Source organism: Spea bombifrons, chromosome 7, assembly GCF_027358695.1.
Source record: "Spea bombifrons isolate aSpeBom1 chromosome 7, aSpeBom1.2.pri, whole genome shotgun sequence".
NCBI lineage: Eukaryota > Metazoa > Chordata > Amphibia > Anura > Pelobatidae > Spea > Spea bombifrons.
In genome coordinates, this window is record NC_071093.1 from 12,171,299 (window position 1) to 12,459,656 (window position 288,358).

The 288,358-nt window shown below is 38.9% G+C and overlaps 11 protein-coding genes across 18 annotated transcripts; 1 reads left to right on the plus strand and 10 right to left on the minus strand.

Moving 5' to 3' along the window:
• Positions 1–2,985: 2,985 nt before the first annotated feature.
• CIR1 (corepressor interacting with RBPJ, CIR1) lies at positions 2,986–19,524 on the minus strand. The gene is made up of 9 exons (XM_053471610.1): positions 19,307–19,524; positions 18,083–18,177; positions 17,467–17,566; positions 15,660–15,712; positions 14,958–15,006; positions 14,715–14,832; positions 7,240–7,346; positions 5,956–6,047; positions 2,986–3,730 (listed from the first exon to the last, which is right to left on the minus strand). The coding sequence occupies exons 1-9, from the start codon at positions 19,376–19,378 to the stop codon at positions 3,139–3,141; spliced, it is 1,278 nt and encodes a 425-aa protein (XP_053327585.1). The 5' UTR covers positions 19,379–19,524; the 3' UTR covers positions 2,986–3,138.
• A 703-nt stretch (positions 19,525–20,227) lies between these two features.
• Positions 20,228–24,397, plus strand: SCRN3 (secernin 3). 3 transcript variants are annotated; one of them, XM_053471505.1, is made up of 8 exons: positions 20,228–20,312; positions 21,043–21,212; positions 21,416–21,597; positions 21,685–21,884; positions 22,243–22,455; positions 22,536–22,698; positions 23,224–23,404; positions 24,097–24,397. In XM_053471505.1, the coding sequence occupies exons 2-8, from the start codon at positions 21,057–21,059 to the stop codon at positions 24,244–24,246; spliced, it is 1,245 nt and encodes a 414-aa protein (XP_053327480.1). In that variant the 5' UTR covers positions 20,228–20,312; positions 21,043–21,056; the 3' UTR covers positions 24,247–24,397. The 3 variants fall into 3 exon arrangements, with proteins under 3 accessions (XP_053327480.1, XP_053327481.1, XP_053327479.1); XM_053471506.1 differs by lacking the exon at positions 20,228–20,312 and adding an exon at positions 20,875–20,898 and having other exon boundaries at positions 22,246–22,455; XM_053471504.1 differs by lacking the exon at positions 20,228–20,312 and adding an exon at positions 20,876–20,898.
• A 3,812-nt stretch (positions 24,398–28,209) lies between these two features.
• GPR155 (G protein-coupled receptor 155) lies at positions 28,210–42,460 on the minus strand. Of its 2 annotated transcripts, none has more exons than XM_053471108.1 (16): positions 42,214–42,458; positions 38,828–39,341; positions 37,590–37,989; positions 36,866–37,031; positions 35,565–35,720; positions 35,075–35,158; positions 34,394–34,514; positions 33,971–34,055; positions 33,234–33,324; positions 32,551–32,755; positions 31,445–31,540; positions 31,042–31,178; positions 30,394–30,489; positions 30,078–30,142; positions 29,303–29,443; positions 28,210–28,574 (listed from the first exon to the last, which is right to left on the minus strand). In XM_053471108.1, the coding sequence occupies exons 2-16, from the start codon at positions 39,282–39,284 to the stop codon at positions 28,352–28,354; spliced, it is 2,523 nt and encodes an 840-aa protein (XP_053327083.1). In that variant the 5' UTR covers positions 39,285–39,341; positions 42,214–42,458; the 3' UTR covers positions 28,210–28,351. The 2 variants fall into 2 exon arrangements, with proteins under 2 accessions (XP_053327083.1, XP_053327084.1); XM_053471109.1 differs by having other exon boundaries at positions 28,433–28,627; positions 42,214–42,460.
• Positions 42,461–50,217: 7,757 nt separating this feature from the next.
• On the minus strand, positions 50,218–78,058 carry WIPF1 (WAS/WASL interacting protein family member 1). 2 transcript variants are annotated; one of them, XM_053471469.1, is made up of 8 exons: positions 77,790–78,058; positions 59,435–59,515; positions 56,867–56,996; positions 56,251–56,418; positions 54,783–55,562; positions 53,645–53,851; positions 52,309–52,422; positions 50,218–52,131 (listed from the first exon to the last, which is right to left on the minus strand). In XM_053471469.1, exons 2-8 carry the CDS (start codon positions 59,480–59,482, stop codon positions 52,076–52,078), a joined length of 1,503 nt encoding a protein of 500 aa, XP_053327444.1. In that variant the 5' UTR covers positions 59,483–59,515; positions 77,790–78,058; the 3' UTR covers positions 50,218–52,075. The 2 variants fall into 2 exon arrangements, with proteins under 2 accessions (XP_053327444.1, XP_053327445.1); XM_053471470.1 differs by lacking the exon at positions 77,790–78,058 and adding an exon at positions 73,156–73,265.
• Positions 78,059–84,125: 6,067 nt separating this feature from the next.
• On the minus strand, positions 84,126–91,670 carry LOC128502039 (acetylcholine receptor subunit alpha-1-B). Its single transcript, XM_053471735.1, has 9 exons — positions 91,341–91,670; positions 90,146–90,291; positions 90,002–90,046; positions 88,992–89,101; positions 88,051–88,246; positions 87,059–87,296; positions 85,913–86,136; positions 85,316–85,555; positions 84,126–84,807 (listed from the first exon to the last, which is right to left on the minus strand). Exons 1-9 carry the CDS (start codon positions 91,381–91,383, stop codon positions 84,682–84,684), a joined length of 1,368 nt encoding a protein of 455 aa, XP_053327710.1. The 5' UTR covers positions 91,384–91,670; the 3' UTR covers positions 84,126–84,681.
• A 1,866-nt stretch (positions 91,671–93,536) lies between these two features.
• On the minus strand, positions 93,537–101,224 carry LOC128501400 (acetylcholine receptor subunit alpha-1-A). Its single transcript, XM_053470850.1, has 9 exons — positions 101,037–101,224; positions 97,594–97,739; positions 97,468–97,512; positions 96,956–97,065; positions 96,491–96,686; positions 95,737–95,974; positions 95,298–95,521; positions 94,603–94,842; positions 93,537–94,016 (listed from the first exon to the last, which is right to left on the minus strand). The coding sequence occupies exons 1-9, from the start codon at positions 101,077–101,079 to the stop codon at positions 93,885–93,887; spliced, it is 1,374 nt and encodes a 457-aa protein (XP_053326825.1). The 5' UTR covers positions 101,080–101,224; the 3' UTR covers positions 93,537–93,884.
• A 414-nt stretch (positions 101,225–101,638) lies between these two features.
• Positions 101,639–107,173, minus strand: LOC128501559 (intelectin-1-like). Of its 2 annotated transcripts, XM_053471088.1 has the most exons (8): positions 107,156–107,166; positions 106,781–106,863; positions 105,650–105,814; positions 104,701–104,948; positions 104,254–104,412; positions 103,443–103,563; positions 103,040–103,143; positions 101,639–102,023 (listed from the first exon to the last, which is right to left on the minus strand). In XM_053471088.1, exons 2-8 carry the CDS (start codon positions 106,836–106,838, stop codon positions 101,871–101,873), a joined length of 1,008 nt encoding a protein of 335 aa, XP_053327063.1. In that variant the 5' UTR covers positions 106,839–106,863; positions 107,156–107,166; the 3' UTR covers positions 101,639–101,870. The 2 variants fall into 2 exon arrangements, with proteins under 2 accessions (XP_053327063.1, XP_053327064.1); XM_053471089.1 differs by lacking the exon at positions 105,650–105,814 and having other exon boundaries at positions 107,156–107,173.
• A 1,519-nt stretch (positions 107,174–108,692) lies between these two features.
• Positions 108,693–117,579, minus strand: LOC128501537 (intelectin-1-like). 2 transcript variants are annotated; one of them, XM_053471056.1, is made up of 9 exons: positions 117,535–117,579; positions 116,610–116,676; positions 116,031–116,195; positions 115,326–115,573; positions 114,827–114,985; positions 113,959–114,079; positions 110,049–110,152; positions 108,784–108,964; positions 108,693–108,751 (listed from the first exon to the last, which is right to left on the minus strand). In XM_053471056.1, the coding sequence occupies exons 2-8, from the start codon at positions 116,668–116,670 to the stop codon at positions 108,812–108,814; spliced, it is 1,011 nt and encodes a 336-aa protein (XP_053327031.1). In that variant the 5' UTR covers positions 116,671–116,676; positions 117,535–117,579; the 3' UTR covers positions 108,693–108,751; positions 108,784–108,811. The 2 variants fall into 2 exon arrangements, with proteins under 2 accessions (XP_053327031.1, XP_053327029.1); XM_053471054.1 differs by having other exon boundaries at positions 108,693–108,964.
• Positions 117,580–123,579: 6,000 nt separating this feature from the next.
• On the minus strand, positions 123,580–162,379 carry CHN1 (chimerin 1). The gene is made up of 14 exons (XM_053470923.1): positions 162,291–162,379; positions 161,994–162,072; positions 154,985–155,023; positions 154,580–154,635; positions 150,452–150,483; positions 149,522–149,635; positions 144,959–145,247; positions 131,629–131,706; positions 129,055–129,139; positions 126,611–126,784; positions 126,317–126,394; positions 125,766–125,903; positions 124,971–125,076; positions 123,580–124,413 (listed from the first exon to the last, which is right to left on the minus strand). Exons 2-14 carry the CDS (start codon positions 162,010–162,012, stop codon positions 124,242–124,244), a joined length of 1,380 nt encoding a protein of 459 aa, XP_053326898.1. The 5' UTR covers positions 162,013–162,072; positions 162,291–162,379; the 3' UTR covers positions 123,580–124,241.
• A 13,668-nt stretch (positions 162,380–176,047) lies between these two features.
• ATF2 (activating transcription factor 2) lies at positions 176,048–206,881 on the minus strand. Of its 2 annotated transcripts, none has more exons than XM_053471547.1 (13): positions 206,757–206,881; positions 203,653–203,838; positions 200,875–200,945; positions 200,296–200,392; positions 199,709–199,827; positions 198,514–198,642; positions 197,955–198,130; positions 195,692–195,806; positions 194,767–194,853; positions 190,523–190,675; positions 189,227–189,433; positions 181,670–181,775; positions 176,048–176,700 (listed from the first exon to the last, which is right to left on the minus strand). In XM_053471547.1, exons 2-13 carry the CDS (start codon positions 203,699–203,701, stop codon positions 176,483–176,485), a joined length of 1,527 nt encoding a protein of 508 aa, XP_053327522.1. In that variant the 5' UTR covers positions 203,702–203,838; positions 206,757–206,881; the 3' UTR covers positions 176,048–176,482. The 2 variants fall into 2 exon arrangements, with proteins under 2 accessions (XP_053327522.1, XP_053327521.1); XM_053471546.1 differs by lacking the exon at positions 206,757–206,881 and adding an exon at positions 206,500–206,703.
• Positions 206,882–216,245: 9,364 nt separating this feature from the next.
• On the minus strand, positions 216,246–218,452 carry ATP5MC3 (ATP synthase membrane subunit c locus 3). The gene is made up of 5 exons (XM_053471371.1): positions 218,403–218,452; positions 218,111–218,210; positions 217,468–217,545; positions 216,782–216,978; positions 216,246–216,494 (listed from the first exon to the last, which is right to left on the minus strand). Exons 2-5 carry the CDS (start codon positions 218,147–218,149, stop codon positions 216,380–216,382), a joined length of 429 nt encoding a protein of 142 aa, XP_053327346.1. The 5' UTR covers positions 218,150–218,210; positions 218,403–218,452; the 3' UTR covers positions 216,246–216,379.
• Positions 218,453–288,358: the final 69,906 nt, after the last annotated feature.

Below are 288,358 nucleotides of genomic sequence, written 5' to 3' on the forward strand. Positions count from 1 at the left end.
AAGAGAGCTGAGGCTGATGTTTAAGCAGGGCAAGGAAAGGATTCAAAAACAGGCCAACCATTGACTCTCATCCACAACACCAAAGAGCTTTTCAACATTTAAACATTTTGAGAAGAGGCCAAGCGTAATAGCTTGTCTTATGGTACTACTCCATTCAGAACCACGTTGGATGTTTTTACGTTTGCTTGCATCACTAGAAACAGAAACAAAACCTACATGAAATTTATACCAGACTAACCCTACTTACAAGGAAGATCCACATCCAAAAAACAATTGAACAAGCTGCCTCAAACGTACATTTCAGCCTCTCGTGGATGGGGTCAGGGAGAAGTCCTTGTCTGGATTATTATTTTATTTGAAGGGACATCTCTGAAGTTGTTTTTTTTTAATATATTTCAAATGTTCCCAAGCACCACTTCTCCACTCTCTTCCACCTGAGGCCCAGGGAAAGAAGCTTATGTTAGGAACCCTTAGGGGTTTTCAAACACCCAGACACAAGTGAAGAGTGACCTTCAATGTTTCTAAACTACATATTGTTATTATTAGTTGTTGAATTATATAGGATTTGAGAAAAGTGAAAGATCTGCTTTAAGGTATATTCTAGTGAGTTACAGATGAACCACTTCTGCAGAAGCTTAGATAGTTAAGTCAGATTTAGGTACCTTGTAGAACCAACCTAAGCAGTTTTGTGGCTATTACCAGACACGTGTGAAGGCTGGAGGCTTGGTACCGAAGGTCATGACAGAGGTAGATAAGCAAGGCAAAGGAGACAGACTACGTCCTGAGATCGGCACAGGTATAATTGCTAATATCAGGAAGAAAGCGTATCCATAACCTGTGAGCGTTCCATTCGGCACAGTGAAGAAGAAACATTTGTTGACTCTGTATAAGTCTAATGGAATAAGGAAATGCTATTAGCTCTGTTAATTCCTGACATGAACATAGGAGAGTTATAATATTTGGTCAAAAACCATGAATTGTTGCATTGGCCATTAGTTATAGCTCACCTTGGCTCACTGATGTTGACTTGCTGGCACATCCACTGTAAGCTTCCATCATCAAAATCCACCTTGAACGCACTAGTGTTATTTATGTAACTGAAACTATGGCTTGGCAAGTAGAACCTGGTGTCATCATTGAACACGGGATGCCTGCTTGGCCTCGGAGTGGTGAGAGTTCTTCCCGGAATTTCTCCTACTGTAGCAACGCCTTCCCAGGCCAACACAAGACAAACATTTTATGCCGTCTTGTTTCATGCCGTTTTCGGGTGCCGGGATCACATTATCACGTGTATAATCCAACAACATACAAAAATATTCTTCAACGGCTTTAAAGCCTCAGGGAAGTGAAGGATATCTCAGAAACCGAGGCTGGGTCCCATTGCTACGCAATCATTTAAGCTGTTACATGTTTGCTTACTGATACATATTGCGTGTAAGTTGGTTAATGCCAAATCAATGCATGCAACCCGGGAATCTGAATTTTTATGTCTTATGCTTTTTAGATTGTGTGCTCCCCTTTCTGTATATTTTCTGTGCGTATTTGCAGGGTTAAGCAGCCCCTCCTGCCACATAGATGCCTCAGTAATGGTGCCCAGAGAAGGCTTTAAATTGCTTGAGAGCCTTTTGGGGTTAAAATGGAAAAACAGTTCCACTGATTCAGCTCCTTGGTAAGCAATATAGCCATGAAAAATTAGATTGAGTCATCAAACTTGGGGCGGTTATATGCTGTGACCGAATCGCCAATATTTATCCCATGGACAGGTGTTCTCTGAATATTCGCTCGCTATGCGCTGAATTCTTGCTTTGTTTTTTAGTGTAAATGGCAAGACTTTCATTTTTTCCTGAAACTGAACATATAAAGTTGACATTCTTGTAAGAAAAGTCTAGGATGCTGTTAAACGTAAATTTTTTACATTAATACTGTATTTTTTTAAAGTGTAAAGGCATATATTTTTACACTAAGTTGTATTATAAAAAAAAAAAAAAAAAGAATTGCAATTTGTACTGGACAGCCACACTTTGGTATATTTTAAGACAATGAAGACTAACGACATATGACGTTCCCTATTAAGTGCAGTTATCACCGTATTGTTAACAATGTTTTAATGAATGGATCTCCAAGCATCACAAACCTTCTGCTACCTCTTTGTATTAAAGTTGGAAGCCAAATAGTTACATAGAGTTCTGAAAATATTTTATATATTTTTTCTGCCGAGAGAAGTGACATCCAGCGGCTTTGAACAAAGCGTGTGATCAGGATAAAAAGGCAATTTGTAAAATTATATATGTTTTCTACACCGAGAAAAAGAAGGTTGAGGCTTAAAACATGCAGCTATTTCTGCTTGGTGTTAATTGGCTCTATGACAACATAATGAACAGGTTTGCAGCGTTCCCAGATCTGCAAAGCCACCAGTGAATATTACAGGAACGCGCGTTTCAGCCGGCTACATTATCACGAAAAAAATAATCACTTTATTATGGGCAGCAATAATGCCAAAAAATCTTTGTCCATACAGTGGTAATGTGCATGTTGCATATCGGTAGCTTCTTAATACTCCATACGACACAACCTTAATGCATTGGGGGCTTTCTTTACACTTTTCTGGGGTGTATAGGGAATTTTAATAGATTTCCAATTACCTGACTTGTCGTTAAATATATAGATACAGAACCTAATGGGGGATTTCAAGAGCACTGCCAGCACACTGTTTTAGTAGCGATACGTGCCTGTTCTAAATGGTCATGCCTTTTATATTGGGGCCTGAAGTCAAATACATTACACTGAGTTTGTCCAAGTTCCATTAGCAGTGGTGGGAATGCCTAAATCAGGACTGTTGTTGCTTAAGAATCTAAGTAACTCAGATAAAGGTAACCAAAACTCAGTTCTGTTCTTGTAAGTAACAGTAAGTACAGTAAATATTGGAAATATATCCACACAATAAAGGTAATACACTGATCTCCAGCAATGTATTAACAAATGGAATGCGATTAAGTATTTACCCCATTTAATAATTTCCACAAAACATAAGGAATTTTATTATTTTTGGAAGCAAATAGTAAACGTTCCTCTATGATAATGGCAGAAATAAAATGTTTTAAGAACGAAGAAACAAGTTCTTTTGCCGTTTTACTGTTTTTATCTTCTCCTTTCACCCCTTTCTGGGCTTCTGCTTCTCCTTTCTTCTCTGTTGCTCCCCCTCTTCTCTCTGTAGTTATTTCTGCTTCTACTACTGCTTCTGTGCCGGTGATGACTTCTTCCTCCGTCACTTGGGCTTCTGCTGGATCTAGACCTTTTGTGGATTTTCCCTGATCCATCCTCTCTGTGATGAGTCTGGGTATGTTCATTGGTTCTGTTGTGTTCCTTCCTGTGTTGGTGGCTCACATGCGGCTTGGTAACACCTTTGCTGCTGCTACACCCAGAATTCTCTGGATTGGCATGCCTTTTTGATCTACTTGAATAGTTTTCTGACTTTTCCCTCTTTTTCGACTCCTTTCTCCTTTCTTCAGATCCACTATGGCCATCAGACTCCTTGCTATGCTTTTCCCTTTTAGTCTCCTTTCTGCGTTTTTCTGGTTCCTCACTTTCTGAGTCGCTGTCGCTACTACTGGACGAGTCGGAGGATGAGCTGCGGCTGCTCTTGTGCTTCTTGTTCTTGCTCTTGCTCTTCTTCCGGTGCTTCTTCTTTTTCTTATCTTTGTTCTTTTTCTTTTCCAGACGATCTAGTTTTCTGTTTAAAAAATAATAACAATTATACACTGATCTTTATTCAAGACCTTGGAAAAGAAAAAAAAAAAACACACTTAATTGGGATCTAATTGCACTTATATAACGTACTGCACACATTTTGGGTTGTATTTCAGACTGATAAAGGCATTGGGTTTTGTCATCAAAAAGGTCTGGGTTTAGGCCTGGATTCTCGGGGTGTCAAAACAGATGTATTACAACTCCTTTTAACCCTGTCTGTGCTATGTCCATTTCAAACATAGTACATTTTATTTAGGGGTGTTTAACAGTTGGATGTGGGGTTTCCAGTAGTCTTTGTGCCTAAAGGAAAGGTGGATTGGAAGTCTGGGCACCAGTGGATACTTAATAAAGCTTCTATGTACTTTTTATGAGATCCTTGGTGTTGCTCAACTCCCTTATTCCATTATGTAGCCCAATATGTAAACTAACGATCCTCTATCTAGCAATACATGAAACAGTATGATCAGGTCGCAAAAACGCTGAGCCAACATGTGCACATCTCTGGAAATTCAGCCAACTGTGTAGATTTGGTTTTAATACAATACGTTTTTTGGTTTTTTAATGCTCTACATACTCATTGTGAAACACTTTATGTAAAAGTATTTGTGATTTGTGGTGTAGCTTTTTTACTGCAACAAGGACCCTTTAAGATGAATAGCGATCTGCAATAGGCCTTCTAAAAGCAATGTAACGAGAAGATTGTTCATCTAACCTTCACAAACCAAAAATATATATATATATTGCATGGATGCCAATGCACTTTACTGCATATAAACCGGCGCATGTGTTATTCAGTTACCGGAGTTGAGTCTTCTATCTCGTTTTCCTCCTTCCCTGCTGCCTTTAATGAAAGCAGTTAGTGTACTTGGGTACACTTCATTGGGACAGCGGAGTAGTGGCCAATCTCATGTATGCTATCCGAACGTTCATGAGAAGTCTCATTCCCTCACTAAAATAAAACTATAGAAAGTGGATTTGCAGGCATAGAGGGGCTAGAGTCTCCCTTTAACAAAATGACAATAAGCTTAATGAAAACACTAATTCACACACATGAATTATTGCTACTGGGATAGTGATGGTATTCAATCATTTCTACGGGTATAACCTGCTAGGTTTGTGCCTTTAATATACAAAACAAGAAATCTGTAAATGTTTTTTAATGCCCAGCTGTTTTGTATAACATCAGCACGCCTGTGGTAGTTACAAAGATAACCAACGGGAAAGTATTCAAGAATCCACGTCGTAAATCCTATAATTCCCTTTATTCTAAGCATCGTGGAATATTTCTCTCGACGGACAAATCAATTATAGCATGCGTTACGACTCCACAAAACAGATATCACGCTGCTAAATCAGACTTTAGATTTGCCAGCCCTATTACTGTTTGGGAAAATTAAATAATTCAATAAGGACACCTGGGAGGAAAGGGTCACACATGAGAGCGTTCCTTTATATTTCTTAACCACAAAAAAACGGGTGCATTGTTATCACGGATACATAGTTAATGAAATAACAATAACTTCTTTCTTTTCGGATGTGATTGCTTCTCTGCAGGCATTTACTTTTCCTTAAAGGAAAGCGTAACGCGTTCCCTGAACTAGGAGAGCATGAAGTTACCCGTTGCAGCCGCAGATCACACAAAATGATTTGTATTGCAGAAGAAATGCTTTATATTTTGTTTTCTGTATGTTCTCTGCTACAGAAGCTCTTTATGAAAAGTGACAATTTTTCCAAGGAACTTCCGGGGTTATTTGTATGAAGTCCAGTTAATAAAGACTTGACTGCACCGATCCCACCTTTCGGGCCGCTATTCTACGACAATGGCTTCCATGCCGTGACAGCTGGCACAAAGGCCTATGGAAGCCCCAGGGGACTCTGCGTGGCTTCACTTTTCAAACAAATGGAAGTTTAAGACAAAATTACCAATAAGGAGGGCAAAATCATTTGCTCTCAGAGACCTGCAATCTATATCATTAATGAGCTGGATGGCCAACACACCATTGGTCATAGCCTCTCTAATGATGCCTCTCTACGAATACATCAGTAGAAAGGCAACCTGTTGGATCCAGCACCAAAACATCAAGATGTCCAAAAGTAAATTCTACTGATGGAGACACGTGGCACTGGGACACCCATTACTTAATAAATGTAAGCCTCCTTATTTATTCTATGTGATACATGAATGTCTTCAGTCATTTCAGTTCGTACCTTAGAAGCTTCTGTTTTTGCTTAGTAGTTAGCGATTTGAGAAATTCCACTTCTGGGTCATCTTCGTCTTCTGGTTCGCTAACAACATAGCCCTGGAAGAGTAAGATATGGCAAGAACTGTAGAACAAAGTATATTCTGCCAAGACATGGCAGACATCAAAACAGCAAATAGAATAACTAACCAGAATCAATATTTTAAAAAAGTAAAGCGAATATAAACACACAGCCTGTTTCGGATTGAGAGGATATGTTTCCTCCCCAGTGAGTTTGTAGTTGTGGTTTGTAGTTGGAATGGGGCCAACTTACATGAGGTCCCCGCCATTCTGGCAGATCACAAGGAGGATCACATGGTGCATGTTTCCCAGGACACATGTAGCTCACATATTCACATTTCAATGTGGGTTTTATATCTGAGCAACTGATTGAGTTTTTCCATCCCACCAAGTGCAGAATTACAGTTTACATGTACAGTTTTTGATGCAGTCACTATTTACCCCATTGTGCTGAACCTACAACAAAAAGTGCAGCTTAACTAAATTTTAAGTTTTAAACATCCTGGACGGAAGTAAATTTGGGAGCAAAAGAATGCGTCTTGTTGAAAATATAAAATGTACTTTCACATGGAAACTTAAGAAAAAAATCTTTAACGCTTAGTTGGTCCTTCATAATGCACCTTTAATGAGTCAATTAAACAGTTTCATTAAACATCAACCATTTACGAAATTACATTTTAATGAAAAAACTAAAGGGTTGTAACTAGTAGTATTGATCATCTACCCTGATTGGTCACTCGCGCTCCATACTGACAAAATGCCTCTATGGGGTGTCCACTAGGACTCTTAGGTGTGTTGTCACTGTGGAGACTATTATGAATATTTAATAGCAGTAATTTCCATGCACAGGGATGATAGAAGCTTAAAGCTTAAGGGTTTTATCCTGATCTACCGAGAGAATGTGCAGTACGGCCATCAGAGATTGGGTCTACAAATTTCTTTCAGTTCTTTCTTTACAAACGGCTCTCCATGATCAGCCAGCAGATGACCAAAGTGATAACGGCGATTACCCCAGGTTCTCAGCTCGTGGATGCTGCTTCATTATGCATGTGTGGTTAATCTCGAGGTGGGGGTAACGGGGAGGGGGCAAATTCAAAGCAATGTCTCCCTAAACTTATGGATCTGCATATTACTGAATGCTAAGTAGCAATTTCCAGCAACCACACGCAGATCTATAGATATTTTCAGCTTACAGATAAAGACGTAGATAAATAAAAAATGAAACCATTACCTGTGATGGATCGTTTACGGTCAGGTTTCTCCCAAGCACATTTTGTTTCAGTGCAAATCCACTGTTTCTCATCTCCGCCATTAACTCCGAGGGGTGCATCGAAGGCCCTGCGAACAGGAATCACAGACTGAACGTATCATTGAAATCTTCCTACCTTTATTCTGACGCCGCAGTTGGATTGTGTCTGCAGCTTTGTTAAGTAAAATCACAGCTAAATCAGCTCAATAATCTTCCGCTGAGAAAAGCACCAGATATGATTTTCTAACACAGCAGCCGGGAGATTCAGGATACAAAATAATTGCGTTTGTGTTTAAATACGAAGGGGATTCTCCTATTATATAACTTAGCAATGCTGAAAGCAAGCAGCACACAGCTCGCAGGCTAAATACTTTTCATTATAGAAAAATGGGAAAAATCACATATTATGAAAAGGGCAATAAACTTTTACCGATACTGTAAAATACAGCATCACATAATCCACCTATTTCTGATTATTACTTCTCATACCGAAAGTACCTAGGGCTCATGCTTTTGTTCCAAAGATGTATATTTCTGCACCAAACAAAAATTATCTTCAAATGCTTATTTGACACGTTATTTTCGCAGAGACATTATTTAGATACACATAATGGCTTGGGACCAGTATCAGAGACTGAAACTATTTGATTCATATATTGGCAAGATGCTGGTTTACAAGGCCCATTATAATTTTTCCATTATTCAAAAATATGATTTTTAATGAAAATGTGTGAGGGCCCCGCTTACATTTTTCTTTTCGGTGCAAAAGGAAAGAAGCTATTAAAATAGGCTTTACACTTGGTTGATGTGGATATGCATTACCCTTGAAACAGAAACATACAATTTGACAGAGGGTAAGAACCATTTGGTCCGTCTAGTCTGCCCAATGTTTACTGATGTAGAGACCTTGATCAGTTCGATTCGGGATAACCATATGCCTATACCTTCTTTGAGCTGTGTGGTTTTACATATAAGGGCATAATAATCATCTGTTTCTCAGCAGGTATAAAAGTAAATATAATCACAGATGAACAACACATGACACATTACATTGTGTCATGATTTATTCAACAAAAATAAAGCCAAAATGGAGAAGCCATGTGTGAAAGACTAAGTACACCTTAGGATTCAATAGATTGTAGAACCAGCTTTAACAGCAATAACTTGAAGTAATCATTTTCTGTATTATCATTGTGGAGGGATTTTGGCCCACTTTATTTTTCCAACACTGCTTCAGTTTATTGAGGTTTTTGGGCATTTGTTCATGCCACAGCATCTTAATCGGGTTGAAGTCTGGACTTTGATTGCAACAACTTGATTCTTTTCTTTTTAAGCCATTCTGTTGTCCAAATGCATTTAGCTGTTGGACAGATAGTCTCACATTTGACTCTAGAATACTTTCATATACAGAGATGTTCATGGCTCAATGACTCCAAGGTTCCCAGGTCCGGTGACTGCAAAACAAGCCCATATTATCACCCCTGCACCACCCTGCTTGACAGCTGGCATGAGGATTTTGTGCTGGTATGTTGTGTTTGTTTTTTTGACAAACGTGACGCTGTGCATTATGACCAAACATCTCCACTCTGGTCTCGTCTGTCCAAAGGACATTGTTCCATAAGCCTTGTGGTTTGTTCATATGCAACTTTGCAGACCTTAGGCCTTCTGCAAAGTTCTTTTTAGAGTGAAGAGGCTTTCTCCTGGCAATCCTTTCAAGCACAACATACTTGTTCAGTCTTTTTCCAATTGTACTATCATGAACTTTAACATTTAATGTGCTAACTGGGGCCACTAGAGTCTAAGATGTAACTCTTGGACTTTTTTTGCAATTTCTCTGAGCATTGCGCGGTCTAACCTTGGGGTGAATTTGCTGGAAGGTCCACTCCTGGGAAGATTGGCAACTGTCTTCAATGCTTTACACTTTTAAATAATATATCTCACTGTAGAGTGATGGACTTTAAATTGTTTGGAAATAGCCTTATGACCCTTTCCAGATTGATAGGAGCAACAATTGATTTTTTAAGATCATTGCTGATATCTTCCTACCTTGGCATTGGGTTAACACACACTGGAGGTTCCAGACCAGAAAACTGCTAAAACTTTGGCTTTTATAGAGGTGGTCACACTTGATGACGATCAATTAATCAAAGGCATTTGATTAGCAGCACCTTGCTATTTAGCAACTTAATTCATATGGAAGCAGTACGGGTGTACTGCTCACACATGGCTTCTCCATTTTGGCTTTACTCTTGTTGAATAAATCATGACAAGGTGTAATATGCATTGTATTCATCTGAGGCTGCATTTATCTAATTTTTAGACCTGCTGAGGAACAGATGATTATGATGTCCTGATATGTAAAACCATAGAATTCAAAGAGGGTGTACTTTTCACACAACTGTATAGTGCATACTGTACATGCATATCTCCTAATTTTATCCCTCCATCTAAACCTAGACAGCCAGAGTGTAATACTACTAAGGATAAGTAAGTTTACTTAACACGCATAATAGTTACACAGGAATCTGTCACAAACATGGAAAATAGGCAGTTTTGTTTGGCACCATGTTTACTGGATAGAATTCTCAGTATCATACAGTATTTTAGGATTTTCCATAACTAGAACACGCACAAAGGATCTGGAGAGGATTATGATAAAATAGAGAAGCAGTGTGAAAGGGTTTCCCATTGCCACTTTCAAGTGAATAACATAATAATCTATATATTTTCACTGAAAATACAGAGAGATTAATGGTAAAGGTTGCTTGGGAACCAAACATATGCAATTTTGGTGCAAATGCAAAATGTTGGTGTATATTTTTTTGTTTTAAAAATATCTAAAACAAAATCCCTGCATAATTGCTAGGAAAACCATGTCTTGCGCAATTGTTGCACTACATGGTAGGATGCTATCTTTTTACCCTGATAAAGAACTACTACTAATTATTGTTACACATACAAAAGCGGAAGACCTGGAAAAATTTCAGATATTTGTTTTCTTATTTGTAGTTTACAAGAACTATCTGCAATGGTACGCTGTTGAGAAAATCTCCTTGTGAGGTTAGCGGGTAGAGAACATTCTGTAAAGCACAACATACTGAACACATTAGGTATGGACACCCTGCACTGCTTTCTCAATTACCACAATGTCAACAGATGTACGGCAATGAGGAATTAAAATATGGCAGCTATATTTCTTTGCTTGGCAATGATTGCTAAGCTTTTTATATCAATCAACGAAATGGTTGTCCCTGCTGAATATTGCTGTTTGCTGCCATTCTTCCAAAATGCTAAGTACAGAAGTATACAGCTCACATTCCTTTGTATTCTGTAAAGAACATTTAGGGCCCATTTCAAAATCTCTAGGGAAGCCATTAGGAGTTTTTGCAGCGGGAACCTTGGGCTGACTTTGATTGGAGATTGGCAATATGGGAAGTGTTTGGATGCAATTAAGGACTCGTGGACTCTGATGCTTGTACAGCAAAAAAGTGTCTAACCTTTCAATTAACAGAACAAACACCAAACACATTTGCACTTGTACAGAAAAGTATTTCATGGGGGAAAAAATTACAACAATGAACAAAGAGTTGAGATTTTAAAATATATGTTCAGATCTACATATAGAGGTTTGATTTTATTTATAGAGAGCCGGCACATTCAGTAGCGCTACTACAATAAAATTGGCAATACATGAAATCAACAATAACAATACTGTAAATGCTGCGACAGGAGGGGATGAGGGTCGTGCTTTTGTTTAATTGTAGCGAGGGTCACATGGAGGAGTCAGCGGCGCGGGAATAACAGCTTTCTTTATGTTGCAGATAGGAGGAGGGTAGATTTTAAGCTTGTCTGAATACGTGGGGTTGTTAGTGAGCATTTAAAGTTAGGATACAAAAGGGACAGTCTAATAAACCTGTACAGAAAAATCATACAGAATGGGTACATTCATGGATATCCAAATGGTTAGAAGTGCTAACCGTTGAGGAAAACAGCCACAGGTAGAACAAAGAGGGTGGTTGCAAGAGCATTTGGAGATAAGAGCAGAGATTTATGGGGTGCGGGGGCTGGCGGGGTCAGAAGTTGGGTAAATTCTGAAAATGTTAACAGTGATGGAGATAAGAAATTAGAAATGGAGGCGATTGGAAGAAAAACAAAGAAAAAGGTTTTGGCGATAGAGGTTCAAGTTGTAGGAGCCAATTTGTGAGATAAGGTAGAAGAAATTATGTTCTCAGCATAGCGGTGGTACTGGAATCCAGAACAGAGATGCAACAAAGTGCCAGTGGAATATATTTATTACATGAGATATACATATATCCCCTTTTCTATCGTATGTTAAAACTTTAGCACCTATCACTTGAAGGATTTACTCCTAACTTCTCGCCCAAAGAAAGAAAATCTAATGAATTTATGGCTAGGAAAACAGCAGTGATATTGAAATACCACACAGCACCATCGGGATTTGAGTTTTCCCCAACTTTAAACAGAAGGTTGCGTTGGTCGGTACAAATTATTTTCTACAGAAACAAAGTTTGGTCGTTAGAAAGATCCTCCATAAACAGTGCAAATAAGCTGAAGGTTTAGAGGCCGTCTGAAAAGCGAATGTACTTTATCAGGCATGCATGTCGCAGTAAAGGTCTGGCGACTCATTCTGTATTGGCTTCTGCTCAGTACGTTCAGCCAACATCTATCACTCAGACAGGAACACAAGGCTTGTGTGACCTCACTCTTTAGGAAAGCTGGAAGCCGTCTTCCTCTTACGTTTCTGAACTTTTCTAGGACCAAACCGCCATGTGGTGCTTCGTATAAATCTTTTTCATCATTTTAAATTTCTGCTTTTCGCTTTTCAGAGGACCCAGGATGGTCTTCACCAAGAGGGGTCTGTTTTGACTTTTCATGCTGTTAGGTCATAGCATCATCTAATGATACATATTTTTAGATGTAACCTAGGGTTGGGTTTTCTTCTTGCAACAGGGCAGGTAATAGAAGACGGCAGATTTGCTAGGTATAAATTATAAAGAAATATTGTATTCCCACTAGGACAGTAAATGGCAAACCACCAAAAAAAATACAGAATTTTTTTGTTTTTTAAAAACAATGTTTAAAACAGGATTTTTTTTCAGTCACCTGAAGGTTATCCTAGAATGAATTTCTGGGTTCGTAAAATATTTAACTTATTTCTGTGTTTTGTTTATGACTTTTTAGCGGCCCAAAAAACACCTTATTTGATCTGAAATGAAATCTGATCCATCAATGTCACAGTGAATGACTGTACGCATAAGAATTAAACAACAATCGTAGGAATTGATGTTGGATAAACTTACAAGTACAGACATTAAAGAGAGAAAAACTATGAGCGTGGCTGCTATAAAGACTTTTCAAACAGCCGATTAATAAAATCCTATTTGGGAATTCACTAAGAACATCCAGACCATCTTTATCTGAAATGCATGTTGATTGCTGTATTTTAACTCAAGGTGCTGTTATGATTAACATTGGCCATAAGAAGTATTGATGCAAATGTCACACTGGGCATTCAAAAATAAATAATTTGAGTATCGATACTCGCTAGGCTTACAATAAATTAGCCATTCTGAATTTCAAACATTAAGATTTTCTATTTGCAGCCGCAGTGGAAGAGCCTCTCATTCTTTTTATGGCCATGATGAAACAAGCTCTAGAACCCAAGAACAAAGCAAAAAACAAAGCAAGGATCAAATTCACTCCGAGTCCTGATGCAAAAGTGCAATTCTCACAATTTTTCAAGCTTAGCAGAACCTCCAAATAAACAGATTGACAAATGTTTGCCAAGATTTGACTACTTCTGTTAAATGTACCAAAAACTACAATTGTAATGAGTCATTAATCATATCAAGATATCGTATGTAAATGAAAGACTTTTTTACATTCAGGAGCAGTAGGGCAGTAGACTATCCCTCTAAATCCGATCTCTCTATTGAAGGTGGTTAAATAACATTGTGCCTTCATTTATTCTCAAAAGTATATAAACATCTAAAGGATTTTTTTCCCAGGACAATTTAAACTAATCATAGATACCCAGTATAAAGAAAACCGTGTACATCACAAGATATAAAGATAAAAAAGGGGAAAAATGTATTCCTTTCCTATTATTTTTCAGAATATGCCGCAGGGTAGGAACACAAAACTGGATTCAATTACCGTATTTGCTCGATTATAAGACGAGGTTTTTTTCAGAGCAAATGCTCTGAAAAATAACCCTCGTCTTGTAATCGGGGTCGTCTTCTAATCAGACCTCAAATGAGGTCTGACTATTAGACTAAGATCCAGATCCCCCGCATCGCTGCAGGGGACCTGGATCCTCCTGTATGGTAACCTCAGCTGCTGCCGGCGTCTATCACCGAGCGCCGGCGAAAGTGCCGGCAGCAGCCGAGGTTGCATAAGCGCATACCTTCCCGGGATAGCCCGTCCACTGTGGGGAAGCAGAGCCGGTTGGGGAGATTCATCCAGAAGACCGGAACCCGGCGGTACTGCGCTGTCCCTGCACAGACCTCTTCAATTTTCTGGAGGAGGCGGGGCCTAGCGGGGTCACACAGCGTCATGCTGTAATCCCGCGGGAGCTGCAGCAAGCGCTGAGGCATCGCAGTGAGTGAAGTGCCTGAGTGAGTAGGTAAGTGTCTGGGTGGGTAGGTAAGTGTAAGTGTCTGGGTGGGTAGGTAAGTGTAAGTGTCTGGGTGGGTAGGTAAGTGTCTGGGTGGGTAGGTAAGTGTCTGGGTGGGTAGTGTCTGAGTATGTAAGTGTCCCCCTATATGCCACTCTGTCCCATGATATGCCTTTTAACCCCCTATATGCCAGAGTGGCATATAGGGGGTTAAAAGGCATATCATGGGACAGAGTGGCATATAGGAGGGTATAAGGCATGCCTGGGGGCAGATGTGCATAACTGGAGGGCAGGTTGGTAAATAAAAGGAAATGAAAAACAAACAAATAGTTTACATGAATTATTATTTATTTACTAGTAAAACTTTTTTTCCTATGGGGTCGTCTTATAATCAGGTTTTTTCTTTTTTTCCTAAATTAATATTCAGATTTTGGGGGGTCGTCTTATAATCGGGGTCGTCTTATAATCGAGCAAATACGGTATATAGTTTTCCTAAAGAAACACCCCTGATGCTTGTGTGTGCCGCAGATATATAAAGGAGCTGATGGGCTGTCTCACTACACTATAGAGTTCTGAAGAAAGGGAATGAAGGAAATAGATAAATGCCATGCTGCACCGGTGGCAAATACCCAACCAATACCAGATATGCCAAGAAACAAGGATAGACATTAGCAGCACAAGCTATATTGCGTTATAGGGAACCTTTGCAAGAATTAGAGTAAAGCAGAGCCACAGACTTGCCATTTTTCTTATAATATTTATGCTAAAACAATGGCTTTAAAGCACTCACAAAGGAGATCACACTTTTTTTTTTCTTTACCTGATCCATCTGTGGCCATTGAGCTTGCATTGATCCCGGATAGTCCAAACAATGGGCACTCTCTGTCAGTATTCACGTGACCCCACTTGTGACATTTGATACATCTCACATTGCGAACCTACGGAGACAAAGGGGCCATAACATTAGAACTATCCATCTATTAGATACCAAGCTGTATGATTAAATACTCATGGTTTCATTGCTTTAGTTGAGAAGAAAAGTGTTGCTTAAAATAACACTTACCTGTATACCAAAGGGCTGATCCCTGATGTTCATGTCATCCTTGGCATACCTGAAAAATGAACACACACATAATGAGTCAAAAATCATTCATTCTGATTTTGCCCAAAATATTTACTTTAGACTGATTTTATAATATACTCCTTAACCTAATGCTTGTCTTAGGCTGTCAGTTTTAGTTTTGTCATACACTATGAACATATGTATTGTAAGAAGTACAAATAAAATATAATAATTGGGGAATACACAAATCCATATTTTCTATATAACTACTTATTTTTCTCTTTAGCCTCCATGTCACATTAAACAATATGACTAAACGAGTGGAACACATATAGCAAAATATTTCAGCATCTGATAATTGCATCTCTGAAGCTTACTACCTGACCATTGATGAAACCATGAATATATTACAAGTGTAATTGTAATTTAAGAAAAATAAATTTTATTATATATCTGTCAAACCCATACTTAAAAAAGGCGTAACGTTTTCTGACAAATGAGTAAAATCAGGAACTATACCATTTACATGAATGGTAGCAAGGAAGAAAATGAGGGATGATGTTTACAGAGAAATTCTGGTGCAAAACAGAAACAATTAACTATATAGAATTACATTTTGTGCAAAAAAACTGCACAACCAGTCTTTTCAACCTTTAGAAGGCTTCATTTTTTTGGTAACAGGGGACAGCAGAAATAACTTACTTTTCTCTCGGGGCCAACTTTTGCCACTCAAATTTGTATTCGGTTGTCTCTCCCTCTTGCTAGAAGACAAAAAAAAACCCAAAAATAAAATTATCGTCAATCCGAATTTAGATAATCAAGAAAAGAGGAGGATATTCCTTAGTAAAATAATAAACATAAAACTGGTGGTAATCATTACATACAATAAATATATATATATATATATTATTTTATTATTATTATTATTTTTTTTTTACACACACACTTATTGATTTTAATAAAGGCTAAGTTTACTTTTTATTAAGGAATATCCTCATCCTTTCTTGATTATTATTGATAATCATTTTAAACTTGTACTTCTTCCTTTTTCAAAACAAGATATGCTCTAAATAATGATGTGCATTATATTTAGTAACCACTAGGCCACTACAGAACAAAACAAGTAAAGATACGCATATAAAATGCCTTAATATTCATAATCATTATTGATTCATCATTTCTGTGTTATCTCTTCTACAAAAAGACAACTCAAAAGAAAAGTAGGCAATCAATGTCGCATTTTTTATTGATAAACTAAAACTTAAATGGTATCCAACCACACAACGTGGTATAGGAGGAGATGCAGTTCTGGAGAAGCTATAGAACAATAAGCCAGAAGGGCAATATTTTATGCATGGTGGTTGTGACCATTGTCCAGAGAGATCTGCTACGCCATTCCTGATTAACACAACTGGACATATACATTACGCAAAAAAAAAAGTACTACTATATATTAATAAAAACAACAAAGGTTAAACCACAAAAAATGCAGACTGCATTTAACACATAATCTGATAGCAGGTAAGGGCCATAAAATCTAATCTGCAGAACAACATCAAGGATAATCTTGGTTTTTGTAAGCACACTTATTTCTTACTTACCTCTTTTAATTCTTGATTGATGATCAAGCGAGTGGGAGGAAAATAAAAATATACAATTAGTATACACTAAAAACAGCAAAATATTAGAAAACGGGTGCTGGCCAACTTAACTTTAATTAAAGAATAATAGCACTGCCTCACAGTACTAAATATTGCTCAGAAGAATTTATACACTTGTAAATATACCTTATCTAATCTAAGGCAGTCGTGAAAACATTAAATGTACTTTAGGGTAGGATTGGAAAATTTCTAAAAGAATAATTGGTATCAAGCAGTATTTTTATTTTTTTTTTAATTACTGAAGAACAAAAGAAAAAGCTTATTTGCTGTGAATAAGAAGTAGATACTTTTTGTATTATTGTTAATAAATGCCAACCCACCTGCCAAGGAATATATAACAGAAACTGAACATAAGGGGGCACATAACTATCCTTGACATTAAAATGTTTTAAACAATCATTGAAAATAATTATTATTGCAGAAAAATCATGGAAAGGTATATTTTAAAAAAAAGTATGTAAACAGGTTTCTATTTAAAGAAAATTTATTAAAATTGGATTTTAGTGATGTCATACATTAAGTGAAAAATAATAAAACACTATGCCAGAGGAAGTGGTAATGGTAAACTCAATAAAAGAGTTTAAAAGGAGCCTGGACGTGTTTCTTGAAAGCAATAATATTACAAGTTATGGATATTAGATTAATAGGGACAGAATGTTGATCCAGGGATTTATTCTGATTGCCATATTTGGAGTCGGGAAGGAATTTTCCCCCTGGTATGGGGCAATTGGCATCTGCTTCATAAGGGTTTTTTGCCTTCCTCTGGATCAACACAGTAGGGACACAATATGTATATAGGTTGAACTTGATGGACTTTGGTCTTTTTTCAACCTTATGAACTATGTTACTATGGTGGGAGTTTGCTTTTCAGTACCTTTCTCAGCTCCGGGTGGTGCTTCATACATGAAATTAAGTCCATTCTTTACACGCTCATCACCCAAAAGCACTCTGTAAAGAAAAAAAGACGACGATAGATTATCGGTATAAAGAGGGAAATATGTAGATCTGCAGAAGAGGAGCAGACCTCGCCCTGAAACCTTATGAGACTGAGTCTTTTCCTGTGCTGGCCCAATAGAAGGTATCAGCTTCAACTAAAGACTCCTTCTCTCACCCCAACACAGCTATATTCATAATGTTCTCCTCATTAAAGTGTTGGGACAAATGCTTTGCCTTTGTGTGCTATGACTTCCAGATGCACAGCAGAAAAGTCAGATAATGATTGACTTAAAACCATATCCATGGTCATCTCCTTCAGATAATGAATGAGTATATGGGATTTAATGTCCACAGGCTGTCGGTTCAAAGTGTGAAAGGACTTCGCGACATTAAGAGTATGCCAGCAACACAGTTGTGGAATCCCACGGCCATGTTCAGATCTGCAATTACCTTTAATATCACACCAAGCACTTAAGGTTACGCTGATATTATTGGCATGTGAAGCAAACGAATGCCTTACAACCTCACCTGTTGTTATAGGAGTCTTGCTCTTTCACATATTGTTGCATTAAATCTTCTTGTTTTTTTTTGTCATAGGATATTTTCTGTTCCGCCATCCATACCTACAAAACAGCAGATAGCTAGTGACATTTCTGGCTTGAGTTTTTTTTTTCATATGACACCTGAGCTCCACCAGAAAGATTTCAATAACATAAAAACCTTAAAAACAGAAGTGTAAAAATATGTATATACATAACAATAATCGTAGGGGTCCAACCCCATGCATATTGTGTTTAAGGAAATATGACAGCTTAATAGAACAGTTGGGTTATAATACAAAATGATACGTGGTGATTCAATCATTTTAATAACAAAAAATGAGTTAGGTTAAAAAAAAGGAGACATTTGAGGTCAAATATTAGTATTTTAAGTAAAATGCTGGAAAGATACAGATCCTTCCTAGAGTCTGTTCTACCCCTTTGACTCATACTCGGGAACTCATAAGGTTTTACCCAAAGTGTCAGGATTTTTGCTCCAATCTAAGGGCGAAGAGGCAAACCCTCAGGGTCACACATTCTGGGGCGGACTTATTCCTCCCCTGCACAGATCTAATGATATGGAAGACCCCTAACCGGTGATTTGGTTACCGGTATGTTACGGTTGATATCCCTGCTGGAATGCACATTACTGAAGCGTATGTGTAAATAAATCAAGGTTTAGATGAGGACAGGTAGCAAATCTGCTATGAAAGGACAGTGACAGGTAAAGTGACAGCTCATTCAGAAAGCTCTTGGTAGTGATCAGGATTTTTGTTCAGCACACATGCAATTAATTACACAATACAGCATATTTTACGTTACAGAGATCTCATACGCATGCCTGCGAATCTCAGAGCCAAGACCTCAGGGTCACACAGTCTGATGCGGACTCCTTCCTATCCTACATTGCTAGGATCATAGCCAAGACTCCCAGCTGGAGCTTTTGCCACCAGTATGTTATGGCTGATATCCCTGCTTAAATGCAGGTGGCTCAATTAAGTGCGCCTTTAAATAATCCAAGTCAAGGTTTCTGTGGCGACCGTTATTAAGAGCCATTTTTGTCACCACATTTGGCAAGTCGCTACACAGAATCTTCACAATGGGTTTGGCGAGTCACTACACAGAATCTTTATCAAAGGGTTAATATTTCAAGAGTCTCGGGTCAGCTGATTTAGAAAGCTCCCCGGTATGCGCCATTCAAACCCCGTCTTACCTTCTTGATATTGGATTTGGAGGCAGGATGGAAATCCTTTTTACACATGAAGTTTGCAAAGGACTTCCCCATTGTGGCAGCGCTGGGGTTAACAAACCAAGACAGACAGTAGCTGCCTCTGAGGGGCAGAAGCAGGGGTACTCCGCTCTTAATACACCGGCAACACTCCTCCTGAAAACACAAGTACCAGACTGGTGGCAACAAAACACTTCCGGGTGTAGGCCCCCGGATGTGCGTCACTGGCCCATGTAAACAACGCTAAAACTGTGTCGCTCTGTTTTCTCGAAAGGCGTAAAACCGTAGAGTCTCAAACAAAGGAGACAAAAAACAACGTACTCCTGTCTCCATTTTGAATGTCAATTTTGAAGAATAGAAATCATAAGCAGCCTTATACGTGGTAAAATGGCTACCGTACAGGATCGTCAAAACTAGTTTGATAACGGCAAAAAAATATATATATATTTATATATTTGAGTCCGAATTTAAATTTAGACATTGATTGTGAGATGTTTTTTATTATTAAAATTTATATTAATGCTTGTGAAAAAGGGGGTTGTTATTTCCCGGTAATCCAGCGCAGGGAGACTTTTCGGGAAAAAAGGGGGCTGTTATTTCCCGGTAATCCAGCGCAGGGAGACTTTTCGGGAGGAAATCTTACCCCCCCCCAACTGACATCTGTTCATTAAAAAGTGGCTTTACAGCTTCTCAGCATTTATTAACACGGGGATCAAGATTCTACAACAGTAATACATTTTTTTTAAAAAAAAACTGGCTTCACCAAAATGGCTAACTCTTACTGACTTCCACATTATTGCAGTCAGAATTTTCTCTGTAGATTAGAACTCTGCGGAGAGTTTATGAGAACGAGTCTTGGAACGCATGAAACGTCACTGCGCAGTGTTTACGCGTTTTCCAATCGCAGCGTGGTATGAATGACAGCTGGTGCGTGTGGCTGTCGGTCCGCTGGCATATGATGCTCCATCGCCCGTGAAAGCTCATGTGCCAGGTGAAGCAGGAAGGGGTTTTGTGCTCCGTAGGCCTCACAGGTTCCGTTTTGTAAATAATGAAACTGCCGTCAGAAAACAGGTTTAGAGGAACTCTTATCGTGGTTGGTTAGGGATTTATTTAACTTCCTTTAAAGTTGCGTTTGTAAGACACACTGGGACACATGAGCCTGCGGGTGGATTACGTGAAAATAAATTACACACCCACACACAATACAGAAGTCCTTACTTTCAGAGCATAGAATGGAATTTGCCACATTGTTTCACATCAAGGCTATAGACTGCTAGCAAATGGATAATATATATATACACATACATACATACATACATACAATCTAGGTCTGTACATACATAATAGTAATTTACTGTATAGGAGTAGGATGTGGTGAGCTAAGTATGTCTGCTGTCCAAAATGTGCTTCCTGATCTGGACAGCAGGTGGCGGTGTGGAGTAATGCTGAATTCTATTCTATTGCTGGGCAGCCATTCGCATCGATGACCAGATGGGGTTAGTGAATGATTACCCTGCATTAGCATTATATTTTAATCTACAGGACAAGGTTTTGCGAAATCACAACTGAGAGAACAAGTAAATCAACCATATGTACAACTTTTTTATACTGATGATATGGTTTGTGTCATTTCCAAATCTTAATATAATTGCACAAATAAAATGAATGTCATTATTCTGTAATAACGATTCATCCGGTCCCTAACCTAATTATATTTGCAGGCTCTTAAGTGAACATGGAACCCTGCTCTTGTGACACCTTTGTTGCTCTGCCGCCCTCAACGATTGATAACCGAATCATTTTTGGAAAGAATTCAGACAGGCCCAGTGATGAAGTGCAAGAGATTGTTTACTTTCCTGAGAAAACCTACAGAGCTGGAGAGACGCTGGAGGTAAGAATTCAAGTTAATCATTAGCACTTTATACCCGAGAAAAAGATTCAAATTAAATAATAAATGATTGGGTCAAAAGTATTATGTCTTGTAGATGATGGCCTCTATAGCAATTGAAGCATTCATGCAGCTTGCTTAATGTTGTCCTATTTCCTCACGCCATTGTTTATTTCAATCACTGACACCGCTTTGTGTCTCCCAAGTGCACCTATATTGAAATCGAACAAGTGGAGAAGACCAATGCTGTGATTTTAAGTCGGCCATCTTGGTTATGGGGAGCAGAAATGGGAGCCAATGAGGCCGGAGTTTGCATTGGAAATGAAGCTGTGTGGGGGAAAGAAGACATTGATGACAGTGAAGCGCTTTTGGGAATGGACCTTGTCAGGTTGTGAACAGGCGAACTCTCTTGACCGTTATAAATCCTGAAAGCACAATGTTGTTGATTTTCCAATCCATATTTGTCTTTTATTAGGCTCGGGCTGGAAAGAGCAGATACTGCAGAGGATGCTTTGGATGTCATTGTCAGCTTGTTGGCGAAATATGGTCAAGGTGGAAACTGCATGGAGGACGGAACGTCGTTTACCTACCACAACAGCTTCCTTATAGCTGATAGAAGGGAAGCTTGGATACTCGAGACCGCTGGCCGGTACTGGGCTGCACAAAAGATACAAGGTAACTCGATTAAAACTGGGCTCCTGATATTGGGTTCTACTATATAACTAAAATAGCAAACCCTGGACACTTTGAAGCCGGGGCATTACTATTTGTTTACTATTTTAGTTATATAGTAGACCAGGGGTGTCCAGCCTTCGGCCCTCCAGCTGCTGCAGGACTACATCTCCAATACTCCTCAGCCAGCCCCTTAGCTGAAAGAGCATTATGGGAGATGTAGTCCTGCAGCAGCTGGAGGGCCCCTGGTTGGACACCCCTCTAGTAGACTATTATCATTAGGGCTGTGTCTTGTGAAGCTGTCAGTATGCCCACAGTTGGAGTACAGCTGCTGAATACGGATCTGCAATGTTTTAAACAGAAGGAATAAAGAATATATCGAACAACTTGTCTATAACCACAAAGATTGATCGGGAACACCCAGGAATGAGAGAATACGCCAAAACAAAGGGCTGGTGGGATGGGGAAAAGGAGTTTAATTTTGCGGCTGTGTACTCCTACTTCAACCCTTCCAGATTGTCATCCGCTGGAGACCGATACTGCGAAGGATACAGATTACTCAGGAAACATGAAGGTGAGTTTCTTTACGTAAGAGCCAAATACAAAAGATCTGTTATTGCGTTTTAAATAAGTACATGCAATTCTACCTTTTAGGAAGTATGACGGCTGAAACTATGATGGAAATCCTTTCTGATAAGGAAAGCGGAATTAATATGGAAGGGGGGTTTATGACAACCGGGAGTATGGTTTCCATCCTGCCAAAGGATCCAACCCAACCATGTTGCCACTTCTTCACCGGAACACCTGATCCTTCTAGGTAATCTAACTACAGAACTGTATGTCTAATGGGGTCGTTGGCATAACAGAAACTGAAAATGATGGAACTGCTCAATTGTCTGCTTAAGGTATTTTAACGTTCTGGGTTGGCTAATTAAAGCAGGGGTCTGCAGGGGAGTTGCAGTTTCCAGTCATTGATATAATTATGTATTATTAGGGGTTAAGCCCAGCGAGCTTCTCTTGGAAAAAGGAAGAGTTGGCCATACATAATCCAAATGAATTGATCAAACTGTGCATTAAAGCCTTCTTTGCACGATCAACTTTCCCGAAGTGATCGTTTATTATGAATAATAAAGTTTATGAATTAAAATGACAAGTCTTTATAGCTTTATGAGGAATAGTAGGATAACACAAGGTATGGATAAACTTATAGGCGCATACGGATACCAAATCTGTTTACAATATCCCTAATATACAAATAATGTTAGAGACGGGCCTGCGTGTATTTCATGATACATTTTATCATCTTGTTTGCTTAGTAAGCTTTTTAAAATGTCCCCTTTAGATCTGTTTTCAAGCCATTCATCTTCGTGCCACAAATGAAACCTCTAATGCTGACAGCGTCTCCGTGCTTTGGAGCAGAGGACCCCGTGAAGCAGAAACCGCGGTTTCAAAGGAAGCCGGACAGAAGACACGATCTGTACAAGAAGCACGAAGCTGCTCTGAAAGCCATGGAGTCGTTACAAGTAAAACACAGCATTATATCTCTCATTATATCTCCGGTAGAATCGCTGTTTGATCCTTTACGAGAGTGAGCAAAAAACGAAAACACAATATATTAAACGCTCAGGAGCTAATGAAGTCCGGTGACCCCAACTCACATAGAGTGTCATTCACAAGAGACTTTTTATAGTAACCCAGGTTGTTAGCACTTCCACCTACAGGCTTCATCAGGTCGTATATGAAGTCCCCAAACGTTTGCCTCCATCTTGCATGGCCATCAATTGATTTTCACGCATGTGTGTTTAGTAGCAGTCCACAGCCAAATGCATGTATGTGAAAAGAATCATACGTGTTATTGGCTGATCCTACTCATTGATGTTTATGGGAGTTCTACTTTGCATGTGGAAGAAGCAAACTGCGGTACGCTCCCTGCTTTGAGTAGAGGCAGCGGAGAGAGTGGAATAAATGAGAATTGTAATTATTAAACGCCTGAACCAATTTGCATGCAGTAAAATGCACTGGAGTCCACGTAAAATAGACAGAAATCCCTCTTTAATGCCATTTCAAAATAAATAAGTCAAATGAACAAGGAAAAAAAATCCCATTTAAGTTTATGGTAATTATAGTAAGTTGTTGACTATGTTTGCATTACAAAAAGACTATCCCATTACTCATTCAGTAGACATTTATTAAGGTTTTTTTTTTTAATTTACAGGGAAATGAAACTTTGGAGAAAATTAAGAATCTGGAAAAACAGAAATTGAACGAGGTGGAGCGTCTCCTGAAGGCTGCGAGTTCTGACAGAACGCCGCTGGCTCTGCTGTTTTCTAGCTGCGTGGATGAAGAAATAAAGATTTACGGGTAAATGTTATATACGGCGCTATTAAAGCACACAGCACTTTGTAGTAGTCTGTGTATTTCCAGCAGTACCCCGCACGTTGTGGTTTTGTGAAATACTTATCTGTAGATTTTGAATTATGCTTTGTGGGGTATAAATAAACCCTTTTTTGTCCAAATTGTTAAATCTAGCCACTAGGCTAGAACAGTATGTTTTGTTTTAAAAACCGCGTGTCTTGTCAAGTGCAGGACGCCGAGGAACTCTGGTTTTCCCTTCCCACGATGGTATATCTTTTGTAAATGGATTACCGGGTAATTTGTGCCAAGTACATAGTTACAGCTTATAGGACATAAATGTCCCTCTTTCCAGCTTCTTCCCACGTGAATAACCTGCAGTATGTCCACTTATAGCTACAGTACAGCAACGCCTTTCCCAGCGGAACTTCTTACTTCACACGTCTGCAGACGCCACATATGTGAAGCTATGTATTCAACCTCTTGCTTATGGGGTTACAAGATTACATGACGCGCTATGATGTGTGACATTATCGGGGCAGTGTCCAGGGACGGGCTGGGCAAGTGGGCAATTGCCCCCCAGGCCGGCCGAGGAACATTAAAAGCTGCCGCATTCAAAGCTGAGGGGTGCCGCCACACTGGCACGCCTCCAGAGACGATGCACGTGGCAACTGTTGCTGTGCGTCGGGACTTGATGTCAAATCCCGGCGCACAACACTGAAGCCACTCCCACCGCCTTCACTGCACCGGAAGGACAGGACCCAGAAGAAGAAGAGGAAGAACGAAGAGGAGGACAAAAAGATGACAGAGGAAAGGTAGGAAAATATTCAGGGAGAGTGGATTAGTAAGTGTGTGAGAGTGATGGATGTTATGGAGTAGTTTATGCTGAATGTTTGTGAATAAGGGTTTGAGATAGCATGGAAGTGTGTGTGTGTGGGGGTAACATGGCATAGGGAGGCTGTAATCACATTCCTATGATGCCTGGGCATGATAGGAGTGTGATTGCTGTTATTTTTTGTCCAATTTTGGTGTATTACTTACTTTTAATAAAAGCGTTAACACACCAAAATTGGACAGAAAAATTCAATAACAGTATTAATATATACCGGTATATATGATTGCTAACAGCAATCACACTCCTATCGTGCCCAGGCAACCAGTACATGCTAGAACCTGGACGTGATAGGAGTGTGATTGCTGTTAATTATATATGTATATATATTATTGATTTTTTAAATCTAATTTTGGTGTGTTACTTTTAATAAAGTATTAGTTTTTTTTTTGTTTTTTTTTCCCCCAGTCAGTGAAGTGGTAGGCCTACACCACATCAATGTTTGGCTTATTTATAGTGATAGGGGATGTACTGCAGTATTGTCAGAGTCTGGCTCAATGTATAGTGATAGGCACATAGGTGGTACAGCGTAATCACAAAGTATATGGTTATGCTGTACCACCGTCAATGTGTGCCTCCGTATATAATGATAGGTATTATGCTGTACCACCATCAATGTTTGCCTAACCATAGAAACTATGCAGTTTTAAAGTGTGTGTGGGGGTGGGGGTGGGGGGTGCCACATACAGGATCCCCTTCAGGTGCCAAATACTCTAGGTACGTGCGTGCGTCGTGTGGCAGTCAGGCCCAATCGCCATGCCTCAGCTCTTCGTCCCACCCCTTTTAAGATTCAATGTAACCACTGCTTTCAATGTAACTCGCAGCCGCTTTGGTGGCGCAATGGGCCACTTGACTAGACTTGCCCCCCAGGCCTTAGGCTGCCAGCCCTCCCCTGGCAGTGTCCCAATCTCCAGTTTGTGGGGATTTGTTTAACAAACAGAGGGGATCGCGTGTGGACGAGTGATTGTGTGAAATAAAAGGTAAACTGAATACGAACAGGATTTCAGAGACAGCATTAAGGATTGATTGCTTTTTTTTTTTTTTTTTTTTTTTAAAAAAAAGCTTTGGATGTAAAGGGGGAACAGTATGTATATACACGCACACACACTACTTCACACTTGCATTTTTTAAATGATGTAGATCAAAGCTTGTGATGCCACAGCTGACATGTTCTACCGCGATATACTAAACCTCTTTATACTCCATAGTAACATTGATCAACGTTTTTATCCACCGCGTCTGGAGTTTGTTCCCTCAGATTCCTGAATCCTCTAGTCGCGGTACTGAATATTCAGAACAGTATCCTGTAAGCAATTCTATATCAGCCTTAAATAAACGACAGATCCGTAACATGAAATTAATTTTATTGTGCAAATGGCATAAAGAATGACGATATGGCGCATTCGATCAGACATTGAGCTACTTGCAGCCAAGTGCGCAGCGCTCTCCCGGGTCAGTTTCACATTTTGTAATAAGTCAGTTTGACGGTTCATGTTTTAAATTGATAATCCTGCTTAATGAAGCATTCTCCTTTAGTCTGCCGGTTTCAAGACAACAGCTCTTGTGGTGGCGCGGTCCTGTCAGCACAAGAGCCGATGCTTGATAAAGTGTTACAACTAACATTTTGAGGTAAAATGATAAAAAAAAAACAAAAAAAAAACAGTTCAGTTTTCCTTTCAGTGTTTAGCCATGTAAAGTACAATTCCACTTTTGAGAGCCACACACATTGCCATGTTTTCACATAAAATGTGTGTAACGATATAAAGTACAGCACAGGAAATATCAAACGTTAATATAACATTCCTTGGGCTGCATCTGTAAATAACGTAATTCATTCAAGTTAGTGCATGAGTACTTTTAGAAAGGCTTTAAAGGAAGAAAAAAAAATGGTTGCCGCATGACCGAAAGCATCAGCCATCTGAAAAAACGGCCATCAACCTTGAGCTTAAATATCTGAACGCAAAACAATTATAACCAACAGAAAGTAAGCAGCAGCGAGTATCCCTTCTCTTGGCTACACAGGCTTTACTCAGCCTGTTCTAACCGGCACTAAATCTCGCTCACTCACTGTGTAACCCAGCAGAACGGGTCTAAAGAGTCCCCAAACACTCGTACGCGCACACCTTGTGTGCTAGAACATTTTAAAGTTATGGATACAAGTCGGACGAGCCGGAGGTCAAACTACAAAGTAGCAACTCCTGCTCATACAATAATTATGTTTCAGGCCCATCATTCAAATACAAGGGCCACAGGATTAACAGAAGCAGGTAAACCATCGGGGTTACAGACATAGAAAGAAGAACACAGGAAAAAACACCAACAGCTAGACTGCCCTTATTGTGATATATCAAGGGCAGAATTATTTTTAGTGAGAGATTGGCAGGGGGGACAGATGTAGAACTGAATGGACTTGTTACTTAGAACGGTAGTACCCTGTAGTCAGAAGTAGGACAAGGTGGGGACAATGAAGGAACAGTTCCATAATCCAGTAAATTGGCCCCTTACAATATTCAGTTTCTTATATAGGAAGGGGGCAGGTATTAATGTAAAGTGTATATATATATTATATATAAGTTAATTAAAACAGTGGTAAACAACTCCAGGCCTCGAGGGATGAAAACAGGCCACAGTGATTGGATATCCCAGCTTGAGCACACATTTGTCAATTAATAATCCATTATTATGTCAAGGATGCACATACGCCCAGGCCTAGTTGCAGCCCTCAAGGACTACAGTTGACCCCCTGTGTTAAAGTGTCAGTAGTTAATAAAAATGCATAGGTAAAAGTCAGACTGGATGGTATATCTCAGAACAAAAAACCCAGCAGTCCTTTCTTGCATCGTTAGAATATACAGGTACATTTCCCAATGACACCAAAGAAAACCGGCAAAATAATATACTATATAAATAAGGAAACGTAGCTTATATGGCTTACGTTAACTGCCGGATCCCTGCCATTAACAAAGTTGTCTGCCCTTAAATAACAATGAACATGGACTTTCTTCGCTTTCCCCGACGCCCCCTGTCTTAGCGAAAGCTTGGTTACATGAGCTTCTTTTGTTTCAGATAAACGTATTTTTAGTGCCGAACACGAATGGCTTTGCATAGGCAGATAAACTTACAAGCGCCACGTACACTTCGGCTTGTTTAACATGCGCTTAGAACGACGTTGACAAAAATCCTTGGCTTGAAGACCACAGCAGCTGTTTTCAAACGCAGCCTCTTATCAGAGGCGCTGGGCCGCCGTCGATCTCTTCTTTAACATGCGGTAATAGAGGTTTTCATCCCGAAATTCATATTCGTTTGTAATATGCTCGATGACTCCTCCTTGCCGTAGCTTCTCGCCGTACTTTACTGCCTCTCCTCGATCAGGAGCGAGTCCCACCTCAACCAGCCAGGTCACCAGATCAGAGCCCCAGAAGGTCCCTGCGGATGTCCTCGCGCCACACCTGCGTGTCAAAGGAAGGATTCACCCATGTGTTCTGTAACACCCGTACCAGAGCTGTGCATTGGCCAGCAGGCAACGACAAATAGAGAGGAAAACAGGAAAGACAGGAAGATATGAGCTCGTTAGGAGGGAGCAGAACAGTTTTCCGACTAAGGTCTATGAATGGGAATGTAAGCCGTAGTATGTATATGAATAGTCTGCAAGGTGGATTAAAGTTGTAACTTCACCATCTCAATCGTATGTAGATTTAGCAGATTCCCTATCAGGACATATAGATTTCTCTACTTAGCATGATGGAAAGTTTAGAGCAGGTCAAGTTATGAAGAAAACAGGTTAGTGCAGGAAAGTATTAAGGAAAAAGGAAGTAAACATAACAAAAATGACTTTTTTGACCTGGTATGAATAGAAGGCAATTCAATCAATGGACAATAATTAAAGAATTCAAATTTACACTGAATGATTGTTCCTTAATTTGCATTATTTCTGCTTCTTAATAATCATTTATAAAAGAAAAAAAACCACTCCAAACATAAATAATAAAAACACTAATATAGTAAATGATTTCCTATCGTGGTGAAATGGAATGATTTTGTTTTAATTGCATTTTTTGTAAGAAAACTCCATTTATAAATCAGACTAGTAAATGTTACAGCTTATATATAAACGCATTTATAAATTGGAGGCCTTTCCCGGCAGTTCTTTTGGGGATCCTCAGTGTTTTTACATTACCTTCTCCCTTTAACAATTTTCTTGACGCACAGATCTTTGTGATAATGCACAAACTGATGGCACGCCATACGTATTTCTTCAGGCAAATTGTCCTCTCCAGTACCATCTTTGGATTCTCGACTGCTCCATAGGAACTCCAACCTAGAAAAAATCAGCCATTGAAAAAAAAAGATCATGCAAAAGTGCTTCCCCGACCAAATATATTGTCGATTATGTTTTATATAGTTCCGAGAATGTAAATACAATACATACATTTTGGAAACTCAGTCTAATAACTCAGTCGATACATTAGACTACATTTGACATTGTCATGACCTCTGGGGGAGTGGACAGACTGTTGGTTTTTGGAGGCAAAATAGAGAGGATCGGTGGAAGGAGGTTATTTGGATGCGGTTAGCATGAAGGTGGCACCAGAAGCCCAATGAATTACGATGTAAAGAAAGAGTGTCAGGGAATGAAAGGACTAGTGATCTGATGCTAGAATAGATAATAGAAAAAGGCTTGTTTATTTTTTACCTATGAAAGACCATTTTTAAATGCACCGTGAAGTCAGTAGATTTCGGGAGCACCACAATTTCAAACTCCCACTTTAGTGAATAAACCCCTTCTTGCTACCCTTTTGCTCATGCAAAAACAGGTATAGGTGAAGAAAATAACAGGTAATCCCCGGCTCCATATACTCCAGAACCACTGGAAACATACAGCCTTGGTGGTTACTCAGACATTCGCATAACCGATAAACCTGACAGAAATAAAAAAAAAAATAGATATATACCTTTTCTTGCACGGGAGAATGATCAAATGTTTATCCAGTCCAAAAATGCCAAATGAAATAAAACCCTGTAAAAAAAAAAATAATTCCCATTTGACATTTAAACATTATTCTTGATGAACATCAAACTCTCGTTTGTGACGATGAAATTATTCTGGATTATGTTAAATGGTTCAGATTGCTAGCAAAAGTATAGATCAAGTTTATTCTGTATTATGGTAATTAGATGATATATGCATAAAAGCATTCTCATTCACACTACTCCCTTCACAATAACCCGCACTAGGAGTATGAATGATAGTATGAATATGAAACATACCTGGCCAAAGTTAATCACAGCACAAAAGAACTGAAGTTCAACATAAAGTCTTCCTGGTTCCATGTTAAAAAGCCACCAGAAGCAGCTGGACACATTCTAATAAACAAAAAAAGTGAGCACAATGAGAACACAGGAGCAGACTGTACAGTAAATATACAGTAATGTCAACAGGTCCAAATCCGGTGTGCAGGGCTGGCCCACTCCGGGAGGCGAGCGGTCAGCAGGTTCTGTGGCATTAGGTTATGGGGCCCGCGGTGGCAAATCGCACCAGAAACAAGGCATGTGTGTATAACTGAGCGTACGGGTGTCAGCTAATAGGTTAGATGGGGTGTGACTTGAGTAAACTTGCTTCCCCTAAAGCCAAAAGAACCCAGCCCTCCCCTGATAACATCTCCTATTCATAGCCCTGTCACCCCCTGCTTATATCTATAGATAGAGATGAGACCCTCCTCACCTAATGCATCGTTTTTCCTTGGTCTGCCGGTTCTAGTCTCGTCATACCCCTTTGAATGTAAGTATGGTAAGAGGCACTGTGTAAATTGTTGGTGCTATATAAGATTATATAATTATATATATATATATATATATTCTGGATATCCGCTCTGAAACGAGTCCCCTACGAAGAGGTAGATAATAAAGTGCACTTACTGCAAAGAGGCCAACAATGAGAAGCAAGCAAAGCAAGACGTGTCTGGCCATCTGCGGGTCCGTGCTGTGCAGCTGCTGCTGCTCTTCTTGCGATAGGGCGCATCTTTGAGAATTGCAGCGGCTTAAACATTCATGTGCTTAAAATCAAAAGGGAAAAAGTTACCAAAAACAAAGACATCTACCCATTATAGTAAAATGGATAAAAAGGAATTAAAAATACTGGTTGCTATAGCAATAAGACCAGATTTAAAGCTGTGTTCCAAAAAAATAAATAAACAAATCCTCCACAAATAACGGTAAGCGGGTCATCCGGTCTAAAATGTGATTGTCACATAAGTACATTTATCCAAAACGTGTACGATATTAGCCAATTTCTTATGATCTGTCATATAATAAAGTGTACCTTCTTCAATGCTGGGGATCTCATTAATATTCAGCGCGGTTACGGTCTCTGTGGCGTGACACACGGCTCCATTTTCCTGACCACATGCGCAGGACCCTGTACAGAGGAAGCATTCAGCCCCGGTTACCGCGTAAAAAGACTCTCACCGGCTAATCGCTTTATACCATAATTCATCCTGGGGGCTATCCCCATATTACAAATAACGCCTTTGGTTAGGAACAGCGCCAGAAACTAATGCATATTAATGTACCTTGTAAGTCATATAATATGCATTTTTTTTCTTAACTGGCAAATAATAAATAAGCACAGGGCTCTGTCCGCTAAACTATCCATGTCTGCTTCCACTGAAATCAATGGGAAAGATCTTTGCATATGGGGTGGGGGGATGCCTCATTAGACCCCCTGGAAATATCACCGCAGGTACCCTATCCATAAGCACTGATAAGCCAAGGAGATGGAGCGGGGCACAAAAACGGCACTGAGGGGGATTCCGGCTAAGCATTTGCAAGGAAAAATGCAACAAGCATTCAGTGAAATGCATTAAAGTGCAGATTATTATTGATTGATTGATATGGTGCCATCATATTCCAAAGTGAGGTACAACGACACGATAGCTGAAGTGTCCTTTTAATCCTATAGCAAAATGAAATAAATCTAGATATATAAAGCAGGCATTAAATGAGAGCAAAAGATCTACATTTTGAGGCATCTACGCCAATAAAATGCAGCCCATATAATGACTGTACGGCATGGAGAGTATGGTTGGGATTTCTGGCACGATGAACGGGTGACATTTTGCTCCATATTCTGGGACGGTATTTTTGTAAAGATCGGCGCACTTGTTTTTATTAGTTAAGGCTTCTTTTCTTTCAACATGCTATACCATATGTCAAATGTTTTTAGGCGTCATGTTTTTCTGGTATTCCCCACCGTACCGTTCGACGTACCACGTTGGTGTCATTACTGCACACGTATAAAATTTATAAACCACGGAAGATAGAACGGACAGGAGACCTAACAGCCCCATTTTGTAGACCAAATTAGTCTCATAGAAGCCTGTAATATTTTTAGTACTTTATGTTACACATGTCCAGTGTCAGAATTACCTCTTTCTGCAGAAATTGACGTGGCGCCTGGTATTGGACTGTCTAGTTTGGCATCGCTCGTGGCGTCTGTTGATCTGTCGTCACTGCTCTGAGACGGCTGGCTAAGCACCTGGTAGTTGCTGTCCTGTCCGCTCCGACTCATACATAGAAGCGATATGCCAGAGAGCAGTATACTGCAACACAGGACCACTGCCGTGCTGATAACCTAGTCCAAAAACAGATTCTCTGGATTACAAAATGACTAAAGATACCAAACGCCACCCAAAACAGCAGTGTTAAAACCAGCGCTAACCCTGGATCAGTCGGTACACCTGGACAGAGACATCCATGGACACGATATATGCGATATACATGCTTATTCGATAAAACCCCAAAGAGATTTCCCTACTGTTGCGGAGTATCATACAACAAGGACAACTTGCCTGTTGTATTAATTAGGGATCCTGAATGCGGAACATCCTCTATGTCTTTTTTTTTTTTTTTCCTCCTTACCAGTGTATAAATGCCGTGGGGATACCCGGTTTAACCCCTTAAGGACAACGGGCGGTCCCTAAACCCATTGAAAACAATGCATATTGAGCCCGTACATGTACAGGCTTTGTCATTAATGGGTTAAATAAACTTTCACCGCAACTTATCAGTGCAGACATTAGACCTCTTCTCCCAGGGAATGGATTACTTACTTGAGATTTTCCATAAAAGAAAGCAGAGTCCACAGTGTCCGCATCTCGCTCTCCAACGCTTACAAGAATGCACATTATTAACACAGGAACACTGAGGGGGGAGAAGCGAGAATACGTAAATAATGACACCAGCGTCTTTTGGTTAAGATAATCAGATCATACAATTTTTAGAATGAAACAAGATTTAAGTGATCCTCCTATAAATATGCATACCTGAATATACTTTACAGGAACATAAGTGCTACATTCTTACAAAATACTTTGTGGGTGCAGGTAAATAAAATAAAAAAATATTCAAGGTATTAGTCAGTTTTATAAAGAAAAATATAAAAACCCACAGAAGGACCAGAACTATGGCTGCTGCTTAAAGTCTTTGTTACTCCAAACACTCTAAACGCTTTACTCTATGTGGTACTCCCCAGGGGCTTTAACATGTACGGGCTCACAATGCATTTTTTTTAATGGGTTTAAGGACAGCCCATTGGTTTTAAGGGGTTAATTATCATATTTCACCATAGGTAGATACTTTTGGTGAGTACACGAGCATGATCGTGGTGACGAATAACTAAATGATGCCACCATCTTTAGTTGTAGACAGTAGGTTAGCGCCGTTTATAAAACTGACCAGATATTAAAGATATGCTGAAGGAGGATTAGTTTTCTTTACAATATACTGGTCCATGTAGATGAAACAAAATATTCTGTGGTTATATGATAATTTGAGATAAAACGCCTACCCCCAGCCAGCCAGGACAATGAAAACTACTGGGATATTCCCGACTTCTCGCTTTTTCAGCAGCAGCAAAGAAAAGGAAATAAGACCTACGAAAAAATAAGAGAAGCAGCCATTTCTGGTGTTTGTCTATAAACGTGGCATTCTGCACTGTTATGAATAGCATTAAGCCTATAGTTTTTTATGCCATATTATATTAAGTGCTTTCTTTCTTACATAATATAATTCATGCAAAAAGGCATTCAACCATAATAGGTTAATAAATTGGCTTTTACATACAAATTATTTAGTGTAGATCAACAATAACGTCAATATTAAAAAAAAGAGCTATGTTAGTATAAGGATTGCTTAACTTTTCTATATGATAACAAATGTATTAAATATCCTTAGTAGTACGAGATCACAGTTATCCAAAAACTAGAAATACCTGTCCACATGTAGGTGCTGTAGAGGGCGCTATAGAGAATCACAAATACTAGGATTTGGCCAATCACATTTCTCTCCTTTATTATGAAGTTCCACATGATCATTCCAATGCAGACAATCAGCTGTAATGAATATAAAAATCAGAACAACATCTAAATGGTATGTTTTGGCACACGGTGCAACAAATCATACCTTCTCCCCAAAAAGCACCCAAAATCGTAACCTATTTGATCAGCAAGAACGCCCGGCTGAAGCCATTTATTGTTAAAAGGTGACAAGGTAATACTGAAGTTATTACTAGCGCAGCCAGGAAGTACCAACGGCTGTGATACGCTAAGCCAGGGGCGTCCAACCTCCCATAAAGGACTACATCTCCCAGCTCTTTCAGCTAAGGGGCTGGCTGAGGAGGATGGGAGATGTAGTCCTGCAGCAGCCGGAGGGCCGCAGGTTGGACGCCCCTGCACTAAGCCAATCAAAATGCAGTAAAAGTTGATATTCTGCCTAAACCTACCCAATATGTGCGATAATATTACATACAAAGTTGAGACTTACAAACAAGAAAAAAAGAAAAAAATAACTTCTGTATAATAAGGGTTGAATTTGCCTTCCAGCGCCATCGCCACGTCAGACTACAGAGTTACGGTTTCACATTAAAACTTGAGAAAATAAACCGGTTACAGACCTGGGCAAGTAGTAGGTTAGCGGTAAGTAAATGAGGGAGACGCTTGTATTTCTTACTCAGGAGTAAAACAGCAAGCGACCAGATCTACGAAAAGAGAAACAGAGACATTTCACCTGTACTTGTGTGAAGCAGAAACCCTGAAAGACTGGCGCAAGGACCCTAATACCTAGAGCTGCTTCCCAGAGTCTCCGGGTCACTTTCCCCCCCCCTTTCTCCAGTCCACTCCCCACCCACCTTCCCTCCTACTCAAGACTGTCTACAGCTAACCCCACCCCATACATGTATAGCTCCTCCCACACCATCAGCTAGCCCAACCTCCACCAAGAAGCCACTCCCCTAGAAGATGTAGCTTGCCACGAAAAGTGCCCAGGCATTGACATAGTTCCGGGATAACCATTCTCTTTCCTTTGTGAAGGTTGTCTGAATTCCAAACACCGGCTTCACATTCCCAGATAGCCGTCTGCACGTCACACTAGCAGAAAATGCTTACCAGAGATACCAGGCTCACAATGCTGATGTCAAAGCTGACGTTCTGCAGGGCAGATACCAGGGGTTTGGGGTCCATGGATGGAATGGTGAGTAGCCAGGCAGAGACATACATAATGGGAGCGGACACAAAAGTGCTTATCACCATACCCGAAGTGATCTGCCAATAAAAAGGTTACAACGTGTTCATCAAATCTTCGCTTGATCATTTAATATATATACAGATCTATCTAACCATGTGAATGGGAAACCAGAGCCAAGCATGAAGTGCCTCCTCAAACTAAGTTCACGGGCCCCGCCTAGACCGATCTACATTTGGGCATTATCTTCGGCTATTGAGTAATACATGCAAAAACACTTCATGTGAGTGGAACTAAAAACATTCTTACATTCTTAAGAATTCAGTGTATAAAACCTGTGGAATAGTCATCAGACCAGGTGTGGCAACGCTTTCAAGAGCTATTACCGAGCAGAGCTTAGAAAGCAAAAGGAAAATCTCCCTGCTAACAAAAAAGCAGCGTCTGAATAAATTAACAAACAAGGTACAAGACGCCTTGTTTACAGGAATACTGTAATTAGTGATAATTATATGTTCACACAGATATTACATATACGGCCGTCTTGTATCATAGATCATAGAGGTACGTGGCAAATGCTGGCATTCGGATAATCAGTTCTCTCTTGGAGACTTTAACAAGATTCTTTCTATAACACAACACATTTTGAGCAGGAGGGACAGCATTTTAAAACTCTTACCGTTTATGTATTTCATATTTACAGAATATATATATTTAGAAGTGCGTTTTGGAAGCACTGATACGGGTTATATGCACATATAGAAGATATAAACCTTCGGGCAGCATTTTATACTGTGTGAAAGGTGAGTATCTGATAAAACGCATGTGCTTGCAGTGTTTTCGTAAGTAATGTGTCGAGGAATGACAGAGTTCAAGGAAAGTAATTTATTGTATTTAAAAAGCACACATATAAAAGTCAATAAGCACGTCGTGGAAGCTGCCAAGTGAAATCCCTATTCGCTTTGACGAGGAACATGTCTATTCTATAACATCAGAATGTACCGGAGTCCCAGAGCCCAAGAACTATTCCTGCAATACCCAAAGGCAGATCATTTTAAGCCGTTTGCAGCAAGGTCATTGTGCATTATGGGTTTTTTCTGGAATTAATTTGTAGCCATTGGCCCTGAATACTGAGTAAACAAAAAAATCTGCATCCCAAAATCATAATAAATACCTGGTCCTCTAAACAGCCAATACGTTAGCATGAATAGTAACTATATTTTCTTACAATCTCTACTTCCATGTTGAACTGGTTTGCAAAGATAGCGACTCCAGGGGCCACTGGGAAGACTCCGTACAGAAATGCATAGTTAGATAAAGCGGTGTGGTTAACCAAGTTGTTGCCTTTGTCCAATAATTCCACCATTTCCCTGCAGATAAGTGGCAAGGCCAGCCTGAAACGGGGGGAGAAAAAAAACAAAAAAAGAATATTTGCGTCCCTTTCATTTTTTATTTAAACAGATATTCATGTAACTGTAGATAACAATAATAAAAAACAAAAAAAAAAGAGGCCCACTAGCATAAAAGTACCTGCTTAATATACTATACAAGGACATTAACATGTGAAATATGTTCCTTGCCTAAAAATAATAAAAAATTAAAAAAAGTTTCTTTTCCACTACTAATTTCCTGGTTAGGTGCCTTTTAATGTGCTTAGAAGGAGCCTACCTGTTAAAAGAATGCAGATAAATGTGTTGGTCAATGACAAGGGATAGGCCGTCAAACAATTACTCATTAATCACACAAGATGAGAAGGAGACAAGGAAAAGGTTGCTGCTTCAGGGATATTTCCCGAGATCACGCACCTCGGTCTCCTAATAACGTCAGCCGGAGGAAAGAGCAGAGCGTGCACTACTCCCGGAGAAAGTATGTTACACGTCTTATGTTATCACAGCAATAAAACACTTTACAGAACACTTCTCGTATCTCCAGGCTCATAAATTCATACTTACAGCTTTGCGGTGATCAGCAGCAGCAACGCTACAAATGAGGATTTCCCCAATTTGCCGGTCTGGCCGACCATAGTCAGCCCGAGATAAAAGAGAGCCGATCCAGAGAAAGAACCGGCCAACCCGTTCAGGAAATTCTCAAAATAAATGGGAATCTTCTGGCTGAGGGCAAAATTGAAGGCGATGCCTATAAACACCATGAAGATAATGGGGTTTTGGAAGACGCGGAGGAGGGCCAGTCCTAAAATCTTCATTTTGCTTTGGGATGTGGTAGGATTCTCTTTCCATTTTTGGATCTCGCAGAGAATAAAACCCAAAGGATTCAGCATCATTAGTGAGACCGGGGCCACCAAATATATGTACTGGCAATACTCCGGGAACGTGGTCTGGTACAAGGCATCCACTGGAAACACAAAATACAGATACTCACGTTAAGAGCATTAATGTGTACATATGCATTATATTATTTAACAGCTTCACAAATGTACTGTATTTTACTGACCCATTGTATCCAGAAAGCCCTAAAACTTCTCTGGCCACCCATCTAACCCTCTTTCTAGTTCCTGGACCAGTTATAAAGCACATTCTAAAAAAAGATACCGAATGAACAACCAGACAGGAAGAGGAACTCCTACGCTTTCCAATAACGTTCTAAGACGCAAGGAACGAATGTGAAAAATACATTAGCAAAAGCCTCCAGAAAGTCGGGACTTTTTCTATGGGATTCTTAGCATAGATGTGGAACAAAGGGCACACAACTTATAGAGTATATTCACACTGGGAATTGAACAAAATGTTTTTTAAGAGGATGCTGAGAAATGTCATTGGCATCATCTGAGAGCCGTTCCTGTAGCCGGCGTTAACTGATTTGCTTTAAACGGTTCACACCATGGGCTGTTGAGCCGTCCCTGTATTTTGGGTAGATTCTGAAGACAGACACCCTTATCGTGTGTGGGTGTGTGTGGGTGTGTGTGAATGAGCAGCAATGTTTATATTGCTTTATCTACAATGCCCCTTGGGCATAGTCACAGAATCCAGATGCAGGCAATGCAGATTTATCTTTGGACCACCTTCAGGCAGAAGACCAAATCTTCAACCACAGATAACATGCGGCAGAGAATTATGTCAGGTACTGTAACTTTCTGGGGCAAAACAGCACAACTGCAGGCGCAAGAAGAACCTGGATTACTTCTCTAGGTCTGGTGCTACTAACAATCTTCACATAGAAACACAGATCTTACCTATAGGGTATCCAAGTGCAAAATCATTGCTTTGAGTCGCAAATATAGGGAAGAGACCAGCCTTACTGAATCGACTCTGTGGATTTGCAACCAGCAAAGTGAGGGCACAGACTATAAAAAACACCAAAGCTTTGGCAATGAGGATACTGTACAGAAAGGACCATCTCACGTTGGAAAAATCCAGAACCACCATGTTTTTGAAGAGCAGGGCTGGAAGAGCAAAACGAGACACATAGTTGCCCAGTCCTTTTGCTTGAATTGGGGTAATTATATTTGCCCTCCCTGCAATGTAACCACACAAGATGATGCCAAAGCATTCTAATAGAGCAGGGAAGAGTCTGTTTATGGAAATAGAAGGGGCACCATCCGTGGTGTTAGCTTGATCTCCTCCCAGGTCCAGGCTCATGTTGTAGGCGGACGAGAGGTTCTTCAAGAGCAGCCCTGACATGACGTTCATCTTCTTCCTTCCTCTGGTCTCCGAGGTTCTTTATGAAGCATGAAACAGCTTGACCATCTAATAAAAAACACCAGAATAAAAATAGTTAAGAGTTAATAAAAACTGAATAGCGCTGGTGTTGTTGCAGGAGAAACCAATACTAAGCAAACTGCTCTGAATGGGCTATTTTGGCCCTTAATCCAAAAATGTATGGATAGTGCGGTCCACTACAGGTAGCTGAATTATACGGTCCTGAATTTTAGGACAGTTTGCTCTGGAACAACAGATATGGACAGAGGATTGTTAGCCCCTCCAGATGCCATTTGGTTAGCTCAGTAATTTTCTAGAGACAATAGCCGTTGTTCAAAAACACGATGAAGCTTTTATCTCATCACAACAATCACAGAGCTATAAAGCAATTAAAACTGCGATACCGCAGCAGGGTGGCATCTCTCACATACAGCGCAACGGAACCGACTTCATGCTTTTATTAATGCAGATCCTGGATGCGACTGTACCGCAATGTCAGAGGTATTGTTGTACATTCAGTTATTTGCTTGATACCTGTGAATTCCTGTCACTATTTTTTTTTTTTGGGGGGGGATTTTTTACCGATAACGGCATGTTTGGGGAGAATACATAGCGATATGCAATAAAATGTTATTTTCCTGCCTTGGCGAGATCTCTGCTTCTGCAAACTAATCCCGCACAAAGAAAAACGCGTGACAAGATAAACCATGAAAACTAGTCTGCGGCAATCTACGGCAGTTCCCTAATCCAAAAATATTCTGGAAACCCATTAGTAAGCATATTCAGTAAACCTGCACACATATACGTACAAGACACCGACACGAGGATTATAACGGCTAATTTATTTATTAATACTTCTTGGAAAACATTGGAAACAAATCATTCAGAATAATCTGTTCTATTCCAGTACAGAGGATATTCAGTAACTTATTAATAATAATATAATAATAAATGAAAAGGGACTGTGTATTTTGTTTATTATTTGCAATGTTTAAGCATATTCCTCCCAATCACATAGAAGTACGTTTATATCTTCATTGTGTACATAACGGTATTCTCTGATGCAACAAATCACAAACAATTTATCGCAAATTGTAACGCATCATCGGAGATGCGAATCATGCCTTTATTAGTGAATACATTGTGATGGGAATCAAGTGGCAAGTTTGGAAGGTATGGTTTATGTAAAAAAAAAAAAAAAAAATACAAAAAAGAAAAGTTACAAAACATGTCTGCTAAACCCTCTGTTGCGCAATAAACAAACCTTATATAATGCATCTTACACAACGCTTTTTTCTGCCTCCCCGCTCTGTGACGCCCTCCGCCGGCTCCCTATCACCCCGAGAATTACATTTAAGATCCTTTTACTAACATAGAAAACTCTCCATAATACCGCTTCCCTGCGCATGTCTGACATCATAACAAAACACTCCCCGACTCGATGTTTACGTCCTCGCCATGCGCTCAGACTCTCCTCCTCGCACTCACAAGGCGTCACTGGTGCTGCCCCCGTACCTCTGGAACTCGCACCACCGACACCCGTCTCTAGATTGTAAGCTCACGAGCAAAGCCCTCGTTACTAATCTTAGTCTGCCTAGTTTTGTCAGGCCCTTTGACTGTATGGACTGTAAGAAGCGCTGCTATAGAAATAAAAGATTATTATAATGTTTATAGACCCGACGAGCTTCCCAAGTAAACGCACAACCTGAAATTCTGCAGGGAAACAAAAACAACACAACGTCTATTTTTAACAAATGACCTCCTGCCGGGTTCTGTGTTTGTGCAACACAAGTTCTCATGTGACACCGCTATGCCTGCGTGCGACATCGTGCATGCCAAACCTGCGAGAACACACACTTTCATACAGATTCAGTACGCATAACATTTCATTATCATTAGAATAACCAAGAATAAAGTCAAGGTCATCCTGGTTAGGGAGCTGCAGCTTCTCTTAAAGTACTTTAATATGCATTTTCCCTTTGTGATGCTGGACGAGACATTAAACTGTCCCTTTATATTAATTGAAAGGTATCGCTCAGCGATCATACGCGTTATAATTCATTTAATGGCTGTCAGTCGTTACAGTGAGTGTCGCTGTCAGTCGTTACAGTGAGTGTCGCTGTCAGTCGTTACAGTGAGTGTCGCTGTCAGTCGTTACAGTGAGTGTCGCTGTCAGTCGTTACAGTGAGTGTCGCTGTCAGTCGTTACAGCAGTAGCAGGCAGACTGGATGAGCTAACAGATCTTATCTGCTATCAAATTCTATTTCATCAGAAGATTCACGTGCGCTTGGCTGAGTTCTTGGCTAAAGAACGTTACGATATTCTTTAGTAGACGATATCCCAGTGTTTACGCTATAAACAGGATTATACCCCGGCATTAAGAATATGACGCAGCCAATGTGTGATTCAGAACCAGGAGATCCCCTCGGGTAGCGTGAACAGTGTTCTCTATACATTACCCATATGGGGTATCCTAACCCACCATACTGCCAGATCTGACACAGAAAGGGGATACTGCATGGGAAATAACATCAAGGCAGGAGCTAAGCGCTGCTCACACTATATGGGATCACATATACATTTTACATGTTCCAGGTAAAGCACACCTTCTCTTTATTGCATTTCCTTCCAATGGATAAAGGAAGGGCTGAGATTCCGGTTCTGCATCACGGGCAGAGAGGGCTCCTTCCAGTGAAGGAAATGCAATGAGTTGGAGATACTATCGAGCGACCACCCCAATAAGGTGCAGGGAACGTAACCGCAGAGGTGCCTCCGGCTATCCGTTACACACACAGCGCAGCAGAGACGGACCGGCGCATAGTCAGGGTCAAATGCCCCAGCCAGGCATCACGTGACTCCCTTGTGTCATTCATGCGCCCGCTTCTTGTCACCGGCTTCATTTATACCGGGCTCTATATACCTCGTCCACAGGCTGCAGCCATCGCGTGGGTTGGCTTCCCTTCTGCATCTCTCCGCAGCAGCTCGGGGAGTCCGACACCCGCCCGCCAATCCTGTGACAGGTCTAAACAGACCTGCGAGTTACGTAACTTCGGCTGCACTAGAAAACGAGACGCACCGGCCGCCAGGACTGTACGCAGTCAGCGCAGCTCTGCAACCGGCACCCAATTGGGGGAAAAGAAAACAACGGCATCGACTGCGGCTAACTATCCAATCAGGAAGGTCTGCGGCAAGAGCTTAGGCACAGCCAACGAGAAATGCCAGAACAGTCACATGGAGCAGCGAATGTCCCATCAGGAGGCGGAGCTCTCATGATATTATAATGAAAGCCTCCATTGAGAAGCAAAAGGTTATGATTGATGTACGTACTAGCCAATGAGCAGGTGCAAGTACTGAGCTGTGTATTTCTCTGGTGATCATTTAGTTGCCTCTGGTAAATAGACGGAGGTTGGAATTCCATTGTAATTAACTGCTTGTTCAGACAAGATTGCAGTTTCATTCATCCACTCCTGTATATAGATAATATAACCAACGTAATATCTATCTATCTATCTATCTCAACATGTGGCTGCCGTCGATGGGCAGTCCCATTGATTTAAGGGAGCGCTCCTGCTGACAACACAGAAAACACCCCCCCATTTAAAGGTCACGACCCCACTCCCGCAAGTCGGAGGACTCAGGTGTTGACCCGGAGAACCGGGGCTTCTCGTAGAGTTCTCCAGGCAAATGTCCGCTGTACTGCACCATTTAAACAAAGCCCAGGAAAGAGGTCCAAAAGTCAGATTACCACTCATGGATGTCTATGAATCCCGGGGTCCGGCCCCATGCCTCAAAAAGCCAGAATCACAACCTCATGCTGATGGACGAAAGACATCATGACAAAGGTCCGGTGAGCGGACTGAAAGCATGGTTCTGTGAATAAACTACTTATTTGTTTTTTTGCAAAGTGCTGTCAGTGCAGACTATTTTTGACTGGTAGCCATACCTGGGAACGTCTGAGCTCCGGCTACCCGGAGCCTTCCCTTGCGGGACGCGGCCAGGACTGCACGCTGACATCAGCAGGCGGGAAACACTCCCATTGAAAGGAAAAATGGGCGGGGAGTGGGGCGTGTCAAGACTCCGCTCCTGCGACCTGGAGGATTCGGGTCTTGACCCGGAGAGTTTCCAGGTATCCTGATATTATTGACCTCAATGCACCCAGGCTGCTGAACAAATGCGGATTATACCTAAAGTCTGAGTGCAGAGCTTTTGGATGTTTATCTATATCTATATAGCACTGAGATATACAAACGGGTGATGATTTTTTAAAAAAGAAATTTTGAGGCAATCTGAAGGGACAGATTTCATATAATAGTAACGTGCTGTCATATCTTTTTCGTCATTTTGCTTTTTTTTTGTTGTAAAAACCCTACTTTTCAGGAGGATTTCTTCCTTATTTCTAAGAGTTGGAAAGTCATACATTGACCTCCTCCTGTCTGCCTTTGGCTGCTGTCGACATGAGGAACTCCAAGCTTCATGAGCCTGATCTCCCAGCCTCATTGTGACCACTTTTTAAAGACATAATAATACGTTCTAAGGCATGAAGCGATTGAAAATAAAATGATATCATTCATACTTAACTAGTGTCCTTCATAAGAAGGGACAGTCCCTCTTTAGAAGACAAATTCATTGATCTCCTTTTTCTCTGATGTCCCTGTGATATTTTCACATCACAGCGATCTTCAGCCCAGTTTTCTTCATGTGAACAAAATCAACAGAAGACATTTTCACGAATTTAATGGTGTATTCATTTAAAGGTGTGGTTCCACGTTGACAAAGGTTTATTTGGGGTCTATCATACATTAAACAAATAAACCATAGACTTGGACTGGCCACCTGCCACAGCGGGCAAATCCGTTGGCCATTGGCACCCCATACTCACCGCACCTATGTCATCAGACTGCCTCGTGATCTCTAGTCCAGCATTAATAAACCTAATCAGATCACAAATCCGATGGGTTAGCAACACCCCACATCCGCAATCACCCACTGAATTAACTCCAATGAGTGAATAAGCAAGAATAAGATTCTACTTGTGTGCGAAATGCGTGCCCAGTTTGTTGTCCTGCTGTTTATGAAAGTCTGAATAAAGAATATGGAGTTAATTTAGTGGATGGTTTGCGGATGTGCAGAGTTGCTGATCCATTAGATTTGTCTATTACTTCGGAGAGTCAGAATCCAACCCTGAGGGCATTTCCGTGCACCTGCTTTCCGTGCTTAAGTGGGAGTGAGCTGACGTACTTGGACTGGAGGAGTCTGGAGTTTGTCATCTCTATCCAGGCCAGAACTGGCCATCTGACACACCAGGAAGGGTTTGGCTATCCAGCACTAGGAATGATGTCTTAAATGCAGCACATTTACAGATGAAGACTGCCTTACACCCTTTCAGATCTATCAGTTCGTCTATCGTTAACCCCCCCTTCATTAATAGCCATACCTGGGAACATCCAGGCTCCAGGTACCCAGAGCCCTCCCTTTTCGGGATGTGGGTAGGTGGTCCGGGCGGTGGGCTAGCCCCACAGGAAAACTGTCTGTGGCTGGAGGGGCTGTGGGCAGGGAATGGGGTGTACGGTTTACACATTATAACTTCTACACAGCTAATAAATTAAAAAATCGGAATATATTTTAGGCAAATATATGCAGCTTACATTTTAGGAATGCTATTTTTTCATATTCAATATGCAAAGCCTTGCTGAACTCATGCCGGTTCGCCTCCTTGAACCTGTGCTAGAGAAGCCCCACCGCACCTACCACCATGGCTGCCATCCACTGGCTACTGGTGAGATGATTAACTGGCTCTTCGGTGAAATAAGACACAGAGCACTGCTGCGTTCTATGGTGGCCGTGCTCCATTCTAAATGAGCCGATTTGGAAATAACCCTTGTAACTAGTGACATATTTACCTTCCCCTCTTCCCTTGACCCGTCCTAGGGCAGAGCCCCCTGATGTCTTCTCCTTGTCGGCGTCTCAATGCTGACACAGCAGCGTCTTCTAACGCAGGAGGCTGTGCTGAGTGTAAATGGGCCGGTTGGACCCTGCTGAGCTGTAGCGGCCCATTGAGCAGCGGGATAACCAGGCATTCTCAGATCCCAAAACCAAGCGCATACAGTCTGGGCTATTTGTACCACTTTTTTCTAAAGTATGTGGCAAAAAACTAAGCTGAGTGTTTTTCTGCACATTTTTCTAATTTTGCTTAGGATTCCTCCACAGGATAGTTGCTTCTGCCTTTTAATTTTATATTTATTTTGGGAGAGGTGTGTGTTATTTGCAGACATTTTTACAGTTATGTTTTAATTATTAAATCATTATTCTATTTTCTATTTCTTTTATTATTAGGCAGACTTATCTCCTGTACATTGACAGTGAGATTCAGATAGACATTACCGGTGTCCAGAGCCAGTCTCAGTGCCAGGCGAGTCAGACAGCATGAGATTTGGTACTGCCAAAGTTTGAACATATTTCAAAAAGTCAATACCGGTAATACCCGAATAAATATTGGACCCAATTTCCTTTCTCGATGGTTTAAATTGTTGTATAAAAGCCTCCATTTATTGTTGTTAAAAGTGCCGTATTTTTGGGAGAGCAGACAAAAGTGTATGAGAAAAAAGAGCAGAGGAAAAGTGGATATTTGAGATAAAACATGGTTTATTTTTGGCCTTTATGTGCTTTCAGAGGAAAGGTACAATTCAGAAAATGGTCACTGACCAGAGAATGGACAGAAGGGTGTAATAAACTAAAGCTAAAAACATTAACTCATATTATTGAACATATCTATGTGTAAAATATGTATCTCTTGGAGGAAAGGAGCGAGAGGGAAGATGTGATAAACACTCTTAACGGGTTTTAACAAAGTACAGAAGTACAAGAAATGTCAGAGCAAGTCAACATAAACTAAAACTAGAGAGTCAGATGCTTAATGTAATATCATATAATAATAATATAGTTTTACTTTACTTTGAAGGTGGTAGTTGTTTAGAACAGCCGTCCAGCAGAAGTGCTAGAGGCTACTACAGTGAGGGAATATATGGCATAATGCTCTCCTGAATCTAAAACGAGACCAAGGACTGATTAAGGTTCGAGTCAGGAAAAACGGGCCGAATGGTTGTTATCTGGTGTCAAATTCTATATTTCTCTTTTCGTTGAAATGATTACTGCTGCTTTCAGATGCCTTCAGGAGCTACCAGGTTGTTTGTGTGGCCACCACAAGGTGGCGGAGTGCTCCAGTGTTCTCTTTTACTCATAGTACAGGGCGCTAGCATCGGAGAAGAGCAACTGTGGGATCAGAGTTCCATCCAGGTTTCCATTCAGTACTATAGAAGGATGTTTGTTAATATTGTATTGGCCTCTACATGTTTCATGATGATTATAATAAAGGCATTAGACACGCTATAGAGATATCCACTGTCTATGTAATATTCCGTTCACTATATAGTTATAATATATGGCGAAATATTAGTATTTGGATTCAAAATATTTTTAATTATTCTGCATTGTTAATCAACAGCACCTCTTGTATATGTTTTACTATTACAGTCTAATGATAACAAAACATAAAAACAAAAAAGCTAGTCAATTTTCTTTTTATTATGTTTATTCTCATAGTAGTAACGATGCAGTGCTTACTCGGGATGAAAATTGTTTGCGCTATATAAATAAAAGATAATAATAATAATAATAATAATTAAAAGAAAATTTTAATGTGTGCTCTTCTTTAGTGGGTTGTCACAAATATAATAGTAAAATGCAGTAGCGATGAATTTATTTACCAACTCATGCTCGGCTAGTTGCTAGAAAACACTGATTCTGGGGTCATATAAGAAAAGTTTAAGCTTCGTAGCATGTTAAGGAGATACACCTTAGCAGATCTGCTATTGTATGCTTTCAAATAAAGGTTTAGACACATATCTCTACGGCAATAACGGTCCTCTGTCTATAATGATTTCTTTTTCAATTTATAAAAACACAAAAATAATTCTTCAAAAAATATTGAATAATTATTTATTTTCTGTGTACACATTGAAAGAGAATTTATTGCATTTTCCACATTTTTGGTAACATTTTTAACAAGATTCTTGTACAAGAGAAAGAATACAGTTTTTTATTTACCTCCAGATGCCTCATGGAATAAACGGTAAACTATGGATTGGGATCCTTTTCGCTGATAAGAATGCTAGACAACAAATATTACATCCTTAAAACCAGTGTTAAGCTTTTTTACTGGAATATTGCAACCAAACAGATTTTTTTAAGGTACTGGCAACTCAAATTCAACATTGGCAGATTCAATGTAGAAATGTGCTCTATCCCAATATTAAAGAAGCAAAAAAAATAATAGATATGATACATCTGAAAATGTTGCATCTCCGTAGCAAATTGTTGCATTATATATTCCGCCTTTCCATCCAGCAACAATTATAGCACCAAAGGCCTTGGTCTACAGTTATATGCAATTACAAAAAAACTTCACAAACAGAAAAAATATTCACCTATCCCAAAAAACATGCATTTTTTTCAGCTGGATTAGAATTCTCAATACCAATTTGGGTCCCAAAGGCAAAAATGAAGCTATAAATCAGAAAAATCCCACAAACGTAAAAGTATGCTTCACTCTGAATATACAGTATATATAATGTGCATACACACAGACATATATACTCTACTGTTCGAAACTTTGGGGTCACTTAGAAATGTCCTTGTTTTTGAAACAAAAAGCAATTATTGTCCACTAAAATAACATGAACTGGATTAGAAATCCAGTGCAGACGGGGTTAATGCTGTAAAGGACTATTTTATTTTTAATGGAATATCTTCATAGGCGCACAGGGGCCCTTTATCACTCCCATCACTCCTGTGTTCCAACGGCATGTTGAGTTCGCTTATCCAGGTTTAAATTTAAAAATCTAATTGATCATTAGAAAAACTTTTTTTAATTATGTTAGCACAGCTAGAAAAGCAATTCCATGAAAACAAGGAATTGGACCCACATTTTTGATTGTAGTATATATATGTATATATATATGCTTCGGCATCCTCTCATTAACTGAAATAAAGTACCAAACTGCAAGGTACTGTGCAAAATGGAAGGTATTTTTACCCCGTTCATGTAAAGATTGATGAGCCATGCAATCCCATCAAACCGCAAGGTATCGGCTCCTTAAGCTTAGTCACTTCATTAATCCAAATACCTCTAATAAAAATACCCCAATCTAGTCTTTTCTCCATATGCACACAAGTAGTTTGTTGGTCCTTTTATTGTATGCATGTATTGTGTTGATCACAACAAAAAGAATGGGAAAAAACTGATGGGGAATGAAAATAAAGGACGACATTGGTAGCACTGGAACAGGTTTGAATGGAAATGCTCCCACTCAACTCCCTGGTTCCTGCTGTCATGCTTTGAAAGTATGGGAGATCTAAGAATATCAAAAATAATTTGAATAAGAAAGACAAATTCGATATTTGAGTAGAAGCTCCTGCACCACCCAGCTGTTCAAATAACATTGTACGGTGGAAGAGCAAACTTGCAACCATAGTCAATGAAACTGGTCGTAATTGGTGTATGTTGGTACATAATCTGGAAAATACAAAAAAAAAGAATTTGGAAAGACAAAAGATTCAAGTTCTGGATAAGATTTGCACCTGGGCCATCCTGTTATCCATGGCTTGAAGTCTTTATTTTAGATGATTTTAAGTTTTACAAAACTTTTGGTGTGAAGTTCGGAGAGATGCTGGAATTGGTGGCTTATAACTACAGTAACCAATGAAACATGAACCAGTGTACATACATTTACAATCCTGTCCCAAGCCTTCATAACAAATATATCACTGCGCTATGATTGTACATAACCTTTTCAAACACTAAGAGTCAACTCATAAGTAATGTTTTTTTTTATTTTTTTCTGGCACATTTAGCTGAAGAGACAAGTATATTTTTAAAAGTGCATTTGTAAAAAAACAACACTTTTTGAAGGCTCGTATTATTAAAACACAATGAATAAGCAAATGTGAATAGGAAATCCTGTCTTCCTGTTCCTTTGACCTATTTAATGACAGCTCTTTTTGTAGCATTTCACAGCAAAATGCATCTAAACAGCTCGCCCTGAGTGTTTGTAGAAAGCCTCTTTGAAAAGAACAAAAACAGACATAGTACTTAAGAGCCAGTGGGAGCGCTTGCTACATACAGACGTAGGGGGGCTAGAAGAGTGATTGATCAGGGCATTTCATATACTTTATAAAACACTAATCCACAATTCCAGCATTTTTTAATACATTTGAATGCGTATATTGGTTCTTTTGCGCATGCAGTGTGGATTACAAGAATGACATTTAGGGGCAACCTAGATACCCCAGCTAGCATTGTACATCAGTGAGCAAGTAGGGAAACATAATCCTTCCCTGCTTTAAGTGATGACCCCAGATCAGCAACACAGTACCTTTTGGTATTGAACATTTTAAAAGTTACTTGTTAAAACTATGTATATTTTGTAAACAAATGACATAGCGCTGATATCCGAAAAAGCTCCATGTCCCTGAGTGCATCTCAGACAGGGATGTAACATCCATGGGGCAACGGGGGCTTCTGCAAGCTAGTAAAGCTCCTGCCCCCTCCCAGATCCAGAAATGCATGTTACATCACCTCCGACCTGTGCCAAACACCGCAGATATTTTGGTCGCAGTACATTCTGTTGGTCCCACAACATCACTTGGCCAATCAAAAGTACCAAAGGCAATTAATATATATTGTCATACCAGCTTTGCATTAAAACCATGGATCCAGGGCTTGGATGACTTGAGCATGTTAACGGAGTTGGGTTTTGTTCAGAGTTAATTAGCTATTAAGCTAGGATCCCTTTTTAGGAATAATTCTAGGGGCTGCCACCTAGGTGTCTGGTAACCCCAGGCCCAGCTTTGTTAGTAATAATAAGGATTGTTTGAGTACATGTGTACATTTTAATATATAGTTCTCCAGAAAGTATACATAGAGCCCGGCTGAGCACAGCAGGAGTATATAGTTCAGTAGGTGATCAACAATACAACACACGGTATAAGCCGGATACAGAAACACGTGAGATTATTATTATACTTGTTCATAACACCTGTACGCTTTATTATAGTGCTATCAGTTATAGCACCACGTTAAAAACTACCTGAAACAATGGGAAAGCAACCGCAGCAGAAAATATTGTATTATTGTAGGTGCTCGTTATTAAGTGAGCCACACAACATTTAACAAATCATTTATGCTTAAAACATTGTGCTTCAAAATCACAAGATACAAAAACAATTAACACCCTTAAAAAATGCGTAAACATGTCGTCAACAAATAATGTAATTATATATTTGCTTTTTTTTCATTTTTTATAGAACAAAAACTCTTTGGTAGCAAAAACCTATGAAACAAAAATCAGCATCTGTATATACATTGAATGTAGAAGTCTTATTTACTAAAAGCCTGTTGCCAGTTGTCACATGAAGTCATAAAAATGATACACACGAGTACTAAAGTGAAGGTTGGTACAGAGTCCCTCCGCCTGGACCATAAACGTTTCTTTTTACACATATGCCCATGCGAATGGTTTTATCCTACTTGGTGTTCAGGTGACTTTGGTGGCAACGTGTAGCAACGTGAGGTCTTTATAGACACAGAGTGGTAGTTTTTGCTGAATTCTGTGTGATGCTAGTTGTGTTTCCTTGTATTTTAGCTAATAAGGTGACCCCACGGGATACACTCCATTGTTGTTTGAGTGCCAAGTGATTGTGCTTAGCATAACTTTTCTGTCCACAAAGGCTAAAAATGGGAATGGCTTGCACAAGGAGAAGACCTTAACAAAATAAACATGCCTAGCAGTGCAACAATTCATTTCCCGGAAACAACGTTTCTATTGCGTTCCTGCCACTGTAAATCTGGTTGTACGGCGTCACGCTAAATCCAGAATTATATGGATTACCAGTGAGAATCTACGATCTAAGAGAGCTATCGAAAGTGCATTGAACACCGTTACCAGTTACATGCATAAGTGATAATCTGGATTACTAAAATAGAGCATATAAATACCCTGGTCACAGAAAATACTTACAGATTTACCCGGTATGGAATGGTGATATTGAGCTCCATAGGAGGTTAAATTGTATTTTTTAAATCAATATTACTGTAAAGAATGAATGCTTGGCTACTTGATCACATACCGGTAATGGGTGCTTAAGGTGTCACATATTATGACCTGGTCTGTAGACAAAAGGGTGAGGCGGGAGCCATTGAACCCAAGGACTGCAATAAGGATCACTTAACTAAAATAACAATCGCTGTTTATTAGCTTTGCGGGCAGAAGGATCTCCACCAAAATGAATAGGTTCATTGAGTATTCCAGCCGCAGCTTCTAAATGTTGGCAATTACACAACTTTATATGAGATGTACTTTATAAAGAGAAAGGTTATCTTTTTTGTACAAAATACATAAACTGCATTTTTAACTGACTGGCTGCATATATGAAGATCTCTAATGACTTTAATCACCCCAGCACCTTCCAGGTGGTTTAAATAACTGCAGCACTTGTGTAATAAATGTTATTGACAACCAGAGGAACTAGCGGGCTGTGGGCTTTTTCTTGAAGGATCATATGTTCTCTCTTGATTTTTTACGTTAATGTGCAATGCCCTATTCATTTTACACCTTTGCATTCACAAAACCAATCCCAACTGGATGTTAACCCATTCAACACATAAGCAATATCAGATTATTCCTGGCCAATGAGCTTCAGGAATCCATAGGTGGGCAAAATCCCCTTCACCTCGGTATTGGTGGCAACGGAGGAGCACCTCTTTCTTTCCTGGTGGAACCACCTAAAACAGACCAGTAAAATATTTTGCTTTAGTTTATTTTTACGGGTTTCATGGGAATTAGCGTACATGGGAATGTTGCTTCCTTTGCTTATAACCCCTTCCCAAACCAACCATATATATGTACAGTTTAAATCAACCTGTGGACGCCAGGCTTTTGGTAAGGGCACCTATACTTACTTCGGCTGTCCCCTCGTACAAGTTTGCTGGGGTATGTTTTATTTACAGGAATAAATGGGTCTGGAGGTGGAAGATCTGACAGTGGGTGAAATGAAAACCGTCTTTCCCATTCATCTAGAAGGAGAAAAAAACAATATCACCGTTACTGTGCATAAAATGGTTGTTTTAGTATTGTTTACAGTGTTATATACATGAGTAGAATTCTAACTTGAATTAAATAGAGGGCAGTGTTGTTTAGTTCATGCTCATCCATTAAATGTCTATATCTCTCCTACAAAGCCGTATGTGAAAAAACACATGAACATTCAACCTCTAAAGCAGTGCAAAAAATATGGAGAATCTTTCTTTAAAAAAATGCACAAAGTTAAAGAAAATATTTAATACCAAGAAATTCAAAGCATTCAAAGCAGGGTTGCAAAGTTTTTTTTTTTTTTTTTTTGCGCTAACTTTGGGTGAAATTGGTGGTAAAGTGGATGTACAAAATAATGTCATGTAAAATGACATTATCCGTGTCAATGACCATAGTGAAATACCCTGTATTGTTTAATTTTCAGAAACATATTTTTTTTTAGCGGTTTTGAGATCTGTGAGTACTATTGCAGTTACGACACTAAAGAATATCAAATTTGAAAATTGTCCTATAACTAACCCAAAATCCTATGCATATGAGATGCATCAAAACTCAGGACGGGTATATGAATAAATGTGTGGTTATTAGTTAATATTTAAAAAGGTCCTACTTGTCCTGGAAAAACATATAATTTGTGTAGGTACACTAATGTAGAAGGAGGGAATTTACAGAAGGACAAGGATTTAGCAGAAATGCTGAAGATGCTATTATCCACAAATGTAAAAAAAATTAAAAAAGCCTTTGTCATGAAGGGGTTAAGGTATTTTAACAACACAGTGGACCGTCCTCAAAAATGTTTTGTTGTTGGGGTGTGATTTTTTTTTTAAACATACTTATACGGCCAGCAAAGATTCCACTAAAAGTTAAACGTAACTTTTTATGAATAGTACATTTTTTGTGGTGCTGCAACAATCAGATGTTTTCTATTTATGTTTTTTATTCACAAAGGAAATGCTGCATTACCAAAAAGGAAGAGGTTTATGGAATATTTCATCTATCACACAGCTTGATTTGTAAATGCATTGGAAATAAAAATCAAGCTAAAACAGGGCCTTTTGTACGATCATGGCTTCTCAACCAAGAATAACATTATGAGAATGCTTGCTTTGTTTGGGAATCCATTGCTTTGCACACCATCTGGCATGGAATGTGTTAATGTGGTTCTCCACTTGAAGCTAATTTAAATACTCCGGAACACTTTCTTACCTTCAAATGAGTCTTGAAAACCATTTCTTGCTAATGATGGAGGTGGAGGGGGCGGCAGGGGTCCAAGGCCTGGCCTTTCCGGAGGAGGAGGGGGGCGCGCTCCACTTCTTTGGCTATCTTGATTTCCCCTAGAAGGTGGCTGTGGCCCTGAAGGTCCCTTGGAACCGATACCATTTCTACTCACAGGAGGGGGTGGTAGAAGTTGTCCTAAAAAATAAGAAAATTAAGAACTTTACTATTTCCTCTAATCCGTGGTTTCCTAGTGAAAGGCGTCAGTAAGATGCATTCTGGGAAAGGCACACACTAGTGCCCACAGTGACTTAGTCCCTTAATGACAAAGGCCGTACATGTACGGGCTCAAAATGCATTGTTTTCAATGGGTTTAAGGAACCGCCCATTGTCCTTAAGGGGTTAAAGCATTTGGAGAGATATACATGCGCTCCTGAAGGCACATATCCCGCTGCATTCTTAAGTCTGACATATTTAATAATGTGGTGTGCAGAGCGGAAACTTTCTTGGGTGCCTGGCTGCATTACTTTTGTATTCACCGCAGCCACTAAATGTTATTCTATTAATTAAAACAATCTTATCTCTGATGGAAAGTCAGCTGTAAATTATTTTTTTCAGGGAATGTTCAGGTGTTTTATTGTTTAGGTCAAAACCAGTAAGATGACATGGTAATAGCTTTTCCAAACTTCTGCAAAGAATACTATTGTTCTTATTAACAACAAAAAACAACACAACAAAATAATAATAATAAAAAAGAAACAATTAATAACTCAGTTATATCTATTTAAAATTAGCCTTATAATAAACATATATCGCACCTGGTCTGCGGTACAAATAATTCATTTGAGTACAAATGATGACGGATTGAGACACTGTATCATGCCATTATTTCTGAGACACCTTCATGCAGACTATAGTGTTTATAAAATGTATCATTCTTCATACAACTAAGAGGAGAGTGTTTGTAACAGATTTTGAAAATATGGCTGCATTCCAGGCACAAACTGAAGACTTTTGATGAGGTTAGGCAGTGTAGTAACTATGATGGTTGCAAGAATATAACGACTTTGCACAGGATCCATTGGCATTAGATTGCTTTATGAGTTTAACATTAAAAAGTCATACGTACCAGATCGACCAGGGGGATCTCGAACAGGAGGAGGAGGCCTCTCATTAGGAGGTGGAGGAGGAGGAGGATGGCCAGACCTTGCAGGAGGTAAGGCAGGTGGAGGAGCTCCTGCTAAAGGTAAATTACGGTGTGGAAGTCTTGGCATATCTTCCATGGGACTTGGAGTAGGTGGAAGTGGAGGAGGTGGTCCTGGTCTACCCGGAGGAAGAGGTGGGGGCTGGGAAGATGACATTGGTCTTGGTGTGGAAGGAACAGGTGGCTTATTATTTTGAGGTGGTGGAGGTGGAGGCATATCCCTACCGAGAGATGGCCTGTTTCCTGCTGGAGGGGGTAAAGGTCTGTCTTCCATTCCTCGGCTATGGGTTTGAGGAGGTGGTGGCCTGTTCATGGAAGGAACAGATGGAGGGACTGATGGCGGCATCTGTCTGTTGGTTCCAGCAAATCCCTGAACCCTGTTTGAAGTAGACGGTGGGGGAATGGGTGGAGCTGACACTGGGCTCATTTGCCTGCTTCCTCCTGGCACTGGTGGTGGACCTCTGTTGTGTAGACTTGAAGGCATTGGTCGGGGAAAACTGTGAACTGAGGGAGGTGCATTCTCTGATCTAGGACTAATATCATTTCGTGGTGGGGGAGGCATACGGTTTCTCTGAGTTTCTGGAGTGGTCCTCAAACCCATTGGAGGGGCAGGTCCCCTTGATGGTCCACTCTGTGGAACAAAGGGTTTAGGCATTGATGTTCTTCCACCAGGTGGTAAGATCGGAGGTCTGCTTCCCACTGACTCTAAAACAACAGTTGTAATGAAGCATTAACTCAGCAGCTATACAAGAGGCTTACTCCAATATTCAACAAATATGGCTTCATGAAATTTTCAACCAAACTTTTCAAAACATTTTGTGCTGTTTTCTGATTTTTGCCTGATATGTTTTCTGGCTGCTGCATATTAGCTATTTGTATGTGGTTTTAGCTCTCTTGCCTCAGCCAAGTCAAACACCCAAGCTCCTTATTATACTGCATGTGCGAAACAAAACAATGGCTTATTGTTAATTTCCAAGCCAGATATTTTAACTAATGAAAGTCTATCCAGGAAGGGACTTCATTAGCATTACCATAAAGAATCAGCTCAGTGTGGTGATTGTGTAGCGAAAGTCACTCAAAATATCACGTGATATCACCAGGTTTTTGTCAATGCTAACCAACATTACTGTATATGGCATATGAGTTTGTGCTCAAGTTATCCTCTTTAAGAGATAATCAACAATTTTCCTCTACACCAGGACAGAGAGGTTGGTAAAATATTTGTAATACTTCAGACAGGCAAGATTTTAAAAAACTATCTTGGTATCATTTTAAATAATGGTAACAACATATAAAGAAATGTTATATTCTACTGATAAATATTTATTTTTACATGCCAGGTCCCATATATTTTTGAGGGGATTTGGTTAAATGTGTTTGTAAAGGTGGTTACCGTTTTCTCTGCTTCCTGTAGATCGAAGCTTTGGCATTCCTCCTTGGAACAAGCCCCCTAAACCAGGCGGTCCACCAAATCCTCCTCCTCCGCCACCCCCGCCGCCTCCACCCAGGCCCCCACTGCTGCCACCGACAACACCTCCTCCTCCCGACAACGTTTTAGGCTCTGTGGAAAGAAACAAGTGAGTTTTGTTGCTTTATGTTGACAATTCACTAAGATGATGCTCAAATAAATCACCGACTTATTAACAGGCAGAGTAGATGGGCCGAATGGTTCTTATCTGCCGTCAAATTCTATGTTTATGTTTCTATGTTTATTAAAGAAAAATACATGTCGTTTTTTAAGACAAGAACTATATAAGATCCCCCAGCTTCCCCAGGACCTATAGAGAACACTCCGAGGAGCTGCTCAGCACACCCATGTAGCTTGATGGCACAACTGCCTATTAAGTCAATTAAGGGTAAACAATATTTAAGCAAATTTAACTATTCTACTTTTTTTCCAACCATTATGGCTTCTGTTCAAAAGTTCCGTGAGTCCATCAGTAGGGGTTTGAAAATTGATGGGTGCCAAGCAAATGTCACTAGGATCAGCATCCACAAAACTGACTTACTATCAAGAATGGGTCCACTCCGGTCGTTGGTAACAGCCTTCTTGAGCTTTCTCCCTTTGGAGATATCGGACAGAAGTGCATTTCGACCTGACAGCTCTGATTTGGTCAATGCAGGTTTCTCTGTATTCGCCTACGGGAAACATGTTAGTCAACACATTGCTCCCTTCTATATCAATAACAAAATACTTATTATGTTAATACACACCACTAAATTATGATATATATGAAAGATAAATATAACATATATCACTACAAAAAGGAGTATGTTGTTTGGGTTTCTATAGCTGTATAGACTGGAGGTCACTTAGAAAGGGCAGTTCTGGCTCAATTCTTTCACTGGTTGCTATGGGGATAAGACCACTTTGAAAACTTTATACATTACAATGACAGGACAGAGGATTCTTTTCCCCAGATACCGATTTGACATTCTATCAGAATGGGGGATCTTATATTAATGAGATCACAACACAGTAAGTTTATGTGGAAAGTGTTATGTGTAACAAAACATTCCTCTGCTCAAATAATCCGACTGCCAATTGTGTCCTGGAAGGGCCGAATGTTTGCCAAACTAGGAGGAAAGTATTCACATTTAAACAACAGCCATGAAAACATAACTATTTTTGGAGAATACGTGTACAAGGAATTGCTGGAGTGACTTAAGAAGCTCAGTGCCATGGGACAGCTTCAAAGAAATATGCAGACAGAGATATACAAGAGCAACAGACATATACGTATACACTCCGTGCATCATTCTACTGCTGTTACAATGAACCTTGGAGTTGGAGTTGTTGATGTGGACTTCAACTAATGCCAACAATGGGCAGATCCAAAATGCCGCCATTTGAATGCGACATAAAGCATAAGTTACAACAGGCTTAAGGCAGCTAAAAATTAATCCCCCATTTCTTCTATTCTTGCATATCTTGTCACACTGAAATGCTTTAGATCTTTAAACCAATTTTAAGATTAGAGAAAGATGACCCAAGTAAACACAAAATGCAGTTTTAAATGATGATTTCATACACAGAAGGGAAAAGCGGTCTAACCCTACCTGGCCTTATGAGAAAAAGTAATTGCCCTCTTAGTTGCTAAATGAACCAATTAGCCAGATGTAATTGATAATTGGGTTTAATTTCACTAGACACACACACACACACACACACACACACACACAGGCATGATTACTGCCAGCCCTGTTGAATCTAAACATCATTAAATAGAACCTGTCATGCAAAGTCAAGCAGGGTAAAAGGTCTCAAAACAGGTGAGAAACAAAGTCATGACATCTAATGTCTAAGGCCTGGAGACTCCAGTGAACCACGGTGAGAGCCATTATCTTGGAACAGTGGTGAACCTTCCCAGGAGTGGCTGCCGACCAAAATTCCTCCAAGAGTGCATCGATGGCTCGTCCAAGAGGTCACAAAAGAACCCAGACTAACATATAAAGAACTGCAGGCTTTCACAATTCCACAATAAGAAAGAGATTGTGCACAAAAATGGCATCCATGGGAGAGATGTAATGTGAAAGCCACTGCTGACCACAGAAGAACACAAAGGCTCCTCTCACTTTTGGGACAATATTCTGCGTACCGATGAGTCAAAATTAGAACTTTTTTGGAAGACATGGGTCTCATGTCTAAAGATAGATACTCTATTGAGGATTTTTGTTTTGTTTTGTTATGTTTTTGTCCTGTGTCATGAAGAAATGTATCATTTTTTTATTTTTAACTTGAATTTAGAAATAAGGGTGAGGTTTCACTACGGACGGTCCCTCTCACTGACTTTATCTGTAGTAGGTAATACATTTATATGCCTGTTTTGGGATTCTGCTTGGTTTTTTTTCTTTAAAATAAATTGGATAATCTGAAACATTTGAATGTGACAAATAAGCAAATAAGCACTGTAAAGTGAAAATGTACCATTCTACGGTTAAAATCCTGGTCTCTTTTTGATGCCTCCCGCACCCCATTCCTTCTAGATTGTAATATTGCAAGAAGGGGCTGCTCTACCTTATCAACTAGCACACAAAGTTAAATAACACTGCATGGAAAATCAGATAAGGCGATATCATCAAACCTACATAGCCAAAAAAAAACTACCTGAAAGTTGATGTCCCTCAAAAAAAATATTTTGTAAGTTTTATCATTGCTTTCTTACAAAAAATAGTAGAGCAAGAAAAAACATAAAAACCCATGGATAAAAGGTGCTCAGTTTGGAATTACTGAAGTGTGACTCTATAAAAAGCTCTAATCCAAATTAAAAAGGCAGACTCGGACAGAGGAAAAAACATTATTCTAGTCATGTTTCCCACTTTTATATTCCCGTATTTTTTAACATATTGTGTAAATTGTTATAAAAACTAATGACAAATTCAGCACACTGAGAAGTACGCAGATGACATCACTGAGTGAAACGAGCTCAACTTTTATATAAACATGATGGTAATAATATATATATATATATATATATATATATATAAATGTACTTTCTTTTCACTTTTCTTTCACTTTATGTGTATTTTTTCTTACAATAATATAATATAATAAATATAATAATATAATAAAATACCTGTGATAATGTAGGTGGAGGAGGTGGGGGTGGAGGGGGGACAGGCATCTTTAAATAAGTTCTCTAAGTCTTCTCCAGTACCTGTTAACAACAAAAATAAGTTTATTAGCAACACCGCTGCCAATGCACAGCTATAGGTATCACAACAATTCCTAACATATGCTAAAGGTGCTATCCCACTTAAACAAAAATATTGAGCCTACATGCTAGGAATAGCAGATCTGCCATTTTATTCTTTCCTCGGGGGGTTAAAACACATGAAAATAATGGAAATGAAGCTTTTTTAAGCTTCTAATGCAGCCCATGCAGATAATCATTGCTCCCAAGAAAGTGGCGCCAGGAGGCAGCTGCTAGATGAGTAACAGAGCAGCGCTTCACAGTGAATGCTGGTCTAATTGCAAAGAGACAGGGATAGTGAAGCCAACAGCTGAACTGAAAAAATGGAGCCTTATTTACTCTTTAAAGAATTATTCAGACTGTACAAAAATGTATTTTGTAAAATGGCAGGAAGTTTTACTTTATTGAGGTGATGGTAGATAAGTAGAACCGCTTCCCAGCAGCAGTGGTAGAGGCTAATATAGTGACGTAATTTAAAAATTAATGAGATAGGCATATGGCTCCTACGATGAAACCATGGACAGATGGGCGAAACGGCTCTTATCTGCCATCAAATTCTCTGTTTCTGTGTGTCAAATTTTGTTGTAGATAATTGTTTTTGTTATTCAGTGTAGTCAATGTAAAAAGTTTCTAACGATAAGGAAAAACATGGCGGATACTGTTAAAAAAAAAAGTGTTTCTTTTCTTCATTACTAATACCCAAGCATTTCAATAGGTGCATAAAGTATATTGTTAGCATCCATCATGGCTGCTAACATTAAACAATGGACAATGGAGCAGTTTATTTTCTTTGTAACAATAGGTACAAGGCGACGCGTTATTAATTAGAAAGAACTTTCAAAAGCATAGCCAAGAACTTTGAGTAACATTCTGTTGTAAGCTCACAAGACCAGGGCCCTCTCCTCCTCCTCTACCAGTATGCTTTAACGTCCGTTAATGTTATTGTCATTTTACATTGTAACAGCGCCACAGCCTCTGCTGGTGCTATATAAATAAAAGCAATGTAATAATAGCTCGATTGACTTTTAAGGTTGTGCGGAGCGCTGCCATTTGCCCCGTGCTCTCATGAATATTATCTACGCTCTTGCGCTCGGAAGCTTCCTGCCAAGAAGCTGAAACAGGAAGGTTTGTGCTTACAGCAAACCCACAGCCATCCTGTCTTTCTGCTGCTTTCTGTTTCCAGCTGTTGAAACCCAGCGAGGCAAAATGCGGCAGGTCGGGTCTTACAAAGAAACGTTTATGGCCCTTAACAAACAGGGAATCCACCGCTCGGGGGAGACAGAGTCTCCATGCTCACGCAAGCCTTGGGACTGTATTGTGCCAAATGAATTGGCATGTATTATATTTTCCATTGCTTTTCTTACGCTAAATTGTGCCGGTGTAGCTAGGGATCGTCTTTGGCGTTCCTTTACTCCGCGGCAGCATAACTAATGCTTACTAAATAACAGATAAACGAGTCTGGACATCGGTAACGCTTCCAATTGAACCAGGCGTAAAAAATATATGATTTTAATATCACATTTTAATGTACGCTTGTGCTCGGACCATGTTATTCCAGCACTTATACACTCGCTGGCCACTTTATTAGGTACACCTTGCTAGTACCGGGTTGGACTCCCTTTTGCCTTCAGAGCTGCCTTCATTCTTCGTGACATACTTTCTACAAGGTGCTGGAAACATTCAATTGGTACTACGGGGCCCAAAGTGTGCCAAGAAAATGTCCCCCCACACTATTCCACCACCACCAGCCTGGTGATACAAGGCAGGATGGATCCATGATTTCATGTTGTTTACACCAAATTCTGGCCCTGCCATCTGAATGTCACAGCTGGAATAGAGACTCATCAGACCAGGCAACGTTCTTCCAGTCTTCCATTGTCCAATTTTGGTGACCCTGTGTGATTTGTAGCCTCAGTTTCCTGTTCTTAGCTGACAGGAGCGGCACCCGGTGTGGTCTTCTGCTGGAACCCGTCTGCTTCAAGGTTCGTGTTGTGCGTATTCTGCATACCTTGGTAGTAATGAGTGGTTATTTGAGTTACTGTTGCCTTTCTGTCATCTCAAACCAGTCTGTATCTATTAAAGTGGCCAGTGAGTGTATATTTACGTTTTATTTTATCAGTAATGCATCATTCTGAGAACAGTCCTAAATTCAACTGAATGGTCCCAAAGACTAGAGCCAGCTCTAGGCTACCATGGCAAATACCAAGTGTGTTGAGAGTACCCTTAAAATTATGTAGAAAAAAAGGTAGGTTTTCTTTAATAAAAATAAAAATCCTAATTCATTCAGTAAAAACACTATAAGCTATGTACTGTACGACACAGGTAATGAGAGGGCAAGCCAAGAAGAGCTGCTCCAGCTTCTGCGGGATATGACCACCCTGATGTCTTCTAGCAAAGTCTTAAATGCGGTGGCATAAAAGGCATCGGGTTCCCTACAATGAATGTACTGACTCAGAAAAACACATGTTAAGTTGCCAACCTGGCATCAATCTTAAACTAACCCCCACTAACCACGTATTTGCACTAAATAAATAATGGAAAAAATATACATGATTTTACATTTTCTTTTATAGTTATAGTTCTATTGCTGCAAAGTGATTCAAGATGCACTTCTGAGTAGATTTTTATGGACATCTTTCCAAAAAAAATACGTCATTCCATATAGTATCAAAAAAAAATCCAAGCCAAAAAATACATCTTTAGACAAATGGAAGAGAGACTCTCTTATAGAGCCCCTTTGTGTGTCGGACAGCCGTTCTGCCTATAGTCACAAAAAAGGAATGCACGGATTACCAGGCCTCTTAAAGTTCAGTGTTGCTCATTTAACAATCCCACTATTCAGCAGGACACCGCATAATCTGCAAAAATACAGCAAAATCTTTCTTTAACCAGTGTGTCTCATCCAGAGAGTAACCTTAAGTTACATGAAACTGCCATGAGCCAAATGCTGGTGGAACTTTGCCAATATTAAATTAGAAGACATTTGTATTTCCTGGCTACGACACATCAATTAACCATTTAGGTTACAGAACGGCCATATAAACACTGACCTGTGTCATCATGGACTTGGAAAGAAAAGTAGCATCTATAACCTGACGAATTAAATAATGTATTGCAGTACAATAACACAGAGTGACATTAGATTGATGTCTCTGTCTGTCAGAGAGCCTGTAATATTATCTGATCTGGAAAAACTCTTGAAATCACATAAATTTGTGATAGTTATCTAGTTTGCCTTTAAAGATCCAAACCCTATTTTTAATATGTCGTTTTATCTGCAATTTCCAATAGGATTGTTAAAGGATAACACAGATTATCCACAGTTTATTAATTATTAGTTCTACAACTAGCCTTCCTATTTAGTGCAAAGCAGAAGCACCCACTCCCTCGTACCTGAATGACTCGGAGATCTGATGTAGAGCCCTGTGCGGGACTGTTTTCTTAATCCCGCTCCTGCCGAATTTCTAACCATTACCGCCCGCTCCCGCAACGTGTGTTCCACTCCTGCCGCTCCCGCAATATATGTGTCCAATCCCGCCCGCTCCCACAAACATCATTCACAAACATTAATTCCCTCATTCACAGATACTCATTCATTCCCTCATTCACAGATACTCATTCATTCCCTCAATCATGGATACTCGTTCATACAAACTCCCCCACCCCCTTACCTGAACTGCAGATTTCCCGTGCACTATTGCAAGGCTGCCTTTGCGTTGCTCGCACACAGCGTCTCTTCTTTTGTCCCTCCCAGGGGAAGCAGGAACGGAGCAGAGTCATGTGATGTGATGTAAATTCACGTGACTCCGCTGGGCGGAACAAAAGAAGAGATGCTGTGCGCGAAGGCAGCCTTGCAGGAGTGCGCGGGATTACTGGGACCCACAGGTACATTGTCTGACCGCCCGCTCTCGCCCACAACACCTGAAAAACCGCCTGTATGTTCCCTTCAAAATCATATCGCAGAACCCACATTTTAATTAGTCCTTACTGTCGCTTTAAAGTCATTCTGCAAAGCTAAAAACAATTACTCTTACAAAACTATACCAAGTTATCTATTATTGGATAACCCATTTAGCTTTCAGTGTCCAAGCCCTGCCAAGGCTGGACAAAGAGCTGTTAGACTGCAAATCCCATGACCTTCAGCTGGCCCACAGTTCCAGGTCATCAACAGTTTGGTGAGAAGAGCAGGAGTGGTTGCCCACCCTGGGACAGCTGTGAACAGTGGGGATGGCCCCTGTTTTAGAGACGGGTGCACGTGAGCACAGCTGTAATACTGTAGTTCAGTTCAGGTTACTCAGCACATTCATCTTAAGGTCAAGTGAGGTCTATGCATGGAAAAACATATTTAAAGAATAAGACGTGTGTTTCGCAATCGCCATGGTTAGTGCAGCACTGCTAATAGAATCTAAAATACATGATTCTCACATAGTATATGAAGTAGAAGGTTATATAGAGAAAGCAAACTGACTTTTTATACATTAAAAAATATTAAAATATATACAGCTGCCTGAAAACGTTATATTATGCAAACAGTAAGACTGTTTAAAAAAAAACAGAACAATATTTTTGAAAACATTTTTAATCTGATACTACTAATAATAAAATAATAGAAGATACACTTGCCATTTTCTTCTATTCTTTGCTAACTGTAGCTTGCTGTCAACCTGCTTTGTCAAAGTCTTACTTTGTTTTTTAAGACTATTATAAGACTCAAATATTTTCTGGAAATTCTTCTTTTTTTCGACCAGCGTACCACTTCCTTTAGTTTATTTCTCTGAAAGTATGACGCGTGCAAATGTAAGTTCCTGTTGGACTTCAGCCTTGCAATAGGATGATCTTGTGTTAGTTTTTATCAGGGGAAATCTAGCTTCTGCTTTCATACATTTTTTAAAAAGCTTACACTAGAACATTAGACCTGCTAGAATGGGAGTTCCCGGGCAAAGAATACTAAAACAGTCCCTGCAAGTTAATTTTAGCGGTGATTTATACATCAAAAATTTCCATAAATACAATAATGTGTAGGGCTGCAACTAACGATTATTTTAATAATCGATTAATCGGCCGATTATTTTTTCGATTAATCGATTAATCGGATAAAAAAAAACAATATGCAAATTTTTCGTTTATTTAAAAGAATTTAATGAACTGGATGTTAAAAAACAACTTAAAATTTACATTAACATTCTTATTTTGTTATGATGTAATAAAAAACAATATTTTCAAAGTACAAGAACCCAAACACAATATTTATGAAACAAAATAACCCCAAACATTCTGAAAAGAGGTGGACTATTACTGTTCAAGAAACTTTGCCCCAGCACTTTGCACTTTGCACCCAGCACTTTGCACCCAGCACTTTGCACCCAGCACTTTGCACCCAGCACTTTGCACCCAGCCCTGGCACTTTGCACCCAGCACTTTGCACCCAGCACTTTGCCCCAGCCCTGGCACTTTGCATCCAGCACTTTGCACCCAGCATTCAGCACTTTGCACCAGCACTTTGCACTTTGCACCCAGCCCTGGCACTTTGCACCCAGCACTTTGCACCCAGCCCTGGCACTTTGCACCCAGCACTGGCACTTTGCACCCAGCACTTTGCACTGTGCCCCTGCACCCAGTCTCTAACTCTGCCCTGCACCCAGCCCTGCCCCCACATTCTGCCCTGCCCCCACACTCTGCCCTGCACCCACTCTGCCCTGCACCCACACTCACACCCTGCCCTGCATCCCCACCCCCACTCTGCCCTGCACCCAGTCTCCCACTCTGCTCTGCACCCACACTCACACCCTGCATCCCCACCCCCACTCTGCCCTGCACCCAGTCTCCTGCCCTGCACCCCCCACCCCCACTCTGCCCTGCACCCCCACCCCCACTCTGCCCTGCACCCCCACCCCCACTCTGCCCTGCACCCACACTCACGAACCGCTCTGTGCGAATGGAGCCACTCGCACAGAGCGAACCGCTCTGTGCGAATGGAGCCACTCGCACAGAGCGAACCGCTCTGTGCGAATGGAGCCACTCGCACAGAGCGAACCGCTCTGTGCGAATGGAGCCACTCGCACAGAGCGAACCGCTCTGTGCGAATGGAGCCACTCGCACAGAGCGAACCGCTCTGTGCGAATGGAGCCACTCGCACAGAGCGAACCGCTCTGTGCGAGTGGAGCCACTCGCACAGAGCGAACCGCTCTGTGCGAGTGGCTCTGTGCGATCCGTGCACATAGACATGAAGAATACTTACCTCCGGAACGCGTCACATCCGTCACGTAGCTAAAAGAAGGCGGAGACTGCAGAGCGTGTAGCAGAAGCGGGGAACGCTCGCGGAGGTAAGTAAAAGGAGCCGAGTGCTCCAACAACGAATTGATCACTCGATTAATCGATAACGGAAATCGTTATCGATGATTTCCGTTATCGATTATTATCGATTTTATCGATTCGTTGTTTCAGCTCTAATAATGTGTCTCTAAACACACGGTTTGTTGAAATAAATTCTATCAGGGTCAACTCTGTATATATATATCTATATATATATCTATATATATGTATATATATATATATACACATATATATATTTATACATATACCAAGATGTAGTTTAATGAAAAACTCTCATCCACAATCTTCTTGCCTGGGGGTTACCAAAGCTACATGGATATAGGGGCTTCTCTGTATGACAATGTTTCTTCAGAGTTTTCAGTGACAATGTAGAAAACACAGTAGACTACAGAATGATTTGTTTAGCTAAACGGTTGTCTAAATACCCTTCACTTGGAACTAGAGATAATACACAAAAACTGTATTGGCCACACACAGAGAAAGCATTATTGTTGCCCATCAGATGCCTATGTCTTGTATCACTTGCACTTATTATATTAGATTCTCTCATATGGGTATTTCCAGGGAAGGGAAGGGTATTTCCACTGATGGTCATGATTTCATCTTACATTTATTTGTGTCTATTCATTTTCAAATTTGGGGTACAGAACAGGACACGAACAGCTCTGCAGCTGTTTTGGAACTAAACATGATGTTCCTCCAGCATGCTAATGGGGAAGATCAATGGTTAAAAAAAAATGGTTAAATAGTTAAATTTTACAAATATATCCTCATCCACAAGCCACGTAGATTATCGAGAGAACTGAAGAAACAGGAAGCCATTCTCCACAGAATTGGATGATGCACATGGTCGTGGAGACTAAAACTCACTGTGCAAAACATCTAAGAATGAAACCACTGTGTCTCTCATTTTGATTACCCCAATCCTTCCTTTGGGTTACCTTGCCTTTCCTTGTGATTTTACAAAACTTGCCATTTTTGGACCTTTGGTGTGTCTTATCTTCACAAAATATGTTGCCACCTATACCTAGAATCTTAGGAACGTGGGAGATTATCAGCCCTCATGTTTTATTCACGGAAAGTGTACTGGAATACCTGGGAGACTCCGGGTGAAGCACCACTTTTTCGAGTCACTGAGGGGAAACTCCTGGTTGCGGCATTGCGGCTCGCCCTACTACCAGTCCCCTTCCCCTCCAATAAATGGCGTGTACCCGCGACGTCAGCGCGACTGCCCACAAACATCCAATCTTCACTGTGTACCACTCAGCGGCAGACACCATGCTCATGATGGACAGGGCTTTGTGGTGGACAATTTAATGATGTTCTATGGACCTTCACAAAGCTTGCCACAAACCTTTTGCCTATCCCTGGTACCACTGTACCCTAAATACTGTATATATACCATAATGCACTAGGGTACGCATGTAATCCAAACCAAATCAAAATCGTGGTACTAATAAGGCTAACATGATTCAGCCATACTTTTAAAAGTTACAAAGTAAAACATAGCTGTTATGTAAAAAATCATAGTACAGTTTATTATAGTTTTTGCAAGTGCCAGATTTGAGAGATGATAAAAAAAACACCTGAGGGGAAACCATTTCATGTTGTATTTTAATATCTAATAATACATATATAGTAAATAAACCATTGCATTTTATTACCTAACTGACCGCAATTCACAGTGCGAAGACACACTTCCTATTTTTACTTCTGCTATAGTGCTGTCCATTTAAGCGGAATATTATCAGACAAAGTATAGAAGTTCAATTCCTGTAACTAGTTGTATTATTAACACAGAGGGAGCCCACATCATGTTCCATATCACTAACGTTATGCAAGATTTTTTGACTAATTCCCCAGAAGACATACAGTTTTGTACAAAAGTTTTAGGCAGGCGTGAAAAAATGCTGTAAAGGAAGAATGCTTTTGAAAAATAGACATGTTAATAGTTTATTTTTATCATTTAACAAAATGCAAAGTGAGCGATCAGAAGAAAAATCTAAATCAAATCAATATTTGATGAGACCATCCTTGCCTTCGCGACCACATGAATTCTTCTAGGTAGACTTCTAGGCAGGGGTTTTGTAGGTGTATACTTAGAGGCATGGTTAAACCAAACAGGTGCTAATGATCATCAATGTAATATGCAGGTTGAAACACAATCATTAACTGAAACAGAAACTGCTGTATAGGAGGAATAAAACTGGGTGAGGAACAGCCACACTCACTAACAAGGTGAGGTTGCCGAAGACAGTTTAATGTCAAAAGTCATTCACCATGGCAAAGCTGAGCACAGCAACAAGACACAAGGTAGCTATACTGCATCAGCAAGGTCTCTCACAAGTAGAAATTGCAAGGCAGACAGGGGATGTTCAGGCAGATATTCTGTCCAAGCTCCTTTAAAGAAGCACAAATAAATGGGCAATTTTGAGGGCGCAGTAGTCAGCCAAAGAAACTTAGTGCAGCAGATAAAAGACACATAATTCTTGCATCCCTTTGCAATTGGAAGATGTCCAGCAGTGCTATCAGCTCAGCTTTGGCAGAAAACAGTGGGACCCTGGTGCACCCATCTACTGTCCAGAGACGTCTGGTCAGAAGTGGTCTTCATAGGAAAAAAAATTGAAATATTTGACTGTAGAAGAAGGTAGTTTGTTCGCCGAAGAGCTGGAGAACGATGCAACAATGAGTGTTTGCAGGCAACAGTGAAGCATGGTGGAGGCTGCATTTCTGAAGATGATCTGGTCAGAATTAATGGTCTCCTCAATGCTGAGAAGTAAAGGCAGATACGTATCCATCATGCAATACCATCAGGGAGACATCTGGCACCATAACAGCGAACCCAAACATACAGCCAAAGTCATTATCTTCAGCTCAAAGAAGAACACGAAGTCTTGGAAGTGATGGTATGACCCCACAGAGCCCTGATATCAACATCATAACGTCTGTCTGGGATGCAATGATGAGAGAGAAGCAACTGAGGCTGGCTTATTTCACAGAAGAACTGTAGTTAGTTCTCCACATTGTTTGGAACAACCTACCTGCCGAGTTCCTTAAACTGTGTTCAAGAAGAATTGATGCTGCTTTGAAGGCAGAGGGGGTGGTCACACCAAATATTGATTTGATTAAGATCTCTCTTCTGTTCACTCACTTTGCATTTTGTTAAATGATAAAAATAAGCTATTTTTGAAAGCGTTTTTACTTTACAGCACTTTTTCTAACCTTTTGCACAGTACTATACATATTGCATTCTATAGAAAGGGCAGCAATTCATACAGTAAGTGTCAGCGATGTCGGGATATGTACACGTTTTTTGTAAAATAGCACACTGAAAAAAGGTGATAGGTACGATTTACAAGATGGGACAGTTCTGCCTAAATTATTTTTTGAAAGAGATGAAAAACTATTGAGAATTATAGAGAAACAGAGCAGACAATCTTCTAATAACTGGGGGAAGAGGGTTAATGACAAAGTAACGTTGGCAACAGCAGATCAATCAGGCGACCTGAAGTACTAGACACATAACAAATATCATAATCGGGATATAAGCCAGTGTCAAGACACAAATAATTAAAGCCAATTTGCAGTACCAAACGAGATGACATGATCTGGGCAATTGACTCGGAAGTGACCACAAAAAACTAGAAGGATTCATGCGAGGATGTTATTGCTCAGAAGAAGAAGACCTGACCACCGTGGGGTGTGATGTAGGTCAAGCCAGAGTAGCTGTGCCACAACCCCTATAGGAGGTAAGTGTGACGACGAAATGCACGACTGATTAATAAAATGCAGTCTCCTTCTTAGAAACATTTTTTGGCAAATCATAACTCCATATAATTCTGGATTATTTCATTTAAGACACAAATTATGGGTCCTTACAGTGTCAGACCCTCTCATTTACCATGTGTTGTTGGCAGACCTGCAGATAATGCCACACAGCCCCTGAAAAACTATTATTTACACTACCTATTAGCCCTGTTTGAAACAAGCACGCCAATTTATGGGGCAAGAGTCTCAAAAGCAACAATAAATAGGGATAGATACAAAAAGTAAGACGCTCTACAAAAAAAAGAGGACAAGCAGGGAAATGGTTGCAGATGTCACGCTAAACCTTGCAACATACTTAAGAGATATACATTGTAGACAGGAGTCGCACAAAAAAAGCCACAAAGCTAACAAGTTCAGATACTGTTTCCAAAAATGTACAAAGATAGTACTAAAGTTATGTGTAAGAAGGTTTTGTGGTCAACAGTTGAGGACTTTTTTTTATTGTAAATTTGAAACTTTTACATATTCATAGTTCCTTGCAATTTTAGTAGGCCAGTATTCTGCTACATGACATCATGCTACATGACATCATGACAATGCTGCTACATGACAGAATAATTATACTTTCATTAACAATTTAAAACTTTTCACAATTACTGTTTATTTTAAAAAGAAGACTTTAACTTTGCAAAGATCTCAACACATTTTAGCTTCAAAAAGTCTAAATCGACAAAGAGCTGTGCAAATTTAAGGCTTATACTTTAACGTAATATGGCATTGGATGGGGTAAAATTGCCAGCATTTGCTGGATGTTTGGTTCATTTTTCTACAGCACATTCAAATTCTTTAGATATAGATAACCATTATAAGACTAAGCTGGTCGTTTTATGGTCTGATATGTTAATGTGAAAATGTATTGTTTTCACATTGGAATTCTTTTTCTTTATATTTCTGATTTTTATTGTGTTGGTTATATATGATATGTTATCTTGATCTGGTTTCTATTATCCAATAAGTTGGCAAGTCAGGGTACACTCTGGTTAGGTATATGGAAGGATGTGGAGTGAATATTACGCCATGTGGATCATGTCACTCTCTGAAACACCCCGCACCGCCGGTGTTTAATAATGCTGTAGTGGGGAAAATGTTAAGCATAGAAGAGCAGCGGGGTACACCTGTAAGTGGTTAACGGGATGGAATCATTTATTGGAGTAACCAAGATGCACACAGATTGTTTAGGAGTATACTGTACAATATACTTGGATACTTCCATGTGTAACAATCTGTAATCTCCTTTAAATCGCTGGCTAGATGGTTTCTATTGCATTCAGTGTGCCAATCGTGAAAGGGTAAAATCCACAAATTTAGGGTTTTATCAGTTGAATCATGAAGCATACATTTTCTACCAGTGTTACCGCCGCGGGCATGACTATTTATGTGCGATGTATAAGCAAATCAAGTACATGAAAATCATGGCTGGCCATTTGTAGGAATTAGCATTTGATTTTTTTATAGCTCTAGGCACTAAAAACAATTACTTTATTGTTATCCAAACCGCAAAAGCACGTTGATTGTTGTGCAGCTCCAACAAACATGCAGGGAATTCTTGTGCCAAGTTCACCTGACTCAAGCACATGGCGAGAGTCACTTAAACCACCTGATGAGTAGATTAAACTCGGAGGCACCACTCAGGATGATCTAAAGCTAGTTACTTTTTAACACTTTGGAATCTCATTGTTGGAAACGATATTTACAAGAATCACTAACCTGTGTTGCTTGAGTAAGCCTCTTCACACGCTTTAAGTTCCTCTCAAATGAAAAAAAAAGAGGCTCGTTTCCTGTAAAAGTTGCAAATTACAGCAAACTTCCTCTTCTTTGTGCATTTTTTTCTGCTGCTCTGATCATACTACAATATGGAGGGATGATTTAACCCTATTAATGACACCGACAGAGGACAACCCTATCACACTCGGGAAACCAAAACCAGCTAAAGAAATCCAATCGACAATGTTTTTTTAAAAGCAACATGGCACAACAATATTAAGTAAAGTACGACAAATCCAGAAAAGGAACAACAGGACGCACCAGCAAAATATATTTTGTTCATAACCATGCCTCCCAGTGTTGAGCCGGACTTCGAGAATGTAAATTTGCGAGCGGGCCCTCTTTACCTATTATATCAGTCTAAGGCTGTGTGTGGTGTTGAATGAATGTGGGCATGTTGATAATAATAACAATAATAATAATAATAATAATAATGATACACACACAAACACCATATTCACTCAGCTTTTGCAGCTAGGTGAATCATCAGATGTACCCTCAATAATAATAAGCACCCACTAACATTCTAGGTTAACAATCATCATTTAGCCCATTAATAAAATGATTATTGGCAACGGTGCCTTTTAAAATTGGGGTCATCCTTCCTGGACTGCCTCTCTCTCTTGTATTCCACTTACATGAGACAACTGTCTAAATTAAATCAAGATCTCCATGAGAATCTCCACCAAATGGATTGCTTGCCCAGGGGTCGGCAGGAAAAAAAATATGACCATAAAATACAGCCTTCTTTTGCTAACAAATTCAAAAAGAGTGATTAAAAATAACCATTGAATCTATAAAAGAAGCAAATGTTGTTATAAGAGATTTGCGGTTCGTTAATGAGACATACTGTAAGCTTATATGAGCATTTCCCTCGCTCCAGCAGCCGGCGAGGCTTCCCACAGCTGCAGGGTGGTGCTACACGGAGATTTATTTTAATCACATACTCCCCATTGACACTCTGTCCTCCAACAAGGCTGTGGCTTCTGAAAACAATATATAAACTTATGAACGACCCGAAAAAGCTTATTGGGGTACATAATGCTATAAGGTACAGAGTTATTGTTATTTAAAGCAAGACATCAACAAATTCTACAGCCTGTGCATTATAGAGATCACAAGATCATTTCAAGAGAGCCCTCCTCACCTGTTGTTTCTGTAAGTTAAATTGTTATGTTATATATGACTTGTTTTGTCCTGTCTACCCAATGTACCGCACTGCAGAATATGATAGCCCTATATAAAACAATAAATAATATTAATAATAATAATAATAATTAAACAGAAAAGCTCTTTAGGGAACCCGAGTATTATGCTTTCAACTTGATGAAAGTTTAGTCTTTGGAGATGCCTCTGTACCAATGTGCCAAACTGATGCCAGCAGGACACAATCATGAGCACTACAATGGATTGTAAGCTCTTGAACATGAACTTCCAATACCTTTGCATGTCTGTCCACCAGCAAATAAGCAGTAACCCCATGCGCTAAAAAAAAATAGGTGTTCAGCCAGTGGCGTGTATGCTCAAATGCACTCAAATGTACGGTTTTCGATGAAATAGATAAAGCGCATGGCCAAGCCATTAGCAGGATTAGACAGCCAGCTACCCAACATGAAAAGTAACAGCACCACTCAAAAATACTGTAAGAAAAAAGGTAATAAGTTATAGCTACCACGTACCTTTTCTAGCGTTCCACACACTATAAACCGATGCAGAAGGCTTTTCTCAGCTTTGGTACAGAGTTATCAACCCAATGCAAGTTTCTGGAAGGTCATCAAGCAACTACTGGTGGCTCTTTCACCAGAAAAGACTGGGAACATCTACATTGTGAAGAAACCCAGCAACAACTTCCTAAAAGCATTAACCGGAAATGTGTACCATACACTGAGCAAGCACATCATATTTCATACCTCATTAGCTGAAGGTACTGATGGTGTAACATATACCTTCCTGTTTCAGATTCAAATAACCACAATGCACCATTTAGCAGCACCACAAAACAATGACACCCATCTACATTTCAACAAATTTGTTTCTATAGTTAGAATTGATTATACAGTAGAAACAAAGGAAAAGCTGTTGAGAGATGATGTATTTTTTTAATTTTAGTTCTTCAAAGAAATACTTCACTTTTATGTGGGCACGTCTCTTAAAAATATCATCATATTCTAGTGTAACAAGAAAGTACACCCTCTTTGAAATCTATTTGAGGTCTGATTAGAAGACGACCCCGATTATAAGACGAGGGGTATTTTTCAGAGCATTTGCTCTGAAAAAAACCTCGTCTTATAATCGAGCAAATACGGTATTCTAGAGTCAAATGTGAGGCCATCTGTCCAACAGCTAAAGCTTGGCCGAAATTGGGTCATGCAACCGGACAATGATCCCAAGCAGATTGAAATGCTGTGGTGGGACCTTAAGAAAGCTGTCCATAAACAAATGCCTGCAAACCTAAATTAACTGCAGCAACGTTGTAAAGAAGAGTGGGCCAACATTCCTCCACAACAATGTGAGAGACTGACTTATAAAGTCATACAGAATACGATTACGTCAAGTTATTGCTGCTAAAGGTGGTTCTACAAGCTATTGAATCATAAGGTGTATTTAGTCTTTCACACATGGCTTCTCCGTTTTGGCTTTGTTTTTGTTGAATAAATCATGACACCTGCTAAGAGATTATTGATATTATGTCCTGATATGTAAAACCATAGAATTTAAGAGGATGTGCTTTATTTTACACACAACTGTATATATATATATATATATATATATATATATATATATATATATATATATATGTAATGGAAAAACACATCATGCACCAGGCAGTAATGCACCATGCCAACATTTTTCAAAATCTTATCTATATATGCTTGCAAATCTGTATCAAATTTCTCTCTCTTTCACACAGTAAACATTGCTTTTCGAGAGCACAGTGGGCAATAATTAAAAAATAAATAAAAAGGGCAACGGACAATGCTTATCTTGCCACTGGTTGTCTAAGCATAATGAGAGTCATCTGTAGTTGGGCTTTTTTTCTGTAGACTTAATGCTTGCTACATTTTTTCCCCTGACATTTTAAAAATAGTAAATTACACGATAATCCAGACACCTCTGGCCTATTTTTCCTTTCGTATGGCAATATGCAGGCAGTAATTTGAAAATAATCTTGCACGCCAATATTTGGACTTCATTTCACTTTGCACGGAACAATTTCTGTCTGGGGACAGGATAGTTGAAAAGAAGAGAAGAAACAGGAACAAAAAAGGACAATAGGTCAATCATTTATATTTTAAAGCAAACTACAAGGTTCAGTTCTATTGCTTCTTTGTTTTTCAGCTCAGTCATTTGTTCCAGAGATGACTCGCTACCAGAAAACTGGTTTTTTTATAATATGTGGTCATAAATACCAAACTGCATATCTAACAGATGTTTGGGACGTTAACATCTTAGCTTCCAATCGTCTGGCCGTTTCGATGAAAGTCTAATGCAATGGTCTTATTAACTTATAGAACTTTAGAAAAAGCGTAGAATGCCCAGGGGATATTACTAATTTACTCCTAAATTCATAACAAGAGCAAGAGGTCATTTTCTGAAACTAGAGGGTCAGAGACTCCTGCAGCATATTAATACTGTAAGGGAATGTAACTGTCCTGAATCTAAGATCAGACCAAGGACTGATGAAGACAAGATGGGCCAGATGGATCTTATTTGCAGTCAGATTATGAAATATTTAAGAGAGGGGTTAAAATGGCACTTAAGAAAAGAGGAGGGAGATGCCACATACGAAGGTGAGGATCTGTGGTTAAAGATGTTTGAGGAAGATTGATGGTTAACCAGTTTGTGTAACAAAGAAAAATAAAGGGGTTAAATAGTTAGATTAGAAAGCTGTAGAAGGAAGGAAGAAAGAAATAACGAAATAAATGGTGGAAAAAATTAAATAAAAAAAAAAATGAGAATATGGTTTTTCTAACCATGACCACCACAAAAAGACAGGGCTGCCCAACCCAAGAGCACTCCCCATCTCTCCTGTGTTGTTGAGTTACCAGTTGCCGGATCAGACAGCTTTTCTTAGGATGGGCTAGAAGAAGGGAGAAAGCTTCCGGACAGGTAATGAATCAGATAACACAGACCCTGTCACAGACTGCCACCGATCACAGCTTTCATGAGGATATTTTCTTATCTACAGATAATTACGGTGATAAACACGCACAGTACTTTTTCATTGTCACGGTATCCAGCCGGCGGTCACACGCTGCAGCACCTGATCTGCCACTGGAGCGGCAGGTCGGGGGTTAATGGAGCCATGGCGGCCAGCAGCATGTGCCAGATGGCCAGTCCGGACCTGATATGCGATCTATGCTTATGTGCTCTGAACTCGTTCCAAACACGTTTTATGCAACAGACCACCTGCAAAGGTGCATCCTATTCTACTCACTGACCCCATGTGATCAAATATCGATACACAGACACAACTGTGACACCGACACAACTATGACACTGACACAACTGTGACACTGACACAACTATGTTCAATGATTTTACGCATAGCTTTGAATGTCACCTATGGGTCCCATACTGTATTTTCACATCGCTGACCTGTTGTCAGAGGGCACTGATTATGCATGCGGCCCGTTAACCGCAGTAATTGGCCACTGGCTATAAAACAGAGTTCCCGGCTGTGACTTTATAAAACTCTTTGTCATTTGGAATTTAACAAAACAAGTCCTAAGTTAGAAGACTGTTTTCTCCTCAACGAGAAACTTCAATCCAACAAGGAGTTAATATGAAAACAGCAGACCGGGCCTTATAATTACTGCAGAATTTATCTAAAAGAGACCTTTCGGTACACGGGCATTTTATTGCTCTATAAAAGCCGTCTAGCATCATCTTTAATGTACCCGCAAAGCTTTTTCCACATTCTGCTTTTTCCTGTTCTAATGATACTGAAAATAGAATAAAAAACCTCTTCGACATGCTCCTGACGTTTTATGATATGAGACCGCACATTTCACCTGTTCTCATGCAGAGATATAAAGTATGGCAAGTTAAAGGGAACCTGTCGCCTACAGAGGCTTTGCATATGAATGATAACGGTGCGTTGTGATGCCCTATTGTATATATTAAAATATACTTTGGTTATACGCATGGAACACCTAATGCCAAAAGAGGAACCCTTTGGTTTTAAGAGGTGTTTTATGTGACTTTGTGATTTGCTCAGAAATAAGGGGCTTAGAGGCGATATGTTACATTGTAATGGATATGAGTATTTATTTACTGCTTTACCAAGATGATGCTATCACCAAAACAAAGCATGGCTAATCCTACGCCTAGGACCGTGCCTTTACCTAAAATACCATCATTCAGGAGAGGCACTATCCTTCATAAACTGTTCCCTCTAGATTGTCAGCTTTTTGCCCTAGTCTAGTTTCGGCAGATGCTTTGAATGTATGGACTGTAACAATCTCTGTATACATTGTTGCCACTATATAAATAATAATAATAATAATAACCGGCCTTATGCTGTAAGACCGGTGCCTGTGGGTTCTTACTGATGCCGCTCTTGACGGTTATACAGAGGCCTTAGAGGGTCAAAAGACACTCCGAACAAGAACAAACAGAATGAAATCATGTTGCGCAACCGCAGGGTACTCTAAGGGTTAACATGGAATTAGTGCAGACCCTCTATAATTTACTAACATGATACATCAGCGCACCTAAACATCGGTAACGCACTGTGACCTGTATTATATATTATATACATTTATATACGGAATGGGTCTGTCGCCGCATTGACACAGCTGGACCCAATATAGACATCCGAAGTGGCCCGGTCTCGGAGCGCTGTGGAAGAATGTTACTTACTTCCTACTAAAATGCTGATGGCTACACTTCAGGATAACAAATACCAATTTATGCTGACACGTCACTTATTCCTACACTCACACAGGCAATAAATACACAGCCAGCTATACAGAAAAAAAAAGTTATTCCTCCCCAATCAGTAACTGCTGCAGAACATCTTTACATGCAGATCTGGCATGCAGTGTATGGCATCACAGAAGAAAGAGTGAAAGCTCTTCTGCCAAAGAATGCCCCCTTCTACAGCATGCCTTTTACACTTCTAAGAACTTCTAAGGAGCCTCCAAGACTTTCCCGGCAGATCAGCCAAGGGCTTCCAGCAAAGCGGCAGAACTTCTAAAAGTACAGAGAGCCGTCACCAGCCTAACCGGATGAACAGTCAGAGTAAGTACTACAGCCATAAAGTTAGACGGATTAACCCATGCCATTCTGCTTATTAGCCACTAGATACCTGTACGGATTAAGCGGTCCTTCCCGGTCCGTGTGCTTGATATGCACCGACTGCTGCTTTGCTTTAGATGACACGGCAGAGACATTCAACAGCGGGGATAACGCCGAGGAGATGACAACCTCTCCTGTCTATCATCAGCCCGGCCCCACCCATCCAGCGGTGCCGTCCCGGGAGCCGCAGCGAGTCCCTGCCCTGCCTGCTGTCACTTACTGGCCGCTCGCCGGCGGTGCTTTGTGCCCCTCGCTGTCCCGCCACCCGGCGGCTTTGCCTTGTTTTTCAGACTCTCCCAGAGAGTTGTGCAAAAAAATTCAGACTTCCCCTCAGCCCGGAAATCAGTGATGTAACAGTCCCCACATGCGGCCTTCCAGCTCCGGGAGAGCCCGCCGACCGCTACATAACGGCACTATATACATATATATATACATACAAACATATATACATACATATATATATAAATATATATATATATATATACACACATAGTTTACACAGCGCGGTACATGAATAAATACCCGCGTCACAAAACGTGTCACATGCGCCGAGTTCTCTCATCATCGTAAGCTTCACTTCACTTTCTTTCCGTTCGTTACCCTTTTGAGGACAATCTGGACCTTAGAAATCCCACGTCAATCACATGTCAGTCACATGTCAATCAAATGTCTATCCCCATTTTTGATATGCAGGAGTCTGAGCACACATTAGTTTAACATTTAGGGCTGCAGAATACACGATGGGATCCTAGAAAAGAGGGATTTTGATGGAGGAAAGAGGGATTTTGATGGAGGAAAGAGGGACTTTGGGGGAGGAAAGAGGGGCAGCAGTATCCGGGTCCTGAGCGGGGCTGGACTGGTGCGGCTGACGTTGGGATATATGTGGCCCACGTCTTTGTAACTGTGTGCGCAGGACTCTCAGTTCCGCAGCAACGTATCACAGTACAGCTTATCGTCTGATTTTATGAGTTTTTGTATGGAAAATTATCATGTTTTTGTATTAATAAAACTAATTTAAATGCAGACTCGCAGGCCTCACATTATGTTTTTATGCTCAGGTAGCGTGCGGCCGCTGGCCGGGCACCCCGTAGTACCTGAGTATCAGGTGAGTGTGTGACGCTGTCGGCTGGTTCCTACCTGTGTGCCAGGTGGCCTGTCTGAACCCGGTTCTGAATATATAATGTCCTTCCTAAACAAGTCCAAAACTATGCATAGCACCCAATTCCATGACAGGCCTAGCTTTTCATTTCCTGAAGAGAATAATTATTAAAACAAGCCGCATGTTTAATTATCCAGAGAAAACCAAAAGCAATACGCATCACGATGATTTGCGTTAGAAGCCACGCTTGGCCCGTAAATTTGCCCTCGCTATATTTTCTACCTCATCAACATATCTCCTTGTGATAATCCTATTTTCATTCTTTTACTTTATATTTCTCTTCTGGTTTTGTTTTCTGTGAATAATTTGCTGCGAATAATCTCGCCCGATCTAAATTTTCTAAAGGGGGTTTATGTCTAGGTACAGACGAGAAGAACTGTTCTATTTAATTATTAAAATGCTACTCGCACCTTCCCTACAACAATAATGAAGACATGTGGCGTAGAGGTAAATAATAAAGTGAAAAGAAATCTCGCCTTAATATTTTATGATGTGTTTCAGTTACTTTTGAGGCTTCGTAGGGCAGATGCTCCTGGGTATGGACTAGCCCACTATGAAATTGGAGTTTGTTTGTACATTGCTGAAGAAGCAGTCCCAGAAAGACAATGATTTGCTTGTAATTTGGTGTCATTTTCTGCAGGCTACGTCAGCTGTAGTATGGTGCAATTACGTGTACGAGTGGTAAGCTTGGATCCCCATGCCCAGCCTTTCTGGACCTTCTGTGTCACAAGAGGTCCACCATGGTATTATGGGAATCTATACTTACATTGGCATATAGATTTGTCTTCTCAAATCATAGCAAGTGTGTACCAGCGGGAAGTAGAAGACACATCTGTGCCAAATACCCAAAGAAGTGCAAAGACCCCCTATTTTCTTGTGTTCATATATTTAGCATATGGGGTTCCTCACCATACCATTAATCAGGAACTGGTTAAGTGCATCCAGGGCCACAGTGTTTTAATGCAGGTGCACAATATCTATTTTTCCACAAATGATTTTTTTTTACTGTATCACATAGTTATAGCCCTGTTTGTTATCGTTAGTTTGTTATCGTGTATGACTTTAACTCATCTCACTGATTGTAAAAATGCAATGGAATCTGCTGATTATATAAATAAATGTAATGGAAATCTTAGATTTCAAATATATCTATAGAACTTCATCAATGAAAAATGACTCACCGGTACCAGGATACAATACATACTTTGGAGCATAATACCATTTAATATGTTGTAGGGAGCTCTGCACAGTGGAGATTATTCAGATGTTTTGTTGTATCATTTAATCTCACTTTTTTTTTCTTTGCACTACGAATGGCCAACACTGGTAAGTATCTCCTAATGAGACGGTGAGAGGAAATAAGCCATTTGGTTTCTATTCACATCTTCATTTAAATTAGTAGATTTAATAGTTTGTTGTAGACTCTTCCACATTTAACCCTATTATGATGATCTGAGACTCCAAATTGGTGCAATTCATATTATGTCATAAGTGAGATCTATACTTGACCCCACTGCAGGAGAGGTAAGTGGATACAGGCATTAGTGGGAGGAGGTGTGTATGTTTGTGAGCATGGATGTCTATGTAAAAGTGTATGTGAGCATGGATGTAAATGTGTTTGTGAGCATGAATGAGTAAATACACACAGACACACACACAGTATGGAAAATATGCCCGTGAACTAAACGGTAAATATGCATCTAAAAGATTTCCCTGATTTAATCTAAACGTTGTTGCTCGGCTTTTGTAATACAGAAATAAAGGAAGAAGCTGGGCCCAGACTCTGTTAAATATTCAATTATAAAAAATAATTTATCTGTGGGGTTGTGTAGGGAGTCCTAGAGCTTTACAGAGCTATAGGGAGCTGAATCCACCATAGCAGTCTTTAACTGGGCAACAATGGGTTAAAACAACAGCACATGCATATTATTTCTTTTGTTGAAGCCACGCCCACTTTAACTCATAAAGCTCAGTGTATCATAATAGGCTGGAGTTATATAAGCAAGTTTTCCATATAAGGCTTGTTAGAGCCACACCCACTTTACATCATAAAGCTTGGCCGTGTCATAATAGGCTGGAGCTGTAAAAGCAGGAGCCGGCAGTGTGTGAGCTCAGGGCAAAAATAATCTTGAGTTATTTAGCCAACCGACGACTCCAGTTAGGGTTTGGGGGATCCGTCCTTCTCGCTCTCGGGCAGCACAGCTCATTATCAGCTCTTGATGAATGTTTGTGAGGATCTGCGTTCCCTCTTCAATCCGGGGACATTTACTTTTTTGGTTAGCGGTTTTATTCTGTTCTTTAGTGTGAAACGTGCTGATCGCCTATTCAAGGGGTCAGGAAGGAATTTTTTACTTGGAACAGAGACAACAAGTTTTTTCGCCTTCCTCTGGATCACTAGTCTCTTTAGGACTGTTTGCCCTAAAGTTTTCTTTTTCCCTTCATTGTCAATATGCTGTCTTCTGTTAACTTAAATAAAACATTTTTTTTTTACAAAATGTAAACTCTTGTGCATTTTTATTTGAATCTGTTGTTAACACAATAAAAAATGAGTGTAAATGGAACACAGGTCTAGCCCTCTTATGATGTCATAGTACTTCAGCATCAAAAAAAGAGATTGTCCATATATTTTCACAGCTATGGGAAGGTAATACAAAAAAAGTGTGAAGAACCATTAAACTTGTTGGATTTAAACAGCTCAGAAGAAAGAAGAAAAACAAAAATGCCAAGGAAGCTGGATGCGGGGGTTAATGGGGAAGGTACTCCTGGCAGATACTGAACCAGCAAAGTGAGATAACTGCTGTGATGCAATCGGTACTCTCATCAACTGAAGGGGTAAAGTCAACCCAGCTAAAATCTGATAACTATCTATAGTATTTTGTGTAGATTATAAACTCGTTTGAGCAGGGCTCTCCTCACCTGCGGTTTCTTTAAGTCTCTTAAATTTGTTATGTTACATTCTCTTAAATTTGTTATGTTACATTCTACTTGTTATGTCCTGACTACCCATTGCACAGCACTACGGAATTTGAAGGCACTATATAAAACATTAAATAATAATAATCAAAAATGATGTTCATTTAATCCATTTAACCAAATGGCATTACATGTAAATTCTTAAATGTATTTAAATTACCCAAAACCAAGAAAAAGTGTTGTAGGCGGGGCCTAAGCCATCATCCAATGAGATCAAAGCTGACACCTTTTATCAATATCCTTAAACTAATGGCTGGGCTTGAACCAGGAATGCAACATAGTGTCCCAGGTAAATCGTATGTTTATTTCCAGTCATCCAAATGGACGATGTGGCCTAAAATAAAAGGTAGCATGTTCAGTAAAGCAAAAAAGGGATAACATACCCCCCACGTGTCCCAGTTTCAACAGGACAGTCCTGGTTTTCAAGCACTGTCCTCTTGTACAGTGTAGGACAAACGTCAGAACAAGAGATCATAATCTAACATTAGGGGGTCAGAGGCTGACGTAATGATATGAAGGTTTCATTTACTAAGAGGGTGATAGAGATGTGGAACAGCCTCCCTGCAGAAGTGGTAGATGTTAATACAGTAAATTAATCTCAACATGCATTGGATAGGCATGTGGCTCCTGAATCTATCATAGTATACTCTTCATTATTAATGTTCAACGTGTAACATCTGATTGCTGATTTCTTTTTATAAACGTCTGCATGCTGTTTTTGGAATTATTATTTTAAAAGTATTTCACACTCCACAGCATCCGAGCAACACGAAGATAACAGGAAACCAAACAGCAAACAAGGAAGTGGTTTTTACAAATTCTGTAAGTATCAAAATTAGAAAATCGCAGCTCGTAGGTCAATCCATTTAAAAAAAAACAAAAAAACACACATCTCGTAAATGACTACTGTTGATTGTATGTTGCCAACAATAATTAATCGGTATCATCTCCTGTTAATCTAGCTGGTATGTATTATATTATCATGTGGCCGTGGGATAAAGAAAAAACATTTTGCTCATTCAGCTTCTGATTGTAATTAATGTTGAGTACACACCATACACACATTAATACATCATGTATTGTTATATACACTCGCTTATGCTCTATACTCCAAAATCACCATCATCACCAGTTACCTCTGTATTAATCTTAAAAGCACTATGGTATCTATGGTCACAGTGATCATGTGTCACCCTCTCCTCATTGCATACCCCTAAGGCAGATACATTTTGGATAATGATGTAGTGGGGGAGGGTTTGAACTTATTACATCACTAACCAGAACCAAGTAAAAGGTCAAAAGCACATCTCCGGAACCCACAGCTACCTTAAAAATACTTATAGCCCAAATGCCTATAAAACTGATCCATCAAGCCATTATGTTTTGAGCCAGTAGAGGGAGCTCTAATACAGGACTTTTTTCATGGGTTGCTGCTGTTAGATGACCCGGCTCCTCCATATGAAGTTTCTTGTAGGAAGGAAGAGATCAGCTCTCCGGTGTCTCCATGTAGCACCCCATCTCCCTACTGAATGAAAGGAGAAAAAGCCAAGCCATAATAAAAGTAAATATTAACCCACAAGCGCATGAATTGTGCTTTGTGACTGCTTCCATGTTCAGGTCTATTACTTCTCATGTAGAATATAATTGATGTGAAGATAAATGGGAACAATCTACCTAAACATTTTTATCAAAAACATACAAAACAAAAAAAAATCCTACCTTGGAAATATCTGAATTTCTGGTCAATATATTTGACCCCGCATATTTGATAATTTGGGTCATTTCTCTTAAAATATACTTTTTTGTGTCAATTTGTAAAAGGCTTTTATGTGTGGTGGAATGCTTGTGTATGTAAGAAATGTAAAATAAAAGTGTTCAATTATTTGATATAGCAACATTACTTAGCATTTTCTTTTTAAGTAATACAGACCTTGAAAAATAAATAAATATATACCGTATATTTGATCTGATCTCAGTGACATAACAAAGAATGTCCCCCCCCTTCAAGCCCCCAAGCTCCTCCAGTACACACGCATTAACAAACTAACATACCTATACACACGGATACCAACACACAGTAACACACACATTCTAGCTCACACACACTTACACACTCACATACGTATGCACATTCACTAACATACTTACACATGCACTAACTCAAGCTAGGACTAAATAGTAAGTAGATGTGGCAACTCCAAAGAAGAAACAATATAATGGTATTATCAAATAAAGTTTAATACAATCCAAGCATACAATCATTGATCACATTAACCCCTTCGTACCCTAATGAACATATGTTTTGTACTTTTTCCTGTCCATTTGTTCATTAAACCATTTTTCCTTTTTTCATGTTTGTTGTAATTCATATTTTGTACAATATGCAATATTGATTCCATTAGGGTCTCAAAAACTACAGATTGTAAAAGCAAATTAAGCAAACAAATGAATAATCTTAACTTTTTGATAACAAAAAATTAAAATCTGGAATATTTTTAAACATGTATGTGGCATTATAGATGGATGGTTTCCTGGCTAAGAATAGTTATGAGCTGGATCTGATTACAACGTTGAGTATAGGTACAGGGGAGGGCTGACACCTTCTGGCCTAGGGGCCGGATAATGCCAAGTGGTCCCATTGGACCCTACAATATTCTTTTTGGAGCACACCCTTCATAAGTTATAACATAAAAAATTGGAGCAAATACACCATTAATGATCATTAAATGGCACAGTCTGGAATTATTCACATGTTCTATCCTTGTATACTTCAGCCCTCCATGTTAAGTAGATGGCCACCAAACACGGCAATTGTTCCAATGACGCAGACGGTCATGAAGACTGCAAGGAGGATGTGATCCAACACCATTGCCACAAACTTCCATTCTTCTGATGCCTACAAAATCAGACATAGGGAAAATTAGCCTAATGCACAAGGTTAACAGCCTGCAGATGAAAGAAAATTATGTGGCATCTGGTCTTTTATATTCAACAAAAACAAAAAAAGATACAAATCCAGTAAAAAAGAAATATTGTAGGAAGTCAGAGTGAAAGCACCACATATTACTTACATATTGGGGCATATAACACAAGGAATAAACTTCTTACAGAAACTTAAACTATTCATTCAAAGAATTCAAAAAAGTACTATACTACAAAAATCTATAATAGGTCATCAAGGCCATAAAGTTGGATCAAGTCTTCACAACTTAACTCTTATTATTCCACACCACACATGGTTCGATGCATAGAACAAATGAACAAATTATTAACTGTGCATTTTGGGAAAAAGATGTTCTAACCACAAGAAACTGGTAACAACTCTGCTTTGCCCCTTATAGTCCTTTCTCAAACCGCTATAATCAAAATTGTTTGAAAAGAAGTTGATGTTGCTTTGGACGTACCTTATTGGATTCTTGGTCTGACTTCATGGTCTCTGCAATGTACTTGACTCCTTCTATAGCACTCTTCACATCCGGGTTCTTTAATATCGGAGACTGATAAATCACTGCCGCTGGTCCAAGTTTTCCCGAAATTTCCGATATGTCAATATCCTCGGAAAAAAGATGCTTGCCAGCCTTTTCTTGTGAAGGACGTTTCATTGTAGAGAAGAACATGATATTTGGGATGGTTTCTATAAAAACCTAAGGCAACAGAGGATTAGCAGCTGTTATATTAGTAATGAATTGTTTTTATTGACTGTAGATAACAAAGAGAGAAAAAAATGTGGTTTTCTTAATACTGTTTTGCAATAAGTTGGTTTATAACTGGTGGATAAATAAGGAGAGGTAATTTTGTAATAAATCTGTGAATATTAATTGAATTTTCTAAGCATTATTATAAGCAGTGCATGCAATCTTATATTAAATACTTACATTTTGCATGCAATTAGAACTGAAAATATGATTTATGGTTAATTCTCAATAGGTATTGCACATTATATTTATTGCTTTATAATGAATTCATATTGGTTGGAAAAGACGTTAGTATTCGTAACTCACCTTCCTCACCCACTGGGGCATTGTGTGAGTACTTGGAGATCTATGATGAGTATTTATGACTATTACGGTGATGATGATCGAAGCAATGACAAACACCATAGTAAATAACATGTATTTGCCAATTAAAGGCACTGCGCTTGAGGTTGAAGGGATCAGCTCAACGATGACCAGAAGAAACACCGTCAGTGACAGCAATACAGAGATACTTAGTGTCATCTTCTCGCCTGTAAAAAGGAGAGGAAATTATTACAAGGTGAAATACACGTTTTCCTACATCACATCAAGTTATCCTACATGTTTGTGTGTGACGAAGCAGATCTAACATCTCCCATTATCCTGCAGGGTGTTACTTTTTTCAAACAATCTGCTGAGCCTGATGACATATTAGAAAGTTTTGGTTTAATTCTGAACCCAGTTTTCTGGAGCATCTGAAACATCGAGGCACTGTGCCGTGGCTTATCCTTCTACGAGAGAGAGAGAGTCTGAAATGGTGGCAGCCCTTGAACAGATTCACTAGCACATGGATGCCCTATTAGGAACAAAATCCCTCTGCCCCTCTTTCTGTTGTCCCTCTGTTCTCAGGGATCAGAATGTTTTGTGCAAGCAAAAAAAAAAAAATAACAAAAAAATGATGTGTGATTTTGTCTTGGATTGTAGGGGAGAACACCAGTAGTACTCTTATAAGACAACCCCCTCCAAACATGGGATCTTAATGAAAGAAGAAAAGAAAAGGCCTGATTATAAGATGACCCTATTGAAAAAAATCAAAAACATTTGTAACTCAATTCTATGACACGGTCGTTGTCTCAGATGATTTTTTAAAAAATAATCCTTTTCTTGTAATCGAGCAAATACGCTATTTCTGGAAAGGTTTTGGGCATTCATTGGTACTAAGAATGACATCTCTAATGCTGAATTTGGTTATAACAGATACATTTAGATTATTATGTGGAATAGAACCTTAAATGTACAGCTCCAGAATTAGAAAATGTACCATAATGTCCCGGGTATAATACATTATATTATATGGAGGCTTAATTTAGAACACGATGCATTCAGAATCATGGTAGTTTGTACTTGTGTATAATGCACACCATCTAAGTGCTCCAAATCAGGAGATATTTTACAGCATTTTGTTATATTTACCTGAATCCGTTGGCAGATAAAACACTAATCCAGTAAGGAAAGAAAAAAGAACACAGGGAATGATAACGTTGACAATGAAATAAAGAGGCAGGCGCTGCAGCACAAAGTGGTAGGTGATGTCCAGGTATGGCTTATCGGGGCAGCAGGTGTAATAAACCCAATGCTTCCAGCATCGATAATCCTTCATTGCCCATTCCCCGCTCTCCATGAAGTTGCTCAAGTCTGGACGGTCACTTTCCTAAAAAAGTAGTTTAATAATATTCATATATTCATTTCATCCTTCTTATCTCTGAAATATGTTTTTAATGAATTGTAATGGTAATCATAATTGTTTTTTAATGAATTCAATGACGTTTATATGATAAATGTGGGGATTATGAATAATTGGCATACCCTTGTGTGTACCCCCTCTCATGGATACTGCTCACTGGGTTGGGGAGAAGGGAGGTCTTGCCCACCCCTTTGGTTAATAGACGTTCCAGGAGATGGTCATTTTTAAATGTATTTTACTTTTTTATTGAACATGGTGGGCATTTGTGAGCTGGAGTCAAGGTATGTGAGCTGGAACAAATATTCAAATCGCTTATAAGGTTATAGCAGTTGTGTGCGTATGTGCTTTGTTGTGTTATTTCTTTAACCTGACTGACAACACAACGTTGTGAGTCCAAATGGTAGCCCTATATTTTGTCTGTTATAAAAAAAGATCAGATGTCTCATAATATTCTACTAGTTGGTAAATTAACTCCAATTTTGAGATATTAATATGACAATTAAACAACATACATGTAATTAACCTGTCCCGTGATCATATTATTTTGTAAGAAGTTGCCTGAAAATGTGAATTAAATGTGGAATGGCGGGTATGAGCATGAAATGGAAAGGGAGAAAATAGGAAAATCGGTTAGTGGGCTATGAAGTGGTGTTTTTTTTTTATTTGGAAATAAGGTTATATCCGAGGCACTGTACCTGACAAATGTTTGCAAATTGCTTACCGGATTTATAACTACTAAAGTGCCATCATAGGTCCAGGTGCCAAGTTTCATGCTGCAGTTCTGCTGGTCGAATGGGAAATAGGTGACTATAATCTCACAGTAGCTTTTGAAAATCGCTGGAGGGGTCCATACAATTTTTCCTGTGTAATCCAGAAGAATCTTAGTCTCCTTTGTAATGGCAAATTCCCCATTTCCACTATAATGAAAGAATAAAAATGCTACAAACATAGAAATAAAATAACATTACGCAATAACATTTCAACCCAAGCCCCGGGTTTGCTCTGTTCCCAGCACCACATTCTTTTTGTCTACAATGACATACCCCAACTCAACAATGAAAGTATTTATATACTAACACAAGTACTATGCAGTTTTAACCTCTTAAGCGCCCCAACGCACCCCATCAGGTTCTCAGTACCTCCTCATGTCAGGGCAAGTTCTTGGTCTTTCTGACCTGCACCAGACCATGGCGTCATAGTATTACAGTTATAACAACAGAAAACTAGTTTAGCTTCCAGAATTGGTAGATAAATCTCCACATTTTTTCCCCAAATTCTGATGTTCAGTGATCAGTAGACTTTCAGCACTTCTATACTGTTTTAAGAACCTGAGGTCAAGGACACAGACTTTGATATATTTTTAGGAATGCATCATTATGATTCAGGCATACCAAGTTGTTTCTTTCCTTAGTGGATACATCTAGTAGTTACTAGTTAACTTCTTAGTGGGGATGGAAAGTTGGTCATGGTGGACTTCCATAACTCTCACTCAATACATACAGGAATATGTCTGATGTTATGAAATCACTCACAAAAGAGCATTTTGAAATTGCTCTTTGCAACTTTTGATGATTTCAAGTTTACTCTTTTTTAATAGTGTTTTGAAATTGCTTTCACGTATTAATAATTACACACTTGAAAAAAACAAAAGAAAATCCTTACTTGTTGTAAAGAACGAAATCTGGTTGCCAAATATACCCAGATGGAACACGGATTTTTTCTACCCCTCCATAATCTGCTGGGTTCCATTTCAGGTTAACATCCACCCATTGCTACAGGGTAAAATAATAGCAAATTAGCCATGAAAGAACTTGATGTTTCATTCTACGTGTTATTAGCATGCTTAGTGTCCATAGGTGATTAGATTAAGGGGCTGAGATATTCCTCTAATTAGCATAACACATTCTGGAGCAAATCTTCTGTTTCTATATTAGTCCAATAAACGGTATCTTTTTTGGCTGAAGGCTCCATCTTCTTTTTACTTTACTGAGAAGGTAGATAAGTGGAACAGCCCTCAATGGCTTAGGCAGACCAAGGATCAATTAAAGTTGAAGTTTTTAGATCAGGACAAATGGGCAGACTACCTGGAAAAATGTTTCTTATCTGCTAATATTTTCTATGTTTCTATTTTCTCTTGGTCCAGTATGACCATATCCCTTTTCCTTCATGCCAGCTAACCGGTCCCATGACAGGAATTTGATTTATTTTCGCTACGACTGTGCATGGTCTGATTTGATGACTTTGCTTCTGAATAGATTTTGTTCTGTTGAATGACAGGGGACCTTGCGAAATTCTAACAGTGCCAGTGATGTATTTAATTTTGGTGCTGACCCGAGGTAGCACCCTAAGCCACTGCCTCCAAAGACACCATCCTAGCTGATGAATGCCAGGATATGACCTCATATTTCAGTGCTCCTTGTCTCAAAGGTGCGTAGCATGCTTATGGATGCTCTGCCCTGCTTAGCGCATAGAGTAATTGTGCGGGTTGTAACCAGCCCCTTGTGCAGTGGTACGCCAAGGAATCAGATCTACCAAGGAGGCAATCTGCCCAACGGTCTTGTGACAGAGGGACTGACGCCCCCTGGACCTGTACCTTAGGCATAGATCTAGTTGGCTTAGAATGAATTGTTTTGAGTAAAATGTACAATATACCAAAGAAAAGAAACACATACCTGTTTCAGCCGGACATTGGTTGACACAATCTGATTTACTTCATCCTTAAAACAGCCATCAAAACAAAGTTAGTATTATATGATGCACAGCACCAACGCAAAACTATTAAAATCGAGCACTACATGATATTTTATTGCTCGTACCACATTAATCAGTTGTATCAGCTGAAGTCCAACCGTTACCACGACTTTATCACTAAATGTCTCAACTGGACGAACAACTTTGTTGTAATTTCTGAAGAGGTCTGCAATGAGCCGCGTTTCATCTTCGGAAGCGAGGACGGTTCCGGCTGCGGAGAGGGAGAGGTAATATCACAAAGTAACTTATGGTTCGGTTTATCTACTGTTTGGCAGTAAGCGTATAGAACTAACGATACAATGAAGTAGCGACAAGCATGAAATGAAAACACGAATTCACAGAAATACATTTTTAACCCCTTAAGTACAATGGGCGGTCCCTAAATCCATTGAAAACAATGCATTTTAAGCCCATACATGTAAGGCTTTGTCATTAAGGGGTTAATATTTCAAAATCCATGTTTCCAATATTTTTACTCTCCTTCATTAAATTAAAAGTGATATATGCGCAGCCAATTTTTGACATGTACACTGCCTACAAACCCACTTAAAATAATTGTGTTTTTCCTCATGTGTAACCATTGTGAATTAGCTTGTGTCGGGTGAGAACGATGTAGTACACATTGCGATACAATACACTGTTCACTTCTTCAGAGCGCCAAGACTCAAAGTGCATACATAACAAAGTCCATTCGAGGTTCTCTAAACACACTCTCTCGCTATACTGTAGCTGTCAATCAAACATCAATTTCTTCCTTTTAAGGCATAGAAATAACATTTTCAAGTACAGGAGTTGGTTAGATTAGATGGGAATCCGACTGTTAAGACAAAAATCTGGAAAGCATTGCTTTTTGGGTATAACATAAATATGGGTTATCTTTAAATTAATAAAATGTTTTATATAGACTATTTTTATATAAACATTACCAACTTACACCAGGTTCTGTAAAATGCAATTTTATTCCACGCAAAATTGCTTACAGTAATGACAGGAGATAATGTAATTATGGCTAATCAGGATCATATGTGATATTTTAATATTTTTTTTAACCCTTTGGATACTAGGTGCTCATGCAAAATGATTTTATTTTATATAATTATAAACACAATTGACATACATATATGCTATACATTTAACTAGTTGTCTAATTTGCATTGTAAAGACACTGAAAGAAAGTATGGTAGGTACATTTGGAAGAATTACAAAGTCGCTAGTGATAATTGTAAAGGACAACTATAGAAGAATAAGGTCAATTATTACCTGATATTAAGAGGAGAATAAGATGTTTAATCGTAAAATCCATTTCCTTTCGCCCCTCTCAGTTCTCTTCTTCTTTAGTTTCTTGTTTGGAATGATGACATTTCAGGCTGTTGAAGATCTTGCGGTTGAAGACTTTGCAGCTTCCGATTCCCCTTGGTGGAATGAAACTAGTGGGCTATTATTGTCCTCCACCTGTTCTGTATGACAGCTGAGGTTCTATGAGCTATGGCTAGAAATGTGACTGGGATTTGTGGGATAGCTTTCACATCTGAGTTTGTAAAGTTTTAGCCAGTCTCAAACTAATAGTTTTAGTCATTGAAAGACATTGATGCCTCAAAATGTCTACTTGCCTGTGTTCAGGGCTGAGCAGCCACTTTATCATATGCACATAACTCGGAACTTCCCAGGTCATGCCACCTGGAGCGCTCCCTCTTTTGACGGAGTGGCTAAACGAGGGGGCAGAGCTAACTGCACACATGGACAGGTTTAGTCATGAGAGAGCAGGGCCAGATGCCAATAGATAGCATAGAATTTTATGGGAGCGTGAGGGGAATTGGATGGGAAGTGGACATGGCTAAATGCAGCTTTCGCTCCCCAAAGAGCAGAATGACCCGGAGAGGGAGTGATGTATGCCGGCCTAGGCCAACTAGACCTAGGCCTAAGGCGGCAGGTCCAGGGGGTGCCACACAACAGGCCAGTTACAAGGGAGATCAGCGATCTACTGAACTGGCCTATTTACGCTGTGGGCGCTGCGCTGGCTCCATAGACTTCATTAAAAGGCCATGTGCACCTTCAACATACAGCGTGCCAGCATATGCACCATATCCTAGCGCTCTGTTTCTTTATTGTACCAAAGAAGCCAGCCATGGAGCTGGAGGGTACCGGGGCACTTCCACAGGCTCGACCTAGAGAGACCCCAACAGTAAGTCCAGGTATGCTGGTCTAAATAAAATCAATATACTGCTCTTGCACAGTTCGAGACAATTTATAAATGAATATAAAAATGAATGATCTAAAATACCAGATCACTTAATCAACAGAGAATTTTTGCATTCTTGGCATCCCGGTGACGTTGTGCAGGACATAAATCCTATGATTTTAAAAACATTGTTTAGGGCCAAGGTTACAAACTGTAGGTGATGAAATATAACATTATATCCCTGAGCTCATTATAAATATTAACCAATTAAGGACCAGGGCTATTTTACACTAGAGGACCAGAGCAATTTTTGTGTTATTTTTTGTGTTATCACCAGGTCAGAATCGCAGTGAGAAGGAGAGAGGCATAGAACGGAGCCAAAGGCAGCGCTTAACAGGCATTGGATATGTCACCTGACTATATCCGTGGATGTAATTGGCTGCATGGAAGTGCATGGGATCTGCTGTAGATCATGGAGTAGTCAGCAACAGCGGTACCCCATAACTGGAGCAAGGTGGGAGTGTTAATAACCAGTGACTTACCAGGTACATGATTGGTCCTGTAGGGATATCTTTTCAGTACGTACCTGGTACTTCATTGGACTCGAAGGGTAACATTGGGGAAATGAGACATGGGGGGATTTGTTGCAGCAGAGGCCAGTTTCTCAACTTTTTGTCCGACTAAACCACCGGGGAGAGTCTCTTTAATCTGCCATCCCAGGCATGTAATGGGTAAGTAGGAGAGCAATCAAGTGGTAGTAGGATCCTAAAAAATTTCAAGGAAGGTATCATCCTAATGCCAGTACTGGGTTTATCTTGTTTTTCTCTTGTTTATCTCTACAAAAAGTTTATTAAGATTTTATTCCCATTTTTTTTATTTATTCAAATTTTAAACACTAAATCGATTTATTTTACCCTTTTGTATAAATGATGTCCTGCTTCTTTAAAATCACAACAGCCTATTCTTGAGAATGGTTGTGAGAGGATCCAAACATCAAACCTTAAAAAAGTAGATTTTACCTACACAAACTATTTGCCTAGAAAAATAATTGATCAGGGGCTTCATAGAAGGCTGTAGCCCATTCTCACCTACCAATGTATAGCTTTGCCCTGTTCGTTTAATAACTATGTCTCTATAACTGTCCTTATGTCATTTATTACATCAGCAACAAAGGACGTCTTCTTGGGATTCTAAAGGAAACTGACCAAGCAAGACACTTCTTTGCTTAACTTCTAGGGACGATATATTCTATTAGTACGTGAATAAAGAATACACCATTGAAAACATTCTTTTTTTATTAAAAGTTACAACTAGAACATGTATTATAAACTGTACACCAAACAGTGAAAATCATAATCAGCATAGATTGAAGTAGATGCCCATCCATCATGCGTGAGAGTCTTTACATGATACGAGTCTCTGCCACCACGCTATTCTAGGTTTTGACATTCTCAGCATTTTCTTATTGAAACAGTCTCCAGTCATTGATTTGACTCATTTTTCCCCATCCACACACTTTTTTTTCAATTTAGATCAGATGGTATTGATTATTGGGGCTGATGTAGAAGCCTAATCGTTGTTTTCATGTAAAAACAATGCTTCTCAGAGAAAAGAGACGTTGCGCTTTAGCCTTGCATGTGTAACTCAATGAGTCGGCCAGCAAACACAGCCACCGTTCCAATTATACAGACGAGCATGAAGACGGCGAGGAGAATGTGGTCTAACACCATTGCTGCAAACTTCCATTCTTCAGCACCCTGTAGAACAATCAAACATAAGATACAATGTGAAATCTGGTATATTTTAACATCAGAACTTGGAAAAATATCTTGTAGGTCGTTGTTGCCGCTGTCTTTCTGTTTAACTAAACACGTCACAGCCATAAATACACAACTTATTTTTGGTTCAATCCAGTTTCTGTTTTATGAAAGTTTCCTTCCAGGATTCAGACCAGTCATAACAAACTGGATGAAGATCATTAACTTAATACATTTATACCTTGAATGATTCTAAAACATCTTAAGCTGTACATGTTTTGCGTCAGGTTTAAGTAAGCTGCCCTTTAAACATGGGATAGGCGTTAAATTATCCCAAATGTTAAATGAGACAAAGGACGGAATAAGGTCTGAGTCTTGACATAAGGAACAATGGGCAGACTAGCTGGTCATCATCATCAATATCATCAATTACCTGTATTAATACTAATTCTATAAACAGAATACATTAAACGGCTACGAGACTCTACTTTCAGAAAAACCAAAAAAAATATTTTGTATACAGGATAGGGAGTTCCAGAATTTACTATTCTAACTAGCTAATGGACATTTTTCATTAATGTTGTACCTTATTTGATTCCTGGTCTGAATTCATAGTCTCCGCAATATATTTGACTCCATCTATTGCACTCTTCACATCTGGGCTCTTTAATATTGGAGACTGATAAGTCACTGCCGCCGGCCCTAGCTTTCCGGAAATATCAGATATATCAATATCTTCTCTGAAAATCTTCTTGCCTTGTTTTTGTTGCGAAGGACGTTTCATTGTAGAGAAGAACATCATATTTGGGATGGTGTCTATGAAAACCTAAACAAAAAGTGATTCAGATTTAAAATGATATATATGTCTGCCTATAAAGTTTTGAGATAAACAAAGACGATTCAAACATTTCCAAAAAACCTCATGTACATAATACTGCACTATCCAGAGGAGTGCCACAAAGTTACAGTTCTGATTATTGGAAATATTATTGGAAATGTTTGCCTTGAAAAGGCAAGTCTTATGTTACAGAAAATATTTGTGACCCTTGCTTGGTATACATTGTCTATTTCCTAACCTGACCACATAGGATTGGTCGGAAGAGGGTGAGCGTTATCCTCATGTTGACTTGGCAAGTCCTTCAACCACTACCGTGTACCATAAACTTAAAAGAATCTATTCGGCATTTACATAAGAACTTAATATCAATGACTAAACGATCGTTTACACAGCCAGAGACATGAGACATGAGACTTTTCAAGCATCTCCTTGTTGAAACTTACTTTTCTCACCCACTGAGGCATGATATGAGTGCTTGGAGAGCGATGATGAGTATTGATAACAATTACTGTAATCACAATTGATGCAATAACAAACATCATGGTAAATAACATGTATTTTCCAATTAAAGGAACAGCACTTGAGGTTGAAGGGATCAGCTCAACGATGACCAGAAGAAACACAGTCAGTGACAGCAATACAGAAACACTCAGAGTCATTTTCTCTCCTACAAATTAGAAGAAACAAAATAGGGGATAATAAAAAGAAATGCAAGATCGGGGAGTTAAATGAATCTCTGTGTATATTATAGGCTAAGGATGTTGCGCACATTCAACGTTGGGTGGTAGAGTTGCAAACAGATAATTATGCCAGTGTTAACTACAATGTCAAGTATGATCAGCTACAACTAACCACACTTACACACACAAATATATTTCATACCTGAATCTGTGGGCAGATAAAACACTAATCCAGTTAGAAACGAGAAGAGAAGACAGGGAATGATAACGTTAACTATGAAGTAAAGTGGAAGACGTTGCATGAGGAAGTGGTAGGTGATGTCCAGGTACGGTTTGGTTGGACAGCAGTCATAATAAACCCAATGCTTCCAGCACCGATAGTCCTTCATTAACCATTCCCCACTCTCCATAAAGCTGTTCAGGTCCGGACGGTCACTTTCCTGTGAAGAAAAGAAAGAGTTATTTAGTTGTAGTGAGGCCCGGACTGGCCATCTGGCAAATGCCCAGTAGGTCACTGCCCAACGGTGCCCCATATTCCAGTGGCAGATTGGGTGCAGCAGCACATGGCTAGGTAAGCGCTGGTAATGCCTGGTGACATGCTACATGAGCATAAAAATTGATCGTGCAGCCAACATATCAATCCATATCCTTATTAATAGGAAGGAGTCCGAATTTTTTAGAGGGAACACACCAGACTGATATATCCAGGGACAGTGTTTCAATGTAAGAGTATTGGTGTCTTCTAGTGGGCTCTGTGTCCAATCTCTGTGGGATTTGGACATCATTAACATCACATAAGATTTGTCAAGAAACACAGAAATTATTATTAATTATTGTGGATCTCTATAATGCAGTATAAGCAAACCCGTAATGTTTCTTAACGCCGAGGACCTGGAGTCCACATATATTTTTCTAATTCTGCACCACTGCCATATAGTACTTAAATCCATTCTTACTGGGTTTATAACTACTAAAGTGCCATCATAGCTCCAGGTGCCAAGTTTCATGCTGCAGTTCTGTTGATCGAACGGGAAATGGGTGACTATCATTTCACAGTAGCTTTTGAAAATGGCGGGAGGGGTCCATACAATTTTTCCTGTGTAATCCAAGAGGGCCTTTGTTTCTGGAGCGATCGCAAAATCACCATCCCCACTATAATAAAACAAAAGCGAGGTTACAGAAAGGTAATGTTCAGAAAGACTTCAGTAAGGAAATGGGGCAAAGCTTCTCAGAACAACTGGAGCTCTTTAGATGGATATTCATACATGGATCCTCAAAAACAGGGATGGGTTCAGCTCACAAATTTCCCACCGCAACCCGAACATTATCTATTGAGTTAAGACATTTATTTTTTCCTCTGCATAAATTAAAAAGGTGCGGGCAATATGATTTCCCTCACTAATAAAATGAATACATCGTACTTGTTGTAAAGAACTATATCTGGGCGCCAAATATCGCTAGAAGGTATACGAATCTTCTTTATTCCTCCATAATCTTCTGGGTCCCATTTTAAATTAACATCCACCCATTGCTAGAAAAATAATATAAAATTAATGAAAAAACAAGAAAGATGTAAAAATATAAACAATATCAGATAAAACTTTTTTTTAAAGCTAGACATATGCTAGATAGTTATGCATATAAAAAAATGTATCAGAAACCCTTGAAATGTTCAATGGCTTCCATTAATTAGAGAAACAAGTAAAAAAAAATATAATGTAATATAAGGTATATAATACCCATCTTTTTAACAAATTTATGGGAATACACATTAGTTACAGAATAACTTTCCTGAAGGTTTCCCGGCTTAAGGCTGGTCAGTGATGGTTACATTTGTTATAATACCTGCTATGGGCATCAAATAATATGTTGACAATATTTGATTAAACTATTGTTTTATCAGAAGTTGGTTTAATACTCCAGAGCCACAAACCTGTTTCAGACGAACATTTGTGGTCATGATTTGCCTCACTTCATCCTAAAAGTATAATAAATACAAGTTAGTGCCATATAGTGTATGATACATGTAAGATGATGAGTTGGCCTTTATGGATCATACCACATTAATGAGCTGGATAAGCTGGAGTCCAACAGTCACCACCACTGGTTCTTTAAACTTCTGGACCGGACGAACCACTTTGTTGTACTTTTTGAATAAGTCTTTGATCAACTTGGATTCATCTTCAGAAGGCAAAACCATACCAGCTAGAAATAAAACCCAGAGGCAAAAATAGGAATGAGTACGTTTTAGTGTGTATGGGTAAGTGTGTGTGAATGTGTTATAGTGGCTGTATGTGTGTACGTGTGTGTGCTAAGTGCTAGTGTGTATGTTTGTTACTGTGGTTAAACAAGGGGCCTCAGCTGTAGGCCAGAAGGTGCTAGGCTTCCCCTGGAGGCATAAAAGGAAGATTATCTCCAGGGCCACATTCCCCAAACAGAAGGATATACACTCGAGAAAGCGCCACATTCATACTTTGAAATGCTTAGGGTTAGAGCCTCATTCTTAGGGTTTTATTATCAGTCTCAGGGTCTCGGGGGAAATTAGGAAATTTCCAGGGTCACCAAGTGTTTTAATGAAACATGGTCATCCCCACTGATAATTTCCTCATTAGAATACCAACCGATGTGTTATAATAAAAAATATCGCTACCTCCTGGCAGGTAATGGTTAGTGATGGCTGTAATTAGAACCATTTAGCCAATGTGATATTATATGTAAGGATTAATATTTGAAGAGTCTCAGGGTCATCTCACTTAGTAAGTTTTGACTTTTTTAGATAAATATTGGCTGTATAACTGTAGTTCAGCCCTCTATTCCTCGTATTCTGTCCACTTTGCCCATACTTCTTCCAGGACATGCGCAACATTTAAAATGTATGTTTTTTGAGGGGTGGAGAGGCACTCATAGTTGTTAATCACATTTTTGGCTTCCTGGGGTGTTAACCCTCATCTAATACTCTACAGACACCACTAGGTTACCTTAAATAATTTCACTACATGTTATGATTATTGTTATTAGCTTTTATTTATTATGTGCCAACAAATTACATTCCTATCTATCTTTTATTTATTTTGCTCTTTACAGTTTACAGTATAATAAAAGAAATCATACAATAAGTGCACTCATATAATAAACACAACCTATATCAGACCTATATCAAAGGTGATATAGGTGTGTGAATACATTACAAAAGGAGCTGGCTGTTCCAATGAGCTTACAGTCTAAGAAGTAGTAGGGCATTTCACTAGGACCTGATAAATGAAAGCTCTAGAACCTTTTCTCAGCGCTGCCTTGCAAAGTTGAGGGGCCTGGTGGCAACTACAGTTTGTGTGACCCCTTTTGTTGGAAAGGACAAGCAAGGCTCCTGCTCTCCCCCATGCTTGTGGTCTCTGTATTGCTGAGACTGAATAGGCTCGTCCTGGCTTCCCTACAGAGCCTGATACAATGTCATGCTGGTGTTGAGAGGGTATAAGGTAACAACAAAAAAGGTGTAAAAGAAAAAAATGGTTCATATAAATATGTTAAATGGGATGATATAAAAGCAACTTCAAAATTCAAGGTTCATGATGAATATCCTTATTTTTTGCAGTTGCAGAGTTGTTTGTGTCATATATAGATAACCACAATTGAATTATTAATTATTATGGAAGTCATAGTTCCTGTAGCTGTTGTATCAGACAAGCTTCCAGTCTATGCCCTATAAATATATATACTAAATGATTTCCCATGAAGTTATGTGCACTTTCGCTGAAGCTTTACCAACAGGATGTATCAGCTTCTCTAATTTCAAATGCCTTCCTTATGACAGCACTTGTACTGATCCTCGGGGTAATTAATAGGGGTCAGCGTGACACTTGGTTCTAACCAGTGAAATGTGCCTGTAAACAATAACCGTATATACAGGTAATGCTGCAAGCCGGGGCGGGAAGGGTGTTACATACATTCAATGCAGAATTAAATGATCTGTTTGGGGTGTCAAACATTACATCACAGTTTATTTATAAAGCATCAGAATATCCGCAGCACTAATACTATGGGGAGAGTAAAAATTAAGATCAAACAGGAATATTGATAATATACAAAATTGACAATCACATAAACACATGTTAAGACAGACTGGTGCAGACTGAAAAGGGGACCTTCTTAAGATCTTATAATCTGTTGGGACAGATACTGATAAAAAAACCTGATTGTGAACAAAGCAGGATGACGCAAGGATTTAGCTAACTTTTATCCATGTTCATGGGGGTGTCCTTAGAAAAGTGATCCTGCGCTAACCCTGCTCAATAGAGAATTAACCTCAATGTCTGCAAGAAATAAGCAGATATGGGAAAGGCTGAACTTGATGGACACATGTCTTTTTTCAGCCTATCTAACTATGTAAAGAAACGTGAATAAACCTCAAATCACGTGCTGTGTAATACAGTGAAAAGTAAATACAAATAATACTTCCCAGAATGGACCGCAGCAACCCAAAAACAAACACTCTTCCTCAGGGTGTAGAAATTCAGACAAACCAAAAAATTATGGGGCGCAGATACATTAAAGATATTATTAAATTCAACTTAGATGGGTCCGAATCATCTATTTCACTTGTGAGTGCAACACTTTATCCACACATTAATTGGTTTTACATTCTACACTATATTGGTTTTGTTTTTTCCCTTATATATATCTGCACCCCATAATTTTTTGGTTTATCTAACTATGTAACCCAGTGGTGGCATGCCTTTAGTTGTATGACCTACAATATAATTTTAGAAAAGAAAGAAATTTATTTGCTTTTCCTATATAAATAGCTCTTTAAAGTACCATATATACACAAAATATTCAGATTTGGACCAAATGTTTCTCAAGCGTAGCTTTGGACAACAGCTAAAATTATTCACTAAACGTATGTCACCTGCCAACGTCAATCAAACATTTCACCCTCATCAAGAAATATAGAGTACATTCCATACACAACAAACAAGCTAAAATTAAGCTACAACATTCTTTTTTGTGTCTGGGAACAGCATTCTATCCATTCTCAATTACAGTACTAAAAATGCACTAAAAATGTACTTTAATGTGATTTGACTCTTGGGGATATTTAATGGTAATTTGGTATTTTAATCTAACAGCATAGTACTATATAATATTATTCCATGTATGTACCACCTATTTTCTGCATTACATATAATATATTTTAATAATAATAATAATAATAATATTAATATATTAATTTCTAGAATAAAAATGCATAAACTACTGTGAAACAAATTGAAAATATGAACACCATTACATTTATTGCAGATATTGACTTTATTGTCAGAATAATTTTGTTATTTTTGAGGAATTTCAAATAAGGTCCAACTATAACTTGTTAGTGATTTTGTTTGATAATGTTTTTAAAAGTACAATAAGATCAATAGTTTTTAATTAAATAAAAATTAATCATCTTGATGATAATGCTTAGAGGTTTAATATATAGATATTAAGCAATAAAATATATGAACCTACCTGAAATTAAGAGGAAAATGAGGCGCAGGATAGTAAAATCCATTTTCTTGTGGCTCTCTCAGCTCTCTCCCTGTTTGGCTTTCCTTTTTGGAATGATGACATTGCATACAGATGAAGATCCCTCTGCAGTCTCCGATTCCACTCGTAGGAATGATGTTAGCGGCTATTGTTACTGTCCACCTGTTCACTATGACAGCTGAGCTTTTGCCAAATGACAGAGAATTCTTATAGATTTTTTTTTTAGATTATTTTGTTTACCTCTGACACTTTCTCAAATACCTTTTTTTACACATATTCTACCAACTACTATGCCCCTATTTACAATTTTAACCCTATATTTTTACATATGAAAATGCAGGGCTTTTTATTTATATCACTTTTGTATGTTTAGTTAAAGTTTGAATGGTATACATTCATATTAAATTAAATATTTTTGTTTTGTTTGTAATTATACTGATTAGACGGCACTGCTAAAAAAAACCCCTGAATATATAGCTTTATATTTCTAATAGGAGGGTTATAGGATGTAAATTGTATGTTTTCTCTTCTTCGTACTCACATATGTGATCATTTATTGTTCAAATGTAATATGGTAACATATATTATCGTTTGCATGCAGATTTTATTCATATATCATCAATAGAAGGGGCATGTCAATTTGAATTAACACAAAAAGTACAATGAATTAATGTGCACAAATATTATTACATTTGGTCCCAGCTGCAATCCATATTTTTTTCTAATTAGCATGTAATTAATTTTTTTCCCACCAATTACATACTGTTATGTATCCCGGGTAAAGTATAGATCTTATATATAAAGCCTTTAGGGATATCAGCGATAAAAGAGCAACACAGCAGCCTCTATAAATTGTTTGTCAGCACTCCATCCGGTGTGTGTCCCATAACCCGACCAGTCGAGGGCTGTAAAGTCTCCACACTGCCTGGGACTAGCTTCAGGGAAAAAGCCCCCTCCTCCTATGCAGTGCTGCAAAATGAATGGGAATCCTATGTTTACACCACGTGTAAGAATTTTGTTTCTTTGAAAAATTGTGAATTTAACATCTTTTATGCTGGAGCACAAAACTTCAACGTGTATGAATGTAACCTCCTTAATGTAATAGTGCAAAACTTTAATGTGTGTGAATGTAACCTCCTTAATGTAATAGTGCAAAAAATTTATGTGTGTGAATGTAACCTCCGTAATGTAATAGTGCAACTGCAAACCTTAATGTGTGTGAATGTAACCTCTTTAATGTAATAGTGCAAACCTTAATGTGTGTGAATGTAACCTCCTTAACGTAATAGTGCAAACCTTAATGTGTGTGAATGTAACCTCCTTAATGTAATAGTGCAAACCTTAATGTGTGTGAATGTAACCTCCTTAATGTAATCGGCCAAAACTTTAATGTGTGTGAATGTAACTTTCTTAATGTAATTTGCAAAAGTTTGATGTGTGTGAAGTCAACCTGTGCGCAAACCTCTAACATGTGTGTATAATAATTTAACAAGTTTTTTAGTGCAGATTAGAACTGTGTGTGATGTTACTTATGGGTACAGGAATATAGCACCCCCCAGACAGGCTTGAAGTGGGTCAGCACCTTTTGTGTTATGTTTCTATTATTAGGGTACCAATAGCAAAGTCAACAAGAAAAATAATTTGCATGATAACTCCCCGTAAGACACAAAGATCATGTCACAGCAATTGGAGATATGTTATTGTTCATATAAAGACCACAGCCAGGAAAGGCTACTGTTGAAACTGTTCCTAAAGCCTTTTCTGTATCTCATTCTTTGACACCCCCTGCGGCCATGTGTGGAATAGCAAGTGATAGAAACAAATGTTACGTAATATCTGCTCCTTTACATTAGATACCCTCCTCATTTTAGTTGTTATTGTTTAGTGTCTTCCATGTTTAAGATCACAATTGGGTTCTAATTACTTCACCAAGATGGGTATAGCAGAATGGATCTTCCCCTGCCCAGGGTCTGCTACAAACTTACATGTTCTGAATTACATCCCGTCGCTTTAACTCCGGCACACAGAGCTATTGCTGCATTCTCATTGTTAATCACACGAAATTGGACAAATCCAGGAGTAGATTCCCCTGTGAAAGAAGATAATACAGCATAAAACCTTAAAAAAACATTAGGTTTGAGGCCAATGCTTCACTGTGACAAGCTGACCCTTTAAACTAGTCATTAACATACCCAGTGGATTTGGACTCTAGTAGCTTCTTGTTGTCAAGAAAAAGAATAAGAGATAGTGAATTCCCCCTTAGTATAATTTGCAGTTAATTAGAACATATGGAAAATTGCTATATTTGCATCAAAATGTCAACAGAGACGTTCAGAACCACAGATAAATGGACATTTTCTGGAATTATGTTTAGATCGGTCATCTTACTTTTTGAGTTGGGTGAGTAGTAGCTGGCTGTCTTTTCAGCATTTCCCACATCATAGACGACTGGCTCAGCGGGTCCGTTATCTGTTTGGCATTTGCCAGCATTATATTTTACTGGATATTTCTAAATGGGAGATTAAGTACAAAGCAGATTAAAATCCATTACCACTGGTCACACTAGTCTGCGGTAACCATTTCCCTCTAATTCTGAAAAAAAGATATATAAATATATAGCGGGGTGTGTGTGTGTGTGTGTGTATGTATATAGTCAACTCTATCTGTGTTATATGAATGAATCCTACTTTACAATTCATGATATCATTTCATGATATGACATTTTCTATATTTTGGCTGTATGTAATTAATTCCCCTTCACGCAGGACACACATTACATTAGGAATGTATTCCTCGCCATTACCATCATTGTTCGATAATTGAATCATTCCCCATTTGATAAACCAGTCCATTTCAAGTATTCAGAAAATAACAGAAGAAATACCTCACCCTTAGCCCTACTCCTGCACTGAAATTCATGATTAAAGCCAAACTTCCCATAAATCAGCCTTAGCATTTGCCTGGGTATGGCGCTCATAGGCATCTGGTCATGCTTATTTGACTTTGTTGCTGATAAACAGTATGTTCTTGACTTTTTGGCATTCCTTGACAAATCAACAAGTCAGGACAAGGCACCAAACTTTGTTAGATGTTTTTATCATTATTTCTTATTTTATATTTTAGATCCATCACACAGTGATTACTATTAGATATTTAGGTATTAATATTAGGCATCTGACCTACTTATTAGTGTTATTACCTTATACAAATGAAAGAGGTTCCCTCCTTTGGTTGAGAGAAAGCCATTCTGTGTGCGATATCTCAAAAGAGAGCTCCTTTTCCATAATGGGATTGGAGTCTTATTTGGCACATGCCATAAGCCCAAGTCACTGGCCGATATATCATAATAGCCAGGATTCTGGAATAGACAATACATTAGACAGTTTACATTAAACAGTTTACATACATGTGTTAAACAAAGCGGAAATCCTAGAAATAACATTTTATCAGAGACATTAAGACCAATTTTTCCTCCTTCTGAAGCCTGCCCTTGTTCAGAGTACATACAATAACTAGATTTTATGGATAATTCCTGTACAGAATATTCGATTAATTGGTTCAAATAAATACAATGGAAGAAAATAGATTTCAGATGTTGTGAAGAACCTAAATTAATTTCTTGAATTGTTAATAAGAATATTGGAACCTTGTAATCATCACTGGTAGCACCGTCTGGTAATCCGAAAGTTGCATAATTTGCCCAGTTGCCATCTCCTTCTGGGTTATTTTCATTATTGCCTTCCTGGCTGGACCAGCGGTCTCCAGGGGTACATTTGCCAAACAAGTTATTTTCATGAATACTGGCCACCAAAGTCCAGCCTCCACCATTGGTTGTCATGTCACAAAAGGTCTGGTAGGAAATCCCATTACCAGTTGTCAGAGTGTAAATTCCATCTGTGGGAAAAGCAACATGTTAAACTTCATTCTCCATGAAATATTCCCTACCTTCTGTCTCAAAACCCCACAAAGAACCCCAATACTTTAAAAGCTCACCAACGCGGGATCCTCTTCTTATTCTGTATGAGTACACGTTATATTTACTTTTATTTTTCCCTCATTGTAAGACTGCTATGATATCTACCGGTGCTTTACACACCAACTTGAGACAGCATACATGTGATTGGCTGCGGCTGCTCCCGATCAATAGGAACACAATTTCAACGACCTCAGTACTAGTATTACTGTATATTTGTATCTTTTTACTGAGAGGTTGTTGGATAGATGGAACAGCATCACAACAGACGTGGTAGGATTTCCTACCAGACCTTTTGTGACATGACAACCAATGGTGGAGGCTAAAATACTGCGGCCATTTTTAATCAAGATCAAAGACTGATTAAGGTGGAAAAATAAAGCAGTTTAGATGAGCCGAGAGGTTCTTATCTGCCATCAAATACTATGCTTCTATGACAAATAATCCCTACTTTCGGTGTAGACATAGCTAGAAAAGAACTCATTTTCTAAAACCTCAATAACTAGTGAATTCCTCCAAAGATTTGCATGTAGTAAAATACATTTAACATGAAAATGGGCCAGGAATGGACCTTTACTTGCAGTCAGGGGGCAGTAATGTGGGACAGAGTGGTATCGCTCACCTGCAGAATTACTCTCAGACTGAATGATTTCTTTGCAGCTCCGATACCTCCCTCTATTGCCCTCTGGTGGACAGATGTGCTGGTGTAAGTTGTCAGCACTGTCATCATTCCAACAGGCCAACAAATTCAGAATGTTTTGCTTCTTCTGATTAAGGGAAATATTATCTAAGAACAAATGTAACATATACATTTAAGCAAACTGAAGCAACATGATTTTTTCTCAGAACATCTCTTTTCCTCAGTATCATGATTAACATAATGATTTAGGTTGAAAAAGACACAAATGCATCAGGATTAGTGCATGGAAAGAGTTAAAACACTAGCATGTGAAATACCCTGGGGTGTTTTCAAAAATATATGGTTTGGAGTAAATTGAGATGACTGGCTTCAAAGATGTCCCAAATGGCACATGGGGCACACTGACTAGTTTTTGAAATAGCAATATGCTACTTGCCCTATAACTTGGAAAAAAAAGCACAAAAACATGAAAACTAAACTCAGGACAAATAGTAAAATCTATTTAGCATTTTTGTCATTAGCTTTTGTAGATGAGTTAAAGATTTTTCAAACAAAAGTGTTTTTTTTTTATTCTTCACCATATTCATCTAAAGAACAGTATTCATCTAATTACAGTATCCCATAACCCAATTTTCAAAATCACAGTTAAAAAGACGTATAGATTTATAGACGAGCGATAGTTGAGGAATACATGGGGATGGATACAATGGATTCATATGGGATAAAGAGGGTTAAAATAAATGTGAAAGGGGCTACAATTAAGCTACACCCAACGCTCTCAATGAGGTGACTCTGAGAACGGACATGCGTATGCTCAATTGTACTCGCTCTGTATTTAAGATATATTATAATAATAATATAAGATATATTTTCTATAAGATGTACAAAGTGAGAAACATCACAAAGTTTTAACCGTGCTACCATTTAATGGCCTATTCTAACGAATATTTTTTTCCCGATGAGCCTGAGCCTACATAGATTGTCCCGGCTCCAGTTTCCATTATGCATGAAAGGGAAGATTGTTAACATAATGGCGAAAATCACTTTATTAACGTCCCTGTAAAGGGTGCAGGACTATCCTTCTCTACCCAGTAAGCGCTTTCATTCACTCACCACAGGCATCGGAGTGTCCTACTGCAACAGTGAGCAGTATCAAGCCGAATGCCAGCATCTTCAGTTTAGCAAAGATTGCAAAACTATTAGAAAACACAATCAAATATTATTATCACAATGAACATCATAGTAGTAATATACAGTAAAATGCAGTCATACATACATACAAATCTACATTGCTTTTCAACCTATGAATGAATATGATTTACCAATTCCTTCACATTATCACTGTATAGTGTATTTACAGTTAAATATAGACTTCTACAAAAAGTTGACACCTTTAGCTGTAAGTAATGGTAGCATGTTATTAACAGCAGACATTGGCAGGCATTAAGAAAATGACTTACAGATGACTAAATACAAACCGTCACTTACCACAAAGTAGAAAGTTGGATTTCTTTTTTTTACCATATAAGATGTATCTTTAAAAAAGAATGCTGGGTTCCACCTACATTCTTACACGGACCCACTGATTGGATTGGCCACGAAAGCAGGAAGTACATTCAGTATTGGCATCAATACTGTCCGTATCAATCATGTTCAACAGAGAATGTTACAGAAACTTGGAAACGTAAAAAGGGTTGAGTCTTGGTGACTTGGGAAGAATTTGTTTTTTATTCTCTTCCATTGTGAAATGCCAGCACCTGTTTCCTTGTGTGCTGAATTATATCATCAACAGGATGAAAATCCTATTAGTACATGACAGATCACTGATAACCTACTCACACGTCTCTACCAACCTATTCAACCTCGGCAGCCTTTACACGCCATGTAATAGTGAATAAAGGGAAGCATTGCAACAACTATTTCTCTAATTAAGGACTATTCATCCAATCTAGTCTGTCCAATGTAAAGATTTAGACCGTAAACAGTGTTTTGGCCTTTCCCATATATGTTTAAAATCCCTTACTGTATTAGCCTCTACCATCTCTAATGATATGCTGTTCCCTCTATCTACCACCCTCTCAGTATAACTTCCTTGAATGACATCTAAGCCTCTGACATCCTTGATTATGGCCCCTTGTTCTACCATTTATCCTCCTGTGAACTAAACCTCCCTCTCTTACTTTGTTAAATCCCCTTAAATATTTAAATGTTTCTATCACATCTCCTGTTTCTTTTCGTTCTTTCAATCTATACATATTGAGATCACTTTGTCTATCCTGATAATTTGTATGCTGAAAACCATTCACCAATTTCTGCCTTCCTCTGAACTCTTTCCGAAACATGAATGGGGTCTCCAGAACAGAACACAATACTCTAGGTGAGGTCTGACCAGAGATCTGGAAAGTATCAGAACCACCTTCCTCTTCCCACAACTACCAAGGAGGACATCTGTGCACAGAAGCTGGATAGATAACTTGTATTATATATCACTACATATATAGGCCACTTGTTTTGTGCATGCTTAATTACAGTCAAATAAATGGATGCAAACAAAGACAAGAGAGATGGTGACCAGCAGATACAGACTGGCTGTACACCAAGATAGAACTTTCAGTGAAGCTCATCAACAAGATATCATCAGTGCTATTGGACATGTCTACGGCATGCGGGTATAAAATCATTTAGATGAGTTTCATTTCTTTGAACTTGAGCCTACCTAACAACTGATGAGATTTAAGTTAAAAGCTCAAGGTGTCATTCTTTGTAAAGGAACACCAGGTCGTCAGTCTTCTTCCTCTTTGACCACGCTCCTCAACGGGATATGCAACCCCTACCTTCCCTCCCTGGTAAAACCAAGAGAGGCCCGGACCTTCGTGGTGACCAGCGTATGTTTATTTCTAGTGATAATATTTTGGATGATGACGCAAGGGAAGGCCAGGATCCCAATTACAGTTGATGGCCCTTTATATCTCTTTTCTTACTATGTGCTACTCTACACCTTTGAGTCTACAACAAACCACACAACTTTTCTGATATCAATATTTATTCGTTATCATGACATGTCATTGTTACCCTCTAGCAGGGAGACAAATATTCACTGATTGGTTCATTCAAGAACACCTATTTTGAAGCAATACAATAATGTTAGCGGTAAAAGATCAGCACGGCAGCTTCTGTTATCGCTTTACTGGAACTCCATCCGGTGTGTGTCCCATAACCGTCCCAGTCAATGGCTGCAAAGTCTCCACACTGCTTGGGGTCGCCCTGAGGAATGTAGCCTCCTCCTCCAAAGCAATGCTGGAAGCCAAACACATATAGAACCCAGAAAATTAGGTATCCAATTACACTACACTACAGAAGGATATAAATGCACAGAGAAGAAAGTAACTGTTACAAACATTATTTATTTACAGAAAAAAAGAAAAGAACTCAGCCACATGTATTTCATGAAGTAGCACATTTTGCTGCACAGAACATAAGGCAGAGTTTTCTACTAGGAAACTTATCTGTACAAACATCTTTCATATAGTTTGCTTCCTTGCGATGCTGCTGACGAGTCATCATGTTGCGTCTGACCTCATTACAGAGCACGGGAATATGACGTCATATCCCAGCACTCTGCAATGAGGTTGGGTGCGCCATGATGAAGGTCTGCAAGAAGAAGGACTTCAGAAAGGAAAAAAAAGTAAGTGATGGGGAGAGACAGAATAGACAGAAAAAAAATGTAGAGATAAAGAGGAATATATAGGGGAGAGATAATGAGATAGAGAAAGGGGAGAGATAGAGAGAAGGATAGAAAGGAGAGAGATAGTGGGAAGGGAGAGTAATGAGAAAAAGGGATGAGAAAAGGGGGAACAATATTGAAAAAAGGATTGATAATGAATAAGGAAAGAGATAAGGAGATAGATGATGAGAGGTGGGAGAAATAAGATAGATTGTGAGAAAGATGAGAGGTAGACATAAAGAAGAGGAATAAAGGAGAGATTAAGTGAAATAGGAGGAGAGATGAGATATAGAAAAAGAGGAGAGATAGAAAGGGGATATCAAAAAAAGAGGGAGAGATAAAAGAGAACGAGGAGAGGTAGGGAGAAAAGAGATAAAGAGAAGGAAGGCAAAATAAAGAGAAATAAAAAGGAGACTGGAGATATTGGGAAAAGCAGTGATGGTCAAAACAGTTTCTGGAAACCCATTATTGTTCCTCTGAAATGATCTGCACTAAGATGGTGTCTGCATTATAATAGATCAATCCCTGGACCTGAAAGATGTGTAAGGTCCTGGACTGCGCTATCCACCCGCAAGGTCATTACACATGTGCCGTAGGAAATGATTTACACGCAGGAGCATGCGCCCAGCATGGAGAGAATTACAAAGATCTCTGTACCTGCTCTGTGTTGCAACCAGTCACCTTTATCCCAGGGCACAGAGCGAGCGCTGCCTTTTCATAATTAAACACCCGGAACTGAACAAACCCAGCAACAAACTCACCTAAAGGAAACAGTTACACAGTTTTAGAGTTTCTGAAATACTTATCCTTAAATAACCAATTTTGTGTTACAAAATGTATACACTTATTGTTTTTCCCAAAGTCCTACATGTTACGGTTAAAGAATGAAATAATAAGTATATAAAACATCCCTTATGTGTATTCCACGGGAGCAGCTATTTCATCTTCCCGTTCCCAGGATGATTGCTCTGCTCTGATATTTAGATTTTTTTAAACTAAATATCTTCAAAACATTTACAGAGCACCTGTGGGATGCATTGGGCATTTACAGGGTTAATCAATGGAAGGTTAAGCTCTGGAATCTTGAATAAAAGCCAGTTTACTACTTACAGAAATGTTTGTTTTCGGATTTATTTATCAAGTGACTATGGAAAAAGTTTTGCATACTTATCTCTTTTTTGTCTACTTATCACAAAGTAATTATTGTCGAGAATGCATTTTCTAGGTTGCTACCAATTCCATACAAGCAGTGGCGTCGCTACAGGGGGGCAAGGGGGGGCAATTGCCCCCCCTTGGTTATTCCTTGCCCCCCCTGTTGCCCCCCCGCCGAATTTGTAACCCCTTGACTGCTAACGACGGCATGGTGCCGTCGCTAGCAGTCCCAGTCAGGTGCTAACGACGGCACCATGCCGTCACTAGCACTACCTTACCTTGATGGAGGTCTGTGGACCTCCATCACCACCTACCCCGGCGATCTGCCCCTCCAACTGAAGGGCATCACCGGAGCCACCCGATCTGCCCGGTGACGTCTCGCGCAATGACGCGATGACGTCACCGCGCAACTTTATTAACAACTGACAATTGTCAGTTAAAGAGGTATGGGGGCATGCTGCTTAGATGCCTGTATATCAGGCATCTAAGCAGCTACATACCCCCAACATATACCATTGGAAAGGTAATCGCCTCACCTTTCCAACGGTATATAGCTTGTAAAAAATAATAAAACATATTAAGTTAAAAAAATAAAAATGTAAAAAAAATTACAAAAACAAAGTAGTTTAACTTTAAAAAAAAAAAAAAAGTTTAAGTATTCTAGCTAAATGATCACTGTGGTAGCCAATGTTACCACAGCGATCATATAGCTATAAAAAGTCACATTCCCTTTTTAAAAATGGCCGATACTAATCTTTAATCCTATGATCCCTTTGATCATGGGGTTAAATTTAGCCAACGGTAGAGGGAGGCAATTTTTGAAATCCTGATGAACTGCAAATATTATTAAAATCAGCCATTTAGTCTGTGCGGTACGTGAGTAACCATATCATCCCTGGAGCGCCTTGCATTTTTACTGCAAAACTTATTTTTGCTGTAAAAGTGATTTTTTTTTCTCCCTTCTTTGGGGTTGTAAGGGGAAAGAATGGTGTGTGCTTCTGTGAGTGAATTTATTTAAAGTATGGTGTGTGCTTCTGCGAGTGAATGGAGATATGAAAGGCGTGTGAATGGTCAGTAATTGGGGTTGAAGCCTTGACGTGGCATTACTGCTCACGTAGGAAGTTAAATTATGGCACAAAAAGTACACATTTGCAAAAACGACATCCCTTGGCGCATCAAATGAGGGGCTGCATGTGTTTCTAGTACAAACCTGGAGTGCGCAAGACACAAATGAACATGTCGCTATGGATAGAAAAAACATATTTTCTAGCCAAAGTGACATATTCCATCATTATTTGTGCACTCAACTTTTGTCCTAGAAATACATGTAGCCCCTCATTTGAAGCTCCAAGGGGTGTAGTTTCTTAAAATGGATGATTTGTCTGAATGAGGGAGAGCATGAGTTAATATGTGGATGAATTGTCTGAATGAGGGAGAGCATGAGTTAATATGTGGATGAATTGTCTGAATGAGGGAGAGCATGAGTTAATATGTGGATGAATTGTCTGAATGAGGGAGAGCATGAGTTAATGTGATTGTGTGTATCATAGATGTATAATTGTGGAAGGGCAAAGATGGCACTAGCAGGATGTTTGAGCCTTGGGGACCAAGATGGCACAGGCAGGGTGTATATGGGACAAAGATGGCAAATCGTATGTGTGTTATCTGGGTGTGCAAGCTGTGATCTATCCCTGTAATTTAGGGGGTTTTAAATATACCATTAATGCCGTGTTTTTATGTGAATTCCAATTGATCTATACCTGCAAAGCTGGGTTTCTGTGTTATTCTGTAGATCCATATCTGCTATGCTATGTTTCCATATATTATTTATGTATACCTGCAAATACAGGGTTTGTATGTCTTGTTCAGTTGATTAATACCTGCAATGCTGTTTCCATGTATTTATTTGATCTATACCTGCGATGCTACGTTTCATATATTATTATTGTATACCTGCAAATACAGGATTTGTATGTCTGATTCTGTTTATTTGATATATACCTTCAGTGCTGAGATCACAAGTGAATTTCAATTGATCTATACATGCAAAGCTGGGTTTGTGTGTTATTGTGTTGATCTATACCTGCTATCAGCAGCAGGGTCTAATATTTATATATATATATCGGCAGCAGGGACTAATATTAATATATATATCGGCAACTGGGGCTAATATTAATATATTTGGGCAGCAGGGCTAATATATATATATCAGCAGCAGGATCTAATATTAGGCCCTTAAATCATTTAGTGCAAAAGTTAAGGTATTGTATTGTTTAAAGGATTTCAAGGATTAGTCTTACTAAATTGTGGCTTCAGGCTTCCCATGTTGAATGATCAAGTATTGTATTGTCCAATAACAAAAGTATCATTCCATAGCACATTACTTTTGGCAATATGTATGTATATATATATATATATATATATATATATAGATATATGTATGTGTTTTTTCAGTGGTATGATTTAATGGTGGAAATTATTAATGCCCCCCCAGTTTGACTGTGGTATCTTGTGTGCCCCCCCTATATATTGTTTCTAGAGTCGCCACTGCATACAAGCACAAGAAGTGACCCAACAATGCACAAAACGCTAGGTGATTATCTTGTCATCATCATGATTATCAAAATGGAAGACTTTGTAAACGAGCCAGACCTATGAACCTTAAACAGGTTAACGCTTTAATGGACAGTCACAAAGCATCAAATGTTTCTGATTCTACTTGCTTAAACCATAACTTGACGTGAGTGATCATCAGATATACTCAGTTGAGTCTCCTGAATTTCAGTGGAAATCTCAGGTATCATACATGAGTAAGGAATGGACTAATTGGAAGGCTCATCCTCGTCAAATCATTGCAGAATATGAAGAGGCTCTAGACTCTTCTATGGTTTCAAATAGAATTGATGCAATATTTGTCGCAAAAAGTCATACAAATAACAGCTTTATCATTTGTCTCTGTGTTTGACATGAATGTTCACTTAATTATGATCCTCTGCTAGTTCTCCTGACCAAGAGGGCTCTTGGAGATTGGAACATGGCATTGATTGAGTCACACGTGATGCACAGCATGACCTAATCACGTAAATGTACTGCAAATGGCTTTAACCGTCCTTACGCAAAGAACATATTGTCACAAAAATAGCAAAATGCATCTGTATTTAGGATAATACCCTGCTCTCCTGTCCTTCTGATGGCAGCTACTACCACCCCTCAGTGCCGAGTCTGCCGATGAGAAGCGACACTCAGCTGGAGGGGACAGGGGATTTACTGCAGATAAATCGCACAGGGAAACATTGTAAACTTTGTGTAATTTATCCTGTTCTTTTGCTTCAATTACCAAAAACCTACTAACCACACATTGCTTGGCATCCAAGTTCCCCACAAATGAATGCAATTTTATATACAAATGTCTTACTTCTGCCACTTGGTGAGTAGTAATTGGCTGTCTTCTCCGCATTGCCAAGATCATACACAACTGGTATGGCCGGTCCATTGTTTGTAAGGCAGGTGCCAACATTATATTTCACAGGATATTTCTAGAAAAATGGTGAGTTATTAGTTTTATGATATTGTAACTGCTAAGAGTTTATGGTGCAGAATCATGGCACATGCATTCAACCACAAAAGTGTTTGTAGCTTCATTATTATCTGCTGAAAAGGCACTATCATCCCCAAACATGCAAGGTTTTGATTAGCTGTACAAACTAAAAATAATTTTACATATAAACACCTTCATATAGAAGGCTTTAAAATGTATCTTATAGGATACCAGTGAAATATTTTCTTAATTAAATTGACACACTTCGTATATAAGGTTCAATGAGGTCTAGTACATTCCCAATAACTATTACAGTAGGGGTGAGTATGAACAATAACATTAAAACTGACAAGAACATTAACAGAGATCATGAAGGTTGGGCGGACAGATTGGATTCAGGATGTTTCACGGGTAAAATACACTAGTGGAAGAAAGTGGTAATAGAACAGGGATGGGAAGAGTGAGGAGAGTGGATAGGAGACTACTAGGAGATGAGAGCAGAGGTGTCTGGAGGTCCAATATGGGTAAGGGACATGAGTTTAAATTTAATTGTGGAGGGCATGAGGAGCCAGTAGAGGGACTACCGCAGTGGGGCAGTAGATGGATGAGAACATTAGTGTGGCAGAGGTGTTGCGAATGGATTGGAAAGCTTATCACAAGGGCCTTACAACTGTCCATCCTAAATCCAATGAAGGTAAAATGCTGAAATAGAAATAAAGTAAAATCAGTGCTGTTACTCTATTACCTTGTAGAGGTTGAAGAGGTTGCCTCCCTCAGCCGAAAGGAAGCCTGTCTGTGTGCGATATCTTAGAAGAGAGGACTCCCTCCATTGAGACATTGGAGTCTTGTTTGGCACATGCCACAATTCCACATCTTTAGCTGAGATATCATAATAGCCTGGATTCTGGTAATGTGAAAAATACTTGTATAACCCACATTTAGCCAGGAGCTTTTCATATTTTTATGTAATATTGAAGTTTAGGAAATACTGTATATATAAAGCTTAATTGACCATTTAAGCTTTATATATACAATGTATGCAATGCCTGTGTTTTAATTTTATGGTATGCATTTTCACTAAATTCCCTGTAAACATTTTAAAAAGGAAACTATGTGCATGTGACATGTTTTGGGTTTTTAGGTACTTTGAAAAACTAACTTTGGGACTGGATTGTTGCCTCTACCTAATGAAGCTTCTCCCTTTTTTTAGTGTATCTGTCCTTGATGTATTGAACATTTGGTACCTTGTAGTCATCACTGGTTGCTCCATCAGGTAACCCAAAGGTGTTATAATTTGCCCAGTTACCATCTCCTTCTGGATTATTTGGGTTGTTCCCCTGTTGGCTTGACCAGCGATCTCCAATAGTACATTTGCCAAACATGTTGTTCTCATGAATACTGGCTACCAAAGTCCAGCCGCCTCCATCAGTTGTCATGTCACAGAACGCCTGGTAGGCTATACCATCACCACTTGTCAAAGTGTAAATCCCATCTGTAAAACAAGGAGTATTATGATCAGATGTTCTTCTTAAATAAAATAGACAGTCTGCTGGTGCTTATTTATGAAATGCCAACACTTGTTATGGTTATTTCAAGTTCTCAAAGCTTGTGACTGCCGAACGATGATCATGTGGTAACAGCTCAAAAAAATATACAATGTTATCCATGTGAAAGATTGACAATAAAATCGGATCGAATGAGATTATGGAAAACGTCTCCGTGTGTCACATCCCCAGGCTGCAGGAAAAGCGTGTTTTCCTATATCCCAAGCTGCTGAATCATCAAATACTTCCAAAACACAGATCTAACAATAAAGAGTTAAAAAACACACAATCTTTATAATGTTAAGAAGTCTCAGACAATGAACAATGTGCTCTAATAAATAAGAGGTTAATGAATGATGTAAAACTGCAGTAATCGTGCACACGTTACGAGGTTGTGTTACTCACCCCTGGCGTTTGTGTTGGATTGCTTGATTTCCGTGCAGCTTCTGTATCTGTAGTCATTAACTCCATTGTTAGAGCAGTAATCTGAGCTGACGCGATTACTGTTTTCATCCCAACATGCCAGTAAATTCAGGATGTTTAACTTCTTCTCCTGAGTTGAAGCAAGGTCTAGGAGAACATTTTATTGTATGAAAACCATTATTGCATATGGGGATTGCTGTAGGGTTATCAGCTCACTCTTTAGAATCCAAGTACCGGGTAATTAAAATACCATATACCGTATATTTAAGTTGTTTACTCCTATACACAGTGTTGGTTGGAGTAGAGAGACCAGAACAACTCTTTAAGCAGGCAAACATGTAAAAATTGTATAGTGGGACCACATTAAGTGTTCCTTTATATCTCACTAACATGACTGACAACTCACTAGATGTTGGGAAAGGGGCCAAGACATTCTCCATCCTGGCTGTCCATGCGTGAGCCAAGCTGGTCTTTCCATGGTACATTTGAAAACAGATTACATTTAAGAGTGGGTTTCTTGGGTACTGGATCCATGTCTAGGTCATTGTACATTTCACTTACCGCATGAGGCTGTAAGTCCATCACTAAAGACTAAAGTTAACAGAACCAGATTGCGCAACATCTTTACCTAACCAGAAAAAAAGAGAAAAGAACGATAAATGAAGACAATAATTTCAACACAGTGTGGAAATGATACCTGTGTAGGATCATTAGATCATCAATTAATAACCTCAGAGGACATGCGCCTGCCACTGTATAAAACCAAAATAACACCCACTTATTATTTCCATATTTGTGATTTAGACTGGAGAGGGCAAATGCTCAGTAATGTCTAGCTGGCTGGCTTACTGGACTTCTGGCAACTTCATATAAATATTTGTTTTTTTGTCCCTAAATGCCTTCTGCTAGAATTGGATTATCCTTCATTTCCATACGGATACAATGCATCAAGCATGCACAAAAGTTGGGAAGAGCAAGAACCTCTGAGTACCAAACTATGATTTTGGCCAGGGTAGCGAGTACATTATACCCATAAAATTGAAAGTTTGAAAAAAGAACACGAGCCAGTGCAAACTATCTACAAAAACACACAACAGAGGCATACTAAAACAACACCTTTTTCACCCAAATTCTTAGTGTACTGTAGTTAACAAGGAAAGAAAATTATTGCTGCACAAAATCAAACCTACAAAGAAATAGATTCTATAAACAAGCAATTTTAGCACCATCTACCTTACACAAAGCAGTCACCCTAAAGCTTTCTACACAGCCGCCTATATAATGACATATGTGACACAACAACGATCATTTAACCGTGTGTATGAAATACCCCACTGTTAATAAATACATAAATGAAAAAATATATCAGACGGGTAGTGAAATCTGAGTATTATCCGTTCCTAACCATAACTAGAAATTTCTACCCCCCCCATTATCCAATGTCTTTATTTCCCGGTAAATACCCAGAAGAGTATACAATATTTACCGTCTCGTTTGCCCACAGGAAAGCATTATATAGTCTTCTTGGATGTCAGAGATCTTCAATTCTGAATTTAGGGAGGGGAGTTGAAAGGGAGAGAAGGGAGGGCGGAAGAAAAAAAAGTGCGGTGTCACAAAGTACAGTATAGAGACATCGTTTAAAGTGCGGTGTCACAAAGTACAGTATAGAGACATTGTTTAAAGTGCGGTGTCACAAAGTACAGTATATAGACATCGTTTAAAGTGCGCTGTCACAAAGGACAGTATAGAGTAATGACAATGTTTTAAAGTGCGGTGTCACAAAGCACAGTATATAGTAATTGGTTAAATTCACGGACTGTATAAGGTTTAGGGGTTTTAATTGTTTTAATTAATTAAATCTATAACCTGTTTACCCTCTGGAAGTTGGGGGTCTCATACTGACATTATCGCGGGGTCTTAATTATTTCATCTGCGCAAAACAGGCGCAAATACAAAGACATCCCCCTGTTTCATAAATAGAACAGTATGTATAGAATTTGTCACATATAAGTAACACAATATCTGCTTCAAAGAGAAAATTATTTGTATGCTTGAATACAAATCACAAGATGCAGTTTTTACTAATTTTGTAAAGGGTAACTGTTTGGCTAACCTATTTATAAACGAATCACATGTTGTTATTGTAACCATTTTCCAAGAAAAGACATTCTTCAGAATGAAAAATGAACACATCAAAACGAAGGGAGGCATACACACAGAAAGCCAGCATAGGTGGACACGAGACTCTGACGTCAAGAACATGGAGCAACCACTTCATTTCAACCCAGAGTAATGGGAAATTAGGTCAGTATCTCAACTCAACTGGACTTAAGCCTTAACTCATCTCATTAACCATGAAATATAATAAAACAGGAGCTCATCGTTATATTTCTCCATATCCTCCCCTCTCCCTATACCCTTTTCAGAGAGTTAAATATTATTTAAACTGACTCTCTGAGGGGCACAGACTCCCCCCCTGTTGGAATAGTGTGTTAAATTAAGTTTTGACTTTAGGCACGTTTGCCCCTATGCACCCCTGGAGTGTGGGGGGTTAGGAAGCCTCCAAATTTGCAGGACATGGACCCCATCTCATAGCCCCTCTCCCTCCATCCTCGTGCTGTGACATGGAGGGGATTAAGTAATAATCATAAACTGGTAGGGGGATCAGGTAGAAGGGCGTTACTCAAAAGGTGCAACCTGTGGGGATGAAAAATAACATCTTACCTTTGAAGAGCCCATCCAGTTAACCCTTGTAAAGTTTATTATTATATTATTATGGGGGTGGGGGCCAGTTTTAGGACATCGATTGATAAAGGGTCTGGCAACTCTTATTTTATATTTTAAGTTATTTCTTTTATTGTGTGTTGTGGGGAGGGGCACATTTTTGTGAGTTTCAGATGAAGACGTGCCTTCATATGGAATGTGCATGCCCTCGTCTGTGAGTTACAAAATGTATGAGCCAACAGCTTGCAGAATAGTGAATCTGTGAGTTTTTCTGTGAGTGTTATAATGTGAGAGCATGCATCTCAAGTCCAGTTTGACCAGTTGAGTTAACCCTTAACTCAACTGATAACTCAGCTTAGTCAATAGAAGCATGATTTCCTCTTTAATGAAAATAAATGAAATGAAAAGAAGAAAAAAAAATGTTCAGTGCAAGGTCACTATGGGTGCCTTTGAAGAATTCTGATGTTGGGTGTAGATTATATGATGATAGGAAACATGTCTCATATGTTTCTGTTGCAGCCTTATGTGGTTTGTCAAAACATCATTTTTCAATTGAATTGACTTGAAAGAATTGTTCTGTGTTTTTTCTTTTGAAACAACGTGTCAAATACATTCACAAACTACGTTAATGGAGTGCAAATACCTTCGTACAATAGGCCTATTTACATTTCACCTTTTAATATTTTAAATGGCACGGTTTGACACATTATGTCAAAAGGAAAAACACACAGAACAATCCTTTGGTAATCCTTTGTTATATATTTGCCAGGAAAACCATGAACTACATTTTGTAGAGGTTTTGACTGACAGCTTTTGGCATCTCTGCCTAGTCCAGCATCATTTTAAAAGTTAACTGATATGTTGTTCAGGGACTTAGTATCCATTTGGAAGAACCCAATTGCCATTTTGGGGGAATAGGGTGGGTGCTGTTTGTATATATTTTTTAGCCCTAGCATCAGCATAGCTAGAACTGGCTTCAAGTCTTAGTTTTGGATAGTTTGTTATTTCTTTGTGAGCCCTTTTAACACGCAAGAACCATGACCCATGGAACACATTTGTCCAAGAACCATGACCCATGGAACATATTTGTCAAATATTCATGTGTGTTTTGCCCATTATATATTTCCTGTGTGGTGAGACATATTGTAACAGAATGACCTGTCATGCAGAGCCCCAAGGTAGTCAGAGATGGCTCCAGCCTGGCTGCCAAACAAAGATAGCACAGGTAGGAACACCATTGTGTAACTAATCCCATGAATAGGATTGCTGCCAGGGGGATATTCAGTAGCCAAAGGGGATTAAAGGTTGGGTTGTCTACATGTACCTGTTTATCAATGTTAATGCAATTATGTGGATATATAAGGCTACGTTTTACAACAATAAAATGTTCGATTTGTTCTTCACAATCATGGTGGTCGTGACTACTTTGTGATCTAAGACAAAGATCCATCTATTAGCCTCCTGAGGCTGGAGACATAGGGTATCTATAGCCATAACTGAGCAACCCATTACACCGGTGAGAAACCCATTACACATATGTCTTGTGTCAAATTGTATACTGCATTTCTGTATTAATGAAGGAAAATAAATAGTTTTCACATACAGTTGTGTGAAAGAGAAAATACGCCCTCTTTGAATTCTATGGTTTTACACATCGGGACATAAAAACAATCATCTGTTCCTTAGCAGGTCTTGAATTAGGTAAATAGAACCTCTGGTGAACACATTACATCACACTGTGTCATGATTTATTCAACAAAAATAAAACCAAAATTGAGAAGCCATGTGTGAACTCTTATTGCTTCCATGGGAATTAAGATGCCAAGTAGCAGAAAGGTGCTGCTAATAAAATGCCCTTAATTGATCTTAACCAAGTATGACCACCTTTATAAAAGCTGGAGTTTTAGCACTTTGCTGGTCTGGAGCATTCAGGTGTGTGTCAACACAATGCCAAGGAGAAAAGACACCTTAGAGAGGCAATTGATGTTGCCTTCGATTTGGGAAGGGTTATAAGGCCAAACAATTTAAAGTCCATCATTCTACAGTGAGAAAGAGTATTCAAAAGTGGTAAACATTGAAGACAGTTGACAGTAGTCAAATTATGAACTCTTCTGTGTACCAACTTCTGTCTGACAGCAACAGCGGGCCATGCAACAGGGCAATGATCCCAAGCACACCAACAAATCTACAACCGAACGGCTAAAAAAAAAAAGATTCAAGGTGTTGCTATTGCCCAAAGTCCAGACCTTAACTCGATTGAAATGCTGTGGCGGGACCTGAAGAGAGCTGTGCATAAACAAAGTGTATTGTTACATATTGAGCCCCAAATCCAGTGTCATACGCACATCTGGAAGTTCATATACCTGAAGAGATTCCGTAAGTTAAACAAATTTGCATTCTGGTTGTTTTACTCCTTGGGGGGAAATAATTATTTTGCACAAATTGGTCTCGCTGCACAGAGTGGCAACGGACAATAAATTCGTGATTATATTTGCAAGAGTAGATACAGCTGAAAATTCTATTTTACACAAAACGGAGCAATAAGTGATGTGAACTGAAAGCATACCCTGAAAACAGAGCATTATCCATTTTAAGCAGAAAAGGTGCGACTATAATCATTTAGATGTCTATTAGTAAAAGGCTGTATTGGACTATGTGTACCCCATGGAGATTAGATTTTGTCATGGACCCTAAGAACTCCTGAGTCTGCATAATTCCATGGAAACTTAGCTAGAGCTTTGATCGTCGATAGAAAAAACAAAGCTTGTATCAATAATGTTTGCTTATAATCATTTTGTATGCTTGGTTATAGCTCAGTATAATCTGAAATACATTGCCAACATTCATAACAACGGTGTTTATTTAAACAAAGGTTGCTAGTAGGACGTTAGTCAAAAAGTATTAGACTCAGGTTAACCAGTTTCCTCCAAGATTCTGAATGATGCGTTTTGCATAGAAAACATTTCGGGATTACAGAGAGATTTAAATATAGTTGTGGAAAATGGTAAACAATAAGAATCGTTAATAAGGCAATTTAAATAATAAGGCATGGCTTAATACTAAAAATAAATCCTACCCTTTTTAACTGGAAATACCTCATAGGTTTAAAACATATTAAAACAGAAAAGAAAGGTGTATGGTTTTAATCTTTCTTTCTAAACGATCAGCCCACTTTTGAGAGATAATATATATATATATATATAAATAAGAACACCACCTCTTAAATTCATCCTTGTGTGAATCCTAACTTGGCGGGAGTTCTTTACTAGATGCTGGGGGATGGAGAGCTTCTTCTTTGTTGAGTTTTGCTTTATTTCCTAAGTTAGGTATCTAGTCTATCCACAGCCTCTGCAGGAGGCTCAGATAGATGTCCTGTGCAGCTGTGAAGGAGAAGCTAACACCAAAAAATCCTGGCTTGTATCAAGAGAGGTGGAATGACCTACAAAGGGGCCCGATGCCATTAAACAATCTTGCATGGAATCTCAAAGGTATCATGACCTGTATTAGGGGTACATGCCCACTCCTTCACACCATTGGTATCACTTAGCTTTCTGTTTGAAAAATGTAACCCCTTTATTGTAATCCTAATAAATGGTCTGCTCCCATTGGACCTTCATGCAAGACTGCGTGTTTGGGAGGAATTCTAGACCCTTCCCTCTTTACAAAACTGTTTCAATATTCTTGAGATGTCTGGTGTAAATTGCACTATTGAGGTCATGCCGCAGCACCTCAATACGGTTGGGGTCAGGACTCTGACTGAGCCATTTCACAAGTGTATTTTCATCTGCAGTTGATTTATTCCTGCGTTTTAGGTCATTGCCCTGTTGCATTACCTGCCTTCTGTTGAGATTCAATTGGCGGACAGATGGCCTTACATTTTTCGGCAGGATATCGATAAACTTGGGAATTCGCTTTTTGTCAACGATGGTACGCTGCTCAGGCAGCAAAGCAGCCCAAAACCACAATGCACCCTTCATAATACCTTATAGTTGGGATGATGTTTTCATGCTGGTGTGTTGTGCCTTTTTTCCCCACACACACATAGCATTGTGTTTCCAAATAACTCAAGTTTGTGGCAGAGATTATCATGCCAGCACCACTGTGGAACACCCAGAAGCTCTTTTGCAAACTTCAGACATGCTGCAGTGGCAGTGGCTTCCTCCATGGTGGTCTTCTGCATACGGTAGACTTGTCAATAGAGATGTTAGAATGTTCCAAAGATTTCTGTAAGTATTTAGCTGGCACTCTAGGATTCCTTTATTGAGAATGTTGTGCACTTTGCAAGACGACAACTTTTTTGGAGAGTAGAAACAGTTCTGAACCGACTGTGAATGTCTACACGGTATGTTCCACAAACACATGAAAACTTTTAATCGTTTGTTATTAGCTGACGCAGACTGTTTGTCTATTATTGTTGAAGATCAGATCAAATTTAATGACCAACCTATGCAGAAATCCAGGTAATTTGAAAGGGTTCACATACATTTTACATTTTCACCAGAATCTTTGCATACCTTTTGAACATCAAACAGTGTACAGCAATCACTGACTTTTTTGTATCCTTTATTTATAACTATATCTGATATGCTTTTCCATTTATGTTTATCAATTATTTTTTTTTAAATGCGGTCATGGATAATAGCAGGTAAAAGAAAATCACAGTATGCAAATAAGCCCACATTTTCCTAAACTGTCTGGAAGCATCACTCAATAAGTAGCCGTATTTAATGAGTACTTCCCCAATCCATCACAGTTCACCATATTCAGATCACACACGGTGCATGGAATAAGAACAGTAAGCAGAAAACACTTGTTAAAACCTAATTTTAATAAATTATGTGCATGCCAAATGAAAAATACAAAAATACAATATTAAAAAACCTTTGAGCTGCAGATTTAGCTGCAACCACAGCAAACGCGTCAATAAAACTTCTTGAGAAATACATGAAATTTGTTTCAAACAAATTTACCAAATGATATGAAAACTGTGCAAAAAAGAACAGAAACAAAGCAAATAACATTGACCAAGTAATACAGATGTTATTAAGCATGGCATATGCTTCATAAGCTCAGCTCATGACCGAAATCCACTTAATGTTGAACATAAAATAAAAATCACAACATTCTTACACCAGGGAAACTCATGCTAAATTACAAACACAATCTGTTTAGAAAGTAAAAGACTTTGCTAGATTTTTTTTCTTTAAGGAAATCCCCGACAAAAACGGAGAGACTCATGCAACAACTGTAATATTTTCTTACACTGTAAACACAGAGCAGTAATTAAACTAGTTCATATTACCGCTTCCACTATAGAATCTGATTGCCACAATTGAAACTATATAAGCTTCCTTCATTTTTTGTTCTGTGCACACAGAAATCCCCTAAGAAAGTAACGAGCCAGCTACAAAGGGTTACTTCCGCTCCTGTAAAACAATCCTTCATATGCAGAACACTGGTGTTTCAGTCTCAAAATAAAATGTCCTCATTTTTTATAAGCATTTCCACCACTAGTCTCTGATAACGGATGTCATTTAGCGCAGCCATGGCATCTTGTTCTGGCGCACGCATGAGAGTCGGTCCGAACACAATGCCAAGGTTTTCTGCGTTCATTAAGTTGTCCTTCTCATGAAGAGTTACCCTACAAGGAAAACAAAGTTACAGCTCATTATCCATCTTGCTATACACTAAAAAGAATGGTTATCTCTAGGCATTCCAGCAGAACAGAAGAGAACATGAAAGAAAGTCCTACGTCTGCTCCAAAGCATGATACTCTCTTGTGATATTCGCCAACAGAAAGGTCTTATTGTGCTAAGACATGGCCACCGATTAGGAATCACGAACATCAAACAGCGTACTGTGCGGAAACCATGTTGATTATAGAAGCTCTGACCTTGTGGGCCATTTTCACGGTAATGTACAGTCACGCTGTCTTTAGAATTTCTCATTCTAACACAAAATAATCTGGCTAAAAAAATAAAAACAACTAAATAAAATACAGAATTTCTGCCATGGAGTGGCAATATTTAGCTTTTAGAGGTCTCCAATGGGTCTACATTAGCCTAATAAAAAGTATCAATTTCATTTAGATACTTTTATTTTTAATTCTATGTAAACAACTTTACAGATCTGAAAATGGCAGCCTTAAAAATATAAAAACACTGAATATGGCTATCCAATGCTTGTATGAGAATTTACCTTTTTAGATGGCCCATGAGATATCGTAGCGTTTCACAGTGTGCAGGAGGTAGCTGCTTTAATGCTTCATGAAGAGTTTCTAACTGTGTGTCTGGATCTAATGCCTCTGCAATAAAAACATACACATTTAGGAAAATAGAAAAAAAAAAAACACAAAAAGGGTGAATACTGAACAAGCTATCGTTGTTAGTTCTTTAATGTGTACTACAAATCTGGTCAAAATGCTTTCTGTCTTAAAATAAATGACTATTATACTTAAAGTGTGCCTGTCAAGAAAAGAATACAAAACTGTTATGGTATTATTAAAACCGTTAATCGATTGTTAAGTATCCCTAATGAGAAATTTCCATGTATTCATTACCTAACGTTTCTGCTCAGAACATACTACGTATAGAGAAATGCCCTTGATCGCTGCTGGCACCTATATATTGTGTTACTTTTTCTCTTTGTTGCAGGTATATAAATTGATGTACTATTTTAAACGTTTAGACGTTAGCACAGGTTTTAAACGGCGTTAACTAAACTGCAGATTCAAAAATGCATAAAAAGGATCAAACAGTGGTATTTATACACTTCAGAGGGTATTCTGTAAATGTGCTCAGTTTCTGTGTAAATGCGTGATTCTAACCTATTGTAGAATATAATTCCCAATAACTTATCCTCTGAATGATATGTAAATCACCCAAGTGGCAGACAGGCACACCTGCTTTTGTTCTTTAACCAACACCATCACTCACAAAAAGGGATTGTATCTCTATTATGCAAATACAGTTTCGCTCAAACACGGGAACTTACTTGCAGAATCTAGGAACTTTGGATAAGCATCGTATGTGATGAGTGGGATGGGTAATTCTCTGAAGTACAGTTTCAGGGCACCAGTTATAATGTTGATATCTTCGTATACATTCACTGAAATATCAGCTTTCTCCCCATCTGTAAAAGCAAGTTATTTCAGTAAATAAAGCTTCAAGATAAGTCATATTATGGAAATTGAAACATGTTTAATGAGCCCTAAACATTCAAATAAATTAAAGGGAAAAAATATTAAATTATAAAAATATTGAAATAACTAGAAGAAAACTGAGAAAAAAGCAAGAACAGACAACTAGTGGATAATTCAGAAATATACCTTACATTTAGTAAGTGTTCTTTACTAAAATTAAGTGGCAAAAACAAATACTTTTAAAGCCCCATTGTCTATTAAAAGGCAAAATAAAAAAATACAAATCACCGTCATATAACATGGGATATCTCATCCTAAAAAACTCACATAGTAAGAAGTGATTTATTGTTATTCTTAATCTACAATCTAGACATATAGGAAAGGCATTAAACAATGATATTACCTCTATCAAAGGACATTTTAGCGTCTTCGATCAGGTCAGTAAATCCTGATATTCTGTACAAGCCTTCTGACTGTAGACCTGTTGAAAAAAGTTATTTTTTATTTACAAAATTACAAAATAGATACGTATCATACTATACTATAATTTTCTATATATTTTATATCGCATACAGAAAAACAATATTAAATGGCAGTTAATGGATTGTATCTCCCACAATGATATGAATGCCTGTCTGGAGGAAGATTATGGGCGTTCTAGTTTCTTAATGTTGTCCAGAGCTATAGAATGGCTTACCTCTAGACTCGATTTCTCGTATGCACATGTCCACCACCATCGGCCGTTTGGAGTTGTGCGCCTTTACTAGCGTGGTGAGGTCACAGCTGTAAACTTTCTTGACGTGTTTCAAGTCCGGCTTACAGTCATTGGGAACCATTTTGGAACACTGCTTATGAACGTTCAAACCACAATCTGCAAAACAAATAGACATGGTATTTGTTTTTTGTACTTTTTTTAAACATATTACTATATAACAAAATAACCTGATTTGTGCTAGGAGTTACAAAACATAATGAAAAAGTGACCCTGTATTCTAGAACTGGCAATGGCCCCTGGAACCCTTAAGCATTCTGTTTTAATTTTTACGATCGAGGAGAAAAAGATTTCTTTGTTGAATAATCCATATGTATAAAAAACATAACTTGTGAAATATTTGAAAGTCACATTCATCAGCCTTCTTAATATAGGTAAGGATTTAAAGCAGGAAAAATGGTTTAGAATTATCTGTAATTTTTGAACTCCCTGATACCAGGTTTGTACAGGGTTGTACAGGGTTAAGATACGTCTTCCAGTATCCTGCTCCAGTAAATGGTTAATACCAAGGAGTGCGTGTAGATATAATACAAGCTGTCACACGGTGCAGGTGAAGACTGAAAGATTCAGGAGACAGAACATCGCTTTACACACTTATCAATTCAAGCAAAACAAAATGCTTCACATGGTTCTAACAAGCAGACAACTTTTTCCATGACTCAAGTGATGGAATAACATCACGTCTGTCCCTCGGTACACTTCCAACTGTCAGAAAGATATGCCCAAAGGCACCGTACCAAGCAGTTCCAAGTGTTATGCCCTCAACTACCCAACATTGCAGAAGCGGCACGTGAATTCTCTTCAACCAAATCCGAATTTGTGTGCGTTGGACTCTATTACAAAATATCTCAATCTTATAGTCCGCCAAAAAATGTGGATCATCATATAAAGGCCATTTAGCATATATATAATCTAAGGAAGACCATGTAGAAATAAAAGACCTTTGAACATGGTGTGTGATATATATTTATATATATATCCTGGCTAAATGGCTCCACGTACAAGTAATTCAGTGACGCTTGAAAGCAGTCATAAATGGAGCGTGATAAAAGAAAATATCTGGCTGATATGGAACAGATTTATATCACACATGAATGCAAATTGAGGAGTTGTAAAATTTCCACATCAACACACTGAACACCTGAGGCTGAACCAGGAATTGCAGATGGAGATTAAATAAAAGCAAATCCTATAAATTAAAATTAATCTAAATCCTATAATAAAAACTCTGCGCTTTCCACATTTCATGTTTAATCTTCTAGCATATATATACACGGAGAACGATGCTCGTTCCGTCTAATCCATGACACAACGTGTCGCCGGTAACCGTTAGCAGAAGCGTGAGTCGTGACTGACGATCTACAATAGGACTTTGGCAGCTAAATATCCCTTATTTAAGGCCATTTCAGCACATATTTAAAGCCAAGAAACTAGTTGCAATACAATGCAAATTATTTATCAGGCCTCAAAATACTTAATCTCCAGACTTGACATCTATTAACATAAATAATAATAAAAAAAAATAATAAAAATAATAATAAAAATGTCAAACTTTTTGGCCCATGCAAAATATGAAGTATCGGTGTTGTGAAGTTACGGAACTGCTAGCACTACTTCCTTCAATTAAATGGGCCGATAAAAGCCCATAAATTGCTCCTCTATGAGAAGAGAATAATGGCAGATGTCGTTATTAGTCACCGTTAGACTACCCCTTGCCATCAGAAGACCACCCACACAGAATGAAACGGCCGCATTAGACAGCTGAACACGCTTATGCATTATTCTTGCTTTGTCGCTAAATCAAGTGAGAAATTCTGTTTATTGTTCCCAAATAAGGCTGAATTTGATAACGGGAGTCTCTGCAATATATACTTACTTACAGAGACGGCGTGAAAGCATGCATAGGGCCAGCCGGTTAAATACAAAAGCCCACATTTTAGGCCGTTAAATGATTTCTGTAATAGAAATCACCCCATGCATAAATTTAACCAGATCGCTCTGCTATCATAGGCATTAAAGCGTATATAAGGCCTGGCGTGTCCTTTTAACCCACTCCTACTGGTGTTATAAGGGTGAGAATTCGACTCAAAGGCTGCTTAGAATCATATTATGATTATTATGTAGGTGATAACTTGGATAATTGAGGGGATTTATGCTTCAGACCAACAAAACTACGTTAGACTCTTCCCATTGTCACAGAGTCCTTATGAGAACTGACAGTTCCGTAGCAAGTAGAGGTTAGCGCTTAGAAATCTTTAAGAAAATTGAACTTTGTTTAATTTATAAAACACTTAAAATAGCCATCATACACCTAGTAACTACATTATAGAGATTACAGCATTGCAAATGCAAGAAGGATTCATAGATACCTGCACATTTCACACCCTGAGCGATCAGTCCCCACATGAAGTTGGCACAGTACTCACACCAATGAGGACCCCTGAAAGTATGTACCTGTGGAACGAGGGAGACAATTAATCACCGATTCACATTGTGAATATTACGTATTGGATGAGATAATTTTTCAGTGAGGTGGACACAACAAATACACTTTGCACTTTGAAAAATCAATGCAGGTTGACCGTGAGATGAAACGCAAAATGTAGTCATCTCATCCCAACCTTCAGGGTAGGTCTTCCTGTGATGGACGTGATTGCAAAACTGTGTGTTATTTATGTTCTTAGATTGGATGTCTTTGGGCGAAAGTATTGTTCAGTATATGTAGTAAACCGCTGCGGAAATCTATACATGACTATGCGTAGAAGCAAATATGATTACACGGCAGGCATTCATACTCGATGACCTTGTGCGTCAGCCATCAGCATATTTTTAATCTCTTCACTGCCAGAGGGATGAGAAACGCGTTGGTATTCATTGATTATTAAAGCCTGTGGCTGTCAGAATGGTAAAAGGTGACATGAGAACAATAAACCCACGTCAAGAGCTTGGCAGAAACTGTATATAAAAGGACACAGCAAGGCCTAGCGGACAGAAGCTGACGCGTTTCTGCAAATTTCTATAGCTCTCCATGACATAAAATGTAAATCGCAATATTATCAGAGCATAATCTGTTCAAGAGGCAGTGTTTTTATTGTATGCGATCCTTTTATCGGGGGATAGGAAATGAACAGATACTGGATATCTGTAGAAACACAGAACTGCCATGGGAACCACCATTTTAGCAAGCCTTTCACGCAGATTTAGACATTAAAACTATTTTTACAAATAATTTAAATTACTGAGCATAAAATTATTTAACAAAAATGTTTGAAAAAGTACTCGATTGCCTCAAACTAGTACAGGAATATTTAAAATGAAGATATAAATATGTCCTGAATTTGCTCCTAAAACATGTGAAAATGGTCTTGGTTGCAGCTAGAATTTAGGTTCCTGTGTCTGGAAAATAATAAAATGTGTTGGAAATCACCGTTATAATTAAAGAGCCCAAATGTAGGGTCCCACCACAGCTCAATGTTAACTGTGTTGACAGCTCTTGTCTTGTTGGGCATTAAACTTCCAAAGTCAAATACAAGACGCTGGCACGCAATACAGGGACAGTGGGGTGGCTACTAATTTAACGTGATGGGATTGACCCGTAAACTGTGACTATGCATAATCTAATCGTCCCTATGTAAATAAGTCATTTGCATTTGTTTCTAATTTACCTAAAGGGTTGCTGGGTATGCCACGACTCATCGCAAGATACAAGGGCACTTCATTAATCCCTCAGAATAGTCATGGGCGGCCACCAGACCATCTGGTTTATCTGCATACAAAAGTACTTGTTTGTCCTGAATGGCCCGACTAGGAATGTATTGACCCAAAAATCATTATCCCAGATAATTACAAAGAGGGTTTGTATGGGGGAGACTGGTCTTGTGTCAAAGAAATAATTCATGCCTGAAAAAAAATGGTTTATGAGCATGTTTTGCCTACTGGCAACAAACTAAATTATGTTTTATCTACTAAGTAGTGACATCGTATTAGCGGTAATAGGAAGCAGAAAATGCCAAGCATTATTATTTTGATCATAACAGATCGTACAGCGAGGGCACAAATAGAATTTAAAATACGAACATTCGAATTTGCCTTTCAGGTCTGTCAAAAGCCTACACCATCGTATGATTTGCAGATTTTCCAGTGTTTTGCCAGTTCTGTTTCTATGGTGATTTTCTTCTAATTACATTTTTTTTTTCTTGCAGGGATTTTTTTTTTTAAAGTTCATCAGCATTTAGCAATAACACTTCATTAAATGCTAAAGCAATGGCAAAAGACAACAATGTGCCACATTCAAAAATCCTCCAGGACAGAGGTATCTGGAATACTGTAACAGAACATGTAGCCCAGGTATGCCTTTAAAATTAAGTTTAGATCAAAATAAGGGGTCAGTTCCCTTTAGGTTTGTTTTATCTCTAGTAACAGCTGTAGCAAAATTATATCAACTTGCTGACACTTTGTCTTTTGTGCCACTTTATGTTAAATACAATATATACCAAAACATTAGATACCTTAAGGCCACACTATATGCTACATAAAAGCCATAATAAAATCATAGATATTGCGTTTTGCTATAAAACTAAAACTGCGGATAACATTTCTTACGCAGCATTTTTGAGCTAAAGAAAGCAGGTATTTTCATATTGGAGTTGTAAAAAAAAAATATAGATCAATGCAAACGCTTCTACAATTTTATTTAAATAAAAAGCATTTCACTTGTGGGTGCAGTTCCTTTTACAACCACTCCGTTTGGTGGGGGCGCTATTTGGTGGCTATTTTTTCCTATGGAGATTCTCTCTGCGTTGCAGATGCTTTACACAGAGTAATATCACACAGCATCTCTTTAATAAATAGAAACAGGAAAGACTTTCCCAAGAAAATATCTTTAAAAACAGAAAAATGTCTAGATAGCAAATTAAATGTACAGAAAAGAAGATAAAGCTTACCTTAAAATTATGGACTTTTTCATACTTGGGAATGTGCTCATTCTCCTTTAACGTTGCTCTTCTTACCAGTGACGTTAGCTGTGAATAAGCAAAGAGTTTCAGAGGTTGCCAGATTGTTGCGGATGCCTTTTTAGAGTTCAGCTTCATTCCTAAAGAGGTTACCAACAGATCCTGCTGTTGGCTTTCGTGTTTTCTGGTGTGAATGGCGTGTCTGTAAGTCGTCAGACTGTAGTGGCACTCATTGGATGGCATTGTAAATAAAACAAGAGTGGATTTTGCAAAGATAACGTTGATGCAATAAATATGCAAAAATAAAGTTATTTGTCAGTTTAGTTCTGTGGAACAATAATTTAAAAAAAGAAAAAATAATAATATAATAAAAATCCAATAAATAATTCAAAGAAGATGATGTAGGTAAAGATAATGGTTTTCAATGATTTATCTGATCCAGAAAAAAAATCTCATGAAAACAGGTGTATCGTGAATGCAAAAAGTCCCAAGTTGCCTTTCCTTCCATTTAAAAAATCCCAGTATATGTAGGTTAGATCAGAGAGGCTCATAAGGCATGTCCTTAGTGAGCGAGGAAGATGGGATGCAGGTTTTATAGACACTCTGCTTTAGCCAGTTCACAATAAGAGGAAATGTAACCAATGGAACAAGCAGACGCTCTTAAGCATTCATCAACCATCGCCCTCCCCCGGTTCCCCCCACGCAATGATCTTTTCAATGCTTAACCACTTTAGAGCTGGAACATTCATCAAATATAAAGGATTCATTACAGGAACAGAGAGCGCTTAAGTGGTTAAACAAGAAATAAAATACATGTAAGCAGGAATATAATGCGCAGTGAATGAGTCATGTTCTGAAAAACTGAATTTTTCATCCTTATTCTTTAAACACATACCCAGGGTTTTCAATCACTGCAGTAAGGTGTTCATGAAAGGTAAATTCCAGCACAGGGTTAATCTGGAGGGGGGGTACGTGTGATCACAGATATTTACATCTGAATTCCGAAGTCTAAAGGCTTGAACAGGTTGACAAATCAACACAAAATTGAACAAGCACCTTGCGAGAAAGTACTGTGTTTACTCGCTGCTGCTGCATAACAGACATTTATTTTGTTATGAGGAATGTAAGCGAGTGTGTGTGTATAGAAGAGTGTGTGTGTGTGTGTGTGTGTATACAAATTGTTAGCTGTAATATCTACACACATAGTTGCATTAAATTGTAGAGTTTTGCAATATAGAATTAAGCAATAGCAATGAGTCAATCTATCGAGTACAAAAAAAAGGGTAACAGAACAAATATTTTATAAGCAAAGAGAAGCACTGAAGACAGAGATTGTTTTTGTATCGTTTGATTCTCAGGCTACACTTTTTCATTTTAAGTTTTGTAAAAAGAAAAAAAGAAAGAAAGTAGCAAACGGAAGTCAGCGACATCATTTCTATCGCGAGGCAATAATAGCTGCTAAGGGAGCTGTGATTAGGGAATTGGATCCCGCGCAGCCTCCTTTTATGGATGTTACATATTTCTCGGATACGCATTGTTAGGGAGAAATGAATGCAGAATAGAAGGCTGTAGCGATAGAAACAGAACAAGTAAATTACTGTGTAGGCCATTACTGGCCAGTTCTCGGAAATAGGTGTGCGGCCCCAAGCAACTAAACGCAGAATACGACCCACAAAGTTTTAAGAATCCAAGGGATCTCCCAGATTCTTTATATAAATTAGAGAGAGAGAGAGAGAGAGAGAGAGAGAGAGAGAGAGAGAGAGAGAGAGAGTTGCACGCCTTTGCGTTTTTACTACCAGAGCATTGCCTTCATATCAGGCATCAAAATGTTATCTCGATCCAATAACCTCTTCTCAAAGAAAAACAAATTAAAAATCCTCTACCAAGATGTGCTTATATATTCCCGTGCATACAGGACTCCGATGATGGATCACAAACTACAAAGCAAACGTTCAACATTTACATACATAGGAGACAATTTCTATTAAAAACAAAATGGTGCTAGTACTCCATCTACCTGGCTAGTAAAAGGCAATATATCATTATACATCATACATAGCTGTGAATAACAGGGTTCCACATTTGGCTTTCTACAGAAGGAAAAGATTCAACATTTTTCTATCACCAAAAACTTCAGAAGTACTGATTGGTAAAGAATTCAGTTAAAGGGAAAAACGGGGTAAAATAGAACTAAAAAGGCAAAAAAAAGGCAAATTAAAAATCTAGGGAAATAAATGACAACCAACCCATTGGAAGCCCAGATGAATTTAGATAAACCGTGGTGTTTGTGTATTGCATTCACAACAGATACATTCATAAGATAATTGATAAAGAGATCATAAGCTGCATATTGGATTTATACTGTCCAACCGCAACAATAAACACATCTACTTTATCTATCATGATGGAAATGAGCCAGCTACACCCTACCGAACACATTCAAACACTAGAATGAACCGATTGTTTTCCAAATCTAAAGTGCCTTAAAAAAACACAAAGCTTCTTAATTAAATAATCTGCCCCTCTGACTTTATCAGTCACAACACCGTGAATAGGTTGCACATAATGTTATTCTAATCAATACCCAAGACAAAACGGTGAATCGATGGATCATATTAAGTCACTTCGGACAGCAGTAAACTAGCCCTTCATGATGTTATTCAGAAGGTATACATCTTTACTGCCCACTTTATTTCCAGCACTGGATCTCTTCCAGACATTATTTAATCATTTCACTGCATTACCCCAGAGACTTCTGCTTGATGACTCTTCATACTAGCACACATTTAGGAGTGTATTTACTAAAGCGGGATTTGCAGGAGATTTCCAGATTCCACTCACTAAATTCACCTTGCATTATGATTACCCAACCATCACAAGCTTCTCCTACAGGATGGCTGGACAAACACAATTCATAGTTATACCAGTAAGACACCTTACTGACTGCACTACGCACCATGCAAGGTCAGCCTGGACCACCGTTCAAAACAAACTTGACAGGGTTGGCCCCGCATAATGAAATTTGCGAAAGATAAACTTCTTTCTGGAAACAAGTTGTTTTTCTAAGGGTAGGTCTAAGCTACTCGCCTATTTCTCAGAATGTCCTATTGTTCTTCTCAGTCTCTTTTACAGAAAACACCGATCTATTGTACTTTAAGTCTCCTGGTCTATGTGTAATTTTTTTTGTCTAGAACTTCAAACAGCCAGTAGGTGGATAAGATCACTTGGCTTAGTTTACAGCGACAGGGTTTGTAATGCTTCCATGGACATGGTTAGTCACACTTCCTAACCTGGACTTCCTTTCCTAATCATCTTGGGGAAACATTCTTTAGATAAAACCGGCGCTTAAAAACAGGCAATTCTCACTTCAAAACAGAAGGCTTCTTAGTTTCCATTGGATTCTTATGTCTGGTTCATGTCTTGGAAAAATAAGACGTGTCAGGATCTTAAATTAGGAACAATAGCATACTCACATACAAAAATTGTTCTTGATAATCAGTCCTAGTGTTTCAGGCATTTGTTTACATATCTAGCTTTCCGAGAAAAAAGTCTAGTCTGCCAAACCATGAGGTTGATTAGGTAGTTGGGTTAGCCTATAAAATGTTAATCACTCTATAAAAGCTAAAATCTTGTATCCAGTCTATGTTTAATATAAATAAAAAAAAATGCATAGTGATCATAGGTAGTTATATTGCAAAAGACAGACACGCAGGATAAAAACAAACCCTCCAACCAATATTCAGATAGACCAAATCCAATACTTGCTCCTCTTGCAATACTCCATTATATGAAGGATTACTTTAGCTTCCAAAGTAGACCCATCCATACAGTCTTAAGAATTTTGTCTGTGCCATAGCCTGTCCACAAAAAGACTCATTCATAGACTAAAAAACACCTTTCCTTCAAGGTATACAACTGTGGAAGGAATTTCCCTACATTATGCAGGCTGACATGGTGTCATATGGTAATTTCCTAAAAACATATATAAATCCAGAGAATATCTAAAAATAAGTATTATCCCCAATCTCATGTAACACAGACTGTTTATCGATCTACTTTACACCTCTAAAATTGCAGGTACAAAGAGAAAGAATGGGAAAACCAGAATGATGTTGCACATAAAAACATCTTCATTAACGAATCCGTAATCATTAATGGAATGTTGATTTCTCATCATTCTGCTAAGCAGCAAACCAGGTCAACCGTACACCAAACACTGGATCATCAGCATTAGGTCACAGGAAGAGTTAATTAACAGAGCTTGTGTAAGGGGGGTGTACACTTATAGTGCCTTTTGCTGTAATTCATTTTAGGCAGAGCTCCATGAATCCAGGATAGGAAACATGAGAGCGGGAGCCATGATTCCCATCATTCCCTGGTACTTTACATTGAGCCTTATGGAAGCAAACATTCCTGCCTCCAAATAAATTTAGTCAGGTTCCAGAAAGTATGCTATAGGTGACATGTCCAATGTACATACCTCAAGTTACGATAGGTCAGGAGGTATTATGGTACACCTGCCTAATTTCTTAAGTCATTCATATTGCCTAGCTTGGCAAAAGAACATCTGGTGTGATATCCTAAATTAAAAGGTAACGGATCCTCTGATTTTGGGGTCTCATAGGACCCTTTGGTGGTAAAGTTTTATGGGTGCTTAAGAGTAAAGCAAATCTTTATCCAATACGTGGGGGAGAAGTCATGTAATTTAACCCAGATACACTTGGGAGTCCATCCATTTAAAACAAATCAGGCTGTCAACTTGGACTTAGCCTGCTGAAAATCCCCACCGGAAAGGTTTCTTTTACGCATACATAAAACTCAAGACTCATCACAAGTGGTGTATTGAGGAAAACCAGGTATGACGTTTCTCAGTATTAGGTGACCGGTGGGCAGCTCTCCTCTGCAAGAATGATTAGGTCAATAAGTGCATTAAAGTACAGAAATCTGTGGTTTCAGCATTAAAGAAAAAGAATGACAGAAGAAATACAAAAAGCAATACATGGCTGGGTACAGTGGATGAGTAAATGTTAACTCCTAGCTGCGATAAAAAAAAAGAAAAAAAAAAGAAAAAAAAAGAAATCTTAAGTTCAATGACCTAACACATAAAATAACCGGCCGAGAACAAAAACAGAAGCACATATAAAATTAGATTTTTATATTTGTATAGTGCATCCTACCAAAACAGTCTGTAAACACATATAGTTGGGTACATGGTGTAACGTTCTATATATATATCAATACAATAATGAAATTTACAGTTTTCCCATCAGAAATGCCATTCATCTTTCTGATGGGGTTTCCTGTTCTCAAGTAATTTCCCAGCAGGTTTCCGCCTGGAAAAATGCAACGGTTTATTACTGGATCCCAACACACTATAAGTAACTAAGGAGCGGACTGTCTGATCATGTAACTTTTGCTGCAGGTCTTCTCTTGTATCGAGTACCATGCATAACCATGCAGAAAGGTAAATAAATTAATTAGGACTTTAATCACCAAGTGCTAATGTAAAGAAACTGGGGGGCAATCAGGTCGGAATTCTTAAAAGTAGGGAGGACACAGAGATGGAGTACAGAGGATGAAAGAACGTTGGGGCAAGAACGGTACGGTGAATCGTGGCTGCTGGAGTTCAACAATTGATTTTGGGCCAGTCCTCGAGTTATGCTCTGTCTAATGGATTTTGTGGGCAACAAAGACGCTTTGATTAGAGATTACTAAATCACTAGATATTTCTGTGTAGATCACATAGAAGAGCAAATCCCAGCTGCTCAGTGTCAAGAAGCAAGCTGGGATTGAGAAAGGCACATGAGTCACTTGTTTAGGGATGAATCGTTCTAGAAAAAGCTGGTGGTTTATCGGTTTTTATATACATTTAATAAAGGTTAGGTTAAAATTTCTAATTATAACATAATTAGGCACTGCTTTTAAAAAAGGATGGGGTTCAAGATCTAGCACACGTTTTGTACACTACCCGAACTGGATTATTTCAGACATCAATATATTGCATTATGCTGGTATCTAATTACTGGAAAAAGCAAGAATTATGAATGATACCCCCCCCCCCAGCTATTTTTATTATCATGTTAGAATTTTTGTATCTAAAAATTATTCCCCAAACTGTTCCCACAAAGTTGGAAGCATTGTCCATATTGTCTTCATATGTTCCCTTCAGCGTACCAGGACTTTTTGGACAATGCGATGCTTCTAACGTTGTGGAAAGAGTTTGGGGAAGGCCCTTTTCTATTGCAGCATGGCTGTGCCCCAGTGCACAAAGCAAGGTCCACAAAGACTTGGTTGGATGAGTTTGGTGTGGAAGAACTTGACCGGCCGCACAGAGCCCTGACCTCAACCCCATCGAACACCTTTGGGATGAGCTGGAATGGAGACTATGAGCCGGGCTTTCTGGATGAATGGGCAAAAATTCCCACAGGAAAGCCTTCCTAGAAGAGTGGAAGCTGTTATAGCTGCAAAGGGTAGACCGACTACATCATGTATTTGTATGTAGTATCCAATGTCAAATGGTCAAGTTTCCCTGGCTAGATCAATGGCAAGAATAGGTGGAGGATGTAGAAGAGCGGCTGCAGTAGGGCTGCATCTTCTGTGGCAAGTAGGTGCTATAATTTTTCTTACAGTTTTTAAGGAATGGATATTAAACTATTCATAAAGTCTTTGCTAAAAGCTATAATGGAGACAGTTCCCCCTAAAACAATTCCCAAGAGATGGTTTACAGATTAACACACAAAAGGAAATCCCCCCAGTCAGTAGAAAAATATACAGCAAACACAGAGGATATTACAACATGCTGAAAATTACAGTTTAAAAAATACTACGTCATCAGCGTCTGTAGCCAGTCAGATATTATGCAGACACCATTCAAGGGAAGAGAAAAATAAACGTGTGTTTATACATGAAAGATTAGTCAGAAAACAAAGCCAAATAATCCGTAGAACAGCTGACTAATGTTCCAGATACCTTCTTCACCTTTTACAGATCAGTGAGATTAGTCACCTTATACGACATTGTAACAGGATCATTTACTTTGTATAAAACAGGTATATATATATATATTTATTTATTTATTTTGCACCTGGCGCATGGTTCCTTTAAATTGTCATGTGGTAGGTTTTGCAAATGCATGAGGACTGCAGAATCCTCCCAAATGCATTTGCCCCAACCCCCGGCAGAATTCCCTGCAGGAGATGCATTCGGCTGAATGCATCACCCTTCATCTGATGTAGTCATCTCTGGCTCTTCCCATTGATTTAACAGAAGTAGATCCCCGCCACTGATTGACAGCTTCAAGTAACCAATCAGTGGCAGGAAACATTAGATCATAGAGAAAGGATAAAGATTCTGCAGCATGATTGCAAATCCTGAGTCAGGCAAGAATTTTTTCCCCACCGTTTGGAATAATGCATTATAAAGTAATCAGAGGGTTAAGGTTATTCTCACAACACTTTAGTATGTAGTCTTTAATAATTTAGGGTGCCAGGGACATCAGACTGTCCCTTTAATATAAACACTTAATAGACTATTTAAGAAACAAAACAGAGTAAAAACATATCCAAAACCTTTATTTTCAAATTATATACAGGTTCTTTGCAACACAAAGTTTAAACCCAGGGATTGTGTTCGCTAAATTTTGCTTCAGTGAATCCTGCCCACGAGCAAACATTTCAAGGACATAATGAGAATTTAATGAACTAAAGCAGATTACTGGGGCCACATTTAATGACCCATTTAAAATCCATGACTAATGAGGAAAAGAAAGAAAGGAGCTCTATAGCTAAAGGAGCCATACTCGCTAGTAAGCGATTCAACTCACAGGGCACATCGTAAGTAACAAGTGCTTAATCACACAAACACGTTTAGCACCAAGAGAGATCAAAGCAATTGATCAATTAAGCTAAATTAGCCTCCCTTGATATGAACGGAAAGCAATACAAAAAATATACAACAGCTACGTATTCATTTAAAAAAACCTTATAATATCAACATATTTATGTTACAACTGTTTTGCCCTAAACATGTGAATCATATATACACAATGTAATATACATTGATACCTAGAAAAAAGGAACTCTGAACAAATATAAAAAGGGAGCATTAAAGCAAAAAAAAATAAAGATCAAGATGCTTAATCCTTCACATTATTGTTGAAGTGGTGTGTGTTTAGAATGGCAGAACAAGTTCCTTTTTTCCAGTTTAAACTACACACCAGTACATATGAAAGTACTTACAAAATATTTTCATATGTATTGGTTGATGAGGGGGCCCTGAGACACTGGAATGGCCCCTTAGGGCCTTAACAGTCTTTTAAAATAGACAGAAGATTCAATAGCTGACAAAGACAGAAGACTTCTGGAAAAAAGCATTTCTGGGATTTTTGGCTCCATTCTACTTAGTTGTGACTGGAATGAATAAAACATTCACACACATCACATGCTAGACCCTTATCAAAGGATCATTCATTGAAATATGCGCAGAACTCTGTATATTAATAACTTGATTTGGTCTGCCACTTTGTTATTCTTGGAGTCAGAACTTGAGAAACCAAGTCTGGCTCAAGGAAAACGACTTCCTGTTTAGACTTCGGTGACCCTTATATGTTTATGTCACTTGAGTGATTGTATGACGTTTTTTACACAGTTCACTTCCAGTTATTATGCATTCGCTTTGTTAACTAGAATTACATAGACTTACTTGTAAGCAGTCAGTGCTACACAACATGACTTTCCCAAAATCATCACACTGGTGTTACGATCAGTGCCAGCTCTACTACCAGAGCGGGTCATTCTTAAAAACCCCAAACGTGTGCATGTGATTTATGTTTTTCGTAATTGAAATTAAATATTAAAATATGGGCAATTATTATTTGGATATCATATTTTTGTCTGATGAATAAGTCAGAACTGAATAAAAATAACACAAAACAAAGGCTTTTTTAAAAAGCAATCCAGATTATCGGAGAGCGTCAGAACAGCGAAGGAAACAAGAGAAAGCCCTTTCTAATCTTGCCTAACCAAACTCTCACAATGGCTCCCACCAGAGAATGCCCGCCAAACATTGTCCTAGCCTGTATCAGGCGTATCCACAAACCACGACCTGGAATGGAAAAAGAAGAGTGCTCCAGCATTATCCATTGCCTCTGGGTCAGCCAAACGTTCCACTCCAATGCCCTCCGGATATGGAAGGCCTGATAGTGTTTAAGGGGGTCTGGGAGAGCTCACTTTTGAGCGACATACTGCAGGACATCCCATTTGAGTCTTACCCCTCCATACATAGCACATTTTTTTCAGGAAGAAAGAATGGAGATTAATAGAAATGCCCAGGTAACAAATTCACTTTGGTAATGCTTATGCTCCCCTGCCAGGAGATATCAGGAATCATAAGTCTGCTCATTGGAAAGGAAAGAAACATATAAAGTACAATTAACTGTAATACAGCCTACAGTTCTTGGCCAAAGAGGTTCTTCATGCAACAACCTGGACATCCTTAGGTGAGAGGCAAGGCTGACACTTTTTCTCCTCTTCTGGGTGCTAATGTATTTGGAATTTATAGGGACCAGACTGATCCCTTTCCCCCACGATAATACCCTGATATAGGCAGTTACTTACTACTTCTGTGCAGATTACAAGAATACGACTTTCCTGATTGCCTCATTATGCATGGGGAAAAGGCTTGTCAATAGACAAAGGCTGCCAACCTGGCATGTGTAGTTAAACACACCCAATACCCCCATTTATAGGAAACCTTTTTATCTAATTGAGATACATTTTTTGTTTTAGGTAGAATTCACACATAAACCTGACCAATAACAGAGCTCCATTCCAGACTTTCTACTTACGGTATACTCTAAAAAAGTAATTCTGGCTTGCAGTGATTTAGTAGGGTATTCAATCTGACGCTTAACAGCTTAAAAGTTGTAAGAAACGACTCGCACGGTAGACAGCTAAAATAAAGGGATTCCCGGAAAGCGAAATGTTTCAAGTCTCTATCGTGTGCGACTGTCCCCGTTTCCTGGAATCTGCAGTGCAAATCCCAATCTTAACCTCTTCTCATAAACAAGGGAATATTTTAAGGCAGCTGATCTTAAAATGTGTGTTTTCCTTTCTTAGAAGACTCAGCATTACTCAGTCATTGACCATGAGAAGAGTTGCAAATCCAAATTGAATCAGTTGTTTATTTGGTTCTTCCCTAAATCTAACAGCAGAAAATGGGCCAAACCTCCCAGGGGCGGAAAATGTGTCACCCCACACTCAAAGGGTTAAATGTGATTATTCTTACCTTCAACAGGAGAGGTTAATGTTTATAAGAGATCTTCAAGTGCTCGTAGATTTCGTATTTGCCCAGCCCAAATCCTATCCCCTATTTGACCTGTTTTGAGACCAATCTATCAAGACCCAAAATCTCACTCATCTGATCTTACCTCATTGTAAAAAGTTGTTATCTTCTGTTTAACCTGGTTAATACACTAAACCTGCACATAAGCTTGCTGTTACAGGTACAATAAATGAAAATGTTACTGCTGGCACCTACTCTTTTCTATCGATCTCCATTGACACTCCTGATAAGACAGATAAAACATAAGATTAGGGCCCTGGGAATCAAATTTTCCACCAAATCAAATATTGGATCTACAAATTAGATCAAATATAAGTACTTCCCGACCGGTTACCTCCTTTTTACATGCATCCAAAAGAAATATATTTACTTACAAAGTATTCCTATTCCTCCCCATAAAACCCAGCTCACCATCTCCACTTCTACTTACAAATCAGCTCCCAACAGCTCCTGCATCGCACAGATGCCCACCGGCTGCCAGAGAGGAGGGAATCTCCTCTCTGGCAGCCGGCGAACGTTGTGCAATGTGCGCAGACAACCTCCGCTGCTGCTAGGGCTTCTATGGTGGAGCACTGGAAGGTCATTTTACACTGGTGCTCCATCATAGAAGCCTCAGCAGGAGTGCCGGCAGCAGCGGAGGATGTCTGCACGCATCGCACAGCTGCCTACCGGCTCCTGCAGCGCTGCGGGGATCTGGATTTTAGTATTATTATCCGACCTCTGTTTGCTCTGGAAAAACCCTCATCTAATATTTGATAAAATCGATTCAACTAATCGATAATGAAATTCTTTGGCAAGGATTAGTTGTTGCAGCCCTAAAACCAGCTCACCACTCCACTATTTCCACTTCTACTTCCAAAGCTCTCAGCCTCCCCACCCCACCCCACCATCTCCTCTTCTGAACTCTTCTGTAGCTACCTTGCAGTGCATGACGAGAATGGTGGGATGTGTTACATGCACATGTGGCGCTGCCTACACATGTCCTTGGCACCATTCCCTGTACTCTGCCTACAGATTTTAAGCCTCCAAAATCATCCAGTGTATAAAGCAAATTATTCCAGGATCATTATTGTAGGTAGTATTCCATTCAGAAAACAAACTTTGCAGACGCCTACATACGACAAATACCATTAACTAGAATATGTAAAACAATTGTTATATTCTGGCTGATCAGGTGTCAAACTTGAGTGGCAAATGTACTCTGGTAGCCACGTGATAAAATACTTTAATAAAACCATCTTTTACCATCTGTAGTTTTGAACAAAAGCCGTAATAAACCAAGATAACTGCCATATGCTTCAGAAAAATCAGCGCTCAGACTTTCAGTATAAGTCAACAGAGAGCTCTACATTTGGAGAACAAACCAAAATATTCTGTCCCTTGAAGCATTAAAATCATGTTGTCAAACTACACATTCCTATTACTGCCATATTAGAACATACACAAAACATTTGTGTTTGTTAAATTACATGATAGCAGATATGTAGCATGCAGTCACGCTACAAGAATGTTTGTACAGGATGGACCCAGTCAATCCAGAATAAACGACTAGCAACCAATAATTATACAGTCAAGAGATACACGCAATCCTGTGTGGGGGCAAATACACAGAGAAGTCCAAAACTTTGAAGAGCAGAAGACAACAACAGAAGGAAGAAGGGAAAAGAAGCATGTAGCAGAGATGTAGCATGCAACCCACATCTAACATGCAAACCACTAGAACTAACACCAGAACAGCGGTGGGACTCATAGGTAAGAAAGGCCCTCAGACTATTTCGTTTAGCAGCAACCCAGCCCTTCAGAGAGAGGACTGACCACCGGCAAAGGTCTTTTACACGGATACACTACGTGAGCGCCAGAAGATGAGGTTTTATCACAGTACAGTTTTCCATAGCGCTATTACATGAGCAGGACATATGTTAAGGACATATGTTAAACAGTAATATTAATAGCTTAAAATAACTATGGTGTTTCCTGACATGATGGCACCAAATACAAATTGGTGCAGGAGAAGCACAGATCTCATCTCCCTACACTGGACAACCTCAGAGTAGCCCCCCCTATATGGTAGGCAGTGATGTGGGTTATTTGGTTTTGAGGGGGACTCGCCCTTCGTAAGGTCTATGGGTAGAACTCCATGCATGTGTTATACAGCAGAAAGGAACTTAATCACTGACAGGAAATAATCAGCACGGTTTGGCTACTAAACAAATCAATTAATTCAACTTTTACAAAAATGTTGATAGATGTCAAAAGAATAAAAAAGATCCGAAGCAGCACTTTATCATTACGTTACGAGCTGCCAGGTCCTGACAGGCTGCAGTTAGTGAAGCACAAAGACCTCATGTCTTATCCTCTTAATGAACAGAATCATTTATAGACGTGTAAACTCTCCTGTCATTACAAAAGATGTGCAGACAGAAGCGGAGTTTTGTAGAACTATTTTAGGAATGCCGAGACCCTTTTTTATATGCGGTACCTGTCTGCATCTGGATGCAGATGTCTGCTTGTCAATGGTTCAGCTTGGAACATCCAGTAACCCAACACTGTGAAACGATCCAAACTTGTTGAGCGAGAACTTTAGAACAGCGCTATAATCAGTGTTATCAGAAACGTATGCCGAACTTCGTGGCTTGTACTGCTGCTTTGTTTAGACATAAGCAACTTTCCTCTAAGAAAAATATATGCAGAACTATAAAAGGCCACATTGCAAAAGGCCACATTGTATTATTTTTGGGGGAAATTAGGTCTCTCTTTAAACAAACAGACTTCGTAATAAGCAAATAAATAAAAGTTTATTAGTACAAAATTCTAGAACAACAATTTTCGCATTGTACCTCATTGTAATAAAAATATGTAACAAATATTTTGTGGAAAGACTCAGAATTGTATGATATTGTAGCAGCAGGGTAGCCACTCTTGTAACGAATACAATTACGAATACACGGCCACCCATTGCGAGTGGAGTAAAGACACTCACCCTTTTTTCTGCTGTGCTGTTCTCCCCTGGTATGTCCTTTTCATCGTGTGTCTCTTTCAAGGCTGGCATCTGTTTTTTGTGCGCAGGCTCTCTGTTTAAAGTTGTGTACCCTATGTGTTCATAAATTGGGTTTATTGTCATCTTGGCGATGTACTCGGCAGCCTTTGTCTCAATGTAGAGAGTAATCAAGCCATCCGTCACCAGGTCATGAATAGACTCAAACCTCTTCTCTCCGACAAAGTGTTTGCCATCATGGTAAAGCCTGAAATTTCTGGTTTGATTTCCAAATCTGTTTCAACAAAGGACGGGAAATAAAAATAAAAAAATAAAAAAAGAATGATTTCATGTTCATTCGGAAGAGAGAACACAAGATATATTCTCTATATTCTAGCAGCCTAGAAACAAACAGAGACAAAGTAAAATCCCAAGGACGATTTGTTCTTTCAGTTGTTAAAGTCGCTTTGTGGCAGCTCTGGAAAAATGAGAACACAACCAAGAGCTCATTTGAGATTTCCCCCCCTTTATTGTATCTTCTTTCCAAGACATCACTGTTAGCGGCTATATTTTCTCACACTATGCCTTCTATTGCAGTTAATCAATACAGAGAATTGATGTCCAGGCCCTCGGGAGGACTATTCAGGGTACAGTTTTGCTCCAGTGCCAACAACTACAGTAAAATAAATCTGCTTCAAGAACCTCTGGAAAATAAGACAGAATGGCACAAGGGCAAGTATTCTTTATTTCTGGCCAAAGGCCAAATAATAACACTTTGATGAAGTACAAAAAAAAATTCTCAACAGACTAACACAGAAAGAAGATTATAGATCTTCCAAAACCACTGGGGGATCAAAAACTTTTGTACGCAACATAATTTAGTAATCTGATACCTTACCGATATCTATCACATCCCGGAACCACGGCTCGTATTATGTATGTGTGCCGGAAAGACCGCATCATGTGCTTGCAGTTATATAACCAACAGTGTGGAACTATTTTGGGGCTAATATATGCAGGCTGGTGGAGGACGGCTGGATTCTATCGAAAGATGCCATATGCTCAAATATCTTGGAATATTAAGAGACATTATGGTAGTTTGTTAACACTACTGCTGGTATCAAAGTAGACGAGGCTATTTAGCATGACCCGGCCGTGTACCTGCTTCTCCTAGGTGGGGAAAGAGGTCGCTCGCACAGCGTGGCCCTGCCGGCCCCCAGACACACTCGCGGAAAGCCTTCACAGAAGAGTGCAGGCTACCATAGGTGCAAAAAAAAAAAAAAAAGAGGGGAGTGCACATGGGTTCAGAATGGGGTGTCCAACAAGCTCATATAGGTGTGATGGTCAGGTCTCCACATATTTCTGATCACTTTTGGCGACATGCATAGTAAATTATTTTTGTATTTAGAGATAAAACCATATAGGCTTTCACTTATTACTTCATCTTTAAGGCTATGTTCACCACTCTCACTAAACCATGAGTCTGAGGGTCAGTTGTAGAGAAATTAAATATCTCATCTCACAGACACCCCAATGTACGCTTGGAGGGAAAGCCATCTTAATGAGGTTGTTTGACATTGTCCAGACTTTCACATTATAGATATACTGCATCAATCTCTAATTATCCAGCCTAGTAAGATTCAAATATCCAAGAAAAAGGATATAAAGCATCAGTTAAAATTATTTTCTTTCAATAATAATATTAAGGATCTTGGTGTTAAAGATTACGAAACAAGTTGGGCAGTTGGTGTCTTATAAATTTGGATGTGGGATTCACTGTTGCTCTTTCAGTTTTCATTATTTCAGTATTATTAAAACAAGTTTATTTATTTCCCAGCAGGAAGGGTCAGACTGGCCCTACATGATGCAATATTAAAGGGATGAAATGAGATTCAAGAAATCTCTGATGGTTTCACTATGTACCCAGGAGGTCCGGTAGCCTTTCTCAGATATTGCAAAGTGAAGATGGTGCTGTGAAGTTTATCGGCTCGTTGCAGCTCACCAACAAACTCAGTTTAGTGAATGCTCCTCAAAGAGTTGTGAACCCTCATATTTGCCACAGCAGAAGCTGAACCTCAGAGACTGGATAACGAGCATCCATGCCAAACAGAAACGGAAAGGATTATAACCTGAAAGCCACATGAGGGCATTCCACAGTAATCTGTGGCCACGTCACCAGTATGAACACAGCTGCAAATGACATATATACACAATATTGTCAAAACAGGAAGAGAGAAACCAAAAACAAATGCATAAAATTGTTATTTTAACTGTCTTCATAGAAAAAAATCTGTATACATTAAAGAAAGCAAATTATTAAATGCAGAAGAAAACCAGGACACACATGTACTAAATACAAAAAGAACTACAGATCAATAGCCTCAAAAACGGGCTTAGTAACCCCTTATACTAAAACATGTCAGAACATATAATTTAGACTACTAGAATGCACAATGGTTATTCTAATTTATTTATAAATCTGATCATTGCTTTTTGTTGTTCGCTCGTGAAGTTAGCAAAGCGGAAGTATACGTGCTAAACTAGAAATCCTCAGATCTGGCGAATAAATAAAGTGCTTGCATCCCGACCTCTTTACAGCAATTAAAGCTCAGGATATAAGAAACCCAAACCACGCAATAAGCTAAAAAGAAGGACCTGCTCGTAGATTTACCATGTAGTGGGAACACAAGAAACACTGGCTCAGAGGAAGCCTTGGACACGTGCCTACCATCTGATTTGGTTTCCATTACTTTTTATAAGATGTACATTCTGTATTGCCGCACATTCTTTTTTAAAAAGAGAACAAAACATAAAAAGTGTGCCGTAAACACACAATGTAATCATACTGGGCTACAATAAATAGACAGCACCTACCCTTCTAATGTATTTTTATAATCCTGGCGGCTTCAAGCAGGATACATGCCAGGATTAAATTAATTACATTCATTTTATATATCTTGCTGTTTTTATTTATTTTTTAATTTTGGGGAACGCCATGAAAATACTAGTAAATCAAAACCAAGCTTTTTTGACACATTTGATCATTTTGCTACAAGCATCTTAAATACGACACATTTCACTTCAAGACGTTCCACAAACTGAACCATGAATAATGCATATGTTATTAAATAATTTAGCTTTGTAACGATCTCATTAGTTCTAGCTCTGTCTTTATAAATTGAGATCCTCCGTTCAAAAAATATTTAATGTTAGAAGAAAACTAAAATTTACTTATGTATTGGGTCTGGATGTGAGCAACAGGACAGTACCACTTTAAAAGGAGCAGTCTGTTTCTTCCAAGATATCAGTGAAGCCAAACGTGTTTTGTTTTTAGCCCAAGTTAATAGACAATGGACATCCATCCATGGCTGTAGTACTGTAACCTAGACAAGCTACGGCAGCGTCATCATCCTGAAAGGTCGAGGCCGAGCACTTCTGCTTGGAGGGGGAAGTTACGCTAACAGATTTTAAGAAAAAAACAAAAAACACATGACCAAAAGATTTGTGGGAAAACAGTAACAGTATCGCCTGTCATTTGAATGTTTCTTTTTTTCCCCTCTTATCACAAGAGAACATATGACCAGGAAATTCATTTTCAATTTAGAAATTCCGAATACCAAATCCACCACGTCGCGCAACTGTGGGACTTTTCGTATTTAGTTCAAGTAGTGGGAGGAGAACACTTAGAAGCACGAGGACACCACCAAGTGACACCAATTGCCTTATTTAATGCACCCATCAGGATGACTATAAGGATTCTCTTAAACACGCGGCTGCTCTTCAATACTGAAAGCATTAAATGAGACGGCGACGGTGGAAGCAACTTACAGACGCTGACTGGAAAGGGTTGAAAGCCTTCGGAGGTATTGAGAACTGCCCATATCTTCAGTGAATTTGCTAATCTAGCGTCTGGCCAAAAGCAAGAACGATTTAGGCAGTCAAACCAAATCTAGCTGTATCTCTCCCAGAAGCTACACAGCTTTCCATATTTATTTCATTTTAACTCTTTAGTTCTACAAATGTTCCTTCCTCCTCTTAAAAAATACTTTCATATTTGTGTGCGTTTATGAATTATTTGTACTGCATCCTCATGACTGAAAGTACGTGTTCGTGTACAGCAGCAATCTTACTGCATTTTTCACGCTTCCTAACGCTTAGTAATGTGGTTGCTAAAGACACTGTTGCTAGTGGCAATCATTTCACAAATCACTGAAATGCCACTTGCTCCAGATTTTTCTGTCTTTTGTGAAAGCACCAGTTGAGAGCACCAGTAGACCAATGGAGCTCAGAATAACAGTACGCAAAATAAAATAATAATAATAATAATAATAATAAAATAGCTTGCTACAAATAAGCTATGAAAAAACACTCAAGAACTTTCAATTTGGTACTTTCTCACATATTTCCTTTTTAATAACAGCCTTTGTTAGACCTACATACTGCTGAAATTATCCAAAGGGAACCAAAACCAAATTCATTATTCTGCAACGAACTACAGATGTGGTGGGAGCTGGAGTTGCATCACAGTCATAGACTCATGACAAACGAAACAAGATTTCTTCTTCTCACCTTAGAGCCAAGGTATATGTTCCAGGCTGCCGCTGACTTTCCCGAATTAGGTAACTCCCCTCTGCAACGCTTAATAGCTGGTCCGTTTCTTCTCTTGATATCATTCCATGAAACCTACAAAAAGAAAAAAACAGAAATAACTAACCACGTAACGTAGCAGGAAACCCCGGTGTCAAGACATTGACGTATATAAAGCAGTTTCAAAAATGTCTGCCACAAAGCCTATTTTTGCCTAACTCTGTACCGGACTGAAAATAATTTTAAGATTGCATTTATGATGCAAGGTATTTTAAAACATTTTAACTGTACGGACAATGATTGCCCATTTATCTTACCGAGCAATAAGTCCTGCAACACAAAACACAAAGAGTGCAGCAGATGTAGAGATCATGCTACACCGTGGCACTTCTTGTACGCAGCTCAAGCATCCACATCTCCAATCTCGCTAAACTGGACTAAAATGCATACAGCAGATACCGCTTGTGAAAGATGCGCTTGCTCTCTGAAGGTATAAAACTCGTGCAGACCACATTACAAACACACTGCCGAATGACTCATTATTTACTGAAGACCAGGTGCAGCTACATCCAAGAACGAGCAGTATCACCAAATCTGTTTATGTGGGTGGCATACGACAGCAGATGGTCATGTCGCTTTAAGAGATAGTGATGTATATTAGACAGCCCCGTGCCATCGTAAAGCCACAACAGCTTAGGTGTTCATCAAAGTCAATGTTTTCTATTAGAGTAGACTGAATAACCAAGCTTATTTAATTCATATACTAAATTTGTTTTAGTTCAACTCAATTAGCCAACATGTACATTTGTGTGAATCAGATCACTATTGGCACTTACATACAAGAAACCATGTAAATCTACTTTTAACATTATTGAATCACTTTATTTTATACCAGAAGTCATTACTACTTACTCTCTTCCATAATACTTTGGTCTGTTTTCCACCTATTGAAAGAAAAGATGTAAAAGTTACTGGGAGAAGATGAAACAATTATTGCACATTAACAATAGGCGGAACAGCGAAAACAATTAAACTATATGAGAACCACAACATTTTTATGGTGAGGCTCAGAGGAGGACGGAAATTTACATTGTTTCATGTGGTGTGGATACTACATGTAACCCTAGGAACCAGGATGGACACCATGCAGATCAGCCATGTGCCTACAGCACGCCTGTCCATGTTGACCAAGGTCTGCCTTCTTCCTGCGGTTGAACAGCCCAAGGACTGAAGAACCTTACTTTTAGAAGTACCTGTAACCCTCCACTATTGATCGTATTCATGCCCAAAATACAAGTAAATACTAAAACTAATATTTACATTTGGAGGGTTTTGTCATCTAAGACACAATCCAAAAAAGACAACATAAAAGACACAGTACAGTTATATGGGTGCAAACATGACAGACCAACAGTCGTTAGGTTTTAATAACTGTGGGCAGACTAGATGGGCTGAATGGTCCTTATCTGCCGTCACTTCTATGTCTAGATTTATATACTTTTCACCACAAACACAGAAATAGATTCAAGTATAGATCTGGTTGCGATTGGAACAACATATATAGACTACGTGAATAATTACATGTGTTACTCAAGAAGAAAATGGCTTTAATTGAAAGAGAAGTCCCAGGGAAATCCCAATATTTTTCTGAGTAATACAGTGCTGGACACAGAAAAACAATGGAGCACTGAACAACACGTGGATTTATCCAATTTTATTCCAAAAAGCTTCCTTTATCTGCTGACCCGGAGGCTGCCATGGTATTTTTGTGCTCAAACACAGCACTGAGCGGACTGTTTATGGCACTGCTAAAGAAGCCTCGACTGCTCAATGAAATCTTTTCCTCTCTAGACTTTCCTTAGTCAGAGTGTCCGGCTGGGTGATTAAGGCTGAGCCATTGTATTGTTAACCAAAAGCAGTATGATGAGGCGTCTAGGTGTTTGTCTAGTCGACTGGGTTAAGATAAGAGAGCTAGAACCCATACAAACAGCTAATATGCAGCTGCCTAAAAAAACATAACATATATCACCTAGAAATGTTAAAATAAAAGCAAAAAATGGTACAATATTTTGGAAAACACATTTTTAATATAATACCAGTGATATCTATTATCTTTTATTTATATAGCACCAACAAGGGGTATGGCAAGACTAGAATTGACAAACCAAGACAAACTGATACATTAGGTGGAGAGAGCCCGGCTGGCAAGCTTACAATCTTGTGGGAATGGGGTGAGGACAAACATAAGGCACAGAGAAAGGGTGAGAGGTAGTGTGGTGGTCGTATCAATGACAAGGAAGTTCTAGCAGTTAAGATGGTGCAACGTTTCTGAAGAAGTGGGTCTTGAGATGTTTCTTGAATATTGGGAGGGAGGGTGAATGCTGATGGTTCGGTGGAAGTAAGTTCCAGAGGTATGAGGTAGCCCAGGTGAAATCTTGTAGACGGGAAAAGGAAGAGGTGATAAGTGGTGAGGAGAGCCCTAGCCGATGGGAAGATCCTACAGCTCGAGTAGGGGAGTAGAGGTCAGAAACGTACGGAGGAGCAGTGTTATGGAGGGCCTTATATGTAAGTACCAGGATTTTAAATTTAATTGTTAAGGTAATAGGAAGCCAGCGGAGGATTTCACAGAGTGGGTAAGCAGAGGCATGCAATGAAGATAAGCTTAGCTGAAGCATTTAGGACATACTGCCGAGGAGAGAGTTGAAATGCAAACCAGAAGATTGTTGCAATAGTCAAGATGGGAATTCTTGAGTAAGAAATGGGCCGATGAGAGGGAGATATTTTTTTTTAGATATAAGTGGCAGGATCTGGTGAGGGACTGAATGTGATGATGGAGAGGTTTGAATCAAGGATGACTCCAAGGCATTGGGCCTGGTTAGTGGGAGAGATAGTAGAGTTGTTAATTGTAACAAAAAATAGTGGGAGTTCCCCTTGAAGTCCCGTTAAGAAGGAAATCATGCGCCTAAAGAATTTAGCATTTTGTTTTTTTATCAGGATGTCTGTGAGGCCCAAACTTTTTCATATACCTGCAAATGCACAAGGTCACCAAGGGGTTATTAGCCCCAGGCTAAACCCTGTATTTTTCTTACATATAAAAAAAAAAGATATTTACTATATGTTTACAGGTTTATTTCACATATTGCTTTAAAATGGATACATCATTATCTGATCACAACACCCTGTGATCACAACCCTGATGATTCTGACAGCGACTTTGGTTTATCTAGTTACCATTTAATCTCAACCTTCACAAATCTATTCCTTTTTTATTATGTAGCCTGGAGATTTCCGCTGGAATTTAACATATCTGTCATCCCCTTTAACAGAAGTAATCCGAATATAGTTGATGTGACAGAGTGTTTATTTCCCAGTTGCAAACATGGCTATAAATACTTTTTCTACGGTCTTCATCTTTTAAGTGAATTTCCCATTTCTGTACCGTATTCCTGCAGCATCGTCCTTCCTTGGCAGCTTTATGCATCACTAAGCAACAAAAATGTCAGATCAGTCAAGTAAAAGGTTTGAGAAATTCGCCAGAGGGAAGATATTGTAAAAGCTTTGCAGAGCTGGGAATGGGATTTTTCAGAAGGGAAACATATCTACATATATAAGATTATTAACTTTAGTTTGACCGATATGGCTATTTACTCTTCCCTGCAGTAAACATTGAAATGTACATTGTTATGCACCATGAAGGCTGCTGAAATACTGCAGAAAATAAAACCTGTGTTTTTATGGGGGGGGTGTCACTGATCAAGGTCATCTAAGGGTGAGAACAATATGGCTTTCCACAGGGATTCCATCATTTCATTAGGGTTCATAGTAAAGCCATGCACTTCACAAACAGCTGCAGTGCATGGGTACCACAAGCTTAAACGCTTGGTGAGGACAGCAGTCAATGGGTCTTCATTGGACAGCTTTGAGAGAAATATGCAGAACTTTCACAAAACTGGAGAAACTCAAAATAAAAGGAGTAGGAGCTTGGTGCGGCAAGCAGTTTAGCGCATAACCAAAGATGAACATTTTAAAATATTCAAGCTCAGGACTAATCTTGAGTCAAAATCAAGCACATTGGAGAAATGGTAGACCACGGACACTCAGAGAGTAGAGTTGCTGTGTGTTGATGGACGTAAAAATAATCTGTTCTCTGTAATATCACTCACCACAAAGTTCCAAACCGCATCTGGAAGCAACATCAGCACAAGCTCTGTGCATCAGGAGCTTCATGAAATGGGTTTCGGAGGCCAAGGAGCCACAAACAAGCAAAAAACCACCATGTGCAAGGACGAGCATGGGCTTTAGTGGTGTGAAGCCACCACCACCACCACTGGACGCTGGAGCAGTGGAAACGATTATCTTGAGTGATAAAGCACACTCCAATCTCTGAAGTCTAACGGATGAATCTGGGTTTAGTGAATGCCGGGAAAATGATACCTACTGGGATACATTATGCCTACTGTAAAGTTTGGTGGAGGAGGGATAATGGTCTGGGCTGTTTTTCAGGGTTTGGGCCCCTTAGTTCTAGTGAAGGGTAATGTTAATTCTACAGCATACAGAACATTTTAGACTATTGTATGCTTTCAACTTTAGGGAAAGCACTTTTGTATTCAAGCATAATCGCGCTACTGTGCATAAAGCAAGTTCCATAAAGACAACCCCATCAAACACCTTTGTGTAGAACTGGAACGGAGATTGTGAGCCTGGCCTTCTGGTCCAACATCAGTGCCTGACCTCACAAATGCTCTTTCGGCTGAAAGCTTCCCCAGAAGAGTGGAGGCTGTTATAGTTGTAAAGTTGAGGGCATCTCCACACTAATGCCCATGTTTTTATAATTGGATGTCCAGCAAACTCATATAGGTGTGATGGTCAGGTGTTCAAAACACTTTTGGTCATAAAGTCTACATAATTAAAAAAAATATATATATATAGCAGAAAATATGTGAAAATACAACATTGAATAATTATCTGTGTAGCAAAAGGACCAATATGTATCTTCTATACAAATTATTAGTCTGCTCCATCAGTGATTTATGGTCTTACCTCACGTGTGCAAGTAATTCTTCTTGGATGGGGAGCCTCTTGTTGCAACTGATAAACTAATAAAAAAGAAAATCGCATGTTACCATGGCAGTGTGCATTCTGTCATTACACTTGTTAGACAACATAAACATATTCACTTATGATCTGACAACATCAATGAAGGTGTTCACGGTTAATTGGGGCCGTAAAGTTACACATACGCACCCTGCAATATTGTAACCTGAAGAAGCTAATAAAAGTGTATGATTCTAGGAAAAATGCGTTAGTAGAATGACCCTAGTAAAGCGCTAGGAGGGGTTCAAGGCAAAATATCAGTTGTTACGGTATGAAAACTACACTAGCTATCTGGCACTGGGTTTCTCCGAACCTATTGCATAAAGATATATTAAAAAAATGTCTACTTACGGTAGGATTTCCATACTGGTGGCCTGTATTCATCATTATCTGAAATATAATTAGAAACAGTATAAATAAACAAGATAACAAAAATGAAACATTAAAATAATGTACTCAACATTATATTACTGTATTTAATCGTTATTATAAAAGCAAAATAAAACCACACACTATCGACTTATCTATGGTGTGCTCCTAGTGTGGGGCGTAGGCATGCCACCATTCAAACAAGCTGGTCTTGCATGGACCCTGTTTACATGGCCTACAAGCAATCAACCCTAAACGTATAATAATAAGAAGAAGAATGAAGAATAAAGCCAACAAAATACTGGTCATTAAAACCATTACCCTGGTTTTAATGACCAGAGTCTTACTTGCACTCACCAGAATGAAATTGTAATCTCTTCCACAATTTGGCTACTTTAGAACTAGTAACATTTTCTGTTTGCGAGAATATATTGATTCTTAGCACAATGAATCACTCCGCTGCACATAAATATTCCCACTAATCGACTGGTTCAGGACAAGGTAATGTCGCTGTGTGGTATTTTAAGCATACTGCCCTCAAAACGTCCATAAAAAATAAAATAATGAGGACCGGAGCGTCCAGTTAAGGGAAAGCTGTGATGCTATTCTACCATCTTTTGCCATAAAGTAAACTTTTAAACAATGCAATTATTTAGTTAACTACCCACACAGGTTGCGCTATGAAACTCAAATGATGAGTCTAGATATGGACTGGCTGATGATTCTTTTCCCCACCAAAGAATAATATGCAGGAATATAATTGCCTATAAGGATATGATGAGTTATATGCTGGTCCAGGGAGAGCTCAGATTGCCATTTTGGAGTCAAGAAGGAATTTTTGCCATTTTGCAGCACAATTGGAAATCCCTTCAATGTGAATGACTCTAAAATACAAATATCTCAAATATCGTTTTAACTACATAAAGGACAATCAGGTCGTTTTTGTAAGATTACAACGGGCGCTTAGGTTCGTGAAACGATATTTACAATTTTTCTGCAAAGATTAAACTAAGACAGAGCTACTAGAAATGCATGTAATGTTGTCGATGCAGAAGTATAGCTAAGACCCAAAGTGTTTTAATTCACATCTTCTAATAGGGTCATGAGGCGGAGGTCACTCGCCATGCTTCTCAAAAACCAAAAAACATCAGAAACGTTGATTTATACCGCCATCTGGTGGCCACCGAGCTTATATGTAATGTCTCTTGGGGTTGTTTCACTGGGTAATATTAATAGCAGAATAAATCAATTAAAAACAACACTGGCTGTTTTCCCTGACCACGGAAGGCCACGCTATTTCACTATATTATATCTCACGCAGAAACACAGAACTTGCAGCTGACAGATCTTCAAGTATGTGGTTTATAAGTAGAGGCGCCCTGACCTCCCCGGGTATTATTAAATCTGATGTCATGCAAAAAGCAAAGTCAATGCCGCGAGGAACAGAAGAACGAACAAAGAATAAAACACCCGCAAAGGATATCTGCATTAAGGTAACCCAAAGCCATTTCATTCATTAAGCTCATCCTGAAAGCCATCACTCAGAAACCGCACCATAATCTGGAGTGTTTCTTGCTCTGTTAATGAAAGAATAAACTATATGTCAATTAGCTGCTAAAATTACCACAAGGCAGGGTTAATAAAACGAAGGCCCTGGACTTGGTATCGGAGGATGATGGCAGCTGTAATAATAAGGCAGGGCGTTTCAGCAGGGCGTGAAAGGCGTTTGCAGAATTCGGCTGAGCGATGTCACCTTTAACCCCACTCTGTGTATGTACCTCTGTATATTTACAATATAACATTGCATGCAGTCAAATGCAACAGAGACCATGGAAAATAGACGACAGTGCGCGTTTCACCTCTTTCATTGGCTGATAGTATACTCTGTGCCAGCCTGTATTTTGTTATCAGTCCTCGCAGTACAAGCAAACCCCCACCCAAGCTCAACACAAAACAGCAGTGCAAAGCAAAAATAAAATCAATAAATCAGTACGCCACAGAGCAAATAATTCAATAGCCGCGCTGATGTGTAAATGAAACACGGCTCAGAAGGTAAACCAGATTTATCAGACACCATTACATCACATTTTATGAAATCCAGACGCCGGAATAAACGGTTATTGGCATGAACTTTCCACACAACAGAATCACTTGGTGCGTAACTAGAAACTAGTCATCGGTGAGTGGAACAGACATTAAATAATACAATACAGACCGTTCGGCCACGCTGAATAAGGACATCCTATGGCCAATGTGTTATGACAACTTAGGCCATTAAATGGTGGGCAGATGGACAGACACACCCCTACTTCCTGTGGACACACCCCTACTTCCTGCGCACAGAAGCATCTATAAATGGGCAAAACCGGCAGACCTGGTAAGCAAAGCAATATAAACCAATAAAGCCCTTTAGAAGTAACAAATACAGGAATTTAAACTCATTTGCAGTATCTCACAAGAGTGAGTACACCCCTCACATGTTTGTTAACATTTTATTATATCTTTTCATGTGACAAATGGGCCCAAAGTCTCAATATTTTGTGTGGCCACCATTATTTCCCAGCACTGCATTAACCCTCTTGGGCATGGAGTTCACCAGAGCTTCACAGGTTGCCACTGGAGTCCTCTTCTACTCCTCCATGACCACATCACGAAGGGGAATGTTAGAGACCTTGTTCTCCTCCACCTTCCGTTTGAGGATGCCCCACAGATGCTCAATAGGGTTTAGGTCTGGAGACATGCTTGGCTAGTCCATTACCTTTACCCTCAGCTTCTTTAGCAAGGCAGTGGTTGTCTTGGAGGTGTGTTTGGGGTCGTTCTCATGTTGGAATAGTGCTCTGCGGCCCAGTCTCCGAAGGGAGGGGGATCATGCTCTGCTTCAGTATGTCACAGTACATGTTGGCATTCATGGTTTCCTCAATGAACTGTAGCTCCCCAGTGCCGGCAGCACTCATGCAGATCCAGACCATGACACTCCCACCACCATGCTTGACTGTAGGCAAGACACACTTGTCTTTGTACTCCTCACCTGGTTGCCGCCACACACGCTTGACACCATCTGAACCAAATAAGTTTATCTTGGTCTTATGGGACCACAGGACATGGTTCCAGTAATCCATGTCCTTAATGTGCTTGACTTCAGCAAGCTGTTTGCTGGCTTTCTTGTGCATCATCTTTAGAAGAGTCTGAGCTCTGACAGGCTGACCCCCACCCCTTCAACCTCTGCAGCAATGCTGGCAGCACTCATACGTCTATTTCCCAACCTCTGGATATGACGCTGAGCACGTGCACTCAACTTCTTGTTCTGAGGCTTGTTCTGAGTGGAACCTGTTCTGTGAAACTGCTGTAAGGTCTTGTCCACCGTGCTACAGCTCAGTTTCAGGGTCTTGGCAGTCTTCTTATAGCCCAGGCCATCTTTATGTAGAGCAACAATTCTTTTTTTCAGATCCTCAGAGAGCTCTTTGCCATGAGGTGGAATGCTGACCTTCCAATGACCAGTATGAGAGAGTGCGAGAGTGATAACACCAAATTTAACACACCTGCTCCCCATTCACACCTGAGACCTTGTAACACTAACGAGTCACATGACACCGGGGAGGGGAAATGGCTAATTGGGCCCAATTTGGACATTTCCACTTAGGGGTGTACTCACTTTTGTTGCCAAGGTTTAGAGGGGACAGCAAATTTACACTGCTATACAGGCTGTACAGTCACTACTTTCCATTGTAGCAGAGTGTCACTTCTTCAGTGTTGTCACATGAAAAGATATAATAAAATATTTACAAAAATGTGAGGGGTGTACTCACTTTTGTGAGATACTGTATCTTTGAACCAGCATTATTCTGAAAGTACAGCACTTGGGAACATGACGGCGTTATAGAATAAGGTCAATAATATTAGTCAGCTCCACATCAGCAGCCGTCAACCTAGGAGTGCTAACTGGAGACTACTTGAACCTTGACAATATACTCTGTATTTAAGGGAAAAAAACACAGGAAAATGTTAATAAAAGAGGTGATGGGTTGGTGAATAATGTGATACCTAGACAAAAAAAAATACGAAAATGATCCAACTGAATATAATATTGCATGTTATAGTGCAGTGATATCCGATCTTTGGCACTGCAGCTGTTGTGGGCTATGGCTCCCATGATGCACTGCAGTATGGATTAGTAACTTACATTACACCATCTGTGTCACATCTGAATGAAGCTGCTGTGACTTTAATGCAGGCACTCAAATTCTGCTTAAAACATCATATTTTAATAAGATAACATTTTTTATTGCCTGTGAGCAGATCTGTCACTGACTTCCAGAATTCTGATGAACAGCTGCCAGTTAATTGCTTGTCAGTGTTTTTGAGACGTCCTCTCGCTCTGTAATTGTCTTGTGGGTCTGCCTTCTTCTCTCTTTGTGCCTCTCTAACCAATAAGCATCTCACTACCATTCTCTAAAAACCAAGTTACAGCACGGTATCAGAATTCCAAGTAGCAGCTTCAAAGATAAAATCTCTGGCTGCAGCCACATATGCAAACTGCTAGATTTTCTCTTTTTCCACAAAATAACAAAGAACGTCAAAAACAGACATTTATAAAAAAAATACTGACTCTAATAAAAGAAGCCCATCTCCCTTTGGGAGAAGTGAAACCTGGGAAGTTTTCTGATCTAAACAGGCAGATTATATTTCCTCCGGCTCTGGGTGTTTGCTGTATGTCAGCAGCCTCAGCATTTCCTTTCCTGTGATTTAAAGGCAGCCTCAAACTTTCACTCACCCTTCCCAAGCTGAATGGCCACAAGGCAGAAGAGGAAATATTAAGGAGCCTGGGTAAAGATAAGGAAAACAAAGGCTGCAGACTCTTAAAATAAATAAATGCATATGACATCGAGGCTGAAATGGTTTAGAAAGTTCTACGCTGGAAATCTCTGATACACACAAAAGATAATCGCAATAAGAAGTGTGATCAAATGGAACTATGTGGATCACGCACAATGAGGAATATCTGCGCAAAATAGTAAAAATGTAGCAATCAGCACGAACATTGAATGGGCTCGACATTGGAGGGGCACGATATTGGATACCCCATATAACTTTTTCCAGTCTCAAAAGTCTTCCACAGCATGTAGGTTAACCCCTGGAGACACATTTACAGTGTTACTTTATTGGATTTCATTGTGATGCCTGAATAGGGAGAGTCACCCAAAATATTTCATAAATGGCAGCTCCCAGGCCTCCAAAAAAAAGAAAGTTTATGTAAACAAAATAAATAAAACACACATTTTGTTCAATACCAAATTATATCTCTGTATGTGGCAACATATTTAATGTTCAATGATAAAGGTTTTTTCATGCAACTTCCCCTTTAAGTTAACGCTTCAGGATGAGGTAGCCAACATGCAGCTCTCCAGCTGTTAATGAACTACAAATCCCATGATTCCTGGTCGGCCTCAAACTAAAGCTGTTGGAGGTGGTTGAGGTGTAATAGTTTTTTTATTTTAATGGTAATATGACTCTACAAACCTTGCATCAGAATCATCTTTTAACATTGCCTTCCCCGTCTCTTGAAGTGCTTCTTAAACCGCGGGACTCAGGAGGACAAAGATCATATTCTAGGGTAAGTATGCAGTTCAGGCCTTAGCTGTGGAGCAATCACCATGGAAACCACAGGAAGGTCTACTTTGTTCCATTTGATCACAGATGACTTGCTCCACTGCAGTCACCCACTAGTTGACTGGGGCCAACTGATGTTTTTGGAAACTCAAATTTGGGTTAACTATTCCGAACTATGTGAACTCATATTTCTAAGGTGCAAACACCAGGGAGCTGTCTGTACTGATTAATAATAAATGCCAGTGTGTACATGACGTGTTCTTCCAATGCGGGGTCAAGAACACGTCTCCAAAAACCAAGCTACAGAATAAAATAGACTTTTTGTAATAAACATCTCTTATTTCACATCCATTTGTCATAAAACAGATTTTAATCAGCAGACTTGATTGGAAATCTGCATTATTATAATTCCAGCGCAAAGCATTTAGATAAAGTAAATATGTAATATAGCTCATTGCATATTCTCAATGAATGCGATGAGCTATTTGTCATACAGAGAAGAAGCCGACCATCCCTGTACAGTTCCAGCATGATAAATACTACGTGGCTAAGAAAGGTTTACTCATGCGTGTTCTCTCGGGGAGGAATAGGAACTCATCAAGCTCAGCAATATGCATTTCTCATCACAGTCCTGCGCTGGGGGGCATATTTACATATAAATTTATATGTTTTGGAAATGATATGTCTGTATGTATGTATGTATATATATACACACAGACACACCTATATACATCTCACATGTTAAAAGGTTGAGCGTCTTCTGCATTATTGGATTTATTTATTTACGCTCCTTTGATATTTACAAAGAGAATAATCTATGGATACAAAAAATCCCACCGGTGGCTACACGATGTGTTGATTCTCATCACCGCTCCAGGGTCATTTCAACAACAATCAACAAAACCAAGAAAACAACAACAAGAAGTAACTTTCTAATCGCAACAAAACACATGGATCACAACGCACTTAACCCCGACAACACCACAGCCAGGAGAGATCTGAGAAGAAATGTCCGTATTTTAGCATCCTTTTTAACAATTCCCACAGAGCGTGGCAGAGCATAAAGATTATATTATTTGGCAGCACTTCTCTGGATTTATTTTCATTCATACGCTAAACACATTCCTGTGATGTAAAATCACAGTTGTGCTCCACATGATGTAAACAAATGTACAAACAAAATATTGAAGGGGGGGGAAAAAGCCCAAGATGTGGTTATGGCTGCAGATCCCACCGATACAGAAGAGATTGTGGGTCTGAGGAGCACACGCCCAGACACCAAACAATGGCTCAGGACCAGATGCCTGAGCAAGAAATAATAAGCAAGTATGTGAGGGAAGCACATCACAAAATACCGTGCAAAACGGACACACAATACACTCACCGAATACGGTAAGAGCCATCGCGGTGTCCTCGGCTCACGGCTTCACTGCATCGACTCTCTTAAGTTTGGGTGAAAAGCACTGCAAAGATAAAAGTTAAAGCGGAAGATCAGCAGCTAATAAATCATCCCCAGGTGACAGGTCCGCTACTAGCGGTGAGATGTCAACGGGGAGCTGTCCTAGAGGTATTACAGAAAAGGAGGCGGGGGCAGGGCTGCTGCATATAGCAGCGACAATCCGTATGAAGAGGAGAAAAGGGCAGGAGGAGAAGGGCTGAGGAACTGCCGGGGAGGACTCACTGGCTGATTGAATGGGACTGGATCGCAGTCACGCCGCATCCTTCTGGCTCCTGGCCGCCATCTTGCTTCTCCCACATGACCAGCTTCACCTCCTCAGACTGAGGCGACGGTCTGACTGGCGGCTGCCTACGTTGCCTTGGCAACAGGAAATCCTTGCAGCCTCCTGTTGTCCGCCTTCCTCGCCCTTTCGCACCCACTGTTGTCCGCTCATCTTCAGACGCGGCTCCGCTGTCACGGCTCATTCTAAATGTTATATTTCTGCCATGTTTAGTGGAAAAAAACAACCCGAAAGCCCGCTAGTACGTTATGTGTACGGTTCACATGAGGACAATAACCTGGAATCCCATAGAATGAGAAGTCCGCCAAATGTGATAGTCCTCTAATAAAGGATTTAATCCGTTATAATGTCTTTTATTAGTCATCAGGACTCTTGCTATTGCAGAATTCAACAAGAATATTATTGTCCAACTGGAGGTCCAACCCTCCCCCCCCATCCATTGAATAAATAAATTATTATAAATTATGTTCTGTAACCGTAAGGTAAATACTCTAAAAAGCCCGGTTATGGCGGGAGTCATTTGCTTTGTTACAAAGGGCCAGATCTACATTCTACATTACACAGATATACATTACAAGTACTTGAGTTTGTTCATATGTTCACCATTTTGGATTTTATTGCATAGTTATATTGGTGGTTTTATATGTTTTTATGTATCTATTTTGTTAATATTAAAGAGATATTTATGTATTCTTTGCGGATGTGGAATTTGGTTATTATTGTCTTGTTTTGCTTTTAGTTATAGGAGTCACAAAGTAACTTGGCATGCGTTCTTCTTTACAGGGGGTGTCAGGGACCGTAAACTGTCTGTAACAAATTTAGTGTCAAACTCAATTTATTTCATTACTTTTTGGTGTCGTCTAAGCAAAATTTCTCATGAATATATTTTATAAAATATATATATTATCTCTTGAAGCATGAGAGTCTCAACTGCATCTTTCAAAACCGTTCCGAAATGTCCAGCCGCATTTAGATTGAGTGGAGTTCCAGGCCATTCCAATTTTGGGGGGAAAAGTAAATTTGCCTTGAAACTAGGAGCCTTGTTGTGAAGAAAACACTTGCCATCTGAACTGTGCTGTTAGGGTCACTCGGAAACAGAAAAATGTTAGGTTCCGGAAAGATCTTCCCTAAGCCACAGACCCCTAGCAAATGGTTATTTTCCACCCTGTACATTGCCTTTTCTTTACCCCAAGCATTATTATGTGTATATTAAGCCATCTGGGTGCCAGTACTGAGGTTACTCTTCATGTGAAGCAGATGCAAAAAGTACATATATTTGCCAGGCCGTATTAGATCTTTCCACTGGAATGTCAATTATTGCCCTGCCTTGAACTCTTTTAGTGCCAGGGGTTTTTCCAACATATTGCAAAATGCCACCCTTCTTGCTCTCAAAGGGGAACTGGAACGCAGGATACTGCCCAAAAACCAGAACAAAATGTTCACTGAGCAAAATAAAAGACGTGCCCACCAAAAACAGGGATATCCTGTACAGAACGGGACAGAGAGTTATATTAGTTCTATGAATTCCAGAATGAAAACAATGTTGCATACAGACATCTCTTCAAGTTAGTAATTAAAGGAAAACCCCAGTAGAGCGCATATTGGCAAAGCAGTCCCTCTAGTAGACTAGAACAGGGCGGTCATCTGAGGCCCATTACCATGTTTACTAGTCTTTTTAATATATATAGCTTGGATGAGCAAAGAGAGAGAGAGGAGATGTGATAAAAGCATTTAAATACATAAAGGTATTTAACAAAATAGGAGGAAAAATGTTAGAACAAGAAGTTATTTACTAAAACTTGAGAGTCAGAGGCTCTAGGTATATAAGCACACCTGGGAACTTTCTGGCTCCGGCTACCCGAAGCCCCCTTTTTGGAGTTTCCCTGTAGCAGCGCTTCACCCAAATTCTGTGGGCGAATTTAAAAAGTCTCCAATCAGAAGTGGTTGAGGCCAATAATGTGACAGAATTTAAATCTGCATGAGATAGTTGCCCCATGATTGACAGGTTGTGTTATTGTCCCTGGCACCCCCAATATAAATGCATATTAAAGTGAGTAAATTAATAATCATTCTTCAAAAAAGAAAAAAAAATACACACCTGACTCAGTGCTGTGCTACCCTCCCCTCCAAAGCCTGACTATTCTTGGCACTGATCAATGGAAGGACTTTCCACGCATGCACACGGATGACCTATGTCTGCACCGCCGTAAAAGGGAAAAGTCAAGCAGTAAGAGCCACGATTCTCCTTTTCTCAATTCTCTATTTTACTAAACCAGACACATTTACTCCCTAACACGTTTCGTGTAAAGTGCACGGCTGTCATTGGAGCTGCAGTAATACCATTTTTTGTTTCTAGCTGATACATTACTGCCCTGGTAATCAATGAGACATTGTCTTGATCTTACTAAAAATTGGCAAGATTCCTTGGAGGAAGGGAGGTTACCATGTCTTGTGAAATTACTTTGGGAGCCATCTGGTAACCAATGCCAAAAATATGCTCGAGGTCAACAAAGATTATCAAAACATCTATTCATGCTGTTTTTTTGAAACATACTGCCTAAATATCCATGCAATGAATACAATGTTGGGTGGGGGCATATAAGATTACAGACATGTTTGTTAATGCATGACAGTTGGGCTACTATCTATACTAGACCCAAGCTATTGAATAAGTAATACGAGAATTGTGTACACAAATGCAAATGATTATCGCGGTTTCCTTATGAGTCCATGCGATAGAAGTAATGGATTGTGACACACTTGATGTTTTTGATTTTGCATAAAATGTTTAGTGCTTGAAAGGGGCATTTTATACCAGCTATGCTAAAAAGTGATGAAATAATTCTAAAGTAATTTTATTGTCCTATCACCGTAGCAACCAATAGAATGTGCTGACTGAATAGACAATTCCACTAATAACTATCGTGGTAAGACCACCTTTAAAATATTGCACCATATTTTTAATATATATATATATATATATATATATAAAGAGCCATGTCCCCATGTTTTATCCGTTGATCATGCTTGGTTCATGTTAATTCTTTTATACATAACCCAAACAGCAAGCTTTTTAAAAAACACATGAGTAACAGAGAAATTCTGGTATTTATACATCTCCAACAATAAATCATTTTAACACTCCCCATTCCTCCACTTCCAAGTTGTCCTTTATTTCAAATAATTATTTTGTGAATTAAATGTTAGCCTTGTTAATTTCTTGGATTACAGACAGGGCCAGACTGGCGTTCACAAGGTAACCCTTGCACATTAAGGCATATGGCCACCTGATGATGTAAGTAGAACTGACGGCCGCACGCTAATGGTTTTGTGCTCACATAGCATGCAGCTGGGCATATGCGCTGGCCGCATGCTGCAGCACAAAATCTTCTGCTGGGGTGGCAGATCGGGTGAGTATGTGGCAGCCATGGCCAGCGGCCTACCACACGTTTGCCCAGTGTCCCAGATGGCCAGTCCGGGCCTGATTACAGACCACCACATTTCCAAAATTTACTTCATCATAGTGACAGCTAATTGTTTCTCTATGTCCCCTTTTCTTTTGTCTCTTCACAGTATTTTCTCTTTTTTTCTTAAAAGGAAGACCCCAGCCATTATACGCACTTTAATGTCTTCGCTTTTGTCCCCTAGGAAATACATGGGGAGTCATCAGAATGCATGTGCAGTATTCCTCTGTCCCAGTCTCCTAGACCTACAAGAAGCGTAGTACATTAAACACATCTCCTGCTTCTGCTTGGCATTGCACATGAACACTATACTCACCACCATCCATTCCCCCCTGGCCACCCTTTATACATACAAGCACACTAACACTCACTCACACACCCACATATATAAACTTACCGTCTTCAGCCCCACTCACACATGGTGCAAATCACTGTGCTACTACTTAAAGTTCACATAATGTTGCATTACATGACTCCACTGAGCTCCTCTCTCTCAGAGGTGGCTGGCCCAATTTGGACTGACCCTGTTTGAAGAGTTTAGGCCCCCAGGCCAGCCAATACTTAATTTACTCTAAATTTACTGTATATTTCACTATATTCTTATGGCTATCCCTATGAACGTGGAGAAAGCATGTTCACGGCTGTGACATGGGTCTTAGCTTGCATCAGAAAAATGTGAGGCAGTTGGCTTCACTTGAGTAATTTTAAAGCTGCATCTGTTCATGGCACAGTTAACTTTAAAGGGATTTTGTAGAATGAACTGTGTCTAATTGATTACGCCTTATTGTTGAGTTGGAGCTTTGGGAGCTGTTTGTTATGTTAACTACGTGCTTCTATTCCACATAATGTACCAGTTACTGTCACCAACATCTGTGAAGACAACTGGACAGAACAACTCTTTGCAGACCAGGCTGCAGGGCTTATTTCAATTTTATACATATACGCATTCTTATAGAGTGCTGAATTTTTAGTTTTATTTGTCATAAGCATATTTTTATTTTTAATTCACTGCAAATTATCATATAGTAAAGCACATTTTCGTGAGTGTAAAATAGCCGCAATCATGCTTTATTCAAGAAGAAGACATGTCATCCTCTACTATTCTCCATCTACACCTCTTCCATCGGACGACTGATATCTTCCTTTGGCTTCCAGTATTACCTATATGGAGACAACATGCTAATCTATATCTCCTCTTTCAACCTATTACCCTCTTTTCCAACTCACCTTTACAGACTGTCTTTCTGGAATTGGACCATGGATGGTGTCGCACTGCCTGAAGCTCAACATCTCCAAGACTGAGTTTATGGTAATCCTGCCTTCCTTTCTGTCCTAACTCTTGACAACTCCACTATCCAACCAACAGACCAAGTTTGATGCCTTGGTGTCACACCTGACTATGCTCTCTCCTTCATCTCTCACATCAAGTCCCTCACCAAATTCTCCCAAATCCACCCATTGCTCACTCAAGAAATGACTAAAATCCACACCCTTGTGATATCCTGCCTGGATTATTGAAACTCCCTACTAACTGGTCTCCCATCTCCCACATTTCACGATTCTAATCCTCCACGCTGCAGATGGATTAATCTTTCTCTGTCACCGCTCCTCATCAGCTGCTCTTTTGTGCCAATCGCTCCACCGGCTCGCTATACCCTTCAGTATCAAACTCAAACTCCTGACACACAAAGTCCTTAAAAACTCTGCACCCCCTATATCTCCCCGTCTATTCATTTACACCCCTAACCACCCTCTTCATTCCTCTCATGACTTGCGCCTCTCTGTCATTACCTCTTCTGACTCCCGTATTCATGATTTCACCTGCGTTGCACCCCCTCTGTGGATTTCCCTTCCGGTTCCGTCAGACTTTCTCCCTCGACATTACTTTTAAAAGCTTTATGAAAACCCACCTTCCTAATCAAGCCATTGGAATAATCTGAAACTCTGTTAGAAAACATTCTCTGTAAACCCTAGAGATGGTTGTGCGTGAAAATGCCAGTAGATCAGCAGCTTCTAAAACACTCAGACCAGCCCATCTGGCACCAACAACCATGCCACGTTCAAAGTCATTTAAATCCACTTCTGCCTTCCCCATTCTGATGCTCGGTTTCAACTTCAGCAAGTTGTCTTGACCACGTCTACATGCCTAAATGCATTGAGTTGCTGCCATGTGATTGGCTGATTAGCTATTTGTGTTAACAAGCAATTGAACAGCTGTACCTAATAAAGTGGCCAGTGAGTGTATATATATATATATATATATATATATATATATATATATACCACATCCAGTCTAATCAGGGACAGCTAAATATTTCCCGTTGTTGTTTTAGAGGAATATGCCAGTAGCTAACTTGTCTGAAATATCATCTTAATCACTATAATCCAGCAACTGGTTACATTGAAAGGCAATAATTATTGTACGTATGAGGTTAAAGATGTAATTGACAGACAATTGTTGCAAAAATGGTAGTTTAGATCTTATGTTTGAAGTGTATGTACCTCTGGTGTTTTAGCACTAGATGGCACATGTGGACACTTTTTAACAAAAATGTGCATTAGGTTTATTCTGTATGCTACCTCAAATCGGCTACTCATAGCAAGGATCTCTGGTCTTCGCAGGTATTTTCACCAGACCTTGAGGTAGGCGAAAGCATCCTAGAAAAATGGTGGAAAGAAGTGCAGCAAATAAGGTGTAAATCATAAGCTGAAGGCACTGACTCAGTATTTTGGATCAGTACATTATGAGGTCAGCGGGTGGTAAAGGCAAATTTGTTTGATGTATTATCAGAGTGTCTTCAAGTAACCTGGTGAGTTACACAATTATTGTGCAAGACTTACAGGCGCTGTAGATCAACAACCATCCGAGAACAGTTATTTACCCGTCCTCTACACACCTATGCATTTTAGGCAAAACTCACTTCTAGCCTCTCAAAGGAATTTATGTGACATCATCTAAATATCACTCGCAATGACATCTGATTTGAAATGATATCATGCTGAAAATCAAAATAAGGAAATTACCTGATGTGACAACACCAATGTTATACCTCAAGCTGTCAAAGAAAAAGAAAAATTGTGTTTAAGAGGGGGAACAAAAGAATAAACTAACCGTTGAACTGCAACTTTTTTTCATGGATTTTGCATAATGTTTTCCTATCTCTTTGCCTTACTATAAAATGATGGATCATCATGGGCGGGAAGTGCTTTTATTAAGATTTCACTAAAATTTTCTGTAAATAAGATAAGCATTTACAGAACAAATAAAAAACACACAAATCAAGAATGGGAGATCCGGCCAATGTATTGTCCCATTTCTAACGACAGGAAAACATCTTGTTTTATTGAATCACTAACCGTCCCTGCTATTTCCTCTGGGATGTACCGATATTTCCTTATACCCTGTTGCTATAACCTAACAAAATCTTGACAAACAAAATTAGCATTCATATCAGGAGCATCAACGGTATGTAACATTATGCTTAGAATTCACTTACCCGGGAGCTCTGCCTTATTAGTGTTGTTTCTGTAAGATTCCATTGAATATTAAATGCATTCCTCTGAGATGCTGAATGCAATTTAGTGAATAAATATGTTATTTTTTTAAAATCCAATTAACTGCAAAGACTGGATGAAGCTTTATATTTGTACGTCATGTGTAAATGGTAATTCTGGTGCACACCTTCAAATTAACCGCTGTTTAGATCCCACAGCATAATATATTTTTATTTATTTACAATATTTCACTTTTAAATTTAAATCCATCAATACATAAATAATAAAGAACAAATGCACGCTAAAAACCTAAAAAGGTTTATTGTTGGTAAATAGCCATTAATGGCCCCAGCTTCAATATCTGTCAATCTGCCAGTAAAGTAATAGATGGTGGCTAACACTGCCAATGCTTGAAAAAAGAAGCAATATAGTATGATGTTCTATTGGGTGGCATCCAACGCATAGTTCAGCTATACATACGATGAAATACAGCAGACTTAATATGCTTCTCGGGTACTCACTACTTCAATGTTATGCATATATTATCATGCATAAACAAATCTAACAAATTATATAATACTCACAGGACATACTAAAATGCATATGCAATAGCACATTCATTAAAAGCTGTATATTGCATTTATACAGTGTATTTGGTACTTTCTCTATACAGTGTAACACTTTACAGCATAGGGTATGTAGAATAGGTTATGTAGAATAGTAAAAGTAAGAGTTCTCCAACATTAAAGTTTCTGTTCCACCTATTCTTTTAGAATTTAATGCTTTTAAAACTAGATCCATAATTAGTCTAATAAGCTTTACCTTTCTACTCAAATAATATCTTAAGTTGAATTTATTCCCTACTCCAGCACAAGCTATAATAGCGTAATTTTATATGTAGAATAGCCTTAAATCCCTTAAGTAAAATCTTAAGCACAATTAAGGAAGGGCTGAGAGTCAAAATATATTTTAATTAATATGTTACTACTGAAATCTTATATTTAAACTTTTAACAGCATCCTGAGCTCCCCCTCCATAGCCTCTATCCTTACTGTTCTACACAGGCATATGATCCCATCATATATCCCCTCTAAAGGACACATGTTAGAGCATGCTATCTGTCTGATCTTGACCGACTGGGGAGATCAGAAGCCTCCTTTCTAGCCGGCCCATTGGGCAGCTGCGCACCAGGGATCTACTTGCAGCTGAGTCTGGCTAGGCCACAATACATATCTGACACTATCCCTAGTAGTGTTGAATCTTTAATTTTCTGCATTGGTTTTATGTACGTAAATCTTCACCAGTAACAGTAAAATGACATCATCTAAGGTTTGCTTACCATGCTACAGAGCTTAAAGGGACACTCTTATACTCTTTAATCAGGGAAGCAGTAAGGCATGGGACCCACGGACGTTAAGTGACCCTGTGGTAGTAGGTCAGGAGCAGCAAGGCTGCAGTGAAGACAAGACTGCAAAGTAAGATGGAGTTGGTGGGAGAAATGTGTGAGCTGCATATACAATGTGAGACAGTGTGTGTATGTGTAAGCGTATGATGTTATAGTTAGTGTGTGTGTATGTATCTATGTGGGGGGCTGTTGGTGTATGGTGTTAGTCCATTGTAAAGATTCTATGTAGTGACTCACCAAATGTGTTAACCAATTGGCTACCTATCCTCATGGAACCACTAGTACCTGGCATTTAAGCAGTAATATAAGTTTCACCTTTAAGTTATTATTATATTTATTATTATTATCAGTCTAATGAAACCACCACATATGTGCATGCAGAAAGTGTTCCTACCAACACTTTTTACCAAGGTAAGTATTTTATTTACTTATTTTTTTTTTACAAATAAAGAATGCATATTAAAGTGCTTACAAAGTAATGTCATATACATTCTTCATTGGTGGGGCTGCATGGGGGATTGCACTGACCCTTTAATATCTTTTCTTAATGGGACAGCACCACTAAATCATCTTCTACATACAGTATATAGCTCTTAGTATTGTAATATTTTTTCTTCAGCACTTACATGCAGAATAAAGAATATGCAATTTAAATACTTAGAAATGATTAGGTGAAAATATTAAATTTAATTGTTTAAATGTTTACAAAATACGGTAATTTGCCTTTTAAACTGAAAACAATTTAGTAAATTGTTAGATTACTCTTTTGCCACTAGATGGCACTTTATCCCAGCTTATAAACGCTCCAACATACAAACTATTTTGCAATTGATAAAACAGTAGGAAATATGAAGAAATACGTTTAAGCATTTCAAGAAATATGTTTTAAGCAATTGTGTATAATACAATGAACGGTGAGCAAATACTTATCATTTGACTCATATGCGCTGAATAATACTACTATTATTATCTTCAGAATTATATAATTATTATACAGCATAAAGTGTTCATTACTGGAAGAATAACACACATCAGTACTTTGAGTTTAATTAGAATGTTTAATTAAAATGCATGGTTTCTATTGTTCTGTAAAAAAAATGTGATCAGTTACAAAAAAAAGCTGTAAATAAGTCTCCAAAAAAAGTGTTGATACAACCGAGTTGTATAGAGGATACCATAGCCGATGACGTAAAGAAAATGCGCTCTGTGTGGCGTCTTTATTGTATCTGTATATATACAGGCCAGGTGAACAGCACCAGAGAAAGATCTTTGTTTTGTTAGCGTGGTAATCTTTTACCTTTGTTTTTTATTCATTTCTTTTTTTACATTCATAAAATTATTTTCAAATGATGTATTTTTATTTTCTTTGTTTATTTAAATTTACTTTAGAGTAGAGGTTGTAGCCATATTAGTCCAGTGGTGTCAATATCAAATAACAGATGGAATAAGTATCTTGTGATAATACCTTTTTGGACTAACACTTATTCCATCTGAGTGTATTTTAGTATATGTATAGTATTAGCATGTCAAGAGAGCCTTGAGTTGGCGGCATGTGGGAGAGAAGGGCCTGGAGAGGGAGAGAGGGTGTGCGTATATGTGTAGAGTGAGTGAGTGTTAGAGTGAGTTTGCGTTTCAGTATGTCACCCAGGCTTCTCTAACCCCTGGGATATCTGCACTGTATGTGTTGAGCGTGCAGGCTGTGATCAAGCCCCAGAGTGCCTGGAGGATTCCCTGTCAACCCGCTGCCTGTTGGATTCAGGGTTTGTGAGCAAAACAATACATTATATGGCCAAAAGTATGTGGACACCTATCCTAATTATTGAGTTTAGATCCTCTGCTATTACAGTAAAGTGGAAGCTTCTACGAGTAACCAGCATTATAGGGCACCAGCCCTCTGCGAAAGTTTACATTCAATATTCCATATTCTGTAGCAAAAACTTTGGGGCACTTTTGGGGTCGCTCAAGAACTCAGCTGCGACCACAAGGAAAATACCACAAACCTATGGGCTGCTTATGGCTCTGCAGAATTAAATAAAACTACGTTGACTTCAAATGAAGTTTGATGGGACTCGCAGTGACAATATCGGGAACAGGTTTTTCTACATGAATCCGCTTGGATAGCTTTCAATGGGTTTTCTCACTTCCACGTCACTTTGCCGGTTTGGGCACAACCCTTCCACCGCTGTTTGTTAAATACACAACTGAAAAAAATTACACAGCAAAACAAATATGAATGAAGGATTTGCAAATATGGGATGATGTATTTAATATGTCTCACAGGTATTTGAAGCCACCATACCTCCAGATCCCTTTATCTACCCTCCTGGAAGTCCAATGCATTCCAAACCGGTTCACAAACTGGTAGCATGGGTATGCCTATGCCCAAGATGCTGCACGGCCAAATGTTTGTTGGTACTCTCCAAGAAATGATATGGAAAACTCTACGCTTAAGTATAGCACCAAGTTCTATGTTTTGTGTTGGTAGATTGGGTATGACAAGCTGAGTAACACTGAGACATATGCCAAGAGAAACGTTACGGACCTGGAGAGGCCTGTCAATGTATCTACAAAACGGCAAATTGTCTCCTAGGGAAATTCTTCATCCTGAGAGGGCTCTCCTTTTCCATGACCTTTCTTCGGTGTATGAGCAGGGTGCCACATTTAGGTCTTATGCAGAAGGTTTACGTCCCTGATAGGGAGGCTCTTTTGGTATGCTGGCCATAGTAAATGGGGGTACTTCATCCAAGTGAAGTATACATTTTTTTCTGCTGCCTGCCCAGCCCACTATCCTCGCACCATACATAGCAACTCCAACTCAGGCATAATCACAAGGTTTAGGATCTGTCATTGTCAGGATTTAGAGACGTCAGGAGAGTCACAAGGGTCTTTGTCAGGGACCCCTGGGATATGGGGGGCTGTGGAACCAATCAGGGGAGGAGGGGCAGACCATTGCTCAGTGTGTCAATACTTGCTTCTAGAACACGTTTCTAATGGGAATTCTTTCTTCCCTTCCTCGTGTACTTCTTTTATTTGCATTCACATGTCAGTATTTTTTTTTATTCCTGATATGTATTTTTAAAACTATCAATAAAAATTTTGCTCTGGGGAAAAAAAAAAACGAAAAACAAGTTTACATGATAAAATGTATTTATTTTTTTTACATAATTTACTCATGCAAACTGCACTCCGAATGAAACAGTACAGTTTGTGAAATGTCGAGATTCAAAATTGTACAGACGCAGTGACAAATCGTGAAAAAGGAACTCTAGTAGCAGAACATGAATGCGCATTTTCTAACACCATAACTAAAACCATTCACCAAGCACATGTTCTCTTCAAACATACAATCTTTTTTTTTAATTTACAATTTTATAATACAAAATAAATTGAAATGCATAAATAAATGTGAAACATATCTGTATTAGATAAGAACAACAACTGTTTCAGTAAGACATTTAATTTGCAAAAATTCCATCAAAATGAAATAAGCTCTTTTTTTTGTAGAATTCACATTTTTTATACTGCTGAGGCTACTTGCATTAGTTACAGTTATAATTTATCATCCCTAAACATTTAACAGATGTGTAATTTATTTCAAATACAAGAGGTCTACCTGCCCAATAGTTCGGGACTAAAGTATGATTTCACCCGGTAAAGACCTCTTTTACTCTCAAAGATTAAGAAAAGTTCTAAACACAAATATGTAGTGCATTGCCCTTGATTTTGGGTTACTGTAGTTTTATTCTGTGATAAAATGTTACTTTAATTTTCTTCATTTGTTTTTAATTTTGTATTCACACTAGAATACTCTTTAAATTATTTAAGATAAACTAATTTATACATACATAAAGCTTAGTTAAGATACATGACAATTCTGGGCTACAGTAATTAAACAGAAGTATCATTGTTCCCTTTTTTAAGGTGCCCCAGCTCAGCACCGAAACTTGTTAAAAAACAAAACAAAACAAAAAAACACCCTGCCCTTTGCATATGAACTATAGATGTTCAGAGAAACCTTGCCCAATGCATTTTTCATAAGTCTTCCCATGCTGGACGATCCGTCTCTGAAAGACCTCTGGATGCAGGTAACGTTTCCAGTATGTACAGAACAGAATCCTGCAAACATGCAGTTGTAAAACCATGTAAACACGCTGATTTACTGGTGAAGCGATCTGAAATATTGCATTGTGAATCAGAAAAGATAATGGCACATTGAAAAGACTCAATATCTGAAAGACAACTGGATAGCAAGAATCTGTACTTTACAATCATCTCCTCCAGCACAAGAAACATCGTGGAATGTAGATTCTCAAACACACAAAGTTGTATTCTTACCTGCAATTTCATATAAGCCAGCTTTCACAACAAAGGCATCTTTAAACATTCAGGCATACTTTGCTGGCAAAAACCATTGATCCATTCACACCCCATGTCCCCACCCTACCCCTGACACACACACACACGCAAAACAGTATAATAACATTTCCAAGACTGATACCAATTTCTTTATCCACAAGAAATGTATCAAATGTTTGTTACAAAAAAAAAAAAGACAGTGCTTACACAATAATTAACAAGTTATCCAGCAATTACAATGGCGAAGTCGTGATTGAGTTGTCTGAAGTAGGTTGTTAGGCTTTTTATGGCAGTCATACTGATGATAAAGGTAAAGCCGGGAGCCATGAAACACATGAAGAAATTTCAAGAACTATTCTACTCGGTACTAATAAACACTCCACTGGTTTTGTACTACTTCAGTTGTTTTTTTTCTTCAAGAAAAACATTAAAACTAAAGGATTGCACTTTATCTACAGAAAAAAAACATTTTAAGTACATCATAGATTTAAAATGAGGTGATCATTCCAATCTCTATTAAAAGTTTATAAATGTATCTATAAGTCACATAGCACGGTTAATTTATATTAAAAAAAAGTTAAAAAGCCTCAATAACCTACCAAAAACAAGTGTTTCTCCTGATACTTTACTCCTCCGGAATGTGCAAAATAAAAGGCAAAAAGATTAAAAGCAAATCGACCTTGTCTTTCTTTCCTGTGCCTAGTGCATTATGACCTTGATCTGTTCAAAGTCAAAAGGGACTACGCAGAACTTTGGTATAAATGCCAGAGAGCTATTACCACTGTACCCTCGTTGTTTAGGATTAAAAGGTCATCCTGACATCTCCTAAAACCAAACATTTCCAAAAGTTATTAAAACAACATACACTACAGTTTAAATGTTTGGGGTCACATAGAACACGTCCTTGTTTTCAAAAGAATGGATGGATCAGAAATACAGCGCAGACGTTAAATTTGTAAATTATTATTGTACCTGGAAACGGCTGATTTTTAATGGAATTTCTTTATAGGGGAACAGATGCCCTTTATCAACAACCATCACTCCTGTGTTCCAATGGCACATTGTGTTCGCCTATCCAAATTTAAGCTTAAAAGGCTAATTGATCATTAGAAAATCTATTTGCAACATTGTTAGCGCAGCTAGAAATTTCCTTGTTTTCCATGAAAACAGCTAAGTGACCCAAAACTTTTGAACAGTAGTGTGTATATATTATATATATAATGATAATTGAATTGCAGCAATATTAAGATGATTAAAAACAATCTTGAACAAGTATTGAACATATTCCATGGTAAACTAGCATTTAAAAAACAAAAGCTACTTTCATCCCCAAATTAAAGACTGGCCGCTTGATGGTCTTCCTTTCAGAGTCAACGATTGTTACTAAACCCTGATGTGTCAGAGATGTTGTCAATCAACTTCCTGATGACTGGGCAGAAGGTGCAGCCACAACAACCACAGCTGGTTCCGAACTCTGGTCGGCCATCTGGGTGAGGACCGATGTTGCGATTGCTTCGGCCACGGAAGTGGAGCTGACTCCATTGGAAGTGCTGACTGAACTGTGTTGGATCGCCTCGGTCTGTGGACTGCTGGGCATTGAAATGTCTTCTGAGCTTTCGTCTTTCTCCGCATCTATTTTATAGGAAAATCGAAAGCAGAAACATATTTTACAGTTCAGATTACCAATAATGAGAAGGGTTAGACGAAAAACAATAATATGCAATACATACAAACAGCAAAAACAAAACATCCTGCAGAAATACTATATAATAATATATAATAATAATATTATTGCAATTGCTTAAAAAATTCATTGATATATTGGGATATAAGTGTAGCCTTAATACCTTATACAAACTTTCAGTAACACTTTATCTGTGATGTCACACTGCTTTATAGAGGCTAAGGCCAATGAACTTCTATAAGGAAGGCTGAGTCGGCCCTGCGTAATGCATAGTTCAGCTGGTATGTCAGTGGCTTATAAATTTCATTTGTACGGAACTACTATGGAAGGTGCTAAGTATTTCTTACAAAATGGCCAGAACTCTTATATGACTTCACATTTTCTATGTTGGCCCAATAAAAAGGATTAACTTTTACACTTTGTTTTATAATTATTTAGGATTGGATCTTCCAGCTCTGGCATGGCTTGTGACGCATACATTTTTATGGAGGTCAGCAATCTGAGTAGTGATGGAGTGAAATGAGCGTGCTTTTTAAAATCACGCTGTTTAGGATCAATAACATATGGAATCAGAGGGACGGCAGCCCTACCCAACCTTGTTTCTCTGTAGCCTTCATATGATACGCTTGGTTAAAGGGACACTGCAGCCATCGTATGCACTTTATTACTTTATTATTGATAACCGAGTGGATAGCCCAAGTGCATGGGGGCATTCTGCAAAATCCTCCCCTATACATTTCTCCCTTTCTCCATCTCCAGCATATGTGTTTGGCCAATCAGTGGCTCAAAAACTGGACCATGGAGGTGTTCTGCTGTAGCTTGGTAGCTGCAGCTTCTGCTTTTCTGTTTACAGGTTTACTTGTTTTATTTATTTATTTTTTTAAACGTTCCCAGGTTTAATCAATGCATATAAACCTACTTACACACACACACACACATATATATATATATATATATATATATATATATATATATATATATATATATATATATATATATATATATATATATGCTAAGCTGGCGAATCAAAATATTGTTGAATTAATTCTACTCCCAAAAACAAATGGTGCTTAATTTCTTTTTGAGTGTAGAAGCAAAAACGAGTCCATTGAGCATTATTAGGCAGGCTGCTGCCTCACTGATTCTCATTACAGATGAGCGGATACAATACTTTTCAGGAGTATTTCATGTGTAAACAATTATAATTTAACTAATGAAATACAATTATAGATGTGACGTCATTTTACCTTAAAAAAAACCTCTTATTTGGCAAATAGAGGTTATTTTTCAAATTTATTTGGCTGCCTTTCCATTAAGTACAGCAGCTGATGATTCTAACACCTGACTCTAATGATGTGCACTTGGGAGAGCGCGCAATACTCAGAGTCTAAATGCCACCAGCTGTTCGAGAGATACACAAATTAATTGGGCTCAAGGCAGAGGAATCTACTACTTCACATTCCAAATTTGACTAATAATTCAGTAATTCCAAACAGATCTTATAGAGCAAATTAAAAAAGACAATAAATATACATCACTGTAAATTGTAGATCGCAAATTTTTTTTTTGCTTCACTAAAGAAAAGATTTGGAAATCGTAAGGTAATGATAATGATGTTTTATCGCATAAAATACTTGGGCCTGATGGCTGCTGTGTTGTAAAGAGACCTTAAAACGTGATCGCCTCATGCAAAGCTTCACTCCAATTTGTAATGAAAAGCAGGGGACGTGTTAGCTCACAGGGTGGGTTAAAACTCTACTGATCATGATGATAATAAATAGAAAAAACTGAATAGGATTAGTTAAAAAAAAAAACCCACTAGGAATTAGCAGCTGGGATACATTTGTAGAAGAAGAGAAGCGGTGTGACCACGTAACTACTCATTCCAAGAATTTTATGTGTAGGTGAAGATCATATAAGGTCTGGAATCCATGTGTTATTTAATTAACAAATTAATATAATTCCTGCATTTGCTTCGCTTACATTTAAATCATATTTTGCCCTCTTTGAACACAACTTTGTATACGTAAGGTTTTTAAAGTAACCACTTCCTTGTGTATCTCCCCAACCGTTATAACCTCTTCTCACTTGTGTCTCCAACACTTCACCATGCTACACTTACACTCTGAAGTTCCGTACTTCATTAGATTATCCCCTACTTGCTCTAGCTCACAAGCATTTCAGAGACACATATAATGTATCCTCCTAATACCTCCCAACCCCAGGCTCCAGATCTCCAGATCGGACTTCTCCACTTTACTTTTTACAATCGCGTCATCCTTGCCAAGTCAGCCCCCTACTTTCTGTCTCAATCCCACCGGTCCACCAAATAGATTGTAAGCTTGCCAGAGCAGAGGCCTCTTCTCCTACCACACCATTAATGTGTGTCAATGTCTCCTCTCATTGTAATGGAGTCACGAGATGTGCTGATGCGCGATATATAAAATGTCATAATACTTTTAGTGTTATTTGAAATAAATATAACTAGACCAACTGATCTCATCTCCAGTAACGGCAAAGAGAATTGGGACGTTGGAATCGGTGTTTATATACACACACACACACATAACACACTAATTAGTAATATTACCCCTGTCTACACAGTGTTTTCAAAGCAATATTATCACAAAAACAAAACATTATGTCAAATAAACACACAGTCCCATCCACTTTTATAAGAAGCCACTAAACAAGCAACGTTATTTGGAAGACTTTCTCCATGTAAGAATATCACCCCCACGCTGGCAGCACTTCACGTCTTATAAAAGGTAATTATGCCGAACTTTTCCATTAAGAAGACACACGGAGTGCTAACCGGCTCTCGGACGCAGAGCGAGGGGTACAAGAAGAAGGATGTTTTTGCCGTGTTTACTAATTTTGTTAGCAGAACACCAAGTGCTGGTACTTTTTCATATCTGGATTTCGGAAAACTGGAAGCAAACACTCAGTCAACGAGGAAATGCAGGGAAATCAGACTTAACAGCTTAAGGAAAGGTCTCAGCTTTTGTTTGCAAATATATATATATATATATAATCCTTTTATTTATTAACCTTTTTATTTATAATTTTTTTAAACCTTTTATTTTTGTATTTATATTCTCAACCTTACAGTCCAGCAGCTAAAGAAAATAAAAAATAGCAATAGGAATTCTAAAACTAAATAATGCTTGTTACATGTCCTTAAAAAAACAATGAATAGAGATATTCATGTGTATACATTTGTAATGTATAGGTTCATGGGAGTTATATAGTATATATATATATATATATATATATATATATATATATATATATATATAGAGTCATAATACTACACGAGGCTTCTATATGTCTGCAAAAACCAGAAGCATGTCCTCAACATCTGAATCAGTACCTTCTAATCACATCTATAGGGACGCTGGGAACCCATATAAAAAAATAGTTTAGCTTAACCGCGGATATGCTGCCAATTCCAGACAGCAGCTATTCCAAATGATGTGGATTTATCAGATGGGAAGGATAATAGCTTCATCCCTGTCGCAATCATTGTTAATACCAATCTCCGGCATATGCCTATGCCGTTCCAATTTACTGCAAAATGTTATTCTCTACCCTGTCAAACGACTGCGCGTTCGCGGAGTGAAATTTATCAGCTCGGAAATGACAAGAATCAGTGCTCTAAATATATACGGCAATAGAAAGTTGTGTTTACCTTTCAATTCTTTTAAATTAAAAAATATTGCCTGTTCTGATAAAACGGCTTCGAATGACTACAAGTAAAGATGGAGGCTATTAAGTTTTATCGCAAGCACCTGAGGAACTGTTTGCATGCAATTCAAAATGTTTCTTTATCCCGCTGAATTACTGACACTGGCAAATTAAAATGAAGTGGCTGCATATGGCAGAAACAATCTTCACATTTACAAATATCCTGGAATATCATTAAATCATAAAGAGAAAGCTGTGGGTTATATATTATGAATGCTGCCTAATGCATTCCCAGCTTTGTTATTTGTTACAAATATGTGTACCAGGGACAAAATTGGCCATTTATTCTACAGCAGCAGCTGGTTGGTACATTGTATATCACAGCCAAAGCGAGGGAGCGTGCAGGAGAAGAACAATTAACCTTTAAAATGCCGACCGAGGTGAACACTCGCATCACCTTCTATACGACAGTCTAATAATTCAAGGTGTCGGAGATTTGTTAATTATAAATTATGTCTGAAGAACGTCATGATAAACCAATAAACATGAAAGGGGAAAATCACCGCCAAAATGTTTTCTTAATTCCGTATGAAAATACGGGCGCAATATTAAAGCTAATAATAGCATCTGCGAAGTGCAAACCAGTGAATGAATTCTTTATGAAAATTCTTTTGAAAATGGCCTTTTGCGGAAGCTTGGCTTTTGTGCATGGCCACTGTCTCACTACAAGGGAGCACAAAAGGATAACCTCTTGACAGGTCAGGCTATTGGACACAAATAAATCAAAATGACTTTGACGCTGAAGAACACACATCGCTGTGGAACAGTGTTGGTGTTCTTGAAGGGCAATAAAAAAAAAAATAATAATAAAAAAAAAAAATTATATATATTTCTCCTCTTTCAGTAAGAACAAAAATCCAAACATGGCACTTAAACGTGTTTATTTGAAATAAAAAATCTCTATTGTTACGAAAAATTCACGCCTTTAAATACGCCTTTAAGTGTCACAAAGATTTCAATGTATTAAAACGACTTCATATATTAGTTAATGTTTCTTGGCGATGCATGAAAATAACACCTTCCCCAGCAATAAGCTCTCTGTATTTTAAATATTTAATGTTAAACACTAGCCGTGTGTGTGCGTGTCTCCTATATTAATGGTAGCACGGTTCGGCTTGGCAGTATTTCACTGACGTAGCCCAAGGCCACGGGTAATGGAACATTACTCACTATGATAGCCAGATTTCTTCTGCATGGCGGTTACAGGGCAATCTTTATGAGCCAGAAGAAGCTGTTTCAGTTGCGCCACTTCGTTTCTCAGCAGGGTGACTTCATTCTGGAGGTAAAGGGGAAAGTTTCTCTTTAAAACCAAATGGAACAAAGTCTGCGAAGTTCACAGCGAAGCGTTACTACCCAAGGGCTCTGTACCACCGCGGCGAAGCTAAACTTTTAGAAAAGAAACAATTTAGAAGAGAAAGCAGCATTTACTGAAGCAAGCAAATTGTATAATGCAAAACTAAACCATTTCAGAAATCCAACCGTAAGACTTAAGATGTAAACTTTGCTGAAAAGGTGATAGATGAGTGGAACAACCATCCGGCGGAAGTGGTAGGGGATTTAAACATGAATGGCATAGGCATAAAGCTTCCTTTCATCTATGACATGGATCACTTAAGGCTTGAGATCGTTATAGAAGGGACAAAAATGGGCAGATTCGATGGAAAGAAGGAATCTTACTTGCTATCAAACTTTGTTTCTATGTAGCAATGAGAAGTGTAAAAATAGCAGTTACGAGGTTACAAATTCATAGAAAATATGGTATTATTAAAATATGTTTCTAAATTAGATCACTACTGATTATGCTGCTTATACTATAGTGAAAAAAGCTTCAAATTCTTGAAAGGCATGCTTATACATATGGTATATTGACCGGATTTGAATATATACTTTTTTTCTTAATAAGTAGTAAATCTAAGTAAATTTTTTTTGGCTAAACCACCAATAAATTCCATGCTGCTTAATGCCTCCTGAGTCTGCACAGCACACATTGCGATTCAATTAATAGAGAGCTTTTCAAAGAATGGGTATTTTTTAATAGGGTAAATATGGCATAGCTCCAATGGGTTAATTTTCCCATAAAAAGTTTATGAGCTGTTGAGAACTGGCTGCAAACTGAAGGTAAATCATTACAGAAGATGGCAAATACGCTGAAAGGAGAATAGTTCACAATCCATTAAATAAGTATAAATAACTAAAGTATGAATAAAAAAAAAGATTTTACACGGGTTTTGTTTAAGTAGACATAGTTGATAAAGCTGCAAGAGTTTGAAAACTGTAGAATATATTTGTAATATTATTATTTTTATTATCTTTTTTTTATATAGCGCCAACAATTTACGCAGCGCTTAATACAATACATATATTCAAAGGGTCTGACCAAACTAGAATTTACAAAGACAAACTGATACAATCTAGAGGGATATAGACAAGAAATATAATTTATATTAAATAAGTATTATGTGCTTATTACACAAAATAAATAACATTTGGTTTTCTTTAAAAAAAAAAAAAAAAAAAAAACAAAAAAAAAAAAAGCTCACTTTTCAGAAATGTAGTTCATTAAATGTAAAATCCAAACATAAACGATAATAAGAGGACTCCTGGGTTGGAATATGAATCTTTGTTATGTGGCCTATGGAGACAATAACCAGAAGTGAAAACAAGTCGGTTACTTTTCCTACACGGAACGCAGATTTATTCGGCGTATAGAACCGTAACGTAATGTTTACAGCCGGAAATAAGCAATATATATCAATAAGAAACCCATCTTATGTGTATACCATGGGAGCAGGTATCTGAACCTCCTGTTCTAAGGATTAACATGGTTGTTAATGGTTGTTACAAGTTGCTGTTGGTTGGTTCAGGGTGGGGTGAAGAACACAGGAAGAATGGGAAGATATGATAAATTAGAAAATGCTGACTCTGCCACAAGCTGCCTCCAGTATCACACACCATAAGGTGAACCTTTAAATTAGGTAATGTAAATGGCGCACTGAAAAAAGCGTAATCTAAGGGTAGTTATTATTTACGCCAAAGCATAAAATAATTTATAAAAGCCCAGGCGCTACTATTGAACTTGATAGCATTTAATCAGTATATCTGGCAGATCTTTACGGTGTGTGGACAGCTCACTACACATGCGGCCCCTGCCGCTACTACACATGCGGCCCCTGCCGCTACTACACATGCGGCCCCTGCCGCTACTACACATGCGGCCCCTGCCGCTACTACACATGCGGCCCCTGCCGCTACTACACATGCGGCCCCTGCCGCTACTACACATGCGGCCCCTGCCGCTACTACACTTGCGACCCCTGCCGCTACTACACTTGCGGCCCCTGCCGCTACTACACTTGCGGCCCCTGCCGCTACTACACTTGCGGCCCCTGCCGCTACTACACTTGCGGCCCCTGCCGCTACTACACTTGCGGCCCCTGCCGCTACTACACTTGCGGCCCCTGCCGCTACTACACTTGCGGCCCCTGCCGCTACTACACTTGCGGCCCCTGCCGCTACTACACTTGCGGCCCCTGCCGCTACTACACTTGCGGCCCCTGCCGCTACTACACTTGCGGCCCCTGCCGCTACTACACTTGCGGCCCCTGCCGCTACTACACTTGCGGCCCCTGCCGCTACTACACCGAAAGTGGGGCTGAAAGAGGCAAAGCTCATATCCCCATTTCAGAGATCTCTCCTGTATCGCTGCAGGTAGAAATGGGCCGATGCGTGCAAGGTTAGTTTCTTTCATCACTGAAAACCAAAAACATGTTCTTGAGTTCACAACAGAGCTGGGGCAGCCAGATTACATTTTTTCCTGTATCGGATGATCAGATTACCCCTCTCAGGTGATCAAATAAAACGGGGCTATTCTCATGATACCTATGGAACAAAGCAATTAATAATTTTAGGAGCCACAAGGGCAACGGAAAAATAACGTCTCATCGGTTTGCTACTACGTATCGGTGCTTTAGAAATTTGGCATTAAAGGAACAGTATAGTAACAGCAGCTTTCTATGATACATGCTTAATGCAAGTTTTCACTGTTTCGACTGATACATTGGACAACATCCCCTAATGATGGGCATAGTCTCAACTGGATTAGACAAATACCCATTTTTATGGGTTGGTTCTTATTCAAGAAGAGCTGTGGAATTTTGTAAATAAATACATTTCTTTTAAGTTTCATTAAAGAACACGAAGACAGATTACGAAACACAGATGTCTATACAGACTGATTTCATCACACCGCAGCCCTTCCTCAACACAACGCTACAATATTTTGCATCGGCAAAAATAAATGAAATGTATCCAGCATTATTGTTAAATCACTTATGCTGCTTTATATGTGTTTTTCATGGCACATACTGAAATAATCATTTAATAGATCACAAAAAGCCTTAAATTTGTCGGAAACGTAGATTACATTTACTTTCCAACCACGATTCTTGTGCCTACATAAGGATGCCGGCCTGGATTGAATACTTTATGCCCACGCAAAGCACAATTTTCCCATTAAGCTATGTATGAACTTCTCCCAAATCCGAGCGTAAATTGCCATACTAAAGGCAGACCTCCAAACGCATTACTTTTAGCATTAAATGCAACGTAAAAGTAATCATGGGTCATTACTGCCCACTATGCTGATCAGCTCTGCCAGCATGTCAAGCGATGAGTTATTAAGGAAAACACCGGATTGATTAATGTGCTCACATAAAGAACGCTTTAATTATTTCTTTGACATTCAATTTTCTTTACAAGTCATTCTGTTCTTCACAGCCAACGGTTTTGCTGCTGGCAGACAGAAAGAAATTTTGTTCTCCTGAAATCACCTCCAATATGGACACTTTAACCCTTCGCTAGGTTCTGTGTGTGAAACAGATTATGGAAATATAATTTTAAAAAAGAGCTAATATCTTAGACGTAACCAATATAACATGAGAAATGTAACAATTTAAAAGCAAAAAGCATCCCCTTATTGTGTCAACGCCTACCACATCGGCAGGGAGCTTGTTCCACTTATCAACTCAGTAAAGTAAAACTTCCTTACGTTATATTTAAGTACATTAAAAGGGGAATACTCCAAAGACAAAATGGCTATTAAGAGATTGTGTGCCAAATGGATTAATAAACAAAATAAACACCAGGTCTTTTGGCTTCTACAGATAATTATAGAATTGGAAGGACGCTTAAAAGTTCACTCTACTGTTACAGCTCTTTAACATGTTATTAGCAACCAGCAAAGCTTAATGTAAAAACCCGGTAAGGCACTTTAATAACTTAACGGAAATGAATGACAACTTATATGGTTTGATGAACTGGGTTTCTCACCATAACCTGGAAGGGGGAACACCTGTTAAGTTTGTATGCAGCAATGGAAGAGTAGATCCTACACACCGTATAGTTTTGGGAATAAACCCCACTGCCGCAACGCTAAAAATGTACATTGATGGTAAACATCCTTAGTTTCATGGAAATTTGGGTCTTTCGTATACACTGGCCAAAATATTAATAGTAATATTAACACACAAATCTCTAATTCATAGTTGACTTAGATGGATATGGATATCAAACCAAATCCATGCAAAATAAACGCGTGCAGTTCCATATATATATATATATATATATATATATATATATATATATATATATATATATATATATATATATATATATATATATATATATATAATTACATTGTATACAAACTTAACGAAGTAAACTCGCAAGGAATGACAGGGTTAATATTATTAGAGCTCTTAAGTAGCCATATGGCTTTTACATGATTTCCACATTGTGTCAGAATTTTTATTGGCAACAGCTTGTCTGTTTTTTTTTTTCCTCGAGGTTTGTTATGCCTGAAAACCACAAGGTTTAAATTAAAAAGCTCTACTCTCCCTCAAGAATTTAGCAGCCTCCCAAGGAGATGATATGTGATCTGAGCAGCCTGGCGTGTCTCTCGGGTCATTCTCACGTATGCATCTGTAGAGGAGTTACTGTACCCCCCCTCGTGTCTTGGGGGGGGGGATTCAGGAGTTAAACTGTACCAACTATCACTTCCAAAGAAAAAGCAAGAGAAGAGTGTTTTACCCCTTCCAGTGTCCAAACCTAGTGCGGCTGGTCCGTGCTCACATGTCATCTTCATGAAACCGTTATCAAAGACACTCTATATTACTTATTTAAAGAATCGATGATTTGAATGTGGATCTTATTGAGGCCTAAACATTCTCTGTGGAACATGAACAATGTACACAAGCAGATCTAAAACTAAAAATTGAGACAATCAGGTCATGACCTCTAGATTTAATGTAGTTAGTTATAACAAACCCAAGCCTGACGTGTATAAGAAAAAAGGAAAAAGTAAGAAGAGGGGTAGATCATGGTTAGATGTTTGTAGAGCTGGTTGAGTCTCCTGTCTCATAGTTATGTAATTAGGATGTATGGATCTTGCAAGTAAAACCTTAACCTGCTAGGGCAGGGATTCCCCAACCTGTGCTCTACCGGTTCCATTCTCAACCAAGCTAAATATTACCACCGTATGCCTTGTATATGTTAATATTTTATCTCACTGAAGAGTGGGGAGATGACCACTGTTGACCAAACAATCCTCAGAGATAGTTGTATAATCAACACACTAAGAGCTTCCTTTGCAGAAATTGTAAACTAAGGACATTTCTCTTTTCTTCATACTTTAAGTGATCTCATAACAACAGTAATTTGTTTTTAGCTCACTCAAACATGGACGAAACAGGTCAGGTAGGAGTGCAGTTTATTGTTATAAAAGTCAGTCCAGATGTTCTAACACATTTGTGAAGGCAATGCATTCGGTTTTTTGAAGAGGAGAGCACAGCGCACATATAATTTACCCTCCAGAACTTTAAGGGTTGAAAAAAAAGGAGACGGCCATCATGTTACAAGTGAGTTTTAAGGAGAAAAAAAAAAACATTAGGAAGGCAATAAATGTGCAGTCGCGTAAGTCACACAACTGTTTCACTTAGGAATTCCTTTAATGCCAGATTGAGCAGACCATAAACACATACGACAGGAGTTTAATATGTGCACAAGAAGGCCACTCCAACTGTGAGGTGTATGTATTAAGGAACTACCAGAAAAAAATACATCAAGATTCTTCAAGTATCCTCACATTTCAAGTATGTGAATTGTATGTTCTATACGTGAGTAGTATGTGAGTAGTATATTCTTTAATAGTTCAGTCACATGACTGGCATTTTGATATGTAAGTAATGATCATATCTGGGAACTCTCGGGGTTGGACACGGATTCTCCAGGTGAAGTGCTGGGACAGTTTCCTATTTCTCTGGGTAGAAGAACAGTGTTTGGTCACGCCCTCTTTCCCTCCTACTCCCTGCCCTCTTAAGGCTGCCTGCGTCTCGCCCCACCCCTGGGTGGGTGCGTGTCTAGCCCCACCTCTGGGTGGGTGTGTCTAGCCCCACCCCTGGGTGGGTGCGTGTCAGGCCCCACCCCTGGATGGGTGTGTGTCGGGGCCCCACCCATGGGTGGATGCGTGTCGGGCCCCACCCCTGGGTGTGTGTGTGTTGGGCCCCACCCCTGGGTGTGTGTGTTGGGCCCCACCCCTGGGTGTGTGTGTGTTGGGCCCCACCCCTGGGTGGGTGGGTGTGTCTAGCCCCAACCCAGAAGAGGAATAGCTCTGGGTAGCCTACCTGGGAAGCTCCAAAAGGTATGGTGATGATTTTTAAATACCTTTTTAAATTTTCTACTTTGATAAAATAAATATTAGCAGACTGTACTCTCTTCAGCTTTGGTTTTTATTCTTCCATTTATTACACTTAAGGGGTATTTCTGTGAGCTTGGCCCACAGCCTTGCCACTGTTTTACAGGGCGACTCCAACCAAAATTTGTACTTCAATGCTTAGGATACCCATGTGACCCCTTTAAATTTTCATGCGATCCCCCTTACAAATGCATGAAGGTATTCCCCATATCTCCTATATGTACTGGTTTTTTTTGTATCTTTCTCGCTGCCCCCCCAGCTCCCAAGCTTGCAATGTGAGCTTGTCATCTTGCCTTTATGGTAATTTTATACAAAGTTCCTGGCAGGGATGGTGGGCTTATGAGCTTCCAATATAAGGAACCGTAGTAATATTTTTTACTCCAAGCAATTTGGGGAAAAAGCTGTTTTTGAAGAGGGTCTTTTAAGATACAATTAAGTTTGTACACTGTTTTTGGTGCACTGTAATTTATATAATGACCTTATCTGAGATTTTTATATATTTATTTTGTTAGCGGTGGTAAAAAAAAGACTGTTTTTATGAAGACATTGCTCATATTATGCCCAACATTCTGCTTTTGTATTAAGATAAGATATATGATCATAAAGATTATTTTGACTATATAATAACATCAACATGAATAAAGTGTCTAAATCAGATTGACTTTACATTTCCGCTTATATTATACACATACCAAAGTGTCTGCATATATACAGGGAATAGACCCCTAAAAATAGAGAATGGATAATTAAATAATACAAGGATACGAGTGGCAGGCAAACAAAATGCAATCCATTCAGTCTTACTTTCAGTTATCTTATCAAATAATTCTGCTCAAGCAGTACTTGGAATCCAAGAGGCCATACAGTTCAGGTGCTGATAAGGGTCAAATAATTGCTACATTTACACGTCCTATAATCTTTTTAAGGGGTGCCATGCATCAATTATCGGTTATAGGTGAGAGACCTAAGTTACGTACCTGTAGCTGCACGTTAAATGAACTCAGATCCTCTGCTTTCTTCTCTAAAGACTGTACCCAAACTTTCCTCTTCTGTCTGCATCGTGAGGCAGCTGCTCGGTTACGTTCTAAAAATTTTCTTCGCTTTTCATCTGGGTCATCGCTTGCTGCTTTCCTCCGGCGCCCCCCTGTGCTTTGACTTTGTGGAGCGGGGGGAGCTGGTGAAGCCTGGAAAAAAAAAACAAGAACAAGACAGTTGGTGCCTCGCGGGTGAAGACCAGTTCACAACTTACTGTCTACAAACACTAAATGGACTAACTTTGAAATTTGTCAGACTACTTTAAGATAGTTTGACAGTTATTGTGAATCTTGTATAGAAGCCAAGGTCTGCTTTCTGTAATATTCCACAAACTGATGATTCCGTAACATAATGTCATGTTAGGGACATCTGTTTAGGTTCTCACGTCCACCAAAGGCCACGTTTGGAGGCGTTTCTGTTCATAGGGTTCTGATTACACAGAATGAGGTTTTCCTGAGATCCAGCAAACCTCACGTTACCTTCTAATGACATGCGTTAAATAATGTATGTGTGCACTAATAAGTAGTCGCACTGGAAACTATCAACTTCTATGATCAGCACTGATAGTAAGTAACGGCTAAACAAGCGTGCACATAGACATAGCGGACTGACGTCTATACAGGTGAAGCTCTCCGTGCATGCGCTCACAGGCTTTCCACATGAGTCCAGACAGTTCTTTCCTTCTTCAGGGGATCCATCAAACTTACTGTCAGTAAGGCAGCCATCTGTACTCACATTAAGATGTGATGGGAATCTAAACTAATTTGGGCTCTGTCTTGGGGTTGAGCATCCCCCAACAGAACATAAGTCAGTTATCCAAATCCCAATAATATTCTGGTTATTCCTGGTCACTCGCTGAAATCTCTTCACTAAAGGAGTCGGCAGAAGAGTTTGCCGGAGAGTTACCGTCCCATCGTACTGACTACACATTATGGAAGGGCCAATCCCAGTGAGCTTCTGCCCCAAGAATAACTTTGACAGCCCTGTATAAAGTATATTTAATCAGGGATGTTTCAGGAAAGTCACCTCACTGATGACTTTTGCATTACAAACCGGCCAGCTTAGCTGTTATTTCAGATACATTTGCCAGAGGCAGCTCTTTATAACGCAAGTACGTTTTTCAGTGTTTCTCTCCCGCAAACTCTCCTGCTAACTCACATTTAAGTGAATAGCACAAGCCACAACCCCCTTTTGACATCACTCCTCCAAGTGTGAATTCAAAATAGGTTCTCCCTCACCGGGGTTTCACTGGTGGATGTGGCCGGCTGCTGTAACGACTGCGGATGAGCTTCTTCTGGCTGAGCCCTCGCTGTTCCACTGGCCGCCTGTCCCTTCCCAGTATCACCATTTGTTACCTGAGGATGCTGCTGGGTCAAAGCAGCTTTAAGTCTCTAAAAAAAATACATATAAATAAATACAGATAAATGCATTTTAAAATAATAATAATTCAAGTACATTCACATAACAGATAATTAATTTCCACAATATTTAACGGCCAAACATACGTAATAAAGAACCCAAGAAGCAGATCTCTAATATTTGCTTTATAAACTGTATGTGTCAAGTTGAAGGTAATGCCAAACAGGCCATGCATTAACATCCTTTTATCAAATCTGCATATTAAACCTTGAGATGACTATTAAAAGTACAGACATATACCGGGGATACAGAATACGGGGTTAAGTATTTCTCTGTGACCTCTCTCTCATTATTTCTATTAGCTGACATGCAAGTTTTCTAAGTTAGTAAGGCACATTAATCTTTTAAATGGTCATTAAGCTCATGTTAGTTGTTGTACTTGCAAAACAGAAAGGTTTCAGTTCATATATTTCCAGTCTCCCTCCCCCAGGTTTGTCATACAACGCCAATTAGGGTGTCCAGGAACTTTTGTAAATCACCCAGTCTCCACAGAATCAGCATTGGCGTCCCAAAGGAGAACGCATTAAAGTGTATTACATCCGAGATCAGACAGACAAACAATTTGGCAACTCTGGATATAGTCCTATGGAGCATTCTGTGACCTGATGCAGTTATTTAGAAATCTATTCGGATCGTACAATACTATAATTATCTTGAAGGATGACTGCGGTGTGAAAACAGCAAGCTCACGCAAAGAAACAGCATTGATAATAACTCATTATCTCCTTGTGTGCCCAAAACACACAGCATATACCGTATGGCTTTTCCAACGTGAACGATACATAACACTGTCCACAGAGTTTACAAGAATTGATTAGATGCGTCGCAGGATGGAGGAATAAAAGAAGGCGATATACTTCTCTACCTTGACGTTCCAGTAACCTATTGGTTCTATATGGTTCTAGGCCAACTGCAAACACAATGAATAATCCCAGCGAGGTACACTCCTAATACCAATAACTGGCACCATATCTTGCGTCCAAAGCCATTCAATGGCAAATTAAGGAAGAAGGTATAACGCAGCTTTAAAGAAATCATATCATAAAAATCACCTCTAGCGAGTGTTTTTAACGGTGGTGCCTAAAGGGCAGATGACGTATTAAGTGGTGAAAATGAAGCAATCAACGGGAACCACGTTTAGTCGTCACAGCAACTGATCCATTTCTCCATTCTAGACCATAATTACTTGTTACGAACCCTTAGATGTTCAAAGTCATATAAAAGGATTCCTGTTAGTTATCATTAATATAACGATTAATTTTCTGTATTGCAACAGCCAACGATCTCTTCTTTTTGAGCCGTATATACAGGGTGTGATTCAGGGAGATGAGCACGTGGAGGGCATATAAAGTGCAACATACAATATACAACAGCCATAACTACACAACAAGGCTGGAACAGGCTACCTACGCACAATTTTACTGCAGTGTGATATGGCGCGGCCATGCGAGTGAGAGAAAAAGAAACTATTACAGGAAATTAATTTTATCTTATGTGATATTATGAAGCGTTTCAAATCTCACAGGTATACATTAACCCCTGCAGCATCCACATTGCAAGTACTCCTGCAACTCTGATAGATAAATGACATTCAGGAACGTCCTGATCCATTAAATATAAGCCTACATATAGTCTACAAAACTCCAGTGCATATACAATCCATATGCATGACAAGGATTTCCTTACCCAAATATTAAGGTGGACGCGTGCCGTCACTGCGTCATGTACTAATGACAAACCAAGGCTGTAAAACACCCTGAATAAATCACCATTAAGGGGGTGGTAAAAAATATATTCTGAAATGAAGTTACCTTTCCCATTAGTACAGTACAACATTTAATGGCTAAATCTTTAACCTTTCTTAAATTTCGCGCAGCTGGGTGAATATTGAAGAAAGTTTGGTGCTCATTGACGTCCTAACGGTTTATGGAGTTCAGTTATGCATGAGATTAATTGATTACGTGTTATGGAGAGACACCCGTTGCAGAAGAAATAGGTGTCAGCCATAACACGTCCTAATGCAAGAAATAAAAGAAAAGGGTAAGGCCAAAAAATATAAAGCATGAGGTGGCAAATATCGGCTAAAGTACACAATAAATGTGCTAATTCTAGAATAGCCCATTTATTTTTAAACATATTTGAGGGTATTGAAAAACAAAACAAAAATGGTTTTCATCTTTGATGGAAAGGAAAAATGTTTTGTGTCATTTAATGGTAAAAACAACCAAAATACCAAAAACAGTAAGCAACTGTTAACCTGGAATAGGTTGAAGTCTCACTTTTTTATATATATTATACTCACTGATTATTTAAGTGGTTAAAAGGTGCAGTTTTCATGCAATTTTCTCATTATATTTTTATACAGATTGCGGAGTGTTGTACGTTTTGCACCCTTGAAAACAGAACCCTAGCACATCTGTCAAAATTTGGTAGGAATATGCCGTTCCATCATCGGCTTACAGAAGCAAGGTAATATTCTCCAGGAACAACTTAGGAAAAAGTCAGATCCATATTTCATATCTGCCACAAAAGCTCATCAGAGTAATAACCCTCCTTCTCCTGGGTGTTATCCTACCATCTGCTGCTCTATTACTTATCTTTATTTTGCAACTAATTAACAGCATAATCGTCTAAATTCAGCAAGTTAATTATCATTATTGTGGTCTTTGCAGCATCATCAGTCCTCATGAAGTCTTGTCTCTCCTCCCCTAGAGAAAATATGAAAATGAAGGAGGTTGGGAAAGGGGTCTGTTTAGGAGGGGTGGGCTCATTAGGTGCTTGGTGATGAGCTTGGCATGCAGAGACGCAGGTCAGAAGAATTCTGCTGAACACAAGGTTCCATGCCGGGCTTAACCGAGTTAATGGAGCTTTCTGAACAGTTGCCAAGCTGGCCTCTGTCAGCTCTCAATTGAAGCCTCCCGCAGTAAACCTACCGGCATCATACTGTGTAGAAAGATCATTCACAGTTTGTCACAAAAGTCTATCCATGCTGGATCCCACAGGGTAGACTTCCATTTAATGTTCTCTTGATTGCCCCCCCCCCCTTCGGGTCTTTTAGTTAAAGTAGAGCATTCCCATATAAAGTGGAGTTGTGTGCATGACTAGAACCCTTATAATACGACCCAACCGTTCCAGAGAATTACTTTATATCATTATATATATATTTCTGCTGCACTCTTAAGAAAGATTAAGCACAAATTTCACAATTGGGACACTCCAAAAAAATTAAATTTTCTAAAACTATAATATAATAATATATAATTATTATCATATAATAAAAAATGTATTTACCTTAGGGAGAAGCTGCAGCTTCCCACACACTCAAAGGACCAAGGACCGAAATAAATGTGACCTCTTGTGCGCACAGGGGTCTTAATAGACCCCCAGGCCAGTGTTCACTGGGCAAGCACTGGAGTTGACAGTGTGTCATGTGTGTTAAGTCCAACACATCTCCTGCACAGAAAATAGCTGAGGGTTGGTCAGCATATGTAAACGGGGGATTCTACAAAATAACCCATGCATTTGCAAAGGGGGGGACCATATATATTTAAAGAGACCTCTCATATGCATTAAAGTGAATATAGTGGATGGAGAATCCCTTTAAATAACAGGAACTGGCAGTGTCAACATGTAGAAACCTGACTGTAATGGACATCCCGGCCACTTTCTCTGCCCACCGGGAAGAAAGAAGCACCCTGTAGCATCGAAATGTAAGCTATATGGACACAAATTATACCCTCCTGGAAAGTAACGGAAAACCTTTGCCTCTATAAATTAATGTCCAACCTTTGAAGAAAATATATGGAATTGTCAAGAATACTTCTTATTATTCCGTATAGACCAAATGTACTTTTGAATTGTTAAAACGTTGGTTTACAGTGAAATGAAACGTGACCACTGGAGTGTAATGGGTATTAAAAAACAGATGTAATGTTTTTCTTTACTTTTCAGAAGGGTATTAGTTTTGTTGTAGGACTACTTTATGTTTTTTGAAAAGCCCCCTTTATAGTAACCTGATTTGTGTGTGCATTCCCTCTACAAGTGCATTAAAGGGTGTAATTACCAGTTTTGCCTCCGACTGCACAGGCTGTGGGGATGAAGGCCCCGGGATCCCTGGGATTGTAGGCACTACGGTGACTGGTCTGACAATCTAGAAAGAAAATACAAGATAATATTGCTTAATAGTAATCCGTTTACACAGTATAAACAAACATCTTGTAAACTTGTAGTAAAATTTGTTTTAGTGGTTTCAGTTTAATGGATTGTAAGATCAGAAAAGCAGAGCATGTCCCTCCTCCTGTATCAGTGTGTCTTATTGTGTGATAAAGTTATTGTCAATTTTGTATACTGAAAACATTAATGTTTACCTTCCTGTATTGTAATAGCGCTATGGAATCTGCTGGCGCTCAATAAATAAAATTTAACGCAAGGTAATGAAGTCATTCCTCTTTCACTCTGCAAACGAAATACATTCAAATCTTATCTGAAAGCTCTGTTAGCCTCTACTAAGCATTTTGTTTCAGCACAAACAAAGCAGACATGTTTTGTAAATCAAATAAACAAGCCAAAAAGATTTTTATTTTTTTTTTTGTTTACACTGCTATGCTACTCTGCCCTTTACTTTATAGCGACGTATATCTCAATATATTTACATGTTTTTAAAAACAATAGCGCAGTTAAAAATGGTGTTTACCTGTGTCTGGAAAAGTCCAATTAATTATACGTATTTTGACTGGTCATATATTTATCTATATACATACATCACATATAATTTGTTATTTAAAACATGTTGTCGTCCAATCGAAATCAAATCATGCAATAATACATAAATTACATACATTTTCATGATTGGTGTGTCTGATGATTTTTTTTTTAAAACTCACTGTTAATGCATGATGACGGAAAGGGAAAATGAAAATGTGACACGGTGCCTGTCTACACATTAACATTACTAGGAGAATGGAAGAGTCACACACATACAAACTTACTGGGACTGAAGCAGGTATGTGTACATTGGAATTTGTGATTGAGGCAGGAATAGCAACAGGCATGGTTTGTCCATTAGGTAGATGTAACAATAGAGGAAAAGGAGCTGGAACTGGTCTGGGAATAGAAAAAGCAGGGATGCTAACCTTAAAAAACAGACCACAGACTTTTCACATTCAAAGCTCAGATTAAAGGGAGATGTACAGGCGTTCTCTTATCGCATACATAAAAAATGCAGCACCAAGGTGATTAGTGTAATTACTAAATCCACACACATTGGTATTTCAGATTCCAACACTTATTCAGAATTACCCACAGGCTTGACATTATATACATACATGCACACTTCCTTTGACACATTCCAGAGAATATATGCATTCACATATTTATAACTTTACACAATTAGGTTTATTCACTAAAGAGGGAATTTGCAGGAGGGTTTTTACTGTCCCATACAGCCTCACAATGAATGAATATTAAAGTACTTTGGAAGTGCTTTAATATGCACGATTCACCTGGGAGAAAGTAACGTACCTTTAGGAGAAGCTGAGACTCCAGAGCTTAATTTTTGTTGCATTAACACATTATCTAGTAAAAACAATGGAAATGCTTTCTGTGCATGAGTGTAGGGGGTTAGTCCTCCTGGAGCTATTTGCACAAGCCAGCACTGGAGCTGGTGGCGGTAAGTATAGCATATGTGTGCTATGATGTGCATAAGATGTGCATATGATGGCTTAAGTATCCCTTTAAGGTCCGCATGAGAGCATGAATGTCTATTTATAAGTGTGTGTGAGCATGGGTGTCTAGGTGTGTGAGCATGGGTGTGTAAGTGATGGGAAATGGAGTGTGTGTTTACAAAGATGGCACTCAAAAGCTGTTTGGGGCAAAGGTGGGACTGTGTTGCATGGTGAAGTTAGCAGGCCCAGGAGCAATTTTCACACTGGGCCCCTGTGGTTTATCGTTACGCCCCTGCAGGGCCAACTAAACGCTTCTTGCAGCAGAGGCTCACTGCAATGTACCTGCTTTAGTGAATAAACCCCTCTATTTCTAACTGGGTCTTTGAAGACCATGTAAATAACAATGCGGACATTACCAAACCAAGGTTTATGGATAATAGTACCCCAGTAGTACATTTTTCATACAGTCTTATTGTAGTGCCAGCTATTATCAGTTAACCTGATATAAAACATATATTGATCCAATATTCGTTAATGAACAATGCATCTCACACGAATGCCAAGTCTAGTAATGTGCTCATTATGTTTCAACGCGACCATATCTTTACCGAGGTTACAGATTAATAAATCTACCTCAATACAGTGTTTACTACTTTTTGTTTTATAATATGGACAGGCAGAGCACAGATCTCTATTACGTGTTCTCATGTGATAAAAAGATTTTGTACCGTGTTAGCCGTTGAGAAAACAGGAGAAAAGTATAGTTAAAATGAGAGTTTGATTGCGAGCTTTCGAGACCAAGTTGTTAGGTCCCTTCAGCAGTACTATAAAAAAAAGCCAAAAAGCACTCATCAACACAAAGAAGAAGAAATTACAGAGATTAAGGCTAATTTCGGGATTTTCAACAGAACCTCCCGAACCAACTGGACAAAGCTGTGTGATTAACCTCTCCACTTACACTCCAAACAGACATGAACTGTCGAATGCCTGAGGAAGGGACCTAACAACTTGGTCTCGAAAGCTCGCAATCAAACTCTCAGTTAGCCAATAAATGGTATCACTTTAACTATACTTTTCTCCTGTGTTCTCATGTGGACATTAATATTGAAGTGAGCAGGTGTATATTGTAACAAACCGGCTCTATGTACCGAAAAGGCATGCAGAGACTACACATTACCTGCAAATTGTTTAAAGGGAAAGGGGGGCATATGAAACCTACTCTAATATTATATTATGGCCTGATTACATGTAATTCTTTCAGTGCCGATTTAATTTGGTACTGTAATTGGAGAATCAACCTGTGATTTCTTTTCCAAGTTGATCCACAATACCTAGGTAAGTTAGGAGCCGCAACAGACAGCAAGTGAGAAATTTAAACAAAGGATGTCACCAAGAAGAAGAAAAGTTTAAGATGTTCCACCTACAATGTTTTGCAGATTTAAATGTAATACATGGCGCTGAAATATATCCTTAAAACCAGACACATATATCATATATGTAAACATGAAAAAAAATATTAGGCTCGTTTTAACCTAAATCAGAACTGTCTAAAAAAACAGGTACCAAATCACTCTAAATATTTACTTACACTATCGGTCTGTTAGAAGACGGAGCTTGGGTGATGACAGTGCTGGACGTTGGTGAAGGTATAGCTGGTTGAATAATGACACTTGAATCTGAGTTTGTAAGCAGCACGTTAGGAACCTGAAGCGATGCAGGTCGAACTATGGTAGATGTGGGCTGTGCGGCCGGCAATACCACTTCCTAAATATATGAAATAATATGTTTAGGGTATACAAATGTATGCATGGAACACTAAATAGAAATATATTCCTTATATCAAATATATGGATATAAATTTAGATAGCATGTTCTGGATTTCCACCACATTACACATTATATACCCTACAGACACAATTCTCCATGCACATAACCAATATAAACACCAACTGCACTCGAGATACAGATCACAAAAAATGTTACTCCAATTATACGCAAATCCAACATTTTCAAATAGATGTTTATCAGCAAAACAATAAGTGGGCAATCTGTAGCTTTGCACTTGCAGCTAGAAACCAGTGTAACCGTTATTAAAACAGTAACATATATAATAATGCAGCAGCCTTATATACGCTGGAAAAACTGACCTTTTCGTCACTTGTGGTAGACTCGGGATGAGGTAATGGGCTGTCTTGATGAGTTGTTTCTACTATGGCTGGTTCTTCAATTTTGCTTCTTATAACAGGTGTCGCGAGCGGGGACAAATCTAGGGGCATCTAGAAAAAGTATTTTTTTTTTTTAAAATAAAATGCAGACAATCTAATCTTCACAGTGAGCTCCAGACATTTATCCAAACAGTGAGATTACAAAAGCTTTAGCTTGGTTTACCAGCTGTGACAGATGCAATCATATTGCCCCACATTACAACTTCAGTGAAATGAATAAAAATATCCCCAGGTGTAGATTTCCCAAAAGCCATAAACATCGAGAGGCTCTAGAACAAAGTGTAAGGTGTAGCTCATACGTTAAGGTTAATGAGTATTTTAACCCTGCTTGTGAGACTTGTCCGAATTATGGAATAATAGGGGACAGTATTCTACCGAATTTAGGAGCACTCAATGTATACTTAAAGGCAATCTATTTTGGAAGAAAGGTTTGAAACTTTGGTGTGATGAGTTTAACGCAACAGCAACTCAAAGTCCTCTTCCTACTAATAGGAGCCACCTCTATCAGCTTTAGACCTTGTTATAACATTGTTGCCCTCAACAGCCATTTCCATTTTGTCCAGTTTACTAACCGTTTGGACAAAGGAAGAGGCTTGGTTGGCTCTTTCGTATAGGCCATATGGCTATAGTGTGTTCCATCATGGTTCACCATACAACCTAATGACTGCAGCAGGACACAGGAGATCCAAGCATTCTAAATATCTTGGACCTCAGGACTCATGCACTGAGATACCCTGCAGGGGGTTGCCCAGCATAGCCTTACACCGTATTCCTTTAGCATGCAGCTCTCTGCTGGAGCGATGCCTCACGCTACACATTAATAGTGTGTACCCAGCAGACGGCCACACACCTGTGATTATCCAGTCTGTTACTAAAGACAGATTATATCGGACAACATATGCACTCCGTCTCATCTCTCAGAATTATAAGCCATTTATAAGAGAAGTAGAAAAGGATACATGATGGTAAAAGTACATTCTACGTACAAGAGAAAGGCACTGTAAATATGTAAATTATATTATATTATATATTAAATAAAAATGCTAACAACATTTTGGTCTGTTTTTCAGGTGACATTTTTAGGAGCATGCAACAGTATCTCTGCCCACTCATATACCTTCTTAATGTCATCATCAGAAGCTTTCTTAAAGTCATTTTCAAAAGGACTCGCAAGCTCGTTAAACAGGCCTACTTCTTCACAGTTCTTTAGAAATCGAGTTGGCGTTGGAGTCTGATCTGAAAATTTGAGAGAATTCAAATTGGAACAAAAACAGAAACACATGCAAATCCGCAAGATTTACATCCCATGCAAGCTGGACGGGCTTTCTGTCATCCTAGCACTCTTCAATTAGTTATTGAAAGAGATATCTAGGTAAGCAAACCACCTAGCAGCTATTCTAAAGGACAATGTTGTAACACGTACAGATTTCTTAATCATACATCGTATTATATTCATGCAACCAAAAGGATTTGGTCTATAATCGTGTGTGTGTGTGTGTGTGTATATATATATATATATATATATATATATATATATATATATATATATATATATATATATATATATATATATATACACAAGCAGTACAGTAATTTAGATACACCTTTGCCGCTGGTTCCAGTCCAAAACACATTCTTCTTCAGACTTCCATATCTCATCTTAAAAAGACTTAATGTCATAATGCTCCATACAAGTATACTAACCTGCAACTATTACACTGTCATTCCGAGCCGGCCCAAACTTAAGTGTCATCTCATGTTTATGTTTATGTACAGCCAAATGATCTTCATTGGTAAATCGCTGAAAGAAAAAGAAAAAAAAAAAGTATTTAACAGCAACTACCTCAACATTTTTTTTGGATATTTACAAAACATTAAGGTCAAGACCTAGAGATGTTTCAGCAAGCTAAAGAGGACCAGTAACAATATTGAACGTGGTTGTCCATCTAGCAGCGAGTGAGTATAGGGGTCTGCCAGTTTGAAAAACAGTTATGTTTATTTATGTTCCATCACTAAATAAGACCCCACTTCTGTAAGATGTGCCTGTCTTTCCATTAAAAAAAAGGTTGCATGAGTTGGGGGTGTATGGTTTCAGTTTAATGAAAGTCAGGTGGGGTTAATGAATATACTTATTACAGCGCAAGGTTTGAAAAGTGGTCTCATTAACATAGCAACCAATGAAATAATCCTGCAGATCGTTCCAAACTTTGCATAAAAATCACTTTTTAAACCTTTTTAACCAGCACAGGTATTTTGTATATTTGGGTAAACTAGTAATATTACCTGGCCACATCCAGGGGCAGTGCATACAAATGGTTTGTCATCACTCATATTCCACTGGTCCTTGTGTTTACCTGAAAGCACAAGAAACATAAAATAGTACATATGTTTTAAAATAATATAAATATTTTAAAGCAGTGCAGTTATCTTCAAATGTTAACAAAACTACTAGTAAATTCATTTATTCAAACTACCTATAGCTGATACTTTTTGTCTGTCAATCGGGGAAGCTGATTGAAGCCCAGTAGTTTAATAAGGCAAGACCATCTTTAAGTAAAGACAAAGATGGCAGCTATCTAGGGCTTAAGCACTTTATAGGGGTGATTTTGTTTTACCAAGGAGGTTAGAAGAAAGGGCAAGTGTGTTGGGATATTAAGATAGTATAAGAGAAATGGGATCCCAGAAGAAGTGGGGTACACTGTGGACAACTGCAAGAAGAAACTTGTCCGAGCACCAACCGATGTGTGGTATAAGGCAGCATGACCCACGTGTCCTATCTACAGTGGACACAATTACTATCATACCCCTAATATGATGAGGAGCAAAGAAAGGAGGTATGTTCTTAAACTTTTATGAAGTATCCCCAAAAAGCTAGACATAAGCCATTACTTTAGTAGGATCTATTATTTAATGGGGCTGTCAAGTACTACCTGGAGAACATAAAACATTCACTATTATCTTCTATTGTTTGACCTGCATAATCTGATTTATTCCTTTTTATTATTATTATTATTATTAGGGAAAGGATATGTTGCCAGGCAACTGCAAAACATTTGAAGCAACTGCTCAAAACCGAACGTAAGTTTGCAAAGGAAAGCGGAAAAAAGAAGGAACGAGGGGCTTTGCAGTAAAAAGGAACACTACACAAGTAGTGACAAGAAGTAATCACAACTAATACACACAATGGACAGCGGAGCAACATAATTAGTCTCATCTATCTGTACTTGATAAGCAAGCGGAGTTATCTAATATCAGATGATCCTCACAATTGTGTCTGCCAAGTATCAGAATGCATCTAGGTGAGTGCACTCAGTTTATAAAGGTCAAATGGATCCTCGCCAGAAAAACTGTTTTCTTCTTATGTTGTCATAATCCAGATTTTCAAACCCCACCAGGCGTCAAACTACCTCCAAAGCCTTTTTGTCATGTTCATAAAGAGGTGTACGTATATATGAAAGCATGGTGCTCATTGTGGCTTATATGCAAACAGTGTTATTATAAACACCATTCCAAGTACTGTTGACTGCCCAAGCCATACCCAGAAATAATTATTGGACCATCTAAAATTTTGTTCCATCACAAAAGGACGGAGTTACAAAAAAAGCAAGCCCTGATACTACTAAATAAACATTTACACTTAGAAATGCATCTCATTCATTTCCAATGGCAACTATTCCTGACTTCAGTCTGGCAGCATCACCGGTTCTTCTGCATTTGCGCATTTTCATGTACAACTAGGGGTAGAGGATCGAGATACGGCACAACCCCACCGGGACATGCTGAACAGACTAGCACTCCAGATTGACACCTTCAGCTTTCACAAACAGCTTTACAAAGTGTTTACTTTACAACACGCAGGGTCTTTAATATCGAACTAAAAGGAATGTTCTTCGTTGGTGGACCACACTAAACTAACCTGACCATACAATGCATCACAAAGATGAGACCAAGGAGCGATCAAGGTCTTTCCACTGTATATTACATTCCATTAACGTTCACCTGAGTTACCGGTCACTTATGTTTGGACACTGTGTGCTCTATTCAGGGACAGTTACAGTAGAGTTGTGGTTTCCTTTACTAAACATCATGAAGGTTCAAATCCAGGGAGCTTCTCATGCAGGTAGAGCTTGGCTGGTCCTGTATAACGCACGATGTCTCCCCATCTATTGAATTTTGCACTTTGTAGGGTCAGCTCAGCCCATCATACCGGAGACACCTGCCATTGTTGACTCTTAATGAAGTATAGCAAAGTGAGGGAGTTGAAACCACAACTCTGCTGACAATTCTTCCTCTAGTGAATACATCCCTATTTACCTTTCAGCAAAGAAAACTGGTTGAGTAGTAGTGTGCCTCAGATATTTTAATGGTGAGATCAAGGCAGAATACAAGTAGACTGATAAATAAACCGGTCGATGTGTATATCAGTGATTTAACTTCCTATTCTCACAATTTGCATGGTTAGTTCCCCAAAAGTATATTACTACTCACTTTCAGTGAAAGCTGTTTGACTGAGTGAGGAATTGGAAGAAAGTGGGGTGTATCAGGGCAGTGCAGCAGTGATGTAGATTCTGCCACACGGTCCATTGAACGTTCTCACGTTAAAGTAAAATGGTTCTTAACTTTTTAAATCAAATGTCTCCCGGAGAATTACGCTGATTGAAGAACAAAAAGCACAAACCATAAATAGTTTTAATAAAGTCATTTAATGATGCCGAAAGCTGTACAGGTGATGGATACAGTTAAAAAAAAACAACACTTTTATACTCTTTATTGTCTTGTTGGGTAATAGAGTCATGTTAACAATTTGTAGATGTAGAATCTGGCCCCTCTCATACCACCCTCCTTTTAGTCGATCATACTAAAGGATATATATAATGCTGCAATATATTAGCCCATCAGTCCTAGTGCAGTTCACATGATGGCCAGTCCATTTTGGTACTTTTGGACCACATTAACTAACCTGCACCAGACCTACTTGTGAAGGCATCTGAGCAGTCTCTCGGTACTTTATTATAACTTTAACATGCATTCCTGAACCTGTTAACAAATAAAGGCACTCACCTTTAGAAGACGTGGCAGCTTCAGGGCTGCAGTAGAACATCTTCTGCATGGTCTTGTTTGTGTGCCACTAATTGGTTGCTTGAAGCAGCCAATCAATGGTAAGAAAGCACTCCCACTAAAGTCAAAGAAATTTTGGCAAGTAAGCCACGTGTCAGGAGAAGCGTTTGGCTGCATACATCTCCTGCACTGTAAACAGAAGGCGAGAGGGAGGTCGATGAAAGAGGCAAATGCATCCAGGGGATTTTGCAGAGCCCCCACATGTACTTGCAAGGGCAACAGTATATTTAAAAGGAACTTCTCAGCTATCATATGCATTAATGTGCCTACAATGGCTGGAGAGTTCCTTTAACAACGGATAATACATGCTAATTACAATCACAGAGATACTGATACTGTTTTGTACTGAATCTTTTCCTAAACGTTTCATGCAATTTTAACTGCAGCTTCCATGCAACAATCATATAAGATTATTTTTACCTTATGATTTATGTTATGTATTTCAGCAAACAGTGTCAAAGCTTTCTTGCAACTTCTTAAACACAGAACACAACATATCCATTGCTCTTGGCCTGCTCGGTGATGGGGATTAGAGTGGGAAATAACGGATGCGCTCCCTTAGGTATCTGTATTCCCAGGCTTGCACAAATGTCCGACACCTGGCTGCATTTTTTTCTGTACTTTACACTAGGCAAAGGATATACCGAGGTTCATTTCTTCACACAAAAGCTCTCGCACAAAGAAAACACTCCTTGTTCGCCCTCTTGAACTCGGCGAATAAACTCATGGTAACCAACAGATCACATACAAGTTTATAGCTTAGAGGAAAACATAAGCAGGTCTTTGCTTCTAATCACCTTTATTACCATGATATTTAGATCTCTAATGATCCATGTAAAACATTATGAGAACTTGACATCAACATTAAAAAAACGTATATTATATCTATGTGTCTATGGTTAAACATAGAATTTGGCAAGACCCACTCAGTCCATCCTTAGATTTAGGATAGCTTTATACCTTTTCCATGTATGTTTAAACCCCCTCACGGCATTAGCCTCTACCAGTTCTGATGGACGGCCGTTCCATTTATCTACCGTCCCCCCTTTGTAAAGAAAGAAATATATATCTGGTTATCCACATACCGTACTTAAATAAACAATTTCCACAAATTTGAGGAAATCAATTTGCTTTGCATTTTGATTTGAATAATGGAGATAAGAAACAAAAACCCACAGAGAATGGTGATACACCAGTCACATATTAAACGCAAGCTCCAACTTGAAAATAAAAGTTCCTTCTGGAACGGAGGACAATACATGCATGTATAAAGTTGCGTTGATGTTTAAATGGAGTTATATGACCCCCCCCCCTTATAGGCCAGTTCTTAAAGATACTAACTAGCAATACACATTACAGTACAAGATGCTTCCTCTATGCCCACTTCCATGGCCTTCTTCACTGCTGATGACCTCAAATGATCACAGGACTAGGCAAAAAGCTAAGTGCGTACCAAGCCAATAATCAGTCAACAGCACGGTGCTTCTGCACACATATTTGATTGTGTGCTCAAGCATCTAAGAAAGCTCTGCTTTAGTTCAGGAACCATAACATTACTTCCTTATATCTCAGCTCTTAGTAACCTCCACTAACAGGCTTAACGATGCCTCCGAATCCAACTCTGTTCACGCTGGGCTGTCCTGACACGGTGGCCGCTCCCCGGGGAGCTGCAAGAGGATCACTGAATCACGTGGCCTTCTACATACATGACAAATGCCCAGTTCTTCTAAAAATGCAAATGTTTCTTGTTCTAGAAGCAAAACTGACTACATAAAGGATGGGCTGCAGAATAATTTGTCTAACGCGATTATTGCATGGTTCAACTGGAATAATATTGACGCATGTATTGTTTACATCAGACAACTGCAAGTGTTTACCAAACACGTAGAACAGATAAGCGACTGTGTACAAATCTTATAATACGGGAGCGTTTTTGTACAATGCCACCAGATGTAACCATAATGTATCGGAGCCGCTGTGTAATGAGAATTAAGACTCATAGAACATCTTTGTTGTGTGAAAAAAAAATAATTTTAGTAATTTTAGCTAAAATCAGATTTGCTCATGAACGGGAAAAAATCTGCTACCTATGTTATATTTCGCATTGTCCTGTGAGTGGTACATGCGTCACATGTATAGAGACAAAAAGAAAAAGGGAACTGCTTGTAACCTATTAATAGGGGAGACAGGTGAGTGGGTATTGGGGTAAATTGTAGAGTATTTAGGTATTTGGCTCAGGATCACACAAACATTGGTTTAAAACCAATTGGTTTTCAACCCAAACGCCATATCTACGTGATACTCTTCGGGATCATTAACTATACAGTGAGCTGTCGACAGGTTCCTCATCTTGTCACGTTAACCAAGCATTAAATAGGACCCCACAACTGGGGTCTGCTAAGCCAAACCTAATACTGCAACCCAACCATATCTAGGGTCAAACTATACGCCACATCTGACACACAAGAAGACAGTATTGAAATTGTCACCATGTGTGCTTTGGTGATGACAGCTGCTATAATTTTAGACTTAAGCCTGAATTAGATGCCTACATACCTGTTGTTACGATGAAGGGGACCCATGGCAATGTCACACGTGGGTGACATATTCTGCAGTGACCATACATGACCTACTAAGGTCTATAGCAATAAAATGGGACAGCTGTGGTTTGGTCCAGGGGTCTCAATGAAGAAGCAGGATGCTGCTACCTTGGTAACCGGACATCATGGCAGCTAGAAGGGAACCTGCAGAAGCACTCATATGTTTGGTAAGATATTCCTTCGCTCCTACCTGACATATATCTGGGGGCTACTGCTCCTGAGGGTCCTTCAGCCCATGAGAAGCTCCGGCCTCATACACTCATACAAACGTTACAGGGATCCGTCGGGCGGCGGCGCCATATTACTGGGCACCGGCTGACAGAGCCTCTACTGGTAAGGGATGCCACCTCATCGTGCCTCCTACACCCTTCCGAGGCTCCGTTATCTCGCGACAAGAGATGGCTATGCGGCTCTGGATTCGTTCTGCCTCACTGTTTACAAACTTACCCCCAGAAGGGCTGAACCTCGCTCAAGGCCAAATCCCACAGCTCCTGTTATGTATCGCGATACCTGACTTGACAGTTGGGCGGGGGCTCTGCTGGTGGCTACTGGTGCTGAGGGCTGGGTATGGAGCGTCTTGGATCAGGGTGACGTCATTCCAATAAGAACTGGTAAGATGGCGCGGTGCCCGAAGTTGTGATGGCCGCGCTGGCGCTAAGAGGGCGGACCCAATGATGCTGTTTGACGCGAGAACGGAACGACGTGGACATCTGTGCGGTTTCGTTCCGTTTGCGGTATGGATGGGTCAGCTGGTTGCTTCTGCTAATATATCATAGAAATCGAGGCTGTGCTCTTATAACTCCTCATATATCCGCTAGGCAGACAAGCCGTTTAAGCTCGTTTTGGGTGGGAATGTTTGTTTTTTCCGATCCCCCGTGCATTCTGGCAAACAATCCCACTCTCCTTTGCTGACGATGGCTTCTCTGCCAGTCTGGTAGGCTACCTTGTGGCTGCCACGGATGGGCCATCACTGCTGAAATCAGAATGTGGTGCTGGGAGTGACTGCTTGCACAGCCATGCAATGCCACAGAGGCACCAGACATTTAAAGAGGACTTTAACATGTAATGAACCCATTACTGAATCCACCAGTGACAGTGATCTGTTACAGAGACTATTGCTCAGATTTCTTGCCAGCTCTGACATTCCCCGAAGGCACAGCCAGGGCACTGCATGCAAATGATTATTTATTTCTATTAATCCTCGTGCAGAGTCTTGAAAAGAGTGTCAGGATTCCAGCAAGAGACCCGAGAACTCTTTGAAGAGTGATTTGGGTTTCTGTTTTTTTTCTTGCTTTATTTTTAATGTCAGGATTCCAGCATATGATCCGTGAGCTCTATAAAGAGTGTGGGTCTTTTTTTATACAGCATTGTTTTTTCTGCTTTAGTTTTTTTTTGTTTTAATATAGTCAGAGTTAAGGGAAGGGCAGTTCTTCAAGCCATAGTTCCCCAGAGGTTTCCTTCCAAAATGGAGGTTTTCCTCTCCTGCGTGCTGTAGAATGAGTGAGTCTAGGGCTGGGTCCTCTGTGTCCCTGTCCCCATCCATACAATATTTTCTATTATATAATAAAGCTTTGATTTTCTCCATAATTATTGTTGTCTATGAGTAATTCTTTCAAAGTCTTAAAAGTGATTAACCACCGTCTTTTAAAATATATTATTTTCTACTGAGACGGTGAGAGAGAAATTGAACAGCCTCCGTGCAGATGTGATAGGGGTAAATACAGTGTGGAAATTTAAACATGCCTGGAATAGGCATTTACCTATCCTAAATCAAGACCAAGGACTGATTAAGGTTTGAATCTCATTCATTCTGTTAATATTTGTAACCAAATGCAGTGAGAGCCGGACTGGTAAGGTGGATCCACAGTGCAGCATCAAGGAGATGACCCAGATACAGGCAACAGAGGCAAAACGCCAATACAGGGAACAAGGTCAAAGACAAGTCAAGGGCAGGAGCAGGCTGTATAATCAGGAAAAAGCCAATGGTCAAAATACTAATATAGCACAAACGGATATACAGAGCCCAGAGTACTAGAGGTAGAAACTCATTGACAGGGCAACTGAAAGACAGCTAAAGTGTCTTTAAATAGTACTACTGGGGCGGGCAGAAATAATGGTGATATCAGCCGCAAGCTGTGACGGTTAGCCACCTTAGTTGTGCTTCGCACATGCGCAGCCTGCCGTTGGTTTTCCCAATTGGCCATCTTGGTTGCAGCAGAAAGTTGGAGATCCTGGTTGGCCATCTTAGTTTTGGCTGGATGCGAAGCGGAGTATCTACCATCACTTTCTTTACCAAAACGTTGGTGTAATGCCTTGATGTTGAGACATTCAGCAACACCCTGATCAGGGTCCCACCCCGGAGCATCAACATACTCCATAAATTGTATGGTGGAGGACAGCCGTTTTAGAAGCTTTAATAGACACTGAATACCCACCCCAGGACGCACTGTGACTGCTCCCTAGCGGAGTAAAAAAAAAAAAATAAGAATAATTCTTCCAGTTCCAATTTTTTTTTTAAAAAAAAAAGCCCCCCCCAAAAAATATATATACATATAAAAACATGATTTTTATGAGCAAGTCCTAAAATTAGCGCTATATCTTCACAAACAATTCTCACATGAAAAGAGTTAAAATACTGGCATGTTAAAGACCCATGGGGTATCTAGTTTACAAAAAATGTATGATTTGATGGGGTAAATTGAATTGGCCGGGTTCAACAATGTCCCAAATAACACAGGGGGCAGGATGACCACATGTCAAATTTCTAATTTGAAAAATGCACACGTCCCAAATGTGGCCTTTTAGCCCCCAAACAACCCAACAAACCATGGATGGGGGTATCACTGTATTCAGGAGATGCTGCTGAACACATATTAGGGTGTTGTTTGACAATGACATATACCAGGAGCTGTAACAAATATTTGTCCACATGTGTGGACAAAAAAACACGCAAAAAATACTACTGCAAACTTTGATGAAGGCATGTGGTGCATGGAAAGAGTTTAAATAGCAGCATTTAAAATACCCTGGGGTGTCTATTTTTCAAAACTATATGGCTTTATTGGGTACATTGAATTGTCCAGGGTCGAAGATGTCCCAAATCAACATTGAAAAATGCACATGCCCCAAATGTGGCCCTTTTGCCCCCAAACAGCCAGGCAAAACCATGCATGGGTGGTACCACTGTACTTAGAAGATGTTGCTGAACACATATTGGGATGTTGTGTGACAGTGACATACACTCACTGGCCACTTTATTAGGTACATCTTGCTAGTACCGGGTTGGACCCACATTTGCATACAGAGCTGCCTTCATTCTTCGTGGCATATTTTCTACAAGATGCTGAAAACATTCCTCAGAGATTGTGGTCCATATGGACATGATGGAATCACGCAGTTGCTGCTGATTTGTCGGCTGCACATCCACCACATCCCAAAGGTGCTCTATTGGATTGAGATCTGGTGACTGTGGAGGCCATTGAAGTACAGTGACCTCATTGTCATGTTCAAGAAACTAGTTTGAGTTGATGTGAGCTTTGTGACATGGTGCATTATCCTGCTGGAATTAGCCATCAGAAGATGGGTACACTGTGGTCATGGTCAGCAACAATACTCAGGTAAGCTGTTGTGTTTAAACGATGCTCAATTGGTATTATGGGCCCAAAGCTTGCCAAGAAAATGTCCCCCATAACATTACACCACCACCACCAGCCTGAACCGTTGATACAAGGCAGGATGGATCCATGCTTTCATGTTGTTAATGCCAAAGTCTGACCCTGCCATCTGAATGTTGCAGCTGGAATTGAGACTCATCAGACCGGGCAACTATCTTCTAGTCTTCCATTGTCCAGTTTTGGTGAGCCTGTGTGAATTGTAGACTCAGTTTCCTGTTCTTAGAATGGCACATCTTGTTCAAGGTTCGAAGTGTTGTGCATTCAGAGATAGTATTCTGCATACCTTGGTTGTAATGAGTGGTTATTTGAATTACTGTTGCCTTTCTGTCATCTCGAACCAGTCTGCCCATTCCCCTCTGAACTCTGACATCAACAAGGCGCTCGCTGGATATTTTCTCTTTTTTGGACCATTCTCTGTAAACCCTAGAGATGGTTGTGCGTGAAAATCCCAGTAGATCAGCAGTTTCTGAAAAACTCAGAACAGCCCGTCTGGCACCAACAACCATTCCACGTTCAAAGTCACTTAAATCCCCTTAACAAGCAACTGAACAGGTGTACCTAATAAAGTGGCCAGTGAGTATATATATCAGGACCTGTGAAAAAAAACCGTAAAAACAAATGTTAATACAGCCATTGTCATGAAGTTGTTAAAAATGCTGCTGTAAACGCACGCTTACACATACACACTCACAGAAGTACATCCTCCACAGCCTTTCTATAAGCCTTTCCTTATAGTACACTGTGAATACCACGGGGTATCTCGGCCCAGCCTCTGCCCTTTATACTGCTGGTTGCCCCACATGGTGCGATGTATGAGCATACCTGGGAACTTTCTAAATAAGCTGACCCTAAGATTTTGGACATATTAACCCTTTAATAGCCTATCATGAAGATTCTATGTAGTGACTCGCTAAATGTCTTAACCAAATGGCTTCAGTTGCAGTCCTCATGGAAACCTTGACTTGCCATTATTCAATGAGGTACACTTATATGATGGACTTGCATTCAAGCAAGCGTATAAACCGTAACATACTGGAAGCAAAAGCACCAATAGGGATTCTTAGATATGATCCTGGCAATGTAGAATAAGATGAGGTCTGCTACAGACTGTGTGAAACCCTGAGAGTTCCCGGGTATGAGTAGTACACCCAGACTGAATATACAAATTGACTATTGACTGATGTGCACGCTGGGGAGGCTCGGGTGGTTAGTGTGTGCGGGATGAAGAGGGGTTACTGGATGGTAGCTGGTAGAGTTTTGTGCGTAGTGGAGAAGAGGGACTGCTAGATAATGTTGAGTGCATGAAGGAGAAGGGTTGCTGGTGTTGTGTGGGGGAAGTGGTGTTTGGTGCAGAGGGGCTGCCATATATAATTCTATATGAGTGGAAGGAGAATATGGGAAAAAAGGACAAAAAGAGACTCGGGGGAAAGAACAATATTTTTTTAATGACAGGCACACACTGTACATTAGTACAGCTTCGGAGTTACAGACATTATAACCAAAATATAAAATGTCTCAATGTGTATCTTTTTAGCACTGTTTCATTGCTTTTAGAATAGAGAAACTGTTAAATGTCTCAATATGTTTTTTAAACATTACTTGTTTTGTTAGCCGTAAATGTAACCGACAAACTGTTTTTTGTTATAGGGTGTTTTTAGCCAAAGTAGCCTTGTATTGGGCTACCACAGAAAATGATCTAGAGTTACATAACCTTTTGGACCTCAGAGGTCTCTTCTTCAGTAAAAGTTATTATTTTTGCCCATTCGGATAAAAATATTATTTTGTCTTTCATTGTCTTCATGGATGCAGCTAAAATGTTTTAATAACTTGGGAGTAAAATAAGAAAAATAAAGCTATTGTTGCTGTACCTGATGTAGCTTGAAATCATTGTAACAGGTGCAGGTATAGTAGCCACCTATATGTTTAATTGTAAGACATGTTTGAACAAAGCGTAATTGTATAAAAATTAGCCGAAGCTGTTTAGGAGTTTTATTTTCCTTTGCCGGGGAAGTGCACATTTCTCACTTAATGCACAGTTAAAATAAAGTTTGTTTTCATGATGTGCAGTAAATGGTGCAAGTGACCTGGATATCATAGAGCATTTATCTGAATCCGCAGGTAACCCACAGGAGTTGTTTTTACAGTGACTGTCTTTAATGTGCAGATGGGTAAAGTCCTGTTGAGGTAAATGAGAAGTCAGCATGGTCTCTCAGTGGTCGCCAGTGAAAGGGAAAATAAGATCATGCGCTCAAGTTCAAAATCGCGATCCAAACTTTTATAAACTGAATAAAGAAAAAGGTTAGGGAATACAGACTGTCCAAAGTTCTATAACCAAAATGTAACTCATTTAAATTAATTTGAGTTAAGGTCGTGAGTTAAGGGCTTGGAATTTAGAAAATCTGTCACTCTAATTTCATGTTTTTTTCTTAAACGTCATAAACCAAAATATCCCATTGTGAAATGAGTAAAATAACAAGAAATTAGATTTTGTACTTAATCTGGCCCTTGAATTTTTTTTAGAATTGTATTAGCTGCAGTTTAGTATATGATATAAAACGAGCGTGTGACAGAATATATAGCAGGAGGTAAAGTTGATGATTTCCAGGTACATACACCACTTTGTAAGTCATGCTAATACATCCTAAGGTCTGCTTGAAAAAGAAACTAGCAGATTCTTTGCAGATTAAAATGATTTACATTACATTTATTTATAACGTGCCGGCAGATTCTGCAGCACTGTTACAGTCAGAAGAACAATTTAGAAACACATACAATAACACATACAATAACAAACTGGTACAAAGGAGAGGAGGGCCCTGCTCTTGCGAGCTTACAATCTAATCGGTGGTTGAGGGGGAAGTGAGACAGTGAGAGTGAGAGGACTGCTTGGATGGGGATGAGTTGATCTGGTTCCAATGATGTGTTAAAGCCGTTGATTGTTCAGACGGCTTGATTATGATGGTTGGGAGTACTGGGAAGGAATGTTGTACGCTTCCCTGAATAGGTGGGTTTTTTGAAAGTTGTGTACGAGGCAGAAAGTCTGAGGGAACGGGGAAGGGAATTCCACAGGAGGGGAGCAGCGCAGGTGAACTCCTGAATACGGGGGTGGGAAGAGGTAACAACAGTAGAAGATAGCCATAGGTCGTGAGAGGAGCGAATGAGGCGGGTAGGGGTTCCCCTAATCATTGACGTATACTGGCCTAGGCCAATTAGACTTACGGCGCACATCCAGGAAGGCGTGCTGGGTTATGGCATCATATGCTGGGGCTCAGTTTCTGCACCAGAACCACTGACCCTGTGGAGAGCGTTTCAGGGCTCTGTATGGATAGTCTGTATGGACTATTGCAGCATTAAGCACGCTGACCAACTCTTATACGGTCATTATATGGATGGCCATTCAGGGCTTCCCGTGACGGGCTGTGCCGATATAGATACTGCCAGCAGTGCATAGTGGAGGAAGACACATCCCTTCACTTGCTTTGGCAGCGCAGCTTTAGAGGATTCACGAGGCTCAAGGACACTATCGAGAGAAAATACCTGTCATACCACTTTGGGCACACAGAGGGCACCATTAACCCCTTATAGACTGCTTTTTAAAAAAAAAATAAAAAAAAATTTGTATCCTTCGTGACAATTTAACATTTCTTCAGCATTGCAGTTCAGCTGTAATTTTCTTCTCTTTCATTTAGCGTACCCATAGAAGTTTTTTTTTCAAGAGAATGGCTTTTAAAGCAGACAGCTGCCATATTGTACATGGTGCAAGTTGTTGCTCCAGGGAGCCATCAAATGGAGCCCCCCAGAGCATTACAGCAATATCGTTTGGGAGGGGAAAGCGATCTTTGGTCACTTTCTAAATTTGTTTAACCGCATAATGCGCTAGACACGCCAATTGTCATTTAGGGGATGCCTGTCAATTGTTTTCGCGTCATTCGCTTGCACATGGAAACATTGATTCATCTCTGTGATATTCTGCATTGCCTGGGTCTTTTATGGACTAAGGACCACAAACAAGAGAATTCAATTTTACTTCGATTTGCATTGTGCTTTATTCCCTCAAAGAGTGCCGACGTGATGGTTGATTATTTGGGTTTGTACATTACAGTAAGACGGAGCTGGCTTACTTTGCATTACGCCATTGAGGACGCTTGGCACCTAATGCGCTGTATAAAGAAGCTTACTGGTGTTAAAGGGGTAGCAGGTTTTGGTCCAAGACTTACACAGGCTCTTCTACAGCCAGTTAGAGAACTACTCACAGAAGATGATGACTAGTCCCACCTCCCTCTTCAAATCCCTTATTTACCCCCCCATCACAACACCACTCAATTCCCCATGTCCATTGCAGACACATCAAACCAATATTTTTTGCACTTTACCTGGAAATGCCATCGTAATCAGGTGTTACTGTAAAATCAAACTTTGCTATCGCCCCCATCACAGTACTAATACTGTATATGGCGGTACCATTTTCTAATGCAATGTCTTCTACTTTTTGATGTAATAACGTTGTAAACAAAAAGGCACCGTGAAGTCAAAGACAGAAAAACGTGTGCATAAAGACCAAAATAGCCAATCAGGAAGTGCTATATCTCACCCTAGTCCTACCTCCCAACCAAAAGACCAGTGCTGATAACAGGAGAAGAAAATAGGACCAGAGGAGGGGTCCTGGTGCAGACAGTATGTTACTAGTGTCACCAATCAAATGCATGAAGCATTTCCATGCAGGGCTTTCCGTGTGGAGTCAGAAACACCTCAGGGTTTTATTGCATCAGAACTAAAACCAGAGGATTGTCTTTCTACAACTATATGCATGGTATGGTTTGTTTTTTTCCCTCTTTATATAGAAGTAGAAAAGGACATCACCAGCGGCGCTACTCTTAAGAGCACAAGTGGATTTGAACACTGTAAAAGAAGCCACGAGAGACGGGTTAATTTCTCATGCAGTAAGCCACGTTATAAATTAAGGACACATTTGGTGTAAATGTGCCTAATTTTTTTTTTTTTTAAACAAAACAACCTTTATAAAGTGTGACAATGTCGCTTTTTCAATTATATTGGGAGGTGGAATAGACTGCGGGTATCAAATCAACACATTGCATTTAGCTACACCTCCAGCCAAAGTAACGGAAACACCAAGATAGCGGAAGCCCAGAGGCATTGTATCAAAACACTGGGATCTATAGTAAACAGAAGCCATTCCAGGAAAATAGGATACTGCACTCAGATTCAAGTAGAAAACTAAGAGCTTCAACTGCTCCTCACCCCCAAGTTTACATTGTTGCAGTCGCTCAGACCTAGTTAGATATGGCTTTTTTTTTTAAGCTTAAAAAAAGTAATTTGTGCTGTAATATCCGAGAAAGGCATGTTGTGCCAAACTCACAATAGGTATCGCACCAGTCATCTTCCTTGCTCAAGTACAGCCAATAGGCCCAAAACAAGGAAAGTTTTCACCTCTCCTTACTAGCAATGCTTAGGGCCACAAACATGTGACACTCCTTGACCAAGAGGCTTGGGTATTCCCTATGAACTGCAGAAGATACAGCCTTGTTAGTTTGTCCACATTTATTAGAGTCTTTGAGGCATCTGTAAAACTATACCACTTAAGACAGACCTGAAAAAGCATTTTTTGCTAAGGAGTTCTAATTTCAGGCATATTGAATTTAACAAAAAGTCAAATCAGGAACAGGTATAATGCTTTGGTTTTAAGTGCCAACTCACTAGCACTCTGCAGCAAATCATTGCACCTTATCACTTGAGGCCAAAAGGACATTAACAGCTTTTAGGTCTCAAATTTTTTTTAAACAAGTTTAATTTGCTCAGTGTGGCTTTTATTTAACCCAAGAAAAGATACTAGGTACACGTCCAGTCACCTTGTGTTTAAGCACTCTAATTCCTGAGTTTCTAGCTTCCCCAATGCCCAAAAATCCTGGTGTCAACTTCAATAACCTCCCACAAACAATGCCTAACATTTAGAAATCTCTCCACTATGTAGCACAAGAGCAGATCTTCTAAGGGATCAAATATTTAAGAGATCAATTGAGGCACTTTATATTTCATGACCAGTTTCATGCTCCTAGGGCATGTAATTTACAAAAATGATCCCAATAAGTAGTTTTTGTACAATACACCCAATTGCAAGAACGTTTAAACATAGCAAACTGCACCGAAGCAGGACCATTTTAACAATTTTAATGCATTTAAAGTGGCCTTTAATTACATAATAGTGTACATTGATTAATAAGTGCAAGTAATGAACAGTACAGACTTTCAGTTTTGTTACTATTTTTAATGAAAGGACTTTGGAAATATTGTACATTTCCTCGACAACATGACATTTCTTGGGAGCCACAGTAAAATATTGATTACATCTGTTCTTTGAGTGCAGAGTTTCCCCATCATTTACATGGCAAACAAGATCAAGAAAGCAACCATCAAACAAAACAGACCCATAGCTTCAGACAGGGCAAATCCCAGGATAGCGTATGAAAAGAGCTGCTGTTTCAGGGATGGGTTCCTAGGAAGACAAGAAAAGTTACTTCATACACAACTGGTGAGCGCCTTAAGCAAAATTTAACTTACAATTTGCATGTTATTTTATAGGAAGAAATATATAATATTTTTTTATTTTTTTAGATACAGGATGATCTCTGCCTGGACTAGACCAAGTTGTCATTTTCATAAAACGGAAGTGCTGCAGCTATATACATATATACAATTTAAAATGTCGCTACTGGTACCCAGCTGTGCCATTTTATAAGCTCTGACAGTCTAAATAAATGTAAAACTTGTGAAGGCACTTACCTGGCATAACCAATGATGAGGCTGCCAAAAACCGTTCCAATACCAGCACCAGAACCAGCCACACCAACTGTGGCAGCACCAGCACCAATAAATTTAGCAGCGGTGTCAATGTCCCTGCTGATTGCGCTGGTCTGGAATCCCCTCAGTACAATTTGGGTGCAGGTGTTTTGGGACCCACTGAGGAGTGCAGAGTTTCCCTAAAAGAGAGAGGAACAAAAAAAAATTGTATTTTGGTTTAATAGTCAAACTTTAGTCATTACTAAAGACAACTGACATTCCTTTACATTCCAGTATCTCCTCAAAACTCCCACTGGTAAAGCAGTTGGATTGCCCTTGAAATACCCCAGTGACCTGTAATTGAGGGTGTCCTTCAAACTATAGGCCTTTTAACTTTTATAGAAAAAAATATATACTTTAAATAATCTTGTAGATCCATAAAGATTACAAATAGGAATAGTTTATAACAGAACATGACAAAAAGCAAGCATTTTTGGTGAAACTAACTTTAGGGCTGGTATGAAGTTGACATGATTAAAGCAAGTTTAAAGGGTTTATCAGACATGGCTGGCCTGGAAAGTATACCAGCTATAAAGAAACATTTTACAGGGGATAGATCTTTGACCTCATAAGATTGCTAATTAAAAAAAAATAGCACGAAACAAACTATTTGGAAACAGCAATATTACCTCTCCAGTTCGGACCTCTGGCCGAGACAGCACTGATGCAGAGATTGGTCTGTACAGAGCCCTGGATCCAGCACGGATCTGTCAAAACAGAAGTGTCACTTCAGCCATAGTAGTAACAGGAATGTCAGATCTCATTCACAGCAAGTAACCCGAGCCAAATAATCACACTAAAAGCAGGCATGGCAGGTAAATATACAGAAAGCAGTGCGACTACATGATGAGCAAAAGCCATAATACATTTCCTATAAGCATACAAATTATTCATAAAAGTCCCCACACTGCAGCACCAAGTAATGTGGAACTCAGCAGACTATACAGCAAAAAGCAGAAGAATAAGGGAAAACTGCAAGCAGATAGACAGCATCTGAATGGCGGCCTATGCCCTTGGCCGGCAACAGCGTTAAGGTCAGTGGGGATTGCAGCAGGCCGGGAACGCGCTAAACGTCCTATTCTGCTAATGAAAAGCATGGGAAAGCTCCACGCTGAAAGGCACGGGGCGTTCTACGGGAAACATGGCAGGGCGGAAGCATCTGTCAGAAGACATTGACTTTGACCTACAAAAGCCGACTCCCTAAGGCTGCAGCTAGGCCCAGTACCCGCTGCAGGCGCCGGCCGGGATCTCACCGGCTCCAGACATACTCACCAGAGAGGGAGTGGAGACGAACTTCGCACAGGCGTACATGTTGTGAGGTTTCTGTGTCCTTCGGCGGGTAGTCGGTTCGAAAACGGGTCTGTCACAGTCCCTGTACGGGAACAGGAAAGAATGACATTACTGTCAAAATGCAAAGACAGCTGCAGGAAATAAGGGTCGGAAGAAAAGCCGCCAGGGACACTAAGGAAGACCCTACGTGAAACCCCCCTAACCGGGCTCTCTAAGAAGACGGATCGCAACGGATTCCCAAACCCCTGCAGGGCCGCGCTCATCCATCTCTTACCGGTACCAGAGGTCGAACTGAACGGAGAACAGCACGCAAGCGCGTAACCCTCTTTATAAAGAGAACCCGGATGGAGGGAGGAGAAACCACTCAAGGTCACTTTGTAACAGCTTTATTGAGGCTGTTTATTAGAACACTGTTAACTGGTACTGGCTGAGGTCAGGACAGACGGGAGGGAGTGTTAAAAGAAAGAGAATGAATGACCTTAGTGTCATATGGAGTAAGGATATTACTGCTGCTGTCATGTGTAGACACTGGGGTTTACAGATATACTTTCTATATATTTGATATTTTTAAGTTTTGCAAGGAATATAAGGATTTAAGTTAGTATTGAGGGTTTTTTTTAATTACCCCAGCTGCTGCAGAACATCTTTAAAGGGGTTCTGAAATAGTTGCAGGCCTTGTTCTATTAAAGCATGTCAAGTACAGTTCAATTACACCTACAGAAGACATAGCCACGAGCCCATTAGGTAATTGCCACCTAGCCATTCTGCTTCTTGTTAAAACACTTTACAGTCGTAACACTATTATATCCGTATGACTTTCTAACGCATAATTATGCATTATTAATGAATGGCCCGTCATAATGCGTAGTAAAACAGGTGATGTGAAATAAAAACTTTCATGCAAGCTTCCCACTTTAGTGAAAAAATATACTAGATGTCAGTTATGTTTGTATGTTTAAATTATTACAAATAGATATAGTTTGCAGACAATCCCTTGCTAAATTAAATCACAATTCCTAGTAGCCAATGCACGCCCTTACGCCTTTATATAGGACACACGGCTTTCCATCATTGAATGTCCATTATCCACTTAAGTATCGTATTTGCTCGATTATAAAACGAGCCTGATTATTATTTTTTCAGATTTATTAAAAACTATGATTGAGAAAAATTCCTTTTATTTGCCAACCTGCCCCCAGTTATGCACATCTGTCCCAAGTTATGCACATCCACCCCTGACCTGCCACTCTGCCCCCCAGATATGCCTTATACCCGCTTATATGCCAATCTGTCCCTGATATGCCACTTTGCCCCCCAGACTTACTAATGCATCCCAAGATGCATCCCCCTTGTCTCTGTGCTTCAGACTGTCTGGTGTCTAGTTGGGGCAGCTGGTGAACGTCTGCATAATGCGTGTAGACAACCTCTGCTGCTACCCCGCACTTATATCACTGAGCACCGGAAGCCCCAGCGGAAGTGCCACAGATGGTCACCGGCTGCCAGAGAGGAGGATCCAGGTCTCCTGCAGTGCTCTCCTCTCAGGTCTCTCTGGCAGTCGGTGAATGAATGCGCGACGGCCTCCGCTGCTGCTGGTCGGTACTTCCGCTTGGCTCCGGCTACCCAAAGTCTGTACTGCTGCAGTAAATACTGGAATGCTTTTTTACTGTCACGTGGGGTCTAAAAATCATATAGAGCCAATGTTCATCGTATGGAAATAAAAATATGGGCAGTATTTTTTTCCCCATGAGGTGGAAACCATTACATCCTATGGGATTTGGTGAAGGGGCGTGCCAGGTATGGTGACTACATTGGCCATGTTTTCCAGGACATGTATGATATGGGGTATGGATAACTTACTAACTGGTTCCCTTCCAAAAGTCTATACATTCCCACATACTGCAGGGCAGCATTTTATCTGAGCTGGTCAGCAATGTGTAAAAATTATACGTGTCCTGAAAAACATGGCCAATGTGGTCACCCTAGTGCCAGGGTCAGTCTTAATTATTCAAACCGATTATGGCCCACTCCCATAGACAGTAGGGTCACGTAGCATTGCTTTAAAAGAGCAGGTCTAAGGAAAGGCTACAGTGTTTACATGGCCTCCCCAGCCACCAAAAGGTGCCTCTTAAGATTCAGTGAGAGATAATACTATACACTATTTACTTTGGGCAGTGGTTCTACTTTGTCTTTAAAAGTAACTAGGGCCATACCACTGTAATGCCATTGCTCATTTAATAGACTGTAAGTTAGCAAGAGCAGGGCCCAATTTCTGTACCAGTATGTTTTAATGTGTGTTTATGTTATTGTTATTTTTGTACATTGTCAATGTTATTGGCAATTGTGTACTCCTCCTATTGTTATAATTTTACAGAATCAGCTTGCACCCTATAAATAAATTCAATACAAAATATTGATACTGCTTACATCATTTGCAGATGAAAGATGGCAAAGGGAGCAACCACTTGGCAGCATATACATAATGACTGGGCCCTATGTGTGTTCATTACATGTGTTATCTAAACATTCCCTTTCTGTATATAGGTTTTTGGCCAGAATTGAATAGTGCCCATTGAGTGTGTCTATTAATGGAATTAACCCAAAAACAAAAAAGTATTGCCATTTATGGGAATTGATGGGTCCCTGCAGGGAGGAATTTAGGGGAGGATGCATTAAGAATGCTTGCCCAACATTGGTACAAAGATCTTGTGCCAAATCATTTAGGGATTATCCCTTTCATTAGTCCTACCCGGGCTATGTCCTCAGTGTCTACAAGGCTGTCTTCTGAATCTTATTTACATTTTGTACACTGGCCATGCCACTATTATGCAGCTGTCAATATTGCCAGGCTGTGTCTGATGTAACTTGTGCTTCAACATTACTCTTCTTGCTGAACACATACCTGGGACTCTGGCTTTCCTACTGTTTGATTACACTTGCACATCCCCTTTTGTATCGAGTAAATCTGTGGGCAGCATACCTGAGGGCCTATGGGCTCTGGCTACCCGGAGTATTATGGGAATGTGATGTTAGTGCAATTGTTATCCTGTGGCTCGGTATATAGTGATGGGAGTTATGCTGTACCACAGTCTGTGTCTAGCTCTGTATATAGTTATTACTATATCTGGGAATCTGGCCTACCTACTGCTTGATTACACGTGCAGAGCCCCTTTTGTATAGAGTAAATCTGTGGGCAGCATACCTGGGAATCTATGGGTCCTGGCTGTCCCGAGTATCATGGGAATGTGCTATTCGTGTAATTGTTATCATGTGGCTCTGTATCTAGTGATGGGAGTTATGGTGTATCACCATCAGTTCTTGGCTCAGTATATAGTGATGGAAGTTATGCTGTACAACCTTTAATGTCTGGCTCAGTATACAGCGTACCATTGTCAGTGCCTGGATCAGTATATTGTGATGGAAGTTATGTTGTACCACCATCTTTGTCTGGCCTGCTATACAATGATATGAGTCATACTGTAACACCATCTGTGTCAGGCTCACTATATAATGATAGGAGTCTGTCTGTCTCTGGCTCTCTATATTATGCTATACCACTGTCTGTGTCTGGCTTGCTATATAATGATAGGAGTCATGCTGTACCATTGTCTGTGTCTGGCTCAGTATATAGTGATGGTAGTTATGCTGTACGACCATCAATGTCTGGCTCAGTATATAGTGATGAGAGTTATGCTGTACCACCGTCAATTTTGGTTCAGTATATATTAATGGGAGTTATGCTGTGCCACCATAGTGTTTTCATATTTTGTAGAAAACAGAAAATAAATGAATGAAAGACGTGTGAGAAGAGAGAGAACAGAAAAGAAGCAATAAAATAAGAAAGGTCAGAAGAGAAAAAGAAAAAGAGAGGTACAACAGAAAGGAGGGAGATGACAGAAAGGAAGAATGAGAGGAGATGAAAGAGACAAGAAAGACAAGGGAAGAGGAGGAGAGAAGGAAAAAGGAGAGGGAAGGTTATAGAGCAGCAGCAATAGCAGTAAGGCAATGGGCAAGCAATGTCAGGTAGACACATCCAGCCACATGGTATGGGACTGAATTTCTCCAAAAATAAAAAAGATATATTAATTGATTCCTCAGGATATGAAAGGAGATAGAACAGCAGCATTATTGCAATGGACAGACATACACATCCAGCCACATGGGATATGGGGCAGATATTTCCTCTAAAATTTTAAAAGATAACAAGAGGAAAGGGGACAGAAACAAGTTTTACTCACGACGTACAAAATTATTTCTTTAGTAGTGGCTTTAAAATTAAGTCATAATTTACGAGTTTATAATATCAAAAATGGCAACGAAGAAAGAAAAAGCCACACATAAATATATTCTGTTCCCCAAAAACACCATCTCAAGAAACCATCAGGTGGACCACAATTATGGATCAAAAAGACCCTAAACAAATAGAATGTTCAGTTCAGGAGAACACCTGCACCATTTGATTACACATAAATCAACCTCAGAAATGATGGATAATGAAGACCAAATCAGATTTTGAAAATAATCTGAAATTAAATTCTTAATCTATCGGAAACTTTAAATACTGACGGTTCTACTCTGAATAAAATTGAAGAAGAAAATAAAAAACTACCAATAGCTAATATTGCACTGGAAAATCAAATTACTGATTTAGAAGACCAATCCATTAGGAATAATGTATGTGTAAGAGTCATTCCAGAAAGAGTGAAGACCTGGGATCATACTAAAAGGAACTGTTTATTTCCCTCATAAATCCTCAAGAGTTGATATCTTGTCCTTTTGAAAGGTTTTATAGGCTTCACAATCCAAAAGACCTAAAAAAACTTCTTCCCCTAGAGACATAATTGAATGCTTCTCTAGCTTCTATGTTACGGATATAATAATGCAAGAGGCAAGGAAGAAAAGATTGAAAGAAGGAGACTTCAAAAAAATATTGTTATTCCAAGATGTGTCTACTGCCACTAGACAAGCCTGGAGACATTTTAGAGACTTGACTAACTCCTAAGAAACAAAGGTCTTTCCTAAAAATGAGGTTTCAAAACTAACGTAAATTGAACATTTGAATGTATCACATATAATTTTAATGATCCCCTTGATGCCTGAGATAAAATATCAAAACAAAAAAGGAAACACATTACTATAAATCCCTATATAATTTACAAAATTAGGAAGCTTTCTCGCAGTACTTACATCACTTTTTGAGATTAATTGAAGCTCCCGAGAATATCAGATAGTAAACTCAAAGTTTTAAACCAACCATTTTCCCTAATGGAATTTAGAAATCCCATTAAAAACCATAAACCAAGTAAAGCTCTGGGCCCCCATGGCCTTTTCTCACTTTTTTACTCCAAATTCATCTCAATAATGTATCCACTTATGTGAATATATGTCACGGGGTCAGGGAGAGAGGAAGGATCCTACTATGCAGATAAGCACTGTAGAGAAGTCCAGTATACAGTCCGTAATCAAAAGGGCAAAGGCAGGCAGCGAGGTCAAACGTGTCCGAGGTCGAGGCAGGCAGAATAGGAGCAAAACGGGTAAACAGATCCGAGGTCGTAGGCAGGTAGCGAGAATCGTGGTCAAAAACAGGCAAAGGTCGGTACACAAGGAATTCAAGATAATATAACGCAATCAGCACACCCAAAAAGTATTACACTTTGAACGGGTGAAGACAGGAGAGAAAAGTGGCGTTTAAATAGGAGAGTAATAGCAAACAGCTGTGTAGCGTACCCAGCAGAGGTAGAAGATGTGGGACCGCGACACCGCCGTGTGCGCACGGCGGGAACCGCAGCGACGGAGGAGTCGGGACCAGGCGAGGCAGCCCTGGCGTCAGAGGTAAGTACAGCGGCGCGCGTGACAGTACCCCCCCCTCCAGGAGCGCGTCCCGAGCGAGACGGAGCCGGACGAAGAGGGTGGAGCGCATGAAACCGAGCGACACGAAGGGGAGCATGGACGAAGCGAGCGGGCACCCACGTCCGTTCCTCAGGACCGTACCCCTTCCAAGCCACGAGATACTGAAGGCCGTTACGAACCCTACGTGAATCAAGGATTCTGTCGACGACGTATTCCTCATGACCATGGACGGCAAGCGGGGCTGGAGGCTTGAATGGAACGGTAAACTGATTGGATACATAGGGTTTCAGCAGGGAGACATGGAAGGACCGCGGAATCCGCATGGTAGGTGGCAAGGCAAGGGACACCGTCACGTCGTTGAGCTTGGCACGAACGCGGAAAGGTCCAATAAAACGAGGCCCCAGGGTCCGGGAAGGTTGTCGCAAACGGATGTGTCGCGTAGATAACCAGACACGGTCGCCCACTTGATAGTCCGGAGGTGGAGTCCTCTTGGCATCAGCAAAGCGTTTATAGCGAAGTTGGGCTTTCAGGAGAACCTCCCGGAGTTTCTTCCAGTGAGCGTCCATGTCAGATACACGCTTGTCTACCGCGGGTACCATGGACGAGGAACGAGAAGACGGAGGAGGCAGTATGACAGGGTGATAGCCCAGGGCAGCAAAAAACGGGGTACATCCAATGGACTCATGCAGAGAGCCATTATAGGTCATCTCTGCGAGCGGCAGGAGAGACGACCAATTGTCCTGGCTATCGTTGCTGAACATTCGCAAGTATTGTTTGAGTGTTTGGTTAGTCTTTTCGGTTTGTCCATTGGTCTGCGGATGATAAGCAGTCGATAAGTGGAGTTGTATTCCGAGTCTCTGGCAGAGGTGTCTCCAATAGCGGGATATGAATTGTGTACCGCGATCGGACACCATGTGGAGCGGAAGACCGTGAAGACGGACGATGTGATTGATAAAAACATCGGCAAGTTGTGAAGAGGATGGCAGGCGTGGTAAGGCGACGAAATGAGCTTGCTTGGAAAAACGGTCGACGACCACCAAGACAGTCGTGTTACCCTGTGATTTGGGGAGATCCACGATAAAGTCCATCGACACGTGTGTCCAGGGAGCCGTGGGAACGGGAAGAGGATGCAGGAGACCTTGAGGTCGACTCCGAGAGGTCTTCTGGCATGCACAGGTGTGACAGGCGGCCAGATATGTTCGGACGTCTCTGGTGAGTGATGGCCACCAGAATGACCTGCGGATGCGGTATTCTGTCTTCCGGAACCCAGAATGACCAGCGAGGAAGGATTTATGTCCCCAGTGAAGAACATCCGTACGAAGACCGGGAGGAACGTAGAGGCGTCCCGGAGGAGGACGTTCAGAAGGCGGGATGGCCCTTTGGGACATACGGATCCTGCTCATCGTGCGTATGGACAGACTGGCAACAAGACGTGTGGATGGAATGATCGGTTCGTTGATGTGCTGATCCCTGTGGTTATCGTGTTGTCTAGAGAGGGCATCAGCTTTGATGTTTTTAGAGCCTGGTCTGTAGGTGATATAGTAATTGAACCGGTTGAAAAATAGCGACCACCGTGCTTGTCGAGGGCTTAATCTCTTGGCGTTCTCGATATACAGCAGGTTCTTGTGGTCTGTTAGGATGATCACGGGTTGTTCTGTACCCTCTAGAAGATGGCGCCACTCCTCAAGTGCCATTTTGATGGCTAGGAGTTCACGGTTACCGACGTCGTAATTCCGTTCGGCTGCGGAGAAACCCTTAGAAAAGAAGGCACATGGATGATATTTTGTGGTTTGATCATAGCGTTGCGATAGGACAGCCCCTGCTCCGGTTTCGGATGCATCTACTTCCAGGAGAAACTGTTTGGTAGGATCCGGCCGACGTAACAGGGGAGCTGAGACAAAAGCTTGTTTTAGCCGTTCGAACGCCTGTCGGGCGTGTGTGGACCACTGAGACGGATCGGCTCCTTTTTTCGTCAAGGCGGTAATAGGGGCTGCTATGGTAGCGTAGTTTCTGATGAATCGCCTGTAATAATTAGCAAAGCCCAGGAACCTTTGGACGGCTTTGAGTGTTCTAGGGAGGGGCCAGGCTGTGATGGCCTCGAGTTTGGCAGGATCCATGTGAAGTCCTTCGGAGGAGACGATATAGCCAAGGAAGGGTAGACGTGTCTTCTCGAATAAGCATTTTTCAGCCTTGGCATACAACCCGTTCTCCCTTAGCCTTTGTAGAACAGCTCGTAGGTGGTGTCGATGTTTTTCGAGTGTTGGAGAATAAACGAGAATATCGTCCAAATACACGATGACATGAGATAAGAGCATGTCCCTGAAGACGTCATAGAACGCAACAAGTCCGTCATGGCATCCACCTTCTGTTCCAGGGACTGTAGCTGGGTGGCTTGCGCCGCCAGACGCTGGTCCTGTAGGTCTTGGCGGGCTTGCAACCGCGCCATATCCGCGGGATCCATGTTAGGACCCGTTCAAAACTGTCACGGGGTCAGGGAGAGAGGAAGGATCCTACTATGCAGATAAGCACTGTAGAGAAGTCCAGTATACAGTCCGTAATCAAAAGGGCAAAGGCAGGCAGCGAGGTCAAACGTGTCCGAGGTCGAGGCAGGCAGAATAGGAGCAAAACGGGTAAACAGATCCGAGGTCGTAGGCAGGTAGCGAGAATCGTGGTCAAAAACAGGCAAAGGTCGGTACACAAGGAATTCAAGATAATATAACGCAATCAGCACACCCAAAAAGTATTACACTTTGAACGGGTGAAGACAGGAGAGAAAAGTGGCGTTTAAATAGGAGAGTAATAGCAAACAGCTGTGTAGCGTACGCTACGTACGTTGCGTACGTCGCGTACGCTGCACAGGCTGAGTACGCTGCATAGATTGCGTACGCTGCGTAGATTGCGTACGCCGCGTACGCAGTGTACGCAGCGGTACGCCCGATGCGGACCTGCGCCGCGTCATACCCGCGTCCCCTTCGGTACGCGAGGGAGACGCACTGACGCGCCCACGGCAAGCAGACGCGGTCCCAGCAGAGGTAGAAGATGTGGGACCGCGACACCGCCGTGTGCGCACGGCGGGAACCGCAGCGACGGAGGAGTCGGGACCAGGCGAGGCAGCCCTGGCGTCAGAGGTAAGTACAGCGGCGCGCGTGACAATATACCATCTGAATTGTTACAATCCTCACTTTCTTAAACTTCTTACTCTCAATATTATCCATCTGTGAGGCAGATGTGCCTGAGATAATACCCAGAAAATATTATATCTTTATTTAATTAATACATGTCAAATTGCCTGCACGTTATTGGCTTTGGGCACAGATAAAGCCTTTGATAGACTGAGTTGGAGATTTTAAGAGGAAATTATGGAACCTTTTGACATTATTGGGCCCTATAAGAATAACACAATGGTGCTCAACGGAAACCCCTAAGCAACAATATCTCACCTCATGATGGAATCCTGGTTTTCAACTGAAAATGGTGCAAGGCAGGGCTGTCAGTTAGCACCCTTATTATACAGGCTATAAAATGAATCTATAGACCGACGATGTGCTTCTAACTGGGACAGACCCAAAATATTTGCTTCCTAATGTACTTAATCTAATAAGATAATATAGTAAATACTCATATTATTAAAATACATGTTGAGACGGGACAAATTTTTATCTTCTTCATGACAAAAGAAGAAAAGAATACGCGTAAAGATTATTACCATTTTAATTGGAATAATACAGCTATAGATCAATATCCTACATAGGCTTGATGAGATGATTGAGTGTACTATTTAGGACTAGTATTTGAATTTAGAAAACAAATATTAGCTTGGAAGGGATTTGAAAAATTCTGGCTAAGGATAACTGTTAACACATATTTAGTTCTTAAACTAGTATACTGCAACAATTCCAAAAAGTCTGATTTTACATGGCAACATAAAAAACCTGGGATTGCCCACAACATTCTTAAAAAAAAATCTAATTAAAGGTGCAATCTCCTTTTTCAACATATACAATTTACATAATGCTTGTATGATTAATCACCACTTAGTTTGGGATAATTTCTCCTAGACAAGACCTCTATGGGTAGAATTAGAACAACAGGACTGTAGGGACCATGAACCATACTATCATACATCTATTTTAGGCTAATGTCGTTTTCATAAACAAATGATCTATAATGAACCGTAATAAAAGACGTTTTAACTACCATGGCTCACCTAAAAAGAAACTCAGGTCTTGGCTTTTTCACCCATTGAAACCTTAACTTTTTGCAGAAAAGATATTAATCTGGAAAACTTTCACCTATTTGAGAATAAGACACTTTTAGCCACAAGAATTAGCTCTGACTATAATAATCTATATAAATCTATAAAAAAAATTGGATAGTCATCATAAGAAGAAGATAAATTAGAAATCCCTGGTATAAATACAATATTTATCTTCAGATAGTAAAGAAGCACCTTGGTTAAAATGGAAGAATGGCTCGCTGTATAAACCTGTATGAGCTACATTCTACAATTCTTTTATAGATGGTACATGGTCCCTACTAGATTACATAAATTGAATAATTCCAGCTCAAACCTTTGCTGGAGGTGTTAAAGGAATCAAGGCTCTATTTACCATTTATGGTGGAAATGTGAAGCTCTAATCCCACAAAAAAATTGAATTATCTAAACTTCTGAATATAATCCTACTCTCCAATATTCAATTATCACCCCAAATGTTCCTTTTTTCACTTTGACTTAGCTCCATATAATAAAACCCAAAAAATGTAATGGTCCAGATTCTGATGGTGGCGAAACATTATATCGCTAGGAATTGGAGAGCTTCAGGCCCAATCCTCAAGGGGATCCCTAGCACATAACTAATATGATTTACCTCGTTGCTTTCAAAATTTTATCTGTAATTGTTCTTTTGGTATATGAATGTTGATTATATGCTGGTCGTCCGTTGGTCGATAACTATCATAATATGCATTGTTAAGATAAAATGTGACAAATATTTGGAAACATAACTGGAAATATATCTATGAAATGTCTGTACTTGTGGTACAATCTAAAATAAAAAAGATTGTGGATTAAGATTGTGGTCAGTTAGTAATAGATAGAATATATAACATTGAACCAGGAACAGTACAAAACAAAACCAAAAGCATTCTTTGGTGGCCGCAGAGTGTTTGCAATAATGAAACTGGCTCTAGTGGAGAAGAGTGCAGCTGAAGAATCACTTGGACACACTGAGCGTGCACGGTCCCCTGCTTTGGCATGCCATATTACTGACACAACTGCATACATTTATTACGCTCTACGAAGATATGAGGCTTTGCTGGTAGTAAAAGTGTGCGTGTATAACTGAAACACAACCCAGGAACAGTATTTCAAGAAATGACAAACCGGTGCTGTCATAGTCCACAGCCTTGGCCTGCCTTCCTAATTTGTGCACACTTTTTTTAATTTACTTTGTGATATGAGACTTTACTGGTAATGTAAATGTACTTCGAAAGACAACTCTGGAACAGTACAAAACTGGCTTCTCCGGCGGCCTCAGAGAGCATGCAATGTCAGAACTGGCTCTGGTGAACACTACACCATGTATATTTAAATTCCCAAACTGTTTTAAGTAGAAGTAATTGTAAATGTTCAAAATAAAAAAAAGACTAAGCTGGTGATGGGCGGCTTTTGGTTTTTATATGACTCTTAAGGCACAACGATCTAGCGTGACATTTCTGTGACACGGTGCTTTTTCAATTTTGAACCCAGTCTTTGGGGGAGAATGCTTTTAGAGTATGTGATCATGTGTATACACAAGCACAGAAGCCCATGTGCGGTACCATGAAATCACAGGGCATTCTGCCCAGGCAATACCCTATCACACCACTTTTCTACATATACAGTGCAGGACTGCTCAGATCTACATGCCCAATTTTTTGGGCTGTCTGTGCAAATTTAAGACTTTTGGCAGCTGTGGGCAATCTCCAATACTTCATGTCCCTTCTGGACTTTTCTCAAATTAGTAAATGCATTTGAATATTCTGTCATTTTCATCCTTTCCTGTTCTTCTTCTAAACTCACCATATGAGATCATTTAGTCCTTCTTCATATTTTTTCCTCTTGTTATTTTTTATTGCAACCACCCTGTAATCTGTCAGTGAAAAGAGAGTGACGGCATCTAACTTACAAAATATACCCTTATAAAAGGCAAGGATATGAAATAAAATGTCACTTATTATATATAATGCTTAACTTTCATATTTAGGACTATACTTTAATGCATGTGTCTTGAAGCTTGTGAGATGAATCTTTATTGCCAATTTGCAGTCTTCAATAGTTAATAATCAGAACAAGTAAGTTTGGCTTAGTTATTAAAAGCTGTTTCAGGAAGTGCCACTAGATGGCGTCAGTTTCATTTATACACTGCGTATAAGTTGTTAAAAAGTAACATTGTTCTCTTTAATGCACATTTTTACTTTGAAGTTGGAAAAAGGACCTTAATTGAAATTTAATTGATAGGAAAATATGTGAAATATCTTGTATAACATTTTAGTGGACTAGATTTGTTGCACTTTATATAAAAGGGTTAAGAAATGTTCTGTTTTTAGTTTCTTGGATGTGTTGGTTATTAGAAACCATGCCAGATCAACGGATGAACTGATGAAATGTAATTAGAGTGATTTCTAGTACTGCACATACTATAAAATTTTAAAGAAATTGTCTACAGGACCTTCAAACACAAAGTAACTTTAAAAAAACACGTTTCCGCTATTAAATGATGACACTACTTTAGAAGTGGTTCTGCCATCACCAGACAGAATTGCCTTCTTAAAAATCCATCAGTAGACATGGAAAAAGTCTTGGCAATAAGTGATCAATTGATTAACTTGTTGATTACTCTAAATTACATTTATTGATGTCAGAAAGATATGTAGTTGTGTTTATGAATATTATTTTGGTGTTGCTTTTGTGGTTGTCCTGGGTCTTGGAATGGGTTGGAATGGCAAACTGGATATCAGAACCAATAAAAGGGACATTGTGTTTCAGCTGGACCAGTACCACATAATTTTACCTCTTTTGATGAACCAGGCCAAGCCAGGCATTGCATTCCGGTCCACAAATTCTCATCCATTTAGAAAAAAATCATGATTCATTCTGAATTGACAAGATTTTTATTTCATTTTGTTTCAATTAATGGTCTGACTGGTTATGACCCTTCAGTAGGATACGTTTGAAGCTGCTTGGAAAAAAAAATCAGTGTAGATTTATTAATGAAATATGCTTGACCTTTTCATGTATGTAGCGGCACTGTAATGTTCTTTCCTAGCTGTCATATTACAAGAGTTGATGATTTGCATATCTTATCCGGAGCAAATTTTATTTCTCACCATCTGAGACTAGCGTGCCTTTCTGCCTTTGGTGTGTGCAGGTCATCATCTATTTTTTAGGAAGTGGGGGCAGTGTGAGTTTAATTAGTTCACCTACATCCTAATTTGGGTTGCTCATAAACCATAGCCTTTGTTGTAGGTCCAACAGCTGTATTATGTCACTAGCAGCTAAAAACATTTGCAAAGTGCCGGAATGTAGCAAGACATTTTATGGTTGCTGCAATAAAAAAGCAAATTGAATTCACAAAAAAATGCACTTTTCTGTGATTAAAAACGTACAGTGTTAATTAAAACCACTGTCTAGGTGTTGCCACACAGCAAGAGGTGGAGCAGCTGATTACTTCATAAACTTGGTAAGATATGAGTCATTGTTTATTCTGACTATTAAGTCAACTATCAAAATCTACTTTAAATGTGATGATACTATAGGGAGGGGAATAGATATCTGCATTCATTTTACATCCATCATCCGAGTGTAAAATGGCTGTTTGATAACATATTGTACCACTGCATATAAAGGTGTTTTAATGCATCTTCCATAGTTAAAGCTGATTTGCAAACTGTCAGCACCTTTACAATTTATGCAGTAATTAACTAGACCAAATAGGGTTAAGACGGGCATTTTTCTTTGGTTCAGGAAGGGTTAACAACTAGACAGAAGAGGAGAAAAAAGCAGGGGATGGTCCACTAACTTTTCAGCTAGGGCCCCTCCTGCAGTCATATTACAGGATTGGCATAGCTGGGAACCTTCCATATATCCTGCCGAAGTATTATTATTTATTGTGTTAGATAGTGCCAACATATTCCACAGCGCTGTACAATGAGTAAACAGGACATAACAAGTAATATGTAACATAACAATTTGACTTACAGAAACTACAGGTGAGAAAGGGCCCTGGCCAAATGAGCTTTCAATCTAGGGACGGAAACGCCAGATCCTCGCCTCACCCAAAATATCTAAAGCTGCTGGGGAAGAACAGTAATAATTAGCGGTTATACAAATATCCTCTGGGTCATAAATGTGGTTATCAACCAGCAATGTCAGACTTAGTCTCTGAGAACCTCCATACAGCTGTAGTTTTCTGATCACTCTCGTTACCGGCCTTCATAATCTAGAGCTTGACATCTCTTTTGGAGATGGACTAGAAGCCAATGAGTAGGATTTTGTTTGCATAATGATGATACTTACAGGGAATATTCCTGAGAGGGGATATGTTTAACACAGTGGTTTAAAAACAAAACAAAAAACTAATCACAATGACACTAAGAAATTGCGTTCAGATTTTCTGGGTAACATCTGACGATGGCTCAAAAGAGATAAGAAAAAAGTCACTTAAAGGTGTTGCCAATTTACACTAAATAAAGAATGCTTCTTCCAATTAATATTATTAATGTGTGCCACTATATTATAGTGTGATGTGCAGAACCAGCGCCATGATTTTCTGTGTGCCAGTAGGGAGGAGTGGAGGAGTGATCTTGGTCAGTCCATCAGTCCCTTGACATCCCCACACCATGAAGTTCGCATGGAAGCTGGGAGTTGCTTGGCAAAGGGATTTTGCAAGTGCTCCCACTTGTGTCAACCAAGTGTTACTGCAGGTCATTTTGGTATTTTATTGAGTTATTTCTAATAACAAGCAAGTCTACTCCTATTTATAAAACTTATGATAGCAACAGTTTAAATATGCTTGAACTCAATGGGAGGAAGAAAATAAGTAGTCTGCCCTAACGAAAAAGTAGAGACACAATTGCACCGTTGATAAAGCAAAGAAACAAAAAAAACCCCATCCTTTTGGGACAGATTTGTAGTATGTCTTGTTTTCCCAGAGACATTTGTTTTGTTTTATTTTGCTGCTGAAAAGTTGTTGACATGACTTTAATATAGATTCTCATCATGTAGTGGGGAGTGATATAAGTCAGAAGCATTCGTCAAGAAAAGGCACACAAGACATTTCCCATAAAGCTCGAAGCGCTATAGCCCCCCTAATACTTGTAGTGCCAGACATTTCAGCACCGAGGACCAGGGGGAATCTGGTTTTGATAATAGCAAAGACAAGCAGACTGCAGAGCAAACAGGCCAGCTCTCCAGTGCTTGTGATCATGAAACAAAGCGTTGATATTTCAACCTTTGACACCTCCATGTGGGGCAGCTGGAGAGATCTATGGCAGGGGAACCGGCTTTTTAGCATTTGTTAATTAGAAAATGGCTACAATGCCCTTGATGCATTTTAATTGAAAATAAAAAAGAGCTATAGGCTGTCATGAGCCAACCTCATGATTGAGAAACAGTGATCTAGAAGCATTAGCGTCTGTTATTACCAAGGGAAGTGGTGGAACTGGATGTAGGAGGTTTAATGCTGGAACGTCTCTGGGCAATCTTCAGCCTGGGTGGGGTTTTTTATGTGCTTCAGTGATCTGGGGAGCCGTTTTTACTTTTTACCACCACCCATTATGGAAGGTGTCAGAAATTGCATCATATTTGCCATGCTTTATCATTTCTACTGATTAGCTGAAGGTAGAGAAGAAGGAGGCCAAGGTTTACCCGGGAATGAAAGTGTAAGAAGTGCACAGTTTCTAGGCCACGTGTGATTCTCTCCTGTAGTCCACCACAAGTAACTGGGAAACCAGTTTTGTAAATCATTCGTAGGTGGCGTAATTCTGGGTCAGGGTTTTGTGGATAGCAGCTAGTTTGCTGTGATCTGTGGAGAGTCACCCCTTTTACAATCCCTTGCAAGCTGCTAATAATATGCTGCTTAATCAGCTCTGGTTGAACTTGGATCAACCACTTAAATGAAGAACTGGGTTGGGTCAAAAGGCTAATAGTTAAAGTTAGTTTTTATTTGTCACCTGGGCCATTTCAGTGCAAAGTACAGAATGGTTGTATTTTTTTGGTGCTATCAGTACCTAAGTCTAAACGACTTGTCTCTTATTGCCTTTAGTTAATAATGTTCTACTTCTTGGTTTCAGATCAAAATATTGTCATACTGTCCAGTAATTTATGTCTGTGCCGTGTCGTGGAGCCAAATAGCCATGGAATTGAACTACACAGACAGGGGAAGTTAAAAGGCTGATTCGTAAAAATGTTCAAATTAAAATTGACAGACAAATCTTTTTTGTTTTATGGGCTGCTTGTACGGGCAGCAGAAGAAAGCAACAGCTTGGTCTCTTTTGACCCATATTCTTCCTCCGAGTCTTTTTAAATGGGTTATTGTGGAAGAGAGTCTCTTATGGAAAAGCTGTTTGGCTGAGCTGTTTGTGTAACAGTTCTCCAAAGTTCTCTCTAAACAGCCCTTTTCTCCGCGCTTACTGCTTGGAGATTTGCAGACAACCAGACGTTAACTCTTCTGTTGCTCTAAAAAAGAAACGCAGCAACTGTAGCAAATACCCATGTATGTGCACATTCACTAGGAAACTGTATTGTCTACATAATCCGCCATTATTCTAAAAATAATATAACAATAAACTATCATCTGCATAGCTGTAATACTTGGAAAACTCATACCTGGGAACATCCAAGGGTAGGATATCTGGAGGTCGCCCTCTTCTGGGGAATGGCTTCAAATGGACGTGGGGCTATTTGTTCATATTGGAGGGGCTAGCACCAGGCTTCTTTAAGAGAGCAGGAGTGGAAGTGACAGACCCCAAACCCCGCTCCGCTGGCATTGGTATGGTAATAGTTATTTTAGTAATCATCCATACATTGTTTTAGTTTACACACCATTTGTAAATATGCTACTGAGTATTACCAATGTAGGAAGAGATTTCAGGTTACTTGGGAAACAAATCAGATATTATAGTTATTATTAAAAGTATTATATAAAAAAAAAAGTATTATAAATAGGAGTATTTGACATTGCAGGCCAACACATGGGCATCTCCTTCTGTTTAATTGCATTATGATTCATTAGCTCTTCTTAAACTCATGCCTACTTGTGAAACGGTCGGCATATATCAACTTCCATCACAGCGGTGCAGCACATTTGGATGAGAAATAATCGCTCCAATCAGTTCATGATGGAAAACTCCAGTAAAGGGAGCTTTTGTGACTGTCACAGGCCCTGGAGAGTGTTAATCTCCACTGGGCTTGTATGTAACATGCCTTATCTTTACTAATACCATACTAGTTTACAAGGAGTCAGGCATTAGTGTCCTAAACGGGTTTGGACATTTAAATCTTGGAAGGAAAATGAAGCATACAGCTGCATATCTGCCATCAAGTTCTGTGCTTATTATTTTTAATCAGGTTTGTGTCATAGACATTTTGAATAGCAGTAAAAAGGCATATGGTTTCCCTTACAGTGGAGAAATTACATGTTTTAATTTTTTTGCCTATCAACCTGTGCAATAGATCTCACTTGATGAGTTGACATCATTAAAAGTGTGTACTGGGGAGATCTGGCAATGTTTGGGGGCCAGTCGATCCAGTAATAAAGCAATCGAAAGCACATTTGGAAAACAACATGCGTTATGTATACTATCCAGTGTCATCCAGTGGATATGAACAGATAGAGAATGAATTAGAACACATAAAGGAAATACACAGAGGATTTTGCCAATGCGTAAATTATTCCTAAAACTCTTGTTACTCTAGATACCCTGGTGGTTGTACATGGAATTGCAATTAAAACACAAAACAAAGCTTGTTGTTCAGAAACCTTAAATCAGAGAATCATTACTCTATAAATCCTCTACACCCTAATTAGACTAGACTGCAAGAAGTCCTCACACTTTAGGACAATTAAAAATTTTAGTAGCTTCTTTTAGGGTCAGTGTTATTACTGAGAATTATGACTATCTTATTTTTTAAATTTAAGTGTGATTACTTGCCTTATATAGGTGTGGTTTTAAACAGATTACATTATTCTTTATTTCTTGTTCCTCTTTGCAGGGTCCTCAAGACATGATCATATTAAATACCTAGCATTAGTTTATAGAACATGGAAAAATACATGTTCATTAACCAATTATACAGAAGTAAAAAAACTACTTATTTGAGTTTCTTGAAAATTAATATTAGTGGAAAGAGAAAACTATGTAACACTAGTAAAAAGCTTCTTAGGAAATGGTTCAAATAGAAATAGACAGCGCTCAGCTGGCTACCTAGTGTTATGCTTAGCTCGCTAGGGTTAGGTAAAGTAGTGTGTTGGGAAACATAACTAAAGTTTTCCATAGATGTCATTGCTTCCTGATTCCTTCCATATGTTCTTCTGTTCACAGTCCTCCAGGGTCACCTCTCCCAGATGGACCACGAAGCTCCAAGTCAGGTGCCCCTTGTATGAAGCTGACGTCTCGATGATGTCACAAGCAATATTGCATATACGGTCATTTTTTGGAGTTCCCAAGAGAAGATACCAAAGAAGCATGGCTAGAGGAGTGTTCCTGTTAACAGACATGTAAAATAAAAAATTAAAGGACTTAAAGCATTAAGTATGTATTAGTCACATACTCAATACCTCATTAAAAACACGTTGAGTAGGGTATCAATGACGGAACCTTTTTGTTCCATGGATACATAGTTATATTAGAGTCTTCTAGAGACTAACTGTAGGATACCAAGTGAGTGCTTTTTTTAACTAGTCCCATAAACTTTCAATAGACCATAGGTCAGACAGAGGTTAAAGGCCCATGCATTCCATCTCTTGCCACAATGCCACAAGATAAACGTAATTTATTATACGGGATTTCAGAGATAGAAGTGGTAAACCAAAATGTGAAACAGCAATACGAAAATGTGTGCAATTCACATAAAGGCAAAAGAAAGAATGTAATAACTGAAATACTATTACTTTCCTTTCAAATAAAAACTAAAAACTAAGCTGGAAAAAGCGTTCGATCAAACATAGTTGTATATACTATTAAGGTAAAAGCTGCTTATAGTCACTGCTCATCTAAGAAGGTTTTCAGTGTCTCTTGGGTAACAAAGTTTTTTCCCGTAGCTTCCTTTCGGAGGATCAGTGGTGTGTTAGGAAGTAAATCTCCCACTTTGGTTCCCTAGCGGAAACTTTGAAGAAATTGCAGATGCCTCTGTGCTGTGTTTTTAACCCTTTGTTGCTAGTGGGCTGTGCAATGCCTTGCAGAATGTCAAGTTGCACAGTCCATAGAAGGTTTAATGGCATTATTCTGGGAGTGTGGCCCCTTTGCTGATGTACAGATAGCAAAAAAGCACACACTGTTTTAACCCAGACATGCCAGACAATAAATAATACATTCCAAGGGTTAAATATTACCAACATTGAAGTGTGCATTGTAAGTCATTTTAAATACTTAAAGGGACAGTTATTACATTTTCAATTATTATTATTTATTCATTCTACTTTTTATTATCTTTTATTTAAATAGCGCCAACAAGTCTTCCAACAAGATTGTTGTTACCCCCCAAGCCTGAGGTTGTCCTCTAAAAAAGACTGTTTCTTCAATGAACACTTTCCTCTTGAGCTATGGGTACCATCACAGGGATGTATAGAGGTGCCACATCTTTAAACATATGCAATTACATAAAAATGCATAAAAATGATATCAAATGATATCAAATTTACATTTTTTTGTGTATGTTTATCGGATTCCAAAAATATTGTCATAATGGTATTAACACAAAAGCACAATCACACTTTTCCTTGTTTTGTTTCTTGTTTTTGCACATATGACATTTATATAAATCAGCCTGAAAGATTGCTGGAACAAAAATGCTATCCATTATTTTCCAATTATACTTTGACTAATTTAATCAACGTTTTCTTTTAACTTTCTATATAGATTGCATTCTGGCAGCTGTTTAAATATCTTTTATTAGATTTCAATAAAGCATTTACCCTTCAATGACAATTATTTGAAGAGAGCATAAAAGTCCTGGATAAAGCTCACAATTAAAACAGAATTGATCATATAAACAAACAAATGAAACTTGAAGAAATCTTAGTTCTCAACAGGGTTCAATACGTTTGGTCTTGTCTACTTAATCAGAGGTTCCTAATTACCGTTTAGAAGGCAATAAACTCAGAGCTAAGAAGTAAAAAGCTAATACATCGATTTCTTTGTTTGTGTGGTCGGCTTACTTTTGATGAGTTCATTAAAAAGGTGAATTGTAGATAGAGCCCAAATTTTCAATTGTTTAAATTTCCTTTCTTGACGTGTAACTGAAACAACCAAGCGTTTTACAACAGGGTGCGGAAAACCATGTGGTTAGGTCAGCGATCAAACTCTCGGGGTGTTAAGAAACCTAGTAATGGAACTAGGAAAGACAAACAAAATACTGGAAACAATATTTTCTGCTTGTACAGTCACAAAGGGTATTGTTTTAACCCCTTAAGGACAAAGGGCGGTCCCTAAACCCATTGAAAACAATGCATTTTGAGCCCGTACATGTACGGGCTTTGTCATTAAGGGGTTAATTCATAACGCAGTATTAAATTATATTTTGAATAATCTAAATGAATGTTGTTGTGTAAAAGTGTACTGCAAAAATCTCCCCAGCCGATTGTAGGTTTTTTTTACCCTCTCTGGCGTATAAACAGATCCAGGTTACATTATTAAGTTGTGTGATCTGTGTGGCTTTTGAGCGACGCGACCAGTCCATACAATTTAATAATGGTGTCTGTGTTACGCTTTCACAGGTAATTTCAAGCTGTTGAAAGTGCAAAATTCAAATGGAGCAGTGCGATGATACATGGAAAATACTTGTCGTAAAGGTTGCATTAAAAGTAAAACCATATCTTCCTGAATATTAATGAAAGGTGAAAGCTCATCATCACCACCCTATCATGATGGGTATTTTAAACTGTCCTTGACATTCTGAAATATCAATTAGATAATAGTCACAAGGTGGCACAAATCTAGTATTATAACTGGTTTCAATCTGAAGACTATCTGACCTTTTTATTGTGGAATAAATTGCTAATTGTTACATACTACCAGCAGTTTGTAGAAGCATATGCCTGCCTTATCTATTTGGTCATGACTTCTTCTTTTACATGGATGATAAAGTTATGCAATTACACAGCAATGTATTCTGGACTAGGCCGACTGGGACAAGGTGGCAAATCCAGGAAGGGCCGTAGTCCCTGTCCAGCAGAATTGCAGGCAGATCTCTGATCTCCCCAACCGGCCCATTTACACTATTGAGGACTATGTTGAGCTACATGGCTCCATTGTAGGCAGCACCACATGCCTTTAGGTGTAGTGTAGTCCAGATGTCACATTCCATGAAGGACCGTTCACTACCTGTTACCCTTAGCCTCCCAATACGATATAGGCTTAATAGAATAGGGCCTTCTACACCATAGCTCTTCAAATATGGGGTCGGCACCCAGTAGTGAGTCATGAAATGCCTGCCGCTGGGTTGCATGCCCCCATACACTGCGCACTCATTGTACTGCGCTCATCGTGCTGCACAGTACTATATGTAGTATATATAAATAAATAAATATATATATCACTATACTTTCTCTTCAGAAGAATTTTTCCAGCAGTGAAATCAGGACCAGATTCAGTACTGTTTTCCAAACATGTTTATACAGGGGCACTTAGCTCTCTGCTTGCCCCAAAGCCAAAAGTTAACCAACCTCCCCATAGGCAGACAAGCAATGCTGTGGCTATTTGCAATACTACAGCAATGGGTTATGGGGAAAATATGAAGAACGCTTATCCAAACCTTTTGTACATTTATTATTTACTGATTTATACAGCGCCATCATATTTTGCAGCGCTGTATATATATATATATATATATATATATATATATATATAATATATTTATTTTTATTAATAGTCTATATTTATTCCTCAATATAAGAGCAATGCCCGTTGCTTTATAATAATAATATCTTGTGTTCCTCCTGCAAATATGGCTGTATTGACCCTTCATAGTAATGATCACGAAATATCGATTTTTCATCTTACATCAATTTACCCTTAAGTCACTGTTTCGTGAATAAACACATTTAACCCAATTATAGCAGGAACATAACAATTATATTTATTTCATAAATCTACAACCCAATACAGGAGCTGTTATTTCTTTAGTATTTTATTTACTAAAGGTTTTTATAGTGTGCCCACGAATGGACAACATAACGCTGCATCTGCTGATTATAAGAGCACAATTTTTTTTTATTAGTATTATTTTATTTTAATGTATCTGCTTAATACAGACGGTTAGAAAGAAAAAATTATGTTCTAGGCCTTTGCCGTGATTTATTCTGCAGTGCAAGTTTTTAAAGATCTCTTCATCCAAGTACTGATTAACTGAATGAGTGAAATTAGGTTTCCAACGCTTTACTCTTGAGGGCAATTGAGCAGTGTGTTCTAGGCAATCTATTTGAACCAAATTGTTTGTTAACAAGTATTTTTTCCCTCTTTGACAACTGATCAACGCCATTAATAGCATTCCATAACCTGCACTGGTGGAACTGTCAGCTTATAATAGGAAAGCAGATAAAAAGCTCAGGAAGAGTTAGCATTCCTTACATACTGCTAAAGCCGCCTTCAAAGTAACTGAAGCCAAAACAATGTTTTAAAAAAAAAAAAAAAAGAATGCCATGTATCAGAAACATACACTTTTCCTATATGTACAACTAATTAAATGTTCCGATCATGGGTTTCCATGTAGTAGGTTTAGGACACTGACATTGATCAGAATGAAAAAAACTCGAATAATGTAAAAAAAAATATTTATATATTTATCTCGAAGTCTCCGCACTCTTGCTCCGTGATCTGGTCATCATCAGCACACTCCTGATTGGTTCAAAGTGCTGGAGAGCTTAATGACAGCAAATGACCAGGAAGCACCTTTGACTTCCGGGCCATTGCTATTAAACACATTTTATGTTTTCCCGTCACTTTTTTTTACTATGTCACTGCTGGTCAGACACTGATGGGGCTGGGGAGGGTGAAAAGTGCTGCTACATATGTCATACATAGCTGGACACGGAGGACCACTTTGTCTGCTATGTATGACATACATAGCTGGCACTCTAGCGGTTAAAGGTCTTGTTCCACCTACTCCACTAAATTTAAGACTAACTAGTTGCTACATTAAAAACATAATCCCTAGTACTGTTGAATGTCCAATACATTTGTGGAACGTGCGTACATTTTTTGGTCATGTAAAACGATAGATATTGTTTTTTAATTTTGTAAAGATTGCTTAATTGTCACATGACAAAGAAGCAGGCACTAATAGGCATACCTGGGAACTTTTGGGCTCCGGACATGGGCACTGATGTCAGTGGGCAGTCCCTCTAGCGTAGGTGAGTGGTCCCGCTATTGTCACGGTTGGTCCCACTGATGTCAGCGGCTTTTCCCGCCAACACCGGTGGGCGTTCCCGCTGATGTCACAGGAAGCACCTCCATTTAAAGTGGAATTGGTTGGGAGTGGGACGTGTGAGGGCCCTGCTCCCTCAACCTGAAGGTTCTGGGTGTAGAACCAGAAAAGCGACACTTCCCCCAGAGTCTCCGGGAGAACCCTGGAGAGTTCTTAGGTACGCTGATAGGTTGCTGCCGTAGAATCTGAAAAAAGCTTCTTAAAAATGTTTGTGTTGTTATGTGAGTAAAAAATGAGATGGAAGAATAAAATGATGAGGTTTATTTGCTTTACATTCTAGAGAGCTCAAATAACATTTTGCCCAAGTGGAACAGAACCCTTAAAATATGTTGCAAATGGAATGTACCTGAAATAGTACAGCAGTGCACTGATATATTATTATGGATTAGAGAATAGCACGGTTTTATATAATGACCCTAAATATTTTATGAATTAACGCTTTTAGTTTTCTAATCACAGTATGATGGTAATGGTTTTCATGCAGCTCGGCATAAAGGATGGCGTTCTCTCACGTCGAGAAGGTGTTCTTTAAAGTTTTCCTATTATGGAGTGAAAATGCTAATCAGATCTCCACAGTGCAATAAAGGATAATTAAAGTAATTGTTCTTTTGTCTTAAGTATGTACTTTTGTTGGTGCTACTAATTCAATAGCAACAGAAGGAGCTAATGTAAAAAGGTAAATAAAAAAAACACTGCCGCTTGACCTTATATTTTTTTCACATGGAACAAGGACTATTTTATTCATTTCACAAGCTAAAGCTTGCCAAACTTTGCCCTTCAGAGACAACAGTCACTAATTAACAGGAGGCTGTCCGTCTGCTGTAAACCTAGAGAGAATATTCATTTTAATGGCCCAGATACCAGGGCTTTGTAGCACCGACGTGACTCTTTAATATAAGCGTACCTGGAAAATTGTCAGGTTTTCTCCTGGAGTCCAGCCATGGCGGGTGATTGCCGAGCCTCCAGTAGGAATAAAATGTCTTTACGTTATATTTATGTTTGGAGCAACTAAAACATGTACAATGTATTCTTCCTCCATAGTCTATATGTACACACTGGGGTCTATTCACTAAAAGGAGAATTGACAGGAGAGGTTGGAGAAGAGTTGTGTTTTCAGCTTCTTGACTCCACTTTACATTATGAACATACCTGAGAACTCTCCAGGATTTATCCGGGGACTCCAAGAGAAGCGATGCTTTTACGGTTCCCCGGGGTCGACACCTGAATACTCCTGGTCACGGGAGCGGGGTCCTTACAGGCCATTCTCCTCGCCTATTTGCTCTTTAAATGGGGGTTTTTCTCCATCAGGTCGCGTCCTGAAAGGGTAGGGTCCAGGTAGTCGGGGCCCACAAGTTCCCAGGTATGATTATGAAGGGTAAACTCCATTAAGCTTCTGCTCGGCAGACCATGTATAATATATAGCTAAATCAGCTAGTTTTTTTTCAGTCCCCTTACAAATTGAACTATACATGATGCAGGGTCAGCTCTTTACGCTGGAGAAATTTGCCGATGTTGGCTCTTCATAATGAGCAGAGATGTGAGGGAGCTGAAACCACAACTTTCCTGTACACTGTCCTGCCAACTCTCCTTTTAGTGAATACATCTCAATGAAATATGTATTTTTTCAGAATGTGTGTAATCAACAGCAGATCACCTAGAATTATGTTTATCGTGAAATATCTTGCGCTAAATTAGCAGCCTCATCATATTTAGAAATGAATGTTATAGAAAGGAAATGCAAGCTGGAGATATATAACAAATTATTTAGTAATGGAAGTTCATGGAAAGGACAGCTGGGTACTCCTGTGGTAATTGGGCAGTTGGGTTGACATTTCTTTTTTTTTTTTAAGTTAAAATAACCCTCCATCGCAATAAATTCTAGGACAATAATAGTTAATGATATCAGCTCATTTAGAACATTATTACTGTTTCATGCAGACAGTAATGTTACTCCTGCTGATAGCTAGGGCAACTGCTGTGAGCTCAATCGAACTCACTAGACGTGATCATTTGCAAAGCATAACTATACTGTTAAGCTGTAACAGAGCTGTCATACTAGATTTATACACCAGGGGTATCGTTGGCATTCCGGGGATGCCAAAAGTGACATAGTAATGTATTCTTTTTAAAATAGAACTATACTTGTAGAAAATAGTGTTATACTCTTCAAAACTGTATTTTTTTAGGATTCTTCACAAAATGCTGTTCAGTTTGATGCCACTGGCTACTGTGCCAACGGCATGGACTAGTTGGGACTTTGTCTTGAACACTACCACTAGAGACCATTTTATGTACTTATTGGAATCTTAATGACAAATTTATTACTAATTGTTTTCAGGCAAGGACGCACATAATTCCTGGAGTATTTGTTCATGGTCACTTGTTCATTTAAAGAAGTTTTACCTTTACTGGGAGGGTGGTTCATACGTGGAACAGCCTCTCAGCAGTCGTGGTAAAGACTAATACAGTGAGGGAATCTAAACATGCATAGGAAAGGAATAAAGCTATCCTGAATCTAAAACAAAACCAAGGACTGATTACGGTCTGAGTCTTTAAATCAGGAAAACTGTTCAGACCAAAAATTCTTATCTGCCCTCGAATTCTCCGCATAGACCAATATTCCACCGAGGAGTCTGGAAGCAGAGGAGAGCACTGCCAACCTCTATTCGATGTGTTTTCCTTGCAACGCTGCATATAACCACTGGGTGTCTATAGTAACAAAGACTTTAGGTAGCATTTACAGCCTTACCGGACGGATGCTTCTTGTCCTGCAACCTGTGTTACAACAAATCATGTATATATTCTGTTTTGACGCTAGATAGACCGAAATATCATGGGTTAAATTGATGCAAATTTGCTAAAAATACGAGCCATCAAACCTTGGGTCTACTCGGTAAAAAACACAGATGTCATTAATAGGAGATTAGGACCAATTTCAAGAACCTGTATCCATTCCCCTCCGTGCTACCCCTCTGATCTCCATTCTGGGTTTTCTATGCGTTCAGTTTAGATGCATGTGTGTTGGACATGGCTCAGTAGTGTGTATAATTCATATCCATATCAGTGACAATGGGGAGAACACCCCCATTTAAAGGGAAAATGGGCAAGGAGTGGGGCATGTCAGGACCCCGCTCCCTCGAACCGGAGAAGCAGCTCTTCTCCCGGGCCAAACCCGGAGAGTTCCCAGTTATGTACATATCTTCCGAATGTCTATTCTCCTTGACTTTACTATCCATTATGAAGGGCCAGCCCCAGTGAGCTTCTACTGCAAGACAGTCGGAGCTGGACCAATAAAACTCGTAGAAAATCAGAGAAAAAAGTTTTAACAAATCTCCCTCATTACCTTATGTATTACACAGGATTAGCGTGGACCAATGACATGTTCTTTCTTTAGTGAGTTGACCCACGGGTTTCTTACCTACTGCAACCCTTGCAGCACATGTGAAATGCACTTTGGCGTATTTTGTAAAGTTGTACAGGTGTAGTGTACCAACTCACCACGGTTGTATATTAATTAAAAATTTCTGCCATGTACACCAGTTTACAGAATTAGTCACCCAGGGTTGTATACCTATTTAGAGCGGCAGCAGTGACGCTCTCATTGGAGAAGTCAAACTAGCATAGAGCTACCCGCCAGCCTGCTCGTTCACATTAAACTGGCCGCATACTGTTAGTAGCAGCTGTGCTACCCCTAATTTTTTTTTCCCCTGAAAGCTTAGGGTAAGCGGGTACCTGCTAAACAAGGTATATTGGTCACTGTTATTACACATGGACACCATTAGTGGTACAAATAACATATGATATAAGCTATATATACACAGACTGCATTCATTTAAACCTACTCTGTACAGCCAGAAGTCCTGATTAAACCTGTCTTGTTTATAGTGTGTTTTATGTTTCTCATACGAACAGAGATATTTTTTTGGTTCGTGCTGTGAATAATCACGAAAGAATAAATTAAATCAACCGAGCAATCACCATCTGAATAAAAAAGAATGCATATATACATTTGAGTGTGAAAGAGGATGTTGTTTATTTAGATGCTGTCATGAAATTAAATTGTGTAACGACAGGGGGCTCATAAGAGAAATGTCCAGGAATAAATCTTGCACTAACAGAGCAGGAATCACGCTGGTCTACATATCCTGTATGCTGCTGATCTTTTTACTGTAAAGTGCATAAAAATTAATTTTAACCACTTAATTTTCTATTTTTTTTAATACTTACAGCAATTCCAAAAAGCATTGAGTTTACTAAACTAGAACAACAAGTGCCTACAGTGGCTTGATTGTGAAAATAAACATGTATGTATTAAATTATTTTTTATTAGGATGTTCTTCTTTTTTTTGAGTAAATACAAAATAAGTCTTCAAATCATAAAATAATAGCTCATAATTATTTACAGTATTAAAGTTGAGATGACCACAGTACATGTTTTGGTGGTAAATCCGCCTAGTGATCCAGCTTCAAAGTTTGCTTTTTGTTGGTGTGACGCAAGGAACAGTTTAGTAATAGACATACAAAGTATAAGCCCAATATCAAATGTATATATATGGGATTAAAAACCATAGAAGGACCTCATAAAGAATAATTCTTGTGTGTAAAGACAACTGAGAATTCTTATCGCAAAGTCATTGTTTGAATAGCCAAATGGAACCACAATTCGGTGGTCCCATACTTTAACCTGCTAGAGTACCCTCTGCTTATGTAACCCCCTCCAGTCCCTTATGTGGTCCACGGCCCTGGTGACACAAAGGGACATGTCTCCTGCTAGATTGTCCTGGGTTTGGCATAATAAGCATATTCTAGTTTGCTTTATCTTCCGTTTGGGCATAGTGCGTTACATTTCACAGTTATGGACTGATGGGAACACATACCTTCAATCATAACTTCTGATGTACAGGGGTATTGTCTTCAAGCAACATCTTGGCTGACGAGAATTTTATTGACTACCTCAGTTTGTCTCTCACATTTCGTGAACGTGATGAATTTACAAATTCCTCTGTTTCCATAAGAAGAAATTGGCGTGGTCCTTGATGTGAGACATCATTTATTTGACAAGGAAATATGTGACTAGGCTATGAATCTTCATTTAATTGAAGGAGTATGAGTTTTTAACAATGGTGTGAGATATATATTCATCTACAATGTCACTTTTTGTTGTTTAACTTATTTGCCTAAAAGGACCATTTATCAAGCCTACTCGATTGGTGCAAAGTTTGGCAAGACACAAATTACGCCATTCTATTTTTCAGATATTTGTTGTCATTTGGCAACACAGGAACATATTTAAATATATATATATATATATTCTGTGTGGAAGTTAAAATACAGTGTTAAAATGTTATAATCTCTGTTGAATGAGTTTTTAGTACTATTTCATTTCTGTTTGGTGTATTAAATAAAAAATGGGCTGACGGGACATTAAAGTGGCCCAGAGGGTCACTAGCCAACAGCGCCCCAATGCCAGGGCCCAGTGTTAACGCCGCTCATGTCATGTCCAGCCTGGCCCTGATGTTAACTAAGACAGTAGGACAATATTTATCACAAAAAGTGGCTGCTGTGTTACCTCTCAAGATTAATGAAATATGACTTATATTTACTGCATCATGCCAAAGAAATATAATTTCACACTGAGAGGATTTTAGAAAATGTGCTGGTTCTACTTGTGGTATAAGAAAGAGATTAATGACCGGCCTCAGGAAGTCAACTCTAATGTATGGATTGTACCGACTGCACAAGTGCCTGTGATCCAATCCACTAAGCATAAATGCAAAAAATCCTAGCTTGCCTGCTGATGTTTGACTTTGGAAGAACAGGGTTTTCGTTTTAGCTTATTTACAGTTAATGTTTCATAAAATGTAATGGTTGTTTTACAGATTTAGACAGGTAAGGGTATGGGATATGAATGGGTATAACATAATTCAGGTCCAGACTGGCCATCTGGCACACTGAGCAAATGCCCTGTGGGCCGCTGGCAGCATCACTCCATACTCTTTCTGTCACTCCAGTGGCAGATCGGGTGGTGGAGAGTGCAGCCACCATCTGGATATGCCCAGCCATGCAGTGCTTGAGAATTAAGACATAACATGTCGGCCGCACTGATTTTGGCCTTAAAGAGCCCATGCCTCCTCGTCATCCGAAATTTGGCCCTGACATAATCACTTAGATTTCCTTTGGTGCGGTCCTCCGCAGGGCTGAGGGATCCCTCCAGGTTTCATGGGACTCCAGTTGTCTTTTTGAATAAAACACTAGTGACTTCTGCTGCTAATTACTTATTATTATTACAGGTTATGCCCATGTATTAATGATCATATTACTGCCTTATTTTTGTGCAAAATTGGCACCTTGGGTTTATTTTTGATTCAGACAAATTCAGACAAAAATTGAGGGACATTATGTATTCAGGAACAAAATTTGTTGCCCATGCCCACATTCACTCTCATTCGGGGGGAAAAAACATCACCGGAATCTCCTTTGTCCTAAGGAGATTTTCTGCCACAATAGCAGCACTTTTGGTGACGACCTCTCCCCAGATTGGAGGATCCAGGAGAGGACCTTACCGGAAGCATCACTGTTTTGGCGGAAGTTCCAGGTTACTTGCCAGGTTCTGTTCACAAAGATGCAGACAAAGATAAATGGTAAAAGAGAGAAGATGAAAAACAAGAAGATGTGGAAGCCGAGGTGTAGAAGTGAAGAGAAGGTAGGGAGACATTTAGAGAGCGTGAGAGAGAGCAATGAAAAAAAGAGCGTGAAAGAGTGTGAGGAGAGAATGAGAATGAGAGTGGATGAGCAACTCCTACCACATATGAAATTTTGAAACATTTTTTTTATTTATTTAAGCAATTGTACTGCCATTACGCAGATGGCAAGATGTATTTGAAATAACACGTAATACGTTATTTTTTTAAGACATAAGCACACATCCACTGTGATTGAAAGAATATTACATTTTGTTATTAAACCCCAATTAACAATAACATTTTATACACCTCTCCCTACTTGTTGTATACTAGAATGAAGCGGTGTTATATTTATGGAGGTTGCTGCCTCCATGGTAGTAATAATAATACATACACGCTAGATTTCTTTTGTCACTAAGGATAGCAATCTAATGATATTTTCAATATTTTTTTTTTTTACTAGATTGAGATGATGATAGACAAGAGGAACAGCCTCCCAGTAGAAGTGGTAGAGGCTAATACAGAGAGGGCATTTAAACATTCATGGTATAGCCATATTGCTATCCTGAATCTAAGACCAAAGACTGATTAAAGTCCTTACGTCAGGGTAAAATGGGCAGCCTAAAAAGGCCAAATGGTTCTTACTGTATGTGCCGCCAAATTGTATAGAAATTCTAGGAATGGAAAGAATATTTCCTCTTTAAAGTTGCATTTTTGCAATGATGCCGTTACATTTTATCTGAATTGATACAGTTTTTCTTATATTAGGCAGGTGCTTTAATGGGAGCCTTTTCATTAATCTGCAATTTCGATGATGAAGGTTCCGGCTGTATTTGTTCTTCCTTTGAGATCGCTAACTGCACGACTTCACATTTATTGATAATTCTGTTCCATGAATACAGATGTCACCGTTTATAGAAGTCGTTGACAGAGTAATCATATTGTGAGACACTCCATGCTTCTTGTGTAGCAACAGCTGTTGGATTCATACCTGCTGACATCCACAAGGAAGATCTCTTTGCAACTATCTTGGGTACGCAGTATATGGAAGGTGCGATAAAACATAACCTAACATTTTACAAATCCTTGTAACTCCACTAACTTTATTGGAAATCGCAAGTACTTTGATCTCCGTCCAGTACTTAAATCTTAATTATCGGACTAGTTGTACAACCTATGCTCATTTTCAGTGGTAATCCTTTTGTGATTAGCTTTTGTGTTCAGTAATAGGCTTATCCTTTAATTACAATGGCTATTAACCTCAAGGTTGCTGAACATATAGGTTACATTAGTGTGTATCTATATTTTATGTACATAAACAAAAGGCAAATATCGACAAGGGACATATATATATATATATATATAACTAATGATTACACTTTATGCACATATTAAACAGTAATGGTAATTATTTTATGACAATAACTTCATTTTTTAACAAACACGTAAATATTTGCTATCTTTCTTAGATAAACCCCAATTTCTCTTGTTACTGCATATAAAATTATACAAAAAAAAAGGAAACAAATCAAAACAGAGTAAAATAAAGTAACACACAAACATACAAGGGTTTTAGATATGGGGCCACAGCTTCAGGGCTAATTTCAGGTAAGTGAGAACTCACCTGAAACAGAAGAAAAGTCTTATTCTATAATATGCCACGACAAGAGTTCACATAATGTATTGGGCAATCAACATGCAGCTTTCTAGCCGGTATTGAACTACAGTTCCTACAATCCTCAGCCAGCCAGGCAAAGGACCATGGCAGCTGACCAACTAAACTGAGGTGGAAGTTGTAACTTAACAAAAGTTGAAATAACGCTAAAAAGACTTTAGAAAATGGTGTTTAATTATACAACTCAATAAAAAAAAGAACATTATTAAAATAAAAACGAACCGTATATTTTATTTCCTTAACTTGTCAAATATATTTAAACTAAGTGTGAATGAGCCCCTTTTTAACATAAAACATATAATTTGTGAGTTTTACTTTACTAGCTAAAAAAAGATGAAGGTTCTTTTCTTCCCTTATTTATGTGGCAATATAAATCAATGTGATTAGATGTGGGTGGTCAGAGGTGGTGATAGGTACACGCCAACTAAAGGATTTATAGGCAACACCAAACGTCCTGAACTTTCCTTCAGATCAAAGGTAGAAGAAGCCAAAGGACAAAGTAAGATCCAGGAAGTAAAATGATTGAAAAAGATCCCTGCTTTCTGGAAAAAAAGGAGTGTCCAGAGGCAATAGCCCTGCTGTTTAGTAAGCTTGCCAAAAAGCCAGGTGTCGTTTCAAGAGCTTTACCATAACTTCAGTCCTTTGGCATCTGGGCCATGCAATGGTCATTCCTCCCCGGTGTGTGGCCATCAGCGATTGCTGTGCTGTTTTGCTAATAGAACTGAGGAGGAAAAAAAAGAAAATTAATTTTATTCTTTGAATTCTGCATGAAACAGATCCCTTGATAGGTATTTTCTGAGATAAGGATATTTATATTACTAGTTCTGGCTAGAAAGCATCTCATGCAAAACATCATAATGCCATTTCAAATGATGTAATATAATGACACTCAAAATATACAAAGTGCTTAATTTTTCTGTGAACACTCGTGTTTAAATATGCTTTAGTGAGTCTCTGTCAGAGAGATTACAGAAAGTAAGTAGAAAACCACAGATAACATTTAAAAAATGAAAAATTTGAAAAATGACATATAGTGTGTGATTTTGTTCAATTTCCTGCCCAAGTTCACTCACTCACACTCAACCTTAACAACTGATCAACAACAATGAGCTGCTTAGCAAAAGATAAACGGCAACCCCGAACTCATCTCTTCTGGAGAGTGTGGTTTCATTCATGAGACAGGGATAGTCCTCATAGATGGGCACAAGGTAGGCAGAACGTAGGCTGAACATGAGAGGGAAGTGGGTTTGACCATCAATCACTTCCTTTTCTGGTGACTTAATTTTTTTTTTTTTACTAAAATTGTAAAATTAAATTGAAGGCTGTATGTTCACCTGGATTAGTCTCTCAAAAGTGTTTGGTCATTGTAGAGCATACTACGGGTAAAGCCTTAGTTAACTGACAAACACGATTTTTAACTGATGGAAGGCGGAAATAAAGTTGAAAAACAATTTTGTCTAAAATTGCAAATCCCGGCGCAATTAGATATAAAATAAATAGAATTTCAGCAATGTGGCACCAAAAATGATCTGTAGATATCACCACCTTAAGAACAAGAAAGCCCACTGGCCTCGGAAGTTACAAATATTTAGGAGAATGATAATTTTGGAATTTGTAGAAACATGTTTTGCCTACGTACTTACAACACAATCCTCAAATGGGATTCCTTAGACGCCTAATGTTTACAAAAGCTATACATAGAGAATGAGTAATTAACAAACCAGAGGAGTGGGGTTAGATGTGCGAGGAGCAGGATTAGCTTTGTTAGATAGCATTAAATAGGACGTGAGTGGGAACTTGGTGGAGAGTGACTTGGAGACTCAGGGAAGCAGTGCTTCATCCAGAGACTCTACGTCACGCCGGAAGATTTCCCAGGAATGGTAATTAAGGATTATGGAGAATGGCTCCTACCCTGAAATGTAAGGATCAAAAACCTGTTTATGTGCTGAGTAGCATATAAAAGGGATTCTTTGGCCTGTCCTGAATAAAGTATCATGTTTTTTTTGTACTAAGCACATCTGAAAAGGTTACTTCTGTAATTTTTTGCTCTTTGTGAGGATTAATTAATGCGTGATTTCATAATACATTTCTAAGCATCGCATTTCACACTCACAAAATATACTGACCTTTTTCAAGATGCTCATTATCCTTAAATGTGTTCGCTTTTCAAACATTGTCTTCTCATTTATTTTGTTCATTACTTAGTAATTTAAGATAATTCAGAGCATAGGGGTTGCTACAATCTCTCCAAGAAAAAAAAAAAATCACACAGTCAGGTGGATAAAGTTAAAAATAGCAATAAATTGAGTTTTTTCTGAGGCTTTAAAATACAGTCTAATTATTCACCAGTATCCTTCTGTCATCTCTTCCGATGCATACAACCATGCGGAAATATAAGTGACTTCCACTATTATACATAATGTAGCTGCTTAATTGGCAAGAAGAGGGTGAAAACTGGGGCAGAGAAATTCCTCTGAGACGGATAGGGCACATATTTGAGACTTCATCACTGCAAACGTCTTTAGTCTGATTGAAGTCAGCAAATATTTCACCAGAAATGCTTAAAAGGTTTCTCGTCTTAGTATGAACAATTACCAGACAAGTTTGTAATACATTTTCATGACAGTAATTATTTACAGGGCACAGAAAAACAATGATTGATGCTAATTCTGTAATTAGCAATAGGTATGCAGTCTATTGCTATAATTGATAGTTTGGCAAGCCACACTGGATATTCACGGTGCGATCAGGAGGGCGTAATAAAAATGGGGCGATGTGTCTTTTTTAAATGATGCTAAGTATGTCGCGTATGTAACATTCACTTAGGGATATGCACTAAATCAGCTAATCTAAAGTGATGGGGATCTTAACAAAATTGAATATTATCACCCTCCAGAAATAAAATGTCATTATTATTATTTTCCTGGTTGCAAAAACTCAAATTCTTACAGGGTACCTTGTGGCTTGATCCTACAATGATGCAAACAAATTTGACCAAGTACTTTGGTCTTGAAATTTGTATGTGAAACACAGAAAATGCAAGATGCCTTAATTAAAATATTTAGATATAAGTCCCTTAATTCTCTCTCTCTGTACTGGGTTAGCCATCATAGGAGAATTTGCGTGATTATTTATTCTACACCTTGGCAGCTAATATGCCCCGAGAGACTTAGATGGAGGACAGAGAAGGAAAGACTTTGCATATTGTTAATTTTGATGTTCTTCTTACTTTTGTATTTTCCTCTTACTTCATTAAATTCTATAATATCCCTTATTACATTGGTCTGAATGAAGGCACACAAAGATACTGTAACACTTAAGCTCAGACCAGTTTTGCCCATAATGGGGACAACTACTGGGTCAACAACTTTTGACTTATAATATTTGCCCATGAATACTCCTTCTTGCCTAAAGGAGATACACAGGCATCTATTTAAGAGCTTTACAAGCTTTGCAGTGAAGAATGTCCTTTTCTATTTAAAAGCAATCATGGCTCCTTTAAAATTAATAAGTGGCTACTATAGGGTGAAGATTTCTCCTGCCAGGATTCCATATGAATCTCAAATCTATTTGTGTATCCTGATGAGGTCACACATTAGGCTCCTGTTTTCCTCGAAATAAATACAATTTAACTAAGCAGTCTATGTAAATTCTTTATTCCTTTCATTCATTTTGTGTCCGTTTTGGGAACGCTAACATTAGATTGTGCCTCTCTATTACAGTACCTGGTTTTATATAAAACAGTGGTTGCTGAATTCTCAAATTCTACAGATTTGGAACAGAGGGGCACATTCATAAAGGCATAATTGCATATTTATGCAGTTTTGAAAAAAACCCCCAGAGGTATCACTCATTAATGGCACTATCTATTGCACTTAATGAAGCGTAATAGCATAACAGGGGGTGCGGAGAAGATTAGACTTTTGTGATAAGAACATCTTGAGATAAACTTGAGTGACATCTGTGGTAAGGAACTTTATAAATAATCTCCATTGTGCCCACAACTCCTGAAGCGACATAAGGTTATTATGTTATGGCATGTGGAGTAGGTAATATTTAGAGATGTGTACAGGATAGTACTCCCTGGGTGGAACCATCATGCAGATAATATAAGGTACAGCTAATAGGATGAGACAATAGATGCAACATTGTAGAAATATTATATTTCAGATGCCAAATTAAGTTGCTTTTAGTCTTTTTATATGGTTGTTTAACAATCTCAAGGTCACATAAACCGTTGGTTCATTCTCAAGGTACTGTGTCCTCCAGGACTTGGGAGCTGCTCTCTAAGATAAAGAACAAAGTGTGGTCCAAAGAACAAGCCAAAAGGATGGGGAAGGCAGTCTTCTAGGAAAGTCCAAACCTTAAGCCTAAAAGTCAGAGCAGGAGGAGTTCAAGCAATGTCACAGGGAAAGCCAAGAATAACAGTAAATCTATAAGTAGAGTTGCACCCGCGAGATCATGGAGTGGCTCACCAGATTGATACACATTTGGTGATTGGTTTAAATAGTACTCTGTAAGTGAAACAATGAACCCGACTGCACTGTCAGGCATAGGAACGGGCACAGAATTACCCATCAAGGCACCACAACAGATGCCTAATGTGTAGACTAGTGGTAGAGGACTAGACACAAAGACACATCTCGGAAGGTGTTCAAGGAGCGGCAGGGTATGAGACCGAATCTGATGATTCTACCTAGAGGATAAAGAAGGTCCTGACAGATTAAGTATAGTGCCCTTTTCTACATACTAGCTGGGAATTTGCTTTAAGGAATAAAGAATATGGTTTTCTGAGTATAAAGAAGGATTTTCCAGACATGATCTGGAAGGTTCTATTTTTCTAATACTTATGATGTCTTTAAAATTACATTTTCAGAGTTCATACTCTTTGGAGATATGATGAATATGTGTAGGTGAAGAGAATTCCATAGTCCCCTGGGCTACAGGATTTTACTGCCTTTTTATGGTTTTACAGTGAGAAAAGGTCACGGAGGGAGAAAAAGTAATTCTCTCATAAAACCACCTCCACCAGCTATTTTAAGTAGTCTATGACAAGCGAAACCATGAAAACCTGTGAATTCCCTTTAAATTTACACTCATCCGTTTTCATAACAGAGAGCTGGGTTCTTAATATACTCCATTTTAGCATTAAAGGTCATTATTCAAGCACATTGGATAAAGCTAATTGGCTATGGGGCTTGTTGAGCAGCTCATATTATGTAACATAACAGACAGATAATGTTATGCTCACTAAATCAACTATAATCAGTGTTATCGCTGTCTATGTAGGAATGTGTGTTCCACCTGACTTGATGGTCACATATGACCTCTGAGTAGGTTATGATAGCATACTAATAGCATGTAACCATGGTAACAAATAAAAAAAGCATACCTATCAAATTCTTAGTGTTCTAAAACCATCTAAACACAGGTCATAAGTATACTGTTTTAGTCCACCGTGGAACATCAGGTACAACTCACTCAGATTGAATCCAAACAGATCTGAATTGTAACATTGTTGACTGCCTACTTTGAATCCAGGCAATTTTTATGCAAAAAATTAATAATGTATCAACTGAGTATAGCACCACCTATGAGGAAGGCTCTTCGGTTAAACTAGTATTTCTTGGTTTGTGGAAAGACATTTAAGGCTCGATTCAATAAACCATCCCGAAATAAGACTATTCAGAAAAAAAGAACAGACGCTACATTTTTACTTACCAATAAGTAATTCAATTCCCAGGACACAAGTAACGAGTGCTTACAACTCAACCTTGTTTACATTTTTAACACTCCCAATTTCTTCATAGCTACCGTATAAATATTAATATATTTTTTTTAAATCACTCGTCCTATTTTATGCAAATCTCGTGCTTTCTTTAATTCTTTTGACTAAAACAAATTATTTTAATGACCAAATAATATTCCCTAAATGAAAAATGTTTAATTATCACATTTATAGAATTTTACTATGTGTTTTTATGTTCTTTTTAACATTCATAAAGCAAGATAATTAGTATTTCGCTGCCTAGGTTTTCTCTTCTCTCTGATGTAAGAGTTACGGCAGCGAAACTGTTAAAATGCAAATGTTTCTAGCGTACAGAACAGAGAGATTATGGTTTCATTAGAGAGAAGGCCATAAAGTTAGACCTAGGTGATTACCTTTTTCATTAATGCTTGGAAATGCTTTGCTGCGTTGAGAAGTGATTGTGGTGCATTTTACCTTCTGTGCATTTTAACTGCAGGAACCTCCATTTCCTCGGCACATACTGAACGCAAACGCGAGTATCCTTCCAGGTGTACTCTGCAAATTGGGGTTTAAATGTGGAACGCATCAAATTATAATACAATATTAATTATTTTGTGTTACTAGGAGCCTGAGTACTTTAAAGCAGCAAGGGTAATCGTCTAATTCATTGTACGCGCCTACAGTCAACTTAATCATTATGTCAGTTTCCTAATAAAAGGTTATTACAGACACAAAGCTCCCAATTTTACATATGGTATTCAAGGGAGAATTCGACGAGCAGGTCTCTGAGGTAGACTTGAGGTTCTTGACAAATGATGTCCATGCTGTGATCAGATACTTAACAAGAAATCTCGTTATTAACTAGGCCTGTACAGATAATTAGCACTTGAGCTTCAAATTTTAAATCTGGCTTGAGATGTATAATTTATCAAGTGTTCTAACTTGCTGTCAGAGTTCTATAATAAGCCAGTGTTATTGATGAATGGAGATTACAACAGATTGGACCAAGAAAAAAAAAATAGGCCACTCGTTTGCCCAAAACATAAAATTTCATGATTTACCACACTAATTTGGTATTATTTGGTGAATCGATCTAGTCTTGCATTTATTGCAATACTCAGGAATAATCTATGTATCGTTCTAAAAAAAGGACAAGTATTTAGATTGATGGATCCCTTTCATCGTGAAATGAGGCTCATTTAAACATATAAGGCTGTGGATTAAAACATAAATCCAAATAGTAAATCAAATATGAAAGATATGTTGACGGATTTGAGATATGTTAACCAGTTGTCATTACTGTGTTAGTCTATGAATTATAGCAAAAGTAGCATGCTTTGCATTGACGCCTAGCCTGAAAGAAAAGGGTTGTGCCTATAGCTAAAAGATCATTATGGGATTTGTACCTGTGTAGCTGTCCACTACTATTTTTTTAAAGGGACTATAGCATTGAAACATCTTCACAAACAAATTGACAGCATTAACCCCTTAATGACAAAGCCCGTACATGTACGGGCTCAAAATGCATTGTTTTCAATGGGTTTCGGGACCGCACATTGTCCTTAAGGGGTTAATTATCGTAGCTCCAATTTCTGTTCCAAAACTATGGTGTTCTTGTTTGTTACATTGCTTTAATAGTAGACTGTGTGTAATGGAGGTCACGGTACTTTACCTTTTCATCATATTCTCAACAATTCAGGGATAATTAAATGTACTGTGCTGTATACAAATGTTTCCATATACAACAGATACAACTATTATTATTATTATTGTTATTATTTGCGATCAATAGATTCCAAAATTACCATATATACTGGTAGAAATGCCTTCTCAATTTACAAAGGACTACGAGTATCGCAGGTGGAGAAATACCACTGGAGCAGACCGCGTTAAAGTGCCTCTAGGGCTGACTGCTGTCATCAGGCCCATTAGTACCCTTACAAGGACTGCCGCCATATTGTTTTCCCATAAAGTGGCCTCTTCCCACACCCTAATTGACTCCTAATTTAAAGGTGTAAGCTCAGTTACTTAAATTATGTAATGTTGTGTTTTATCTTTCCATTTTCGTTGATGCTACTGCTTGAAGGACATTTAATTCAATTACTTCCCAGCATAAACCTGCATCAAAAGATGTCATTTTCTACCACCCTGCGCGATTTGGTGGTGATCCTAAGATCAGACAGAGAAGCCTGAGATGTTTTCCACAAACCAATACTGATACTTCACATGTGATAAAAAGTACCGCTTCTTTCAACTAATCTGAGGATATAATTGTATTTGATGTGCATTTATGAAGCACTCGCAGAGATAAAATGGATTCCAATACAAAGAAAATGCATTCATCGATTACATGGAAGGCTTACATTGGGACCTCAGGGTTTCACATACATTTTACATGATACATATTGCCAGGAGCTTACAGAACTAGTGATACTGTGGCCTCTCCGTATCTATTCCATCATATGTCCATTGCATGTACATATTAACCTCTAACAAATCAATAAAATAACCACAGACACAGAATTGTAAATTGGATAAAATTGGCCGTAGCTTTATTTAAAAGGGTATAAGAGGCATTAACAACACAAACCATTTAACGTAATAACCAAATAACTTCTTATATATAATACACCAAATACAATCCGCCCCTTTCTCAGCCAGATTGTGTAACACCAAGCCTCTGTCCACCTCAACACAGAGGCGACCTTTACCCCTTATAAAACTACGACAATATAACATATTACATACCTTACATTTAAAACAAAAGGGAGGGGGGGTGGGACGCTTGCTCAGTAACAGCTCCTTGAAGATTTTTCTTGAGGTGAATTTAATCTCCCTGCGCGCAGCTATTTCTTTATTTTACAGTTGCCTCACGCTGTAAGCACAGCTGACTGCACCAATCAGCTGCGCTTATTTTTCCCGCCGCACAGAATGCCCAATCAAACCTCGTGCTGCAGCACAGCTGATAAACCAATCAGCTGCGCTAAATAAACTGCCTGCCCAGTAACCTAGAATTAGATTTAGCTAGCCTAGCCCGCCAAAACTTTATGCCTTAACTATCCTGACCTTTTAGTAACCCTTATTATATAACTAATGTCCAGCAATGGACAATTAGCGTGCCGCTTAGGCAGCTTGCGCTTTCAATTATTGCAAAGACAAAGTATTGTATTAATTTATTTGAATAATTGGGTGATAAAACAAATTTTCGTTCGACTACAGGTACCTCCCGACTCGTAGTGATGGGGTTACGTTCCGATAAACCCATCGTAAGTTAAAAATATTGTTAGAATAATAATAAATAATAAATAAATAGAACAGCTGAAAAATCTGTCTTCAAAAACGATACTAATGTCATCTAGGCTTCCTTGTTATTGTGATCATAGACTTTGCTCACATTCTTTTTAATGCTCTGGGGTTTTCCGAGTGATAGATTAGTAAATGCTTTACTTTAAAACCCGCAACATTTCCACCTAGAAGCAACGTAACACTATCTCTGAATCAATTGGATCTCGGCAATGTCCTGGCCTCTTGATGTATGCAGGTGCGCTCAGGCATACGCTTCCAGAACAAACTTGTCTCATCGACATTACTGTCACTGAATAAGTAAATAAACACATAATTACTGTAACTAATTACCAGTAATTCAAAAGTAAATAAATGAATACGGTACAAGGTTATCCTATCTATAAATGTACAGTACTGTACAATACAATAAAAAAGTTCAACCCAGCCATGCTCTCAGTTTCTGTAGTGTTCGTGAACATCATACAATGTTTAGCAATGTATTGTATGGTTTTTTTTCCAGTGTTTTTCCAAATGTGCCCAAATTCAATATGTCTACCAAACGCCCAGGTGTGTCTTCTGGTGAGAAAGCAACTACTGTAGAGATAAAACTTAACATAACGGCCTTAGCACATAAACTGGGTCTTTCAGAGTTGACAATCTGAACCATCTTGAAAGATAAGAGCGGAATCACTGAGGCAGTAAAGTTGTCTGCATCTGTTAAAGAAGGTTCTGATGATCCTTCGTATATGCAAATGATTACGGCAAGTCATGGATGGTTTCAAAGTTTCAAAACGTCATCATTTTCATAATGAGATGGTTAGTGGTAAGGCAGCAAGTGCTGACACTAAAGCTGCCAACGCTTTAAAGGAAGAGATGGATAAGATAATTGTTGACAAAATCTTTTTGCCAGAACAAATATTTGGTGTCGACGAGACAAGTTTCTTCTGGAAATGTATGCCTTAGCGTACCTTCATTCATCAAGAGGCCAACACAATGCTGGGCTTCAATTCATTTAAAGATAGGGTTACGCTGCTTCTGGGTTGGAAATGTTGCCGGTTTTAAAGTCAAACCTTTACTACTCTACCACTCCGAAACCCCCAGAGCATGCGCTTCATGTATACCCACAGCATCTCGGCGAATTGCATCCTCATGTAAAGATTGTGTTTTGCCACCGAACCCAACTGCACTCAACCAACTAATGGATCAACGATACAACAGCTGCGTTCAAAGCTTACTATTTACGCAACATGTTCACTCAGGCTGTTGAAACTACTGACTGCGGCCGAATGCTCTGAGAATTCTAGAAAGATTTTAACATCCTTAATGCTATCAGGAAAATCGCTGCAGCATGGGAAGAAGTCACAAAGGGATGTATAAAGGGTATATGAATGAAGGTTTTAAGGACATTTGTGAACACGAGCATGGGCTTTAGCAAAGATTATGCTGTTGCCTCAATAAATAACAAGATTTTATTGGTTTGGAGTCAGCTAGAATTGGAAATGGATGAAGAAGATTTTCATCAGTTTGTTGGTACTGAGGCTGAAGAGCTTTCCATTGAGCAGCTCATTGAACTGGAGGAAGCAAGAAGTAAAGAAGCAGAGGCTGAGGCACAAGCAGAAGTTGGCATAAGAGCTGTGCTTTGCGAACATGAACCATCAGAAGAAAAAGAAATGAATCACTCCGTCGCTGTAGCCTCCTCCCCATCATCATCTTCCAACAGTTAATGTTAGTTCCATGCTTCACAACATTCTCCAGGCCCAGTGTGCTTTCAGGTCACTGCATTAATAGTGAGTACCTGTATTTGGGTCACCCCCATTTAAAGGGTAAATGGTTGGGGAGTGAGGTGTGTCAAGACCCCTCTCCTGTGATCCGGAGGATTCGACTGTTGACTTGATTACTCCAGGAGAAGCACCGCATCCCCAGTTCTCCGGGCCAAACCTGGAAAGTTCCCAAGTATGGTCATCAAGTCATTGTAGAATACTCAATGTGTAAAGTCGAAATATCATAACTTGAACCATTGTAAAGCGAGGATCTATGTTTAATCCATGATCATTTGTAACTGAAACTACAATATATTTTGCATAAAAGATTGATATTTTCCCAACATAATAGATTTCATATTAATGGATCTTAAACCAAAGCATAAATCGACATGTAGCTTTTTGCTTTAATTTTTTTATTAAAAAAATAATAACCTTTAAAAGAGATACTTTTCAATCATCTATTATGTGTTCAAAACATTACTACTAAGTACATGTCTTAAACCCGGTATTAGAGGAATTTAAACATTGGTGCTTCTTCCAGCACAGACCTGAGCATGCAAAATGATTTTGCTACAAGCAATAAAGCACTGCATTGGACAATATCTGAATAGTAGACTCATAAAAAGGAAACAGAAGGCTGGTATAAATGTTATTAGCTATTTCTCACTCTTAAAGTCTAAAGTAAAACTGATGCTTTAAGCATTGAAGGGTCTTTTCATTAAAGACATTTTGCCATGGGCACCAAGTGGGGAGCGGGGAGTCGAACTGGTTTCATATATAGAATCAAGGGTATGATTAATTATTTTCTAGCAGAATCATAAAGTCAGTTACTGCCTGTTTCCATGAAACTGGGTATTCAAATTCCCTTATAATGTGTTTTTGGCAACAAATCCTATGTTCACTTTCCAGCTGTCCAAAGGGGACTGCCAAAACACAGCAGGACCTGAAGAGTGTTTGAATACAGTCGGTGCTCTGAGTGTTCTGCTGATTTTACCTTGTATACTTTGCACTTGCAGGCTTCCAGAAACACAGCAGGAATTCATCATTGTATACATTAGACCGGCCAGCTTCCACTATATGGCAATTTATTGAATACATGATAAATTAAACTATTCTGCAGTAAATGTTATTCCAGGAGAAGTCTATTTCACCCCGTCTGCTTTTTGTCTGACCGTGTTGGTGTATGTGGCTGCAGGCAGTCAAAGGGTTAAAATCTTTTTAAACTACTAATTAAATGCGATAATTTTTGGAATCTAATTCATGTTATAATTTAGGGTGTACGTGTTGCATAATACCAGGCATCCCTCTGGAGGCAAAGTGGTCAAAAACATTTTAAATAATTGTATGACTTTTTATGGCTCGGAAAGCGTAGTTTTCCTTGATCTATGCCAAGATTATGTTGCAGGCGCAGTTATAATATAGAATTGTATGAAATTAGGTCACGCCAATGTGTAACATGTCATGTTTATGGTAATATTTGTTTTGTTCAGATTATTCAAAGTCTTGATTATGCAAAGTGTGTTGATTTCATTAGAGATAAATGACATAATTACTTAATAAAACTGTTTTAACACAGTTAAATAAATTACTTTGTTAGTAACTGTATTAACCACCAATTGGTGTCATAGAGATTAATTGTGTATATTTCTAGCTTTTGCCTCATAATGAACATAGCAAGAGTTCACTCTCAATTGAGTCAAATGTAAGAATATCATTTGCAAACCAATTAACCTTGAATACACTGCACTGCATGTTAAAGTTACAGTAGCCAGTAGGCATGTGATTTTTTTTGTGTAGATATGTTTGTATGGCAACGGGTTTCTTCGTTTAAATAGCAATTTTTTCACTCTACCCTCCTTCTAAATGTAATATTTTATATTGCATATTACATGACCTGTGGTCCTACGCATACCCCAGAACCGGCAAGGTCTCACTGCCCAGAGATCTCTCACTTCCGGGTTGAGCCTAGGGTTAGTGACACTAACCTGCCTGTGCCTCCTGTGCCCCCTCTAATAACAAAAAAAACCCCACTCACATACTAACAAGCACACTCACTCTAACACCATACACTTCCATATGCACACTACATCTCCCTCCCTTGCACCACTATCTCTAGACTCACCCCTTGACACACCAAAGCCAAATGTGAACATCATACACTAGCATACATACTCACACTCTATCATCATATGTTGAGATGCTTTTGCAAACACCATGCACACACATACACACTCTAACACCATGCACAAAAACGTGCACAAGCTAATAGCATGCATTCACACATACATTGACCCCATACACTAGCACATGGGAAGTCTATTGTCATACAACACACTCTATTACCACACCCTTACACATACACATGCAATTTCCAATATGATACACATGATATGATTATATATATATATATATATATATATATACACAAAGAGAGAGAGAGAGAGAGAGAGAGAGAGAGGACTCTATTTGCTCTATCTAAATCAATATTTAGGAGTCAGATTATTATTGCATCTGTCGAAGAGCAGAAGAAGGAAAGTAACTGAAGTCAAAAAATGAGGAGGGAGTTCAGATTTAAGTTCAAACAATGATGGGTATTTAATGCCTGGCTTTGTAAAGAACAGATGTGTCTGGAACCATTGGGAATAAACAGTGACACTGCCTCAACCATTGTTATGGAACAAAGTCTCTCCACTGAGTCTATGGTAAGTACACAAGGGGAGGGCTTGGTTATTCTTCTGAGTTAAGCAGTTTAGCGAAATGACCAGAAAGGTTAAATGTCTCCACTACTGGATTAGTGATTATATAAGACTGACCAGTGCCAAAAAGAGAGCTCAATAAAATGAGCAGGGATGGATCAATAGATTGACAAAGTGAATGAGGATCATTTTGCCGTTTAGATGAAGGTAGAAGCAAGCAGAATTCACAAATAGGTCGTCGCCACTAAGGATGCCCTGTGATCTAGATAATAAGCCTTCAGGCGGTCAGTTTTGCAGAAACGATCAGGGATGATTAAATTGCTTATAATAATTCTAGTTGTGCCATATCACTCTTTCTGGTACAATTTGGGTAGGTTGGCCTGGCTTCAGTTACTATAGACCCAACAGGGCTACATTAAAATAAGTGCTACTTGAATGGCGCGTTTTAAAAGCTTAAAGAAAGCATTTGATCACTATACTCTTTTCATAAAAAGAAGTTGGCGTCGGTCACCTTAAGTGATTTCTAACTCAGGTAGCTTTGTAAAGCATACGATGTGTACATTGCTGTACTTATATACATGAAGCTCTGATCTATCAAAGATGGTGATAGCAATCCAAGGCAAATGATATAACTGAGCACAGGATATCAAAACACAAACCCCAAATAAATGTGAAAACAGTAAAAGTACATTAAGCAAAGAACTTGGCTTTCGCATGCATGCCTTTGGTAAGCACATGTGCTGTTGATTTTCTTAGCAAATTATTTTTAAAACAATACACAAAACATTGCTCAGTTAAATTTTTACATGAGTTTGTATAGTATTCTAATTTTCGCTACCCTTCAGACTATCTTTAAATCAGTTTATAGAAAGGAGACTCGATCCAAAAACATAAGTGGAATACTGAAACTTGCTGTCTGAAAAAAATTAAAACATAGTTTCAAGAACAAAAAGGCTCTTATAACACAGTTTTATAAAGCCACATGGCCAAGGATTTATTTTACTCAGAATTAGTGCGGTAACCGTGTATATAAATATGCGCGTACTCAGATGTTAATGCGATATAATGTTTTGTTGCAGAATTAGTTCATATTACATTCTATTGTTGTATAGAAAGAAAACATTTAAATTAATTTCTGCACAAATTATTTGACAATTAAAAGTGGAAACTTTTACTTTAATACAACATATATTTTAAACATACGCCACGCACCATGTCTTTGATTAATTAGTAAATATCTGACGTTTGCAATTTCTCACTAACACAAGTGATTGTTTCTAATTTCGGCATTTGATGGCACTGTCAATACCATAATATTATTCTTGTAAATTATGTGAATAAGATTTAAATGTTCAAAATATCTTCTCTTTATTTAGAACAAGATCGTGCTCTACAATAACCCTACATTCTAGCATTCCTGCTGCTATATTACGACACACAAATTCTCCTGCTGTTAAAGTTTATATTAATATTTTTATTAAAAAACAATAATCACTAACGTTTGGCAATCACAATCTTCAGATATGTAGATAGAAGTAGGTCTGCACAGAATTCAATACCACCATCTCACCCATAGGGGTCTCCAGTGTACCACAAAACACTTGCAAACTGTTTAACCCATTACTACACTACTTATTTCAAATTGACCACTTCTACATACAAAACATCATTATACTGCTCGAAATGCATGTATATTCAAACGTATACACATTAACATTTTAGATGTTTTAGCCCAAATATTACACCTTATAATGGGTATATACAGAATACATATGAATACATATATACATATACAATTTATATTGTAAATAAATACATCATTTTTATACACAAGGATATAGCGAAAACACATTATACTAATTTGAACTTGTTTTCTTATTTTAGATGAAAACTGCCTTGTTTTCTTACTGGTAATTGATCACCATACTGTACACATGCCAAGCAAGATGTGCCCCTGAAGATGATAGCATTTTAAAACTAACGTATAGCTTAATAACACTGTGTGACAATGTGCAGTAGTTGATGAGTTAGTTCTAGAGGCTTCTGAATTTTAATGATGTTGGAGATGATATTGTGTGTCCTTCAGCTTGTTAGAGTGACACTGGAACTCCATAAATCATAATACCTGTGTATTGTAAAATCAATAGAAAAGTGCTATCTCAGCGCTAAACCTTAATAAGTTTTCTACTGCTTTAACAGCTTAAACTTTGCTGAAATGCCATTGGACCCTGAGGTTAGGATCAGAGCATGCTTAATTTGTTTTGTAATAGAGACTTTCTAATCTTTAATGAAGGACCGATTAGTAAGGCTCTGGTTGCCACTCTGTGATCAGTTGCTTGAACAGCCTTTGCAATTAAACTCGTGTATCTATGTCTTGAAGCAGAAAAGGCAGGCTTAAACAGTCAATAAATGTTAATCCAGTCAAAACCTGTCTGCGTCTTTGAAGACTGCTTGTGTGAGGATTTTTTTTTTTTACTCACTTTTAAATGTGGAAGTCTCCAGAGACTGAGTGTGCAGGTTGTGAGACCTCCCACTAAACTGTAGTAGGGTCTGGATTTCAGTATTTACTCTGTATCTGCTACATTCACTTTATCTACCTTATTCTTCCGTCGCAAATACATTTTTAACCATGATCGGCATTTTTGTGTTCAAATAAGCTGGTCAACCAAAGCGCAGTATTGTAAAATATCGAGACTATTTTAATTCTGAAAGGTAGCTGCATTTTACGGAAAAAAATGCGCAGAAGAGTTATTCCACAAAAATATCTGGGTTACCAACATTGTAAAGCATCAAGTAGCCTAAAAATAGTGTTTGTTAGGATGGTGTTAACAATCCTGTGAAAAATAGAATACAATCTTAAACTAAATAACAATGGCACATTAGTGCAGTGCTACACATATACTCCTTAAGTTTATTGGTAAAAATCTCAGCATAACCGGCACATAGAGATCCTTGTATAGGCTTTACCATAATGTCGATACATGTATTAGACATTTGCACTCACACAAGGTACCAGAAAACAATAAAAAAACAATAAAAAGACACTGCTCTCTAACCAGCTGTGACTGAAACCCTGTGATGGAACCAATGTGATACCAACAACTAATACTCATAGTATTTTACAGACACATCCCTCTTCGCCAGGACTCTTAGAATGGCGGTTTTGTTGTTGGCTATAATGTAATGTTTTCAGGCTAGCCTCTGTTCTCAGAATATATGTTGTTGTTTCCTGCACAACACTGTTTGGACCTTTATTGAGTCATCTGTCTTCTGAGATTCGAACTAAAGAGGAAAGCATTACATTATTTACTACAACCTAATAATACTAATATGATATTTAAATGAACACCAACTGCACCTATATAAATCATATTATATATAATCTATACCACAACTGAAAAGGAGCAGAAATGTAAACAATGGCCTTTCTAGATGCTCACAGCTACTTGTCCCAGCTGATACTCTTCTGCCTGTTGCAAAGTGGTGGTAAACACTCATCGTATGCATAGTTTGTTCACATTCTTACAAAATAGGGACATTCTTCCATAGTTGGCCACATTGTTTCAATAGTGGTAAAACAAGAAAAGGAAAGTCTAAAACAATAAAAATAAAACAGTGGTTAGGGCCTTAGAAATAAGCCACTCATTCATAAAAACGCATAAGGTCATAACAGCTACTAGACACAAAGTTATTTAAGGACCCTACAATAGCAGGGTCCTTATGTCCGTTTGCACCAATCTTATGCATCTTTTGCACTTGTTTGCTCATGACATTTTTTCATAGCTACAAAAACAGAACTATATAATGGAAAGCCACAATTTCTAATTACAACTTAAGGACAATGTGCGGTCCCTAAACCCATTGAAAACAATGCATTTTGAGCCTGTACATGTACGGCCTTTGCCATTAGGGGGTTAATTTAAAGCTCAATGGATGAAGGCCACAATTTATTTCTAAGAAAAAGAACAGATCACATAGATAAGACAGAAAAGTCAACAATTTGGTCCATCTATTCTGGACTTTGTAATCACTTGTAACCTTAATTCTTTAGAATCGCTTTATGCCCACCCCAAGCGTAAATTAATTCCCTGGGTTTGTCTGGACTACCTCCACTGGAAGACTATTCAAAGAACAGTAAATACTTCCTTTTCTGTTGAACTTTCACAATGTTTGACGGAGCAGAGGCCAGCTAGTGATAATAACATTGTGGTTCAATAGCGGGACAGCTACCTTGATTAGCATTAGCCCTGTGTCTGGCCTTAGGCAAGTACGTGGAGTGAGCTGCCTGGAAAATCCACTGGCTGGACTCTGGTGCCCTAGGGCATCGACTTGTATAAGGAAGCAGTGATTTCTGTTTAGTTGTCTCATGTAATAGACCGGGCTTAGTGATGAAAAGCAGAATTATTTCAAACCTGCCATCACTAGGCCACAGATACATTCCTTGCCACAAAGAAGCAGGCTATACAGGAGTTATGTCTATCCAGGTTAAGTTGTCGTGTGATTTTTCGTCATGACATTATTTCTTAAATCAGGAAAGTACATGGTAAAACAAGATTCGTTTTATATTCTTCTTACACAAATGGACATTTTTTTAAATATAAGTACTGTGGGTTTTTTTTAGGGAAATTAAGGCAACAAGAAAGGATTCAATTATAATAATAATAACATTATTTATACATGCTACACTGTGTACATACTGTACTTGTTTAACCAATATCATTTTAGAAATCCTCATCTTGCTTCTAATGATAGATTCACTGTGGTATGTTTTTTTTTTAGAATAATTGTGGGTATTTGACTAATTTAGGAGTTATATATTTATTACATTTTTCACAGAAACAACCCGGTGTTTATAATCAAGATTAAGTTCTGAAATCAGTCTCAATATAGCAGCATTTAGTCTTTTATTTGGGTATGCAACGAAACATGGAGATAATCTTGGTGGCAGGGTCAAAACACAACCCTGGTCCTCTCAAGGTAAATTCAACCATTTTTGCAGCAGGAACTCACTATTTTATTCAGAATACAATTTTCAGCCACAACTCACACCAAACTGTCTTTAATGATAATGATCCCTGGGCAAGCATTCCCTAGTGGGATCACTTCCTTGCTTCCTCTCTGTGTTTTATGGAGAAATCTGCCCTCCAATGACTTACATTCATCCCGAAATTCAACTGTTTTAATGTTCTGGAGGCCTGTATTCTTTCTACTAGAGAAAACTTTACCTACTTAAAAATTCTGGAAAATTGAAAATTCAGTTTTTACAAGATTAAGCATAATTCCAAAACTTCCTTATTTATTCTGTGAATTGCTATTTCTGTTATTTACTGCACTTTCATTAACAGTTATTATACCACCAGAACACTTCATTAAATAGACAAGAACACGCATGTACTATGTATGTAATGTATGTAAAATGTTGTCTGCAGACTGCTCTATTATATGACTGGGATTATTTTACTTCTTTTTTTTTTTTTTTTACTATTCTGTTAACTGTAAAGCACTAAACACATCTATTAGCACTTAATAAATAAAAAAGACATACACACTGAAACCCTGTAGTAGGAAATTACTTTCAAATACGTTTTCCCTCAAATGTGCAACATGGCCGTTTCAGATGCTATATGTAATAATTGGCGTTAATTTATTACATATGTAAATATACTAAACTGTTTCCAACAAGTGCAAAAATAATTTTCATTTTAATTTGTTTAGTAAAATGCTAACTTATACAATGCAATTTATATAAAAAATACTTCCAAGGGATCAGGATTACCTTTCTCTTAAGATTATTCCATCTAGCACTCAAGAAACAATGGATACACCATTATTTATTAACTGTTAGATTGTTAGAATGCTCTGTTCAATGTATATGCTTTCAGTAACAACAAAAGTTTGTGGAAATCCTCATACCTTTTACCTTTATATGAACTAAGTGTGCACACGGACATTCTTTTGAAGAACTACATTAATAAAAACATTAGTAAAATGAAATATTGAAGTACTTACACAGTATGCTTTATCACAAACAAATAATGAATATTTAAGGAAAGAGAGATCTTTCTGGTACCAAGACCCCAATACATTTTGAATCTCAGACTGGTGAAAAGAAGCATTTTTTAATGAACAGAACTCAAATTTCAAGTCAAAAAGTAGGTTCTTTCAACCTTTTCTGTTTGAGACTTACCTGAGATAAGACAGGACAAAGAATAAAACCCCATGGAATACCAATCAGGTAGAAATAATTAAAGGCAAAAATAATTTATTATACATTAAAAATATTAAATAAAATAGGCATTCAAGAATAGGAAATGGCTACTTTCAGGATCCTTCTTCCAAAGAGAACATCCAAGTAGCAGTCTTGAAAATTTGCTCTGGTGATATCATGCATCTTTAAGCCCGAGAGGTGGACACTGCATGAGTAAAAAGATCTCAAATAGCCGTGGATGGAGTCTTGTTGGCAGATGAGTAAGCAGTTCGGATGCCCAAGATGATCCATCTATTAAGGATACATTTTGAGTCACTCAGACCTTTGTTGACTCCAGAAAAAGCCACAGACAAACAAGAAGATTTTCTGAACTCCTTCGCCCTCCATCTAAATAGATAGTAAGGCATCTCTTCAAATCCAATTTATGTAAGGATTCTTCTTCCGCAGACTTAGGTGAAGGAAAAAATGTGGGGAGAATAATGTCCTGTTCTTTGTGAAAGCAGCTTGAACTTTAGATGTGAATTCTGGAGGAAGCGAAAGAATCACTTTATCCGGAAAGAAACGTAGAAAAGCTTCTTTGATGTACAAGGCTTGAAATTCACTAATTCTTCTTGCTGGTGTAATCTTGATCAGAAACGTTGTTTTTAATGAAAGTAGATGAAGAGAAACTGTCTGCAAGGGCTCAATTCGAAGAAGAGTAAGTAAACACCTTTGGGATAAACTAGAGCAGAGATTGTGAGCCAGGCCTTCTTCTCCAAGATCAGTGCCTGGCTTCCCAAATTCTTTACTGGATGAATGGGCAACATTTTCCACAGAAACTCTCCAAAAGAGTGGAAGCTGCAAAGGGGTCCTTCATATCGGTGTCCATGTATTTAAAATGCAATGTCATACAGTAACCATGCTGATGAAACCCATTAAGGATGAAACAGCTGTCCATGAGTGGTGATCTGGCTTCTAGCACAGCAGACATGAGCTCTAAGGGATCCATAGATTTAGAGGTGAAAAGAGGTGTTCATTGTTAAACTGATTTGCATATACCTACCCAGAATCCCATCCACCATAAAATTTCTGTTGGAAAAACTTCTTTTGACTGCTGGATGTAAGCTAGTGTTTGCCAATGCTTCCTTATTTCTTCACTTTATATTTACATATGAATTACAATACGTGTTATACGTGCTTTTCTCAAGAAATTCCATACTATAACTATAACTATAATTATGGACAGTTGGAACCTGGTCTGTATTTCATATAGGTTTAGCATGATACAGTTTTAATTTCTATTTTAGTTTCTGACCTTGTAACACGTATTAAACTCCTTACCATTACCGTTGTGATCACCAAATACAGTTTACTTTTAAAACATTTTGAAAAATCTTTTTTTTTTTATCTCTTTCTTTGGCTTTCTATTTTGTGGAGGACCTTTCTGGTCTCTCTGGCATGGCTAGTATGTCCCTGTTCTTGTATACTGCAGGCCCTCATAATGCAATTATGAAAGGAACAAATAAAGTCAGATTAGTATGAGAACGTAATGGAGCGAGAGAAGTCCTACTGCTGGGGTCGGGTGTTCCCCATTATGCTCCAGCGTAAGGTCACCAGGTTAATAAGGTGTTTATGTGCTAATACTATTTGAAACATTTTATAAAATGGTGAACAGCTCTTAGATGCAGTGACAGACTTAGACTGACTGTTTTCAACTGCAAAGAGGAGAGACATGACTTAACATTAGCATGTAGTTTTTATTAGTGCAATAATATAGCCCCATCTTACATTATAACTTAATATAATGTATACTATATAATACTCATATAATATTAGATTAATTTACTTGAAGTTCCACATATTAGCACAATAAAAAAACACTAAATATATAATTTTAATCGTATAAAATCTTGGCTGAGTGCCATTAATATTAATATCCCTTTTGCATAAAATTATTTCACAAATGTGTCCAGGCCTACTTTTAGTTCCTGATGAAGGGTGCCTTTAACAGGGAAGATGAGGGGGTGCCTCAAGTCACTATAGAAATGCCCCTTATATGTAGAAAATGGTACCTGACAGGTGGATTATAGATGCATCAGGGAGATCTAGGCCTACGTTGGCATCCTAAGTGTATAAAAAAGACATGGGGGGTTTGTGTATTTGCTACTCTGCTCACTTGTCATCATCACATGACTTGAAGCTTTGGGTTCCTTTGCAATTTCTGTTGGTCAGGCACCGTCAGACTCTGTAGGTTGCACCGCACACGGCTATCACAACTAATAAAGGGCAGCACTAGCTCTGATTAATTAAAAAAAACAAAAACCTGAAAACTGGCATGTTTCTTTTTCATAGTAATTAACTATGGTACCCTGACATGATGTACTTATGCTATAGGGTGGACAAAATAATACTTACATAAATGTGGTCATTAGACAAACATATTCTACATAGAACATATTTATCCCTGCCAGAAGTGTCGATGCTATTTTAAAATCAAAGTGTATTCTTTAGGGGTTACATGCCTTATAAAACAAATAAATTATTATAATTCATTTAATTAAGCACATGCTCCGAGTTATATGAAATTTGGGTTTCTTGTAATGTAAAAGAATAATGCAGCCTTACCATTTAACACCCCTGTGGTATTAAAGACTGCAGACAGATAAATCGCATACCTGCATAGACTGTTGGCTTTAGTAATAAGTATAGACCACACTCAATAAACCTTTAGTCTAAATTAAAATGATCCTACACTAGAAGGACACAAGGAGAAAATTAAATATAGAATAACCAATTATTGTTTTAAATCAGCAACATTTATGTTGTTCTATCAATAAATTATATGCATGTCGGGAAACCAATTAAAATGTAAATTGCAATAATACTGGGCCATGTAATTGAAACAGCAAATAATGTTCCCTTCATTGCGTTAGATTAAAGTTGTACTGTAGATGTTCTAAACACAAATTTCCTTCATAAATAGTATTCTCCATCTGTGTCCTGCTATTAAACTGCATGACCACAATTAGAATGTTATGAGTTTCGTAAATCCGAGACATAAGGATCTCTCGAAACTTTGTAGTGGGTGTTTCATTTAATATTTTATGCAACTTATTCACTCGTATTCATATGTTGATGATACTTCTAGAAATGTATGTAAAACATTTGCACTCAATATATTTATTGTAAAAAAAAAATCTCAAATGAGATAAATTATGGACTTTTCTTTAGCGTTGTTACATATTTGGCTTTGTTATCATGCCTCATACAGATATCAGTAGAATAACTTTACTCTTCGCCAATAAGACACCAGACACAAATATGTGGGCAAGGGCTTGGCTACAGTTTATTGAAAACATAATCACCGCCAGGTCAACTTGAGGACATTAACCACCTGCTAGCAGATGGCTGATTTAGCACTTCAGGCAATTACACCCAACGAATACACCAAGAGCTTCAAACCAATAATGCACCTCAGCCCAGTGGTCTCTCTCCAAATTTCCGCAGTTGCGGATACCATATAGCCCTCTTAGACGCTAGCAAGGTGACCACAAACTGTAGCTGTGACTAAACAGAGTATTAATCCATGTTAATCTCAAGAGAAATTGAGGAATAAACCACTGCCACCTGATGATCAAGTTAGCATGTCAGGCAGGTACATCCATCATATTCACCAAGAGCTTCAAACCAGTTGTATTGGCCACCACCGGCTTGGTTTCTCTCAATTTCCGCTGTTGTGGAAACACCAATATTAGTCTCCTTAGCAATCCATTCCAGGTGGGAGGGTGGTAAAGTTTTAGATCTTCTCCCTGCCTGATCCTGGTTGAAAAGTGGCACCTCTGTTTATGTACCTGCTTGATACAAATTTGTAAACATGACCATAAAGCATTCCTGCATAGGCTGGTTGGGGGGCATGGAGCATTCTAGTAAAAAGACTTTAAAAATTGGTTCTGATTAACTTCACTGATTAGGGGTTATCTTCAATATTCTATTCATTTAATGGATATTGCTGTCTCTGATACCCTATACTATAACAGTGTTTATATAGCAAGACAGAGTCATAGGGTTTCAATATTTCAGAGATCGCTTGTTAATATGTGTTCACTCTGACTGACCCCTGAAGTCTTGCAACTCTATGATTGCTGTTCCAGTACACAAAATTACAAACCTCTTTTCACTGGGACCAAAGGGAAAATATTTGTTTTTTTAGGTGTCTTTTGATGAGTTTGTAGAATACACAAAAGTATCTGTACCATGAATTGGTGAAAATCTCAAAAAGTTAGGCAAGAATTCAAATTACAAATTCACTAAAGGCAACTTGTATTGGCACTAGCAAAAAAAACTCAAAAAACTTGCAAACACATGCAGGACACATACGCTAAGCAGGAAAATAGCTGTAATTACTATATTTTCAATTTGCTTGAAATTTTCATCCTGTAACTCTGAGAGTTGTTTTAGTTTAAATACTTAAATAATGTGCTTTATATAAAGAAACACCATAAGTAAAATTTTTTATAGAATCAATACATCTGTGCCACAGTAGGTGATATTATAATACTGAGATACTGGATCACTTCCTTCTTCAATGAGTCTCATAGTATATACCTCATTAGACAGAAGAGTCATTTATTGCCACGGCAAATTAACAAAGACACCATTTTTGGTGAGAACCGCTAATCACAGATTGTTAATTATTGCCATTACATCACACTAACCTAAAAATCATTCCCCATGATCATGTTATGCTGAAAATGATCTTCCCTGATAAAAATACATGTCAAGCATATAAAAATTGCAAATTGCTAAGTTCGCTGACACAGGTAAAAATTTTGCTGACTATAAGTGCCCGTCTAGTGATGAATGCATTCTTGACACAGCTTCACTGTTTGGACTTTGGAAATAATGAGTATCAATGTCCTAGCAAGGGAATATGCAAAGATAAAGGAGCCCTTTGTATCCTTAATTAAGGAAACTAGCAGCAGACACTGTTCACAGATAAAAGACTGTACATAATAATCATGCATTAATATTATGTTGGGGGTTGTTCTCACTGCACATTTCCATACTCCCAATTATAGTTCTGCAAGGTAAGTTTAACAAAGGATGTGAATAAAATACATGTTGGCTACTTCTTGTTCTTGGCCTTTTCCTGTTGTTTCAATATCTGGAAACTATGTCCTTTAAATACATGCACCGTATCAAATTATCACACACATCATTGTTAACCATTGTAATATCCTATTTTAACTGCTTAGGGGACAGTAAAATATTAGATGTAATATATACAGTCATGTGAAAAAGAAACTACACCCTCTTTAAACTGTGTGATTTTAAATATCAGGACATCATAACAGTCCTCTGTTCCTTAGAAGGTCTAACAAATAGGTAAAAACCACCTCTGATGAACAACACATGACATAATACACCGTGTCATAATTTATTCCACAAAAATAAAGCCAAAGTGGAGAAGCAATGCGTGAAAAACTAAGTACACCCATACTGCTTCCATAGGTGACCACCTCTATTAATTCCAAAGTTTTAGCAGCTTGCTGGACTGGAGCATTCAGGTGTGTATTAATACAATGCCAAGGAGGAAAGACATCAAAAATGCTATTAGTTAAGCAATCGTTGCTGCCCATGAATCTGGGAAGGGTGATAAGGGCATTTACAAACAATTTAAAGTCTATTATTTAACAGTGAGAAAGATTATTCAAGAATGGAAAACATTCAAGACAGTTGCCAATCTTTCCAGGAGTGGACGTCCCAAGGTTATACTGTGCAATGCTCATCTCGGACTCCACAAGCGTCAGTTAGCACATGAAATGTTTAAGTTCATGACAGTACAAGTATGGTTTGTTTGGAAGGGTTGCCAGGAGAAAGCCTCTTCTCTCTAAAAATAACATGGCAGCACGGCTAAGGTTTGCAAAGTTGCAATTGAACAAACCACAAGACTTCTGGAACAATATCCTGTGGTGTCAGGGATCGGGTAAGCCGGTCAGGAAGGAGCCAAGTAGCAGGGGATATCAGAAGCTCAGTTTGTACCCCACGATGCATAATTACCAAAAGGACGGTACAAACAGGCAAAAATGAAACACAACAGGCTGGATCTTAAGATCTGGTCTGTATTGGAGAAGCTGGCAAGACAGGGAAGTACAGGCTGTAGACCCAAAGGCAGATGTATAGCACAATAGCCCCGTAGTTGGGCACAAGAAAGGACTAGTACTGTACCTGCACTGGCGGGGCCTGCTCTCTGGAACATGGCAGAAAGTACACAGACACGGAACCAGGAAACGCGGCTGAAAGGTCCTCAGACAGGGAACAAGGAAACACGGCGGTCCTCAGGCAGAATACACGGCAAGGCACGGCTAGACACATGGCAGAGGACTGGACATATGGCAGGACACACTGTTTTGAAGCCCACAGGCAGGACACACGGCTTGGAAGCCCACAGGCAGGACACATGGCTTAGAAGCCCTCAGGCAGAGCACACGTAGTTAGGAAGGCCAGGTCAGAACCAAAAGGATTCAGTGCCAAATCGGCACTGACTCTCCAAGAGGAGAGTCAGAACAGGCCGGGTCAACACGGGCAGTAGAAGAGCCAAATCAGGAACCAAAGAACGAAGTCGAAAGCAAGCCAGGTCACAACGGGTTAATCCAAATCAGAACACTGCTAGCAGGAGAACAAGGCCAGATAAATCGCAATGCAAAGACCCGAAATGGTGGAATAAGCAAGTATTTATGGGCATGGCTAACACCTCAACAGAAACACCTTGTATCAACTCTCAAGCACGGTGAAGGGGTGATGATTTGGGCTTGTTTTGCAGCCACAGGACATGACAATCTTGCAGCCATTGAGTCAACCATGAACTCCTCTGTATAGCAAAGTATTCTAGAGTCAAATGCGAGGCCATCTCTTCAACAGCTAAAATTGGGTAATGCAACCGGACAATGATCAACATCAACAAATCTACAACAGAATGGCTGAAAAAGATGTTGCAGTGACCCAGTGAAAGTCCAGACCTTAAGAGAGCAGTGCATAAATAAATGCCCGCAAGCCTCAATGAACTGAAACAATGTCGTAATGAAGAGTGAGCCAAAATTTCTCCACAGTGATGTATTTTCTAAATTTAAAATATATTATTTTCAAGCCATACCCATCAAGCCCTGTCACTGACTTTATCCTTTCTATCAACCTACTTTAAAACTCTTTTTTGTATTGCGTTATATGTTAGAGCTGCCATCTTGGTGCTCCTTCATGTGTAACTACATATTTCTACTTGACAGCAAGAAGGAGTTAAGGGAAATTGGCAAAATTGTCTGCTAATTCCTATGGCTGAAACCAGACCCTCTGTTTAGTGATTTATTTTGCATAATGAAGAAGTATCGTACCTCATTGCTTAATGCAAAGGATCAGCACTATGATAAACATGTGTATTTTGGTTTTGACCGTGTTTAATGTAATCTGATCCTGGAGTCCTAGATGCCTGTAATAATAAAAATAAATAAATAAATGTGATTTGTCTGTTTATAAGTATAACAGCAACCACTTAATGGTCTTTCATTGCTTTATCTAAAGGCCTTCTCAGGTAATGTTGTGCCAAAAGCTGTCTGAAAAGTGAATATTTGTTCTTGAGGGAGTTACAGGGGAAGCCTCACATATTCGCTTCTTTGAGTAGTAGCTCCTGTGGGAAGAAAGAATCTTGTGGACTGGTAGTTTTCTGCTTGTTTTTGTCAAAATCTCAATTGCATCATGATGTGAATGTCGCATGCTGCAATGTGACATTCAAATACCCACGTGATGCAAATGGATGTAGAATCAATGTTTAATGCACAATTGCTGTAACATTCAACAAGAGTTTCTATTAAGAAGTGCTACAGCATTTGTTTTAACCATCAGTAATAAGGGCAGCTAGTGAATTACAAGTGAGACAAGATTAATTTCTGTTTTGAATTAGACCTACATTTGAATTTGTATGAATTTAAAAGTTAAGGAAATTTGCCAATTATGTACATATCTCTAAAAAATTAGAATAGACTCTGTACAAAGCAAACAAAATGAAGCAAAGAGCTCAGAATTTTCATTTGTATATCATTGTTTTTTTTCACTCTCACACCCTCATTCACTCTCTCTCAAGATCTCTCTGAATGTCTCCCTACCTTCCATCTTTCTTCATCTGCTCCTCTGTGGACATAGCCTCTCTTTGAACTTCTGAAAGGGACCAAAGCACACCCTGTCCCACGAATTAGTGGAACGTGGCACAGACTGTGCCTTTGGCACAGAGAGACCAGAATATTAAATATCAGATTCATGGAGAAACAGAGGTGCAAAAACACTTCTCTTTTCTCCTTCTCAGCAAATCTGACTTCATTATTCTGACCTGTCTGTAAACTTCCCCAAAAGGGTGAAGCCTCTGGGCAAATCCTCTTCCTTGATCTTCCAGTTGCGGGAGAGAATGTGCCCAAAGGCTTCGCCCTTTTGCAGAAGATGACTGGGAGGCCATGTCCACAGAGCAGCAGACAAAGGATGCATACAAACAAGAAGATGCAACAGAAGAAACGAAGAAGCGGGGAAGAAAGAAGACACAAGGAGCAACAGAAGAAGACAGAAGAACAAGAAGATGCAATAGAAGAAGTAGAGATGGAGTCAAGGAGACAGGGATACAGAAGACATTCAGAGAAAGTGTGAGAGAGTGAATGAGAGTGTGAGACAACATGAATGAGAGAGTGAGTGAGAATGAGTGAATGTGTAAGGGAACATGAGAGAGTTAATGTAAAAAGCCCTCTGATTCTCGAATTCCTCTTAATGTCGCTGGAGAGTGAAGCCTAATATGAACCCCACACCTTTCAGACGTTATTCCATCCAGCTATGGTTCTGCTTTTTTTAAATGCAGACTCTAACAAAATTGTTAATATGTTTATAGGAAACGAGTAGCATTTTAGGTATATGAGAGTTTGTACTCATTTAAAAATATGCTACAAGCACTGTAATTTCTGAACTTTCTAGCTAGAGGTTAATGTTAACTTAATTTTCTACAGCAAGTAGTAGCACTTCATTTTCCATAGCAAGTAAATACTACACTGCTAAAACAGTAAGTTGAACATGATTTGTATTATAAAATAGAGTATTATGATTTGTCTTTATATCATTTATACTAATTTAGAATACCTTTTTCCTATTTGTGTGGTACATAATATTATGTAATAATAATGTAATAATGAAGTTATGTAATATTTATTGTATTTGTTTTTTGTAACCATCAACACTAAAACAAATGATGTTCTAAGGTGTGTGACTGGAATTTTGCCTTACAGGATTTTATTGCATAGATCTTATGTAAGTAACATCATACAATATAGTTTTTAAGGTATAATATAAAACAGAGCCATGCCTTTTTATGACAATGCAACCTCATTCTCTTGCAATATGAACTGCTTGCTTATTTTGTTATTTATTTTTATTCTCCAAAATTGTGTCATTTTCTTCTCTATAGTATTAAATTAATGAAAATTATAGATTTTTTTAAAATCTTACCACTTATTATTTTCTGCTACAAATTTGATACAATTGGGCTTTCATAGTCTGACACATAGTATGTATTGTAATGAAAGGAAACATTTGACCAACTATATTATATTGGTTGTACTATATTATATTAGAGGATACACTGGGTATTGTGAACTAGACTTGTGCATTCAGATTCGTATGAAGTGCAAATGTATCAAATATTTGTAAAGTCGGAGATTCGTAGGATGCCCCGAAAACAAGGCCAGGCTCTCCACGAATTGGGATGAAAATTAAGCAAAAAGCTCTAAATTTGTGCTCGAAATTCATGGGTCCACATTCACTCACACTCTCACTTAGTCCTTCATACTCTTGTTCACTCTCACACTCTCTAAATGTTTCCCTACCTTCTGCCTACTGCTTCAGCATCTTCTTCCTTCTATCTTCTCCCTTTGCTTCTCTCTTCAATCTTCAATCTTCAATTTGGTATTTTCTTTCTTAGTCCACATTCCCGCATATATCACCCAGCAACTTCTACCAAAATGGCCATATTGCCATCAGTTCACGTGAGGGCAATATGGCAGCACTTGCAGTGACATCCTCTCCCTCAATTGGATGATAAGGGAGATGATGTCACTGCAAGTGCCGACATATTGCCCTCAGTTCACTTGAAGCCAATATGGTGGTGCTTGCAGTGATGTCTCTCCCCCGATTGGAGAATCTGGAGAGGACATCACCGCAAGAGCCTCCATATTGCACCCAGTTGGCACTTTTGGTGACGTCCTCTTCCTCGAATGGAGGATCAGGGAGAATGTCAGCGCCGCCATTTTGGCGGAAGTTGTCGGGTTGTGTCCATGGAAATACGGACAAAAAGATACCAGATTAAGGATTGAAGATAGAATAGACAAGGGAGAAGAGAAGGGAAAAGACGCATAAGTGGTCTGCAGAGAAGGAAGAGTAAGTATGAATGAGAGTAAATTAATGCTCAGGCATTCCCCTCAGTTCCAGAGTGCGGTAAAAAGGTGTGGTAAGTCACTGTTTTTGAGACTCTCCTCCCGGTAACTCTGTAAACACAAATTAATAATAAACTAATATCCAATATATGCAATGGTGTAGTTTCAGGAGTTACTGGGAGGACGTATCCGGTAACCCTAATTTTATCAATGCACATTTTGCACTTGAGCTTTGCCTCATGATCAAAGAGAGGCACGCCTATTACAGACCTGTGTTGCAGCCTATTTGGCGAAAGTGCTTTTGAGCATGTCCTCTGTCTGCCCCAGTTAAGTCTACTTGGCACTACCCTGTCCCTTATCTCAGCCATACCTCTACTTGCCACCTATAAGAAGCCGGAGAAGGGATGCTCAAGGTGCCTGCCCTGGGAAGTTCATTGATATGCTAATGCAATTGTATAGTTTTTAAATGAAGCCTCTCATCCCCTATCATTTTATATTTTAAATAGACCCATTTTTTATAATAATTTTTTATATTTAATACAAGTATATATTATAAAATAAAATTACTAATGAAGGCAGTCATTGTGTCTACTGAGTTTTCCTATGAAGAAATGGAAAACAATATTTACATTTCATAGGTACATTCCGCATTTTTTTTTTCTAGAAATAAACAGGCTGCCTATCTCTCTAAAATTTACATTATTATCTTCTCGCTAAACATCTTTTTTTCTCCTTACTGCTTGCATAAAACCTGAAAGTTATGTCTACAGCTGTTCATACACAATTCAGAACGCTCTACGGGTGATGTATCTGTATATGGATTTTGGCAGGACCTTTCTAAAACATGCATCAGTGTTGCAATATTTTCATGTAAGTATTTCAAATAAACAGAGTCAGACAAACAGGCGAGAAGTCAGTTCTGCTTGAATTGAGGTCAGTATATGATTTGCATCACTTGCCTTTGTAATCATGCATACGGTTATGTGGTGCTAGCACTGCTTCAGAAATATCATTTGTTTGCCTATCATTTGTATGCTACTGCCATTCCTCATTATCTGGAGAGCTCCTCTTATTTTGCACGAAGGAAGTTTATTCTTTACAAGAGACATTTCTTTAGCAATGAAACATTTAGGTGCACAAGAGCTAGAAAAAAATAAAAACAAATGGACAAATGTATGAAAGTATAAATGGGTCACACCTTATAATGGATCCAGGGACTATTGAAAAAAACATGGGACATTCTTTCATCAAAATGTATTTTAGCAGAGTAAAATCCAACAAAAAATGTTGCAGGCATGTTAATTGAGGGCATTTTGTCGGTTAACTGGTTAGGTGGAGGAGGAATGGCTCTTGTACATGTGCAGGATTCATACTGCAATATAGACATTATAGGGAGATCCATTATATTTCCCTGGCCCTGCTCCTGAAGACCCCACCCTTACCCTCGCAGACCCACGGGCCCTGCCTAAGTGCCCGATCGCTCAGTCTGCCCCTGGTGGTATTATTGGAACGTGGAAGTGTTTAGGAACAGCAGCAACTAAGCCATGAAGTGGAAAACCACGTAAAGTCTGGGTTTGGCGGATACTAGGAGAACATCACCTGCTTGACTGCATTGTGCCAACTGAAAAGTTTGGTAGAGGAGGGATAATGGTATTTATTATTTCCAGTGAAGGGAAATCTTAATGTTTTAGCATACCATGGCATTTTGGACAATGCTATGCTTCCATGTTTCTGGCAACAATTTGGGGAAGGCCTTTTTCTATTCCACCATGTCTGTGCCCCAGCGCACAAAGCAAGGTCCATAAAGACATGGTTGGATGACTTTGTTATGGAAGAACTTGACTGGCCCTGACCTCAACCCCATCGAACACCTTTGGGATGAACTGGAACTGACATTGCAAGCATTCTTGTCTAACCTCAGTGCCTGACCTCACAAAATGCTCTACTGGATGAATGGGCACAAATTCCCACGGAAACACTCCAAAATCTTGTGGAAAGCCTTCCCAGAAGAGTAGAAGCTGCAAAGGAGACACCAACTTCATATTAATGTCTATGTATTTAGAATGCAAAGAGTATTGGCCATGCTTATGTCATTTGGCAGCCTATGGCCTTAAAGTGCCAGGGTTGCCTAGTCATCTTTAGTCTGAACCCGAAAGCATGATAGCAAACTGTTCTAGAATTAATATGAGGTGGACATGTGCATACGCCAAAAAAACAATCCAGACAAACTTTTTGATTTGTTTTTTGGGCCCATTTGTTTTACTGCAACAAATTTCATTTCCTGACCATTTATTTTGAATGAAAATTGAGGGGCTTTTTAAATTCAGAAAGGAAATCTGTCCAACACCCACATTTATTCTTACTTACTCTGTACTTTTGATACTCAATGTCTTACTTGCAATGTCTTCTCAGGAGATGGGTGAGAATTATGTACTTATTAAAACATTCAGAATGCTGTTGCTTTAAATAGCGTTTTTATCTGACTTAGGGCAGTGATTTCTCTATGAAAGATGTACTTGTGTGAATATTGGCACAGTATATCCTTTTAAATGAACACATCATTGTATTCTTTTCATTTTGCTTTTCTTAGGTGAGCATTTTTCAAACCATTAAATACCCTCTATTGTTTCTAAAACAGCATACAAGGCAGCACATCAATATTATGTTGTTTTGAGAACCAATGATCCATCGCAACATAAAATGAAATGGAGTGAAATTAAGACACCAAAATGGTGCTAGGGATATTATGGATGACTGTAATAGTACACTAGAAAATGAATGTAAAAAGTTCAGTGGCAAAAAAAAATATTTTCAAATATAAAATCATGGTTCTATACAAAATTTTGTTTAGGTATATTGCTTCAAAAGAACAAAACCAAAACAAGTCCAGTAAGAAAAACCGTTAAAATTTATTTCTCATTTCCATAGTTTCATGTCCAAAGAAAAAGTGCAAGGTGATTATCAATTTTACAAAACATTTTCAATAATTATCAATGGTTTTTAACCCTGTTTCAAGTCTGTTTGGATTATTGCGTAGATATATAAAAAAATTCTTATTTTTTTGGAAATCACTTTCCCTTCGATAGCCTTAGCATGCCATTGTAATAATGCACGACGATATCTGTAACTGATAGATACAGGAACTATAGCATTAATTAAATGTAGGAACATAATAGTAGGATTTAAACACAGGGGCCTATTCACCAAATGCAAAGTGCAACAAATACAAACTTAATTATTTTATTCGATAATTGGGGTTAGATTTGCAACCCAAGGTTACAGAGTAGTAAATGTTAATGTTTGTTATTTTGAAAGATGGCGGATTGAGTATAGGTGTCAGCCTTTACTGGGCACATACTGTAAGAGAAAACAGTTTCCCAAGACTGAGGCTGCCCTTGTCTGTGGTAACAGCATTACAGGTGAATGATACCTGCTTTGAGGACAACAAGGTTTTCCAAGTTTTCAGAAAAGCACACTAAGTAACCAGTAAGTCTGTTAAGAGATTTACTGCATCCAAAGTGTTTATGGATGTTGACTGGAAAACCCTGTCTTTTCGGGTGGCATTGCTGGCCATAGAACTGTACTGAGGCGGCAGGCTGTCTGGAAGTTGATGGGATTATACTCCTGTTCCAATTATGTTGTCTGTATAAATATCTGTGCTGTTCCCAATAAAGTCCGTTCCTGTTTTACCTCAATATGAGTTCTGTCTTGTTATTTCGGTAAGCCTCGATGCTGTCCTTGTCAGGGCAGTAAGGCACTGTATTGCTATGTGACAGTGCCACCAAGGTTCCTGAGGAGCGGTGTTTCCTGCTGTCTTTGATGCTAGCTTGAAGTCTTTTATTCCTGGTGGCTATGGGCAGAAGAAAGCAGCGTCTGGCGGGTGTACCTAGTCGGGGTATGGGTCAGGATTAGTGCTACATGCTGGACACCCTCCTTTTTCCTTGCATACATGGCATGGTTTTTGCCATAGTGTTTTTCATTCGGCCTGATGACAAGTTTAATTTTTTTTGGTGTCTCTACTAGACTTGGGCACGTGCCAATTCTCGTGTTTTTTTTCGTGGGGAAAAAATATTCGTATTCCCCGAATAGTCGCCTGTTCCTGTGTTTGGTTTCGTGTACATTCTTAATGTTCGTTCTTCTTCTTCTTCGTTTTTTGCAATTTTTTTTTAGAAGGGGTTAATACGGGGTTAACGCGGAAGCTTTGGCGCCAGGATTTTAAAGGTCTATATGAGCAACTCTATTGGTCGCCGGCAAGGGGCCTCCTCTGCCATCAACCAATGAAGTGCACCTACTCTTTATTGGTTGATGGCAGAGGATCCCCCTGCTGGCGACCAATAGCTCGTACAGACTTTTAAAATCCTGACGGCGAAACTCCGCCTGGGCCCGCTCCAGGAGTTAAAGGTCTGTACGGGCGACCAATAGAGTCACTGATAGAGACAGGTAAGATGATCATGATCAATTATCTGTCACTTAAAGTGTCCCTTATCAGTGACCAGATAGTAATCAATTATATATATATATATATATACTGATGGAGCATGGGAGGAGGCTATCTACACAGTACATACATAGTACTCTATGGGTTGTGTGTGTATATATATATATATATATATATATATACCCTTAAAATCTAAAATGAAATAATAATAGATGTGAAATTTTACAGGGATCTGTATTAATTCAAAAGGTTTCAGATACAGCCTGGATAATAAACAGGCAGTGGTTTTGCAGCAGTAGACAGTATTTATCTCTTTGATTGTGTGCTCCTGGAATGTTTATCTTTGCTTGAGTTGCTTGGCTATTGCAATGCTAGTTGAAATGATTCATGGCTCTGACAGATGTCTGGTACAGCTGGATGTGTACTTGATTATTCCCAAAGTCTGGACAGCACTGTCATTCACCACAGTCCAAATTATCTCTGTATTGACTGCGGAGTCTTGCGTGACAGTACTGTAATGGCTAATTATTTAGCATACCTTTGGTACTTATTTTATAATGTTATGGAATGCAGAGGAAAGGGAGGAAAATAAAGCAATAATGTACCCTACCATTATTATATATGACGTGTTGGTAATTACTCAACCAGAAACAGGTTCCTTACTCGTATGAAAAATACACAATTAAAAAGATACTGTATGGCAAAATTCAAACACTATTCATTTCAAATGTAACCAGCCTAGGAAAACTACACTTAAATGAGAAATTCAGAAATATGATTTATATGTTGTTTTTTAAGCATCTGACATTGCTTGTAATCAAAATCTCGATCTCTGATGTAAAACTGACAAACGTCAATAGAGAATATCTGATTCATGCGAAAAGCTACTCGCTTTGTTTTAAGTAATTGTTTTTTTTTTCCCCAACGCAAAAGAGAAGAGCGGAATAAATACATAGGAAATAAAATGTGAAGGGATGACAGTGATGGATTATAGATGGTAGAACAGGCCGTAAGCAGGGATAGGATGTAAGTGCAATATTCTCCGTAAGGAATGATCAACAGTCATTTACGAGCGTAGGATCTAAACTGAAAGAGCATTTTCTGTTTATTAAGTAACCTTTAGTAGGATTCAAAGACAGTAGGATACCAGCTCATGCTTAACTGTAAATGAATCCTGTTTCGTGAACAATGTTTGCACATAGAAGAGAGCCAGGGAGTAGAGGGTACAAAAAATCCCATTCTGACTTTTAGTGAAGATGATAAGTTCCCATGAGAATAGACAAAGAGAACAAGAACAGGTTTTCACACAAAGAATACCGTAATTTGCCTCATCCTGCCAAATGTTAGAATGTCACTCGTCCTAATTACCAGACTAACAAAGCTATTCAGTGTTATGCTGTAATTTCTCTTTTCTAAAGAACATGGGAGAACTTTCTAGGTAAGGGTGGTCCAGCCTGACACTTTTTGTAGCGTGATTGGAGATTGGTAGACAAAGCGGTAAGATTTTAGTTCTCAAGTGCCGATAGCAGCCTTAAAACAACCCTCTTTTTTTTTTTTTTTTTTTTTTACAAATGAGTATAGATTTCAGCGTAGCTAGAAAGGTCTTACATTCCAAGAAGTATAAACAAGGCAAATGCAGGGTTATGTTTCTTTAAGCATTGTGCCTGTGTCTGACCTAATAAAAAGTTTACAGAATCATTTATAGGTCTTGCATCCTGTGTAAAGTGTTTGCCCTACAAGCTTTTATAACTAGGGTCTGGCTGAATGTCTGAAAATAACCGGTAGACTTGTGCAAATGGACCAAAAAATGTTTCGGACAAATTTTTTGTTTGGTTTTTTGGTTCATTCATTTTCAGGCAACGGATTTCGTTTCTTGCCCTTTTGATTCGGACAAAATAAGGAGGGCTTTTTCCATTTGGAAATGAAATTTGTTGTTATTAAATTCATTCACTTACTCACTCTTTCTAACACTCTTATTTACCTCACACTCTCTCTCCCTGCCTTCTCTGCTATCCGCTTCCATGTCTTTGTTTCCTTTCGGCAGCTCTGGTTCTTGTCTTGCCTTTTCTTGTTCTTCGGCCTTCTTTCTTGATCTGCTTCTCCCCAATATCCGCTCCGTTAATCTGTGCTCCTGCAGCACATTCGCAAAAAGGCGGAGACTACCCACACATCCTCTCCCCCGATTGGATGAATAGATGAGAGGCCGCTCACATGGTGCACACTCACGTTGTCCAAGGTAAAAGCCAAACTATGAGATTTGATAAGCTCCCAGTTATGTTTTGTATATGTATCAGGACCCAGTATTGTTCCTGTTGACACATGCCTGTTATTGTATTATTATTGTACATTGTTGCTGGTTTTTACATTTATACATAGTTATAATTTATTGTTGTAGCCCTGTTTGCAGTGATGCTCCTCGCCCTACAGCCATCTCTGTACCCCCTTGAGTCTCCCCAGTGCTTATGTGACCACGCGTATCTTCACTTTTACACTTCTGCATCATCCGGTCAGCAGCCGCACACTGTAGGATGGGATCTGCCACACTAGCAGCTTTACCGGTATGTAGGAGGCTCCATCTGGCACCGGCCCACCAGCATTTTTCCAGGTTCCCGAAGTGCTGCATATCATGCTGTGTGATATTCTTCTTTCATGAAATCACAAATAGTCCTGAACAATCTGATTGGTTTTGTCCCATGCAGTTCTGATACCAGAGTAGAGCTTATTACTCTTGGGAGAAAGAGATTTTTTTTCTGTAATGTCCTGATGATGATGATGATGATGAGACTGGCCCAATGCACAAATATATATGTAGTCATATAAGTTTTCAGAGCCTCCAAGGTCAAGGTTCAGATGGCGCATGAGACTTCTGAGGTTCCTAACTTATGTGATTTTACATCTTTGTGTATGTGGGCCTAATAAAAGGTATTACCATCAACCGAAAACATTATTTTGAGGAAAAATCATTGTACAGTTTCAATAAAAAATATTGTGTTTTGCTTTTGTGTTATATGTTGATACACGTTATTTTGCCTGCATGGGGTAAATATGGCCTTCCATGAAATATGGTTATCTACCTCTATAACTGCAATTCTTTTCCTACGCCTGACTGGTGTGACATTTAGAGGGACTTTATGTTTGCATCTTTTGCCACTGATTTCTGTTGTGAATCCTTGGATCATTGAAATTTACAAAGCTAAGCATTGTTGTCAGAGCAAAAGCTCCCTGTACTCTCCCGAGGACCATTACACACACGCAATACCATTTGTTAAAAGTTGCAAATACTGTGTAAACCGTACCATATTTTCAAACGATGTAAACAATCTTCACAGCAATTGCAGCATTAGTTTTAAAACTTCTTTTGATTGCTCTGGGTCCTGTGAAAGAAATTGAACCATAAACATGCTTATTTCTCCACAATGAAAAAGCAGCATAACACATCAGATTTCTAAGTAAGCAGCCACAAAAGACCTTTAAATAACTCAACTTTCCAACGCAGTTTATTATCTTTCACTGTTTTTTTATGGCATTATCTACCGTAGAAATGCAAAGAGATTTCTAAAACACTATAGCATTTAAGTCATTACATTTTATAGCTAATTTCTAATGTGGAGTTGATTTTTTTATGAGCAGAGGAGGGAAAAAAAAGAAATCTAATTTGCATTAGTGACAGTAACTAGAGAAATTTAACACCTGGCACTTCTTGCAGAAGGATATTGAATGTTAGATACTTGAATGTTTAATACTTCATTTTATTTTTCTTTCTGCCAGGA

Excerpts from the sequence above, each read along its gene's own strand:
- CIR1 (XM_053471610.1), bottom strand. The coding sequence starts at position 19,378 with ATGGGGAAGTCCTTTGCAAACTTCATGTGTAAAAAGGATTTCCATCCT. Across the intron at positions 18,178-19,306 it reads CCAAATCCAATATCAAGAAG|GTATGGATGGCGGAACAGAA; the intron begins GTAAGACGGGGT and ends GCTGTTTTGTAG. Across the intron at positions 17,567-18,082 it reads CAAGACTCCTATAACAACAG|AGTGCTTTTGGGTGATGAGC; the intron begins GTGAGGTTGTAA and ends TTTTCTTTACAG.
- SCRN3 (XM_053471505.1), top strand. The coding sequence starts at position 21,057 with ATGGAACCCTGCTCTTGTGACACCTTTGTTGCTCTGCCGCCCTCAACG. Across the intron at positions 21,885-22,242 it reads GGCTGCACAAAAGATACAAG|AAGGAATAAAGAATATATCG; the intron begins GTAACTCGATTA and ends TGTTTTAAACAG. Across the intron at positions 22,699-23,223 it reads GGAACACCTGATCCTTCTAG|ATCTGTTTTCAAGCCATTCA; the intron begins GTAATCTAACTA and ends TGTCCCCTTTAG.
- GPR155 (XM_053471108.1), bottom strand. The coding sequence starts at position 39,284 with ATGAACGTCATGTCAGGGCTGCTCTTGAAGAACCTCTCGTCCGCCTAC. Across the intron at positions 35,721-36,865 it reads TCAACATGGAAGTAGAGATT|ATCACTTCGGGTATGGTGAT; the intron begins GTAAGAAAATAT and ends TTTTATTGGCAG. Across the intron at positions 30,490-31,041 it reads TCATTGTTGGCCTCTTTGCA|AATGTGTCCAGCTGCTTCTG; the intron begins GTAAGTGCACTT and ends TTTGTTTATTAG.
- WIPF1 (XM_053471469.1), bottom strand. The coding sequence starts at position 59,482 with ATGCCTGTCCCCCCTCCACCCCCACCTCCTCCACCTACATTATCACAG. Across the intron at positions 56,997-59,434 it reads CTCCACCTACATTATCACAG|GCGAATACAGAGAAACCTGC; the intron begins GTATTTTATTAT and ends TGTTTCCCGTAG. Across the intron at positions 53,852-54,782 it reads AGATCCCCCTGGTCGATCTG|GACAACTTCTACCACCCCCT; the intron begins GTACGTATGACT and ends CTTATTTTTTAG.
- LOC128502039 (XM_053471735.1), bottom strand. The coding sequence starts at position 91,383 with ATGGATTTTACGATTAAACATCTTATTCTCCTCTTAATATCAG. Across the intron at positions 89,102-90,001 it reads CCAATGTCCGGCTGAAACAG|CAATGGGTGGATGTTAACCT; the intron begins GTATGTGTTTCT and ends TTTACCCTGTAG. Across the intron at positions 88,247-88,991 it reads GATTTCGTTCTTTACAACAA|TGGAAATGGGGAATTTGCCA; the intron begins GTAAGGATTTTC and ends CTTTCATTATAG.
- LOC128501400 (XM_053470850.1), bottom strand. The coding sequence starts at position 101,079 with ATGGATTTTACTATCCTGCGCCTCATTTTCCTCTTAATTTCAG. Across the intron at positions 96,687-96,955 it reads GATATAGTTCTTTACAACAA|TGGGGATGGTGATTTTGCGA; the intron begins GTACGATGTATT and ends GTTTTATTATAG. Across the intron at positions 94,843-95,297 it reads TGCCTCAGTGGGTGAGAAAA|GTTTTCATAGACACCATCCC; the intron begins GTAAGTTTCAAC and ends CTTTTTGTTTAG.
- LOC128501559 (XM_053471088.1), bottom strand. The coding sequence starts at position 106,838 with ATGCTGGCATTCGGCTTGATACTGCTCACTGTTGCAGTAGGACACTCC. Across the intron at positions 105,815-106,780 it reads AGGACACTCCGATGCCTGTG|ATAATATTTCCCTTAATCAG; the intron begins GTGAGTGAATGA and ends ATTTGTTCTTAG. Across the intron at positions 104,413-104,700 it reads CTACCAGTGATGATTACAAG|AATCCTGGCTATTATGATAT; the intron begins GTTCCAATATTC and ends TGTCTATTCCAG.
- LOC128501537 (XM_053471056.1), bottom strand. The coding sequence starts at position 116,670 with ATGTTGCGCAATCTGGTTCTGTTAACTTTAGTCTTTAGTGATGGACTT. Across the intron at positions 116,196-116,609 it reads TGGACTTACAGCCTCATGCG|ACCTTGCTTCAACTCAGGAG; the intron begins GTAAGTGAAATG and ends ATGTTCTCCTAG. Across the intron at positions 110,153-113,958 it reads CTACTCACCAAGTGGCAGAA|GTGAGTTTGTTGCTGGGTTT; the intron begins GTAAGACATTTG and ends TGTTTCCTTTAG.
- CHN1 (XM_053470923.1), bottom strand. Across the intron at positions 126,785-129,054 it reads TCAGGGTGTGAAATGTGCAG|ATTGTGGTTTGAACGTTCAT; the intron begins GTATCTATGAAT and ends TTTGTTTTGCAG. Across the intron at positions 125,904-126,316 it reads TAAAATGTCCTTTGATAGAG|ATGGGGAGAAAGCTGATATT; the intron begins GTAATATCATTG and ends TTGCTTTTACAG.
- ATF2 (XM_053471547.1), bottom strand. The coding sequence starts at position 203,701 with ATGCAGAAGATGTTCTACTGCAGCCCTGAAGCTGCCACGTCTTCTAAA. Across the intron at positions 200,946-203,652 it reads AGCTGCCACGTCTTCTAAAG|GTAAACACAAGGACCAGTGG; the intron begins GTGAGTGCCTTT and ends TTGTGCTTTCAG. Across the intron at positions 181,776-189,226 it reads CATTTAACGTGCAGCTACAG|AATGAAGTCACCCTGCTGAG; the intron begins GTACGTAACTTA and ends CTTTACCTCCAG.
- ATP5MC3 (XM_053471371.1), bottom strand. The coding sequence starts at position 218,149 with ATGTACGCCTGTGCGAAGTTCGTCTCCACTCCCTCTCTG. Across the intron at positions 217,546-218,110 it reads TCGTCTCCACTCCCTCTCTG|ATCCGTGCTGGATCCAGGGC; the intron begins GTGAGTATGTCT and ends CTGTTTTGACAG. Across the intron at positions 216,495-216,781 it reads CTCATCATTGGTTATGCCAG|GAACCCATCCCTGAAACAGC; the intron begins GTAAGTGCCTTC and ends TTGTCTTCCTAG.